This window comes from Peromyscus californicus, unplaced genomic scaffold, assembly GCF_007827085.1.
Source record: "Peromyscus californicus insignis strain IS unplaced genomic scaffold, ASM782708v3 Scaffold_19__1_contigs__length_69161282, whole genome shotgun sequence".
In the NCBI taxonomy this organism is placed as follows: domain Eukaryota; kingdom Metazoa; phylum Chordata; class Mammalia; order Rodentia; family Cricetidae; genus Peromyscus; species Peromyscus californicus.
Window position 1 is genome coordinate 9,307,151 of NW_026294491.1, and position 277,296 is coordinate 9,584,446.

The 277,296-nt window shown below is 52.0% G+C and overlaps 14 protein-coding genes and 2 non-coding genes across 36 annotated transcripts; 7 read left to right on the forward strand and 9 right to left on the reverse strand.

Annotated features, from left to right (window-relative positions):
* Positions 1-11,422: 11,422 nt before the first annotated feature.
* Positions 11,423-23,699, reverse strand: Icoslg (inducible T cell costimulator ligand). Its single transcript, XM_052744551.1, has 7 exons — positions 23,472-23,699; positions 21,809-21,936; positions 20,986-21,342; positions 19,187-19,480; positions 16,090-16,248; positions 14,244-14,273; positions 11,423-13,272 (listed from the first exon to the last, which is right to left on the reverse strand). The coding sequence occupies exons 1-7, from the start codon at positions 23,480-23,482 to the stop codon at positions 13,262-13,264; spliced, it is 990 nt and encodes a 329-aa protein (XP_052600511.1). The 5' UTR covers positions 23,483-23,699; the 3' UTR covers positions 11,423-13,261.
* Positions 23,700-27,992: 4,293 nt separating this feature from the next.
* Positions 27,993-41,506, reverse strand: Dnmt3l (DNA methyltransferase 3 like). Its single transcript, XM_052743875.1, has 12 exons — positions 41,386-41,506; positions 40,840-40,929; positions 40,564-40,608; positions 39,386-39,465; positions 39,198-39,310; positions 38,489-38,660; positions 37,225-37,312; positions 36,092-36,186; positions 33,614-33,689; positions 33,140-33,279; positions 31,037-31,122; positions 27,993-28,341 (listed from the first exon to the last, which is right to left on the reverse strand). Exons 1-12 carry the CDS (start codon positions 41,504-41,506, stop codon positions 28,173-28,175), a joined length of 1,275 nt encoding a protein of 424 aa, XP_052599835.1. The 3' UTR covers positions 27,993-28,172.
* A 6,966-nt stretch (positions 41,507-48,472) lies between these two features.
* On the forward strand, positions 48,473-60,012 carry Aire (autoimmune regulator). Of its 8 annotated transcripts, none has more exons than XM_052743876.1 (14): positions 48,473-48,621; positions 48,959-49,133; positions 49,349-49,504; positions 49,897-49,971; positions 50,453-50,566; positions 51,553-51,701; positions 51,886-51,966; positions 53,088-53,203; positions 54,104-54,203; positions 54,867-55,049; positions 56,002-56,123; positions 56,216-56,306; positions 58,495-58,563; positions 59,838-60,012. In XM_052743876.1, the coding sequence occupies exons 1-14, from the start codon at positions 48,487-48,489 to the stop codon at positions 59,916-59,918; spliced, it is 1,647 nt and encodes a 548-aa protein (XP_052599836.1). In that variant the 5' UTR covers positions 48,473-48,486; the 3' UTR covers positions 59,919-60,012. The 8 variants fall into 8 exon arrangements, with proteins under 8 accessions (XP_052599836.1, XP_052599837.1, XP_052599838.1 ...); XM_052743877.1 differs by having other exon boundaries at positions 53,091-53,203; XM_052743878.1 differs by having other exon boundaries at positions 51,553-51,689.
* A 3,429-nt stretch (positions 60,013-63,441) lies between these two features.
* Pfkl (phosphofructokinase, liver type) lies at positions 63,442-104,273 on the forward strand. Of its 2 annotated transcripts, none has more exons than XM_052744553.1 (22): positions 63,442-63,652; positions 84,909-84,982; positions 89,123-89,200; positions 89,610-89,799; positions 90,379-90,544; positions 91,220-91,264; positions 91,460-91,568; positions 93,978-94,073; positions 95,265-95,357; positions 96,725-96,850; positions 97,636-97,700; positions 98,391-98,454; positions 99,245-99,391; positions 99,882-99,952; positions 100,605-100,692; positions 101,224-101,376; positions 101,852-102,016; positions 102,261-102,322; positions 102,462-102,573; positions 103,209-103,308; positions 103,391-103,496; positions 103,821-104,273. In XM_052744553.1, the coding sequence occupies exons 2-22, from the start codon at positions 84,911-84,913 to the stop codon at positions 103,966-103,968; spliced, it is 2,256 nt and encodes a 751-aa protein (XP_052600513.1). In that variant the 5' UTR covers positions 63,442-63,652; positions 84,909-84,910; the 3' UTR covers positions 103,969-104,273. The 2 variants fall into 2 exon arrangements, with proteins under 2 accessions (XP_052600513.1, XP_052600512.1); XM_052744552.1 differs by lacking the exon at positions 63,442-63,652 and adding an exon at positions 80,394-80,577.
* Positions 104,274-107,530: 3,257 nt separating this feature from the next.
* Cfap410 (cilia and flagella associated protein 410) lies at positions 107,531-114,896 on the reverse strand. Of its 2 annotated transcripts, none has more exons than XM_052744554.1 (7): positions 114,740-114,896; positions 113,679-113,697; positions 112,857-112,903; positions 111,512-111,741; positions 110,423-110,594; positions 109,570-109,648; positions 107,531-108,761 (listed from the first exon to the last, which is right to left on the reverse strand). In XM_052744554.1, exons 1-7 carry the CDS (start codon positions 114,814-114,816, stop codon positions 108,633-108,635), a joined length of 753 nt encoding a protein of 250 aa, XP_052600514.1. In that variant the 5' UTR covers positions 114,817-114,896; the 3' UTR covers positions 107,531-108,632. The 2 variants fall into 2 exon arrangements, with proteins under 2 accessions (XP_052600514.1, XP_052600515.1); XM_052744555.1 differs by having other exon boundaries at positions 109,570-109,645; positions 114,740-114,895.
* Positions 114,897-122,996: 8,100 nt separating this feature from the next.
* Positions 122,997-173,122, forward strand: Trpm2 (transient receptor potential cation channel subfamily M member 2). Of its 2 annotated transcripts, XM_052744556.1 has the most exons (33): positions 122,997-123,097; positions 125,696-125,977; positions 126,742-126,830; positions 133,195-133,363; positions 135,680-135,860; positions 137,172-137,338; positions 138,695-138,875; positions 140,192-140,253; positions 140,968-141,168; positions 142,484-142,586; positions 144,944-145,065; positions 145,296-145,649; positions 146,641-146,778; positions 147,530-147,659; positions 147,819-147,964; positions 148,783-148,895; positions 149,994-150,207; positions 151,774-151,892; positions 152,408-152,540; positions 152,988-153,159; positions 156,786-156,969; positions 157,801-157,982; positions 158,228-158,360; positions 161,743-161,830; positions 162,434-162,521; positions 163,098-163,255; positions 164,023-164,099; positions 164,360-164,461; positions 166,975-167,061; positions 167,891-167,996; positions 169,153-169,254; positions 170,407-170,523; positions 171,461-173,122. In XM_052744556.1, the coding sequence occupies exons 2-33, from the start codon at positions 125,819-125,821 to the stop codon at positions 171,605-171,607; spliced, it is 4,524 nt and encodes a 1,507-aa protein (XP_052600516.1). In that variant the 5' UTR covers positions 122,997-123,097; positions 125,696-125,818; the 3' UTR covers positions 171,608-173,122. The 2 variants fall into 2 exon arrangements, with proteins under 2 accessions (XP_052600516.1, XP_052600517.1); XM_052744557.1 differs by lacking the exons at positions 122,997-123,097; positions 125,696-125,977; positions 126,742-126,830; ... (11 more) ...; positions 147,819-147,964; positions 148,783-148,895 and having other exon boundaries at positions 150,094-150,207; positions 151,771-151,892.
* LOC128115110 (Z6 small nucleolar RNA) lies at positions 167,950-168,008 on the forward strand. The gene has a single exon (XR_008220003.1). It is a non-coding gene; the product is annotated as a Z6 small nucleolar RNA (small nucleolar RNA).
* LOC128115111 (Z6 small nucleolar RNA) lies at positions 169,121-169,196 on the forward strand. Its single transcript, XR_008220004.1, has one exon. It is a non-coding gene; the product is annotated as a Z6 small nucleolar RNA (small nucleolar RNA).
* A 4,924-nt stretch (positions 173,123-178,046) lies between the features above and the next one.
* Lrrc3 (leucine rich repeat containing 3) lies at positions 178,047-182,271 on the forward strand. Of its 2 annotated transcripts, none has more exons than XM_052744558.1 (2): positions 178,047-178,398; positions 179,071-182,271. In XM_052744558.1, exons 1-2 carry the CDS (start codon positions 178,071-178,073, stop codon positions 179,973-179,975), a joined length of 1,233 nt encoding a protein of 410 aa, XP_052600518.1. In that variant the 5' UTR covers positions 178,047-178,070; the 3' UTR covers positions 179,976-182,271. The 2 variants fall into 2 exon arrangements, with proteins under 2 accessions (XP_052600518.1, XP_052600519.1); XM_052744559.1 differs by lacking the exon at positions 178,047-178,398 and adding an exon at positions 178,434-178,616.
* An 11,480-nt stretch (positions 182,272-193,751) lies between these two features.
* Positions 193,752-261,311, reverse strand: Tspear (thrombospondin type laminin G domain and EAR repeats). Its single transcript, XM_052744480.1, has 12 exons — positions 261,296-261,311; positions 260,742-260,962; positions 214,299-214,537; positions 212,955-213,045; positions 211,453-211,609; positions 210,261-210,392; positions 209,406-209,632; positions 207,924-208,110; positions 205,889-206,118; positions 198,262-198,449; positions 195,816-195,917; positions 193,752-193,905 (listed from the first exon to the last, which is right to left on the reverse strand). The coding sequence occupies exons 1-12, from the start codon at positions 261,309-261,311 to the stop codon at positions 193,752-193,754; spliced, it is 1,944 nt and encodes a 647-aa protein (XP_052600440.1).
* LOC128114509 (keratin-associated protein 10-7-like) lies at positions 216,355-217,224 on the reverse strand. 6 transcript variants are annotated; one of them, XM_052744565.1, is made up of 3 exons: positions 217,109-217,224; positions 216,886-217,042; positions 216,355-216,819 (listed from the first exon to the last, which is right to left on the reverse strand). In XM_052744565.1, the coding sequence occupies exons 1-3, from the start codon at positions 217,222-217,224 to the stop codon at positions 216,355-216,357; spliced, it is 738 nt and encodes a 245-aa protein (XP_052600525.1). The 6 variants fall into 6 exon arrangements, with proteins under 6 accessions (XP_052600525.1, XP_052600523.1, XP_052600522.1 ...); XM_052744563.1 differs by having other exon boundaries at positions 216,355-217,049; positions 217,140-217,224; XM_052744562.1 differs by having other exon boundaries at positions 216,355-217,057; positions 217,139-217,224.
* On the reverse strand, positions 224,170-224,898 carry LOC128114515 (keratin-associated protein 10-11-like). Its single transcript, XM_052744576.1, has 2 exons — positions 224,798-224,898; positions 224,170-224,731 (listed from the first exon to the last, which is right to left on the reverse strand). Exons 1-2 carry the CDS (start codon positions 224,896-224,898, stop codon positions 224,170-224,172), a joined length of 663 nt encoding a protein of 220 aa, XP_052600536.1.
* Positions 237,164-250,335, reverse strand: LOC128114164 (keratin-associated protein 10-11-like). Its single transcript, XM_052744003.1, has 4 exons — positions 249,651-250,335; positions 242,424-242,533; positions 238,263-238,377; positions 237,164-237,471 (listed from the first exon to the last, which is right to left on the reverse strand). The coding sequence occupies exons 1-4, from the start codon at positions 250,333-250,335 to the stop codon at positions 237,164-237,166; spliced, it is 1,218 nt and encodes a 405-aa protein (XP_052599963.1).
* Positions 254,884-255,534, reverse strand: LOC128114165 (keratin-associated protein 10-11-like). Its single transcript, XM_052744004.1, has one exon. It carries the CDS (start codon positions 255,532-255,534, stop codon positions 254,884-254,886), a length of 651 nt encoding a protein of 216 aa, XP_052599964.1.
* A 3,546-nt stretch (positions 261,312-264,857) lies between the features above and the next one.
* Positions 264,858-265,643, forward strand: LOC128114511 (keratin-associated protein 10-11-like). Of its 5 annotated transcripts, none has more exons than XM_052744567.1 (2): positions 264,858-265,023; positions 265,069-265,643. In XM_052744567.1, exons 1-2 carry the CDS (start codon positions 264,858-264,860, stop codon positions 265,641-265,643), a joined length of 741 nt encoding a protein of 246 aa, XP_052600527.1. The 5 variants fall into 5 exon arrangements, with proteins under 5 accessions (XP_052600527.1, XP_052600529.1, XP_052600528.1 ...); XM_052744569.1 differs by having other exon boundaries at positions 264,858-264,993; XM_052744568.1 differs by having other exon boundaries at positions 264,858-264,986; positions 265,050-265,643.
* A 7,694-nt stretch (positions 265,644-273,337) lies between these two features.
* On the reverse strand, positions 273,338-274,111 carry LOC128114467 (keratin-associated protein 10-9-like). Its single transcript, XM_052744485.1, has 2 exons — positions 273,981-274,111; positions 273,338-273,929 (listed from the first exon to the last, which is right to left on the reverse strand). Exons 1-2 carry the CDS (start codon positions 274,109-274,111, stop codon positions 273,338-273,340), a joined length of 723 nt encoding a protein of 240 aa, XP_052600445.1.
* Between the last annotated feature and the right edge of the window lie 3,185 nt (positions 274,112-277,296).

The following is a 277,296-nucleotide window of genomic DNA, read 5'->3' on the forward strand; positions in this document are numbered from 1 at the left end:
AGACAGACAGACAGACAGACACACACACACACACACACACACACACACACACACACACACCCCTTCTACAGCTCAGGTTCTCCTGTGTCCCTGCAAAGCTTTCTGCTGGTCTTAGAAAAGATACTGGGTTCTGGAGGTCCCCAAGCTGATGGGGGATTCAGGAGGAAAATGGAAGAGCAGGGTGGGCGTGGGGGGTGTTTGTGGGCGGAGCTGCCATGGGCTCAGTTGTGGAAGGTCTGTGCAAGCTCTAGGCCCTCAGTCTACTAGCGTGGCAACTATCAATCCATAGAGGAGAGAGAGAGGACTCTCGGCCTCAGCTTCCTACGTTTGGATGTTTACAAGACTTTTCCCACCCATGTGCCTCTAGCACTAAGAAGGTGAGACCTGAAAAGTGTGTGCCGGGTGCTAGGCCAGCTGCTGCCAATAACAATGGGAAGCAGAAGAGGAGCAGCCTGCGATGGTGGAGGCTGGAGACGGGGGCTCCGCAGGTCTTCACACCCGCTCTCTGTCCAGCAGCCCGAGCCTGATTTTCTCTGTTTACCTCCTACCTGCCTGCTCTTGTTTCTGCCCCATCGTGCTCTGAGAACCCATGGCCTTTCCTTTCACTTTCCCCTCACTGTGGCAGACAGGTTGAGGGAAAAGAGCAGATTTCAGGGTGGGGCGGGATAGGGTGGGGTGGGGGGGTAGGGTGGGGGTGGGATGGGGTGGGGCGGGGGTGGGGTGGGGGCTGGTGAGGATCAAAGGGAACATTTACTCCAGAGAGTTTTGTTTTGTTTTGTTTTCAAGACAGGGTTTCTCTGTGTAGCCCTGGCTGTTTTGGAACTCGGTCTGTAGACCAGGCTGGACTTGAACTCAGTGATCCACCTGCCTCTGCCACAAGATATTAAAGGCTTCAAGCACTGGGCGGTGGTGGCACACACCTTTAATCCCAGCACTTGGGACCAGAGGCAGACAGATCTGAGTTCGAGGCCAGCCTGGTCTACAGAGAGAGTTCCAGGACAGCCGGGCTACACAGAGAAACCCTGCCTCAGAAAGAAAAAAAAAGACTTCAAGCAATCCAAACAGGCTTCCTGTCTTTCATGGCTGCTAATGAGGAAGGAAAGTATGCAGATACTCACACCCACGTCAGTAAGAAGTGACTAAGTCTCCAGAGGATGCTCTCCCAGGGAGACAGCCGTGGAAGACCTTGGGGATCTTTTGTTGTACAGAAGGGCAGTCATATGCAGAGACTCCTCTAGATTCTATCCTTACTCACTGGGATCTCTTGGACCCACAGACCTTATGAAAGGAACGCTTGATATCTTACTGTACACGGGCCTGGCCTAAATATAAACTAGAGGATTTAAAAAGTGGCCTTGAATGGGAAATATTAGTATGTAAAAAAAACAACAGGATAGAATGTCTCTTTATTCTTGAGCAGGTCCTGGTGTGGGCTGAGAGCTAGATGGACTTGTTTCCTGCTGGGTGAAGCTTAAGAGGCGGTAGCATGCCCCTTGTGTTTCCAACGCGCCTCACAATGTCTGCAAAGTGTTGGCAATAAAGGAAGCGCCTTCAGGGAAGCCTCTGGAAGCAAGAGAGGGGCACATTAGATGTAGCAGAAACTGCTCACTCCTGCAGGGTCAGGAGAACAGGAAGAGGTTCCACTCTGGGGCTCTGAAGTCAGACTGCCATGTTTGGAGCACCTAGGGGTGATTCTTTCTTCAGATTCTAGCTTCCCATGGTGAACAGGGGGTCTCAGTGTCATTGCTACCCTATTTTCAGTGTTGCTTTATGACCCCAATTATCACCCCCTTGGCATGCATCTGGCTTGGCCATTATGGGCAGGAGACCTCCAGAGGTGGGAGGATATTGTTATCCTAGTGACCAAGAGAGTCCTTGTGGATGTCTAGATTGGTGCCGTGGACCCTTCTGTCCTGATGATCTCTGTAGGAAAGCAAGGCACACAAGAGACAGACTCTGGAGCTCAGTGGGCTGAGACCAGTTATTGGAACAGCAAAGGGCCCAACCTTTCTGAGGAACAAAGGTTGTGCACTTGTAAGGGGGCTGAGGAACGTATAAATACACATATACATATAGGTGTGGTGATATATTGTTTGCCCTAATAAACTTGCCTGAGGATCAGAGGACAGAGCCAGCCACTAGATTAGATGTAGAGGTCAAGCAGTGGTGGCACACTCCTTTAATCCTGTTACTCGGGAGGCAGAGATCTGTCTGGATATCTGTGTGTTCAAGGCCACACTGGGCTACATGAGATTGATCCAGTATAGGAGAGAAACAGGGCCAGATGTGGTGGCCCACATCTTTAATCCTAGCCCTTGAGATCTCATGCCTTTACTTGGGAAGCACATAGGCCTTTAATCCTAGGTAATAATATGGCAGGGCAGAGAAAGGTATATAAGGCGTGAGGAAACAGGAACTCTCTTTAGGCTGAGGATTTCGTAGAGGTGAGAACTAGTGACTGGCTGTTCTGCTTCTCTGATCTTTCAGCTTTCACCCTGATATCTGGCTCTGGGTTTTTTTATTAAAAGACCATCTAAGATTCAAACAGGAAGCTGCCAGGAAGTTACAGCCGTTTTTTTATGGTTTGACTGGGAGTAGGATGAGTTGTTTTTGATACTGGCATATTGTTTTTGAGCTGAATGATCAAGCCAGGGTTAAGCAATTCTTCATGGCTTGGGTCAATCACTCAGTATAGCCTGACTCAATTTCTCATGACCTGTGACTATTACCCAACATTCCTCCTAATTAGATACCCTTCCCCATTAGGGATGGCAGTAGACCGCTTTGTTAAGGATGAGCCTTCTCTGTGACTGCTTTCTACCTTAAAGCTTGACCTCGTGGTTGAGTGATGAGATGGGATAGGAAAGAGTGGCAGTGCATTGGTGAAAATATCTCATATTCTGTTTGTTTGTTTGTTTGTTTAGAGATAGATAGGGTTTACCGCCGCCATGAGGAGCAGCCTTCAGTAGCTCGGGGTTGAGGGGGATCCACAGAGTCAGTGAACTAATCACTCGAGTTGACTTTTCTGAGGGAGTAAAACTTAACTCTCTGGGGCTGTCAAAAAAGGGAAAACACACACACCCCTTTAGGGTCTTACCATCATCATTTTTCTCTGTTCTTTTCTTACCTCTATCCAAGTGTATCTCCTCTGTCTCTCTCGACGTCTTCCTTCTAACTAACTTTATTTTTTTCCCTTACAGCTTATACACCCCAGCAATCTTTCAAACAGTATAAAAATTACAGTGTGGTTACGTGAATGATTACAATGAATACAAGTAAAAAAAAAACCAACATGTTTTCCATATCTGTTACATGATTAAACATTTTATATATTACGGGTGAAAAACAAATTCTCCCCGGAACTCACATACATTCATATCCAAGCAACTTGTTATAGATGATCGGAGTACAAGCAAGCACAGCATTTTTCTCGGCCAGTTCCTTTATTGGCAGGCCACATTTTGCAGTTACAGAGAAAGGATCAACCTCTTTATTTCTTATCTTAGAAGGTAATCTTATAAGAAATCTTAGAAGAATCACAAATCTGAACTTTTATATATGAAAAACAATCAGTCATCTCTATTTTAAAGCCTCAGGGTGCATACCCACTCATCAACAGTTTTTTTTTATATCAGGAAGTTAAGGTAGAAATGGGTGCAAGGAATTAATCATCACCCTTGATCACCAACACATCCTAAGGGATTAATAATCACCCTTGATCACCAACACATCCTAAGGAATTAATAATCACCCTTGATCACCAACACATCCTAAGGAATTAATAATCACCCTTGATCACCAACACATCCTAAGGAATTAATCATCACCCTTGATCACCAACACATCCTAGCAAGAAAGCCACATCAGCCGGCAGTAGCCAGGCTGTCATTGCTCTTGTTTCCTGGCCTCAACAAGTGCCTTGCTCAGCTATTAAAAGTGTGCCTTTAAATTGTCCCCCAAGATTTTTTTTTACCTCAAAGTCATTCACAAAAACATCTTAACCTAACCTAAAGTCATTATTTAAAGTTTTGCTTTAGCTATGATGTACACCAAAACCCATGAACACATCTCTCAACATTAAGATTAAAAAAGAACTTGAGCTAACTTAACTTCCGGAACACAATTGTTTTTCTTAATCATTAACCTAAGCCACAGTCTATTCAGCTCCTCAAGAGAAACTAGCTGTGTGACATTTCCTCATTCTTGTTTTCTATCCTCTGCAGCACCTGCATTATCAGAGGTGGGGGCAACACCACATCTTGCTTTTACCTCTATTAGTTCCCACTAAACTGGCCTCTATCATAATCCCTTACTATATTTATCAAAGACCCTCAATCATCAAAATCCTATTTAAACTAACACTATTATTGTATCATTGCTTCAGTTAAACAGTACATCTTGGGAGGAAGTCCTCTTCATAATAATCCACAGGTAAAAATGCCCAGTGGAACGGGATATTCTCATGAGGTAATCACAATACATTAAAGGCAGTGGGGATCTCCCATGCCCATTCACACCATGCCAGATACCAGAGAAAAGTGGCAGCAGCAAACATGTAAAAGACACAGCAGTCGCAAGAGACATTCTGGGCCTGAGGCTCTTGGAGCCTTGCCTGTCCAAGATTCATTCACCCATCAGAGCTTTGCTTCCTGGTGGGCTGACTTCCCGAAATTCAACTGCCACCTGCTGCTCCTCTGACATGGCCACTGGCAGAGTTTCTCTGTGTAGCCCAGCTGTCCTGGAACTTGCAGAGTTTCTCTGTGTAGCCCGGCTGTCCTGGAACTTGCTCTGTAGATCAGGCTGGCCTCAAACTCAGAAATCCACCTGTATCTGCCTCCTGAGTGCTGGCATTAAAGGTGTACTCCACCACTGCCCAGCTGATATCTCATATTCTAAGAGACTGAACTTCTTGCTGGACTTTACAGCCAGAGTTAATAATATAACTTGAGGTCACTTAAGATGGCTCTCCTACTGTGTGCTCAGTCTGAGGTTTAACTTTTAAGAGAACAATTTAACAACCAACCTTCCTTGCGGTTTCCCATGTAATCTACCTTTACAACCTAAGCTAATGCATGCCTGTAATCTTGTATTATGTTCCCCCTCAATGCCCCTGACCCAGAGAGCAATGCATGTGAATCGTTTGTTGAAAGCATCAAAAATAGAGGTTGAAAACAATTTTATAGAATCAACATCCACCATAGATGTTGCCTACAACACTTGGATATTTGTGAACAAAAAGAATGATGTTTGTAGTACTGTTTGTTGTCTGGGTCATTCAGGGTCAGTTAGAGCCAGTGACTTCCCTTGTAAAGTTCTGTTAAAGATGTCTGTAAAGTGTCCCTCACATCTTCCTTGTGTGATACTTTCTGTGCTGTTTAATAAATACAAAACAAGAGGCTGGAGAGATGGCTCAGTGGTTAAGAGCACTGGTTGCTCTTCCAGAGGACCTGGATTCAATTTCCAGCACCCACATGGCAGCTCACAACTGTCTGTAACTCCAGTCCAACACCCTCAAACAGACATACATGCAGCCAAAAACATCAATGCAGATAAAATAAGTAAATCTTTAAAAGACACAGAACAAATAAATAATAAAGCTCTTGGGGAGAGACGGCCACGGCTACAGATTCAAACTCATACACCCGACAGAGGATGTAAGACACAGGAAGAATGGAGTCGAGAATTCAAATCTGGACCCGCTCTTGGTTAAATGACGCCATGGGGAAGTGCTTTGATGCAACACTGATACATTACTGGTGATTCAGAGGTTAGCATTGATGTTGCAAAACTGACCACAAGGCAGGTGGATATGAAGAGCCAGTTCCTATTGAAAAATGGGCAGAGTGGCAAGCAAATGGCGGTGGCCTGAATGTTAGCCCAGCGCTAACGTGTTAGCTCTGGAACCTGGCTGGCCAGTATGAAAGGCAGCCAGCTGGGTCTCAACCAGCCCGGTGCCAAGTCACAGGCGTGATGCTTGTATAACCACGAGTTGTCTCCCCGAAAGACCCCCCGAGCCCACTCATCTGAGAACCAGATAGGGATGCTGCAGAGACACACCTGTGAGGGAGGTCCTCGCCCTTCAGCTGTGCATAATAACGGGCTGATAATTCTAAATCCTAATTGTTTCTCTGGGATTTCTACAAATGCCACACTAGGAGAATTTCTGAATGGGTAAATAGATGGGGTCCCCAGATGAGGCAGAACCTGAATTCTAAAATTCTTAGACTCTATCCATGGTGAATTTGGCTTCCAGGGTCTCCCCAGTAGGGCCTCAGATGTCTGTACAATGGGCTAATGGGCTGGAGCCTATGTGTGTCCTTTCTGCATCTATCTGGCTTGGTCTCCAGCTCTGTGAACTTGGATGGGTTAGTGATCACTGGGAAACATCTTGGAGTGTGGTGATCCTGTGAGGCTGAAGCGGAGCAGATCCATCACATAACTTGTGCTTGGTAGATACAGCAAAGGGGACTCAGGCATCTATCTTGCTGAGCTCCTGTGGTCTAAAGAGATAGAGTGGCCTTATGGCAAATCAAGTGTTTTGAAGAAGCATCAAATATCTTGGATACAGATGGTCCCCCTAGAGGACCTGGGTCCAAGTATCTAGTGCAGGATACTCCGAGACTGTGTTAATAAAATTAACCTTGGATCAGGGGGTAGAGCCAGAGACTAGCTGGCAGGAATTAGCCAGAATATGGAGGAGCCAGGGATGCAGACAGAGACACACAGGAAGGAATAGGGAAGGACTTAAGACATTTGCGGTCGTTTTTTGGTTTGGGACAGAAGGAGAGGCACTCTCTTGCTGGGTCTGTGGCCAAAAAGGAAGGTCAGCTGGTTGCTTCTTGGCTTCCCTGATCTAGCAGGTTTTCATCCAAGCATCTGACTCCCAAGTCTTTATTGTATAGAACAACTTATATAAAACAACGTATATAAAAACAAGTGTCTTTGGAAGGATGAAAGGCAGCATTGCCCAAAGAAAGACCAAAGAAACAGGGAGATGGCAGGGCACTGAGCTGTGGGCAAGATCAAAAACCCACTGTTTAATCCGGCCTCCCCCACTGCGGACTACGCTCGATGACCCCAGATGGACCAGGGAATGTGGGTAGAGAAACCGTAACCCTGACCAGAGACTCACTCTCTCTTTCCTCCTCCATTTCATTGTAGACGGGACAAGCTGGTTCCAAGATGCCTCCAAAGTGACCACTTAGCTGTTTTCTCAAACACTGGGCAGAATTAGACTTTTAGACATTTAAATAAAAACAAACAAACAAACAAAAAAAAAACAACCTGATTTTCTTTTGTCAGGAAGCATGGCTCTAGTATCCGCTGGGATGTTTTCCTTGGAGGGGATGGTGGGAGAATTCTGATCCGCCTACATTCACAGAGCCTTCTTGTTAAAGTAGCCTGAAGAAACACAGAGGGTGTTGGCTTTTCAGGCTGCCTGCCTCCATTTGCAGGCATACACTAACTAGACTGTGGCTACAGGCTTCCAAGCAGTTGATCACCCCAAGTCTAGCTAGGGAGGGTCTCAGGTGAGACATTAGTAAAGACAGCTTGACCCTCCTTGACCACGGGTACTCACTACCACTCATCCATAACTTAAAACTAACTTAAAAACTAAAGGAAAACTTGTCACTGGGCATGGTAGCACATGCCTTTAACCCTAGTACTCAAGAGGCAGAGGCAGGTGGATCTCTGTGAGTTCTAGGCCGGCCTGGCCTACAGTGTGAGTTCCAGGATAGCCAGGGCTGTTACACAGAGAAACCCTCTCTTGAACCCCCCAAAAACAAACAAAAACTTGTCGATCCCTGTTCCCAACACATGATCCAGTAAATGATAAGGCTCATCTGGACAAAACTGTACTGTTTACAGAGAAGCCTGTCTGGTGCCTTGGGTCCAGCCTGTAGTCACTGGACTCAAAGGCAAAGCTCCTGGCCAGTGGGTTCAGGTTTACAGATGAACAAATGCCTTTTGTGAAAACTGCCATGTGCTGTTTAAGCTTACCAACTAGTTATTTCTGGAGATGGGATTTGGCTGTCCCACTTCAAATCCAAGCATGTTTGTCTCCAAATGGCCTCCAAAGCCCCTTTCCTGAGTTAGGCAGCCCCCCCCCCATTCTGCAACCGCAAGAAGGAGAGTGAGGAAATGGCCAAAGTGTAAAGGCATTGTGGCTGTTACTTATCTCATGATATAAAGAAAAGCAGGTAGTAGAGAAAACAAGCCCAGCACCAGAGTTTTCTGCATCCATTCAAAACCAAAAGCATGGTTATGGTAGCTTACTCTATGGTCTGTGTTTTCCATACGGTTTATCCAAAACCAAAAGCATGGTTATGGTAGCTTACTCTATGGTCTGTGTTTTCTATACGGTTTATCCGGGAACTTACTGAGCCCCGTCATAAATAGTATGCACACAAGTAGTATTAATTTACTATGTGTGTAGTTTGGATTCAACATTCTTTTAAGATGACATCATACAGCACTGTCTTCCAGGCAAACAACTGCCATGACATCTGCTATGCCCACGTGCAAAAGATCGTCACAGATAGGCCTATTGATGGCTGATGTCTCCCATGGTGTCTGGGTGTTTTTCAAGAATGAAAAAGACAGAAAACTTCATCAAGTTACAAGAAGCTATCTGGGAGGGAGCCTCACAGTGTGATTCTAGCCACTCCATGCCAATCTTGAGTCACATGCTTTGGGATGAGGCTGAGGGGAGAAAGGCACAACCTAAACTCTGAGCGGACCTAGTGGAGGACCTTAGGATGCCCTTCAGGATCTAGGACTGCAGACCCCTGGACTGGCCCTCGGAGCTTACCTCATAGGAGTCCCCTCTCTCTTGGACAGACATGCCCTAGACTCTGCCACCTCTCAGCATGAAGCAGCTAGAGCGGTCATAGACCCGTTCCCCCAAAGTCTTTGGTGTCTATCTCTTGGGGCGGTGGGGGGGGAGGGGCGGGGCTGAAGGCAAGTTAGAGGGACATAGATAGACAAGGAGAGCAAAAGTGGGCTGCCTGAGGCGGGAAGGCACAGGGTAGGTATCCAAACAGAACCACCAGGGGAAAGAGGAGGACCTAGGGGCAGGATAAAATACCCAAGCCCCAGAAAGAGTCCTTTTACTCACTCCCAGCCTTAGGGCTCCTCCCATCCCAAAGGGATAAAGCTGTTACTTTGTTACTTGCTGTTCTCCGCTGTCTTTCGCAGATGTTTAGTTTAGTCCTTTGTTGCTCAGCAACCCTCAGGCTCAGCAGCATGGTTACAAAGTGACCTTTTTAAACTAACTTTCCCCCCTCTCAATTATAAGTGGCGTGGTGGATTGTCTTGGTGTCTGTGTTGTCGGAGGTCAGCTCCCACCTTTTACAGGTTCCTATGAGGAGGAGAGAAGAATAAGGAATTTGTAGATAGAAAGATAGCAGAGATAAGACAGACTGAAACAGATAGCTTTGGGGGGACCTGGGTCAATACCCAATGGCCCCTTCTGTCTCTTCAAAAGGGCTTTTTATAACGATGCCAAGGGGCTGGGCAAAAGCATACTGCACAGCCAAGTGCAGATCCTCCCAAACACCTAGCAACCATGCATGTGGTCAAGCCATCCCCTTATGCAACTCTGCTGGGTAAAGCAAGCTCAGATCTCACTAGGAAACTTCTGTGGGCTCCCTACACTGTGTCTAAAGTCTTAGTTGGCAAGTTTTCCCTCTGGGCCCTGGGAATTCATGACAACATTGTCCCTCCTCCCATGCCACATACATCTTCTGTATCACACCGTGGTGTCACAAACAGCTCCCACAGTCTGCCCGCTCTATCAAGGGTTGTCTTTCTCCCTATGGCTTCCCCCAGAACCTCCCTGAGGATGGACGTCACACCTTTATGGGGGCCGTGGGGACCTGACCATGTCTGCAGTGCCCGTCTGTAGATGGGGCTGCTGAATACGCCCTGAACGAATCTGACCCTGTGTGTGTTCCTCAAGACCACATTTCCCTCCTAATGTTAGGGACTTGCTAAGGGGGCATCACAGTGCAGATGAAGCCCGGGGACTGAGTTCAGGGCAGCTGGATAACAAAGCAGCACTGAGAGAGGCTGGGAATGATGCTGAGTGTAGAGCACTGGGGTCTGTATGCATAAGTGACTATCCAACCCCATTGCTAAAAGTGAAGTTATGCCCTTATCCCAGCCTGCAGCTTCCCAACTCAACGGCTGCCTCAGAGCACTGGGGTGGTGGTGGTGGTGGTGGTGGTGGTGGTGGTGGTGGTGATGGTGTTGTCCCAGTTCTTTGAGAAACCAGTTCCCATAGCCTGCTTCCTACCCACAACAGCTCACTTTGAAACAGGCCCTTCCGACTACACAGCATGCTGGAATCACACCCTCAGAGGATGGGCGGAGCCCTTGGGAAGAGCTCCAAGGTCAGGGGCCTGGAAAGGGAGAGCAGGGGAGCGGGTGTTTGTCAAGGGGAGGTGGGGACAAGCAGTGTGTGGTGACCACATGTGACTAAAGGCCTATTGGAAAGGGGGGCTGGTAGTGAAGTCAGAAGCCTGCTCTGTTCTGGGCTTGGGCTGTGCTGATTAAAGCCAAGAATCCACCAGTCCCCAGGAGGACTTCGTGGGACTGTCTGAAGGGAATGTCAGGGATCTTGGGGAGGGGACTGTCTAGAAAGGGGTCAGCATGAAGGCCTCTTCTCTACTTTCTGGCATAAAAGGGACTTCCTACCAATGATCGGCCATAGGGTGGGGACTTTGGGGATTTCTAACTTTGGGATCCTCAGGGTGGGTAAGGAGGCGTTAGCCAGAGCCTCCACAAGTCTATACCTCCTTGGGTTCCTGGCACCCTCTGAGCTGTGGATGGGACGAAGGGCGGCATTGGATGAAATCACCCCACATTGCCACAGCAGCTGCCTCCTCCTTAGCTGCATGGGCTTGGCCTCTGTTTAAAAGATTGCCTGGGAGGGAGATCCATCAGTCAAGCGGGTGCTGACCCAGGATGTGTACTCCATAAGACCGCAAGCTGAAGCATCCTCAGACCCACCTCGGAGCAAACCAGGCAGTAACAGAGAGGAGCCAACTTCTCTTGAGGCTGGACATTCCAGAACCACATCTGTCATTCCAGGCTGGTCTCTATCAGGAATGTCTGAACTGGACAGACCAGTAGACGGACGCCATCTCCACAGAACACAATGAAGAGATGAGGAGCTCAAGCTAGGGGCCACCTGCCCTGTCCACTTATTGGAAGGTGACCACTGAGGTCAGGCCTTTCCCCCTTGGGACCTTTCTGGGCTCTGTGGGATGCTGAGAAGTACCTCTGGCTTCTGCACCAGGGTTGTAACAAGCCCATGTTCCCTGAGGAATAGAGAATGTAGTGGTAGCACTACAAGAGTGACAGCTGGGCTGATGGAGCCGGACTCACCACACTGACACAATCCACCAGACACGAGGCAGAAAAGCACATCTTGTATTTATTCCCTTTGTCAGAGTTCTGGGAATCGCGATGAGAACATTGAAATCCAGCCCAGTCTACAACCCAGATAAAGAGTGACAGCAAGATTCTGGGCTGAAGGAGGCAAAGGTTACAGGGCAGGTTTCAAAAATGCTGATGTGCAGGGGTTGGGTAGGGGGAGTACTCCCAGGGGTCCATGGGAAGGTGGGGCCTGCTGGGATCAGCAGGCGTTAATGACTGTAGAGCAAGCAGCCCAGGGTCTAGGCAGAGCCCACAGGGGCACAGTTGATGAGGGTTCCACTGCCTACATAAGCAGTGGGAACAGTGGTTTTGGTGCCCCAAGGGAGCTGGGCTACAGGGTTGACCTCTTTCTGACCCCAAACTCCCTCCTGACAGAAAAGTGGAAGTAGACTGGATCTCCCTGCTGGGCTACCACAGACCCACCTGAGACCCCTGGGGCATAGCTGTGTCCTGGAACTTGGGGAGGCACTAATTCCTAAACCCCTCTCCTGGGGCACTGCACCCCAGCTTCTTGCACCCCAATGGCTCCTTGTGCTTCCTTGCTGTAGCTGCCAACTCAATGAAATTAATGAAATGAAATTAATGAAAATTGCTGTTTTACAGATATGTAATGCTTTGCAGGATGAAGTGTGTCTTTACACTCATTAAATAAATACGTCCATGTGAAGAGTTGGAGCAGAAAAGTAGACAGGTCCTCACAATACTGATCCCCTTGAGCCTGACCAGGGTCCTCACTCCTCAGTCCTGCTCCATCTGGGCCTGGCAGCTCTCACATCTGTCAGCACCGAGCAGTGGCCATATAGCAAGCAGGCCCTTACTGTCCAGGACTTTCAGGCCTCTGGGTAGGAAGCAGGGAAGGCGCTTGCCCACAAGTAGGGTCAGATGCTGTGTCTTACTGGGGAGTCCCATGCCCCTACTCCATCTCCCTGGAGCTTGTGCACACCTAGGTTACCACGCAGCCAACTTTGCAGAACCATCTAGAACCCAGATGGCTAGCTCTAGTCGGACCAACAACAGAGAGACCCTGGAGGCTGTGGCCACCGAGCGGGTCTGGTGGTTCCAAGAATAGCAGGAGTCTTCCTAGGTCCTCATAGGCTGCTGAGGCCGGGTAAGTGCAACACTGTTCTTTGTGTTCAGTTTGAAAGACCTAGAGGTTTGCAGGAAGCTTTCGTATCCACAGGATGATCAGACTCGAGGACCTGAGAAGCGCCCATGGGTGGCACATGGGCCATGTTTTGCCTTGAGGCACGTCCCTGTGATGTTGCAAAGCCAAGGACTGCAAACCTCTGAATCCAGCCATTATCGCCAACAGCGATAATGTAGACAAAACCCTACGCATCCTCTAGCAGGCCCAAGTAGGCTGAGACCAGAATAAATAAGGTCAGGCTTTCTCCCCTTCTGAAAGTCCTGTAGGGAAACAGTCTCCAGTGGATTTTGTAGGTGCTTTCAGAGTGGCTCAAATGCCCTTTTTCAAAGAACCTGGGACTGAGTCACGTGCTCACTCTGCGGCCCCTGCTGGGGAAGGACCTCCCCACAAGCGCCTCCTCTCTGTGCCGTTGGCTGGGCAAGGGCTGTTCACTGGAGGCTCCGTATTCTGATGTTGCTACGACCCACTGGAAAGGTCTCCCTCGAGGTTTCTGGTGTTAACCCTCTGTGCCTTTCAAAGCTGGGGACTCCTGTCTTCCACCACAGCACATAAGCAGACAGCTCACTGTCCCCCTCCGCCACCAGGCCTGTGGAAGTCGGTTCTGAAGCTGTATCCAACATGCACCGGGTGGCATCTCACAGAAGCCCAGTCTGCATCCTGGGCAGAGTCTTGTCAGGCATGGTCTGAAGGAAGAAGAGACAGGAGAGTGAAGGCAGGTCCTGCCTACTCATGCCTGCCAGGCGAGCACTTACTACTGAGCCATCCTCCATGTTTTCATTTTGGAGACAATGAAATGATTCTTCCCAGGACTCAGACTGGTGAAGGGAAAGGGACTAAAAACTAGAAGCATCTGGCTAGAGGAGCCACATGACTGGGTTAGGACCAAGAGGCCCAGAGCTCTTCAAGTTTGTCCCAAAGTGGCCTGACACTAGCTTGTCCAGCCTGGAGTGGGAGGTGTCAGCCATCGAAGCCTGCTCACCTAGGTAAGCAAACAGGCCCTCTCCCCTACACCCCCCACCCCTACACTGAGGGGACCACACACCCTGTCACCTCTAAGAGGGAAAAGCAAGTTCAGGGAGGTACAATCACTTTGAGGTGGCAAAAGTCCCTAAAGCCAGGGATATCGCCGGGCAGCGGTGGCAAACGCCTTTGACCCCAGCACTCGGGAGGCAGAGCCAGGCAAATCTCTGTGAGTTCGAGGCCAGCCTGGTCTACAGAGCAAGATCCAGGACAGGCACCAAAACTACACAGAGAAACCCTGTCTTGAAAAAACAAACAAACAAACAAAACAAAACAAAACAAAACAACCCAAAAAAAAACAGGGATATCTTCTGGTGGTCAACCATCATCCATCATGTGGATGTCTTTCCAATACTGGGATATGAATCCACACCTCTGGAGACTATGGAAGGTCCATCTGCCCCTGTTCTCAAGACTATAGAGCACACTTCCACCAAGCGAGACGGAGCTGCCAGAGTCACAGCGTCGATGGGTCCCACAGAGCAGAGGCAGGAGGGCCCTGGGGACCCTGGAAGTTTCCACCACAGGGCAGGGTTTCTACATCTATGGAATCATCAGCTATTTAAAACTACCAACTGAAGGTGTGAAGGGCCATGACAGCTCAGCCAACCTGCTGCCCCCAAGGCACACTCACCTGTGAGTTCCCGCTCTACAGTCCGGGGACCTGCGGGTCAAAGCAGAGAGGTTCAGGCTTTGTTGGAGGGTAAGCTCACAGTGGTATCACCCCTTCTGTCCACCATCTCCCCAAGGCTTCTGCTCTGGGCAGGAGAGGGCTCCCACGGGGGCTTCCCAGACAACCTTGCTTTTAAGGGAAGATGGATTTTAAGGAGCAAGTGTACAGGGAGCAATTATAGTTTTCTTTAGTTATAATAAAAGATAAATTAGATACAAAACTTTAGACTTACCAAGATAGATAGTTTCTCTAATTTTGCCAGATGCAAATGGATTAGATAGTGTTGTTGTAATTCTTACTTAATAACTGTTTTGTTGTATATAATCTTACTATGTTAAGGTTAAAACCTTTCTTTTTAATTAGACAAAAAGGGGGAAATGCTGTGGAATAATTCTCTTGTACACTGTAAAGATGCGTCACTTGAATTGGTTTAATAAAACGCTGATTGACCAGTAGCCAGGCAGGAAGTATAGGTGGGGCAACCAAACTAAGAATGCTGGGAAGAGGAAGGGTGGAGTCAGGAGTCACCAGCCAGATGCAGCGAAAGCAAGATGAGAATGCCTTATTGAGAAAAAGATACCAAGCCACGTGGCTAAACATAGATAAGAATTATGGGTTAATTTAAGTGTAAGAGCTAGTTAGTAATAAGCCTGAGCTACTGGCCAAGTATCTATAAGTAATAGTAAGCCTCTGAGTCAATTATTTGGGAAGTGGCTGTTGGGTATTTGAGAGTGGCTGTGGGACACAGGAAAACTTCCACCTACAGTTACTTTATGTCAGGGCTGGAGAGATGGCTCAGTGGTTAAGAGCACTTGCTGCAGGCGTGGGGGAGGAGGGAAGAGAGGAATCTGGGGTTGGTATGTAAAATGAATAAAAAATTTCTTAATTAAAAAAAAAAAGCACTTGCTGCTCTTGCAGAAGACCTGGGTCCAGCTCCCGATACCCACATGGTGGCTCACAACCACCTATAACTTTAGTTCTAGGGGATCCATGCTTTTTTCTGACCTCTTTGGGCTTCTGCACACAGGTAGTACACATATATACTCAGGAACACACACATACAAGCAAAATGTAAAATGTAAATATACATATACATACATACATATATATATATATATCCCTGGCACAGTCTGGCCAGATCAGTGGGGCCATGGTCAGGGAGAGTAGTTCAGACATCGCTGGTATTGGCCACAAACTGGGAACACAAGGGTGGCGTGTAGGAAAGGGAAGAAGGTTTTGTGAGGGGCTGAGCCAGGCTGTGAGCTGGCACAGGACTCCACTTAGCTTCATCCACTTCCTGAGTCCTTCCAACATTTCTAGACTTCCTGGCCATAGACCCTGCACTGTGGCCCATGTGCAGGACGTGGTGACTTCACCACTTTCTGGGCCTGTCCTTGGAGTGCACAAAACTCCAGTCACATGGTCTTGCCCGTGACTTACAGCAGCATCAGTTGGCTTCCACAGAAATGAAGTATATCCCTTTTCTGGGAACTGGACTTGTATCCTTTAGAACATAAGTGTGAGTATGAGCCTTCAAAGGCTGAGTACTCTCCAGCCCATCCACGCCACCTCTGAATCTAGACTCCATCATGCCCTGGAGCCCGGAACATGAGCTTCTCGTCACGAGAGTGGCTCTATTGGAAACAGAGGGTCTAAGCCTCTTCTGGGAGGCTTCAGGCTCTTGCTGAGCATGCTTATGCCTTTAAAAAGCGGACCTTAAATGAAATCTTCTCAAGGAGTGTAGGAAGCTGTAAGAACCAAAGCATTTACAGCAACAGAGTAAACGGTCAATGAGTCTCATGCGAACCTTCATAGTGTCTGTGGAGACACCTGCTTCTGTAAACCCAGGCGAAAACCAGTACCACCAGTACTACAGCGAGGGTGCTGAAAACGACCGCGTAGTTCTTCTGGTTGTCGTTTTCCGGTGGATTCTCTGTGCTCCTGTCATTGTTTCCAGTGGAATTTTCTGCAGGAAAGGGGAAATGGGCTGGGGATGTGGCTCAGTGGGTACTTGCTTGCTTAGCATACATTAAGCTCTGGGTTCAATGCCAGCACCACATAAACTGGGTGTGGCAGAACACACCTATAATCCCAGCACTCCAGAGGTGGAGGCAGAGGATTAGTTCAGGGTCACCTTGGTTACCCAGTGAGTTTGAGGCCAGCCTAGGCTACAGGAGACGCTGTCTAAGGAAAGGAAATGTGGCCATGTGGTGAAGGCTCACACCTTTAATCCCAGCACTGGGAGGCAGAGGTCAGCCTGGGCTACAGAGCGAGTTCCAAGACAGGGCTACAAAGAGAAACCCTGTTTCAAATCCCCCTTCCCCCCACCCCAAAAAGAAAAAGGAAATGGGAAAATGCCCAAGACTTAAAGACCTTGATGGGAGGTCTTTTCCATGGAAAGAAGTGGGCAGCAGATTTTTAAAAACTTCCCTCTCGTCACTGTGTGAGTTTTAAAACCTCAGGCTGGTATAGGGGTGCTCTTTCAGGCAAGGGTCCCCATCCTACTGTGAAACTTGGAGTCGTGGTCAGTCCCTGGGCTTGCAAGGGAGGGGTATGAAAGAAATATAGACTCTTCTGGGGGTGACACTCTTTGATGTTTGTACAATACACGGGTACCCACTGTGTGGCAATTCTGTGGCACTGAGTATGCCAATACAGTGGCATCACTGACCCCAAAGAAGGTAGCCCCTCCTTACACCACTGCACCCCAGTTCCTGGCCTCTTCTCATCTGCCTATCCCTCTGTGGACCACCTACCTATTTGGGACATTTCCTATTAACAGAATCACCCTTCTGATTTCTGGGGCCTGGCTTGGTTCCTCACCTGGACTGGGAGAGTTATGGCCTCTGAGGAGGGTCTTGTCTTTGTGGTCCATAGAGGACCCAGCCAACAGCCAAGCCCAGCTGACTGTCCTGAGGTGGGCACCACATGTTCAAAGGCAGAAAATGTGGCCTCTGGAGAGGGTCATGTCTTTGTGGTCCATAGAAGACCCAGCCAGCAGCCAAGCCCAGCTGAATGCCCTGAGGTGGGCACATGTTCAAAGGCAGAAAATGTGGGGGAGTGCCCTAGTATGGCCCCCTATCCTTTCTGGAGGATGTGGGAGAATACAGCAGATGGCAATTAATAATTCAGGTGTTGGCCCACCAGATGAATAATTCCCTGATGGAGGAACCCCATTCAAGCAAAGCTTATGGGGCCATTGACTCTGAACACTGTTGCTTCTGTCTCTTATTTTTCTCATGTGCCATTACATTTCTTCCCTAAAAACAGCTATGGTATTTTCCCCATTGATGGTGTGTTTATCTCATGAATATATTTTTATCTTTTGGGCACACATATAGCTGTGGATGGTCAGGAAGATGATTTCTGCTTAAGCTGTATAATTTTGATGAATAGAAATAGTAATAGGATATTTTTTTATTATTCAGACTGACATAGGGAAGTAACAGTATTCTCAGTCACAGAGACAGCTAATTTTAGACTTTAGAGCAAATCCAAAATAGACTAATTGCCCGGGGAGATGAACTGTACAAGGTGTCTGTTTGTTAAACCAAAGCCAGGCTGATAACATTAAGACATAACCCCTGCAGCAATTGACTTTCTGCACATACTCCTAACCTCAAGGTTCAGCCAACTGTTTATTGTTTAAGTACTGAGTTTCAATGTCACTCTCCGTGATGTCTCTCAGGCTATGTGCATGGCCAAGCGTTACTCACTGGCCAGTCAATGAAACTATGTGGTCAGAATGGCTTTGTTTCTTATTGTTTACTCAAGAAATGTTATGTGACCCTGAAAATAGGATTCATATTTGTCCAGAGTTTTTTGCTGTAGTAGGATATGTAGCTGAATGCATAGAGAAAGAAGTGTGCGGGAGAGAGAAAAGAGATGTATAACTATAGGATAGAGATGTATATGTGTAGGAGAGAGGTATGGGAAAAGAGAGAGATGTGGAAAGAAGCAGAGTAGCTATGTAGGAGAAAGAGCTGTGTAGAGAGATGGAGTAACAGCTATGTAAAGATGTATATGAGAGAGAGAGAGAGAGAGAGAGAGAGAGAGAGAGAGAGAGAGAGATGTGTGTAGAAGAGAGATGTAGCTCTGTGAAAAAAGAGATGACTGTGTGTAGAGATGTATGGCTGTGCAGGAGAGAGATGTATGTATGTAAAGAGAGATATGCAGATGTATGTAAAGAATGTAGCTATAAGCTGGGAGGTGGTAGTGCAACACCTTTAATCCCAGCACTCAGGAAGCAGAGGCAGGCGGATCTCTGTGAGTCTGAGGCCAGCCTGGTTTACAGATCGAGTTCCAGGACAACTAGGACTGTTACACAGAGGAACCTGGTCTTGAAAAATAAAAAATAAAAAATAAAAAGAATAAGAATGTAGCTATATGGAGACAGGGATTTTCAGAAAGAGGATTTTTCAAGATGAAGTAGAAGAGAAAGTTACCATCAGAAAGTGTGTGTTTCCTTATTTTCTCCTCAGATAGAAAAGTCTAGCCCTTGCCACATTCATGGATTTTTTTTTTTTTTTTTTTTTTTTTTTTTTTTTTTTTGCATACCCTGGTGCTGCCTGGAGGCTGGCCCCCCTCCCCCGCCCCACAGGCAGTGTTAAGTTCTGTGGCTCCTGAGGTGCACCAGGCCCTGCAGAGCCTCAGTCATCACTGGCTAAAGAGCCCAAGAAACAGCTGCTGTGGATGACAGCCACACTAATCATTTGTCTGGACAGTGAGTACAGGTTACTGTGACAAGCCTGAGCAGGAATCTCTATTCCTGCCTTCAGAAACCAAGAGCCCTCCTCGCTACTTTATGATACTGATCATCTGAAAGGAGTCTATTTATGACTGGGCCTCTCCTATCCCACAACCTGGATGCTCCCTGAATCCCTGTAACCCGGCCTAGGCCTCACCTGCCTGGCTGATGCTGGTGAGATTCTGGTGGAGAACCACATTCTCTACACAGCAGCTAACATTCACATGGGCCAGCCATGGGATCCTCAAGGTGCTGACCACATCATATAGGCCCCGCTCATTCAAGTAGACAGTGTTATTCTGCAGAGCCTCGTCTATCAGGCTGTTGTCTGTCCTGTTGATCCAGTACAGGTTGGGCTTTGGGTAGCCATTCGTGGACATGCAGGTGAAGGTGAGTCCCTGGCCTTCGGTGGGGTTGCTGGAAGTGCTGATGATGGGTGTGCTGAAGTTCGCTGCAGGGAAAAGGAGGCAGTGGTGAGGGAGGCTCAGACCAGTGGGGAAGCATCACCAAAGCAAAGCCAAGGAAGCTCACACTGCCTGCGGGGCCGGATGCCCCACAGATATGGATGGCTAAATCTTTGCTGCCGATTTGACTGGACGGAACCCACCTGTTCTTAGACAAACCTCTTGGCATGTCTATGAGGGGGTCCAGAGGATTGACTGAATTAACTCCCATGATGCACTGGGAGAACGGATAAGAAGAGAACAGGGGGCGCTAGACGGGATGGTTCGGAGCACCGGGCTACTCTCCCAGAGGACTTGGGTTGGATTCCCAGCACCTGCACAGAAGCTCACAACCACCCACCTGTAACTCCAGCCCCACATGATCTGATTCCCTCTGTGGCCATCAGGCATGCACATAGTACACAGACACACATGCAGACAAAACACCCATAGACATAAATATTTTAAAAGAAAGGGGAAAGGGCTGATAGCCAGCCTGCCCTTCTCTTTGCATCCTGGTCTGCCGTGGTGCTGAACAGCCAGCCGCTGCCACATGCTCCTGACGTCACCTGCACTGCCCTGCCGCCATGCCTCTCGCTCCAGGATGGCCTGAAACCTGAAACTATGGGACGTCTCTGTTCCTTTGTTGTCTGTATCAGGTGTTTTGGTCATTAATGTAGCTAGGCATGGTGTGGGGGGAGGAGGGGTGTGAAGAATAACACTGAGCTTGGTGGGCAGTGATGGCTCCCACGCCAAACCTCTGATCCCTCAGGTGGGCCTAGTTTTCCTCACTGGAGACATACTGCCTCCCCACCAAGGGCTCCCAAATCCTTGGTGGAGTTAAGCTTTCCCTTAAAGCCGACCTTATTTAGATGTCCAGCACTCCTTACTTCTTGTGCACGTACACATTTGAGAACATGCTGGGGGCGTGAGGGGGGTGCATGTGCACGTGTGTAGGGGTGCACACGTGTAGGAGCGCACGTAGAAGCCAGAGGACAGCCTCTAGTGTTCCATAGCAGCTGTCCCACTTTGTTTTTTAGGGGGCAAAGGTGCTGCTCACTGGCCCAAAGCTCAGTGGGCTAGGCTGGCTAGCCAATGAGCCAAGGGATCCACCTATCTCTGCCTCCCCGGTGCTAGGACCAAATGAATGCCACTATGCCTGACTTTAGATGGGTGCTGGGTGGGATTGAACTAAGGTCCTCGTGTTAGTATGGTAAGCACTCTACTGAATGAGCCATCACACCCCCCCCCCCCACTCCCCATTAACTCAGTTTTTAGTATCTACTTTGAGCTGAGTTGGGCCGTTGAAGACAGAGATGGCTAGATAAGCAGTTCTCTGACACCGGGGGGGGGGGGGGGGGGGGGGGGGCGCTCTCAGTTTTGGACTCTGCTCAGATCAGAGCTGTGCAGGTAAGCAGGAGCCCACCAGAGAGACAGGCTGGCCTGGGGTTTCCTCAGGAATGTTCAAGAGCATCAGGCTGAGTATGGCCCAGTCTCTGCTGGAGGGTCTTACCTGCCACATGCAGCCTGACCATCTTTTTTAAGGTATTTCCTAACTCTGTAGACTCCCTAAACACTTGGCACGTGAACTCCTGGGTGTCCTGGGGGGTGACGTTCTGCAGGTACAGAGAGAAGTCACCCTGCTTCATGCGGTCCAGTGACAGATGGGCCCGGTTCTTGTAGTGGTTGTCTGCATACATCCCTGTAGACCCATTAGGCAGGTAGTAAGTCACCACAGTTTTGGGGTGGTGATTCTCGATTTGCCAATAGACATACAGATCATTCAAACTGAAATGGCTTCTGTGGGGATAAACACAGCTGAGCTCCACATCGCTGCCCACCATCGCGTGGATTTCCTTGACTTCACTCTCTGCAGAGATTCCAAAGCAGCACAATGTATTACTCACTCACAATCCAAATGCTAATCCCATCCCAACCCAACAAGGCAAGAAAGGAATTTATTACTCCAGCTTCATTAGGAGGGTGGGTGAGGGTCTTGTATCAACTCAGGTGTAAGGTACAGGCTTCTACCTAGTGCCAACGCTGGTCCCTCCCAGGCTTTGCAAGAAGCCCCCAGCTCTTCCCAAAGGTGGCTTTTATGGTTCACCATGAAAAGAGACCAAGAGAGACATTCTACTGACCCCAAGCAAGGAATGCAATGGGAAGTATAGAGTTTGGAAAAGCACTTCCCTTTATGATCTCCAACCCTGTCTATCAACCTAGGTGTGGTCCCCGCTCTCTCCAGTGGGCCTCTGGAGAGGCCAGAGGGGCTGTGACGAGGGCTTCCCTGATGCCCTGCATCTATGCCTTGCACAACACGAAGCGTCCCAACTTACCAGCGCGCAGGCTGCTGAAGAGCAGCAAGAGCAGGCCAGGACTGGAAAAGAACCCTCCTGAGAGACAAACGAGATGCTGCTTCTTCCAAACCGGCCGACTGGTTCCCAAGGACAAGAAATGGTGACACCTGTCAGAGATGTGAACTCCCCTGTAGAAGGACCCTTGGCTGGTGTCCCACAGAGACCTCAGAGAATCCAACCAGGACCATACATCTCCCTTCCTCCCACTCACAGCAAGTCCCCAGGGCCTGACAGCCCCCACACTCTGAAAGACAGTCGATTTGTGTGGTGAAAAAGGGCACTGAGAGCCACTGCTGAGTCCTGTGTCCCCTCCCCGTGACCTAACTTTCCTGAAGAGGAACACAAGACGGTAGGAAGCTGCAGCTGAGGTGATGAGGACATGGAGACTCTTGATGGCCCCCAGGGAGGCATCCTCCGGGTGAGGGGCAGAACCATCTAAAACCAAACTGGGTGGGATTCCATGTTTCAGACCCTTGGTGGCTGGGATGCTTCTCCCAGACTCTCGAGGGACTTCGTGTCCTGGGAGACTCAGCCTTGTCATCTCCTCTTACAAGCCACACAGAAAGCCTTGCCAGTGCGGGGGGGGGGGGGGGGGGGGGGGGGGGGGCGGCGGATATGAGGGGGTAGGGGGTGAGCAGGGGTTGGGGAAGGGGAGGCGCCTCACCCTACTCTAAAGCAACCTTTAATACTTTAGCCAGCACTTGCCCAGTCTCGCAAGACTGTCTGTTCTATGCAGACGCTGCTTGGGGTTAAGACCTTACAGTGCGGTATAGACGCTTTTCAGGTGTCCATGCACCTTCAACATCTGAAGCGTCACCCTCCCTCAACAGCAGTCCTGAAACTGCTCAGAAGATTGTCGCAAGAGAAACCCTTCGTCAGTGGTGGGCAAGCCATTGTGCCTCAGGCCTAGGGATCCCCCACACAAACTCAAGCCAGTCACTGCCCATCAGGGACTCCATAGCCTGCGCGCGCGCTTCCCTTTTCTCTCCCTGGAGACTCCGTAGGTAGGACACCTGTGGACGTGGACAGAGGGTCTCACCAAGTAGCCAGGAGAAACGGGTTATCCACTTGCACAAGTGCCGAGGGGATATTGTAGCAAAAAGCCGGAGTGCAAAAACTGCCACACACACACACACACACACACACACACACACACACACACACACACACCCTTCCCACTTCCCCCTGCCCAGCTGGATCTGTGAAGTATGCCAAGTGTAGCGAGGAGGCGCCCTGTCCCCAAGTGGTGGGTATCAGCCAGTCTTTGAGGTAGCACACATCCTTCCTTCTGGGAAGTCAGCAGGGAGAAGGGCGGTGGCGAGTAAGCCTGTGCCGGAGACTGGTGTGAGTCTTCACCTTCAGCCTCGGATTTTGCTCTTCAGCCTCCTCCCACGAGCGGCCCGCCCACGCGCCGGGGCTGGTCGGCGGTACAAGCCGGTTGGCCCCGCGCCGCCCCCTGCCGTTCATGCACGCAGGTCCAGGTGAGACGGTGGGGAACAGGGGACATCCGCGCCTCCATTGGGCCGCTGCGCTACCGTCGGGCGCTCTGAGCCCCGACTCCGGGTGGGTCCCCGGCTCCAGCCCACGGCTCCCCCACCCACCACCCACCCCACTCAGGGGACACGATCGCGAAAGGACTCACTTCGGCAACATGGTGCGTGCGCAGACTCCGGACTGCTGGACCCTCGGGGCGCGTAGAGCTGCAGCTGCCGGAGTCCCGGAGTCCTCGGGGAAAACGGAGAGCTGGGGCTGCCAGGACTCGGGGCGCGGAGATCTGGGGCTGCCGAGACTTGGGGCGCAGGAACCGCTGTAACTGCGCTCGCTAGCGCTGCGCGTCTGGCCCGGTTGGGTACAGCCCCAGATCCCCGCCCTCGGCCCGTCCCTCCCGCCACAGCCTCGGAGGGGGGCGGGAGGAGGCGGGAGCGGAAGGTCTCACTCAGGCTCCCCGAGAGCCTCTGACTGGGCAGGGACAGAGCCCGCTTGTCGGCGGGGAGGAGACAGGGGCCTGAGTTACAGGTGCGAGGGCATAGGATGGTTTGCAGATCCGTCCAGCTCCACAGGACGGGCGGCACCGAGGGTCCGTGTGGGAAGACACAGCACTCAGCTGCTGGCCCCCGACGTTGCCCAGAACATGCCGGGTCAGGCCTCTGCATCCTTCCTCTAGAATGCTGTGTCTTGCATAGGATGAACCTGGGTTCAGAGCTCCAGGTCGGGGACCTGGGGCTGGCTAAGCACCGGAGATGAACGGAGAACCTAAAGACTAGGAATTAATGAATGGAAGGCAGGCAGGTGGCAGAGGAGTGGGGGCCAGCAGGAGGGAGGAAGGGAGGGGAAGCAGGGGCTTCACTCTGGTCCAGCCCTCCTGTCACCCAACTATTTCCCAGTCTTCGAAGGTTTGGTGATCCCGAACATTTGCCCAGGAAGACGTTGAAGAGCCTGGGTTGGTGTTTCGTTTTTAACCTCGAAAGCCAGGCAGACTTGGCAATCCTGTTCCCAGCCTTGTGTTGCCTGGCACTTGATCCGGGAGCGGCCTAAGGGTTCACAGGTGCTGAGCCCTGCTAGGCCTGAGTCTAAGGACTCCCAGATCACTTCATTCCACGCTTTCTCCCCGGCTCCACCTGCCAGTGAGTTGAGAATGTGGAGGCCAGGAGGGGGCAGGTTCCCCCCACCCCACCCCACCCCCCACTCATGGAAGGGCCTGGGCACAAGACTGATAGAGAGGACACTATGGCAGCCCACCCTTACCCTCAAAACACACACACACACACACACACACACTGCTTACCACTTGAGGTCTGCAGATGTGTTCCTCACCAGGCAGGAGGGATGTGCACTGTCACCGTTTTATCTCGCCAGCTACTGATCAGGAAGGAGCAACAAGCCATCTGACCCAAGCTCTAAGGTACAGGAGGCATACTTCCTGGACTCCATGCCTCTTGGAAGGATGTCATAAGGTCAGCAGAGCTTTAGTGAACACTGTTAGAGTCCTGAGGGAGCACCACAGATCACGGCTGGTTGGTGGCGGCGGCAAGGGCACACACCTTTAATCCCAGTACACAGAAGGCAGAGGCAGGCAGATCTCTCTTGAGTCCACCCTGGTCTACAGAGTGAGTCCCAGGACAACCTGGGCTACACAGAGAAACCCAGTCTTGAAAAACCAGAGAGAAGGAAAAGAGACTGAATCTTTGGCTCTTGGCAGTCACCATCAGGGAGCAGGCAGGCTGAGGCAAGCTCCAGGGAACAGAAGAGGCGAAAGGGAGGTGGTACCAGAACTGCTGAGGGAAGCAGCCTGGGAGGGAGGTTTGGAGGCCCTCCTGAAGGGAGGGGCTGCCTTCTATTTGTGCTAGGAGAAACAGAAGTATCGGAACTTGACCACTGGGCTCTGGGAGAGATAATCCAGGAGTCTTGCTGGGTACCACCTTGGGTTGGTGGCCTGAGTTGTGTCCCCATCTCCCCACACTAGGTTGGCAGCAGCTGAGGGAGGCTTCAGCAGAAGACTGTGTTGAGGAGTTGCCCTGGCATCACTGGGCAGATGAAGAGGATGGGTACTGCTGAGGGGTGGCACCATGCCCTGTGTTCCAGCTCCCCTGGCCAGAGGCTCCCCAGTTCCACTCCAGAAGCACAGCCCTGCCGCTAATCTCAAGACTCTCTGATTGAATAGGTCTGACTTGACGTCAACCTCTGGGCCCATCACTGGTGCCCAGGGACCCGAACAGCACCCCCTCTGGCTGACACTTAGGCCACTCTTTGTCCTGTGTCCACCCGGATGACCAACCCTCAACCCCATACCCAGCAGTTCTTCCTGGCAGACAGTGGGAAGCTATGGTTGGAGGGGCTTTTGTGGCAAAATTGGATCACATGATGGCTAGCAAAGTGGCAGGGACTGGAGCTCTTCAGAAATGGGTGCCCCGCCCCCCTCCACATCTGGGATCTCAGAAAGCCAAATGCGGTTCTTTAGGCAGAGGGATCTTAGCAGAGCAAGGAAGTGAACTGAACCTCAGAAGTGGACACTAGGCAGAGCTGGGCAGAGGAGGAGCCCCCGGGAGAAGGGGACGCCAAGGCAGGAGACAGTGGCAAGTGTGTGGCTGGGCTCAAATCCCACCTTTGCTTCCTGGTGCACCATCAAGTAAATTACTTAGTGCTGGCGAAACAGGGATACTGTGAGCCTGTACGGCAGAGGTCCTCAAGCTGGGGGTCATGACCAACTTGAGGGTCAAATGATCCTTTCACAGGGATCACCTAAGACCATCTGAAAACGCAGATACTTACATTATGATCCATAGTAGGAGCAAAGTTACATTTATGAAGTAGCAACGCATATAATTCACAACATGAGGAACTGTATTAAAGGGTCGCAGCATTAGCAAGGTTGAGAACCGCTGCTGTAAGATACTGAGTAGTCAATCCTGAGTTGGTGTGACACTACATGGGTCGCATGCAGATAGCCTTCTGCTTTGACTTGGTTTTGAGAAAGGATCACTCCAGGCTGGCCCCCAGTTCTCAATCCTCCTGCCTCTGCCTCCCAGTGCTGGGATTACAGGCATACACCACCATACCCTGCTCACACACATTATTTTAAGGCAAACATAGAGCTGGGAGACTGTGGCTGGGGCATAGTTTTGGCTTTGCCTTTAGAGGTGTCTGTTCCTGGCAAGCAGATGTGGGAAGGCTGGTGGTTGGATGTGAGATCCAGTAGACATCATATACTCCTGCTCTTTAGGTTTCCAAGTATGATGAAAGAAAATGTGGAAAGTGTGTAGCCTCAAGTGTCTGCTGGGTACTCAGAGACCAGTGAACCTTCTAGCAGGGCAGCTTGGCCTTACCACATCCCTGGAGGCCACGACAATGACTGCCTTTAACATCACAGACATTTGTGGATACTGAGAGTGATTCCTGGCTGGAGGAAGTCACTCTTCTCTTAGGATCTGTCCACTTCCTAGGGGCAATTAGCTACAGCTAATCAACTCTCTATGTCTCTCTCACACTCTCTCACACACACACAACAGCTCTGGGAGCTACAGAGATGGTTCACCACTGCCCGGCCACCTCGCTTTTTTTTTTTTTTTTTTTTTAATGCCTTTAATCCCAGCACTTGGGAGGCAGAGCCAGGCAGATCTCTGTGAGTTTGAGGACAGCCTGATCTACAGAGCAAGTTCCAGGACAGCTAGGACTGTTACACAGAGAAACCCTGTCTCGAAAAATCAATCAATCAATAAATAGACAGCATGAATTTATGGAGATCCATGGTATTGTAAGCTTGGGTGGGAATGGCTCTTGCCACATTTATCTGGTTGGTGGTGGTCATGGATTTATACTTTCTGCTTCTACTGCCTGATCAGGTGACCTGGGTGGGTAGACCCCTGGCCTAAGCAGGAATTCCTGTAACCTGTGCTCACATAAACACAGGCCACAGAAGATGACTTACGGGAGTGGGGTCTTGAGACTCGAACTCATGTCATTAGGCTTGGGAGCAAGCATCTGTACCCCCTGAACCGAACCACCTTACTGGCCCCAGAATTGCCCGAGACGTGGAGATGTCCTATCTACTGACCCAAGACAGTTCCTCTCCTACTTCAGCGTCCAACACTGTTTCCTTTCACAGGGCACTGCCCAGAGCAAGGACAGTGCCAGTACGGACCCGGTGGGCCCTGAGCCCCAGCTGCAGTGCTCAGGCAGTTTGAGTCTCTTCAGCGTCTGAAGTCTACATCCGGGGTATGTGGGGGAATGGTTCCAGCCAATCAGGATTCACCACACATTTCAAAAACTGGCCAGTCCACATTTCCCACTGGATTCAGCCTCATCGGAACACCAACAGCCAAGAGCTGTTGGGAACCCACTTCTGCAAGTTCCCACTGTGTTAAGAGGACCCAGAAATCGAATGGTCGGCTCACTAGGTGTGAGCTTTAGGGATGGTTTGGGTCACTTTGGGTAGCAACAAGAGGGTGAGCGATTTCAGCCATCAAAGGAAATAGCAGGTGATGAAGGTGCTGTGTGACCACGGCAGGACATCAGGCACGCATTGTCTTACCACTGTGACATTTATTCTGTGACAGAATAAAGGCCTCACTCTCACACACCACACCAAAACTCCACCGGTAACAAGCCTATATTTGAGAAACTTCACAACAGGTACACACACACACACTTTTGGAGATACGTGGCGGACTATCCCACCAGGATCTTGTCCACAGAAGTGGGCGCCTCCCACCCCCACAGTGGACCGCACGGGAGGCATCTTGGGAACCGAACAGGAGAAACAGGCAAGCAAGCAGAGAAAAAAAAAAACCCTGGGAGGAAGGCTGCTGTGGTTCTAGGAAAACCTCTTCTTTCATTGTATCATGATTCATTTGTAAAGAGGAAGTGGGTTCTGAGAAAAATACTTGAAATACTCTCTCAGGGGGAGAAGGCAGTTCTTCACCAGGGGGTCATCTTTCTGGGCGGCCATCTTGGCTCTGGTTCTGACTTGGCCTTCCAAGGACTGTTGCTCCTTTGGTGTCAGGGCCAAGTGTTTGCTACCAAGGAAAGAGTCACCTGTTAGAAATGTGGCACTGATAGAGCCGGGCGGTGGTGGCGCACGCCTTTAATCCCAGCACTCGGGAGGCAGAGGCAGGTGGATCTTTTGAGTTCGAGGCCAGCCTGGTCTACAGAGCGAGATCCAGGAAAGGTGCAAGCTACACAGAGAAATCCTGTCTCAAAAAACCAAAAAAAAAAAAAAAAAAAAAAAAGAAATTCGGCACTGGGCTGAGGGTGGGGTGGGGTGGGGAAACAAGATCCCCACAAGGTGAAGGTTGCCTGTGGTCTCTAGGGTGAGTGCCCTCAAGAGGACCTACCAGTGTCTCCACATCTTAAAGCAGAGGAGGAAGTGAATGGATGAATTGGGAACAGGCAGGGTTCCCAAAGACCAAACCTCTAATATCTCCCTTTCAAGACAGTATCTCACTATGTGGCCCTGGATGTCTGGGAACTTACTATGTAGACCAGTGAAATCCACCTGCTTCTGCTGGGATTAAAAGCAAAGGCATGAGCTGGGCGGTGGTGGCGCACGCCTTTAATCCCAGCACTTGGGAGGCCGAGGCAGGTGGATTTCTGTGAGTTCAAAGCCAGCCTGGTCTACAGAATGAGTTCCAGGACAGCCAGGGCTGTTACATAGAGAAATCCTATCTTGAAAAACCAAAAAAAAAAAAAAAAAAAAAAGCATGTGTCCTACTTCCCACTACACCCCAGCTGAGACCTTTGACCTTTGATTCAGCCCTGCATAGCCCCTTTTTGGTGTGAAGTGGGAGCCTAGAAGCTGCCAGGAGTGGATGTGAGCCATCCCAGGCAGTGACCCACACAGAGCAATGAGACCCTTCAAGGATGCACAGGCATTGTTCCCAGGAGGCCTGACAAGACGAACCCAGCTTACACATGGGGAAGCCCATGCCCCAGGGGCTCCTAGAGCATGTGAGCTTCATCCCGGAGTCCCCCTAGTATATGACACCTAGCACCCCCTTTCTGTGTGCCCAGCCCCCGGTATAGTTAAGGACCATCTCCATCTTTCTGGGGCAGACAGAAGCAATGAAGAGCATGGCAGTAAACATGTCCTCTACTTTCCCTCCATCCTACCCTGTCTTCCTGTGGACAGTGGTAATGTGGAGGCAGCCAATACACAAGCTGTCCATGAACTTAGCAAGATAATTCCTACTCCAGTGGGCAGGAGTCTTTTACCCCACTGTGAAGCCATCCTGTTTCCTCCAGGAGCCAAGTGACCCTAGGTATTAGGTGCAGGTGCACCTAGCCCTCAACTTCCTTTGGGGGCCCTAAATCAGAAAGGAGGTACCTCAATCAGAAAAGAGGTGGGACTGGGGCCCAGGAAGAAAGAAGCTGTCCCTCCATGCCCCAAACCTGGCAGGACCCCACAGGGGGCCAGGTGCCTCTCTTGCAAGTCACATGTACTAGGATTGGCAGGACCATCTCTGATTACTTTTTTTTTTTTTCTTTTTTGGTTTTTTTGAGACAGGGTTTCTCTGTGTAGCTTTGCGCCTTTCCTGGATCTCGCTCTGTAGACCAGGCTGGCCTCGAACTCACAGAGATCTGCCTGTCTCTGCCTCCCGAGTGCTGGGATTAAAGACGTGCGCCACCACTGCCCAGCCTGTGATTACTTCTAAAGCATGTTTGTTGTTCGGGAATAGAAGGCCTGTGTGTGATATACCTGATGTGTGACATGCCTGTGTGTGACAGGCTCATAGCTAGCAGTAGAGCCTGGCTCCTTTTGCCCATTGTCTAGCTCATTCACTGTCCCTCTCCTGCCCTGTTCCACAGTATCTATTGGGAAGGGACGGCAGGCAGGAGACCGTACCTTACTTAGAAGCATCCAAAAAGAATGTTTGAGCCGGGCGGTGGTGGCGCACGCCTTTAATCCCAGCACTCGGGAGGCAGAGCCAGGCGGATCTCTGTGAGTTCGAGGCCAGCCTGGACTACCAAGTGAGTTCCAGGAAAGGCGCAAAGCTGCACAGAGAAACCCTGTCTCGAAAAACCAAAAAAAAAAAAAAAAAAAAAAAAAAAAAAAAGAATGTTTGGGAGCGTATTGTCTCCTCAGCTCTACCTCAACCCAAGTCCTGAAAGTATCCAGGTGAGGGAACCTGGTGATACCTGACTGGCATAGTGACTAGGAGCCAGGAGAATGCTGGGATGGAGAGGTGGGTGGGAAGTTTCCAGAAACTCACTATAGGGCAGGAAAGGACACGACTTAGCAGTCTCAGAAGACACAAACTGGCTCAATCTACACACAGGTCTGTGAGCAAGTGGGTGTCTGTGTGTGGGTGTCTGAATGCACTAGGGAGTTGCGTCAGTATATATGAATGAGTGTGTGGGTGTGAGCATGAGTGTGTGCAGGGCAGGAGCTTCAGAAAGCTGGGTGGGGGTAACTGGCCTGCACAGTTTGAGAATGTGTCCTGAGGCCCATGGCTAGGAGTCTGGACTTCCCCCTGAGGGTGAGGGAACTCTTGTTCAGTCCTGAAGCAGGACTGTAAGGGAGTCCTGGAGGTAAGGGAGAGTCCCCTCAGTGCACAGGGACATGCTGAGCCACATTGTGTCCAGGGTTGTGGTGGACAAGAGGTTGCTCAGACACAGCCGGGTGGAGCGTGGAACTGTGTAGGCCTGGCTCTACCAGAATGTATGGTTTCCTCTGCCTCTGAGTCTTTAGCGTCCCCCCACCCTGAGAGGTACCTCTTCAATCCCGGGATGTTGCTCCACACCCGCACAGCATTCTGGAGGACTCTGCCGCGGATATTCTGGAGGGTCACAGGCTCCATCTGTGGGAGAAGAGGGGGCTCTCGGTCAGCGTGACACAAATGCAGTCTCCTCCCCGTGGGAAACCCATAGTCAACAGACCATCTAGGCTGGCCATGCCTCCTCCTCAGTGGCACTGCTCACAGGGCACTCGATTTTCCTTACAAGACTACAGACAACTAAAGCCTGGAGACCGCCTTGATCAGCTCTATAAAATTACTTTCTGTTGCTTCACTGAAATGGGTAATATTCTAGGATAAGGTAACTTTCCAAAATGCTGACCTCTGAAAAGACAGAAAATCTCTAGGCAGTGGTGGCACATGCCTTTAATCTCAACTCTTGGGAGGCAGAGGCAGGTGGATCTCTGAGTTCAAGGCCAGCCTGATCTATAGAGTGAGTTCTAGAACAGCCAGCGCTACACAGAGAAACCCTGTCTCAAAAAAAAAAAAAAAGCAAAAAAAAGCCAGGCAGTGGTGGGGCACGCCTTTAATCCCAGCACTCGGGAGGCAGAGCCAGGCGAATCTCTGTGAGTTCGAGTCCAGCCTGGTCTACAAAATGAGTTCCAGGACAGGCTCCAAAGTTACACAGAGAAACCTGGTCTCAAAACAACAACAACAACAAAAATAAATAATAAAAATAAAATCTTCATCGATGGGCTTCCATAGATTTTTCTTTCCTTCTTCTTCTTCTTCTTCTTCTTCTTCTTCTTCTTCTTCTTCTTCTTCTTCTTCTTCTTCTTCTTCTTCTCCTCCTCCTCCTCCTCCTCCTCCTCCTCCTCCTCCTCCTTTTTTTTTTTTCTTTTCAGGGAGGCAGGAGTGGATGGCAGTGAAGACAGAGTCTCACTCACCAGGCTGGCCTGGCACTTACTATATAGACCAGACAGGCCTCAGATTCAGAGATCCTCCTCTTCTGATAGGATTAAAAGCAAAAGCATGTGCCATTGCGCCCAGCTCACAATTTTTTGTTTGTTTTTTAAAGCTGTACCGAGCAATACAATTTCATAGAATTCTTTCACCACGTAAAATATTTCTATGAACCAGATTCAACACAGAAACAAAAACCTGACAAGGATCCCACAAAAGAGAAAACCACAGACCAACCTCCTCTTGCACTTGTCGACTCAAAAAGTCCTACCTATAAAACACTTTCCGCAGGCTTCAGCCACGGGCTAAAAGAACGTACTGCGGTCAAGTGGACTTTCCTAGGAATGCAAGGATAGTTCATTCCCAGCAGCTCTAACCATATGCTATAGCCCATTAATGGATGCGGGGAGGTGGGGGTGGGGAGAGGAGATCTGGCCATCTCAAATGTTAAAAAGAACACAGGATGCTGCACCTTTAATCCCAGCACTTGACAAGCAGAGCTTCTCATTCCTGACTGATTTTTCTGTCTGAGTACCCAGGGAAATTGTCTGGTGCCTATGGACCCCCACCCTCTCTACTCCCGCAGTAGGCCAAGTTCCCCAACCTGCCATTGTGTCTCCTCCTGGGAGGTGAGGACACAACATGCTTCTTCCTTCCTCACTGTCTCTCATCTCCTATATTCAAGACGTCAGTCAGTCATTCCTCACCCTCCACAGCTATCCCCGACACACAGGCCCAAATCGGCTCTGAAGGGAACTGAGCCCTGGGCCCCACGGGGTGCCCACACTGATGGTGAGAGTTCAGGTAAAAAGGAGCGAACAGGCTGTCCAGAATGAGCGCACACAAACTCGTGGGCGTGCATGGAGTGGGCATGCATGTCATGCGGAATGTGTGGTGGGTGGGAGTGGATGTGTTCATGTGTGCGGGCTGAAAGGGGAGGGGAGGAGGGGACATGGATCTGGGTGGCTGTGACTTGCATGCACAGAAGTAGTGTAGGAGGAGGGGGGTTGCACTGCAAGGCTGTCCCTGTAGGGGCCAGTGTCCTGAAAATTTGCAGTCTGTGTCACAGGTGCCCAATGTCCTTGTGGCCCCCGCACACACGAGGGCAGCAGAGGCCTCAGGAGTGAGAGTCCCAGAGCTGGATACAGGCTAAGCTCCTACCGCCAGGTACACTCACCTGGAGGAAGCGGGTTGTGGTGACTTGGTCATCCTCAGTCAGCAGCAGACTGTCCACAAACAGCCAGAAGAAAGGCCGCTGACTCCCTGGGTGTGGGCGCGCATACTGCAGGATCCGGTGGAATTGGAACATGTACCAGCCTGTCATGAACCAGGGGGAGGGCCAGTTCAGATGGCGAGGGCCAGGACCACACCTTTGCAGATGCTGAGCACCTCTGCTCTCCCATTGTGGAGATGGGAACACAAGTGTCCATTTAGTCTAGAACTCACCCATCAGCACACTGAGCATGTGTAAGTTCACCTGTCAGTTATAGCCCAGGGAAGCTAGTTTTAAAATGCAGAGTGTGTGATTTCTGCCCTGTCTGAAGGCTGAGGGGGCATGAGGTGATGCGGAGACATAAGAGAGGACAGGGTAGAGGTGACAGGGTTGAAGACAAGATTCTCAGGTGAAAACAGCCCATTTCTTGAAACTTACCAGGGCAGCGGTCACAAGAGCAACCTAGAGGCTGTGTTGAGCCATACACGAGGTCAAAGGGGCCCCATCTCTCCACCTAAGGAACACACACATGGCTATTTATGGGATAAGGATGGCTCAAAGCTAAGTGCTCTCCCACCGGTGGCCTCTGCACCCCACTCATCTCCCCAATGATGTACCTTGTGGGTGACCCAAACAGACCTCCTAACTAAGCCTTGGGGCCCACTTAGGCAGAGATACCCAGACACCAATGGCTCTCAGGAGAAGCCCAAACAGTGGTAGCCTGAGAACATTCCATATCTGAGATTCTTCCTCAGATAACTGTTGCCTTTAAAAGGGGGGGCCAGTCCTGGAGGGAGAACACATGCTCATTCAGCCTGTGGGATTCCGTATCCTTCTGGGAAACTGCGGATTGTGCTGGGGTCAGTAACTGGGAGCAGCAGGCAGCAGGGGGACGCCATAAACAATTCCCACTTAATAAGCAGATGGGGTCACTAGCTGGTCAGTTAGGAAGAAAATGAAACAGTCAGCCCCAACTCTGCCTCAAGTGCAGACCAATAAGGATCCTTCCATTTACCCAAGTGGCCCAAGGTCCCTCTCCAGAGCCCAGAGAACCCCTGCTTCATCAACTGCCTCTCGAGCCCTGGGTATTCTTTTAAAAAAAAGTTCTGCCTGGCAGGGGTGCACCCCTTTAATCCCAGCCCTCGGGAGGGAGAGGCAGGCGGGTCTCTCTGAGTTCAAGGCCAGCCTGGTGTGCAGAGCAAGTTCCAGGACAGCCATACCTGCAGAGAAATCCTGTCTTGAAAAACCAAAAACAGAAGAATTATTTAGGGGCTAGAGAGATGGCTCAGAGGTTAGGAGCACTGGCTGCTCCTCCAGAGGCCCCGAGTTCAATTCCCAGCAACCACACGGTGGCTCACAACCATCTATAATGAGACCTGATGCCCTCTTTTGGAGTACAGGCATACATGCAGACAGAACACTGTAAACATAATAAATCTTTAAAAAGAAAAAAGAAAAGAAAAAAGAAAAAAAAGAGTTCCTAAGATATCCAAGCATGATTTCCCCAATCTAGAATAGGCCCCCACTTTCTTGGAATTTCTCTCAGTAGTTGCCTGACTTCTAAATTAGGCCCCAACTTCTTGGCTCTTCTTGTTCTCTATATCCCCAACTTCTCTACCTGGGATCCTCCAGGGGCAATGACTGGTTGGGATCTGGCCAGAGAGAGTGATCAGGGTTCTGGGTTAAAGACCAACACCCCAACTGTCTACATGAAGGAGGTCCAAATGCAACTTGCCCCCTCCCCCCGTCCAGTGCCCTCAGGAGGAGCGGAAGAGGGTCCCACACAGGGACAAGACAACACCAGATTTGCATTTGGAAGATGTTTTCAGACAGCTGGGGTCTGCTCAGCTCCAGACTTGTAACAATGGGAGGGTGGGGTAGGGCTGAGCCTCTCTACCCATGCATATCCCCCATCGTAGGAAGCAGAGACTAGCCATGTGGCTTTCAAGACCTCTGGCTGCTTGCCCTGATCAGGGCCGAGGGCCAAACAGAGGTCAGAAAAGCATTCCACTCCCACCTCCCTCTGTGAGGCACAACAGTGGTGACCGCACTGGAGCTGGCGCCCGCCAGAACCCCGTACCAGAACCCCGTGCCAGAACCCCGTACCAGAACCCCGTACCAGAACCCCGTGCCAGGACCCCGTACCAGGACCCCGTGCCAGAACCCCGTACCAGGACCCCGTACCAGGACCCCGTGCCAGGACCCCGTACCAGAACCCCGTACCAGAACCCCGTGCCAGAACCCCGTGCCAGAACCCCGTACCAGAACCCCGTGCCAGGACCCCGTACCAGGACCCCGTGCCAGAACCCCGTACCAGGACCCCGTACCAGGACCCCGTGCCAGGACCCCGTGCCAGGACCCCGTGCCAGAACCCCGTACCAGAACCCCGTACCAGAACCCCGTACCAGAACCCCGTACCAGAACCCCGTACCAGAAGAACCCCGTACCAGAACCCCGTACCAGAACCCCGTGCCAGAACCCCGTGCCAGAACCCCGTACCAGAACCCCGTGCCAGAACCCCGTACCAGAACCCCGTACCAGAACCCCGTACCAGAACCCCGTACCAGAAGAACCCCGTGCCAGAACCCCGTACCAGAACCCCGTACCAGAACCCCGTACCAGGACCCCGTACCAGAACCCCGTACCAGAACCCCGTACCAGAACCCCGTACCAGAACCCCGTACCAGAACCCCGTACCAGAACCCCATGCTGGTCCAAGCAGGACTTCGCACCCTGCATGCTCCTTCCTGTCCCTCCCTCCCTCCCTCCCTCCCTCCCTCCCTCCCTCCCTCGCCCCTCTCTCTCTCCCTCCTATTCCCCCCTCTCTCCTTCTTGCTCCTCCCCCCCCCCAGGCCCCATAAGGCCACTTGCACACCTGGCCTTGGCAGCCCCGCCCCACCCCACCCCCCAACTTACATCTCTCCTCACAACATTCGTGACATCTTCCACGTACTTCAGCCTTCCTCCTTCAGAACCAGAGCCTCTTTCCAGAAAGCCCAAACTCTCTAGCTCTGGAGGGAGGACAGACAGACAAGATGGACAGAGAGCAGACATGGGCTCTGTCCCCCGCAGAGTGGGGGATGGATCCATGACAGTGCAACTTTTCTGTCATGGAGCAGCAGCTTGATCTTTTCCAGTATCAAGAGCCCAGGGCAAACGTCCTGCATGTTGATTTATGAAAGTCAAGAAATTTGTTGCAAAACTCTGCATTTCTGAACCATGCTCTCACTTGCTGGCTCAGGCAATCAGTGGGCTGTGACATCCATAATGGTGTCCTTCTTGAATCAAAGAGGTGACATACAGAGTAGGTGCATTTCCTTCAGACCCCGAGAATTAGAGCTTGGGTAAGTTGAGCCCTTGCTGGGCGTCCTTAAGGTATAGTGATATAATTATAACTACCACATGGAGCCCTTGTGACACACTGTGGGGTCACTTGGACACTCTCCTGGTATCCTGAGTGGGATATGATTTAGCCAGAAAACAGAGTACCTTTAGGGCTCTGAGCTTGCTAGGCACATGAAGGTCAGAGCAGTCCAAGGGACAGGACTCAGGGAGAAGAATAGTCAGGTTGGGAGATTCAGGTACAGAAAGAGGAGACAGGAAGGTGTGGAGGCTGGGGGAGCCAGTGCATGATTGGGCCAGGGCTGCCAGAACCCAGCCTCGGCATCAACAGTAGTTCCCATCCACCCTGGCAGGCTTGCCCCTTCCCTATTCCTGCCTCCTCCTGTTGGGGAACTGGGTCCTCGTCTGGGTTCCAGCTCTCTGGTCCTTTTCACCTTCCCTCCCGCTTGGGCACACAGTTGGGGGATTTCTTTGGATACCTTTTTGGGATACTCAGTTCTCTCAGCTCAAGGAGTCTGAGGAAGAAGTTGGACGGGCATTCTATTCTCAATCCCTGCTCCACATCTCAGATGCCCAGGGGTAGCCTAACAGCCAGGTAGAGGACCCCAGAACACTCTGAGCTCCCCCCCCCCCGGCCCCCCGCGCGCCCGACCCTCCCACATGTACGCACGCACTTCTGGAGAGTCACTTGACGAGAGGACACTCACCTTTCTCAATATTCCCGAAGAGGCTCAGTACCCGCACCGGCTGTCTCTTCCAAGCAGACACTGGCTTGTACATCTCCAGAGGGCTTGCCTGGAAAAGAAATTGAAGAAACAGAGAGAGAGAAAAAAAGGGTTAGAGGATAGTTAAGTGGCTCCTACAGTAAGTAGTCTTTCCACGGATGGACAGACAGGACTCAACCGAAAGCCACCTGGGACTCGTTTGCCAAGGCCTGGCTGACCCTGGAGGGACCAGCACTGTCCATCCCTCCCTGGAGGCCAACTCCACCCACTCCCCAGGACTAGGTCTCTTGCCTGGACCCTCACATATCGGGAAGCAGGGTATGGTTTCTCTGAAGTTAGAGGGTAATAGATACTAGCAGAGGAGAGCTCGGTCTGTAGGTCTCAGGCTCCAAGACTCCAGGAGAACAAAACCATTCCCATAGCCCAGCAGCCTGAAACCCAGGTGCCACCGGCGCTGGTGGCCTCTGAGGCTTCAGAGAACCATCCCAGGCCTCTCCCAGCAGCTGGACTCAGCACACTGTGGCTCTGACTGGCTGTGTGCTGCCTCTGCCTTCCTCACTAGATTTTTCCTGCATGTCTCAAGGTCCTACAACTCCCTTCTTTTACAAGGATGCCCCCGCTACATACATGCAGAGACCACCTCCCTCCAAACTGCTCTTATCTCAAGCTCAGCCAAGCGACACCACAAAGACCCCACTTCCAAATCAAGTTGTGTTTTCAGGTCCCTGGTTTATGACCTTGACAGATGTTTCAGGGAGAGAAGACACACAAGTCCAGTCTTCTGCACCTTTGACTGTTCTGACCCCTCTGGGCTTCACCCTTGAGACGGCAGCCATGGCTGCACATGGGATGCCATGTTGGCTAAGCATTCAAGCCAATGTGATGGACTTATTGTATGTCTGTGGAGGTGGCTCCTGTCCTACTTGTGACTGGTAATCATCCCTAGGCTTGTAAGAAACGAAATGATGACCAAGGATGCAACTCAGTTGGTAAAGAGCATGTGGAGCCTACGGCCCTGGGTTCAGTCCTTGTAAATGTGGTGCCTGTAATCCCAGGACTCAGGAGCAGAGGATCATTGAGTTCAAGGTCATCCTCAGCTACAAAGTGAGTTGGAGGCCAACCTGGGCTACCTGAGACCCTCACAACAAAATAGCAGTGATACCTGCTCTCCAACCGAGAAGGGGCATTATGGCAAAAGCCTTATCCGGTGATGGAGTATGTGTATCCAGCCCTGGGTGGTCCTTACCCCCTCTAGATCATGGAAGGCCTTCAGCTGGTGCCGCCACCTCTTTCGCCTCTGCAGCAGCCCGCTCCGAGTGAAAGGCAGGCACAGGAAGCAAACCCAGCACGCCATGGCGTTGATTCGCTCTGAAGTCCCGGGGCCCACCAGGATATCCACACACTCAAAACAGTAACATCTAGAGTCAAACCGAGAACCATGGTGACCTGAGTCATACTGCCATGAGGACCGCAAGGCAGGCCAGCACCTTGTTCGGGAGGGGACCGTATGTTTCTCTCTGGGCTCATCAGAGGAGGCGCTAGTGCTGCTCTCAGTGCTGGGTGGGTGAGGCTGGATGCAGGCTGGGAAGGGGAACTCAACAACAGAAGACGTGAGGTAGATGTCCCCAAAACAGCGGACCTCACTACCTTAAGCCCTTCCCACAACTCTGAAGCCTGTACACATGTTTTTTTTATGAGAAAAACCATATACAGGAGCAGCTGGCTGGGAAGGGGACCCTTGAAGTCGGGGATATAAAGAGGGGGAGATGTTCAGGACAGGGCAGGGACCAGCATGGATGGAGCTCAGGATGGTGTTTCAACAACTGAAGGTGAATGTGCCACCCGTGTCCTGAACAGTCCCAGTCATGGCACATGAGGTAGATCTTCAGCACCTGTTTCTCATATTGGGGGTGGTTCTTTTGGGAAGAGCAAAGGGAGGTTGTGGCCCGCCTCACCTGGTACAGTCGGGGCTCTCACAGATGAACAAGGTGTGCCCTGAGCAGCAGATGGAGCAGTAGCTCTGGTGCCCATCCTCATCATAAAGGAAGATGGTCTTCAGGAACGTGTCCTGAGCAGGGAAGCAAAAGGCTGTGTGTGATCTCGCCCTCCAGTGCCAAGTAAGTCCCACTGCCTCCCTGCTTACCTTACACGAGGCACATATGCCCCCCTCAAATAAGGGGTGCTGCGTATGCACCTGGAGACTTCCACAACAGAGGCAGATGTCTAGAGAGAATGCAGAGGGAAAATCAGGGGCAAAGACTTAACAAAAGTGGCCCAAGGACCCTGAGAGAGATCAGGGAAGACCCAAGAAGTGTGTGTCAGGGTTATAGATCGGAAGACTTGATGGGAAAACGAAACGCCCCAAATGAAGGGCAGACATCTCCAAACCCCAGATGGCTTTTTGCAGACCTGACATGTTGGTCCTAAAATGCCCGTGGAAACCCAAGGGCTCCCATATCGGCCAATCCAGAGAAATAGATCACTGGCTGAGGAAATTGGAGTCCCTATGAATGGATACACATTAAAAAAAAATTATTTATTTTATGTATACGAGTGCTCTTTCTGCATGTATGCCTTTATGCCAGGAGAGGGCGTCAGAGCCCACTATAGATAGTCGTGAGCTACCACGTGGGTGCTGGGAATTGAACTCAGGACCTCTAGAAGAGCAGCCAGTACTCTTAACCACTAAGCCATTTCTCCGGCCCCCAGATACCCATTTTCATTTTCCTTTTTCCCCCTTTCTCTTTCTGACAAGGTCACGTATATCTCAAGCTGGCTTCAACCTCACTAAAGGTGACCTTGAATTTCTGGTTCTCCCATCTTTATCTCCTGAATGTTGGGTTACAGGGTGTGTCGCCACACCCATTCCACAGGGTGCTGATGGAACCTAGGGCTTCCTGCAAGATGAGAAGACACTCGACTGAAAACTCAGCAGAGTCTCAAATTGGACTGTAGTCGTGGATGACGTAAACACACAATTTTTTGTGAGGGTGGAGTGGGATTCAAGACAGGGTTTCTCTGTGTAGTCCTGGAACTCGCTCCATAGACCAGGCTGGCCTCAGACTCAGAGATCCTTTTGCTTCCGCCTCTTGAGTGCTGGGATTAGTGGTGTGCACCACCATGCCCAGCCCAGATACACAAAAAATTTCAACCATGTACTTAAAACAAATCTGGGGCTGCGGTGGGAGATGGGGAGAGAACATCCCATGGGCGCCAGGATTGTTCTCCGCCTTCTGGGATGGCTAAGTAAGGCTGAAGCAGGCCTTTCTAGTGTGACTGACACCCTGTTTTGTTGGGTCACAAGCAAGTATGCAAACTTACCCTCGATGTTCCGTCGATTCACAGTGACTTCATACCTGATGATCTCTGGAAGAGAAAAAAATAAGTAGCCTCCTTCCTCTGGCTCCTCATTGAAACATGCACCGTAAACTTGTCTTCTGAAGTGACTGGGACACAAGGAATCCCCCCACACACACACTGAATACCTGCCTTTGTCTGGGGTGGGGGCATCCTGAATGATACAGGAACATTCCGTGCATTGCCTGACTCTGAGGTTCTCATCCAAGAGATAAGTTCATTACTTGGGTGGGGCCTTACCTCTGCCTGGTGGAGGTGAGGTTAAGGACCGTAGCTCCCTGGAGTCTTCCAGTACGACGTCCATGCTATCCTCATCATTCAGGCTCGGGGCTGGAGATGGAGACAGCGTCATCCCAGGGAGGCCACATAGGGACACAAGACACATGCAGGAAAAACAGTCAGCTACCTGTAGTCAATACAGGGGTCAAGGGACCCACTAGACTGCCCAGTCAAGCCATGGTGACATCCACCCACCCATCTGGGAATTAGGGACAAGAAAAACTGCAACATCAGCTTTGAAGTACTTGGTAGAAGAGAGTGAGCCCTATGAGATACCCTTCACCCATCCAATCCCAGCCACCGTGTGTTTTCAGGTGGAGCATACATGTGGATACCCCAGCGTCCGTGTGGCCCTGCCTCCTTCTGTACCTGATAGACCCCTCTAGGACTCATTCCCACCTTCTAGTGAAGATCCAGAGTCCCTGCTAAGGACCCTGTGGAGTAAGAGGAGGAAAGGGAAGAAGAGGAGGGGAGAGGGAAAGGAAGAAAGAAACCTGAGGATCTTACAGGGTTTCGGCCACTGCTCTTCCAGGTGGCTGGTAGAGTCCGGGCTAGAACTGTCCAGAGTCTCCAGATCCCAGGTTCCAAGGGCCTTGGGGCAAGAAGAAGAATTCTCCTGGGAACCCATGAAGGTTGTCTGCTAGAAGGATCTGTGTCGAAGGAATGGCGGGTGGCTGGAGATTTCAGGAGGTGTGTCAGCAGAGTCGTCAGAACCCTGCAATGCAATGAGAGTTGATGGGAGGGGGGTGTAAGGTGCTCGGATGGGTTCTCTTGGGGTCTAGTGGGGAATTATGGAGAGGAAGAGAAAGGGAACGTTAAAAGGGACCTTAAGGCAGGTACGGATAAGAGCGAAGTGCTGGATGGAGCCTATTAAGGGCCTGGGATGGTGGGGTTGAGGGTGTGGGGGCAGGCACTCAGGGGCGGGGCTTAAGGAGCCCAGCACGTGTGGGGGGTGGATTCAGGGAAGAAGTGGGGGTGGGGTGGATGGGGGCGGGGCTGAAGGGGCTCAGGGAACCTTGTGAGTGGGAGAGGGGTTCAGGGTAGGGGTGGGGGAGGGAAAGAGTTCAGAGGAGGGGGTTATGGAATACTGTAGGAGGGCGACTCAGGGCTGAAATGAGGTGGGGGTGGGGGAAGGGAGGTGCTAGGCCTCACACACACATTGAGGTTAGGGAGCTGGGAGGTAGGGTTCCTGATTGTGTAGAGGCTTCCTACCTGGCTTAAAGAGTGAATTCATTCATGGCCACCTGTCCCTTCCAGGATACCACAGCGGTTGGCCTAATCCGCTAGGAGTTATAATGGAGGGCAAAAGCTGTGGGGAGACCCTGGGAACATGGTTGCTGACTCCAGGCTTTGATGGGCAAGGCCGGTAACTTAGACTAGGTTCAGTATGGAGGTCACTTACAGTGAGACACCTGGCTGCTCACAGCCCAGGGATCCAGGCCAGCACTACTGTGACCAGTCCTGTGTCATGGACATATTATAGGGGACAACCAGTTCCCTTGTCTGCATTTCAGTGCTGAGGAATGGGGGCCCTGAGACATCACATTTGCCCAACTTGCCAAATGACCCTTCATGTCCCCCCACAGCTGCCTAAACTCACTGTACACTGATGAACACTGTATATGAGCCTGGGGAAAACGTCTGTTGTGATATTTGGCCCAAGCAATACATTTCCACAGATCAATCTTCAGTAGAGGAGCCAGCGTGGCCGCCAACCTGCAGCTGCAGGCTGTGGAATAAACTGGTTAAATCTCTCTGCCCTGGTCCTTCCTGATCTTCCACTTTTCTCTTTTTATCTCTTTTTTGTTAGAGTCTCACATATCCCAGGCTGGTCTGGAATTCACTATGTAATCAAGGTCCACCTTGATTTTCTCATCTCCCTGCCTCCACCTTTTTATTGCTGAGATTAGGAGTTAGGCTGCGGCACCCAGGGGTGTGGCGCCGGGGATTGGACCAGGGTTTTGTGCTCTGTACAATCAGCTTCCATCAACCTCTCCAGACTTCTGTTTCATTATTTTTACATCTGAGTGTTTTGTCTCTTTGCTTGCTTTGTTTTGTTTTGTTTTGTTTTTTTATTTTTGAGACAGCAGGCTGGCCTCAAACTCAGAGATCTGCCTGTCTCTGACTGCTGGGATTTGGGATTTTTTTTTTTTTTTGCCCCTGCAAAGAGGTTGCTGGCAAGGCCTCTCCACTGTCTTTTTCTTACTGGTTTGAAGGTACTAAGACATTCTCATGTAAATGTTAGAAATATTTTATTCATTTTATTATCCCCCCTCCCCCACTTTTTTGGAGACAGGTCTCATTGTATAGGCCAGGCTGGCCTGGAATTCACAGAGATCCTCCTGCCTTTGCATCCCAGGTGCTGGAATTAAAGGAATGCACCACCACACCCACAGCCTTGTTTGTTTTTAAGACTGGGTCTCACTCTGTAGCCCAAGCGGTCCGTAACTTCCTGTGTAGCCTAGGCTGATCTCCCGGCAATCTTCCTGCCTCTGCCTCCTGGGTGATGGGGATGACAGGCGTAAGCCATCACACCAATATCATTACTGCATTCGAGTGTTTTGTGGTATTTTACGTAGAAACATCTTGTGTGAAGACAGACCTATTGCTCTTTCTAAAATTATTTTACTTATTTGTGTGTGCACATGAACATGTGCCCTTGCCTGGCACGGTGTATCTAGAAGTCAAGTTTTGAAAAAGAAAAACAGACCAACAAACAAAAGGTCCAGCAAGATGGCTCTGTGGGGAAAGGTGCTTGCCGCCAAGCCTGGGGACCTGAGTTCTGAGTTCAGTCCATGGACCCCATATGACAGATGAGAACCAACTGTTGTCCTCTGACCTCTGGACACACACACACACACATACACACACACACACACACACACACACACACACACACACACACACACGATTTTTAAAAAATCTGTGTCAAGGCTGGAGAGACGGTTCGGCAGTTAAAAGTACTTACTGCTCTTGCAGAGGGCTAGAGTTCAGTCTGAACTTGACTACAACCCTTTTATACTTCCAGGTTAAGAAACAGCTATGTTTGGCGTTTGCACGCCTTTAATCCCAGCACTTGGGAGGCAGAGGCAGGTGGATCTCTGTGAGTTCGAGGCCAGCCTGGTCTACAGAGTGAGTTCCAAGACAGCCAGGGCTACACAGAGAAACCCTGTCTCAAACCCCCACCCCCGCCCCCACCCCCAAAAAAGCTGAAGCTGAGTTGAGATGCTAAGTCCAGACAGTGGCATGCCTTTCCATTTCTTTCTTCTTTTGTGAAAATGTGAGAACTCTGAGTTCTGGCTAAACTCTTGGTCAGCCCCTCTAGTCCAGCTACTTAAGGAGCTGAAGCAAGGTCATGGCTGGGCCTCAGGAGTCCAGGCCAGCCTGGACTACACAGTGGGATTCCATCTGAAACAACAGGACTGCGGATGCAGCTCAGCTGGAGATGTCCTGCTCTAGCAGGCAGACGGTACTGCATAAACCAGGTGTGGTGGTGCATGCCGGTCCTCCTAGCACTCAGTGGAGGTAGGCGGATCAGAAGTTCAAGGTCATTCTTGGCTACATAGTGATTTCCAGATCAACCTGAGCTATATGAGGATCCCCTTCCCCCCTCCCAAGAAAAACCAATCAAATAACAGCAACAAAAAATGAACAAGAGGGGGTTGGGGATTTAGCTCAGTGGTAGAGAGCTTGCCTAGCAAGCACAAGGCCCTGGGTTCAGTCCTCAGCTCTGGAAAAAAAAAAAAAAAAAATGAACAAGAAATTCCCCAGTTCTGAGAAGTGCAGTGTTCTTTTAAAATTTTTCTGGCTATTAGATATTTTTGTTGGTATTGGGAATATTTTCTATTACATTACCCATTTTAACCTAAAATGAACACACAGGATTTCGGGATTCAAAGCACACTGGGTGTACAGATCTGGCAGGCCTGTAGCAGCCCCCCATCAGGTCTCCACCCCAAGCTGCGTCCCCAGCACCTGGCTCCAACCCACCTCTGCTAAGGACGGCTTGGTACTTTCCATCTGTTTGCTGTTAACTGTCAGAGCCTTCCAGCCCCGACCCAGGCCACCTTCTCCTTTGTTCTCTGAACCTCTGTGGGATGGAGTAGTTGCCCTGGGCTAGCCCCCATGCTGTAGTCAACCTCTTTGGGATAAGGACATTGAGGATCATGGATGCAGCCCGCATGCTGGGGCCGCTGAAGACCTGAGGCATTGCCCAATTGAAGCACTAGGCCCCTGTGTGGATACAGGTCACCCAGACCACCTCTTCTAAGTTTAGCTGCTCCAGACCACCTGCAGGTGTGAACTGCCACGGAAACCCCCACATGTGATGGAAAGTCCAAAATTCTACAGGAGCCTTTCTGTTGAGCTCCCACAAGAGGCTGGGGGATGCCTGCCTGCAACAGTCAGTGCTCAGCCAATGGTGGGTGTTCTGGGACAGCTTCAGGCTTTTTATAAAAAAAGTAAAGTGTAGACTTTGGTCTATGATGCGGTTTCTAGTTCTTCTTTGTCTGTTGCCTTTAGCAGAGTAATCCCCATCTGAGGAGAAGCCTCCACATAGGGAGAAGCCCCTAGCTGGGGCGAAACCCCCAGGCTGTAGGCATGACCTTAGGAGGATGGTAATCCTGCCAAGCAAGGGGCTGGCTGAACTACTATAGGATCAACACCTGATCACCCAAAGGTATACGCACTGCCTCTGGATCCAGGGTGCTTAATGTGCATATTCTAGAGCTTGTGGACCCAGAATCTCCATCATTGCCCTTTGTGCTCTTGAGACCTTGGCAAGGTGTGAACAGGGTGCAAGGAACTGGGGCCTGTGTCCACTCCACCATGTCAGTGAGGATGCTCTGTGTTCTGGACAGCAGAAATCACATTTGGTGCTGGGTTGACAAGGGGCTGGGTGCTGATGTTTCTGTAGTATATACATACTTGCAGGAGACAGCAGGAGAGCCCTGTGAACAGCAACTTCCTCTAGGGCCAAGGGACAGGTGGTGCCTCTCAGGGGGTGCAGGCCCATCTTGACATCACCCAAGGCTTCCTTCTCAGTACCTGTGGGAGGCATAGTGCAGGTGATATCAGCTCCACAGCCACTTCCAAAGGTGCTGTGGTGATGGCTTGGAGCCTTGTGATGGACAGTGAGAGGGCCCTGCTCCCTGCACACAGCCTCTAGGACATTCTCCACCTCTGCCTATCTTGGTGTACATACACACCCTGGCTCTGAGGTGACTGATCCTTCACAATGAAGCTCTCTCTTCCCCCAGCACCTGGTTCTCATGCTGACTGTCTCATCCACTTTCAGTACTAATACTTCACCTCCCTTCTTTCCTGGTTTCCTACCACACACACACACACACACACACACACACACACACACACACTTTTCCTACACCACACACACACACACACACACACATACACACACCACATACACACACCACATACACACACACACATACACACACACACACAGACACACACACACAGACACACACACACACACATACACACACACACATACACACACCACATACACACACACACAGACACACACAGACACACACAGAGACACACACACACAGACACACACATTCATACACACACATACACACACACACACTCGCTGGAGAGCAATCTCAGCATACACAGAACTCTTAGGGGGGCCCTGAGTTAGGAGGTAGGAGAACCCAACAGAGACCAAGGCCAGCACTAGCCACACATGGTTTTCTGCCCAGACCTCCCTGGTGGCCACCCTTGTGAGGATGCTGGATGACACTACTCACTGAATCAGTCCCCTGCGCGGCCTGAGCACTCCTCCTGCTGTACCACACAGCCCCAGCCCAGGGCTCTGCTAACTGGTCTTAGCATTTGCTTCTGTTCAACTGTCAACACTCACAGTGGCTGGGGCCCCAGCACAAACCTGACCATAACACTTTGCTCCAAAAACTGCCCCCTCCTACGCCACTTACAGCTGTAGGCTCTCACCTTGCTGGGGCCACCATTTCCAATGGCATCCACCTCAACATCCCTTTCTTTTCCTATTTTTTTTTTTTTTTTTTTTTTTTGGAGACAGGGTTTCTCTGTGTAGCTTTGCACCTTTCCTGGAACTCGCTTTGTAGGCCAGGCTGGCCTCGAACTCACAGAGATCTGCCTGCCCCTGCCTCCCCAGTGCTGGGGTTAAAGGCGTGCGCCACCACCACCACCACCACCACCACCCGGCTTCGACATCCCTTTCTATTTGCCTCCAGGACACCTCCCTGATTTTCTTGGGGGTCCTGTCCTTCAGGTTACACTACCCTGTGGTCTCTGTCATGAGTCCTGAGAGGGCTGCTCGAACTGTGAGGGGAACAGGACAGGAATGGCCCAGGGGCATTTGTCGAGGGCTCTCTGCCTTCTTGCCCCTTGCTGTTGTACTGTCCCCGACAGACCCCCCAGCTCAATGTGCTGGCCACCTCTGAGCTCAGAGATACACCATGTGTTGTTTCTACCCATTGGCACACAGGATGGACCATCTCCTCTGCCCTGCTGGAATCTTTCATTCCATTCCTCCAGTCCCAGGTCTGGAACAGCTAGGGCTTCCCAGCCAGGTCCACCTTCCAGCCCTTTGCAGAGGTTTCTTATTGTGGCTGCTCTCAGAGGCACTAGCCTATCTGGGCAGCCAGGGTGTGGCTAGAAGCACTGTTTTGCCTCCCCCCACCCCCAGTTATTTTATTCTATGCCTATGAGTGTCATGCTTACATGTTTTTGGTCAACACATGCATATAATACCAGTAGAAGCCAAAAGAGGGTGTTGGATCCTCTGGAACTGGAGTTATGAATCGGTGGTGAGCCATCATGTGGGTGCTGAGACCCAAACCCAGTCCTCTACAAGAGCAACAAGTGCTCTTAAGTGCTGAGCCTTCTCTCCAGTCCCCTTTCTTAATTCAGTGTGTGTGTGTGTGTGTGTGTGTGTGTGTGTGTGTGTGTGTGCTTGCACATGTTCGTGTGTATGGAACTAGAGGTGAGCATAGGGTGTTTTCTTAAGTTACTCTCCACCCAAGTTTTTGAGGCAGGTTCTCTTACGGAACCTGGAACTTATCCATTCAGCTAGGTTGTCTGGGCAGTGAGCTCTACCCTGGCTCCTGTCTCTGCCTCCCCAGCATTGGGATAACTCAGGTCCTCAGGCTTGCTGGACAGGCAAATTGTCCACTGGGCCATCTTCCCAGCCCGTCCTAGTTTTTACCCACAGACGGGACCCTCTGTAGGGTCAGGGTCCTGTTTCCTCTACCCCAGTCCAGGGCTCTACTCCTAGCCCAGACCGCTGGATTCCACAAGAAATGAATGCCAGCTGTGGAGGACCTCCTGAACCAGCGGGAGGACAGTCTCTGTCCCCAGCCTGCAGAAGCCGGGCCCTGATTGGCTCCAGGGTGAAGAGCAGCCTCTGCTCTTTTCTGGTTGAAAGTATAACAGAGACGTGGAGCAAGGCAAGCGTCGCCTTTCCCCAGCCGGGGAGTAGGTATACACGCTCACAGGAGCCTCTCTCGGGATCGTGCCAAGACACCCAAGGTAGCGGGAAAGGGACGCGAGCGCGCACAGACCAGCAGGGGGCGCTGACGCGCAGTCCGTGTCGGGACGATGGCGGGCGGGGATGGGACGCTGCGCCGCCTGCTGAGGCTGCACCGCACCGAGATCGCGGTGGCGGTAGACAGCGCCTTTCCGCTGCTGCACGCTCTGGCCGACCACGACGTGGTCCCAGAGGACAAGTTCCAGGTGGGCTCCTAGCCCCCCAGGGCCTCTCAGTTTCCCCACTCCTCTCCCCACAACCTAGATCCCTCCCAAACCTTCCAACACCCATGCTCTACCCACCCCCCCATCCCCCACCCCCCACTCCCCGACACACACACACACACCAGCCTAGGGGTAGCCCCAGCCATCCTCAGGAGACCTTTCCAGGACGAGTTTCAGGTGAGTCCCCTAACCTCACATCCTGTGCACCCCCACTCCCCAGGGTCGAGGGACTGGCAGGAATAGGCTGGTCTCCCTTCCAAAAGAGGTAGCAGGGATTGGAGGTAGGGTGTGCACAGGCAGCCTGATACTGTCACTCCAGGAGACACTCCGGCTGAAGGAGAAGGAGGGCTGCCCCCAGGCCTTCCATGCCCTGCTGTCCTGGCTCCTGACCCAGGACAGTGGGGCCATCCTGGACTTCTGGAGGGTTCTCTTTAAGGACTACAATCTGGAACGCTACAGCCGCCTGCATACCATCCTGGAGGGCTTCCCAAAAGGTGGGCCTGTGCTGACGATGGTGCCTGCCATCTCAGCCTAGGGGGTGACATTGAGGCTGTGGGTGTAAGTTGGAACGTGTTTTCGGGAGCCACTAGAACTGGGACAGAACCAAGAGCAAAGAGCAGAGGCCTGGCTCACCTTCCTCAAGAGTGTCCTGTTCTAGAGCCCACCCTGAGGAAAAGGCTCTAAGACAGGGCCCTTGTTCCTGCTGCAGATGTGGACCTCAGCCAGCCCCGGAAGGGAAGGAAACCCCTTGCTGGTCCCAAGGTCTCAGTACTTCCACCCAGACCCCCCACCAAGAGAAAAGCCCTAGAGGAGCCCCGGGCTACCCCATCAGCAGCCCTGACCCCCAAGAGCTCTTCCAGCCCAGGTACTCAGGGAGAGGAGCTAGCCAGGGCTGCAGGGCCCTTTCCAACTGGCTCTCAGGAGTTTCTGTCTCACTGGTGCCTGCCCAGGGCCAGTCTGCTAGAACCACAGTCACCTCTGAGCGCTGGAGGAGGCTCTCTGCCTCTCAGCTTCTTCCTGTCCTGAAGACTGAGTTCCTGGGTGGTGAGGCAGGCAGGTGGTTCTGATTTCGTTTCCATTGAAAAGGAAACAGCCAAGCACAGCTTAAGAACACTCCGGGAGTCAGGGAACCCTTGATCTGACCCTACCAGGTGCTCTTCCCCACCTCACTTTATACCCTGGGACCCGCCAGCACCACCCCAGCCCAGAAAGGAGGATACCTCCAGGCTGCCTCTACTCCCCCACCCCACTTCGCAGGCTCCCACACAAAGACCAAGCCCCCTAAGAAGCCAGAGGGCAGCTTGGAGTCACAGCGCCTCCCACTGGGGAACGGTGAGTAAGGCCGAGAGAGCGAGGGGCTGAGTGTGGAGGTTGGCCGGCATCTGATCCCATTGGCCTCAGCTGGATGGCCAAGCTGAAGAAAGCCGGGCCTCCTTGGTTCCAAATGTGTTGTCAGTCACCCCACCCACACTGCCCTGGGTGTCTCCGTCCAGATCCCTGCCCATTTTAGTACTCCCAACCTTCCGGCCGGTCCAGAAACATAGCCACGGCAAAACTATTCCTGCTCCTCAGCTGGGCCCAGCCTTGTTACCGTCAACCCCCACGCCAATCCCAGGGATTCCCATAGACCCATGCTTCCGGGTCCTCACCTCTCAAGATGGCCTAGGAACTCTGTGCCCCTAGCACATCATGAGGTCCCACACCATGAGATACTTATTAACCTATCATGGTGCTCCACTCTGCGAACACGGCAGTCCCACAGACTTGTGCTCATGCATGCTCGTGGGCAGCCACTTGGGCCTACCTTCTCCAGGAATCCAGGCCATGTCGGCTTCCGTCCAGAGAGCTGTGACTGTGTCCTCCGGGGATGTCCCGGGAACCCGAGGGGCCGTGGAAGGAATCCTTATCCAGCAGGTGTTTGAGTCAGGTAAATGCAAGGGGAGCAGGCTGCCAGGGAGACCCAGGCCCTCAGGAGGTGTCTCTAGAGCAACGGTGGCCGAGGCTGAGGACAAGGCAGCCAGTGTGCCTCATGAAGTTCTGCTGACTTTGGAGCACAGGCAATGATGCTGAAGGCCCCCTACCTGGGGAGATCTTCTGTCAGGCCAGGGGTCCATTGTCGCGTTCAGGCATAGAGTGCCCACCTCCTCATCAGTGGGTGCTGCAGAGTCACAGTTGACATCCTTAGACAGGTTCTCCATGTGCTCCAGTTCTCTCAAGTGCTCACACCGCCCACCGTGGACAGCCCACCACACCCTGCTACCCTTGCCTCAGGCATGTATGTCCTGTCCGGTCCCCTCAATATTTACCCAGGCTCCTCCCACAACTGCCTACCCACTGGATAGGCTAGCAGGTCACCTTATACTGCTACCCATGTCATCTGGACAGGACAGAGCTGGGGGCAGAGTCACTCACCATTACAGTATCTGTTCCACAGCATCTCCTCCGTCCTGGACACTGGACTTGGATGCTATGGACAGCCAGGATGGCCTGGGGGCTTATAACAACAGATTCCAAAGTCAAAGTGTGGGCAGGCACCCATTCCGCTGGAGGCTATGGAGGGTCCCTTCTCTTGTCTCTAGCACCGAGTGCTGTCGCGATGCTTGCTTCTGGGCCATGGCTATGTCTCCTGTCTGACTGTGCGTCTCTGTTTTCACCTTTCCTTGCTAGAACATTGGATTTAGTTAGGGTCTAGTGTGACATCATCTTAACCAATTATATCTCCAAAGCCCCCGTTCCCAAGAAGGTCCCATTCTGAGCTTATGAGTGGACACTATTTATCTCACTAAATTCCAGCAAAGAATCCCTCGCTGTACCCAGAACCCAGGCCTCAGACTCGGCTGTGGTTAGGGGGTGGGAAGGAATGGTTCTGCCAGATGCCTGGTGTGAGCTCAGGCCGTTTGCCTCTCCTCCCAGGAGGATCCAAGAAGTGCATCCAGGTTGGGGGTGAGTTCTACACTCCTAGCAAGTTTGAAGACCCCAGTAGCAATGCGAAGAATAAGACCCGTGGTGGTAGCAGCCTAAAGCCAGTGGTCCGAGCCAAGGGAGCCCAGGTCACTATTCCTGTAAGCATTACCCAACTTGTCCATCTCTGGGGAGCTGGGCCTTGGATAGCCTCCCCTCCCCGACAAAATAGTCAGGAGTTCTTCCTGGGGGGTGGGAGTTGCTTCCCAGAGGCACCTAGTTCTGGTGGCCACATGGATCTTCCCTGGCCCTGCCTGCATCATTATGATCCTGTGTCTCTCATAGGGTAGAGATGAGCAGAGAATGGGCCAGCAGTGTGGGGTCCCTGCCCTTCCAGCCCTTCCCAGTGAGCCCCAGGTTCACCAGGTAAGCCCCAAGAACAGGCGAGCCTGGCTTCCCCACCAGCGTTCAACCAGATCTTCTGTCCCTTGTCCTGGGCATTTGGCTGCCTGGAACACGGAGGTCTGAGCTCTGACTCATGAGGGGCTCCTCCCTTCCTCCTCCTTCCCTCCTCCCTCCCCCTCCCCTTCCCTCTCTGCTCTTTCTTGGAAATGTTCTTTCCGATGATGCACATTGGGAGATTTCAAATTAGTCAGAGCAAATGTGGCTTACGCCTTTAATCCCAGTACTCAGAAGGCAGAGGCAGGTGGATCTCTGAGTTTGAGGATGCTCTACAAAGTGAGTTCCAGGACAGCCAGGACTACACAGAGAAACCCTGTCTTGAAAAACAAAACTATATATGTATATGTATGTATTAAAATAAAGCCACACATTCACTCCAGACTACAAAAAGCATCTTAGCTGGGGTCGGGGTAGAGATGCTGCTATATAGAGTATGAGGGTTCCCTGGGGACATGAAGCTCATCCTCTCCTCCCCAGCACCACTGGCTGGTTGTGCCTGCCATCATTGATTATAGGTCCCAACAGCTCAGAGCCAGGCACTCTGCGGGCCCCCGACATCAAAGGTTGAAGGGTCCAGTTCTGCCCCGCTCCACAAAAGTGCCTTGGGTATTGGGGGCCTGTGGAAGTATTCCAATGGATGTAATGGTCACTGTGCAGGGCCAGCATAGCCTGGCATCTGGGAACTTCTTGAGGAGGTGGTGTCCAGACTCAAAAGTACCTCTATCTGGACAAAAGCATAAGGTGGGGACCTGGGGGAGTGACAGTAGGTACCCAGGGCTGACAGGAAACCCCACAGACCCATCCACCTGCTGTCCTATTAGGTAGTTGGGGTCCACCTAGGGGACTGCCTGGTACCCAGCATTTCTTCCTGAGAGGAACATCCCCTAGGCCTGTTCAAGAACTAGTACTGCAAAGACACTGGGCAGTGCAGAGGTCAGCCAGGGGCCAGCAAGTGAGCAGGGAGGGAATCTGGGAACTGGTCCCCGGTGGTGAGCATTGCAGGAGACACCCCTCCAGGGTGGGTCTCTCAGGCGGGCACTGTGCTCCCTTCTGGGTCTGCATGGGGCCCCCTCTTGCCTGGTCAGAAGAATGAGGATGAATGTGCCGTGTGCCACGACGGAGGTGAGCTCATCTGCTGTGATGGCTGTCCCAGGGCCTTCCACCTGGCTTGCCTGTCCCCACCTCTGCGGGAGATCCCCAGGTGAGCAGAGCTCCCCATCGTGGCTTGCCACTTGGCGCCCCGGCCACCCTGATCCATCACTGTCCTTATCTGCTGACCCCACAGATGGATAGTAAGGGTCCTTCAGGAAGAGCCACGCTTTAGGGCACTGGCTATGGGCATGGTTGGATTTTCCTTCCATGCCACCTTCCCCACCTCCCTGCCACATGGCTCGCTCAGGCCAACAGGCCTAAAGGTAACCACAGCACGATGCCCCAAGACAAAGGTGGCCATATTATGCTTTCCACCCCAGGTTCCTAGCCCAAACTCCCTTGGGCACAGACCTTTTCCCAAGGCCCCCCTAAATCTCACTCCCAGGTAAGGTGGGGGGGTGGACACAGAAGCCACAAAGCTACACTCTCTACGCCCATCACTGACTGCGCAGGCCTTTGTTCCGGGGAGTGCAGTGGCCTGTGGGGGTCTAGCCTTGGCTCTGTCCCTCATTTCAGGGTCTCTCTGGTCCTCTTCCATCAGAGTCCTCCCCTTCCTGTCCTTGAGGCCCCACCCCCATCCCTACAGGAACATGGGTGGTCTGAGGATGGAAACAATGTAACAATGTACCACTGGGCCAAGCCTATAGGCCCAGATGCTGAGGATTACTGAGCATGGGGAATTCTTACCGATTAGCTGAGAAACAGTCTAGGGATTCTGACTCTCCCGCCAGGGCCACCCTCCAGGTGGTAGATAATAACTCACCACCCACATCTTACTGAACTTCCCTTGTGGTAACCTTCTCTACCGTTCCTGGGTTTGGTTTCCCATCTGTGAATGAGCATGGTAACAGGGAGTGTCCTCAAGCCGCCCCAACCATATAGTTCTGGGGGGGGGGTCTATGGTCTCTGCTTTGTCTTGCATGCCTGTGACTGGTGGCTTCATGTATAGCGGCCTCTGGAGGTGCTCCTGCTGCCTCCAGGGCAGAGTCCAGAAGAACCTGTCCCAGCCTGAGGAGTCTAGGCCCCTGGAGCCACCTGCAGAGACCCCGGTATGCCCATGCTGGGTCACCCACTTCTCTCCCTCTACAGTCCTACCTCCTGGCTTCTCCTGTGAGTTCTACTTGCCCTTGCTGGAGTGCCATGCTCTATTCCAGCCAGAGCAACCTTCCTGGTGAATTCCCTGCTGGACTGTGGGGCCTCAGGAGCTTGTTCTTACAATGGCTCCGTTCCTCCTGCTCTGTGGACCTGACCCGGGGTACACTCTCACCACTACTAAAATTCTCCAAAAAGCCTTGGTAGCTTTCTGTTGTGTTATACTCTACATCCTGTTAGAAACCTAGTTTGCTGGGGCTGGCTCTGAGGCCACTGTCACCAGATCTAAAATGGCAAGGATGGAAGCATTTGCTGAGAGCCATGGAGCCACACACCCAGACCTTCTTTATCTTAAAATTTATTTTATTTGCATTGGTGTTTTGCCTGCATCCATGTCCGTGTGAGGGTGTCAGATCCCCTGGAACTCGAAGTACAGACAATTATGAGCCGCCATGTGGATGCTGGGAATTGAACCCACGTCCTTCTTTTAACCACTGAGCCGTCTCTCCGGGCTGTACCAAGCCTTTTCAACCTCAAACCCACCACAGCAGCCCAGCCCTGACTCCCCGGTGGTACTGAGCAGTGCCCGTGGCCCCTGAGCGTTGACCCTTGAATTCCAGATCCTCCTGGGACTGAGGTCAGCTTCCGAGGGGACCAGGGGCCTGTCCAGGGAGCTCCCAGCCAGCTCGGAGGCAGGCATCGCATATGTGAACCTGCTGGCCCCACCTTCTGCAGCCCCCCTGCCTCTGCTGGAACCTTCAGCACTGCGCCCTCTGCTAAGTGCTGGGGCTGAGGGGCAGCAGGTGAGTGAGGGGGACCCCTGGGGCCTGGGTGCTCTCTTCTGGGAGCTCTGGGCCTACAGGGTGGTTGTAAAGTCAGAACAGCTGGTGGGCCCTCGGGGCTAGGAATTAGAAGGACTTTCAGGGAGCCAGGGAGGACTCTGCCAGGAAAAACTTGTTTGACAAAGGGAAGGGGGTGCACCAGGAGGCACGGGGGGGCTGTGAGGAGAGCACCTCAAGGGACTCCCGGCCCAGCTCTCAGACCCGCCACTCAACTCTGATGTGCCGAAATCCAGCTGGGCTTTCTAGGCGGCTCAGCAGGTAAAAAGGGCTGGCTGCCAAGCCTGAGGACCCGAGTTCAATCCCCAGGACTCACAGGGTGGAAGGAGAGACTCGCTCTGCAAGTTGTCCCTCTGAGATCCACATGCTCACCCACAAATCAATAGTGAATTAACTAGAAAGGGAAGGAGGGAGGGAGGGAGGGAGGGAGGGGGGAAGAAAGAAAGGAAGAAAGAAAAGAAAGAAGGAAATAAGGAAGAAGGAAGGAAAAGAACGAAAGAAAGGCCTAGCTTGGTTATCTGGGCAATAAATCCACCACCACCACCACCACCACCACCACCACCACCACCACCACCACCACCACCACCACCACCGTGAGGCGGGACAGCAAAGTCAGAATCTTCTTGCTGTCTCCAATAGAATTAGAATCCCCCAAGCCCTGCCCACTTCCAGCGGCCACATTCCCTACAAGCTCCTCTGGAGCCCACGGTTGGCAGGAGCAGGGCTGGAGGGACTGACCCTGGCCCTGAAGGCGCTTTCTGACAGTTGCTAGGGTCACCAAGGCATCAGAACTTACAGTCCCGCTCACGTGACTTTGCAACCATGAGGTTTCCGGGTTAACCCGGGTTGGTGGGGCATATGGCGAGCATGGCACAGGCTGAGTTGCTGTCCACATTGCTCAATCATGCTCCTGCAGAGTACGGCACCAGGCGCACGGTGTGGTGTGTGCGGGGATGGTGTGGGCACGCTGCGGTGCGCACACTGTGCTGCGGCCTTCCACTGGCGCTGCCACTTCCCGATGGCCGAAGCCCGGCCAGGGTGAGTGAGGTGGCGTGGGCGGGAGAGTAGCCAACGTTCCCACCCACCTGAAGGTTCTCGGACCCCCAAGCAAGCTTTCCCCACTCCTCTAGGATGAACCCCCGCTGCAAGTCCTGCTCTGCAGACCCGACTCCCACTCCTGTTGAGGCGGCGCCTACGCGTCCAGCCCCTGGGCTTGCTAAGGTCAGTGTGTGGCCAGTTGAAGCGGGATCCTGTGGGCATGGAGAAGAATTTAAAGCCATACCCACTAACCTTGTGTCCCATTGATTTTTTTGTTTGTATCTTTTTGAGGCAGGGTATCACTACAGATCTCTGGCTGTTTTGGAACTCACTATATAGACCAGACTGGCCTCAAACTCGCAGAGGTACACCTGCCTGTGCCTCTCAAATGCTGGAATCAAAGGCGTGTACCACTGCTTTTTTTTTTTTTTTTTTAAGATTAGTGCTGGGGCCGGGCGGTGGTGGCGCACGCCTTTAATCCCAGCACTCGGGAGGCAGAGGCAGGCGGATTTCTGTGAGTTCGAGGCCAGCCTGGTCTCCAAAGCGAGTACCAGGAAAGGCGCAAAGCTACACAGAGAAACCCTGTCTCGAAAAACCAAAAAAAAAAAAGATTAGTGCTGGGATCAAAGGTGTGCATCACCATACCCAGCTCCCCATTACTTCAAGACAGGATTTCTCTGTGTAGCCCTGGCTGTCCTGGAACTTACTCTGTAGTCCAGGCTGGCCTCGAACTCAAAGAGATCTGCCTGCCTCTGCCTGGGTGCTGGGATTACAGGTGTGTATCACTACCACCTAGCCAATCCCCATTAGTTTTATAAAGTGTTTTTCTATAAATAGACAGTATTTTGATAAGTTGAATCTATTTAAAAGGGAAAGGCTGGGTGTGGTGGGGCAGAACTTTAACCCCAAGCACCCAGAAGTAGAGGCAAGTTGGTCTCTGTAAGTTGAGTCCAGCCTGGTCTACATAGTGAGTTCCAGGTCAGCCAGGGCTGCACAATGAAACCCTTTCTAAACAAAACTCAGCAAAGCTAAATAAGTAAATAAATAAGTAAAGTATTTTAAAAGGAAATACCCTTAATAGCCCTGAACTCACTGTTGGGACTGGGTTCCTATGGACCTGGGAGTCCGTGGGCCTTGGTGCTGTATTCAGGGAGCTCCGGACCTACAGGGCAGTTGGCTTAACCCAAAACAAGACAGCTAGTAGACATCTAGAAGCCAGATCATCTGCTGAAGTTGGAAAATAGGAATTAGAAGGGCTGGACCTCTGGGATGACCAACTACTGCCCTGGGTGGGGGGAGGAGAGAGAGAGGAGAATCCAGTTGGGGAGGAGAGCCTGCTAGCTATTGCCAATCCCAAGAGTCACATGCCCAAGTCCTTCACCCGGGTGGATCTCCACTTCACCCCTATTTTCACTGGCCCGGCAGGGACTGAGCTCTGGCTGGAGATCTGAGGCCCAGGGAGGAAAGAGCAGGGTTCACCTCTAACCAGTTGCCACTCTATAGTACTGTCAAGGCAGACATGGGCCCCAAGCTCAGGCCCTTAACTGTCCCTCAGGCTCATGGGTAGGAGGGAGAGATCTTGTAAACATGTATTATGCAAAACTGCAGATTCCAGATCTCCATGATAAATCCAGGCCCCTGGCCACAGGCTGGCCCTGTGTGGCTGAGAAACATCTGGGGGCTGTATAGGAACCTACAGATACTAGGATTCTGCCTGTGGTAGAGGACCCAGGAAGTCATGGGACAAGCTTTGCTGATCATCTAGAGCAGTAGTTTCTCCATATGTGAGTCGAACCACCATTCACAAAGGGTGCCTAAGACCATTGGAAACACCAGATACTTACGATTCTTAACAGTAACCAAGTTACAGTCATAAAGTAGCAATGAAAGTAATTTTATAGTTGGAGGTCATCCAACATGAGGAACTGTATTAAAGCATCAGGAAGGTTGAGAACCACTGCTCTAGAGTCTAGACACAAGCCTAGAGAAGATGGGCAAGTGAAAGTCACTTCTAGAATAAGGAAGATTAGGCAACTGGGCCATCCCACTGGCTTTGCTGTGAGCTCCTGATAGGAGCCTGCACTCTGGGAGCTGTGTCACTGGCTAGGAGCACAGTTCTAAGTACAGCTCATGTGACCACTGAGGGCTGGTGACAGGTCCCGGCCACTGTGTCTCTCTGGGGGGCCCTGAAGGCCACAGGCAGTATATAGGACAGGTCGATTTTCCCCATCTATCTGCACCACAAGCATGAGGATCTCAGTGTCGGTTTTTTCTGTGGTGGGGTACAGGCTGCTGCTTCTGCAAGCTGGAGCCTTGCTTCCAGATCCCAACCTGTGCTAGGTTGGGTTGACTGTTAACTCTTTGGTTCTAGGTGGGGGACGACTCCGCTGGTCACGAGTCTGTTCTGCAAAGGGATGATCTGGAGTCCCTCCTGAATGAGGTAATATGTCACCTGGCCTGGGCTGTGCTCTCAGCCCCTTTGCTGCCTCAAGTTAGGCAGCACTCAACAGTCCCGTGCCGCCCCGCCCCCATAGCTGCTCTTCCCGGAACAGTGTATCACCATTTCCATGCAGGAGCCCCAGGGTGCACAGTCCTACATGAGATAAGCTGGCTGCCTCCTACCTGTAGCCTTCCTCCTCCTCCTCCCAAGAGCCTCCGGCACCTGGGAGTCCTATTGTCCTCAGGACCTCAGAACCAGGAGGGCTTAAGCCCTTGACTCTTGAGGGAGAGATAGTAGGGTGGTCTTTCAGAGACCCCTCTCTTACCTCTCCCAACTCAGGTTCCTGCACCATAAGATGGATGGGTCGGGTCAGGTGTGGTGGCCCGGGTCTTTGATTCCCAGCACTTGGGAGGCAGATGTAGGAAGAGCGTGAGGTGGATGCTAATTGGGACTACGTGATGAAACCCTGTCTCAAAAACCTGAGGGGTAGAGAAATGGCCCAGTGGTTAAGAGTGTGTATTGCTCTTGCCGAGGACCACGTTTGATTCCCAGCAGCAATGGCCTATAGCTGTTTATAATTCGATTCCAGGGAATCTGATGCCTCTGGCCTACTCAGGCACCTGCTCACACACACATACTCACATGTAGAAATAGTAGGAATGCATTTCTTCTAAAACCTAAAAGGAAAGGGGAGGGGGAGGTAGAATTACTGAGAAGCCAGACCTTTATAGGGCTCCATCTATTGTAAGGGCCAAACTCCTTCGGTCATTCCCACACCCCAGGTGGCCCTCATGCTCTCCTCTATAGCCACTGGCACTTTGGGAGGCTCAACTGGGCAGGGAACTGCCCTATGCAGTGGGCCACCATGCACAGGCAGATCTATGGAAGTGCAAGAGAGATATGGGTCACCTAACATGGATGGGCCTTTGAAAACATGAGGGCCCCCCCCCCATGACTTCCTAGTCCTGATGGGATGTCTCACTCCTGAGCAGAGAGGAAGGCTCTAGCAAAGAAAGCCACCAAGAAGAGGAAGGGACAGCCTGAGGGCCACGCCCAGGGATTATATGTTGCTCTAGAAAAGCACCCGATGAGGAGTCCTTCCTTTACTGGCATGTCCAATGGGGCCTCAGGTCTTAGTCCCGCACCATGAATTGGAGGGTCAGGTCGGGTGACACCTTCATGTCAGGATGGTCACAGTTCCACAGACATGGCGGAGCGGGCACCAGCTCTGAGGAGGTCCAGCTGGTCTGAACTTCTATGCCTCTCTCTCCCAGCACTCCTTTGACGGCATCCTGCAGTGGGCCATCCAGAGCATGTCACGGCCGCTGACCGAGACACCACCCTTCTCCTCCTGACCCCAGGTGGCCCAGGAGGGTGGGCAGCATAGCACTGGCCCCCACTCCACATCATCGGATGAAGCGGAGTTGCCTTACACCTGCAGCCACTCTGTCCGAGAGGACATGCTCTGTCCCGCCAGCAGCTGGGCTGGTTAAGACCAAGAGCTGGCAGGTTCCAGCTGTCAGTACTCAGCCTGCAGATGGTCCTGGTCCTTGTGGGGACATAAGGGCATCCTGTGTCCTAAAATTAAAGTCACTTCTGTGGGCTTTGAGGTGCTCTGTAGTGGATGTTTGTTTGGGGGTATCTGTACTCCTCGTTCTTGATGCTGTAGCCGTGTGGAAGGAGTTCACTATTCTGGAAGAAGAATGCCTTGAAGAAGTACAAGGAGGCAGGAACAGCACTCTGTGCCCTTGGAGCAAAGCCTCAGGGCTTGTCATGGTCTCCAAGGCACTGATGGGCTTTGTCTCATTTCTACTCCTGCATCAGTCCCCCTGTGCAAGCCAGCTCCTTCTCCATCATCCAGTCCTATCCAGGCCCTTGCCACTTGGAATTCCCTGTCCTTGCTATGCCATGTGTCTGGCTTCTCATCCTTGAGACCTCAGTCACCTCCAGTGTCACTGCATTTACTCATTTTTTTAATTCAGGCTCTGCTGTGTGTCTTCTATTGCTGAGCATCTTCCCAGGCAGGTTCCAGAGGGACATCCTGCAAACAGTGCTACCTTAGACAAAGCAATGACTATGAAGCCGGAAACCCCAGGGATCAGAGGGGATGGCTTGGGACCCTGGACGAGGGCAGGGAGCCTGTGTGCAGAGGGGAAGGCCTGACCTTCCTGTAGCACAGACATTGGGCATGGGGTTGGTACCCAGCCAACCACAGTGAGAGAAGGGGTTTTGGGGTTGGTGTCAGAGAGACTGGCTCTCTGACCTTTTCCCTAGACTGTAAGTCCCTCACCAAGTGTACGGCTAAGCCCAGTCTTCGGCTCTCTCCTGTCCTCATCTCCAGATAGTGCCCTCAGATGCCTCCCCCCACCCACACGGGACATTGATTCTATGGCATATTGAAATATCCCAAGTGCCAGATGGTGGCTGCAGATATCACCAGGCATGGGGTTCAGAGCTAGACCAGTGTCCTTAGCTAAGATATATGGCTTGTGTGTCCTGAAATAGTCCAGTAGGGATAGCTAGAGGTGATGACCATGATGCCTAGTCCTGGGCACCCTGGTGAGTGCAGCTCAGCACTCCTAAAGGATACAGGTAAGCGTGAAGGCAGCCCCTAGGGTAGCTGGCACCTGACCATTGTCCACACTATTGTTACATACATGGGTGAGCAGCTGTTTGTGCCATGTAGGGTCAGAGGCAGGGCACAGCAAGGGGCCGAGGGGTCTCAGTCCCATGGATGCACTTGTACTGTTTTACTATGTAGATTAGGCTGGCCTCAAACTCACAGAGACCCACCAGCCTCTGCCTCCCAAGTGCTGGGATTAAAGGTGTGTGCCACTATACCCGGTTGCACTTGAACTCAGTGTGGAAACTATCACAGATGCACTTGAACTTAACTTGGAGATTGAGTGTCACGGGTATACTTTTCTCAAGAAAGTCGAATGTCACAGGTGCACTTGATTTCTCGATGAAGCTGAGTGCCACAGGCACACTTGAACATCCTAACTTGGAGAATGAGTGCCACAGACACACTTGACGTCTCAGTGTGGGGGGTGGGTGCAGGAGGGAGGGCTCAGAAGTCGCCTCAGAACTGTACATTGTGAAACTTGGACACACAGAGCAGGGCTCTGCCTGAGTGGGTGTGGGCATGTGTGTGCCTGTATGTGGGCACCCTGTTTACCACGGTGGGGGAGGGGGATTCCCAGAAGGGACACACAGCTGCTGTCCTTGTGAGATGTTCTGGTCGGGGAGGTCACCGGCAAATTGAAGAGCTAAAACCTCTAGAGTCTACCACCCTTGGTGGTGGGGGGGGGGGAGGGGGGTTGGGATTTGCCAAGAAGCTGCCCAGGGAATCCCAGACATCACCATGGTCATGCTGACATGGTTCCATAGAGTCCTCTTCAAATGATCCCTCTCCAAAAGTGGAGGGAGGGACCAACTCCAGCCCTTCCCAGCCATAGACTGGTCTCTCCTCATAGGGCAGCACTGGTACCCTGTTTCTCAGCTCGGGGATCCTGGAGGACAATAAAGAGTCCAGCATCACCAGGACGCTTTTCTGGACAGGTCCAAAAAGGACCCAAATCTAGGTTCACCCCCCTTTTACAGGGACCATGGACCTCCGTGAAACTGAGTCCTTTTGCTTCAGCTTCCTCCTACCTGGGATCTGAGCCCAGGTCCTGGCCCCATGAAGCCACCCATAGACAGGCTGTATGAGGGAACAAAAGCTTCTGTTTTGAGCCCCCTCACCTCATTTTCTTTGGCTCCTCTCTTACGGGCAGCCCATGGGATTATCAAGGCAGCTCTTGTTCTTGTCTGTCTGTGGTTTGTCTCCTTCATCCAGAACCCAAGCGAGGGCTACCCACGATAGTCCCGAACTTAAGGGAGGGAGTGAGTAGCAGGTGGGTAAGTGAGCGAAGTAGCTGGTGTGTGAGAGCTGCTCCAGGCTACAGAGCAGTTAAGCCTGCCTTCCCCTGAGTGTAACGGGATTGCTATGATGAGGACTGCAGATCAGGGCTTACGTAACAGATGTGGGCTCTGCTGACCCTGGTGGCTAGGAGGAGATCAAGGTATGGGCAGGTGGCCACTCCCCATGGCTTAGCGGTGGCATCTCCTCCCTGTACCTCCCACGTGTGTGTGTCCGGATCACCTTTTGTTCTTGATATTGTTGGAGACAGGGTCTTACTATGTAGCCCAGGCTAGCCTCTAGCTCTCCATCCTCTTGCCTTAGCATCGTGAATGCTGAGGGTACAGGCGGTGCCCCTGGACCCGATCTCCTGGTTTACTAAAGACTGACCCCCGCCATCATTGGCATGGCTTTCGCCACAGTGACCTGCCGCCAGCCCCTTCCAGATGGATCCTTAGACACACAGAGCTGACAGGAAGGAGGCCTGAGGACACAGGCAAGTGAATGAGTACCTGGCCACTGACCCCAAAGCTAAGAGCTTTATTGCTCCAGGATGCTCTAAGTCCGTTCTAGATGTCCAGCCTGGACAAGCACCAGTGAAGAAGATAAAGTGAGGGCCAATGTTACCAAAACAATGGCAAGAACAGAGGAAAACTAAAACAATAATATGGCGTGTTCCCATTCAAGGATGTCCGTAGCATGGTTGCTGTAGAGACAGGGAAGCGGTCTAATGGGAGGGGGGAGCCAATAAGCTGGGAGGAGCGCTGTTGCTGAGGGCACCAGGCTGACATCCCAAGACTCTCAACACACTGAAATAGTGCAGCCAGCTGGTCTTGGGAGCAGCAAATCAGGTTCCGAAAGAATGCTCGACATCCCTGAGATCCTCCAGTTTTAGGAGGAGGCCATCTTCAAGAAGAACAATTTGCAGACTTCAGACAAACAGACAGAATTTACAGAAAGAAGCCCTGAGTCCCAGGCTAGCTCCTAGGACTACTCTGATGTGAATGCTGGCTTGTCGCCACATGCCAGTCACACACACAGACTGTCAAGTGAGGGAAGAGAGACAGGAATCATTGAGAGCCTTCTTGTCCATGACTTATATGCCACCTGGTGGCCACCCAGAGAAACAGCTGCCTCTGCTGGGCTCTGGAGACTAGCCGGGGAGTCCTGAGCCTTGCTCTTGCACAGGTAGGTCTCTTGATGAATTACTTTCTTGCCTTAATTTTGTGTATAGTGTGTTTTATGTATGTTATGTTATAAATAGAGCTCAGCCCAGGGGAGATTGAACTTGGCCATCTGTAACCCTTCGCTGCTTAACTGCTTCCAGACCTCCACAAGAGTCTGAGGCTTCCAGCTGCCACTTGTTAACTGGGTTGACATGGTTTAACCACATGCTCACGGGACCAATCTAGAGTCAGATTTCTTTTAAAAATGTTTTTAAACATATTGACTTTTTTTAATGTGTATGAGTGTGCTGTGGGATGTCTTTCTGTATGCTGTGAATTGCCCCGTCCCGTGGGCCAGGTTATTGGGGAGACCCGAGGAGGCACCTCCTGAAAGATCAATGGGGGCGAGAAAGGAGACCAGGCGCAATAAGGGAAGACAGAGTCAGTCTGAGTCGCGTCAAGGTCTCGTTTATTGACTGGGTATTGAGGCTTATAAGAAGGGCTTCAGGCAGGGAGGGGGTGTGGGGGAAGCAAAAGGAGAGAAGAATGGAAAATTCCTAAGGAAGGGTGAGGTCACTTTGGTCCCAGGCCCCTGCAGCTGGCTGATTAGCAGGTACTCCAGGAAGTTGTACAGCCCGCGGTTAGGCCAGGAACCTGTTTTTTGCAAGGTTTGATAAAGTAAGGAAGGTCACACAAAATTCAAGACACAGCTGTCCGGAGTTGGTCTCTAACAGTTCCCCCTCTTTTCTCAAAAATGGACCAAGTCCATTGTGATCGGGTTGGCTAGGGTCCGAGAGAGTCCCTGTCTTAGGCTACACAGGGGGCTTCCCACGCTCGGCAGCGTGCCATGTTGAGCCGATCTCGACGACCTCTGTACGCTGTTGTCTCCGGCGTGGGCCCTGTACTATTCCCGTCATTGGGTACCCTCTAGCAAGACCGTGGGGACGTTAGGGCCTTAGGACACTGAATCTGAGTCCTTGATGGGGCTCCTGGCCGGCCTCCTCGGAATCTGGCCCAGGGATCAAAGGTAATGAGAAGGAGAAAAACAATTAAGGGGGCTAGAATGGTAGGTAGCAAGGTGGAGATCCAGGGGGACCCTTGCAGCCAATCTTCAAACCACCCGTGCTGGTTTTTAAACTCCCTTTTTCTTTGGGCTAGCCTTTCCCTTAATATTTCCATCGATTCCCTGACAATATCAGTATGGTCAGCATAAAAGCAGCATTCTTCCTTCAAGGCTGCACATAATCCCCCCTCCTTTAAAAATATTAAATCCAGACCTCCTATGTTTTGTAACACAACCTCAGAGAGCGAGGTTAAAGATTTCTCCAGAGCAGAAATGGATCTTTCTATGGCCTCTAGGTCAGTAGTCATAGCCATTTGTAACTGCATAAGGTGGTTGCTCTGCACGAGGGCAGTAGTTCCTGTATCAATTCCTGCAGTGATGCCCCCAATACCTAACAAGAGGGCAATAGTCATAGACACAGGTTTTCGAGTGTATCTGCCTCTCTGCTCAAAGAATTCCATATCGGAGACTAATTGGACCAGAACATAAGAGTTTTCCCATTATCAATGGCAAAGCGAGCTTCCCCTTATTCAGTTTTTTGCCATCTGCAAGTGTGTCATGGGTTCAGAGGTGGATACTGGAATTCTAGCATCCTCAGTTTAGTGGTACCCAGACATGAATCATCATTTAGTTAAGACATCAGTGATATAAGAGCCAACAGTAATTAGCAGAAGCACAAGGGCCAAAAGCCTTATGATGGCTGACAGAGTTCCTTATCCTCAAGGAACTTGGAACTTTATCTCAGGTTCCCTATGACAAGAAATTCCCTTTTGATCTAACATTCTGGGGGGGCGGGAAACAAGGGCGATGTTTTCTTTTCTGTAATTACTTCCTGCTGACATTGGGACGTTGTTGTCAAGGCCCTGGAAAGCCAGAATGTTAGTCAAAGACAAGAGGGAACGTTTTATTGATCAGCTGAAGAGATGGTATGCATATCGGCTGAATTGGTCCATATCAGCTTTCAGCAAGTTCAGGACTCACAGTCATTTGCAGTAGGTTGTCACCAGCAAATGATGCTAGGATGTATCTGTCAGCCAAGTGGAAACCTGTTGAGATACATATAAACTAGGAACAGGAGTTAAAACTTATGAACTTATTTGGAACTTTTAGACCCATAGTCTTAGTAATTGTAGTATTATCAATTTGCCCTGAAATCCATAGTGTCCTTTCCATCCAGAGAGCCAAGTATAGACTGGACTGAAACTTCCTTGGCCCAATGAAAAGCATCTGTAAGTCTATATTTAGAACCTGTTTATCTTTTTTTTTTTTTTAAAGAGACTTATTAGCTTTAATTAATTAATCCATTGATTAATCAATTACTAAGCTGAGAAAGCTATAGCTAGTCCAGTCATCAATGTCATCAAAGATCTGAGAAGGATAAACTTTACCTGAGTGCAGACTTTTAAATCTATTTAAAAAAAACAACAACATAGACTATCCATAACCCAGACTGTCATCATCCCAGGCTCCTATAGTCTTCAAAGTGTTGGCAGGACAGGTGTCAGGACAGCATCAGTCTTGGCTGCTGGGGAGCTTGGAGTCTCTGTTTGCTATAGTAAGCTTTTTATCAAATAATGTAAATGCCATATTTAACAGATCTTTGACAGGTTTGAGGACCATTATCTATTAAATGTATCTGAGCCAAACAAATCTAGGCCCAATCTTGAAAATATCTCTAAGTTTGATAACAATAACCAGGCCAATTTGTTTTCTTATAGATATATTAGTTAAATATACCTCTCAGTTTTTTTTATTTAAATAGAACAGTTTATGCTTTAAACTAGTATCTGAATAGCCAGATGACTAGTATTAACTTGTATTCCTTAACATAAAGGACATGCAAACTCAGACATTCAAAACCAAACATACATGTGGCCACATTTTTCATTCATACCTGTAGAGTAGACAGACATTTTTACAACTATGACCCTTTGGAGTCTCAGTGTAACAGCAGAATAGCAAGACAAAGAAATCTGAAACATGTTTCATTTTTTTTATATATCTCAAGTCATTTTTTTTTCTTAAATCATTATTTAAGCCTTTTTATCCTCAGACCTTTATACCTTGCTTTTACATATTCTAATAACTTGCATTTTACATATTTTTTTAAAACATTTTTTTTATCTTAACCAACAAAAATTTGAAACCAATTTTCTTAAATGATGGCAAGTATTTGTAACCCATTGAACTCAAATGACCAAAACCCACGTTAATTTTTATTTTTCCTGTGGAAACAAAAGCATAATTTTCCCAGTATCTTGAACTGGTAATTTAACATTTCTTTTTAAGCAATATCAGGACAGAGAAGGGTTAACAAGAGAAGCTGCTGGCCGGCAGAAGAGACCTTGAAGTTATCACAGTAAAGGAAGGGAGGGGGAGCAGTGGGCATAGAGCATGTCCTTGGCTGCCAGTGTTCCTGAAAAAAAGTTTTTATTAACTCCTCTGACTAAAGTCAGATTCTCTGTTCAGTGTTCACACAGTTTTTGTCAATTGCAGGCAGTCCCCATTGCCCTGTCCAGAGCTCCTGTCTTTGCCCGCCTGTACCGAGAGCATGCACACCCACCCTCGTGAGAGCAGCCTTTATACCTTGCTTTTACATATTCTAATAACTTGCATTTTACATATTTTTTTAAAACTTTTTTTTATCTTAACCAACAAAAATTTGAAACCAATTTTCTTAAATGATGGCAAGTATTTGTAACCCATTGAACTCAAATGACCAAAACCCACGTTAATTTTTATTTTTCCTGTGGAAACAAAAGCAAGAGAGCTAGGGAGGGACGGAGGTGGCCTTTGTTATACCTCTCTTTCCTCCTCTTCCTTTAGGAAAATAAGGGAGGTTAGTAGACAGAAACAAATAACATTTACACAGACAATCCAAGAACTGGAACATCAGCACTGAAACGGTGGCCTCATTCACAGCCAGCAAGCCCCTCTTGCAGTATGCAAGCCACACCTGGCAGGAGCTACCTGTTTATCTCAGTTCAATCGGGAGTGGGGGTGGGGAACCCAGTTCCCTCTATTGTGGCTCACACATTCTTCCAGTGGGCTAGGCAAAGGTCTAGTGGAGAAGAAGGGAACTGTCCCATAGCGTCCGTCACAGTCAAGTCAACAATGAGAACAGTTAATACATTACACACAAGACCAAGGGCACATGAAAAAACTTTGCCCCAACTAAACAACCAACAAAGCTCCAAGAACAATGACAACCTGATGTGCTCTGGAGGGGGGTAACCCTCCAGGCTCAATCACATCAAAAACAATCCAGACTCGAGGATCTCTGTCCTTAATCAAACAGACATCAGGGGCTTCCACATCCCTGTCAGTCAGACATGCACCTTTTTTTTTTTTTTTCTTGGAAGAGGAGAGAGTAAAGTAACAATGATCACAACAAAACATACAAAAAACCCCCACAAAATGGCTCTGACAATTTCCCGGGACAAAATACAAAGTGGCACTTCCTCCCACCGTGGGGGAAGATACCCAAAGATGCTCCTAAACCAAATGGTCACCTCTGAGGTGGCCTTAGGGCTCTGGGACGTCTCCCTTTGCCGCCAGGTTCACTGTCCGGACACGTCTGTCCCAGTGAGCCTGCAAAGTACAAATCGAGCCTGCAAAGTATAAAACAAAAGTAACAAGACAGAGAGCGCTCATACCGGTAGATGTCAATAAACCTCTGGACCCTTGGGTGTCAGGCAGGGGGAGTTTGAGAGAAAATCCTCTGCAAGGGCTAGTAAATGTGAAACATGCCCATCTCCCTCTGCTTCCTTTAGAAAGGGTGAATTCCTGGTCCATTAATCACTAACCAGGGACATTTCTCCTCCACATATTGGAAGAATTTTATCAAATCCTTTTTCTTTTCTTTTTTTTTTTTTTTCGAGACAGGGTTTCTCTGTGTAGCTTTGTGCCTTTCCTGGGACTCACTTGGTAGCCCAGGCTGGCCTTGAACTCACAGAGATCCGCCTGGTTCTGCCTCCCGAGTGCTGGGATTAAAGGCGTGCGCCACCATCGCCTGGCCTCAAATCCTTTTTCTTAACTCTTATTCCTCTCTCCCTAAGATTACCTTTCATCTCCTTGAGAAAAACAGCCTCTTTAGATAAATTTTTGCCCATGATCGATGGGACGACATACTTACCTCAAGACTCTCCCGCGTTGCACGAGTGATGCGGTCCGGGCGTCTCTACCCTGATCCTCTCCGGGGGCCCCTTCTGTTGTCCGTCGTCCGGCAGGTCACCGTGCCTCGGGCCCCACGTTCGGGCGCCACTCGACCCGTCCCGCGGGCCAGGTTATTGGGGAGACCCGAGGAGGCACCTCCTGAAAGATCAATGGGGGCAAGAGAGAAAGGAGACCAGGCGCAATAAGGGAAGACAGAGTCAGTCTGAGTCGCGTCAAGGTCTCGTTTATTGACTGGGTATTGAGGCTTATAAGCAGGGCTTCAGGCAGGGAGGGGGTGTGGGGGAAGCAAAAGGAGAGAAGAATGGAAAATTCCTAAGGAAGGGTGAGGTCACTTTGGTCCCAGGCCCCTGCAGCTGGCTGATTAGCAGGTACTCCAGGAAGTTGTACAGCCCGCGGTTAGGCCAGGAACCTGTTTTTTGCAAGGTTTGATAAAGTAAGGAAGGTCACACAAAATTCAAGACACAGCTGTCCCGAGTTGGTCTCTAACAGTGAATATGTGTGGCTCCCATTGGATAATAAATAAAGCTGCATTGGCTTATGGCAGGGCAGGATGGAGCCAGGTGGGAAAATCCAAAAGAGACAGTGAGAGGAGAAAGGAGAATGGAGGAAGACACTAAACCACCATCCAAGGAGCAACACGGAATGGGACACATGGAAAGCCACAGAATACGTGGCGATACATAGATTAATAGAAATGAGTTGAACTAAGTTATAGGAGCTAGTTAATAATGAGCCTGAGCCATAGGCCATACAATTTGTAATTAATATGAACCCTCTGAGTAATTATTTATGAGCATCTGTAGGGTCAGACGAGAGAAACTTCCGGCTACATGAGTGTTTTGACTGCATGTATATGTGTCTGCATACCACATGCATGTTTGGTATCCACAGAGGTCCGAAGAGGGCAGCAGGTCCCCCAGAACTGAAGTTACAGATGACTGTAACGCCATCTGGGTGCTGGGAACCTAACCTGAGTCCCGCGCAAGAGCAACAGGTGCTCTTAGCTGCGGAGCCCTCTCTCCAGCTGAGCCCTCTCCTTTTCCCTGGTGACTGACAAAGTATTCTTAGTCACATAGCTCCGGCGGTCTGGAGACTCATTCTCTGTCCTTTTGTTAATATGTCAGGGTAGGATTTTTTCCCCCTCGTGTAATGCTCTGGTCTAGGAGTTAACTGAGCTGTTATGTCAATGCATTTTATACAGTCAGTCTGTCACACTCTGAGAGCTGAGGTGGCAAAGGGTCTTAAGACATTAAAAAAAAGGGGTGGGGGGTGGTGCACGCCTTTAATCCCAGCACTCGGGAGGCAGAGGCAGGCGGATCTTTGTGTTCGAGGCCAGCCTGGGCTACAGAGTGAGTTCCAGGAAAGGCTCAAAGCTACACAGAGAAACCCTGTCTCAAAAAACAAAAACAGGGCTGGAGAGATGGCTCAGAGGTTAAGAGCACTGGCTGTTCTTCCAGAGGTCCTGAGTTCAATTCCCAGCAACCACATGGTGGCTCACAACCATCTATAATGAGATCTGGTGCCCTCTTCTGTCCTGCAGGCTGAACACTCACTGCATACATAATAAATAAATAAATCTTAAAACAAACAAACAAACAAACAAACAAAAAAACAAAAGCAAAAAAACAAAAACAAAAGCAAAAAAAAAACAAAAAAAAGAAAAGAAAAAGCATGTTAATTTTGGGGCTGGAGAGATGGCTCAGAGGTTAAGAGCACTGACTGCTTTTCCTGAGTTCAATTCCCAGCACCCACATGGTGGCTCACCACCATCTGTAATGAGATCTGGCACCCTCTTCTGTGTATATAATAAATAAATAAATCTTAAAAAAAAAAAAAAAAGACCAGTTACTGTATCATGTAAGGTTGCTGTAAGTGACAATGTGTGCAGACTTTCTGCTCATGTGTTAGACTGTAAACTGTTTAAAAGGCTTTCATCGCTAAGCTGGGTGAAGATGCACGCCTGTAACGAATCTTAAGTGGTCTTATAATAAAAACCCAGAGCCAGATATTGGGGTAAATGCTGAAAGATCAGAGAGACAAAGGAATAAGCCACTGCCACATCTCACCTCGCCAACTCCACGAATCCTCTGTTTGAAAGCTTCTGAGTCTGCAACCAAAAAAGCTCTCTAGCCCAAAGGACTTCAGCCAAAAAGGGCTTTAGTTCCTGTCTCCTCATGCCTTATATACCCTTCTCCGCCCAGCCATTTTACTTACTTCCTAGTACTGGGATTAAAGGCACGTGATTCCGGAGTATTGGGATTAAAGGTGTGTACCACCACTGCCTGGCTCTGTTTCTGTCCTAGACTGGATCAATCTCATGTAATCCAGGGTGGCTCTGAACTCACAGAGATCCGGACAGATCTCTGCCTCTCGAGTGCTAGGATTAAAGGTGTGTGCCACCACTGCCTGTAACGCCATCTGCGTGCTGGGAAGCTAACCTGAGTCCTCTATGTTTAGAGTCCACTGGCCGCTATGTTTAATCTAGTGTTTTGGTCTGTTCTCTGATCTTCAGGCAAATTTTATTAGGGCACACCATGTATCACCACAAGCTACCACTTGGGAGGTGGAAACAGGAGGCTCCGTGTTCAAGGGCAACTTTGGCTACAGGAGATGTCTCAGAAACAAACAACAAAGTAACAATTGTCTCTGTATGAACAACGTTGAGATTAGGATTTCCACTCATTTGTTTAGGGTGCAGATTTTCCCAAACTCCATTCAGGCTCTGGTTCTAGATTTTGCCTCAGCCCTGACCTCTGTCCCTGTTCCACTCAGTCTAATTTGTTTTTTCGAAACAAGGTTTATCTGTACAGCCCTGGCTGTTTTGGAACTTGCTTTGTAGACCGGGCTGGCCTCAAACTCACATAGATTCACCTGACTCAGCCTCCCAAGTTCGAGAACTAAAGGCGTGCACCACCACTGCCTGACTAGTTTGAGCAAGAATCCTGCTGAGTCAGTATGAAGCATCCTCATCCTGGAGTCTGATCTCTCTCTCTGTCTCTTTCTGTGCGTGTGTGGTGTGTGTGTGTGTGTGTGTGTGTGTGTGTGTGTGTGTGTGTGTGTGTGTGTGTGTGTGTGTGGCGGGGCAACAAGCCCTGCACTCAGCTTTGAGCAATTCTGTGTGGGACCCCAAGTTCTGGTGAGGGTCACTGGGGAAGCAGATGAAAGAATCTGGAGGATGTTGAGCCGACCTGACCTCGGCGAAAGCTTCTGGAAACCACTCCCCCACAGGCTGCACAGTGGGGCTTGTAGACCTGGCCCTGAATTGTCCCTGGGTGAAAAGCACAGCTGGCCAGCATCCCCGCCTTGTGACTGCAGTGCCCAGATCCTGTCTTAGGATGTTTGGAAATTGTCAGCGGTTTGAGGACTTGAAGGGTCCCCTGGAATAATGGGCACTTCAGGGGGAGCTGGGTCCAGGCCTCCTAGTAGCTCAGACACTTGGTTCCCACCTGTCGCTTTTCTACATACGTCCAGCTTCCCAAGCTCGCTCAGGGTGACAGAGTCGCCACTCCCCGAGTGTGAGTAATTCAGCCCAGCTGAGAGCCGCCCTTGGCCTCACTACCAAAGAAGCGACTACAGGGGAAAGCCGAGGAGTAAGCGCCTTATCTTTGCCTGGGGTTGGGGGTTGGGGAAACAGCGTTCAAGGTCAGCTCACGCTGTGCGGCTGCAGCGATAGCAGTGAGAGCACAGCGCCACCAGGGGGCGCAAACCGCGGCATTCTCCAGATAATAAAAACAAAGTAAGCATGAGCTTGGTAGGGAAAAGAGAAAGGAACGGAGTTTTGTTGACGATTTTTAATATTTTATTTATTTTTATGTTATGTGTATGGGTATTTTCCCTGTGTTCTGGCTGGTTTTATCTCAACTTGACATAAGCTAGAGTCATTTGGGAAGTGGGAACTCAAGTGAGAAAATGCCCCTACCAGATTGGCCTGTGGGCTAGTCTCGGGGGCATTTTCTTGTTTAATGATCGATGTAGAAGGGCCCAGCACACTGCGGGTGGGGTCAGCTCTGGGCAGGTAGTCCCAGGTTGTAGCAAGCCGGTAAGCAGCCTTCCTCCCTGGCTTCTGCTTCAGTTCCTGCCCTGACTTCTTCAATGATGGCGTGTGTGACCTGTGAGATGAAATTAACCCTTTCCTCCCCAGTTTGCTTTCCGTCACGGTGTTTTATCACAGTAATAGAAACCCTAAGTAAGGCGTGAAACTTAAACTCATAAAAATGTGTGTGTAAGCTGGGAGTTGGTGGCACACGCCCTTAATCCCAGCACTCAAGAGGCAGAGGCAGGTTGATCTTTGAATTTGAGGCCAGCTTGGTCTACAAAGTGAGTTCCAGGACAACCAAGGATACACAGAGAAACTCTGTCTCCAAACAAACAAAAATAAAATAAAAGGTCGGGCCGTGGTGGCCCAGGCCTTTAATCCCAGCACTTGGAAGGCAGAGCCAGGCATATCTCTGTGAGTTCGAGGCCAGCCTGGTCTCCAAAGTGAGTTCCAGGAAAGGCGCAAAGCTACACAGAGAAACTCTGTCTTGAAAAACCAAAAATAAATAAATAAACAAATAAACAAACAAATAAATAAATATAAAATAAATTTAAAAAATAGTTTTAAAGTTTAAAAAATTCCATTTTATTTTATGTGTACAAGTATTTTGCCTGAGTATAAGTCTGTCTGTGTACCACATTCATGCCTGGTGCTCTTGGAATTCAGAAGAGAGTATCTGATCCCCTGGAACTGGAGTTCCAGGTGGTTGTGAGCCACCACATTGGGGGGGAACTAACCCCGAGTTATCTGCAAGAGCAGGCAGTGCTCTTAACTGTGGAACCATCTCTCCAACTCTTAACAACACGATTCTAGAAAAATGATGAACAGGCCTGTGACCAGTGCTTTATCAGCTGCACATGGGTCGGGCAATGCCCACCGGGCTGCGCCTGAGCTGGGAGCCCCATGTGTCCACCTGTCCAGCACAGGGCAGCCTCAGCACACCTCTGCCAGGTGAATGGCCTGAGCATCACCTTTCGTGAGGAGGTCGCAGCCAGTCCGGACGCTCCTGTTCTTGTCACAATCTCCAGACTCATTGTCCTCCAGAGGGGCTGGAGATGCCTGGAAAGCAGTCGAGAGAGCGGCCCCGTTTCAGGGACAGGCATCCAGGGGTAAGAACCTCCAGCCCTGGCCCCTGCTGTCCTTTAGGGTGTGAATCCGCCCCCCTGCCCTTATGCATCCCTGATCCCTGGATAGCCCTCTTACATGTCTTATACATCAGTTGTCTTTTCTTTATCTTCACTGTCGCTTCCTGAAGTGACCATCACCGCCCATGTAACACCTCTCAGCCTCCAGCCACTTCACCCGAGCTCCCCTGCCTCTAGCCCCACCCACCCCTGCTCCTCTCCCTGCTCCTCTTCTGCTCCCAGAGTTGCTTCTCGAAGGGCACATGCTTATCAGCTTCCCACTGGCTCTGATAACCATGCTTGAAATTTCCCAGAGCAAAATGGAAGACAGGGGAGAACTAAACCAAACCCAGGCGATCTCAAAGGTGGCCCACATTGCAGGGCAAGGTCAAAGTCTCCCTGATGTGGCTGGTGGCAGGCACGGGCTTCTGTGCAATGGAGACAGAGTGCTCCTCAGTCACCACGCCTGCCTGCCTCTGAGTAGAGCCTTGCCCCCACTGGGCTCTGCACTGACATTGCACAGTCTGTGTTTCCCGGTGACTCTGAACCACATCTTGAGCCAGGAGCGTGGAGACAGGCTTCTGCTGGGACTGTAAGTAAGGGTCGTTGTGGACAATGTGTGGGTGATAGATGGGGAGCTGGGATGTTTCTGCAGTCAAGCGGATGGTCAAATTGGGCAAGAGCAGACAAGAAGGTCTCCCCACACATTCACAAGCTAACCTGCCCTCTCCAGACTCCCACCAAGCATGCGTCCCCAGGACGCATTCCCTGAGTCCTCTGTGAATGGGCCTGGTCCTCCCTGACCAGCCAGTCTCCAGGGAACTGGAGGGTGAGTAATTAAACCAGATACAGGTGCTGTCTAAGGCCTAATTCTAGCACTGAGGAGGTTGAGGCAGGAGGGTCATAGTGAGTTCAAGGCCAGTCTGGGCTACCAGCTCCTCCTCCCCAAATAAAAAGAATCATTCATAGAGTGTAACAGAGATAGCTCCAGCCAGTAAAGCCTTGATGACAGACAGGGAGACCATTATGCAAGGTTAGAACGTCTTGTAAGGAAGATTCTCTGACAGTAGAGCAACAGGGAATTAGGAAATAGGAGAGAATGTTAAGAAATGTCAAACCTTGACCAAGGCAATCCAAGGCAGAACTACAAGATGAAAAGGCACGGAAGTGAGAAGTTACCGGTTAAGAAGGAAAGGAAACCCAGAAGGCCTGTGTGCTGAGGGAGAGAGTGTGGGAAGCAGACCCACGCTGCCAGTCTCTTCCAGTGTGGTTTACAACATCTGGGAGAAGACATTCTACAACTTTTAGAAAGGAAGTCTTCTGTTGTTTGCCAAAGGTACAGGGTTAGAATGACTAACCAATTGCTTCCCAGCAAGGCTGAGAGCAAGAAGTTTTTGAATAAGCCTTCCCACCCTTGTGGACAAATGACTTTAGCCCTCAAGTCTGCGTGGGGTGTTTCTATGGGGCATCCAGGCAGACACTTTAGGGTCTCAGGAGAACACTACCTCAGAACACTGCCAGGGGTGCACGGACTCCAAACTAGGACAGGAAGGAGAGGGATCTGTGGGAAAAGTGGGTAAGATTCTGATCAAGTCTAACTGGAAGTTTTATTCCTCCTGCCTGGCATTCATGGTACTAAGGTACTCTGCACACTGCTAGAGGAGAAAGGTAATTTTCAGCCCAGCTACAGACTCCGCACTCTCCAACACCCATCTGCCTGCAAAATATGCTGGTGCGACAGTGGTACACACGTTACGGGAGTAACGAAACACTTCAGCAAAATCTTTTGAGATTATGATTCATAAAAACATTTCTCTTGGGCTGGAGAGATGGCTCAGAGGTTAAGAGCACTGACAGCTCTTCCAGAGGAACTGAGTTCAATTCCCAGCAACCACATACGGGCTCACAATCATCTGTAATGAGATCTGGTGCCCTCTTCTGGCCTGCAGTCATACATGCTGTATACATAGTAAATAAATAAATAAAATAAATAAATAAATAAATAAATAAATAAAAAACATTTCTCCTTTACCTTTCTTCTCTCCAAGACCTTCCATATACCCCTTCCCCACTCTCCTTCAAATTCATAGCCTCTTTTTTTTTTTTTCGAGACAGGGTTTCTCTGTGTAGCTTTGCGCCGTTCCTGGATCTCGCTCTGTAGACCAGGCTGGCCTCGAACTCACAAAGATCCGCCTGCCTCTGCCTCCCGAGTGCTGGGATTAAAGGCGTGCGCCACCACCACCCGGCGCCTCTTTTTTTTTTTCGACTACTTTTTGATTGGATTTAAGGTCTACTCCGTGAGATGGAATCCATACCTGCCACTCTAAAGTGGCCAAGAACCTAAGACTAATAGCTCGTGGCCTAGGGAAAACCTAATATTATTCTGCTGAAGAAACAGCGATAGAATGACTGCTCCTGACAGAGTGCGTTAACTCCTCAAACTCCGAGATCCGCCTGCCTCTGCCTCCTGAGTGCTGGGGTTAAAGGTGTGCGCCACTATGTCTGGCTTATGAAAAAAAAATGAAATAATAATAAAAAGATCCTGATGAAAAGCACTTAGGGTCTATTTGGCTTCCGATTCCAGGTTATAGCCCATCACTTATGGCATGGCACTTTCTCACTGAGGGTGGCTTGAGATCCATCATTGTTCCATCCCCTCCTCCTCCTATAGGAATTTATTTTATGTGTGTGAGTGTTTGCCTGTATGTATCCACATGTGTGCCTGGTGCCCTCAGAGGTCAGAAGAGGGTGTCAGATCCCCTGGAACTGGAGTTATGGGTGGTTAGGAACTTCCATGTGAATGCTGAGAACCAAGCCCCAGTCCTCTGCGAGAAGAGCCAGTGCTCTTAACCGTTGAGACCTCTCTCAGCCCCCTTTCTACCTTGAGGCCAGGTCCACTTGAGAAAATAATCTGTCTCTGACTTGCCCTGAGTAAAATTATCTGAGGAAATTTCTCTTCCTTGGCCCTTGTGCTGCTGAGAAGTGAGGATGTGGGTGTTACTCAGAGCAAGACCTTCTGACAGTTGGATGGTCCTTCCAGTGTTGAGAAGGAGGCTGACTACTTTCCTGACCACAAGCAGGCTTGACTCTAGGGATTCTCAACACTGAACACCAGAAGCCTTGTCCACATGTCAACCTCACCCTCATCTTGACCACGCCCGACCTTCATCCCCAGCCCCTCCCTTCCCACAGCCCAGTCCAGGATTTAGTAAGGACCTTTGACCTTGGCCTGAGTCCTAGGATCTAAGCAGTCTGGCATGTCCCTGCCCCAGAAGGGTCTGCTGGTGTTTTGAAACAGGGCCATACACTCTGGGCTCTCGAAGAGGCAGAGTTTATCCCTTTTCCCTTGTGAGTTTAGTAACTTGCTCCTGAATGCTGGAAAGTTGGCTGATTACTAAATCCCAGGAGGCCACCCACTGCCTTCTGGATAGCATGGGCGTCGCTGTGCCAACTGAATCATAGGAGGCCCAATCTCTAGTCCCTTGAACTTTGGGCTGCAGGTTTTACTGATTCTCAAGTTCATGAGACAGAACACACATGCCCCCAAGTAAAACCCAGCAGATTCTGGCCCTCCTGGGGCAGCTGGGGTTCCTGACATGCTTCACAGGGCACAGTCTGATAACAGGGGCCCTATTAGCATGGGAACAGGGAGCAAGTCCTGCAGTAGACCTACATCAGATGGTAAGTCTATGTTTAGGTTTTGAGGACTCATCGGGCCATTCACTTTCTGTCATCAATGCCTCAGGGCTCCAATTACACCATCCCTGGCCAGCCCTTGCCATTTCTAGATTAATAAGACCTAGTGACTGTCCTAATGAGTACGACGTGGAATGTCATTGTTTTTTTTAAGAATACGAGTGGGAACAAGGAGTGGTGGCACTAGCCTTTGCAGAGGCAGGTAGATGTCTGTGAGTTCAAAGTCAGCCTGGCATAGATAGTGAATTCCAGGTCAGCCAAGGCTACATAGAGAAACTCTGCCTCAAAAACAAAGAAACCAGAAGGGCACACATGTATATACACATAGGTGTTAAGATTACAAAAAAATAATGACCAAAAATGTCAGTCCAGGGCCTATTGGGGGCTCTTTAACTTGCATATTGAATGAAAAAAAAAAAAGAAAGAAAAAGGAAAGGAAAGAACATGATTACTTCTAGATATGGTGGAAGAGAAAGTTTATTACAGATGTATGGGCAAGCATAGGTGGAGGCGGGCACAGGGAGAGTCCAGAGTGGACATAACATGACCAGACTGAGCTGGGCTTTGTGGGGAGAAGAGGAGGGGAGAAGGGAGGGGAGGGGAGGGAACCAGGTGCAGAAGCCAGGAGGTCAAAGGTCCAAAAGCAGGGAGGTAATCAAAATGTCTGGATTACATAGGAAAGAGCTTCTGGGGGAAGGGTAGCCCAGCTCTTGGGCTGGAGAGTTCAGGGTAGAGGGTGGGGTATGCCAGCCATACCCTGTAACAGGTGGGGACTGAGGGACACTGGGAGAACTAAGTGGCCAAGTCCGCTTTGATATGTTAAATCGGCACCTCAGCCGTTTGTCTGGGGTTTGAAACTTAACATATGTATCTTTTATGCTCCTTTCCTGATGTTTCTAGCCCATTGCAAGCAACATTAAATATTAGTATTTTCTACCAAATACTGTAAAACTTGGGTTTACAACAAGGAATTAACGCCTTTTTCTCTCCTCCACCTTATATGACTATTATGAAAACATTTATCCCTCCACCCCAGTAAACCACCCCCCGACCCCCGCCCCTCACAAAGGCCCTGCTGTGTTCTTAGAACTTGAGTTAGTGGCCCACCCCTTCCTTCCTTTTTTCCTTCCTTCTTTTCCTTTTGTGCCCTTAGGTTTCTTTGTGTAGCCCTGGCTGTCCTGGAACTCACTCTGTGGACCAAGTTAGCCTTGAACTCAGAGATTTGCCTGCCTCTGCCATCTCAATGCAGAGATTAAAGTTGTGGGCCACTACAACTCTGTAACAAAAATAAATCTTAAAAAAAAACCAAAAACAAAGCCAGGCAGTGTTAGAGCACACCTTTAGTCCCAGCACACAGAGGCAGAGGCAGGCGCATCTCTGTGAGTTCGAGGTCAGCCTGGACTACAAAGTGAGTTCTAGGACAGCCAGAATTACAACACAGAGAAACTCTGTTTTGAAAAACCAAAACCAAAACCAAACAGCAAAAGCAGGCAAAAAAGCATAAACCATGAGGATCAGATGGTGGCATTTTCATAGACGCCCCATGCCCTCAGGTGCCTTCATCCTCACAGGCCACTCCTATCCATGACACCCCAGATCCAGGGCTCTGGACTGTGGCTACTTTTCCTTAGAGTCCTGGATCTGGCCACTCCCCTAACAGCTTTGAATCCCTCTAACCAATCTTGGGGGACTGATACCCTATTCAATGCCCCAGGCAAAGGTCACTCCCCAAACCAGGAGCTCTCTATGGGCTGCGAGGGTAGGGGTGGCGGACAAGTTCAACAAATCCCTCTGAAGTAAGGATGAGGCGATGTCCCGTGGTTTCCCCTCCAAATCCCACAGCGACATCCAGCAGTTGTGGTGGGATGGAGGGTAACTGTGATCACCGTTTAGAGAAGTTCCAGCCGTAACTGCAGCTTTTGCCTATTTTTGTTTTGTTTTGTGTTGCGGTAGCGACTGCGCTACCACCACCAGTTCATCATGTCGGAGTGAGGGGCTGTGGATTAAAAAACAGAGACAAAAGAGCGGGTCACTCGCCCCAGCAGAATGCCAAATGCCGTTTATTCAAAGAGGGAGGACACCTTAAATACAGGCTTACAGCACAATGGGAGAACCCCCAGAGGGCAGAAGTTCGCTACCGATGTTCTACATTCTTACATCTAAGCTGTTTACACCAAATGCAGGATACACAAGCAAAGAACCTCCCGTGAGCCTTCAGGAAGAAGGAAATCGTCAGGGAATCAGCATAGGGAGGACGTCTGGTCAAGATCGGCAAGCAGGCAACAGCTACCCAGAATGGGGGGCCAGGGCCCTACAGTTTTGTTTTCTTTTGAGCTCGAAGGAGACCGTGGCAAGCCTAACTCGGGGTGCTGCTGAGGAATGTTCACCTGAGCCACACCTGCACCCCCGGGGCAGGCCCAGGATCCTGGCCAAGTGGGATTTAAAATGCCTGTGAGACTTGGCTCCAGGTTTTCTTTAACAGCATGGGAACAGTTGTAAAACCAGCTTGATGGTTCGGGAACTGCTACCTGGAGACTGGAGTGCGCTGCGCCCTTCTAAGCGCTGTAGCGCTTCATTCTCTCCGGCAGCCACCAGAGGGGCGACTAGGTCCCGGAGCCTGCCAGTCAAGCGTTGCACTGGGGGCGGAGCCGAAGCGGGGCGGGACGAACCGGGCGCACTGGCGGCGGCAAAGGGCGGGGACAGGCGACAGCCGCGCGGAACGGAGAGCCGGGGAGAGGAGCTCGGGCTCCCGATCTCCGCTGCCACCATGGCCACCGTGGACCTGGAGAAGTTGCGGATGTCGGGGGCTGGCAAGGCCATCGGAGTGCTGACCAGCGGCGGCGATGCGCAAGGTGATGGGGCGCGAAGGCGTGTTTATGGATGGACAGGGTTTCTGCCTGTCGTCGGGCTCCTTCGGCTCGATCGCCGTCCCTCGCCCTGGGACCTGGGGATACGAGTACAGCCAGTCTCCTTCGGGGGCAACGCGGCTCCAGGTCCCTGTCCCTAGACTCCGCCCCCCGGGTCACTAGCGTACGTGCTGCAGGCCACGGGCCTTGGCACGCCCCGCCCTCGCGCTTCCTAAGTCCGCCCGGCTTGGGGGTGTGTCCGCGCAGCACGCAGACCTAGGGCACTCCGCTTCTCCTTTCTGGGTCACACGTGTTAGGACCTCACCGAGATGGTCCTGGCCGAATCCTACAGCCCAGGAATTTGAAAGGACCACAGACCCTGTACCCTCTCCATGCAGCCTCTGATTCCCACTCTGTCTGCCCTGGGTGGGGTGAGGGTAGGGCAGGCTTGCCCACAAGCCTTCGCCGGGGCTGTTTCCTATCCCTTGGCGGGAGGCCTAGGTGGAGAACAGAGTACATGGAGCGGGATTTCGGGGGCGGGGGCACTTTGTGGGTATTTCCTAGCGAAGTCCCGTTCTCACTCTTGTAACAGGGCAAGCACCACGTGGTTTTTTGCTCAGGGTCCACACACCCTCCGCTTGGCTTGGTAAGGCTACAGAACCGCCTAACTTGGGAGGAACTGCCTCCTCTCGGCCCCTCTCTTGGTGGCCTGGTTTCGTTGCTGATTGCAGAAGTCCATAGCCTCTAGCTCCAGTTGGGCACAGCTGAAGAGTGATACCATCCAGTTGACCCTCAGGGGGAAGAGAGGCTGAGGAAGACACGTGGGGCTTGGAGGGACTTAGCTTCCCTGAGCCCTGCAGCTGGGCTTGGCCCTTTCCTTCCAGAGAGTTCAGGAAATACAAATAGACACACACCCCTCTCAGTACAGGCTCCTGACCACCCAGGCCTTACCTAAGAGAGGGGTAGGGATAACGAAGATGATGGACACATCTTACAAGCGTGGTTGCAAGCCCAGGAAGGCAGAAAAGGTCACCCGACTCCCCGCCTGTTGGAAATATCAGATCCCTGCTGAGTCCCCTGGTCCTGGCCAGGACTGTCAGTCAGCATACCCTTCTTCAAGAGAATATAGCTCAATGGTGGGACCGAGATTGGGCCGGCTACCTGAGGAAGAATCATCCGTCGTAGAGACCACAGGAGAGGCCCTGGCTGGGCCCACCTCACCCATTAGATAGGCATTTCAGTGAGGCCAGCGGAGTCCTGACTCTCATTTGCAGGGCTCCTGGCTCTGGCAGCCATATGCTATCCACTCCAGGCTCCTGTCTGAGCAAGGGAGGCTCCAGTGTCTGAGGGATGGTTATATTGAATGGTCTCTGTGGGTGTGAAGTTCCTGCTGCCATCCTGAGGAAGCTGCCAGGCCAGGGCCACCAGGGTGACAGACATGTACTTTTGGAGGCTGGTTGGAGGGCCTAGAGGCAGGAGGCCCTTCCTGGGTAGGTGAGGGTAGGTAGAACCTTTTTGCATTTTCACCTGGGCCCCAGGGCATGTTCTCCACAGGCTTCACGGATACTCTCTGGGTAGGGCCAGTATCAGTGGGTAAGCGGCGGCGGCGGCAGCTGGCATCACGGCAAAAGTGGCACCATCTGTTGCCTAAATTCTGGAAGCTGCCTGTGGGTGTGTTCCCTAGGCTAGTCAGCTGCTGGGTCCCTCGTGCCTTCTGTGTGCCCTCAGTGCCCTCATGAGCCCTCTGTGGCGTTGGCTAATAACCTCGAGGTGTGCTCCCACAGAGCCCCATCTGCATGCATTGAACATGTGAATGCCAGGCCTCCTCACTAGTGGAGGCCACCTGGGCCCAGACCCGGAGTCCTGGCCTGGCTAGAGATGTGACCAGCTCCTTTGGCCTGACCCAAGCACTGCCTCTGGCCTAGGAAAAGGTTTCTTTTTTCCTCCTAGCCAGGCAGGAAGACCTATCCTTTTCAGGCCCAAGTCTCTCCCTTCCTGTGGGCCAAGAGTCGCGGTAGAGAGCTGAGGAGGGCTGTTGTCTTCATCAATGTCTGTGTGACCAGAGTAAATTTCTTTAAAAGTAAATACAGGTAGAAAAAAAACGAAGCAAAACCTATCAACCAAACTACAGCACCAACACACCAGCCTGGCTGGCCTTGGTCACATCCCAGCCGAGGCGTTTCAGTTCTCTGGCCATCTCTTCCAGCTCCTTCCCTGTACCTAAACAACTCAGGGGCTCTGCCTTCCCTGTGGTCGGTGTAGACACTCATTTCCTGTTTGTGTTGTGAACTGCCTGCACTGCTGGGTGTGGGAATGGACACAGGCCTGTTAGCTTAGAAGTCATACTCTGGAAGGCCCAGGATCGTCTCTTTGTACCCGTAAAATACCTTGTTTTCCCAGTGTCTCTGAGGTTCAGTTTTGCAGCAAATGCATAACCAGGCTTTGGCTCTGCACAGGGCACTATGAATGCCAGAGCACAGACAATTGCCCGCCCTCTGCTGAGGGCTCTTTGACTGGGCCTGGTCTTTGCCCAGTTTATTTTGAGAAGGAAAAGCAAATGAAAGGGCAGTTGAAAAGGCCCTTTAGTTGGGTGTGGTGCCTCGGGCCTGTAATCCCAGTAATTGGGAGGCTGTGGCAGGAGGATTTGCTATGAGTTCTGGGCTAGCCTGGGCTATAAAATGAATTGTGGGGACAGTGAACACAGAGGGTGGGACCCGGACCTCTGCCACAATCTAGAATACAGGGCAGGAAGGTGACATTGGCACCCTAGATCATGCTGTCCCCTCGGGCCATATCCTGCCCCCTGGGCCTCAGTGCATAGCACAAAGGGTCATTGGGTGCACCAAGCTTAGGGGTTTCCCTGTCCTCCAACCCCAGACTCCCAGGCCCTCAGCACAGTGATTGGCACTCTTCAGAGTGGTTCAACAATAATAGGAACTGGCTGGGCTATGGTGGGTGCACACCTTTAATCCCAGCCCTTGGGAGGCAGAAGCAGGAGGATCTCTTGAGTTCCAGGACAGCCAAGGCTACACAGAGAAACTCTGCTTCAGAAATAAATAAGCACATAAATAGAATGAATGAATGACTAAATAAAAACCAGTAATAGGAACCTTTTGCAAAAGCAGCTTCCTTGTGGTCCTTAGGGGCATCTGCTCTCCCAGGTCCCGTTGCAAGGGCCATGTTCCACCATGAAGGGCAGTCTCCATGGATGCTTGGTTTGGCACCTGTGTGGTTTCGAGGGCTCAATGTAGGTTTTCTTTGACAGTGTCTTGAAGTCATTTACAAGGCAGGGCTACACTGTATCTGTTATGTAACATAGTCCTGTGCTGTCCCCCCCACCCAGCAGCCTGATGAGATAGCCTTCCCCTGAGACTGGCCTTCCCCTGGAGCCACAGGTTACCAGGGCCTGGACCCTGGGTCCCTGGCCTCTGACATCTCCAAACTCCATCCCAGATGTTGGGCCTTCTATTCTACCTACCAGGGCCCAGGACCCCCTCCGCTGGGTCTGTTGGCCTGGGCTAAGGGCAGGAAGTAGGCATGGTGGTGGCCGCTGTGGACTGACTAAGCTGATCTCCCTTCTTGTTCCCACTCACGTGCGGGCAGGGGGAGCCAGCAGCCCAAACCCAGCCTCTGCTGTGGGCGCCTCAGACTTCCTAGGCTTTGGTGCTCGGCTCTCTGGGTGTGTGGGATGTTCCCGGCTCCCTCCCACGTCAATCTCAGCAGTCATACTTCCATCTGCTTAGGGGATGGGAGGCATTTGCTACTTCCGGGACCAATGCTCTTTCCTGCTGTGGGTCCTGGGAAGGTGTGAGGCAGAGCAGAACCAGCATTTCTAGTCTGGGGTTGGAGAACGGGGAGGCACCCTATCAGCTAGGTACATCGTGTGACCCTTTGTGCTTGGCACTGAGGCCCAGGGGGTGGGGTATGGCCAGAGGCAGTAACAAGGTCTTTAGTGCCCATGTCACCTTCCTTCTCATAGACTATGTTAGTCTATGGCAGAGGTCTGGATTCCATTCTCTATGCTCCACTGTCCCCATATTTCATGCCTAGGCCCCGTGGTTAGCACCTGATTCTGTGGGCCTGCAAGAATGAGGTCTCTGCTGACCGAGTCCGGGGCCTTCCCATTGCCATGGTTAGGGCAGCAGAGGCCAGAGACTAGGCAGGAAGCCAGGCCACTCAAAAGCAGTTGCCACTCCTCTACCTCTTTCTAAGTGTTCCGGGGAGTAGTTTAATGCCAGACTCTAATTTCCTGGCTCTGAGCCCACTGGGATGGGGGTGCTATGGGAATATCCAGTTCTCCCTGCCTGGACTGATGGCATGTCCCGACTCCCTCACAGGTATGAATGCTGCTGTCAGGGCGGTGACCCGTATGGGCATATATGTGGGGGCCAAAGTCTTCCTCATCTACGAGGTAAGCCCCGTGTGGGGGTGTGGTGGGGGTGTGGTGGCGGTAGCCTATGCTGAGGTAACCTACAGGGAATACATTTTTCTGTTCTGGTCACCTTGGAAGCTTTCAGGTGCCTAGGCCTGGACTAACGGGATGTATATTGTCTGGGGGAAGGGGGTTGAGCCAAGACATCTATAGAGTGAGACGTATTGTGAGGTTGGTGCCCTCTGATACTTGTCCCACAGCCACCAATGGGCACTGTTCAGTCCTGGAGGCCTAGATGATGGAAGGAAGGTCACCAGGAGACCTGCCAGGACAGGACCAGTGGGGGAGGGTCCAGGCCCTACCTGCGCCAGCCCTGCTTTGTCTCTTGTTGGCCGGGAGCAATATCCATCTCCTCGGGTCTTTGTCAGTCTAGGGCCCTAGGGACAGAGGGCCCCCCTCCCCCAGGGCCACACTGTCTGTCCTGGTTTGTTCTGTCACTGTGGCCTGTAGGAGGCCAGGTGGCAGTGAGGGACTCCCTGGTGTTGCCTCAGGTGGGCACAGCAGTCTGTGAGTCTCCCCACCCACTCCCTGGGTGTCTTGTCTTCTCTCTCCCACAGGCTCCCGAATTCCCTCGTAATATCTTGTGGTGATCTTGTTTTTACTTCTTATACACAATGTGTCCAACCCCAGCTCTGTCTCTTCCTAGGGCCTCTCCCCCTCCCTCTCACCCCTGGGTGTGTCCTTGTCCCTTGCCCTGGCCCCAGGTTATGGCAGGGCCATACCCAGTCTACAGATGTGGGCGAGGGAGAGATAGTGGGGGCCCCCAGTGTAGAAGACACAGGCAGCTCTCTCTCTGAGCGCAGGCTTCAGGCTTGGATGACGGAGGATCCCTGCAAACCCTGTCATGGAGTCTCAGAGATCTGAGGCACAGGAGCCTGGCAGATGTAGCTGTAGAGGACCTCCAAATGGGGAGAGCCGGGTTCAAGCCATATGTAAGGCCTCTGTCCTCAGCATCCTATCCTCTCTTGTCAAGAGGGAATACAGAGGGCCAGGTGCGGGTGATGTGTGCCTTTAAACTCTGCACTCAAGCTCCAGAGGCAGGAGGATCTCTGAGTTAAGAGACCAGCCTGATCTACAGAGCCAAATAAATAAATATAAAAGGGAATATGAGTTCTCCCATGTGTCCATGTGGGTGATGTCTTCTAATGACTGCAAGTAAGTGGGGACTGCTTTGTTCTCTTGGACCTTTGGGCTTGGAGTCCCAGAGGAGGAGGTGCCTGGACTTTACCGTGTTCACGGCACTAGAGAGGGAAGGACAGAGAGGATGCTCCTCTCCATCTACTGCAGGGCCCTGCAGAGTGCCTTCCTCCTCAGAGACCTCCACACAGACACCACCAATATCCCTTACTTCCAAGTAGAGAGGGATTTCAGAGAGAGCCAGTGTGAAGCAGGTGGGGTTATAAAGAGACTTCCTATTTATTTATTTTTGATTTTTCAAGACAGGATTTCTCTGTGTAGCTCTGGCGCCTTTCCTGGAACGCACTCTGTAGCCCAGGCTGGCCTCGAACTCACAGAGATCCGCCTGCCTCTGCCTCCCGAATGCTGGGATTGAAGGCGTGTGCCACCACCACCTGGCATAAAGAGACATTTTATACATAACAAAGCACCCCCAAGAGCATGGGAGAGGACGGATGAGGACTTCTCAAGGGCTCTCTTCTTTTTTTTTTTTTTTTTTTTTTTAAATATAGTGGCTGTGTGGGCCCTTCCAGGTCACAGTGCTGAGGGTGAGAGACACAAGGTATAAAGGTGGAATAGTGTTCTTCTTTCCGAAAAGCTGTGAGGTTCATGAGGGATATTGTTTGAGGTTAGGCACGAGAGGGGAGTGTTGGGAGTTCAGGGCTATAGAGCATCCTGGCCCTAAGTGAGCCGTTGATCGGCTGTCCTTGACATCTTCCAGACATTCATAGGCAACAGACGTGTTTTGAATCCTGTTGATAAAAAAAAAAAAAAAAAAGCTAAATTTAGGGGTCAATGGCCTGGAAACACGGATTTAAACTACCCCAAATTCCATGTTCCAATGTGGAAACAGTTTCATGAACCGTTTTACAGAACAAAGAAGGTCATAAATCCAGGCATGTTTAAAATACGTTGGTGGGGATGTCAGAGAGGCGGGTTCAGCATATCAGGGAAGCTTTTCTCCGGGGCTCAGGTACTCTGATGACGGTCTTAGCTTTTGGGTCAGTGGAAGCTAATGGTCTGCTAAGCTAATAGATTCTAAAAGGTTTTTATCTACTAGACGCAGGATGTTAGTTCTGACACTGGGATGGGCAAAGCCCGATACGGTGATTAGTCTCTGGACCAGCAACCGTCCGCATCCCTGCAGCTCTAACCAATCGGTCTCTGCACATACAGCGTCTTTTCGGGAATCCTTGACACTTAGTAGGTGATTTTGTTTTATTAGTGGTGTCTGAAGTCTTCTGACTTGCACATTAATGGTCCTACTTTTCCTCTCATGGCTAGAGATCTTGAGTGCCCAGAGGAGGTACAGTTGGCCTGGCTTGAACTAGGAAAAGCTACTTACTCCTCAGACTGGGGTGCCTCGTCCACCTGTGGCTCCCGAGAACCTTCTGGTTAGATTCCAGGGGTGAAGGCAGAGCTGCTTGTGTGGCTGCCGTGGCCTGAGCCGACCCTTCACTGTGGTGTTCACTGACCACTCTCCGGGGCCTTACCACTTGGCTAGGGAGGCGCACAGCCCGGGCCAAGCATGGCATGCCCACTTTTCCCTGGTGCTGGAAGGCCAGCGGTGCCCTCTGAGGCGTTTGGAGCTGCATGATAGAGGCCGTCCATCTTGTCTTATCCATTTGCAAAACACCCATATCCCATGTTCATCGTGTATAAAACCCACAGACAGATCTACTGTGTGGTAGAGTTACTTGGTACTTGCTGTCTGATGAGCATCAGCAGAGGTCAGCAAAGAAGCCATGCTGAATCCCCACGAGTGTCCAGTCCATAACCTCCAGGACGAAAGATAGGTACTGTCTAGTACTGTGGGGTGCACTGCCCTGTACTTCTACCCCTTTGCTCTGGGGTGAAGAATTGGCCACAAGTACCTGGGGACACATGGGACATACATTGTCTTCTGTGGTTGCCCACACATCTATGGGACTAGTGAATTCTCCCTTAGGTATGGGCCTTCCCACCCAAAACGCACGCGTGTTCCCGTGGGGAGACTTGTGTAGTGTGTATCCCTGGCACCCTGACTTCTGCCTTTGAAACTAGGTGTTAGTTAAATATATCCATGGGTAGGGGAGGGTGTCATGCTGTGTTGTCACATAGCAGGAAGCATTGAGTCCCCTCAGACCACAGCCAGGTCATTTCCACCACTCATTCTTGTAGATGTAACCAACCTTCTTATTAAATAAGAAACACAGAACCAATGCAAAGAAGAAAGCCAAGAGGTCAGAGCTAAGAGCTAAAACCTTACCCTTCCTCCTGCGGTGGTCCTACCTCTCCGAACCAGAGCTACCCCTGTGTTAAAGTCTTTATATAGAGTTCCTGTCCTGCCTTCTCATTGGTTGTAAACCCAACCACATGACCGCCTCCTCACGGCCTGTCTGTATAGGCCTCCAGGTTTTCCATGATTGGTATTGAGATTAAAGGCATGTGTATCCAATAATGGCTGTATCCCTGAACACACAGAGACTTACCCAGCTCTGCCTACCAAGTGCTGGGATTATAAGCGTACGCCACCACTGCCCTGCTTTCCTATGGCTTGCTAATAGCTCTGACCCCCGGGCAACTTTATTTATTAACATACAAATAACATTTTAATACAAATAAAATATCACCATACACTCTGGGCAGATCTCTTCTGAAGGACATTGGGCTTCCCTAGGGGCTTCGGGGTCCTGGCCTTGTCCCTCTGGTTTGGGTGCAATGACATGAGCTCAGCTTGGGGACCGTCCTCAGGTGAGTGCTGGCACCACAAGCATGCACTGCGTGTTTTCCTCTGTGAAACAAACTCCTGGGCGTGTAGAGCATGCTCGGAGTCCCGCACAGGCTGCTGGGCCTGCATAGGAGGGCTTGCAGCTGGGCCCCTTGAGCAAGCTCCCTGCCAGTGGGCACAGTGCTGCTGGCTACAGTCGGGCTGGTGTCTCATCTGCCTGTCTTTGCTTTCAGGGCTACGAGGGCCTTGTGGAAGGAGGTGAGAACATCAAGCCAGCCAACTGGCTCAGTGTTTCCAACATCATCCAGCTGGTGAGGCTCGAAGTCAGATGGCTCCTTCCCCACCCCGGCAGTGTGTGAGCATGTGTGGGTGTGCACACACATGGAGACACTCAGACACAGAAATCTCCTGGGTGCACAGACACATAGAGACATGTTACATGACAGACAGACAGACGTACACACACCAAGAGGCTGTAGTCTAGACCAGGGAGGCTGTGGGTAGAGACAGAGATGGTTCTCTTCTGGCTGGTGGGTGGTGTGATTGTGTGTCGTGTGTGTGTGTGTGTGTGTGTGTGTGTGTGTGCTTATTCTAAGACTTGTGAGAACTCCCAAGCCCAAGGCTTTGGACTCAACGAGAAAGGCCAGAGAGTTGGGGGAACCACACAAGATTCTAGAGACTTCCTGCTCTAATTCTGTGGGGTCCACCTCTTCCATGCAGGGCGGCACTATTATTGGCAGTGCACGCTGCAAGGCCTTCACTACAAGAGAAGGACGCCGGGCAGCAGCCTACAATCTACTCCAACATGGCATCACCAACCTGTGTGTCATTGGTGGAGATGGCAGCCTCACAGGTGCCAACATCTTCCGCAATGAGTGGGGCAGCCTCCTGGAGGAGCTGGTGAAGGAAGGTGGGTCTGTGCAGAGCTGGCTCTGACCTGGCTCTGGAAATGGCTGGAAGTCGTCTCTTCCAGGACAGCTTCTGATGTGGGGTGGTCTGCAGGTGGTGAGGTCAGCATGAGCCCAAGCTCCTTGAGGTCACAGGTGGTGCCCCGTGTTCCATGATAGCATAGCCCCATCCCCCAACCCCCCTACCCCTCCCACCCTCCCACTCCCCATCCCCGCACGTGCTGCATGATGGCCTTGCTTGTAACTGATTCCTGAGAGTCTGATGTGGGACACACACTCAGTTTGCAGAGGTGTAGCTATGGTTTAGGTGACATTAGACTTGAAGTCCCAAGGTTGCTACTTGGAAGGTGACATCTCAGCCATTCTGTGCCTCCTGTGGGAAACCTGGAGCATAGTGCCTCCGTGGTCCCCTGGAGGCTCCCTACTGGCTGATGAGGCATTTGAGAAGGGCTGAGCTAGGCCTGGAGCCCTGCTGGGGTATACCCCTTCTTATAGATGGTGGACAAGAGAGAAAAAGGTATGATGGCCGAAGCAGCTGGCCAGGTTGTGGCCCTCACCAAGCCTTTGGTTCTCTGGCGCAGGTAAGATCTCAGAGTCCACGGCTCAGAACCATGCGCACCTGAGCATTGCTGGGCTGGTGGGCTCCATCGATAACGACTTCTGCGGCACCGACATGACCATCGGCACAGACTCGGCCCTGCATCGCATTATGGAGGTCATTGATGCCATCACCACCACTGCCCAGAGGCAAGTGGGGTCCCATGCTAACTAGGCTGACTTGGGAGTCTCTGTCCCCTTGTGATAGTGAAGTTGGCCTTACGCGGGCTGCCACAGCAGCCGGTAGCCGGTGGACTCTATAGCTGTATGTTCAACTGTTGGCTTCTAGGCTAGTGCCTTCTGCTGAAGGAGATGCTGGGGTCAGCTTCCAACCTTCCAGGTGTCAGTGGGACATGGGCATTGCACCCCAGCCATCAGAGGCTTACTGCATTCCAGGCTGGTGGTGCCCCTGAAGGGGGTTCTTGGCCTCCCAACCACAGATCGCCAGGTTTGGATTAGTACCAAGCTCTCAAGATGGTTGAGAACTACCCAGATGGTGGTGGCGCACACTTTTAATCCCAGCACTTGGGAGGCAGAGGCAGGCGGGTCTCTGTGAGTTCGAGGCCAGCCTGGTCTACAGAGCGAGTTCCGTGACGGGCTCCACAGCTCCACAGAGAAACCCTGTCTCGAACAAAAAACAGAAGGTGGTTGAGAACTGTCTTGAATAATGGTGGGTGTTTTCTCATCCAGGGAGCAGGTAGCCCTGGGCATGAGGAGATGGGCACTGTCCTTGGGCAGCACCCCTGTCCTCTTGGAGTCTGGTGGGTTAAGATGTGTGGCCTACAAGCCCCGGCACTGATATCTCCACCCCTTTCATCTTCACAGCCACCAGAGGACCTTTGTACTGGAGGTGATGGGACGTCACTGCGGGTGAGGAGGACGGTCTCAGTCATCAGGGAGAGGTGGGGCATCGGGGGCTGCGGGGGACAGTCGGGTTGGGACACATGGTGTCTGGCACCCACCGGTCATTTACTGTTATATATGAGTATGAAGCAGCCCTTGCGGGCATCAGGGAGAGAGACAGGGAGAAGGTCCTGAGCAGGCTTGTCCCCTTTACTCCTCCAGATACCTGGCGCTGGTGTCTGCGCTGGCCTCAGGGGCTGATTGGCTGTTTATCCCTGAGGCACCCCCCGAGGATGGCTGGGAGAACTTCATGTGTGAGAGACTGGGCGAGGTGAGTGGCCAGCAGGGATTTCTACTTCAACCACTTGAGGATCTAAGAGGCAGGTGCCCCTGGAACCCCGTTCATTCACTCACTGGTTCAGCAGCAACTGCCACCCTCTGGGGAGCTGGGAGGGTCATGGTGCTGACAACTGATTGCTCATGCCTGTGTGAGGGTTATGGTGCTGACCTCTGAATGTGCGTGTGGGAAGGGCATAGCACTGATGGATGGATGTGCCTGTGGGGGGCCTACATTGCTGACTGTTACATGTGTCGATGTGAGGTCCCTAGTGCTGCCCGCTGGACACACCTGTGGTCCTACCCATTGTGGGCAGAGAGAGTGGACAGAGATGTTCAGGCCACTGTCTGGGTTCATCTCTGTGGCCAGTGCAGGAAGCATGGCAATTTGTTTCCTGGAGTGCTGGCACTAGATCTCAGCCTCTGAGAGGTAGCCTCTTACACCAGGGCCCAGAGCAGTGACCCTGTAAGAGCGGTAACCCTGTAAAGGCCCAAAGGGTAGGTGAGGGGCCTGGGGGCTAGCTACTCATCTACCAGATCTGTGCTTCCCTGAGGGTGGTGGGTTCTAATCCAGGAAATAAGTGTCTGTGGGTGGTGTATACCAGGCCCTAACTGGGGGGCCCCTGGAAGCAAGAGAAATGGGGTGTCTGGTAGGAGAGGCCCCTCTAAAAGAGCTGGGGAAGGTGGCTGGTCCCTTGGTCTGGAGCAGGCTATCTGGTACATAGCTCTTTAGATGAAGCTGAGGTGACTCTGGCATGAGCGGGTATACTCTTACACACTCACACATACATGCACATACACACATACACATACATACACATATATACACATACATACACATATACATACACATACACACATATACATACACATATACATACACATACACACATATATATACATGCACACACATATATATACATGCACACACATATATACACAAACACACACATACATATACATACACACACACACACACACACACACACACACACACACACACACACACACACACATAGTTTCTCTATCCTGGGAAGCCTGTGTTTTGAAGGAGAGGCAGACCCATGTGACCAGACCCAAGGCAGAGCCAGAGGTCCCTGTCCCCAAGGAAGGTAGTACCACCTCCTCGTGGCTCTGCATCCTATCTAGGCAGTAGAGCTTCCTGGGTTTCCAGAACCTTCTCAGTTGAAGCTACAGGCAGGATGGAAGTAGAACAAAGTGGGCAAGGCCTCGTTGCCCCTGGATAGAGGCTGCAGGCCAGGTGGGGCCTGAGCATGCCTGGTTCTCATCTGCCTGTGTAAGGTATATATTCTTCCCCAGAAGAGAAAATCTTCACAGCAATTTCTCCCCATCATTTGTCTTGCCAAACTTTTCCAAACTGACCTTTGCCGATGCTTTCTTGTAACACGATGGTCCTGGCAATTCTTCTCTGAACAAGCAGCAGTAAACCCTGTGTCCCAGGGCTTCTGTGAGCCTCAATGTTTTTCCTGGAGAGGCAGGTGTTTCCTTCCTTGTCCATTGCTCAAGCTTGAGGCAGGGGCGGAGCCTGGCTATTACACTCGACCTGCAACCTTGGCCTGGAGGTCTGGTTCCTCGCCAGAGTCACCTCCTCTGTGAAGCTAATGCCCTCTACGAACACCCAGGCCACTCACAAGCTACTTCCAGCTTCCTGACTCAGGAGGAGCAAGAGTTCTCTGCCATCCTGGTCTCCATCTGAATTCTCGGCCAGCCTTGGCTGTATAATGAGACTATCTCAAGAGGCTGCTCCCAGCCTGTCCTTACTGAGGCTCTGGGTGTCACTGCAGCCTTGTAGACTTGCGTATCACACAGCAAACCTCATGAAGGTCTGTCTGTCTGTCGCACTGAAGGGAAAAGCCAAGGAGGGAGAGTGCTCTGTGATGGTTAGATTAGCCTATGACACACACCTAGGGAGAGCTGTTGTTCCATCTTATGGGTCCCCTGTGCTAACTGTAGCCCTCCCATTAGTTCCGGGGTAGAGAGTGTATTAGAACCCCTGGCTATTGTTGGCATTGGAAGGGTCCCCCACTGAAGGATGCAGAAACAGCCTGAGATGGGACCTGAAGGTCCCTGGTTAGCTGCCTGCAGGAATGGCTATTTCTGGTCTGCCTCCTGCAGACTCCCTACCCAGTACCCGCTCATCCCTAGTACTCCTCAGCCTATTGCTTCCTGCACCCCGTGAGGACAACGTGGTCCTGGTTGGCTGCCCTCAGCACTTCCATGCACGCCAGATCCCTTTTCCTCTTTGAGAGGTGGGGAAAGGTACTGTCCTTGCTCAAGTGGGTTGTAGATACAGTGTCCTAGACCTCAGCGAGGCTTGCTGTCCCTAATGGCCACATGCCGTGAGTGGTCCATGGCTGGAGAGTGAGTCCAGTGTCTCTGACAGACTCGGAGCCGTGGATGGCGACTAAACATCATCATCATCGCTGAGGGTGCCATTGACCGGCATGGGAAGCCCATCTCATCCAGCTACGTGAAGGATGTGAGTACAGCAGCCTCCCAGGGCAGGACAGGTTCTGTCCAGACCCCCGGCTCCAGCTGTGTCTTCTGCAGATAGGTCCTGCTGGTCCTGGGTTGGCCCCTCCCTGGGCTGAAGTTGGCACTGGGAGATGCTTCCTCATCCTGACACTATCAGTTGTGGGGTGGCTGGCTGGGGTCTCCAGAGAAGCTGAGGACTCAGGTCTGGTCCAAGGCATTGTCCCTCCATATGAGCCCCAACCCTTTGGGTCCTGACTCCGTTCAGTGTCTGGCTGGGCCCCTCGGCACCCCAATGTTAGGTCTTAGCTCTGTGGGCTTCCCAAGTGATGGAGTGCCCATCCTCCACTCCAGACTCAGCACCTGCACCAGTGTGGATTTGCCAGATGTGTTGCACACCTGTAATCCCATGAGGCAGAAGGAATGTGAGTTCTGTGCCAGCCTGGCATCCGTACAGGTCCTAGGCCAGCCTTGGCTTCACAATGAAATTTTATCTCAAAACTAAACAAAGTGAAACAAAACTAACACCTGGGACTGAAGAGCCTTCCTCTAGCCTCTGGTGGTGGTGGGCATTCCTCAGGGAAGCACAGCCCCCACCTGGTGCCCCTACCTTTGCCCCCACCCCCTCTGCCAGTGACTGTGTCCCCATGTCTTCTGATTCTGTGCTGGGACTCTAACCTATTTGCTGTTCTCACTGTACCTAGGCCCCCAGAACCACTGGGGTCCAATGGACACTGAGCAGAGGGGCCAGAGACTATGTTCAGTGTTGACTAGCCAGGGCTGCAAGGACATGAAACATAACCTGTCCTGTGTGCACAAAGATGCTGCCCTATGAATGCACACATCGACCCTCGATGCACACTCACATGGTCACACGATCTTCACTTGATATTCATTCACACTCACATGAACTCCACACTCAGATGCTATAACATGTTTCTTAAGGCTACAGGGGTGGACCACGGAGACTGGGCCTATGGACTGCTGGGCAGCAGCTAGTGCAGGAGCCTACAGACCCTCTGCTCTTTTCTCCCCGCAAGGCAGGGTTTCTCCGTGTAGCCCTGGCTGTCCTGGAACTCGCTCTGTAGACCAGGCTGGCCTTGAACTCACAGAGATGTGCCTGTCTCTGCCTCCTGAGTGCTGGGATTAAAGGCGTGCACCACCACCACCTCACTTATCCTCTGCTCTTTTGACACAGCTGGTGGTTCAGAGGCTGGGCTTTGACACACGAGTGACCGTGCTGGGCCATGTGCAGCGAGGAGGGACACCCTCAGCCTTTGACCGAGTCCTGGTATGTTTATAAGCTTCTGCAGGGACATTGTCTTTGTGGTGTGTGTGTGTGTGTGTGTGTGTGTGTGTGTGTGTGTGTGTGTGTGTGTGTGTGTGTGTATGTGTCTGTCTCTGTGTGTGTGTGTGTCTGTGTGTGTGTGTGTGTGTGTGTGTGTGTGTGTGTGTGTGTATGTGTCTCTCTGTCTCTGTGTGTGTGTGTGTGTGTCTGTGTGTGCGCACACTGAGGGACTGGGCTGGCCTGTCTCTCAGCTTCCCCAGATCCCTTCTGAGACCACTACAGAATACACATCATGTCTGAGCCAAAAGGAAACAGATTCTTGGCCATGAAGGCCCATGCATGTCAAAGATTCTGTATGTGAGGGCTGGTACTCTATGAAGAACCGGGCCAGAGGCCCCCTGACAGACAGGACTATGTAGATGTGAGACCAGATGGTGCTGGCTTGGCTCCTGTGTAACACCACATCCACTTTGCTGAGCCAAGAACTCCAGTGTGCCATCTCCCTTGGCCCTATGGAAGAACTGGACACAAACCCATGGAAGGGGCCTCACTGGCTCATTTAGGCCTCTTCTGCACCCTACATGAAACTTAAGTCTATAAAGAGGCCAGGGGAGTCTGAGACTTGGACACAAGGCTAATGCCACCCCACCAAGATCTAAAATGTCCTGAGATCACCATGCCCAGCCAATGCCCTGGATGCTGGTGGGAGTGCAAGCTGCCTAGGCAGAAGCAGAGGACAAAGGGACAGCTCACTACAGTTTGGCTGTCACCAGAGTACCAGCATTTTTATGCCAGTTCTTTCTGAGCCCAAATGTCTCCTGGGTGATGCCAGGGGACACCTGCTCGAGGAGCAGATCTTCCATGAGTCCTTCATGTTCGTCTGTCTGTCTGTTCTCTCTGCTGTGCCAGAACCTACAGCTGTGGTCCGTCCCCTGTGGCACAGTTCTTAGCGTTTTAGGTGTCCCAGCCTGTCAGCCCATGTTTATCACTCCTCTGTATCAGGAGAGGTTGACCTGTGAGACTCCAAGAAGAGTGTTGTGGAAGGAGCCCTGGGACCCTGGCTGTCATCCTTCCCTGCCACTTTCAGTCCCAGAGACCCTGAGCAAGTCCTCACTCACCAGGCCCACTAACCAGGCTGTGGGGACTCTGATGGGAAACGGGGCCTGACTGGCCGTTTTGACTGTTGATCATGCCAAGGCATCATGAGCTGAGCCTGGACCAGCGTGGAGGAGGCTTAGGAAGCTGGCGTGTGTGTGCATCTGCAGAGGGGCTGTGTTGGTTTGCAGAGCGGTGGATGGCGACTGAGTGCACTTGGGTGCCGTGGGTGGGGCTGTCCCAGCCTGAGCCGCGCTGTCCTCTCTCATGTGCAGAGCAGCAAGATGGGCATGGAGGCTGTGATGGCCTTGCTGGAGGCCACGCCCGACACACCGGCCTGTGTGGTCAGCCTCTCCGGGAATCAGTCTGTGCGGCTGCCTCTCATGGAGTGCGTACAAGTGGTGAGTGCCGCTGTCCTAGCTTCCTCTAGGTCCTCGGCTTCTGGGTGGGGGACAGGGGTTGCTGTAGGAGAGGAAGGGGCTTCCGGCGGGCTTCGGAAAGCCGGGAGAAGCTGGCCAGAGGGAGGTTTGGAGGTGGACAAGTGTAGTCAGGGAGCTGGGAGAGCAAGGTCTTGGCTTCCTGGGGGCCGTGGCATTGGGTAGGTGACTGGGTATTTGGGATTGGGGTGGGTGGGAAAAGGGTGGAATTACTGGGTACGGCTCTGGCAGGTGTGTGTGGGGGTCATGAGGGTAGCCAGAGCGGGGACGCTAGGATGGAGTACCGTTGAGGGCAAAAGGGCTGTGAGGCCAAGCAAGGAGAGCTGGCTTTGGCTCAGGTGTGGTGGTGGTGGATAGGGTGCTCGGTAGCTGGGGGTAGACAGGGTATGCTAGGAATGCTGGAGGCAGGAGGGAGGCTTGGTCCTGACCCCCTTAGGAAATCTAATCATTTCAGCCCAGGCCCTGCTTCAGGTATTGTTATGTGTCTGAGGGATGGGGTGGGGGCCCTCCCATTCCCAAGGCTCTGGCCAGGCTCTGAGGGGCTTGAGACACAATGAAACATGTGAAGCACAGGGCTGATTTGTCCCTAGATAAAGGAGGACTCGTGTCTGGGCCGGGTGGGCCTCTTGGGCCTCCTGAAAACTGACAGGGCTTAGGACACGAAGGTGTTGGCTAAGAGTCCCTTCTTGAGGCCAGCGGGCTGTGTCTGTGAGGCCTCCTTGACAACCCGGCTCCCTTTTCTCTTTAAGACAAAGGAGGTGCAGAAGGCCATGGATGAGAAGAGGTTCGACGAGGCCATCCAGCTCCGTGGCATGTAAGGGTAGCCAGCCTTTAGGGCAGTGGGGAGGAAGGGGTGAGCATGGACCAGCATTCGCTGACAGTGCTCTGCAAGGCCCTGGGCCCCGCTCCCCTTGGCACTCTGTGCTAGTACCCACTGTTATAGGAGCTGAGGGGAGGTAGCCCCTGTGATGCCAATGCCAACTGTGAGGTGTGGGGCTGCCGTGCCAGGGAGGAACCCATAGGGTGCATGTGGGGGGGTAGTGGTACTGTGGGATGGACAGAGGTCACGGCCAGCTTTGGATTGCCCTACTGAAGGACAGGGAGGGCCAGCGGGTATGTGGACTCTAGCCCTTGGTGGCATTTGGTGCCACCTCCTACAGGCACCTGGCCCTGTAGGCCTGACTAATATATTCTGGCTGGATGTCCAGGCTATGGGCTTTGTCACATGAGGGACACACCCTTGTGTCCTGTTGGATCTCAGGTGTCTGTTGAAGATGTTTGTGTGGGATGTAGCCACAAGACAAGCTGACCGCATGGGGTCTGGCTCCTTAGGATCTGAGTTCTGGCCCCGTGTTGAGAATGCACTGAGCTTCAGAGTCCCGTGTGCTCATGCCCTGCTCTGCCTTTTGAGCTGCTGTCACTCTGCCTCCCTGAGTTCATGGCTCTCTGTGGCTGCAGGGGTGAGGTGGGGCTGTGAGCTTCACCATCTCTTCTTCCTTTCCAGGAGCTTCGAGAACAACTGGAAAATCTACAAGCTCCTTGCCCACCAGAAGATCTCTAAGGAGAAGGTAAAGAGGAGGGCAGGGCCCATGGCTGCAATGGTTCTGCCATCTTCCGCTTCCTCCTGCCTCACTGCTGAGTTGAGCTCCAAGTGTGGGGCTTGGGTGTGGCTGGCCGCAACTCCTCCTTCCTGCCCGAGGTCTTAGCCATGCCCTGAGGACTGGACTCAGCTTTGCTTTGTGGCCACAGGGCCCAGTCTAGTGCTTCTCAAGGACTGTTGAAGAACGTGGCCCTGATGGGACTTGGTGGAAGGTGACAGTGCATTGAGCTGTGGGGACAGCTGAGACCCTGGGGAAGGTATCTCCAGAGCAAGAGCAACGGAAGGGCTGGTTCCTGCTACTCCGGGGACCAGGACAGGGCCCCGCTCAGATACTCTGAGCTGGCACACTGGATCATACAGCTTATGGATATATCACTTTATATCAACATAGCACCAAAGCCAGTGCTCCTGTTCTTGGTACAACGTTAGCTGCTGTAAGACTGGGTGGCCCCTCCCCCCATGGCTATACCACCTCTGTCTGAGGATGGCCGCTGCCTGAGGGCTTTGAAGCAGCTGTTTACCCAGCCTATCAGGCTGTGCCTGTGAGCCTGCCATCAGGCGGTGTCCACTTAGCATGCCAGGTGACCTTGTGATGTACGCAGGACTTGTACTCTCTCTTTCTCATTTGGTCTTTCCCAGAACTTTCTGGAATGCGTAGGACAGATATATTACTCCCATGCTGGATAGCATTGGGGCTGGCTAGGGATCCTTCTGGCCCCGTGGCTTATATTTCTGTCACTGCTCCTTTTTTTCTGAAGTCCAATTTCTCCCTGGCCATCCTGAATGTGGGAGCCCCCGCCGCCGGCATGAATGCCGCTGTGCGCTCAGCGGTGCGCACCGGCATCTCCGAGGGACACACAGTGTACGTTGTGCATGATGGTTTCGAAGGCCTGGCCAAGGGTCAGGTAGGTGCCGTGGCGATGCAGGCCGTGGCTGGGGCTGTGGGCTCAACCACTCACATTCAAAGATCTGAAGGGTGTTGGATGTGTAAACACAACAGTCCTGTTCAGGGACGTGAAGAAATGTGATAGCCCATGGGGAGGGGCTGGCTGCCCTGGGAGTGGAAACTGGGACTCTGTTCTTTTTTTTTTTTTTTTTTTGGTTTTTTGAGACAGGGTTTCTCTGTGTAGTTTTGGTGCCTGTCCTGGATCTTGCTCTGTAGACCAGGATGGCCTTGAACTCACAGAGATCCTCCTGGCTCTGTCTCCCGAGTGCTGGGATTAAAGGCATGCACCACCGCCGCTAGGCTGGGACTCTGTCCCCTTAATCAGCCCTGAAACCCAGGCCCCTGCTTTGGAGTGATGGCCAGCACTGACAGAGTCTCTGTCCCCTGCCTGAGGAGACACACTGGTGAGACCTTGGGCCACCTTCCTGAAGCCATGTTCTTCCTGGCAGGTGCAAGAAGTGGGCTGGCATGATGTGGCAGGCTGGCTGGGGCGAGGTGGCTCAATGCTGGGGACCAAGAGGTAAGTAGCTGGTGGCTGGATGGTGCACAGCCTTGCTGATGGGACAGATCAGTCCTGAAGTCCGGGACCAGCCCCTTGGACTCCTGAGTGAGCCAGGCAGAGGGTGCTGCCCAGTGTCTCATGCCTGCCCTGCAGTGTGGGGGACACTCGGTGGAAGGCAGCCGGAGCAGAGGTGTCCCTCATGAGAGATGGGCTTTTCCTTCTGGTTGTGGCTGTGGTTTTTATCTCAAGGCCTGGTGGGTTCAAGATCCCCCACCACAGAGTTGGCATGGGGTGAGATGGTCACTTTGTGTTGGCATGGGGTGAGATGGTCACTTTGTGTGATGGTGGGATGTTGTCCTGTCCAAGCCTGTGGAGCTACAAAGGCTGGAGAAAGTGTCCCTTCCCGTCACCACCTCAGCCAGAAGGGACACCCAGAGTGTCAGGCTGTCAGGCAGAGGCTTGGCCATTGCTAGCCAATGCCCAGTGAGGTTGTTGAGTAAGTACCCAGGCCTCTCACATGCTGGCCCCATATCTCTATCCCACATGGAGCCTCACTGAGGTGACTGATCTCTGGCTTTGGGAAAGGCCGAGTCATATTTTTGAGGTGAGATGCACTCTTGTTTTGTGAGCTGCATGCCCCCTCTCTAGGCTGATCTATCTCCACCCACAGGACGCTGCCCAAGCTCCACATGGAGGCCATTGTGGAGAACCTCCGCACCTACAACATTCATGCCCTGCTGGTTATTGGTGGCTTTGAGGTGAGGCTTCTCATCTTGGGTCACTGTGGGTGCTGCTGTACCCCGGGGCCGGAAGTGTGTCTTCAAACATAGACCTTGGGCTGGGGCAGCCAAAGGGTCAGAGCTGTCAAGTGTAGGGTTGGGCTGGGGTTTTTAACCTGAATATCTCAGAGTATAGCTAGCCTGGTGCTAGGAAATCAAGAGGGAGGAGGGGAATAGAGGGCCTGAAAAAGGAGGTAGAGGGCAGAGGAGTAACGAGGTCTGCGAGGCGCACTGATACCGTGCCCTGGTGCTTGGTTATTCCTTGCCAAATGATAAACGTGAACATTTGGGTGGCTCTGAACTTAGGAGCTCAGCTGGAACCCCCCCCAGTCCTCATTAGGATCCTGATTTTCTGGAAGGACTAGTGTCTTTAGACAGCTCTAGGGTGAGAGTAGATTGTGCCAACCCAGTATCAGACGCCGCCATCTACAGGGGCAGGGCCTGATGGCTCCCTAGCCCTGGTGGAACCCTGCCTCATCCCACCCCCTCCCTTCCCTTTCTTCCCCGCAGGCCTACGAGGGTGTGCTGCAGCTGGTGGAGGCACGGGGGCGCTATGAGGAGCTCTGTATTGTCATGTGTGTGATTCCAGCCACCATCAGCAACAATGTGCCCGGCACTGACTTCAGCCTGGGCTCAGACACCGCCGTCAATGCTACAATGGAGGTGAGGTGTCCTGGGGAGGGCCGGCAGCCCATGTGTGGGTTGCTTCGTGGGTCTCCTAGGCCCTGCCGATGGGATGATAGGTCTGTACCTCCAGGGGGCAGGCACCCCCAACGGTGAGCCCCTGGATCTGTGCACACCCAGGGGAGGTGGCCCAGGCTCTGTCCTCCCCAGCGGTCATGGGTATTGTGGGAGCCCTTGGTTCTGGGTACAATTGTTGCTGCCTTGTGATCCTGTGTTAACAGTGTCCCGTGGCCCATGGGTGGTGAGAGGAATGGACATGGAGGATTCTAACTGTCCTCCCTGCCCATTTATTTTCTCGAAAGGGTCTCATTCTGTAGCCTAGGCTAGATTAGAACTCGCTATCTAGCTCAGGCTGGCCTTGAACTTGCAGCAGTTCTACCTAAACCTCCCAACTACTGGGATTATAGTAGTGAGCTGCCATGCTGGGCTCTGACTGCCCCCTTGATCCCTCCAGAGCTGTGACCGCATCAAGCAGTCAGCCTCGGGGACGAAACGTCGTGTGTTCATTGTAGAGACCATGGGGGGCTACTGCGGCTACCTAGCCACTGTGACAGGCATTGCCGTGGGTGCCGATGCCGCCTACGTCTTTGAGGACCCTTTCAACATCCACGACTTAAAGGTGAGCCTGGCCTCGATCTTGCGCTCTCCAGCTACCTGTGAATCTGACGGGCCCCTCCTGAGACACCACAGAAGCAGAAGGCTCAGGATGGGAGTCGCTTCATGAGGGACAGACAGCAAGTCTCCTTCTTCAAGTCGTGTGGTGTCTTAGCATCCTTGCCTCGCCCCCCGGCTACTGAGGCTGCTGGGCACCCGCCTGCCCTGCTTTCTCTCTTACCTCTTAACTCACCTCCTCTTCTTCCCAGGCCAATGTGGAGCATATGACAGAGAAGATGAAGACCGACATCCAGAGGGGCCTGGTGCTCCGGTGAGGCTGCTGCGGGTGCTGGGCAGGGAGGGCACAGGGCCTGGGAGCTGCCACCCTCCTCACCTGTCCCACTCTACCTGTACCTGGCCTGGGGGGCCCAGACTTAGAGCAGCCTCGACCGCCTTGTGTGTCTCCATAGAAACGAGAAATGCCATGAGCATTACACCACGGAGTTCCTGTACAATCTGTACTCCTCGGAAGGCAAGGGTGTGTTCGACTGCAGGACCAACGTGCTGGGCCACCTGCAGCAGGTACTATTCTGAGGGTGGTTCCCCGGCCCCAGCAAGCAGTACTCACTTGCCAGGGCTCCCATCTCCATCCCCATTTTCTTCCCTGGGGATCCTAGGAGGACCATTGAGGGAGAGGCTATCCTTCGTGCATGCCCCGAGAAGGTGCTTGCCAAGCTGTTTAATTCTCCAGCACTCGGGTGGTGAATGCTCCCATCACTCCTTCATGGAGAGAAGACTGTGGGGCTGAGACCCAAACCTGGCACTTGGGCCCTGGACTGAGCCCTCATTTTCTGGGAGGTGGTCCAAGCCCTTGTCATCCTGTGGCTACGTCCTCTCTGCCTAGTCCCTCACCTGCTAAATAAACCCTATTGCCTCATGGTGGCTTTCAGGAAGCCTGGGGTGGGGCTACTGCCTATGGATCCTGAGGTGCAGGGGCCATTTCTGACCTCTGGAATGGTTCTAGGCTGCGCTTTGAGGCCCTCCAGCTTATAGGAAGAGGCTGGGATAACAAGAGGTCAGAAGTGGCGAAGTGGTCATGCTTACTGCAAGGACACAAGGAGACAGTCATGGCTCATGTGCTGGCTTAGGACCCCCTGTGTCTAGTCTCCTCTGGGGCTTGGCGAGCTCCAGGGATGAGGTCTCGCCTGTGTTTCCAGGGAGGTGCTCCAACCCCCTTCGACCGGAACTATGGGACCAAACTGGGGGTGAAGGCCATGCTGTGGATGTCAGAGAAGCTGCGTGATGTCTATCGCAAAGGTAGGTGGGGTGAGCTGGCCCAATCTGGCCCTCTGAAGGTCTCTGGGGCCTGGCCTTGCCCAACACATGTCCTTCTCCATAGGGCGGGTGTTCGCCAATGCTCCGGACTCAGCCTGTGTGATCGGCCTTCGGAAGAAGGTGGTGGCCTTCAGTCCGGTCTTGGAACTCAAGAAAGATACTGATTTTGAGTAAGTCCTTTTGGGACTGCGTGGAGAAGGGAGGACCCTGGGAGGCCCAGAATGTCCCTGGACAGGGTCCTCATCAAGCTTTAAAGAGCAGGGGTCTTGTCTGGGTGTTCTAAGGCCAACACAGGGCAGTCTGGGGAGCTTTGTAATGAGCAGGCTGAATTAACCTGATGTTCTTGCACCTGACTCCACCTCAGCAGCAGCCAAAGCAATGGGGCGCCCAGATGTGCTCCATATACCAACCGGGCCACAATAACAGCTAGGTATTCGTGGTTTAAGGGACTGGGGGATTCAGCTTCTGTAACTACCCAACCTTGATCTACTCAGGCACCGCATGCCACGGGAACAGTGGTGGCTGAATCTACGGCTGATGCTGAAGATGCTGGCACACTACCGCATCAGCATGGCAGACTACGTGTCAGGGGAGCTGGAGCACGTCACACGCCGCACCTTGAGCATAGACAAAGGTTTCTAGGCCGCCATCACCACCCTTCCAGCTTTCCTGGACTCTCTCCCTTCCAGTGCCAGCCACAGATCCCAGCACGGAGGGGAACTCACATGGAACTCGGAGCCTATGGCTGGAGGGTGGGGTGTCTAGTGTGCTGCTCTGGGGCTTTCTTCTCCTAACCACCTCCAGGATGGAGCACCTGGGGAGCCCTCACCTTCTGGCCCTGGCTGGGCAGACCCCATTGCCTCCCTCACTGGCCAGCTGGCTGCCTCACCACATGGCTGAAAAGGGCCTTATCTTTTTTTTTTTAGAAATAAAGTCACCTGACTGGAGCATGGTTACCTTGACAGCATGACCTGAGGAGTCCAGGGAGAGGGTTGTCAGGACTATGTACAAGTCTTACCCATACCTATTCTGCAAGACCAGATGATAGGGAAACCCACCCTGGGGGGCATTAGGAAGACCTGCGTCCTTCTTAGCTCTGCCAAGGGCTGAGGAGAGCTACTGAGCCTGGTGCGGGCCCCACACTTGCCCCCGGAATAGCTGGGGTCTCAACCTGTGGGCAGTGGGCCCTGGGTCTGGAGGGGAGACTTGTCACTGTCAGGATAGTGGTCCTGGCTGGTTGCTGACCCCCAGGCAGTTCTCAGAGCCTACAGGCTGGCTCATCAGAGAAGTCTGTGAAGGTCAGAGCCCTCAGGTCCTGCTCAGGGTTTCTGCATTAGCCACTGCTGGGTCCATTCCCTGCAATGGCTAGATATTTACAATTGATGGAGGCTGTTTCCTGTCTTGAGTATATGGATGTCAAGGGTTGTGGTTTTGCTTTGTGGGCCTGTTGGCCACATGGGGGCAGTGGTTGCCTGGGTAAGGGTCTCCCTATGGGCCTGGACTTTTCTGACGGCTTTAGGGACCAGGTGAATTGCCAGGGCTTCCCCTTGGCTGCCTTAGTCCCAACCTAAAGGGCAGTAGGTCTGGCTGAATTAATGAGGCCAAGACAAGGATGAGCATTGACATACAAATGGCCGCTGCTTCTCAGTCTCTGGTCCCCATGCCGCTGTTTCCCACATCTTGGCCCCCAAGAGACAGAACTGGGAAGCCATTGTCCTGCCGAGGACAGACCACAGGGGAGCAGGGCAGCCCTCACTCTGGTGCCCAGTATACTAGGGACAGCAACAGTGGCTTAATATCCAGAACTGGCCTGTCCTGTTGTCCCTGTGTTCTGCTCAGTCAGAAGGAAGGCTGTTTCCAAGATTTGGGGGCAGGGGGTGATCACTGTTTTAGTGCTTTCTAGATCTTGAAACCGCTGAATAAATCTTAGGGTGATAAGGGAACCTTGGGAAGCATCTCCCAAAGTATGACTGCTGAGCAGGCTTACCTACTGCACCAGGCCTCTACAGCAGTGCTTAGCGGCAGGTCACAGTGTTCCCAAGTCACCATCATGTCACACTGGCCCACACAGGTGGACTCACAACCCAACATGAGGAGGAACAGGAAATCACCTTGCCACTCTTCCCTCAGAACAAATGGGGGACACAGGAGACATCTAAGCCATTGCCCCAGCAGCCATCAGCGTCCCCACCATCCCGTGGCCTCACATCCTGATGTCATCTAGTCATCACATAAACTGGGTGATTCCATCTATTGGGATGTCTGACAGGGTACTTGGGGACAGAGCAGAGCAGAGCATCCCTGACTCTTGTGAAGACTGAACAGGGTCAGGGTCAATGGAGCATGCTACATCAATGACTTGGGTGAGACAGGCATGTCCTTTCCAACCCTGCCGGCTTGCCCAGCCCAGGAGGGGGCAGCATTTTTAAGGGCTTCATTTTCCCCAAGGCTCAGCTCCATGGCTGCCCGTTCTGTATAGCTGCTGCTGTGTGCAGAGGATTGATCTTTCTTCCTAAGGGGTGGGTGGGACTTTTTTTTTTTTTTTTTTTTTTTTTTTTTTGCAGCCATTGTATGGGCTGGCTCAAGTACAGAAAAAGTGGACCTTCCACGGAACACCTGAGACCAGGCCTGGCCACAGAACTCAGGGGTGCTCTTCACAGACTTTCCAACAAATATGGAGAACTACAGGATGTCTAGGATGGCATGTTGCTCTGCTCAGGAGTGCTGCATGAATGTAGGGGCTGCTAGGCCAAGCACTCAGCTGAGATGCCAAGGGCCAACCTCATAGGTCACTGCAAGGCTGCTGTGGGCCTCCATCTCTCTCCCAGGCAACATTCCAGCTGCTTCCACCTGGCTGGAGTCCCAAGAAGCCAGTGCCCTCAAGGCTGCTGGGAGAGGGGTCGTGGAGTGACAGGTGTTATTACAGGACCCTGGAGGGTTTGTCTTGAGCACATAGCAACAAGGCTGTGTTAGGGCTCTAGAGGAGCAGAACCAATGGGATGTATATATACTGTAAAAGTGCATTTGCCAGACTGGTTTACACAATGGGCTGGGTAGCCCAATAACGGCCATCTGCATTTGGGAGAGGCTGAGAGCCTGGTAGCTGCTAAATCCATGTCTGCATGTCTCAGTAGTCCCGATCTGGTGCTGAGTGCTTGGAGGCCTCTGGTCTTAGTCCACATTGGAAGGTGGAAAAGTAGGTTTTTGGATTCTGATGTCAGTAGAGGATGGTGACAGCAAGAAGGAAGGGCTGGCAGGCAGCATTGCCCTTTTACGTGGACCACTTTGTATCTGGGCTGCCTGCTAGGGGTAATGCCATCCAGGAGGTGATGGCATCCTGGAAATGGCCTCTCACTGGTCCTCTAGCTCCCCACCCGACAGGCTCAGACGTCCCAGCTCAGGCTGGGGACGCATGTGCCGGTTCCAGAGTCACCACGAATATTCACAGCTGTTCAGTGTGTCCTCCATCCAAAGCAGCTCAGGGCCTGGATACAACAGCAGGCTGTAGTTGGACACCTGGAGGTTAGAGCAGCATCCACTAGGTCCCTTGCTCAGTCTGGGCATCTGCCACACAGGGGGGCTCTGCAACGGAGAGGCAGCAAGGACGGGAGATCCAGACCCAGGACCTGTGTGGCTCATTCTGGCCACTGCCAGGTGCGGTCAGTCCATCAGATGGGACTCAGCTCTCAGTATGGAACTCCTGCTAGACTCAATGTTTATCTGTTCAGCTGTGTGGCAACTTTGGGTCCTGGTGACAGCAATGGCTTTAGGTGACACCCAGGATACAGAGCAGCCACCTCTTTCCTGAGTGCTCTTTACTGCATCCCCCCTTCTAGGGGGGACACCTTTGGCCTCAGCTCTTCCTGCTGTGAGTTGGATGGGAGGGTGTTCCATCACCATGCCAATTCCTGTCTTGCTCAAGGGGTTACACCTGGAAGTAGGGGTTCAAGGTCCCCTTGCTCAGCTCCAGGTAGGGCTACATGCTGTGCTGTAGCTTGTTCCCAGTCTGGGCAGAGGGCTGGAGGTGGGGATTGGGGTTGTGGTCTTATCACAACTGGTACAGTTTGTCCATCCGAGGTTTGCATGACTGTGCACAGGAGGAAGGAAAGCCAGGATGTTACAGGCATGGGGTGTGGTCCAGAGGACACCTGCTAGCATTTCCAGGTTTTTGTCCTGGAACAAGGAATTGGACTAGGGACACAAGTACTGATAGAAACAGTTTATTAAGAAAGTACTCCCTAGATTGGAAGCGGACCAGAGGTGGAGCAAGGTCAAGGGCCCATTGGCCCTGAACCTTCAGCATTAAGACCCACACAGGTCACCTACAGGGGCCAGCATTGCATGCAGTAGGTTTCTTGGGCCATGTCTATTTGTCCCATGGTGGTGCTGGTTCCAGACTTTGGCTCATTGTTTTACACATGCTAATCTTGATGCCTTTCTTGGCTCTATTTTCTCATGGCAGGTATAAGCCTACCCCAAGGCACCCCTGCCTGGTGGGTAAATTACAAACCCTATCCCAACTGTTCTAACAAGACAGCTTTATTTTTGTATTTTTTGGTTTTTTGAGACAGGGTTTCTTTGTGTAGCTTTCGTGCCTTTCCTGGATCTCACTCTGTAGACCAGGCTAGTCTCAAACTCACAGAGATCCGCCTGGCTCTGCCTCCCGAGTGCTGGGATTAAAGGCTTGCGTCACTACCCGCCCGGCTTAAGACAGCTTTATTGATGGCATCTGACACCTCAGAATAATGAACAACTCTGGATGTCCCCAACAGTTACTCTAATTAGGTGACATCCTTCTCCTAAAGAAGAAATAAAACGGACAGTGTCCTGCCCATACTTGTCCTGAGAGAAATCCATTCTCCTAGGCTATGGTGTCTAAAGACACCTGGGACATGGTGCCTTGTAAGACATCATTCCAGGCACCTCCCTGAGAATAGGCCTGACAGAGACACCAAGGCTCCCCCTAGCTCTGAGAAACAGCATGGACCTTGTGGTCAAGGCCTTGCCTGTCAGAGATGCTGGCTTCCAGCCCAAACAAAGTGCTTTATTGTAGGGTATGGCTCGTACAGTCTTCCCTTGAGGAAGGGTCAGGTAGTGCCCAGATCCTCAAGGCCTCAGCTGGTAAGTCTCAGGGACCATGCTGGTGGGCAGCAGCTCTGCCAGCCCTAGGCACAGGAGAGGGGTCTGCCCAGCTGGCAGCCACTGCTCCTGCACTGGGCTGGTGTCGGGAACCCAGAGGGAGGCTTTCCAGGTGGAGCGGTGTTTCCACAGGATATAACAGGGTCCAGATACTGGGGCACAGGAAGTCACTCCATGTCCTCCTGGGGCTCCAGCCTGTGCAGCGCCTGTAGCCGGCTGCCCACAGTCTGCTGGACAGCCTCTAGCCCCTCCGTGTCCAGCTCCCGCAGCAGCAGCAAGATGGCAGTCAGGATGTTCTGCGGACAGACAGGATGACCTAGAGCCTGGCCAGTGGCATCCTTTATAGGGTGAACAGTCTTAGGGTGGGGCCTTCCAAGGCAGCAACATGGAGAGGTCGCGGCACAGACACCGGTGCACTGTTTCCCTATGCACTTCCAGCCAGCCTTGGGTCTGTGCCCCAGCTTCAGATGGAGAAACTGGGCATAGAGGCTGGGGGCCAAGGACAGCTCAGAGTGGTACCCTCTCATACAAAGCAGTGAGAAAGAGTGTTTCCAACCAAAGACAAGAGGACCTGGATGGCTGAGGGGCAGCACCTGTGGCTCATTGAGAAGAACAAGCCAGAAGTGGATAACTCATTTCAGCTTCTGACCCCTGACCTCTGCAGCACACTAGGGCTTCTGCAAACCTCTATTTGTGTCCTGGTTCTACAGAGGCCGGCCCCAGGGCAACCAGCCAGAAGGTGGGCCTTTCTCCGGGGCGGGTGTGCCCATTCTAGCTGCAGGCCAGAGGATGCCTGGTAGGCACCAGCAGACAAATGCCTCTGGCAATTCTCTGTGGAGCAAATGAGGACCTGGGGAGGGAAGGGAGCCTGTGGGCACAGACCAGCTCTTGGAATTGAGTTTGATATGGGGACGGCAAGTGGAGGGAAGGAATCCTGAGGGGACAGTGACCTTGAGAGGTGGGGGGCTCCAACATGCCAGGGCGGGAAGCGGAAGTGAGCCTCATGTACCCCCCTCTTCCTAAGAGCCTAGACCTGGCCCCTGTTATCTTCACCCCCTGGTGCCTGCCTTCTGCTGTCTGGAGGGAGGGGCAGTGGTCACTCACCCTATTTTTGTGACTCCTCAAAGCATCCCTCTGTGAGAAGGAAGGAGACTGGTCTCCAGCAGTCTGGTCCTGGACTCTGCTGGGGAGAGGCAGACAGTGAGAGATCGACAGTCAGATCCCACTGGATCCCCTCCCTCCATCTGCATGTCAGATCCCACTGGATCCCCTCCCTCCATCCGCATGTCAGATCCCACTGGATCCCCTCCCTCCATCTGCATGTCAGATCCCACTGGATCCCCTCCCTCCATCTGCATGTCAGATCCCGCTAAGACACCAAGTCACGCTGCCAAGTGGTCCCCGCCCACAGCAGGAGATGGAAGGCAGGCACCCTCAACCTAGGCACTTTATAATGGCACAGGAGCCCGGTGTGCAGAGTAGGGGCCCAGAGCTACCGGGAGCAACTTCTCTGTGCCCAGGGCTCCCCACCTGCATGCTTTCTACCCAGGGCCTCAGGGAGGGCACTGCCACAGAAGTGACCCTGCAGGGCATCAGAGCAGAGGAGTGGCCTGTGGGCCTTCCCACAAAGTTCATCTCCAGTGCTGTCCACAGATGGGAGACAGCAGGCTGCATCCACCATGTGGAACTCATCTGTGGCCCCTCTAAAGAACCCACACCCTTCCTAGCCAAGTACAGTCACAACAAGCAGCAGAATGCCCACATTCAAGGCCACTCCAGGAGCACGACAGGTCATATGCTCCTTCTAGAAGCTTCTGTATCACCCTTCCTCCCCTGCCCAGCACTGTGTGCACAGGTTACTTGAGCTCACGCCCCTCCCAGAAGGAGACAGGAAGCCTCCCTCTCACGGCCTGAGGATGCCCTTGGGACAGTGGGTCCTGCTCCCCTGCAGGCTCACTCTGTATCCTCCGTGTAGCTCAGCAGGCCCTGGCTGGTCTCAGTTGTAGAGCTGGCAGAGTTGAGGGTGTAGGAGGGCTTGGGACAGCCATTGCCTGCGTCCTCTCTGCCTGGGGCAGCAGTGATCTCGTCTCCCTCCATCAGTGCGCGAGTCAACTCTTCCTCGGTCACAGCTTAGGGAGGACAGAAAAGGTAAGGGTGTCAGGGGCCTGTCAGCTCCACGTAGACCTGGCCTCCTCGGGGATTCAGCATGCCTGCTGCTGTGTGTACAAGGGCTGTACCTGGGAACAGGCAGTCCTGCCCCTTCTGATCCCCAATCCCGGAATGTGTGTGACACTTGGTAGAAGAGCAAGGGGTGCTTGTGAACCTCGGGTCCAGCAGTTTTTAAGAGCAAAGCCCCAAATTCAGATAAGTCTGTGTGGTGCCTGGGTTGAGCCTGGGCTTGCACATGCTAGCAGGTAGGTTCTCTGCCATCAGACTACATTTCCAGTCCCTAAAACAAATTTTAAAAGGTATGGCTTTACATATTTACTTCACTCACTCTTGTTTAGTTAAGTGTCTGGGAGAAAACAATTACACGCAACTGATGAGAATCAGAAACTGGCTGCTGAGAGCATAAACCTCTGGTGTCAGCAAGCTGGACCCTGCCAAGAGCCCGGAGCAGGGCTCTCCACCACGATAGAGGGGCATGCAGGCACAGCACAGGTAGGCATGGTGTGAGGGGCAGTGGGGGTGTCCTCCATATGGCTCCAGAGGCCTGGCTGCCAGTGCAGCTGAGCCCACCACATGCTGCCCAGTCACCACACTGCAAACCCCTCACCATGGCATATGGATTTTCCTCCCGGAGGGAGGCAAAAGGAGGAGAGACTGTCGAGGCATACAAGTCCAGGGGGGTTTAACAGACAGGAGCCCTGTGGGCACTACATGCTGCAAGGGGACATTCACAGGGGCTCTCCTGATGACACTATGCGATGGGCAGAAGCCCATTTCCTCAAGCTGGGAGTCGCAGAAGCCAGGGAGGAGGGGTGCCTGGGAAGGGCCTCAGTGGGGACCTCCTCAGTAGCCAGTAGGTGGACATGCCAGACTCTACCTTGGTTGTCTAGCTTCTGCAGGTGGGGTAGGTTGCGCAGCACAGTCATGCGGTAAAGGTGCGGGCTGGTGCCGCAGCACGGGTTCTCGGCCAGCCACAGCACCCTGAGGTGTGGTAGATCCTTTAGGTAGAACAGCTCATCCAGACTGGGGATACGGTTCCGCCTCAGGTACAGCTCACTCAGGCGTCGGCAGGCACGTACAGGTTCCAGGGTGGAGACGCTGTTGACGCTGTGGGACCGGCACACTGTTAGGAACCCATACAGTCTGGACCTCCATGAGCCAGGGGCCTCTACCTGTGGGTCTGCCTCAGCCGTGAGTTGCAGCAAAAGGTCTAAGGCTTAGAAATGGGTCAAGACCAAGTAAGTCGGGGTTGGGGAAGAGGCATCGTTAGGAGGAGCCCTTTAACTGGAGAACCATGTGGGCAGCGCCTTGGCGTGGAGCTCTGCATTCACGTGGAATCACTCTGGCAGATAGGGTGCTTCACCCTCCTTTGTGCCCCCAAGGGACACACTTTAGCCCTACAGCAGGAACTGGCTAAAACTCAGCATCAATGCCCACAAGCTCTACATCACACATAAATCAGCTCTGACAAACAGGATTTGAGGGTGACCCCCATCCTGTAGGAAAGGGATCGCAACACAGGAAGGGAAAAAACAGCATTCAGGAACTCCCAAAGTCCCTACCAACACCCAGAACCTTTACATTCTGTGTTCCACTCAACAGTAGCCAGAGCCTGGCCTGCTGAGCTAACCCTACCCATGCCCCTTCCTGCAAGGCTGCTCCGGTATGTTAACACGCTCTGGGGAAGGACGCCAGCACCATGTTGACATGTAGAAAGCTCCCATTCCAGCACCTGGCAGGCAACAGGCGCCGTAAGTGTCATCCCTATCTTGGGTCCCAGAATGGTCAGGGGAGAATTCAGGGATGGAGAATCTCCTACAAGTGATGGAGTCAGGAAGGCGGAGGAGGTAGGGCACTGGGAGGTTCTCGGGGACAGATGTGGCCGCAGGGAGGACTGGCCTGGGTGGACTCCTGCTCATTATTAGGAGGCCCAACTGAACGCTTCTCCAAGTGCACAGATTATCTCCTGGGGTGGATGTGGGAGGGCAGGCAGAGTGGAGCCCCTAGGAGGCCCAGGCAGGCCCCCGAGAAAGCAGGAATGAGTGGCAGGAGGGCCAGGCTCTTGGGGTCCCGTTCCCCAATCCCTTTGTCACCAGAAGCTGCCCTCTTAGACTGCACTGGGAGTCTCCAGCTTTCCCATTTTCCCTGGGCCCCACAGAAAGGACACGTAGCTCCCCATAGCTCCCATACCCCAGGACTACAGGGACACAGGGGTCGAGTACCTGAGTGTGATCACTTCCAGGCTGGGCATCTCCCGGCATATGGAAATCTAGGGAGGGAAGAGTGGGGCTGGTGAGTGGGCAACAGTGTCCCGCTGTCTGTCACTTCTCAGGTCAGGGGAGACATCTGTCCTGGGTCCTATCACCTGCACCAATGGGGCCAAGGGGTGAAACCTTGTGTAACCAGGGCACTTGGAAGAATCAGCTATGCTGGTCTGTGGCCCAGCTTGCCCTCAAAGTGTTCTTCACTGGGGTGGTGTTTCTACCTGACAGTTTAAGACAGTACTAGAGACAGAAATCATTACGTCCAATGCCCTCAAAGGACATCTGGCCGGGGATCTTGGTTTCTTATGCTGCGATACAGAACCTTTTCTCTCGGTGTTCCTGAGGCACAAGGAAAGGATAGACACCTTCCCTGCCAATGGAGTCGAGTCCAAGTCAGACAGAACTGCAAGTAGGTTTTGGCTACAACACACTGTCATATTTGCAGATCAGACCTGGGCTGTGGGCTCCACAGTTCCAGCTTGGTACACTGTCTAGTCTCTGCCTGCCATTTGTGTGTGTGTGTGTGTATGTGTGTGTGTGTGTGTGTGTGTGTGTGTGTGTGTGTGTGTGTGCACATCCTGAAGCTGGGCCAACTGAGAGGAGGCCATGCAGAGAGTTTTGATGATGTCTTTGAGGAAAATCACCACCCGGACTCCTCCAAGAGCAGAGCTTTGACATGCAAGTGTCATGGCATTGAACTGATGGCCACAGTCCTGTAACTTTATCTATTCTTCTGGGGAAGAGGCATCTGGGAGGTGGTCGAATCAAGGCAGAACTTACATCTGTGAGCTGGCTGCCCCTGGGGAAGAAAAGACAGACGTACTTTAATCTCGTTGAATGGAAAGTATCAAAAATCCCCAGAGAAATGGCAATTGCCTATAAATCTAAAGATTCTATGATCTGAAGGAACAATAAGAAAGTCTGGCTACCCAGATAACAGGAAAGGTATCACAAATGATTAGGTAGATTTCTGACCACACTACACCGGTTGGTGCATGGGTCTGCGAGATACACAATCTACTCCTCTCCGGTGCCCATAGCAGAAAGTTGTTTCCTCTCACAGACAGGAACAAAGGGGTCTTTATGAGACACCAAGTTCAAAGGCTGATCATGCAACTTATGAAGCAAACTTCACAGGCCTGCAATGAAGCTGTTGTTTCTGCTTGCACAGAGAGGGAGCCCTGCCATGTTGGCTCAACAAAGAAAGGCATTATTGAAAACTCAGGACAGAGAGGGCCGTGGTTCAACACCAGATGTGCCAGGGCAGAGAAAGGCTTTTAATTAACAAAATTCACTCCTTCCAGGAGCGTGTTGACGCCACTAGGGGCAAGGGGCTGTACTTGCTGTGTCTCTTCTAGATGCTCTGGCCACAGTGTCCCACCTGAGTCCCCAGAGAAACCTGTAGCTCTTCACACCCCCACTAATGCAAACTCCTGGTCTTTCAGAAGCAGAAGCCCTGGTCTTTCAGTCTTAGCGTGACCCAACCATGCACCTGTGGAGTGCATCCATCCCGTAACATCTAAGTTCCGGGCTGTCACTCAGACCAGGTCACCCTCTCTGGCATCTAGTGAAATGGAATCATGACTTTACGCCTCAGTTTTCTCTCCCCGTAAACACGCCACTAAGCACCTTTGTTTTCAGATACCAGACCCAGTCACAGAGGGTTAGTGAAAGTCCCTCGGCGAGACCAGAGGGAAATTCTAGCTGTCAGGGGAGGGCCACACCCCTCCGAGGCACTGGCCTCGGGGTGGGCCTGCAACCTGGCTAGCTTTGGGGCAGCAGGCGCCCCCTCCGTCTCCCGGAGACGGGATTCTCATCCCTCCCGCGCATGGCCGCCTCACCAGCAGTTGAGCTTCCGCACGCTGTGCAGCTCCGAAGCTTTGGCTCGGGACAGGACCATTTTTCGCGTTAGCTTCATGGTGGCTGCGGGGCCGCGGGCCCGGCCGCCCCCTTGCTGTACACTCCGCTAGTGGGCGAGGCCTTCGCCGCGGCGCGTCTCCAGGGGCGGGGCCCGAGTCTCCAGGGGCGGGGCCTGATGTCCCATTGGCGGCCAGAAGAGAGGGCGGAACTGCGCGGGCGCAATGGGACGGCCCGGCTTCCGGGTCAGAAGGCTCCGCCCCGTTCTTTTGGCGGCGCGCCGGTCCTGCGCATGTGCGAGGCTCTTGACTTTGCTTTCTCTGGACCTCGGGTCGCGAGGAGGTTGGCTGTCTGCTAAAATCCAGGCTGCAAGGGTGTGAGATGGGCTGGCCAGGGTGAGAAAGGCGCGGGCAGGTCTGGAGGACATCGGGAAGGACGGAGCTGCCGTAGGGAAAGTCGGGCCGAATGGGGAAGGATGACGGAGTCCTCATGGGGGATTCCTGCAGAAACCCCTCCTGGGCCGCTTGCTCCGGATCCTCATCCCCCCCCCCCAGGGGATGAGGTCACCCTTGAGCCCTCGCCTATTTCTGCTCGAGCCCAAACCAAGGATTTGTGTTACAAAACAGCTAACGCACCACCAGGCGTTGGCTCGTGCTTGTAGTTGCTTCACTCAGAGGCTGAGGCAGGAGGATTGCCTGAGCCAAACAGTTCCTGGTCAGCCTGGGTTACAGAGTAAGACTTTTTCTTAAAAAAACAAAACCAGGAGGAGGCAGGAGGATCTTTGTGAGTTCGAGGCCAGCTTGGTCTACAGTGTGAATTCCAGGACAGCCAGGGCCATACCAGAGAAACCCTGTCTGGGAACGCCCCACTCCAAGCCAGGGGCGCGGAGCTGGGATTGAAGGAACCGTTCAGAACATCAGGCTGCTTTTTAGGGCAACTCAGGTCTATTTCCATCACCCATCTGGCGGCTCACACCCTTTCATGATTCTAGTTCCGGGAGATCAGACGCCCTCTTCTGGCCTCTGCGTGCACCGGACATCTCACTTGCAATGCACACAAAACATGCAGGAAAAAAAACCCAAAACTTTAAAAACAAAACCCAAACAGAAAATAGACTTTATGTTTTTTGAAAGTCTCCCAACCCTATGCCTGCGATCTGTCAGTGTGCATCTTAGGTAACCACAAATGATTTTGTTTTGTTCAGGAGAGCCTGGCGTTGAGTTTATTTTTAGGTTGAAAACTTCTATACCGTTTCCTGGCCTGCAGATTACACCAGGACAGTATTGGGGACCTCAGGCTCTTCAGAGGTGGCAGGCTGTACTTGATGAAACTTTTCTAGGGCTGCCCTCTGACCTCTCTTTCCATCTGACCACTCTGGGCTGCTTTTACGAAGAACTGATTTAAGGGTGAAATGGTTCAGTAGGTAAAGACACTGAATTTGGAAACCGCGTTTGTTCCCTGGAACCCACAGTGGAAAGAGAGAACAGACTCCCGAGGTTGATTTATCCTCTGACCTACATGCGTGTCATTTACCACTAGGAACAATAAGGCCTGAGCTGAAAGATACAGAGAGCAACTCAGCCTAGACAATGTGATGGGGAGGATTTTATAGGCTCAGTTTAGCAGAGCTTAGGTCCTCTGGCCACTCCAGCGGGGGCCATGCAAGAAGGACATGGATGATAGAAAAGTGGCTGGAGAAGATATTTGGGGCCAAGACACGGAGCAGGAGTGTCTGATAGGAGGAGGTAGGCATCTCCTACTCCCCTTTCTGTCCTGGGAGAGACTTTGGCCTGTGGTGGAGTTGTATCACATTGTACTAAACTCTGGTGAGCCAAAGGCTGATGGGAAAATGTGGAATTGCTACCCTGTTCAGCTTGGGGTTGACTACCCTGGTTCATTCCTTTTTTACCTAGACAGGAGTGGCCAAGGTGCAGGGGTGGTGCAGGCAGAGAATGAGGCGGGTCAGGCTGCGGGCAGGCCCTGGTTCTGCAGCTTTTCCAGTCTTGGTATCTGGTCCTTGACCATTGCTGTCCCCATTGAGACTTCCCTGCAAAGAGGCTATTCCCGGAGATTCTTGATAGGGGAAGGGTCTGAGGAAAGAGGCCCTGCTGCATAGCCCTGCCACCATGAAGGTCTGACTGAAGCAGTGGGGGGACCTTGGCTTTCAGGGCTGTGACTTTTCCTGCCCTGAGTGTTAGATCTCATAACCAGGATGAATGGGGTGCCTACTTAACATATCAAAGCGGATCTGGCCACCAGGTTCTCCCAGCATCCCTCAGTCCCTACCTGTTACAGGGTATGGCTGGCATACCCTGCCCCCTACCCTAAACTTCTCCAGCCCAGTTTAGGGGCTGCCCTTCCCTCAGCTCACCTTCACTATATAACCCAGCCACTTTGGTTACCTGGCCTCTACTCTTTTGGCCAGTCTCTTGGCTCAAGCCGCCTCTCTTGGTTGGTGGATCCTCTCTGACTTTCCCAGATGTCCCTGTCTCTGATTATGCTCTCCCTTTTATCTCCAATACACTTTCTCCTCCACCATACCTAGGGGCAGTCATGTCCTTTTTTTTTTTATTCATTCACCAAGGAGTCATGGGCAGCTGAGCTAGACTCAGCTTGAGTTCCTTGAGTTCCTGAAGCACCAAGCTGTCTCCCTGGAAGCACCTGCTTCTCTCAGGTTTCTCTGGCATCTCTGGTTTAGGAAGACAGGAGGAGAGGGAGGCTTGTCCTGCAGCCCCTGGGACTTCTGCAGATGGTGTCATATTTGGTGGCTGCTGGAGGACCTGCAGGTTAGCGGAAGCAACATATGTGATCTGGAAGATGGAGGGACAGCATCAATGGCCTCATGGGAAGGTCACTGTGGTGAGAGATGACAGAGTCTAATGGTAGTCCTTCTTACGCTGCAGCCAACAGTCTATGCTCATGGTCACCTTACACGCACTCCCAGAAGCACCCTGGCACCACTTGGTCCAAACTCAGAGCAGAGCCCTTCTGTTCTCCCTCTCCGTCTGGCCCTGCATCTACAGAGGGGGACACTTGGCTCCCCGGATCCTGAAAGCACCCTTGTCCCACTTCAGGAGGGCCGCTAAGGGGCTTCCCTGAACCCTGCAGCTTCTCTTCCGACTTCCACTTCTGTATGCTGTAACAACTGCATAAATTTGGGCGCCTATAACAAAGGTCTCATTTCAAATGCAGAGGAGCGTGTTTTCCTGAAAGGAACCCCAACTCACTTAGTCCGAAACTGAAGCACTGCCTCCCATGTCTGAGAAACTTGAGTAGAAGCTTCTCACCTCTGGTCAACCACAGCTCTCAGGACATGGCCTCCTCATCCTGTGTTCTACTGGCCTAAGACCGCTGCGGTCGGCCTCTTGGTATGAAGTTGGCAGTCTCACGTCTGGCAGGAAGAGTGTTTTGCCCAGTTCCTCAAGCTCACAAGTGGGGACTGGCCCTGTCTGGGTCATGTACTGTCCCTGAGTTGGCTGTCTATTTCCCCACCTGGAGTCTGTTGTCCTTCAGGGGGACTGCGCTGATAGTGTCCTGCCAGTCCCACATTCAAGACTATCAAACAGTCTTGAATGGAGGAGTGAGGGTTTGAGAAATTACAGATATGAAAAATAGAGACACAGACGATGTAAAAGAAAAAGATGGAGACACAGAATAGCATCGGGAGGACTCTGAGTCAATACCAGAGTCACCCTCAGTTTATTCCTCAGGACCTTTTATTTTTTTATTTTTTATTTTATTTTATTTTTTTACCCAAAATGGGAGGCAAAAAGACCTCCCTCTCTCAAGGACACCATGGTTCAAATACAAACAAGTGTAAACACCTCCTTAATTCTCAAGACACCTGGTAACCATGCCTTTGGCCATACATCCTGTTATCCAGCCTTGAGGAATAAGATATCTGGTAACCTCGTCTTTGGCCAAACATCCTGTTATCCAGCCTTAGAGAGTAAAGACAAGCTTGGACTCTCTGACCTTGAGTCGAAATGGAAGTCAAGTCACAAGCTGGAGTCACTGTGGGCCCCCACAGTGTCCTGGCTGCCAGGAGAACAGGCCGCCGCCATCCTGGCTTGGCTGTGAACAGCGCGGCCCTTCTTTGTGCACCTGGTTGGGTTCCTCAGCACTGACCCTTCCTGCCGCTGGTGTTCCCTCTCTGTGGGGCCAGGGCTCGTTCTCTGGTGTTGTGTGACTCTTCCTAGGGAGACATAAGCAAACATTTATAGGGTAATGACAGTAGACAGAGAGACAATTCTCAGTCCAGCTTGATGAACCAATGAGTTTGTTGGGGTTCATTAGAGGGGCATGGGTGACCATTCACGAGAGCTGTACCCATCAAGCTTCCTGAACAAGTTTCAGGCAGTGAGTGGCGCTCAGAGAGTCTCCTCTCCTCAGCAATTGTAGCTGGCTATCTAACCTTGGGGAGGGGCCTTGTGAGTCCTGTAACTTTCTGAGCTTCCTGAGCCTTGTGGGTTTCCTTTGCTTTTTCAATCTTGTGAGACTTCCCTCCTCCCTTAATGAGCAAAAACTTCAATTCAGAGGAAACAGCTATGGGGGTCCACTTCTCCTGCCCCTGCAGAAGAGGAACATGGCTGTTGTTGAATGCCATCTTCATCAGACCAACTGTGCCTATTTGCAGGAGGCCAGTAGTAGTCTTGTTAACTACTGATGTTCTCTCATAGAAAGAGTGGGTGGGGAGGGTCATTGGGCCCTCACTTGAGAGTTTAGCCCCTCCTCCCAGCCATTTGTATTCAACTTTGCCCTAATGACATGAGGCCTTGTGGCCTTAGGATGTGAGGGACTATATAGACGGAAGGTTCGTGGAAGGGGCTCCATCTGTGAGGCTGTTGGGGAAGCTATCATCATGCTGAGTGAAGACATTACAATGTAGCTTCTTTGGTGTCCACCCCACGATCCCACCTCTAATCTCTTACCTCTTTATAAGTAATCCCAGCAATGCCATGGGTTCCCCAAGGTGAACTTTGGTGAAATTGTACTTGTGATTTGAAGTTAGGACTATACAGGGAGGGGGGTAACATTGTTTACATCTCCCTAGGGAAGGAATTTTCCATACAGTGCTCCTCCTGTCCAGCCCTGCTTCTTCTTCCTCTGTCTGAAAGCCCCAAAAGATGAAACTCATCGAGCCCAGCCCTGGTAAGCTACCAACAGAGGCCAGCAGAGGGCCTCCGACCTCCAGGAACTGGAGTTACAGGTGCTCGTGAGCAGCCATGTGGGTCCTGGGAACTGAGTGAGCTAGGGTCCTCTGCAAGAGCAATAAGTGCTCTTGCTGTCTGAGCCAGCTCTCCAGCCCCACACAGCAACTCTTTTCTGAATCACAGTTGATCTCCATTCTCAATGGTTACACGGGCCAGGTACCTCTTATGGTTTTAACCCACCGGAGGTCTTTTTGGTACTTAGAGCCAGGGTGCCAGGGACCACAGCTACCGGTGCTGGCTCCTGCTCTACAGTCCTTACTATGGTTCCACAGGACAGGTCCCCAAAGGGGACATCTATCTGACAGCGCTCAGCTGCCTTGGCTGTTCTTCTGTCCTCCTGGGACCAGTTCAGAACTTGCTGTGGAAGCTTGGCCTTCCTGGCCTCTCCCAGCCCCAATGTGAGGTATTCATCTCAGAGGGGAGGCAGGTGCGGTGAACGACTGCACATGTGTCTCCTGCAGACCATGCAAAGCTCTGCATGTGCATTTGTGAGTCTCACAAACAGCAAGGGATAACCTCATTTCATTATAGGCTGTGTGTTCACGTCTCGTATCCATATGCTTTTTAAAGTTTTTTTTTTAAAGATTTTTATTAAAAGACAGACCTTTTTGTTAGATTTTTATTTCTATTTTTAACTATGTGTATATGTGTGTGCCTATGTGTGGGTATGTGCTGTTGACTTTTACTGAACATGTCGTGTGACCTTTTGGGCTCTGGGGTCAATCCAGCTCTCAGGATGATATTGTGCCTGTGTTAGCATTCAGCAGTATTGTAGTGAGTGGGGAGTTCCCAGATGACACTGGCTGCTTTTCTTACAACTTCCTGTGTGCTTTCTCACCACTGAGTTTCACAAGCAGTCCTTTTGCTGAGATGTTTCTGGAATGCAGAGGACCCACTGTCTCCCTCAATGAAGAAAAGTGAGGATGTTCCCCACTCTCAAGCCTGATTATCATCTTCAACTCTGGCACTATTCCTGTTTTTCTTTTTCTTCTTTTTTTTTTTGTAAATAAAGTTTTATTGGTACACAGCCATGCTCGTCCATTTACACACCCCCTGTAGCTGCGTTTCCTAACACAAAGGTGGCACTGGGACAGACCAGCTACTGTACTCTAGGAGAAAGTGTGGTGCTCTGGGCTCAGACCTCTTCTCCTTCCACAGCCTTGCTTCCTCAGTTCTGCTCCTCACTGTGACCTCCATGCAGAGAGCCAGCGGATCACCACATTTCTGTGGTTTTTCCTTTTTGCTGCCCAAGCAGGGCCTTTTTGTCTTGGGCATAATGTCCATGCCTTGAAAAAAAAAATTTTTTTTTGTGCTGAATATCTCTTTCGTCAGACTTGAGGCGACTTTCTGGCGAGATCAGCACATGCTGCATCTGAGTTTTATGGATGGTGCCATCGTTTTTTATGGATGGATATTTCATAAATGCCATTCTGATGGCATCTTGGAAGATGTGATATGGCCATCCTGTAACCTGTGGTTCTTCTCTAAAAGAAAAGGAGCCACTCAGGGCCACACAGCACAGACACTTCATGGGAGATGAAACTCACTGGCCAATTCACCTTAGATGATGTTCCCATAGGGACCCTGGGCTACTTGGAACCAGAGGCCAGTCTGTTCACCAGCTGGCCGTGCTGCAATTACTGTCTTATGAAATATTAACTTGCCATAGTGATTTCAGTTAATGAGATGTTGTAGGGAAGAAGCATAGGTCCATGTGCTGCTGGTATGGGGGGTATACGTTTCCTTACTTGTTACCCTAGATCTGGGTCTGTCTCCTCTGAGTGGCAGCTTGTCTTATAACCTACCACGCAGTGACCTATGGTTGCCAGGCACTGGGAACACAGCAGTGGACAGGGATGAGATCCGGGTGCCCGCACAGCATGCAGCCTAGCAGGGCAGTCACAGCACTGATAACCATGTGTACATTTGCCTGGCCCGGGACCCACCACCTCGCCGCTGATCTGGAGGAGAGACAGCCCCTCCCATTGCATTTATTTCTAATAACATGCCATAAAAGAGCTATAAAATGTTGTCCCTGCAAATAGTGTCTCTTTGCCATGGCTCCATCCAGACTGGGGTGGCTCCTCAGAGGGGGAGATGGTGGGCAACCTCAATGAGCCAGGCTGGTTGGCTCATCTCAGGTGGGGAAGCCACAGGGTAGTTGCAGAAAGGACCTTCAATAGTAAGTACATGCTGAATCAGGATCTGGACAGGGAACTAGCACCCTGGGGAGGAGAGGAGGGAGGAAGCTGCTGGCCAGGCATGACTTCCTGGGCAGATCCCCCGCTATCTAGATCAGAGACCGTAGATCAATCCTCTTCACTTTCCTGGCACTGAGGCCAGGGGCTCAGGAGTTCTGCTGGGCATTGTCTACTGGTGTTGGGAATGGAGAAGGCAGAGTGTGATTTTGGGATGAAAGAATGGTTGAGGAAGTCACAGCCATCTTCTTAGGAGTCAGTGAAGTCCTTGTCACTTTCAGGAACCAGGTACAACACTTGCAGGGTAACTGGGATGTGTGTGTGTTGGGGGTGGGGTGCATCTTTGGGTTCTGGAACCAGCCTTGCTGCAGGCTCAATTTGGGATTGATCCTTTGGGTTCTTCCTGTCCCCTCTGTTGTGGGACACATCTGGGGGATCCTGAGGCTGACGTTGCCCTCAGGTCCAACGTCACTCCCTGGGAATTGTTATTTGGCTTTGGGTGCTGCTACTGTGAAAGTAGCTGCGAGGGACTTCTAGCAGGAGGGTTCTGAGATAGGTGCATGTTGGGTACTTAACTAGGCTCAGGTCCAAAGGTGCCCCTGACTCTCTCCCAGGCTGCCCTTGTGGTTCAGGGCTTGGAGACAAGGCTTTACGCTTTGCAAAGACCTGACCCTCAGCCCGCAAAGGCCATTTTCTGAGCGTCTGTCACTAGGTGTCCTGAGAAGGCTGACTGACCCGCAGGTAGAGCATCTCAGGGGGCCCAGCACATGCTTGGCTTCACGTTCTTAGTTGCCGCTGCCACGCAATCAGGCTGAGTGACGCAGAGTGCGGGGCGGGCCACTCAGGCTGCGCCTAGCCCTGAGATGCGGGTCAGGGCTGCCGTCCTGCGCAGCTGCGCAGAGTGACGCTGGGGTGCACAGCCTCTGAGCAGGTACCCGGCGCTGGTGAAGGGGCGCTGACCCAGCATCTGGAGAGGAAATGCGGGTTCAGTCGGGGGAAGGGAGTGCTGGTTGCAGGGGCACAGGCGGAATGCGGGGAGGGTGCTCCTCAGCACCGGGAGGGAATGCGTGGTGCAGGGGCTCGGGTTGCTGTGTCCTTTGAGTGTGGCTTAAGAAAGTGCAAAGACTGAGTCTTGGACCCTGGTGCAGGCATGGGCTGGAGTGCGGTCTGCTCTCTGGTGCAGAGATTTCGGCTTGGGTGGGGGGAGGGCGTGCCCTAGGATGGGACTTAAGTTGCGGTGTTGAGGGGCTGCAGGGTTTGACCTGCATCTAGGTACAAACTCTGGAGCTAGTACACGGCGGCGCGGCGCAGACTCAGTGTCAGCCGGTGTGATCTGTGCCCACACCGCGGTACGGCTCCTGGCTCTCGCTCTGGACCCTCACAGGGGACTGGGACATTAGCTCCTGTGTCCTTTCCTGTGTCTAGTTGTCTATCTTAATCGAAGTGCTTTCCAGGCTGGTATGTCCAGGATGCCTGGGGAGCAAGCAGGGAACTAGCAGGAAACCTGAGTGCCATAGAGTTTACAGTGAGCAAGGTAGAGAAGGTGCCACATGTCTTAGCCACCAGCCAGGGCTCATCCCCCCCCCCCCCCCCCGCCCCACTCCCAGCAATGAAGTCCCTTATGTTTTCTGGTACATCTGTGCACTGGGGTGGGTGGCCAGACACACCCTGGGTCTGGAGGTCCTGAGCTCAAATGTCAGTTTGGAAGATGTTCCCAGAGTCCAGTTGCATTTGGCTATACATCCATTCCTAATGAGGGTTATCTCAGGTAGCTGGACTCAGTTGCTGTGAGGCTGTAGGGGAGGGTGTGCCACTGCCCCCCTCCCCCTACGTCTGAGCCCCTTTTTTCTGTCTCTACTAGTGCCTGTGTGTAGAGCTCAGATTTGGAGGCTCATCCCACGTAGGGGTCCTGCTCTGTCCCAGCCTGCTTGCTACTTCAGGTAGACTAGACGACCCAGACAAATAGATTAACAGATGTCATGTTATACATCTTGTATCCAGGGTATAGGTACTGCCAAATCCTCTCTGTCTGTCTGTCTGTCCATTCATTCTTTTGCCTTTGGAGTGCTCTGGACACACACCCCTATACCAGTTGCTTGTGGAGATTTTTAGCTGTAAGCTAGTGTGGGAAAAGCTTCATATAGGTGTCAGTGTCTGGGGAAGGCCCCTGGAGGCTAGACGGACTGAGTAAGGTCATTGTCAATCCTGGGTCTCAGAGTGCCTTTTACTCCTTTTGGGCAGAGGATGGGGAGGGAAAGAGGCTGAGCCAGGGTCACAGTATGGCCTGAGGGCTGTTATGGGTCTAGGGGAGTGGGCATCTCAGGGCTGTTTGCAGCTGGATTTCCAGGATATCTGCAGAGACCCAGCGGCCATGCTGAGAGCAGCTGTCTGAATGTGAATCTGGATCCAAGTACCTCGGAGTCCTTAGGACAGGAGAAGACATCAGACACTCCTGCTGTGTACTTATGCCTACTGTACTCCTGGCATTTGGAGGGTAGGCTATCTCAGGGTAGCTGCCCAGGGACAAAATGGGGGTGGGGTGGGCCAGAGCATCTGCCTGAAGCCAGCAACTGTAGCTACCGTTCAGCCCTAAGAGCCCCGAGGAGGGCGAGTTGACCGGCAACTAGGCAGAAAAATAGCTTGAGGACCTGGTGTTGAGAAGTGATGTTCAGTGCAGGGTGAGGCTGAGGTGTGTGGTTGGTTTTTACCCCTTGGCAATCCTCTTTTATACCTGCTGGAGTAGTACAATGAAGGGTGATTAGCATCACAGGTCAGCATTGAGGGGTGCATCTCAGGTCCAGGGAAGTCCTGCAGAACTGAATACCTTTGGTTTTTGGTTTTTTTGTTTTGTTTTGTTTTTTGTTTTGTTTTGTTTTGTTTTTTGAGACAGGGTTTCTGTGTAGCCCTGGCTGTACTGGAACTAACTAACTTTGTAGACTAGGCTGGTCTCGAACTCACAGATCTGCCTGCCTCTGCCTCCCAAGTGCTGGGATTAAAGGTGTGTGCCACTACGGATTTTTTTAGTTGTTAACTGAGGAAAATGGGCAGCTTCTTGTGGCCTCGGCAAAACAGAGCCCGGGAGGAAGGGTTTGCGCCAGCAGGCTGGCTGTGGTTGACAGCTGGTGTCTCACGATGTAGCGTTACGGTACTTCCCAGAACCTACTTTGCGGGAAGTAGAGGTTTTCGTTTTCCTTTTGGAAAATGAAAGAAGCCAACTGATTTCTGTAATCATGAGATGCAGAACTATAGGTCACACACCAGGGCAAGTGGTGGCCACAGGAATTTGCCTCCCTTTACTGGTCTGGGCGCTCATCCAGGGAGCTGGTGAATGGCGGAGCTATGGAGACACCTGAGATTGCAACCGTTAGGGATGGACTCCCAGGGTCCTCAGATACATGTGTGCTTGTAGACTGTCCAAGGTGACAGAACTCTGGATGACCAGGCGGACACAGGGGAAATTGACCAAGACGTCACAGAGGAAACAGGTGGGCGTGCCTCTTAGAACCACAGCCTCGTCTTCCTCTTTCAGATGCATTTCAGTACCTCTCTGTTGGGGTGTTTTTCCAGAACCCCCAGCCTCACAAATGAGAAAAGACTTTCCTGAAGGCATCTAGAGCTCTTCACTCCTGGAGTGAATCTGGAACTGTGGAGGATGGAGTCCTTAGACCGGAGAAGAACTGGCTCTGAGCAAGAGGAGGGCTTTGGGGTGGAGGCCAGGAGGGCCGCTGATCTGGGCATGGTCCCCAATCTCCGGCGAAGCAATAGCAGCCTTCACAAGAGCAGGAGACTTCTGTGCCCCTTCATTGAGAAGGTAGGCTCCCGCTGGCTGGCCTGTTATATCCTGGGCCACAGAAGCAGTCCAATGGTTACCGTTGGTTAGGTCGCCCTGGGCTAGTCCAGGCAGTCAATGGCCATAGGGTAGGCCCATCTCTTACCTGGGTCTGCCCACCTCAGGGCCTCCAACCCAGAAGTGCTCCCTGGGAGAGGAGAGGTGGGGATATGATAAAGCACCAGCCAGATTGCTTACTGAGTGTTGCCCTGCCACAGCTGTTTCCCCTTTCTTCACCATGTGGGAAATGGCCAGGTGGACAAGGAGGCTTCCTGCCAGATGATGGAAGCCCTCGCTTTTCTTACCCTGTCCTACAATAACTCTAGTTCCCCTTTCTGTGGAGTCCAGGGGCATCACCTCAGGTCCCAGGCTAGTGTTGCCAAAAGCCCTTGAGTAATCATGTCGAAACATTTGAGTATGTGGTCAGACCGACGGCAGGGTGTCTTCAAAGCCAGGTACCAGGTTTTTACCCTAGATGGTCTTTTCATATCATACCATCCCCAGGGAAAGCAATGTGGACATATAACCTGTGAAGCGCTGAGGACAAAGTATCCCCAAGAGAAAACAATTGTATAGTCTCATGCCTGTCTCTTGAGTACACACCCAGAGCCCAAGCAAGGGTGCTTTTAAGTTTTGAGGTGGCTTTGGGTCCCTCAATGGAAGCTGGTCAGGGAGCAGACAGGTGTCTAAGGGAGGCCTGGGGGTATGTGGCTTCACAATGTCAACATGCTCCTTTTTACTCCCAGCAAGAAAACCTCAGCTCATGGATTCCTGAAAACATCAAGAAGAAGGAATGTGTGTATTTTGTGGAAAGCTCCAAACTCTCTGATGCAGGGTAAGTGGCATGGTTTTGACTAAGGTCTCTGATCCATTTCTCTTGACAAAGTGTGAATGGCTGATCAGACCCACTTGTGTGGTCTCAGCCAGGGCCTGTAAAGGAGCATCTGGTGTTCATTCCAGGTTGAGAATCCCCAAGTCTCTCCATCTCATCTCAGGAGACACTTGGGGAACATGCCCAGTCCATCTCCTTCACTTCCCTAAGAGTCCTCTGGGGGCATGAATTGTGCTTTGCAAATAGGTTGGCTTGTGGCAGAGGGTTGGATGACCTGTCCAGTGACCAGTGAATGGGGCTGTGCAGAGCAACATTCAGATCAAGCCTGGTGGACCAGGGCTCCATTACATGTCTTTGGAGCTTCTTGGTCTCCAGAGTCAGGAATCCAGGAACTGTAGGGACCCAGGGGAAGTCCACAGGCTAAATGTCCTTAGAAGCCATGTCGGAGGGTCCTGCTGCTGCAAGATCTCTGGGCTGCCTTTTCTCCCTTCACTTAGCCCACAGTGAGAATATGGTCTCTAAGACCAGGTTGGAGGCATTTGTGGTCACTCGAAGCAGCTGGATATTGCCGTTCCCCAGATGGGACTGCCTGTGAGTTGGGCCAGTCAGAGGGACTATGGAGCAAATGGGGGGCCTTATCCCTGTTCCTAGGAATGCAGCACCCTTAGACACTGCTCTCTGAGGTGGGGGTCCCTGAGACAGAACTAGGTGATGATTCATGATAGTAGCCCTCTATTCAACCACCTACCTCCTTCTCTTCCTTTTACCCTGGAGAACTCCTACTTTCTCCTCAAGGCCGATGGCAGATACCACCTCTGCAGGGTGGCCATTCTGGATCCCACAACTGTACAGGACATAGCCTTCCCCCGCAGCATGCTCGTGTCTTTCTTGTTCCCACTGATAGCTGTGCTGTGCCCGGGGGCTTAGCGCTTGTCTTTATGCTCACTGCTCAGGTCCTTTGGGGCTACAACCAAGGCTGAGCGGCTTTATGACTTCCTGGGCCAGAGACACAGCTGGTGTCTGGCCCCTCTGTTCTGAAGGGCATGGCGAAGGATGTGATCATGTTGCCTCTGAGCCCTGTGACCTCTCCAGGTGTGGTCAGTGGAAACCCAGAGTCATGGAGGCTTTGGGGCCCATACCCTGGCCTGGTTTCTCTTCAGGGAAGAGTGTCATTGTTGCTGGGTCTAGAAATAGGTCCTAGAGGGAGAGGTCACCACTGTTGCTCACAGCTTCACACCAGGAACCCTACTGTATCCAGGGGACAATCAGTTTTCAGCAAACTAAAAAATAGCAGAACAAACCTGTGTCTGTCCTAAAAACCACACAGGCTTCTTTTCACGTCAGTCTCCAAGCAATGAAATGGCTCCTGTGGCATCCACCCTGTAACTCCTGGTTTAGAGGAGAATGACTATGCGTTCTATGCAAATGCTAGGACACATGGGAGGGGTCTCCATGTCTGTGGAACCTAGGATCCATTCTCTATGGACACCAAGGAACCAACACAGGAAGGGACCAGGGCCGCCATGTGGGAAGAACAGCCTTCATCATGCCCCAAGGAGACCAGGGGAAGGGACATGGGTCACAGCTTCTGTGTGCCTCCCACATGCTGACTTTGCTCAGAAACTCAGAAGTGAGGTAATCAGTCTCACTTCCCAAGGCTAGGCAGGGCCTAGAGGGAAAGTAAATGCTGATTCAGTTGATGTGCTTGGTGTGAGCTTGGGGGTTCCCAAGGCCACCCCACATGCTCACTGAGAGTGGGGAGAGCTACATGATTGTGCTTAAAGTGGAGGGTCGTGGCTGTGAAAGTGCCTTCTCCAGGTGCCTATGATGGAGCTTCTTCTTAGAAGCCAGAGAGAGCCCTAGTTACTGTTCTATTTCCATGAAGAGATACCATGATCAAGGCACACTCCCAATGACACACCTCTTTCAACAAGGCCACACCTCCTAATCCTTCCCAAACAGTTCCACCACCTGGGAACAAAGTCTTCAAATACATGAGCCTATGGGGGTCATTCTCATTTAAACCACCACAGAGCCTGTATGTCCTGACAATTATGTGGCCACTTAGTTGCAAACCAGAAGGAACACCAGTGTTCAGCAAGTGTCATATTATAGCAGCAGGATAGACCTGGTGGGTAGGGGTCCTGTTCCCTGCCTCCAGGTGGAAGGCTGACTTCCTAGCAGGAGGATCCCCTGTCCATGGTACTGGGTGGGTGAGGGACAGGCACCTGTCTTGCATCTTTCCTTTGCACCTGTCCCTGGAGCCAAGGACAGATGTCTGAGAGTATGCCTCTGCTCTATGATTGCCTGTGGCACAGCAGAGGAGCAGAGGAAGCGGCCAGCATCTTTCCTATCAGGACAGAACTTAGGAGCGAAGTCACCAACATAGCCACCAATTGCTTTAGGAACTTCCTTTCCCCCTTTTCTCCTGTCAGGCCTGGAACCTTCACTGCCTGACTCCATCCCCCTGGCTTCTTAGACCCCCCAGTACCAATGGCCACCCTTAGCTCAGCATGGATGTGTCTCATGTCCCTTTGGACCGTTGCTACCCCAGGCCAGACGTTCCCCATGTTGCTGAACATTTCTCCCTCTCTCTGGGCACATTATCTCTTTCCCACTCTGCATCCTTAAAGTAGGGAGGTTGAAGTGGGCTTGGGGGTGTCTTCAGCATTAAAGCATGAGTGCTGAGTGAGGCCAGGATCATCCCATCTGGGAGAGGGACTCTGAAGCATTGGATATCCCCCAAGAACTCTCCCTTCCTCTCCGTATGTTATTCTTGTTTACGCCCAAACAGGCCAAGAGTGTCTAGTTGCTGAATTTCTAGGTTATCTGTCACAGCACAGCTTTATGTTCTGAGCCAGGATGGAGAACACCTTGGGGGGTGTAAAAACTCATTTCGCCAAAGAAAAGAGAGAAGGGAGACAGCTTGGTATTACCTAGTGGGATCCTTGCCATCATCAGACCGAGATACAACAGCCAGGTCTTATCTTGGGGGCATGCCACTGCCTTCACCCTAATCCCAGCCACAAAGGGAGACCACACAAGAGTTCCTTAAGATTCCTGCAAGCAGGCTGCGGTGGTGGTGCACGCCTTTAATCCCAGCACTCAGGCAGAACTAGGCGGATCTCTGTGAGTTCGAGGCCAGCCTGGTCTACAGAGAGAGATCCAGGACAGGCACCAAAACTACATGGAGAAACCCTGTCTCAAATAACCAAAAACAAAAACAAAAACAAACAAACAAAAAAAGTGTCTGGAGTCTCTTTCAGGGGTCTGTATGATTTTTCAGAGTGGAGCCAGGGAATGTAACCCCTCATGATAACTTTGGAGAAACTGAGGTGGAAACTCCCAAACTGGGCAGCAGCCGTGGTGGGAAGACACGGTTGCCTCTCCCGACCCAGGCATCTTCTCCTGCTTGTCTGGGTCAGAGTCCATCTGGTTTAGACACGTCCTTGGCCTCAGCTGTACCTTGTCTTTTGTAGGGCTCAGTATATTATGCTTGCCTCTTCCCTTTTGTACTGGGCTTCTATTCTAATTTGGAATAATGTGTTCAACGTCTAATTTGGAAATAATTACAGATTTAAAGGAACGATATGCCAGCCCCCTGGGCCCAGGAGCTCTGCTCCGTATAACAGTGATGCTGTATCAAAACTGAGAGGTCAGCCGTGGTCAGAGTGCACTCTGCTGGGACTGAAGGCGTGTGCCACCATGCCTGGTGTAGTCTCTGTTTTTCGATGGGTAAATTGAATCACTTACATTTAATATTTAATACTATTTAATGTTATTGCTGCGTTGGGGGCTTCAATCTGCCATTTTGTTTTTGTTCTTTGTTTTCTTTCTGTTTCAGTTCAGCTTCTTGGTGGCTGCTGTGGTTATTGAAGTTACCCAACAAAGTGTGTCACAATCCATGAGTGTTGATACACTGAGTTGCAATCGACTGTAGAAATGCCTCCTTTTGCCACTCCTCACTTCCAGTTGTTTAGAATACCATGTCTGACCCAATTCAACCACCAAACATCATTTTAAAAACTTAAGAGAAAGTCAGGCGGTGGCGGCACATGCCTTTAATCCCAGCTCTTGAGAGACAGAGCCAGGCGGATCTCTGTGAGTTTGAGGCCTGGTCTACAGAGCAAGATCCAGGACAGGTACCAAAACTACACAGAGAAACCATGTCTCAAAAAACAAAAAAAAAACAAAAAAAAACAACCAACAAACAAAACCAAACATAAGCAGGCAAGCAAACAAACAAACAAAAAAAAAACTTAAGAGAAATGAAATATATTTACTCACGTTTTTACTTTCTATTGCTTCATCTTCCTCTCTGATATTCAGAATGCCTTCCTTTATCCTTCCACTTCTGGTTAGATAATTTCCTTTGTCATTTTTTTTAAAAAAACAGGGTCTCATGAAGCTCACGTTGGCCTTGAACTCCCTATGTAGCTGGAGGGGACCTTGAATTTAAGGTCTTCTTGCCTCTAGCTCCACCTCCTGAATACTTGGGTCCCAGGGGTGGTTCATGCAGTGCTGGGGATCGAACCCAGGCCTCTGAGTATGCTAGGGAATACCCCGCCACCTGAGCCCCACCCCCACCCCCTTTAGCCATTCTCCGAACTTGATCTGCTGTTGACAAGTCTCCTTAATGGTAGTTCAGCTAACAGCATCCCTTGACCTCATTTTCAAAGGATAGATGTACTGGCTGTAAAAGTCTGGGTTGTAGTTTTTAATCTTTCAGCCCTGCACCTCTTTATGTGGCTTCCATGGTGTCTGATAAGAAGTGTGTTGTTTTTAAGCTGGGCGGTGGTGACACACACCTTTAATCCCAGCACTCGGGAGGCAGAGGCAGGCGGATCTCTGTGAGGCTGGTAGATGGCTCAGTGATGAAGAGCACTGGCTGCTCTTTCAAAGTACCAGGGTTCAATTCCCAGGACCCCCATAGTGGCTCATCTCTGTCTCTATCTCCAGATCCAGGGAATCTAATGTCATCTTCTAGCCTAGTTGGGCACCAGGCACACATGCAGGCAAAGCACTCATACAGATTAGCAAAACAACAAAAACAAGAGCCTTGTAGGGGAGAGAAATCAGCGGGTGCCATTTTGGCCTCACTGCTCTCCGGCTTTTTTTCTTCTTTGGTTTTGGAAGTTTGATGATGTCATCTCTTAGCACGTGTCTCTCTGGGTTTGCGCTGTTCGTCACTCAGAGTCTCGGATCTGTAGGTTTAGTTATTTATGTGTTTTTATTTTTAAAGCAAACGTGGGAAGTTGGGAGAGCCTGTGTAAGGAAACTGTGAACTTACTCTGGACTATGGATGGGGCAACGTGCAGAGTGTTCTTCCCACCAGGTGGCCTTCTAGAAAGGATTGCATGAACCATGATAAGTGAATGCACTTCAAAACAAAGACACGAAGGAAATCCCCATGGCGTGTCCACATTATCTCTGTGGGGAAGGCAAAGGCCTTGGAAGGAATATTCTTGGTTCTTTTCATAGAACCAAAGATGAAAAGACATAGCACTAGGCGTATAAACTCGCTGTACTTGTATTTACTTAAGCTGATTGTAAACATCACCTCATGTTTTACTTGCTTTAGTAATAAAAATGAGAAGCACTTTCTTCATACCACTTTGGCGCTCAAATGCTTTGAGTCCTATGGTCACTCCACGCAGGTCTTTGGCATTTTGATCCACAGAGACATAGCCTGGCTGGCTGGCCAGGGGTGGGTCAACAGGAAATAGGACATTATTTCTTTACACGGCTTTGCTGGCTCGGCTTTTCTCTTTTTTCTGGGACTCGGATGATCCTGCTGGTCTCCCGTGGCTCTGTGTCTATGCATTTCTATTTTGGTTTATTTTCTCTCCCTCAGTCCTTACCTTTTGCTGAGATTTCCAGTTGCCGTACTCTGTCTTTCTAGAAGCTGCAGTTTGGATTCAGGGTGTTTCTAGTCACTTGTAGAAGAATTTTTAACCTGGTTGGTGTAAATTCCTCGCCGGATGGTCCCCACACCTGTACCATCCTGGTGTGGGTGTCTGTCCTAGCTGCTGAGGACAAGACTCATGATTTTTCTGGCTTTTGAGTTTCAGATGGGTCCTGGCTCTGAGGGAGGGAGAGGCAGAATCTCACTATTGCCACAGGGGAAAAGTTCAAAGTCCAAGCTCACTGGCTATCTCTGTTTAGTTCCTGACTGATGCTGCCTGGCTGGGAGGGCAAGGATGCCTCATGCTCACTGCCCACAGGGTCCCCTTGACACTCAGGCAGGTGTCTTGTCACCTGCTGAGTGGGATGAATGTCCTGGCTCTCCTCTGGTCCCCCTGATGTCCCGGTAGAGAGAGAGCATCAGAGGCATTTCATTCCCATGATAACCTTGGTATCTTCACAGGAAAGTAGTGTGTGAATGTGGTTACACCCATGAGCAGCACTTGGAGGTGGCCATCAAGCCTCACACTTTTCAGGGCAAGGAGTGGGACCCAAAGAAGCATGTCCATGAGATGCCTACAGATGCCTTTGGCGACATCGTTTTCACAGGCCTGAGCCAGAAAGCAGGGAAGGTGGGTTCCATTACGCTCACTCTTCGCTATGTTGGCCCCTATGACACTGTAGCAGATTTCCTGGAGGGGGGGTTGGGGGGGGGGAGAATGAGAGTAGGCATCTAGCTGCCTGGAACCCACTATACACTGAGGAATGGCATGGGGGTGGTGTGCACTCTTCAGGCAAACGAGAGGCTTGTGAGCAGAGGGAGGCGTGCAGGGCTTCCCGTGGGAGGTATGCGCTCATTCTGAAGGGTCTACTGTCTGTCTGGGTCTAGAGGAATGAGGAGGAGAACTCAGGACCTAGCACAGATGTGATTGGCTTCTGAGTGGTGGTGAGGTCTCCGGAAGGGAGGGGAGAGGGAGAAACCCCCGTGTGGGAAGCAGAGGCAGGAGCCATTGCAGGTGGCTGTACCCTGGGCTGGGGATGCAGACACAGGTGAAGGAGGAGGTCCCGTCACCTGGCCTCAGGTCAGGAAGAGAGGCATGGGGAGGTCTCACCTCTTGCTCAAAGCTATGATAGGCAGAGCCATGGTGGGTGTGAAACCGGCTGATCCCCAGTCCCGGTTCTTAACCTGACAACCTCCTGGCTCCAGCTGCTTCTCCAAGGGCAGTGACAGGGACAGTCCCAAGCCAGGGACAGTTAGTGGTAGGGGATAGTACTCCTGTTGTACCAGTGAGTGGGACACATTCATTGAGAACCATAAGGTGTGTCCTGACCTCAGTGAATCCCCTTCTGAGAGTGTGTGTCCCCATCATGGTACTTTCTTGCCCCGTGACAAAAGGCTGTTTCTAGAGTAAAGGATTTATTCTGGCTTCCGGTTTGAAGAGATACAGTCCATTGTGGTTGAGAAGACTCGATGGAGTTCCAGGTGCTTGAAGCTGTGGGGCGGGGGAGGGGCTGAGGCTGCTGGCTGCAGCCTGGTGGGTCAAGAGATAGATGAGATAGAGAGAGAGCGACAGATGAGAGATAACAAGGGAAGTCGGGCTACCACCACTAAGTCCTGCTCCCCAGCGACCAGCAAACACTTCCTCCAGAGAGACGCTTCCTCCTAAAGGTCCCATAGCGTCTCAGCACCTCCAACTGGAGATCAGATGTTCAAACACATGAGCCTTTCATGGGGAGCATTTCATGTTTAAACTAGAGCACCCGCAATGTGAGCCCATAGCCCCTTTCCTTCTGGACGCCATGTGGTTTACAGTCCAAGAGCAGGTCCATGAGAGGGTGGTCCTGGACCCCTGCTCCTCCCTGTGAGAACAGCTGCTGTGAGGGCTGACAGGCACTGTGGTATCAATTAGCGTTCTTCGTTGTTATGCTGTGTCCTGCTTGCTCTGGAGACTCCTGATGTCCCTTTGGATTTTGTGATGTCCGTCATCCTGCCCATTAGGGTCTCTTGGGTGAATTCTAGTCAAGCTGGAGCTCCTTAGACAGTTGATTTAACCAGAGTGGAAAAGTCCACCATGGGATGTGGGCTGCAGTGCTTGCCTGGCATACATGGGTCTCTGGATTCCATCCCAGGTGTGTGCACGTGCACACACACACACACACACACACACACACACACACACACACGCATACACTCACACACACACACACACACACACACACACACACACACACACACACACACACACAACGCCCACCATGAGCTTAAGGTATTCTGGAGTGTGAAGCCAAGGGGCTGCCCCCTCCCCTCCCCTGCCCTCACCCTTCTCAGAGGCAGACCATGTGTACACAGAGCAGGGCCAAGCCCAGTAAACCCAGTGACAGATCAGGGGTGGGAGTGTGAGGAGACCAGGAAGCAGATGGGATGGAGGTCAAACCACACGGAGGAGCCAGTGCAGGGGGTGGCATAAGGAGGGTGTTTGTGGAGGGCGGTCTGAGGTGCCCCCTAAGCAGAGGGGATGAGGAAAGAGGAAGTATGGGAGAGGAAGCTGGGCCTAGGGGCTTTGTAAAGAATAGTCTGGCTTTACCTAGGGAGCCCCTGTGCTTGGGCCTCTCTTCTGGGCCTCACCTCCTCTTTCTTCTTATAACCCATGACTTAACTATGTTTTGCTGGCTACTTTTCCTCCTGGGTGTGAACTCAAGGTGTCCAGCCCCAGGCCGAGCAGGCAGGGCACAGGTGAGCCCACTCTGTGTAGAATGTGAAGGGTGAAGCCATTCTCTCAGGGTTCCTTCACTGTCTCCTGCAGGGTTCTCTTTCTGTCCCCTGCTCAGTTCCCTTGCCCTGCAAGATGCCCCCACTGTCCCCTGCAGGGTGTCCTTGTACCTGGTGAGGTTTCCTCACCGCTGTGTCTCCTGCAAGGTCCCCTCACCAGCCCATGATTCCCCTGCAGTATGTCCGGGTCTCCCAGGACACGCCCTCCAGTGTCATCTACCAACTCATGACCCAGCACTGGGGCCTGGATGTCCCCAACCTCCTCATCTCAGTGACCGGCGGGGCCAAGAACTTTAACATGAAGCTGAGGCTGAAGAGCATCTTCCGGAGAGGCCTGGTCAAGGTGGCCCAAACTACAGGTGAGTGCTGAGGCCCTGCCCGGGCCGTGAGTACAAGAAGGATGAAGGGGATCTTTGGGGATCAGCATCATCTGTACTGGAAAACTCTTGGGGATAGCTGAGTTCACACCCTGGCCTGGGCCAGATTCCTTGGGTCTATAGACAGCACTTCCCTTGACGCCTAGTTGCCTCTCAGCTCACACTATTTATTTCCATGATGTTTATAGTCACATACCACTGCCATGTGCTAATGTGCTAGATTTATTTTTAAAAGATTTATTTTTACTTAGTGCCTGTGTACCTCCCTCCCTCCCTCCCTCCCTCTCTCTCTCTCTCTCTCTCTCTCTCTCTCTCTCTCTCTCTCTGTATGTGTGTGTATGCCACATGTGCTCAGATGCCTGTGGAAGACAGAAGATGACATTGGATCCCCTGGAGCTGGAGTTATAGGTGGTTGTGAGCCTTCCAACATGGATGCTAGAAACAGAACTTAGATTGTCTGGAAGAGCAGCCAGTACTCTTAACTATTACTGAGCTCTCCCTCCAGACCCTAGGTTTTATTTTATTTTAACGTCCATATCACATGTGCCTTTGAGGCGCTGATTTCAGAGGTCTGGCCAGCACTGTGCAGTGAACTCACCGCCCAAACAACAGCAGATGGGTCTTGGCTCATGTAGCAGGAATGTAGAGAGCTCTGCCCACATGCCCTCTCTTTAGAGGTCAGGCAGGACCAGCAGAACCCACTTGTCACTTGCTGCTCTATAGGCAGAACTAGGTCACACTCAGCCCTGGCCTTCTTCCACTGGTCAGCGTGCAGTGCGGTCCTGAGGGTGGGGTAGACAGAAAGAGTGTCCCCTGTAGGGGTTACCGGGGACTGTAGTAAGCCATGTGGCTGTAGATGTATGGTCATCGGTTAGGAGTAGGGCCAAGGGATGGGGAACATGGACATCATCTCTGACTCTTGGGTCTCAAACACTGACAGGAAAGTGGAAAGCTGCAGGTTCTGAAATAGGAGATTCAGACAGACCCTTTGTGCTCCTCAGCCTGGGACAGGGAGAAGGCAGAGGGCCAGGAGAGGCCTGCAAAGAGAAGATGGGGTCTTTTCCATTGCCATTTTTGCAACATGGGGAGCTCAAGTCCCAGAAAGGCATCAAGAAGATGCTGTCACAATACAGTGTCTCTTCCTTGATTCTGCTTTAGAGGTATATCTGCCAATGTACTTGAGAGTCTGATGATGAGGTCCCATGTCAGGAGCACAGTGGGACTCTGGGTGTCACTATTGGCTTGACAAGATGCACACTGGAGCCTAGAGGCATGGCCTGTCTCTTTCCCCAGGGGCCTGGATCATCACTGGGGGGTCCCACACGGGTGTGATGAAGCAGGTGGGTGAGGCGGTACGGGACTTCAGCCTGAGCAGCAGTTGCAAAGAAGGAGAAGTCATCACCATCGGTGTAGCCACGTGGGGCACCATCCACAACCGAGAGGGGCTGATCCATCCCACGGTGAGTAGCCACTCCAGAATGAGCCTGGGTCAGAGGAGGAAGGCTGGGAGCAGAGGGTGAGGAGTCTGACTCTTCACAAAGACTGTAGGGAGCATGCTGGGTGTCACCATGAGTGTTGGGGGAGGAAGGTGATGCTGCAGGGCCCAGGTCTGACTTAGGTAATGTAATACCTCGGACACAGTGAGCAGGGTGGGCAGCTAACAAGGATAGACTTAAGATCACAGGAGGGATCCACATGCTGATTATTACCAGGTGGAGGTACATCCCAAGAGTTGCTTTGATGAGAAATGGACTTCAAGGAAAGGGAGTGACCAACCAGGACCACACAGCCAAGCAAGCACTGGGGTTAGACTGAGCCAGCTATCTGACCACAAAGCCTGAGCTTTTAGCTTTGAACCTCTATGCTCAGAGGCCTCCAGCCTGGAATTCCACAGAGCCATGGTTTCTGGCAGTCAGCAGCAAGTTGGGCTGCACTTTAATGCTATACCCATAGCTTGACTCAGCCGCTGCTTAAGAATGGAGACTTGAGTTAGATAACTTGGTTCACTAAGTGGGATTTTCTAAGGACACATTGGATCTGTCCTAATGAGGACATGGACATTTCATTCACAGTCAGGGAAATCTGGGGACCATATAGTCTGTGACTAGAGAACATTTCTTGTCACTGCTGACAAGAGTATGCCTGGCCCAGTGTGCAGTCTCCCTGTCTCAGTGGTCCTTTGTCAGACAGCATTGCTCTAAGGAAGTCTTGGTCTTTCTTTTGTGTCTGAATCATAGAGTGTCTCCCCGGGCAGGATGGACCAACTGTCCTGTTTTGCACATCCTTTTTATGGTGTAAGACTGAGGCTAAGGGAGGCCAGGGGAATTCCGAGCTGAGAGCTGTTGTTACACCGTTTCATTCTCTGTGGACAGTAGAGAAGGTGTGTGGTCCAGAAGGTTAGTTTCTCTGGGGTGCTGTAAAACATGACAAACTGGTGGCAGAAAGCAACTAATTTATCCGTCTACAGTTAGAAGTCACTCTCCCACAGCACAGATGCCATATCACTCGGCCACAATGAAAATGAGGTTATACACTATTCTGGGGCTCTGATGAGGACCTTTCCTGCTCTTTTAACTTCTGGTGCTTCTGGGAGTTCCTGGGGGCTCCATTCAGATCATTCAGGTTAATTTTCTCTTGTTTAGATCCTTAACATCGGAGCTGCAAAGGCTCTTTCTCCAAATAAGGGGCCACCAGCAGATTTTTGGTCTTAGGACTTGGGGGGACATTATCCAAGCTATTAGACCCTCCCATTTCCAGAATACAGGTATGACTTTTTTTTTTACCAACCTGTGTGAGTCTCCCCTGGTCATCTGCAGGGAGGCTTCCCCGCTGAGTACATGCTGGATGAGGAAGGCCAAGGGAATCTGACCTGCCTAGACAGCAATCACTCCCACTTCATCCTGGTAGATGATGGGACTCATGGGCAATATGGTGTGGAGATTCCCCTGAGGACGAAGCTGGAGAAGTTCATATCAGAGCAAACAAAGGAAAGAGGAGGTAAATGCGCATGCTTCTGAGGGGGTTTGGGGCAGAAGAAACTGAGGCTGGCCCTGTGTCAGAGTCACAGCTGGCCATGGCCTGTATTGTACGTGGAGGTGAGATTGCAACACACCAGTATTCATTTCCTGGGTCCCTGTCTGCTTCCTCATGGGGACCTGTCTTCTCTTGCTGCCTTAATCCGTGGAAGGGTGTCAGTGAAGGCTTGTCTGTTTTCTGTCAGTGAATAGAACAGTCTGCATTTTCAACTAGAGACAGTTTCAGGCTGGGAAATGAGAAGAGGTGCCAGCCAGAACTCACAGCTTGACCTCAGCTGCTTGTGGGGAGGTGGAGCACCTAGTGTGTGAGGTGAGGAGAGGGCACAGGGAGTGCAGGAGAGGACTCCAGCTCAGCACCTGGGTTGCTTGGGATGACTCTGGGTAAGCACATTTCAAGCTTCTCTGTGCTTCCTGAATCAGGGTCCTTAGTGGGGCTGATCACCCCCACCCTAAAATCACCTCCCTCCGATCTGGATGGTGCAGAGCTGGCATGCCCATTAAGTTCCCAGGGGGGAATCTATTGCCTGTTCAGGCACCACACTGGGAGAGCACTGTTTTCACTAGGAGAACCCAGGGTGAGGTGTATGAAGGCAGGGACCCTTGTTGGCACTGGGTGGGCTTTGCTGCCCAGGGCAAGGGACTCCTCATATTACCTCTGTTTCTCCTGCCTTCTGAGTGGGGTTGGGTAGAAGGGAAGAAGGCTCATGATCTGTGCCCTACCCCAGCCCGTGCCGGACGGTTCAGTCCCCTCCTAGAGGTTCCTTGGGCCAGCTTGGATTTTGAGGTAACATACAAAGGACAGCAGAGAAGGGCTGGCTAGAGTGGTCCACTGGGTGGAGAAGATGGGGTTCTGTTCTTGTCCCTTCTGTACAGGAGCTCAATCAGGATGGGGTGGGATACAGGCGGCAGGATGGGGTGCGTAGCTGGGTCCAAGAGTAGGGATGTGGTAGGTGCAGGGATAGATCGGGGTAGGTGCAGGGATAGGGTGAGTGGTCAGGGGGAGAGGCAGGGGCAGGGAGAATGGTCAAGGATAGGGGTAGAGCAAATAGCAAGGATAGGTGGCCAGGTGGTCTTGGGTTTGCTCTTTTATGGTGCATGAACAACTTGCCCATAAGCCATTATCATTCACCTTTAGCAGCTGCCCATTATCTACCACTCGGCCTGGCTGGTGCTTCTCCACGTAACTAGGGTGAAGTTGGCTGGGTGGAGGAAGCAGCCTAAAATAGTAGGTCTGTGCTTCCCCCACTACGGCTTCACATGGGCTCCATGTCTGCCTAGGTGTGGCCATCAAGATCCCCATTGTTTGCGTGGTGTTGGAGGGCGGCCCTGGCACTCTGCACGTGAGTACTAGCTGCTGTCCATCATGGGATGCAGGCCCTGCTGGGGAGGAAGGGCTGGTGGATACTTTTACTAAAATCTGGTGCCATCACTGGGAACACACATGGCATGCTGTCCTCAGGATATGGAGGGGAGGGAATCCACCACAGGACAGGGGTGTTTCCAGGTGAGAGAGGAGACACCTAATGGGTGGACCCTCATGTGGGAGAGGTGGCTTGGCTTTGGCCCAGGTCATGGTGGGGTTGCTGGCTCTCTCTTCCCAGAGCCTCTCTAGAAGGCCTTCAGCCAGTGTCCCAGGTACTGCTCTCAGAGCACAGGCCCCAGCTCCAGTCCAGCTGTTGGAGCTAAAGTCTGGGGTTTTCCTCATGGTCCTGGTATCCCCTAAGCTTTGGTCATTCTGGATCCACACAGCATCCCTGTGAGTGGGTCTGGTCAATGACTGTGCCATGAACCCTTTTGTTACAGTGGTATTGGGTGTTGAGTGACAAGCCTGAGTCAGGTGTATCAGTGGCACACTCCTTGTGTGTCAGTAACAGCTCTTTTGTCTGGTGGGGTGCACCAAACCAGTGAGGCCTTCTGGAAAGTTCCAGCTTCATGGGCTCACTCTAGCAACAAGTGACTTGCAGCCTTAGCTGCCACTGAATGACGCTGTATTTCTAAAGTGTCAGAGCTGGGTGAGGACTCTGGCCTGCTCACACTTGGATCTGGTTTTGCAGACCATCTACAATGCCATCACCAACGGCACACCCTGTGTGATAGTGGAGGGCTCCGGCCGAGTGGCTGACGTCATCGCCCAGGTGGCCACTCTGCCTGTCTCTGAGATCACCATCTCCCTGATACAGCAGAAGCTCAGTATCTTCTTCCAGGAGATGTTTGAGACTTTCACCGAAAACAGGATCGTGGAATGGACCAAAAAGGTGAGACACATTGATTTACGGTCACCAGGCCGACTCCCAGACAGACCAGGACTCCGGGGACCCGAAATGGGTCAGAGTGGGTGCACAATTGAATTTTCAGATGGTGGGGAGCTCTGGGTCCCAGGACAGGCAGGGCCTCCTAGTTGGGCACTGGGAGGTTGAAGCATATGACAGACAGAATGCTAAAGGAGAGCTGAGGTTTGAACTCGATTTACAGAATGCCAGAGCAGGGCTGGGACATCTCAGAGCTTGAGAGTGTTGTTCTGGGACCCAGAGCATGTTGGACTGGAGGGGTGTGGTGCTTGGGGAGGGGTCAGGAAGCACTGCAGAGCACAGGAGGGGCGTTGGCGGGGATGCTGGCAGCAGAGCTTACTGGCTACAGCAGTGAATGGCAGTATGTGATCCAGCCTTGTCTCCTCATAAGAACCCTAATGGAGCAGCCTCAGAAGGGCCCAGCTCCCCAGTCTTGCAGCTGGGTTTTGGGGTGGTGCCTTGACGAGCTCTGCAAAGTGTGTGGTGAGTGTCTGCACCTTGGTCCCGGAGCTCAGAGCTCACCCTCAGAGTTTCACACAGGGTGTGAGCGTCCTGAAGTGAGTGTGAGCAGTGCTAGCTTTGGCTGAGCTGAATTTAGGTCCCACCAGCCACAGGCCAAAGGAACACACTGGAGCTAGCCACACTGGACTATGACACATGGAGGGGCTTGAACTGTGACTGGACCATGGAGAATAAGGAGTTCTCTGACTGAGTAGCTCAGGGAAGCATGGAGACCTCATTTTAAATTTGCCAGGGACTCAGAGTGCCCTTGTTTAGTGTGGATGCTCTGTGAGATTATCTGGCAGGGAAACAACATAAGTTGTGGTGAGCTCCTCATCCCCTCCCCCTCCCCTTCCTCCCTCCCAAAGGCCTTTGATTTCTTATCCGGTGTGCTGTAAGCTGTTGGGCAGACTGGGAGTCTTTTCTCAGCAACATTATAAATTATTCAGGCAATTCAGAGAACTGAATTTAATCTCTCTTTGCCAAAAGTATTTTTGTTACATTTATTTTATGTGTGTGTGTGTGTGTGTGTGTGTGTGTGTACTCATGCTCACATGCTGGTGCCACAATGCACACATCACGGAGGTCAGAGGACATTTTGTGGGTGTCAGTTCTTTCTACCATATGGGTCCTAGGAGATTGAAGTCAAGTCATCAGGCTTGGTTGCAAATGCCCTTTCCAGCTGAGCCTGCACAGACTGGGTGGTTCCTTGTTGGGACCCCAATCCCTTTGGTCCTTCAAGGAGGCAGAAATCTCACTGACAACCATCTCACTGCTGCAGATCCAAGACATCGTCCGGAGGCGGCAGCTGCTGACGATCTTCCGGGAAGGGAAGGATGGGCAGCAGGATGTGGATGTGGCCATTCTGCAGGCTTTACTGAAAGGTGAGGCTATGAGCAGGGGAAAAAGAAGGGAGAAACCAGGACATGTGTGCTCGTGATGAACGACAGCATCTGAGTCAGATGCTGGCCAGAGGGTAGCTGTGTCGGGCCATGCCTCTGTACATCCCTGTCATCTAAGAAACAGCCAATTCCCAGTAAGGTGAACCCTGAGGAACCTATACCAATCCCATTACAGTCAAGCTTTTCGAAGACCATGAATCTTGAGAACAGCAAGGAGAGGTGGCTTATCCCATACAGGGGAGTCTCAGTAAGATAACGTGTAGATTTCTAATTAGAGATTAGAAGGCAGAGGGCTGCAAAGTGGGGGAGAAATTAAGGTAGTCTCAGATAAATAAAAGCGTAGGGAATTTGCAACCACTAGACCCAAGTTATAAGAAATGCTCAAGGGAGCCAGCAGGGTGAATTGAAAAAACACTAGCTAGTGACTCAGTGCTGTATGAAGGAATAAAAATCTCAAACAGGCAAATGCAGTTGTGAACACTTGTATCATTGTAACAGTGGTTTATAACTGCAGTGTTTGTTTCTTCATTACGTAAGAGGTTAAGACAGTAACAATTACTAGTCTGAAAGCTAGTATTCTAAGCCAGCTTTCCTGGCTTATGAGTGTAATCCCAGAACTTCAGAGCCTGAGGCAAGAGATTCACTGCCAAGTTCAAGGCCAGGCTGGTCTGTCTCATACGTTCAGGATTAACTTGGAGAGCCTTCAATATAGCTTGCAAAACATCACTGCAGCAATCTCCACTTACAAGAGGGATTTACAGTAGATAAGTGTAGAAAAAGAGGTGGAGCCATGGGTGCCGGGGCTAGAGATGGGGCTGAGGAGGGGCCAGGGAAGGCTCCGGGAAGGGGGTTTGTGTGACACTATTCCTACAAACATCTGCTCACCTCGGATAGGGAACCGATGACAGATCAAAGCAGCACTGCCACCAGACTCCAACTTGGCGAACCAGTGAGTTTATTGATGTTACTTAGAGGAGTGTGGGTGAGAAGTTACTTACAGGAGCATGGATGACACAAAGGCAGGGCCATCGTCACTGAAAGCTCACTCTGGCATGGATGAGGACTCAGGAAAGCTGCCTCCCTGGAGCTTCCTGTACCACTTGTAGGCAGCTGCATGGGTGGGAGGGCATCCTTGTCTCAGTACTCCTGTTTATATAACCCTGGGGAGTATTGGGCCTTGTGAATCTGGTGAGTTTCAGGGACTTCCTGAGTCTTATGGAGTTTCCCTTCAGGAAGAAAGGTTTCAGCTGAAGGAAACTGCTACATAACGGGGGCTGGGGGCCAGCCTGTTCATGATGTAGCGTCTCCATGTGGTTTCAGTGTACTTTTCCTGATGTATTGCCTGTGGCATGGGGCATGTTTCATGGCCTCTGTTGTCATTTTCTCTGCTCCTTGGTGAAGTGTCTTTTAACCACTCTTATCTGGCTATTTGTCTTGCTGTTTCTGGGCTGTAAGTGTTCCTCGTTCATTCTGCTGTTCTCTGTCAGACATATAAAGAGGCAAGTCTGCCCTTGGTTTGTGGGTTGCGGCAACATTTTGTTAAGGTGGCTTTGAAGAGCAGAGGGATTGCCCTTTGTGGTTTGTGTTTTCCGTGTCCTGGCTCAGAACTCTGCCTGTCCCAAGGTTGCAAATAGTCACTGACGTCACTTTACACACCCAGCCCACCTCTTCAGCAGGACCCCACTGTGTGGTGTGAGGGAGAGACCAAAGTGGTTTTGATTTTGTTCTTCTCTGAGTAGAAGCCACGTGCAGTCGTTGGGACCCGGGTTCTGATCTCCAACACATGTGTCACATGCACACGCACACGCACACGTGTGCACATACACACACACACAGTTAAAGCAGAGGGTGAGTTTAAGAATGTTTGGCTGATATGCATTCCTGGGAATCTGGGTGGTATGGCTGCTGCAGATGAAGAGTTAGAATAGAGAAAAAGGTGGTGTGTGTGTGTGTGTGTGTGTGTGTGTGTGTGTGTGTGTGGTCTTTTGGAATTCTGCTTTGCATGTTAATATAAATGAATGCTTTTTAGAACCCTTTATCTTCTTTTACTGTGATTTTTTTCCCTTATACTGTGGCCCACCTGTCACAGAGGGGCATGGCTGGGAGATGGCCCAGGATGGGGAAATGGGGTAAACTAAAGAGATGACCAAAACCCTGAGATTTTCTGAGTCTAACAACGAATGAAAAGTGCTTTATAAAGCGGGTGTCTCACGGAGGGTGTCAGCACTAAGCTCTGAGTTACCACTTTAAATCATTAAGTAACTAGAATTCCCCAACCAACTCCTGGGCCCCACACCAAGCCTCACGTTGAGGCACCTGACACACACTGTCACCCACAGCCTCTCGAAGCCAAGACCACTTTGGTCATGAGAACTGGGACCATCAGCTGAAGCTGGCCGTAGCATGGAACCGTGTGGACATTGCTCGAAGTGAGATCTTCACTGATGAATGGCAGTGGAAGGTAAGGGGTCTGTGTAAGTGTGTGTGTGTGTGTGTGTGTGTGTGTGTGTGTGTGTGTGTGTGCGCGCGCATGTGTGCGCAAGGCTCCAGCCCCGCCTTGGGAATAGATGACCAGGGTGGATTCCATCCTTCAGGAGAGATATCCCAACAGCTCCTTCTAGGGTTCTGAGCTCAAGAGTTCTAGGAGATGCTGATTTAATGTGATGGTCACTGACCATTGCTCCCTCTCAGCCTTCAGATCTGCACCCCATGATGACAGCTGCCCTCATCTCCAACAAACCTGAGTTTGTGAGGCTCTTTCTGGAGAATGGGGTGCGGCTGAAGGAGTTTGTCACTTGGGACACTCTACTCTGCCTGTACGAGAACCTGGAGCCATCCTGCCTCTTCCACAGCAAGCTGCAGAAGGTGCTGGCCGAAGAGCATGAGCGCCTGGCCTGTGCGTCTGCTGCACCCCGGCTGCACATGCACCATGTGGCCCAGGTGCTGCGTGAGCTCCTGGGGGACTCCACACAGCTGCTGTACCCCCGGCCCCGGTATAGTGACCGGCCACGGCTCTCACTGCCCATGCCGCACATCAAGCTCAATGTGAGTATTGGTAACATGGGTGCTAGCCATGTGGTTGCTGGTGTCCAGGTATAGTGTCATGCTGGAGGTGTGCAATGCCTGGCTCCTTGGTGGGTGACCGCTGTGTTCTCAGCTGTGTTATGAGCTCTTACATTCATTAGAAAAGGAATTGCTAAATATGTGTGTGTGTGTGTGTGTGTGTGTGTGTGTGTGTGTGTGTGTGTGCCTATAATTTTAGCTCTCAGGAGGTTGAGGTAGACGATGAAGAGTACAAGGCCAGCCTGGGCTACATAGTGAGATAGTCACCAAGAAAGGGAGAGAGAGAGAGAGAGAGAGAGAGAGAGAGAGAGAGAGAGAGAGAGAGAAGAAAGAGAGAGAAAAAACCAAAACCAATTGACCAAACAAATAAATAACCCCAAAGCAATGGGCTCCACACTCTGTCCTAGAAGGCATGGGCTGTGTGAAACCCTGCAGATCCAGGGCTTAGATAATAGCGACTCATTGTTTCACAGTCCTGGAGACTGAAGTCTGAGGACAGTGACAGGGCTGGTTGCTGCTGAGGCCCTCTCCCTGTCCTGCAGGTGGGGGCTCTTGCTGAGTCTTTACATGAGAAGAAGGGTGGGAAAAGAGAAGCTCTCCCACCCCCAATAACCTCATTTTGGCTCACTTACCTCCAGAAACGTCTGTAGTAGTTACTTTTCTCCTCACTGAGACCGAATACCTGCCAGAAAGTATCTTTTGGGAGGAAGGCTTTATTTTGACTCAGTTCCAGGGTACATCTTTTTTCCTTTAATGTGGGTGGTGGGGATCCGAACTTAGGTCTTCAGGCTTGTGTGGCAAGCCCTTTCCTGCTGAGCCATCTCCTCAGCATCCAATGAATCATTTAATTAAGTTCCCAAGAGTGAAATGTGCCATCTCTCCGTGACCGCACAAGGCAGGACACACACTGCTCACTACCTTAGGGTTCTGATGCTGGGGACTCTGTGGGACATGGACTGTCCTCCGCCTACAGGTACAGGGAGTGAGCCTCCGGTCCCTCTATAAGCGATCAACAGACCATGTTACCTTCACCATTGACCCAGTCCGCGACCTTCTCATTTGGGCCATCATCCAGAACCGCCAGGAGCTGGCAGGCATCATCTGGGCTCAGGTACCAGGACCAGCTTAGTTGCAGACATGAGGATGTCTAGACTGGTGATCTGAGTCAGGGGCTCACTTCTTGCAACAAATAACAGTTTATGGTTGTGTGGGGTAGTAAGATCTCTAACATAGGAAGGCTTGGTGTACCCAGTGGTGGGGAATAAAAACTTTGGTGGGAAAATAATTCTTAAAAGAAAAAAGGAAGGGCTGAAGAAATGGCTCAGAGGTTAAGAGCACTGGCTGCTCTTCTAGAGGACCTGGGTTCAATTCCCAGCAACCACAGGGTGGCTCACAACCATCTGTAATGAGATCTGGTGCTCTTCTGGTGTGCAGGCATACATGCAGGCAGAACACTATTCATAATAAGTAAATAGATCTTAAAAAATATAAATAATAACTGACATTTTAAAAAAAGTAAGAAAGAAAAGGAAGGAAACATAAAGGCCCTCTAAGCAAGCTGTTGTGGCTACTTCCGGGCCTGAGGATGTGGACAGTGTTGTTCTCTGTGATCTGCCCAGATCTTGCCAGCTCCTATCTGTTCATTATACCTGTTAGGGAGATAAGCACACAGTACCCATGGGTCAGTACAGGAGGCCACCATCGGAGGGCTTATGTGTTAATATGGATGAGTAGGTTGTTTATATGGACAGGGCCCCCAAAACTTCACATCTTAAGCATTTCTGTTCACTATCATAGGTTCTAGGTACAGGGTGGGTAAATCTAGTGGTCCCCCAGGTCCTCACAGTGCCCCTGTGTCCCAGAGTCAGGACTGTATTGCTGCAGCACTGGCCTGCAGCAAGATCCTGAAGGAGCTGTCCAAGGAGGAGGAGGACACAGACAGCTCGGAGGAGATGCTGGCGCTGGCGGATGAGTTTGAGCACAGAGCTATAGGTAAGCCCCCTGGGGCCGCCTGCACTGTCACCAGGGTCTCCCTCTCTGTACGTCAGCTCCGATGCTGTTACCTAGAGTCCTTGTCCATGACCTAGATGTCTCAGGACAGTCCCTACATCCTGCCTTTGCTGAAGCGGACCTTCTTCTTCCCCTGCTCAGGTGTCTTCACCGAGTGCTACCGGAAGGATGAGGAGAGAGCCCAGAAGCTTCTTGTCCGTGTGTCAGAGGCCTGGGGGAAGGCCACCTGCCTGCAGCTGGCCCTAGAGGCCAAGGACATGAAATTCGTGTCTCATGGAGGCATCCAGGTGACTCCCCGAGGGTCCACTTTCAGAATCAGGTGCCTGGGAGGGGGGGCACAGCCCTGCCTCTGATGACATGGCTGTTGCTGGCAGCGTGGCTCTTTGATGACTGGGATAGTGCCTAGTACCTAGACATATGCTGATGGACAGGCACTTGCCTCCTGGTTTGGGGATGGGGAAACTGGTACACAGCAAAGGAAGTGGCTGGTAGGCATGGAGGCCGATGCTCAAATGTCAGGTGGCCCTCAGTGTACTTTCCAAGAGCCTGTGTCATCTGGGGGCTCAGGAAGTACAGGGGGGACAGTGTGGCCTTCATGGAACATTAGGGACTAAGGAACATACTCCTTTATTACTTGGGTATCCTTGGAGCACAGCCTCATGCTGTTACCACGCCCATGGAACTCCATGTGTCCTGGGACGCGCAGAGCCTGGGGATACCCAGGGAGGAATCAAGCCCTGCCCCATGGTGGCAAAAAGGGTCTGCTTATGACAGCCTGGGACTGCATGGCCTCAGGACGTTGCAAAGATTGGGGGTCCTGAAGCTGGAGGAGGGATGGCAGGCAAGAGGAAAGTCAGAGCCCCATGTGATAAGCCCTGCTTATTCACTACTTATCATACACCATGGCCTGGCTCCAAACACCCAAAACCGTGATTGCTCTTCTGGCTGACCATGGTATGCCTGTCACACTGGCCACCTGTGGTTAGGGGTTCAAAGAGCACAGTGATTAGGGGGGTGTGACTAGCACTCATCCTTGGGTGGCTGGGGGCTTGGGTGGGGGTCAGACTGCTGGGTGCCCACTGCCCTGAGACCGCCCTGTCCACAGGCCTTCCTGACCAAGGTGTGGTGGGGCCAGCTCTGTGTGGACAACAGCCTGTGGCAGGTCATCCTGTGCATGCTGGCCTTTCCACTGCTCTTCACCGGCCTCATCTCCTTCAGGTGAGGGGGAGGGGTCTGGGCCCCCAGAACGTGCAGGAAGTAGAGGGGGCACCGCCAGGCCTCAGTACCACCTCAGGTCAGACTCTTCCGCGCCCTGAGTTTTCTGCTGGATACTGGAGGCTGGCGGTGCTGATGAGACTGTCTCTTGGCCTCAGCTCCATGGCAACAGGGAGCATGGGGTGGATAGGGTACCCTTGGTGCTGCAGGCAGACTGGGTGGAGGATTGAAGACCAGGTCTGGCTGTGCTTCACTTGTGGTTGCCTCAGAGCACGAGGGCTCTTGCTAAGATGTCATTTCTATTTTTGTTAGATGGCATCTTTGGGCTCCCTGGCACTTCTGGGTTCTCAGGGGCAAGCTCCAGGCTAGGTGGCCGGTGGCAAGCCCTCTCATAGCCGTAGGCCACATGCTCTGTCACCCTCTCATGCCCTGACTGTTAGGGATGTGCCCAAGGGGAAACGGAGGAGCAGATCAGATGCTAAAGCTGTTTTAGTCCGCCCTGCTTTCTGGACTCCCACCTTGCACAGACCCAGGAGGACCAGACGTCAATCTCACATCCTTCCAGGGGTCAAGGACATTGCCATGTGACCTTTATAGTGCCCCTGCCCTTCCCTGAGGGGAACAGAGCTGCACCTGTGTTTCCAGTAGCAGCTGTGACAAGAGGCTGCACGTCAGAGCGCGTCCACGTGGGGACTTGGCCACGCTGTTAGTCTGACCTTTATGACAGTAATGGCAGTTGGTCCCCACTTGTGGGGGCACCTGAGGCCTGAGAACTCTGGCTATGAACTAATGCTAAGGGCACTGGAACCTAACCCAGGTTAGGCATACAGCCAGGCCTCGGCCCTGGATAGGAGCTGTGGTGTTCACAGCTCAGCAAAATGTACAGAGACTTGCTTCCCGGCCTTTTGGGCCTGTGCAAGGTTTGGGGTCTTTAGTGCCAAGGCCGTCTTGCTGGCCTGCCTATAACTGCTATATGGCCTTGGGTACCAAGTGAGGTGTTCCTTTCCTAGTACGTTTGCCCCTTGAGTCACATCTCTCACAGGGTAGGTAGGGATCCTGGAGACCAAAGTCTGTGACAGTCACCTGAAGTGTCTGCTGCAGGGAGAAGAGACTGCAGTCCCTGTGCCGCCCAGCCCGCGTCCGCGCCTTCTTCAACGCGCCCGTGGTCATCTTCCATCTGAATATCCTGTCCTACTTTGCCTTCCTCTGCTTGTTCGCCTACGTGCTCATGGTGGACTTCCAGCCCTCACCATCCTGGTGCGAGTACCTCATCTACCTGTGGCTCTTCTCCCTGGTGTGCGAGGAGACACGACAGGTGCTCACCACTCCCACACCGAGTGTCTGTTTCCACCGAGCCTCACCCAGGCCCCTAGGAGCTGGGTGGAACCCCGGGAGGCAGGCGCCCACTCCTCCACCTGGGAGCCTTGCCTCCATGGCCTGGCTGCCTTGCCTGAAGCTAGGCTTCTGGACCTCTCCGAGGCAAAGCACTCATGACTGTCAGTTTCCAATGCCCCCGGAAGTCACGCTGGTTCTGTGTGGCCTGAGGTCTCCCGCTAATTCCATTCTGTGGCCACCTTTGAGTAGGTGTGTCTCTCGATATTGCCAAGTGTGGGGCCCTGTGTGAGTGATCATTTGCAGAAGACTCAGACTGATGGAGAGCCATGAACATGGTTATGGTTCATTCCAGAAAAGGGCTTAGAGTAAAACCTGCCAAACACAGAGGTACCCATCCATCCATCCAAAGACTGTTGACCCAGAGAATCCAGAGGTCCCTTCCCTGAGGCAGGGGCAGAACTTGATTCTCCCTGCTAGGACAAAGAATGTGTAATGACATTCAGGGCCAGTGTCACCCAGGCAGCTTCTGCAAGCTGCAGGGTCCAGGCTTATACCAGGGGTCAGTCACACAGACGTGGCTCGATCCTCCTGGCTGATCTGTCTCTAGTCCCCCTCTAGAGGTTGAACTAGTCCTGAGTGGCCTATTTGACCACCTGGACTAGCTCACACTCCTGATAAACAGGACACCACTGTAAGGCTGGGTGTCACCTCCCAGGACAAGGGCCTGTATGACCACTGAGCAGACCAACCCTCACTGTGTTAGTTTCCCGCTACGTCCTTGTGGTACCAGCTTACATCAGATGGACACCCTGCCTGTTGAGAGACCCAAAGAAGAAAGAGGGGAGTCAAAGAAAGAACCATGGGGCTGGGGCATGATTTCCCTGGAGCAATGCTGAGGTTTGGGGGCCTCCTCAGCCTCTGTAGCCAGACCCTCCATGGGGGTCAGAGTTTCTGTGTTTCCTGATATCACCTCACCTGGCAGCCCAGGACAGAGAGCACATGTGTCTCCTAGAATCTGTCCCTCAGGCCTAGGGAAAGGATATGCCTGACCATGACAGTTTGGGGGCCTGGTACCAGAAAAGGGTGAGAATTTCTACCAGGCAGACCATGTGAGGATCTTGGGGGTCTCTCCTCCAGGCCCCTCCTTCCCGGACTGTCTCAGGAAGCAGGTGTCATTCTAGACAGAGCAAAAATCCTTGTAGGAGGTGCTGGCAGGGAGAAAGGGGCTTCTCCAGCACACACACACACACACATACACACACACACACACACACACACACACACACACACACACACACACGGACGTGGACACATACATACACGCACAGGTTCAATAGGACCCCTGGTTCATGAGAGACTGACTAGCAGTGAGGTATGGCAGGCACTTACCTCTGCTCACACTGTTCCTGAACGTGTTGAGTGCAGAGGTCCACCCTGTGTCCTGCTGGCCCCCCTCACCACAGTCAAGCTCTGCCCACAAAGGGCTTTGTCAGTGTGACGCTGATGGCGATGTTGGCCTCCCCTAACTGCGGTCTCTCCTCAGTAGCTCTTCTACGATCCCGATGGGTGTGGCCTGAAGAAGATGGCGTCCCTGTACTTCAGTGACTTCTGGAACAAGCTGGACGTTGGTGCCATTCTGCTCTTCATAGTAGGACTGACCTGCCGGTGAGTGGCCAGGGTACCCCTGCCTTCTTTCTGCGGGGCACCTGGACCCAGCCTGCCTTGGCGCTGATGGAGAAAATGGTGTTGGGGTGTGTGACTGCTCTTTGCCCAGCTTGGGTTGCTGTCACATGTATGGGCCACCAGCTGTTATTGTTCGCCTCAGCTTCTCAGACATATAGTGTCCTCTTTGCCCCTCCCTGCTGGGTTACATCCCACTCGTGACAGCTCGTGTATCTGAGAGGTGGTGGCCCTCTTCCTTCTTGAGGTAGGATGGGTATGGCCAAGGCTCCTGGAATTGTTTCTGGGATATCCTTGCACCCGGGATTTTGGACTCTACTGAAGCCAACCCAGTTCTCTGTGAATTTTTTGCCCTTGATGTCACCATTGCCTTTGACATATTTGGGCCTGGCTCCTCCAGAGCCCTGTACCTCCAAGGACCACCCCAGGCCAGGGAGAGGTTTCAGAAAGCTCTGCCTTCTAGGGAACAGAGCCTGAGGTGGTACCTTGCCCACTGCCAGGCTCATCCCAGGGACGCTGTATCCCGGGCGCATCATCCTGTCTTTGGACTTCATCATGTTCTGCCTCCGCCTCATGCACATCTTCACTATCAGCAAGACGCTGGGGCCCAAGATAATCATCGTGAAGCGCATGGTGAGGGCACAAAGGGCTTCCCTGGGAGGGGCTGGAGCCCACGGCTGCTGTGAGGGAGGCCGAGGGCTGTGCCCATAATGAAAGAGGTAGGATGGTACTAGAAATGACCGTTTGTCCTGTGTCTTACCTCTGCCTCATCCTCAGAATCTCTGAATATCCCTCATCCTACTGTCTGGATGCCGCCTCCTCCAGGCGGCCTTGCCTGTTTCTCATTCCACAGCCCCAGCATGGGCCCCATTGCTGCTCAGATGCAAGTCCTTTCTTCTTGGGTCATCATTGTCCAACCCCATTCCACATCTGGGGGTATTCCTTATGAATACGTCAGTGTGCTCTGTGAGGTGGCGGGGAAGCCCTGGTTGCTCCTGGCATCCTGCATTCATGTCAGGGGGACAGCAGGAAGAGGAGATCCAGGGTGGGAAGGGCAGCCCATTGCTTCACTCTCTGCAGATGAAGGACGTCTTCTTCTTCCTCTTTCTCCTGGCGGTGTGGGTGGTGTCCTTCGGAGTGGCCAAGCAGGCCATCCTCATCCACAACGAGAGCCGGGTGGACTGGATCTTCCGTGGGGTCGTCTACCACTCCTACCTCACCATCTTTGGGCAGATCCCAACCTACATCGATGGTAGGAGCCAGGTTGTGGGCATCTAAGGGGCAAGGGGGTTAGAGAGAGATGGAGTGGGGGAGCTCCCTAGGACTCCTTAAGAGTTCAAGGTTACAGGAGATGGGGTTCATTTCCAGCCAGGCTGTGTGGCTCTCTAAGGACCAGGAAGGCCCAGGGCTCCACTGGGGTCAGCTTGTCCTGCATGCCGACAGCCTCAACAGAGAGCGATGGGCACCTGCATTTCCCAGTCGATGAGGAATGTGACAGCAGGAACTTAAGATGTATGGGGCACAGCTGACCGCCCACAGCATCAAAAGCCACCCCATCCCCCTCTCCCTCACTCCACTACAGTCAGAAATGACTGCTTACTCTGTGGCAGAAAGACAGCTTTTCAGTGTGAGGGTGTGTATCTGTGCCTGTGCGTGAGCTTGTGTGTGCATGGACATGTGTGAGGGTGTGTATCTGTGCCTGTGCGTCAGCTTGTGTGTGCATGTACATGTGTGAGGGTGTGTATGTGAGTATGTGTGTGAGTGCAGGTGTGTAAATGTGAGTGTGTGCACAGGTGTGTAGATGTGAGTGTGTGCACAGGTGTGTGAGTGCATGTGTATGAGTGTGTATGCATGTGTGGTGGCCAGAGGACCACCTCAGGTGTTATTTCTTAGGAGCCACCCACCTTGTCTTTTGTTTGTTTGTTTTTACTTTTTCCTTTATTTTTATTTTGTGTATATGAATTTGCGTTCATGTGTGTCTGTGCACCACCTGTGTGCACTGCCCAAGGAGGTCAGAAGAGGGCGTCAGATCCCCTAAGACTGGAGTTACAGATAGCTGTGAGCCTCCATATGGGTGCTGGGAATTGAACCCAGGTCCTTTGGAAGAGCAGCCAGTGCTCTTAACCACTGAACCATCTTTTCAGTCCCTCATTTTTTGAGACAGGATCACTCATTGCTCTGGAACTTGCCTAGTAGACTAAGCTAGCTGGGTGGAGTCCCAGGGATCCATCTGTCTCCTCCTTGGCCCTGGTATTGGAAGTGTGAGCCGTAACATCTGGCTTTTAACATGGGTCCTGGGGACTGAACTCAGTCATGAGGCAGTGCAAGCATTTTACTGATGAGCTATTCCCCAGTCTCATGTGGTTTTTAAAACCAGCATCCTTCAGGTAGATTTCCCACATCAGCTACCTACAGAAGGTCCTCACATGCGTGGTGTCTTCCGGAAGCTAGCTTCAGACCCCGTCCCTGTAACAGCCACTGCCCTCCTCCCTCTCTGAGTCCTACAAAGCCACCCATCTGCTGCTGTCCACACACATTCGCCCTCCCGGACATGTCACACATGCTAGACCTAGCGTGGCATAGTCAGCTGTGTCTGTTTCTGTCACCCAGTGTCATGTTTTCAGGGTTCACCAAGGGGTGTAGCGGTTATCAGCGCTTCATTCCATTTTATTGTATTTCTCTGCATGGATGAGGCACATTTTAATTATTCATAAGCTGTGGCCACTTGCATGCTTCCTAGACTTTGGCTTCTGTGGCTGCTGCTGCTGCTGCTTCGAACTTACGTGCATGCTGTTGTGCGGGTGTGTTTAACTCTGAGAAATGCCAAACTGTTCCCACAGAGGCGACGCATTCCAGTTTCTCGACGCTCACCTCACACTCATTATGTTAGCGGTGTGTCCTTGTGGTTTTGATTGGCATTTCTGTTGTGGCTTCTGCTGAATATATCTTCATGTGCTTACTGGACCATTTGTACATCTTCTTAGCAGAAATGTCCATTTCTAGCTTTTGCTTATTTTCCCCCTTCCATTATATTTTTATTATTGAGCTTTTAAGACTTTTATCATAGGACTAGTTTGCAATATTTTCTGTTATTACAGAGGTTATCTTTTTTTATTTATGAAAAGACACTTTCTTTGAAGCATAGAATTTTAATGAGGTGCGGCTTGATTTTTAAAATCGTTTGTGCCTCTGTGTCACGGTGGAGAAAACATTGCCAAGCCCAAGGCTCAAATGGTTTATGTGTGTGTTTTTCTTGTAAAGGTTTATAGCTTTCGATCTTTCTTTCGGCCTCTGACTCATTTGCAAAAACTAGCTTTCAGCCTTGCCCTATCAATGATACTGTTCTCTTTCCCTATCCAGCCACAGATCTACTTTATCTATACACATTAGTATGTGAGAGAAGGGCCGTTCTTTTTTTATTATTATTATTTTATATGTATTGGTGTTTGTTTGCACCATGTCTGTGTACCCCGCTTGTGCTTAGTGTCCAGGGAGGCCAGAAGAAGGCATCAGATTCCCTGGAACTGGAGTTAGAGATGTGACCCACTATGTGGGTGCTGGGAATTGAACCCAGAGCCTCTGGAAGAGCAGCCTAACCTCGGAGTCATCTCTTCATCCCATCCCATTCCTTTTTTTTTTTTTTTAAAGACAGGGTCTCATTATATAGCCCTGGCTACCCTGGAGCTTTCGGGGAGTCCCTTGCCTCTGCCTCCCCAGGACTGGCACTCTGCAACCACAGTGCTTGGCAAGGGTCATTCTTTCTCGCGTGGCTGTCTATTGTCCCAGCAGCATCAGTTGACAAGTATGTCTTCCTGAGCTGTCCTGGCCCCTTGTGAAAGGCACCTGATCCTGAATGAAAGCATTCATCTTGGGTCTCCTATCTTTTTCCGCTGGTGTGCATCTGGCCTTGCCCAGCACCTCCTTGCCATGGCTGCTGCTGTAGCTTGTAGTAAGTTCTGAAACTGGGCATGGTGAGTCCTCTGGCTTTGCTCTTCATTTTCCGAATTGTTTTGGGGTTTGAATTCCTTGGGTCTACATGAAGTTTGGGGCTTTGGGCTGGAAACAGGTGGTCTCTCTGACCGTTTGGTCCACTGGCTTACCTTAGCCATCCTTCAGTTTCCAATGGCCAGGTCTGGAGCTGTGAAGCTCATTCTGGGGTGTCTTCCTCCTTTTTGTGTTATTGTTGTTTTTTTCTTTTAGTTCTATTATTTTCTTTCTTTCTTTTTATTTTTTTAAAGATTTATTTATTTATTTAATGTATGCAGTGTCCTGTCTGCATGTATACCTGCACACCAGCACCAGATCTCACTATGGATGGCGGTGAGCCACCATGTGATTGCTGAGAATTGAACTCAGGACCTCTGGAAAAGCAGCCAGTGCTCTTAACCGCTGAGCCATCTCTCCAGCCCCCAATTTATTTTATTTTTAATGATGTGTATGCGTATGTCTGTGTGAGGGTATGTGTGTGTGATAGCGGTGCCCACAGAGGTCAGAAGTGTCTGGTCCCCTGGAGTTGGAGTTACAGTAGTGGAGAGCCACCTGAAGTGGGTGCTGGGAATTGAACTTGGGTCCTCTGGAAGAACAGTTATGTGCTCTTCTCTGCTGAGCCACCGCTCTAGATCCTGGAGTGCCGAGTGCCAACTGGGACACAGCTCTGGCTCCAGATTCCCCCTGAACAGCCCACTTCCTGCTTGAGGATACCCAAGTACAGACAGACCTCTTGTCAGTTTGGACTCTCGCCAGACACCCAGTCCCTAACTCCTGGGATGCAGGTGTCTAAGCCTATGGGGACGGTCAGTGCCCCAGTGGCCAGGGTCCCTGGCAGGAAGTTTCTCGTGACCGACTGCATGTTTTTTTGTCCCCTCCCACTCCCCACAGGTGTGAATTTCAGCATGGACCAGTGCAGCCCCAATGGCACAGACCCCTACAAGCCCAAGTGTCCCGAGAGCGACTGGACAGGGCAGACGCCCGCCTTCCCTCAGTGGCTGACGGTCACCCTGCTCTGCCTCTATCTGCTCTTTGCCAACATCCTGTTGCTCAACCTGCTCATCGCCATGTTCAAGTGAGTGTGGGCACCTGTGCAGGGAAGTGCTCTCTGGGGCTGGCGTGTGCACAGGCAGGCGAGTGACAGCCTCATGAGAGTGTGTGGGGAGCTCCTGAGGAGCCAGCACGGCACCCGGTCTGTGTCACTGTTCCCAGGGGCCCAGTAGCCCCGGTCCACTGACTTCAGGTCATAAGACCCACTCCTACTCTGAAAGGGAACAGCTCAGCCATGGGAGGCCCAGCCTGCCCACAGTGAAACCCTTGAGCCCTTGGCCCTCTTGTCTCTACAGGCAGGTTCCTGGTGGCCGTGACCTTTGGAAGTCCCTCCATTATGGTGTGCACGATATATTCTTTTCTCACCAGCTGATTTCGGAGGGGTTCACCTTCTGTTTTATAGTATTCTAAACATTGAGAACTACATGTGCTAGTTAGATCTGAGATCAGGGCAGGGAGTGCGGGTAGGATTTGGGTAGACTCTGTCCCTCAGGCAGGAAAAGCTATCTGATAAAGTGGCACATGTCCTTTCTCCTGCTCCTGGGCGTCTGTGTAAGTTCTGAGTACCTGAAGTACCCGAGACACCATCCTCTGCTTCTTCAAATTACTAGATACACAGAGAAGCTCTGCGGTGTCCAGTGCCCATGTCTAGCCCCTCACAGACGCCATCTTTGTTTATTCAGGAGTATAAATCTAAAATCCCTGTGATTTCCTGTCCTCATCCGTTCCCAGAAGCTGGCTGCCTCTCGGCATCTGGCCTACTTCCCGTTCACCTGCTCCGGCTGTGCCAGGCACTTGACCCCAGAATGTTGTGTCCCACAAACATTCTGATACCTGTACCTTTGCCTCCTGCCAGCTACACATTCCAGGAAGTGCAGGAACACACAGACCAGATCTGGAAGTTCCAGCGCCATGACCTGATTGAGGAGTACCATGGCCGGCCGCCGGCACCTCCCCCCTTCATCCTCCTCAGCCACCTGCAGCTCTTGATCAAGAGGATTGTCCTGAAGATCCCTGCCAAGCGACACAAGCAGCTCAGTGGGTCCCCCTGCCCCCCCCAACACTGCCCCTGCCCCTGACACTGTGCAGTCCCACCATCCTGGGTGCAGATGCAAGTGTGGGGTTCCTTCCAGAGCCCTGGGCCATCGTTAAGCATGCTGCTGGGCTTTCCCTGCACCTGGCATGAGCCAGTAGCTCCCTGGGCCTGGATATGGAGTAATGGACCCTTTCCATGGGGCCCTAGGTAGGTCATCAGGTCTTTGCTAACCCCATCCTGCCTACAGAGAACAAACTGGAGAAGAATGAGGAGGCAGCCCTCCTGTCCTGGGAGCTCTACCTGAAGGAGAACTACCTGCAGAACCAGCAGTACCAGCTCAAACAGCGGCCAGAACAGAGGATCCAGGACATCAGTGAGAAGTACAGAGGCTAGGAGCCCTGGGGGATGCATCCTTAAAGCCATGCCCTGTAGCCTCAAAGCCATTCCAAGTGCAGTCCCATGGGGCAGGACCCATGCTCAACTTGTAGGAGAGGAAACTGGGTGTCATTGTGCCCAGACAAGCAATCAGGGCACCCGATTGTGATGATGATGGCAGTGATGGTGACGATGAAGGTGATGGTGATATGGTGATGATGTTGATGTGGCATGATGGCAATAGTGACAATGATGTTAATGCTGGAGGTGATGGCGATGATGGCGATGATGCTGGTGATGGTGTTGTGAGTGCTGGAGATGATGGTGACTAGAGTGATGATGCTGGTGATGGTGATGATAATGCTGGTAGTGAGAGTACTGGAGAGAATGGTGTTGAGAGGGATGGTGCGGCTCCAATAGTGCTGATCGTTATGGTGATGCTGATGGCAACATCAACAAACCTCAATGAACTAGCCAATGATCAAAGTCCCTTGTACCTATCGTGATGGGTGAGCTAGACAAAGATGTAGCATTTGCTTGGATACAATGACATCAAGTTGTCCTTGGAATGCCCTCTACTTAGAGCAGTTGTCTACTCAGGGTCCTCGTATCGAAGGGTCTTTCCTGCTTCCCCACTCCCCGTCTGCACCCCTAAATAATAACGAAGGCTGGCTGGTTGGCAAGTTTGCTGGTGTGTTGGTTAATGGCTTTGTGAGTGCATTGTTTGGTGAGTCTGTCTCAGGTTCATTTGTGGTTTATTGGTGGATTTGGAGATAAGCTTATTGGTTGGTGAATGTATCAACTGATTGCTTGGGGGTGGTACTAGGTACTCTTTGGTAGCTTGATAAAATACCATGACCAAGGCAACTTACAGAAGAGTTTATTTTGGCTTACAGGCCCTGAGGGTTAGAATCCATAACAGTGGCAACAGCATGGTGGCAGGTGGCAGGCATTTCAGCAGGAGCAGGAAGCTGAGAGCTCACCTCATTCTTGAACTGGAAGCCCAAAGCAGAGAGAGCAAATCTCAAAACCCACTGGTGACATACTTCCTCTAACAAGAATAACCTAAACCTTCCCAAACAGGGCCATCAACTGGGACCAAGTGTTCAAATACCCAAGACTGTGGTGGGGGGCATTTCTCATTCAAGCCACCACAGTGGGCTGGGGTAGTATCCAGCTGTCCCTTCATGAGCTACCTGAGAGAAGGGACAGAATCTTATAATACTTGACCCCCAGAGAAAGCCCAGAGTCAGGCAGAAACTCAGTGAATGCTGTGTGGTTCTTAAGCTATGGGCCTGGCCTGGCTAGCCTGTGGCACTCTGGGCTGTGTTCTTTGCTGGTACCACACTCTCACTGTCTATTTAAGGGCAGGTGCCAGGGTCCATGCAGCCCCTCCGAACTTGCTGTCACCACTTATCAAGAATGGTTGTATGGTGCCATTTAATTTTGAACAATGATTGTGTCCACTGCCCGGATACTGGGGTATGTGGCACCCAGAGAGCTTCTGAAATGGAGCTCATGTCTGGATGCTCCATTACCAGGATGATCTTGAAGCTGGGTCAGTAGAGTCAGCATGAGGGTTCTGATGGCGCAGTGTCAAAGTCATGCTGTGGACTGAACATGTGACCTGCTTCCCTACCCCTACCCTAGCCTTTCTTCTTCTTCTTCTTCTTCTTCTTCTTCTTCTTCTTCTTCTTCTTCTTCTTCTTCTTCTTCTTCTTCTTCTTGGTTTTTTTTGAGACAAGGTTTCTCTTATGTAGCTTTGGAGCCTTTCCTGGAACTCGCTCTGTAGCCCAGGCTGGCCTCGAACTCACAGAGATCCGCCTGCCTCTGCCTCCCGAGTGCTGGGATTAAAGGCGTGCGCCACCACTGCCCGGCCTTACCCCAGTCCTTCTTACAAAGAGATGCTGGTTGCTCCATCTTTGCACTGAGGAGGCAAAGACTCAGGAAAGGGACAGAAGTAGAATAGTACAGTGTCCGCCGCTGGTGAACAGTAGAGTCTGGATTTGGGGGCCTGTCCTGGCGATTTTGTGCTCTCCTGCCTCAGGGACCTAGACCTGAAGAAGTCAGTCACATGAGCCTACTCAGTCCTCACCCCAGATTTCCCTTCTTGTAGGAGGCTCAGAATGGACCTGATGTCCAGTTTCCAGCCTGGGGTCTGGAGGAAGCTGGCCTTCTCCAGTTATTTCCTGAGGTTGAAAAGGATTATTAAAATAGCAAATTTCCGAGATGGTTCCTACAGACATTCTAGGGGGAACAGTAGCTAGTGTGCTAAGATGTAACATTTCAGAATCTCTGGCCCGTGGTCTAGAAACCTTTAACAAAACTCTATGCACTCAGTAGGTGAGTGCTGCGAAGCACAGAGTGACTGGGAAATGATGAGCAATCCCTCAGACCCGGTGAGGACCCTGGCCTGGCCACTTTCTCTCTGGGGGTGCAGCGAGGGATCTGAGGCCCAGGGAGGCGCCCTGGTGTGTGGTGTGCCAGGGCTTATGGCACTGTGGCTGAGCGAAGTTGATCCCAGCTACTCACCCACAGAATATGGCTGGAGGTTTGGGAGTTTCTGCTGATCTAGATGGTTCTCGTGTGTCACTGTGACTGAATCATGGGGGTCCAAACACGCTGTAAATATCACGCTCACATGTTCACAAAGTTGTCTTGGAAAAAAAGGCAGGGGCACCGGAGTGTCGTTTGTGGACTGAAGCCATGCCATGCATGGGGAAGTAGATGCCAGCACACTCAGTGTGGTCCTTAGCTTCCCTTTCCTGAATGACTGTTCAAATTGGGTCACATCCCCAGAAACAGCGATCAGATGTTACACTGTGGCTCACTTTATTACAAAAGGATGCTGCTGGCAGTCGGCACTTCAAGTGGGAGGAAATAAAGGAATCCCTGGGCAAAGCCGCTCGGAGCTTGGCAGGCCGGCCTTGACTGGATGGTAGTTTAAACACAGCTGGCCACGGTGGGGAGCGAGCGGGGCTTCTGGTTCAAACTAAACATTCCCCAACAGCCCCAGTGCCCCACCGGCACTCAGGGTCACCACAAGCTTTGTCGTCCAAGACAGCTTTCAGAGCTCATGGCCCAGCACCAGGGGGCAAATCTGTGCAAGTGGGTGACTGTGAATGCTGTCACCTCTCCCAGCTGACATCTCTGATAGCCCATTGAGCTGGCCCCCTGAACCTGGGCTGCCCTTCTGCTGGGGCAGCTTTATTTTAAGATAGAGATGTATGTTGTAGATACTTTCAAATCACAGACAGTATTGAAGTGAGAGTCAGCGGGATGCCAGGCTTGAGCTATTGGGTTTGCTGGGGCTGTCTGCGATTTGGGGGTACCATATTTTATATAGTTGGCAGGGTCCCTAAAGCCTGTCTATTTATCCTCTGTCAGAGTGGACACCATGGTGGATCTGCTGGACATGGACCGTGTGAAGAGGTCCGGCTCCATGGAGCAGAGGCTGGTCTCCCTGGAGGAACAGGTAGGTTGGCAGTCGGGGCCTGGTGGAGCATTTTGTCGTGTGGTGACACTGAGACCAAGAACTTTGGGGGAAAGATGTAGAATGGAGGTCTATGAGAGAGAGAGAGGGGAAAGGAGAGAGTGAGCGAGCAAGTGAGTGAGTGATTGAGAGAGAGATAGAGACAGAGGGAAAGAGAGAGATAGAGACAGACAGACAGACAGACAGACAGACAGACACACACACACACACACACACACACACACACACACACTCAGAGAATTATCCATTGGAAGGAGCACCTTCTTTACTCCCTATTACATTCTACCCAAGCATTTTGCCCTGAGCCCCCTGCAGGTTTGAACGGTGAGGCACCCACATCAGTACACAGTCCTGGCAGTCCCAGAGTCCACATGGCTCCCTTCTCTATTCAAGGCCACCTCTTGGGACTATGTCTTAAATTTGACCGAGGCCAGAGGACCAACCTCAAGTTCTCCTCTGAGGCTGCATGGCCCAACAGGGTGCCTGGGTCCCTTGGGGAGTGAGGCCAGTCCTCTAGGCCATAAGCCACATGTATAATGTGGACCACAGATGTCAACCTAGTCTTTCTTGGGCCATGCCATCCAGGTAGCTCAGACGGCCAGAGCTTTGCACTGGATCGTGACAACCCTGAAGGACAGTGGCTTTGGCTCGGAGGCAGGTGTGCTGACCCTGGGTGAGTACATGGTCTCTTAGTAGCTTTCTCCAAGAGTCCGTGTGGTTTTGAGTCTGGGGGATGGGTTAGCAGGAGAGGCTGTTGTAGGGATTTTGGCTGTAGCTATCTTGATGCCCAATGGGGCCAGCTCTCACCTCCACCTATGAGCTGGTCTCTCCTGGCTTTAGCAGTTAACTGGATTCCTGGGGGCAGCACGCCATGCCTCCTTGACCTCCTTCCGCACAGCTTGCTGCAAAGTTGGGGGCAGGGAATAGTTCTAGGTGACTGAGACTGTCATGTTCACCAAGGCATAGAAAGCAAAGCCCGTTTCCCTAAATGTGCGGCTAGTCAGAAAATAGACATGAACGGTCTTCCTTAGGTGTGATTGGCCCGCAGGAAGCAAACTTGCCCCCATTAATTGGACAGACCCTGTCACAGCCTGTGAGGTTAGCTCACTGCTGAGACATTTAAGTGTGGCTTCAGTGGCAGGTGTCTGCTAGGCAATGCTGACCTAGCTTTTTGTCCTTCTGTGGCTGAGATTCCTGGGATGGGAAGTGGGGTCTCAGGGCTGGTGTCCAAACATGTGTCTGTTTCCAGCATCCCAAAGGACCTTCGATGAGCCAGATGCTGAACTGAACATCAGGAGGAAAGCAGAGGAACCTGGAGATGGTTACCATGTGAACGCCCGGCACCTCCTCTACCCCAATGCCCGCATCATGCGCTTCCCCGTGCCCAATGAGAAGGTGCCGTGGGAGGTGAGTATAACTCTTATGTGAACCAATGCAGGAGAGGCTTGGCTCTAGGGGAGGAGAAGAGTTCCTCCCGTGTTCATAGTGGCCTCTACCCATTACAGCCTCTCTGATCATCAGAGTATTTGGCAGATGAGGAAACTAAGCAAGGCATGCAGAGATTAAATCACATGAGCCATACAGCCCAAATGTGGAAGGGCCTGGTGAGGCGATCTGGCCTCACAGAGTCATGGCCCAGGGCTGCTTCTGGAGCTCCTCACATGCTCCGGCCTCATCCCATCCATCTTGTTCTTGACTCTTTGGTTCCCAGTGAGCAACTACCCCCCCCTTTTTATGACAGGCATAAAAGAGAGACACAGAGACAGGGATAATGGCATCCGCTTGCCATTCCAGCCTCCAGGGTTTTCTCTCAATTCATCTGGAACATTCCAGACTGAAGCTCCCTCCTTACTTTCTCTGCTGTATGGAATTCTTTTTATCTCTAGGGGCCCATGTAGCCTCTGTCCCACCTCTGGAAGGGTTTACACCATCCATAGCAATGCTTGGGCTGGTCCCATTGGAGTGTGCATCTGGAATTCTCCCTCAGCTCTCCCAGGGCTGAGAGATGCCCATGCACACCTGGGGAGGACGTTTGGTCTTGGTTGGGTAGTGGCCTCAGCTGTAGCTGCTCTTGGGCCCATTTGTAGCCCAGCCCCCCCCCCCCCCCCCCCCCCCCGCCTTGCTTGCCTGGAAGTAGGGCAAAACTCTAAGGAAGCTCATGTGCTGTGTTGTAGGCGGAGTTTCTGATCTACGAACCCCCATTTTACACAGCTGAGAAGAAAGACATGGCCCTCACAGATCCTGTGGGAGAGTAAGTGGCCCTTTCTCCAGAGAGACCCCAGAATTCACCTAGGGTAGGCCTGGGCAGGCTCTGCTTCATCTGCCCCAGAGACCCAAGGGCACAACTCATCCTGACAATGGACATGACCTGTGGCCAGAGGCCCCTCTCAAAGGAAAGGCCTGTGGTCACTGAATTGGGGCTACCAGTAGAGGCTGAGCCCCTGTCCCTCTGTGTCTCTGCTCTGCCATAACCTCCCTCTTATTAGGACATGTCCTCTTTCTTGCCCCCAGCATGGCAGAACCTCTGTCGAAGATCAGTTACAATGTTGTGGATGGACCAACGGACCGTCGTAGCTTCCATGGAGCCTATGTGGTCCAGGATGGGCTCCCTTTGTGAGTATGCCCAGCCTTAGCCGGTGTTAGTAAGCTGGCCTTTGGGGTGAATTCATCTCTGAGCAAGCTGGTATTTCTTTCTGGTAAAAGAAAACAAGAGAAAAAGAAACTCAACTTGTGTCATTTCCTTAGAGTCTGCTCAAGGTACAAAGCCTTTCTTTGTATCTTTCCCAAGAAGGCTCCTGTATCACCCTAGCAGGGTCCCAGGTGCATGGGTCTATTGGTACCTGGGGACTGACTCATGGTTGGTAAAGTGGGGACCACAGTCAGGTGTGAGGAGAGCATTCTGCTGCCAGAGTTCGTGGCTAGGGGGCCCACATTAGGGATGGTAACCCTGCCCAGCATCTACCACTTATATGAAGACAGTAAGAGACCCATAAACACCGCTGTGCTTCCAGATGGGATGTGGCCAGCAGGGGGAGCAGTGGAGCAGAGGACGCTGTGGGGCCTGAGGGAAGTGGGAGGCAGATGGGTTTTTGGGGAATACAGAGAGTGGGCTATTGTCCCTGGAGCCAGAGGTTGGAGCAGCAGGGGAGAGGCTGCATGAAATAGACCAGGGCTCTAGCCTGGGTGTCCTCATGATGGGGCCATGATGGATGGGGCGAAGAATGCTTGGGAAGGAATATCAGTTGTGGGATGAGTGACCGCAATGCTGGGATGACAGGTGAATACCCGCTGCCACGACAGCTGTGTAGAAACAGATGAGCAGGAGGGACCTGACAGGGCTCAGGGTGCTCCTGTGTGTTTGTGCACATGTAGACCAGAGGGGTTGGGTCTCCCCGATCACTCTCCAACTTACTTTTTGAGGCAGGGTCTCTCAATGAGACGGGAGCTCAGCAGTTGGTTAAACTGGCTGGTCAGCGATCCTCCTGTCTCTGCCACCCCTGGGAGGACAGGTGTGTTCTTTCACACTCACTTTTTTTTTTTTTTTTTTTACATGAGTTCCGAAGATTTGAACTTCGGTCCTCATGCTTGCATGGCCAACAAGTTTCCTAATGAGTCATCTCCCAGCCCCAATAATTTTTATACAATAACATACTTATGTAGTTAGGACTCAAACTGTTTTTGCTTAAATTATATTTTCCTGGACATAGTTTCCAGGAAATCATTGGCTATGTCTGTTTTATGTCACTTATAATAGAATACCGAGGACTAAGTAGGTTATGGAAAAAAAGGTTGATTTTGGCTCATGGTTCTGGCCCAAGGTCAAGGGCTTGCATCCAATGATGCCTTCTTGGTGATGGAGGCAGAGGAGGTGCAGGATGTCACATGGCTAGGATTGTCTGTGTGAGCAATCACTTCCTGAAGGCCCCACCTGACGCCAGCGCCCCACGTATCTAATGATAGGGTGGATCTGACGTGAGCTTTGGTGGGGACAAGTGCGGATGATAAGGAGGCATTATCTTTTCTCTTCTACACTAGTGTTTGGAGTGAGTGTTCCTCACTTGAGCCACACTGCTGAAGTGTGTGTGTGTGTGTGTGGGGGGGGGGCTCGTCTAAGGCAGAGGAGGTGCTGAGTCAGTCAGCTTTCCGTCGTTACAAAACACCTAGGACAACTAGCTAAGAAACAAAGAAATGTCATTGTGGCCTCAGTTTGAAAGCCTTTAGTACAGAGCCAAGGTGGCCCTGGTGGCCCTGTGACAGGGAGGTAACCCCGTCATGGCAGAGTGTGTGGAGTGGAGAGTGCTGCTCACCTCATGGCTGGGAAGCAAACGAGAGGAAAAGGAAGCTGGGGTTCCCTTGTCACCTTAATGGGCATCCTAGTGACCTGAAGCCTCCCACCAGGCCTCACCTCCAAAGGGCTCCATCTCCCAATAGCTCCATGCCAGTACCAACCCATTGGGTGGTGTGGGAATACCAGGACCTCGGCTGAGCAGTTAGAGATGGACGAGAGAAGGGAGGGAGGCTGTCGGTGGGCATTAGGAGCTGCCGAAGGAAGCAGAGCCCGTCCACAGGTGGCAGATGTGGAGTGGTGGGCTGGGGGGGTCATATGTGGAGGAGGCTGCACACGTCCTTTGGTGGTGCAGGGGTGTGTCTCCCTTGTTTAGTGTTGAAGACATGAGGCCCACCAATTCTTAGACCTGATTTGGAATGAGGTCTGGTGGGATGAGAGGAGGGAGAGGGGCCCTGGCACAGTGAGAAGCCCCTGTGCTGCCTGTAATTAGCACTCTGTACTCCAGGGGTGCAGTGAGTCCATGTATCCACAGACTGGTCCCTTCAGCCTGGCTTCAAGCGTAGTTACCCATTTGTGGCCACAAGTATCAGACATAGGCCTCTGAGTGTTTAACCCTCTCTGTGGAGGAGGGCTGGCCGGGGTGGTTGCACACTGACCAGAAACCCTGGCTTCACCCTGTGGAGATCTCAGAGGGGCCAGGACAGGTTGGCAGGAGCTGGCACACTATCCCTGTTATGCCCATTGTGACTTGGCCCCACCTGCCCATGCCGCTGCTCAGTTTCCCTCTTAGCACTGTCTCTAGCAGGTGTAAAGGCTAAGTTAATCCTTTCTAACCTAGGAACCCCATGGGCCGTACGGGGTTGCGTGGACGTGGAAGCCTCAGCTGGTTTGGACCCAACCACACACTGCAGCCGGTGGTTACTCGGTGAGCCCTGTGTCTGGCATCAGCACCTTGCTTCCAAAGATAGCCCTACCCCCACGTGTTCTGAGGGCCTAGAGAATGGACTTGGTACTTGATACTTTGTGGAAGTCTGTGTGGAAGAACACAGACACATACCCTGCGTCCCACCCTCTTTGAGAAAGCCTAGGCTACCCCTTTTCCCCTGAAGGCTGCTTAAGTTTCTTAGGGTGCCTCCTTAGCCCTGATAGAGGGCTGATAAAAACGGTCTAGAGCTTCTACTAAAGAGAAAAAGTTACGGAAATTGCAAAAAGTAAAACAAAACAAAACCCACCCACAATCCCGCTGAAAGGTTAAGATTTGGGAGTTTTCCTACCAGGGGATATGTACCTATCCACACTCTTACACAGCCTTGTGTGCACACCCACGTGTTCCCCTCTCAAGCCTTTTAACCACATGATGCTTCTGACCCTGGGTCCCACCTACCTTCTGGGCTGGTTCTGACTGGCTGCACTTGGGGAATCCCCTGGGGGTCTTAGCCCAGGCTGCATGGAGCCAACAAGGCACTGGGCTCTCTCAGGGCCAGAGGGCTGTGGCCTTGGACAATTGGGTCAGAGGCAGGGATGGACTTTCCCCCTGTGGCTTCTGTCTCTATTCTGCCTGGGGATTAGGTGCTTAGAGAAGAAGATGGAGGGGGCAGAGAGGGGAGAGGAGAACGGGGGGAGGTGTGGGGGGGTACGGGCTGTGAGGGAGGCAGCAGTGGGTCCGATGCTGCCTCCAGGCCCAGCCAGTCCCTGCAGCTGCTCCGCACAAGGGCACCCGTGGCCCCGCAGGTGTAAGTGGGTCCCCCATGTAGGTGGAAGAGGAACCAGGGCGGAGCCATCTGCCGGAAGAGCGTCAGAAAGATGCTGGAGGTGCTGGTGATGAAGCTGCCCCACTCCGAGCACTGGGCCTTGCCGGGGGTAAGTCAGGCACTGTGTCTGTCCATCCCACCCACTGTCACTGGCAGGGACAGGGACAGTCCCAGCCTCCCATCGCCCTGGGTGAGCCGATATGGTGCAGTGTCTCTCAGGAGCTCCCTCCCTGGCTCCCTCACAGGCTCACAGTCTAGTGTATCCCAGGCCAGGCTGCCCTGGGTGGCAGAGCTCAGTACTGGGACAATTCACAGTGACTTAGACATGGGTTGCTTCTCCCTTCAGATTCTGAGTTGAGCCCTAAAGGCAGAGGGTGCTTGCTGTTTAAGGATTAACGGTTGGGGTGTTGCACAGGCCTTTGCCTCAGGAACGGTAGCTGGTTGTGAGACTAAAGTTGAATGGGCACTGCAGAGGCCCTTTAGTAATGACAGAATTGGGGTGCAGAGGCCCCGGGCCATCCATGCCCATGTGACTCCATATTGATCATTTCTTCCCCCAGATCAGCTATTCCTGCCCCCTCACCCCCAGGCCCAGCTTAGATCAGGGGTCAGAGAGCCTTGTCCTGTCAGGAGGATCAAGTCTAGCCTGACCCTGGCTGTGGCACACAGCATCTATAATGTAGCCCATCTGGCAAGGCCTCTCCTCTGTCCCGATTCCCTGGGTCTGTGGTTTTCTCCAACTCAACAAAAAGCGGTCCTGCTCTTAAGACTTCTGTCTATCCCCGTGTCCCTGTAAGTGGTATGGGGCAGTGGTGTCAACTAGGGTCTTCAGGCTAGAGGCTGAATTGCAGGGTCAGGGCAGCATCTAGGTTTACTGGGTGCTGATAGCCTAGCAGCAGGGACCAGGCAGGAGGGACTGAGGACAAGCCCACAATTAGGGGACAGCGCCTGTCCCTCTCTGGTGCCAGCATGGTGGGAGGTGGTGGGAGGTTGGTTGCCTTCATGGAGTCACAGTGGCTGTCCCTGCTCCTCTTTAGCCCCATGCTCCTGCGCAGGCTGTGGACTGCTGACGCGGATGGTGGGTCTGGGCAGTGTCACACAGCCCGAGAGCTGACCCTTGACTGACAGACACTGCCGCCTTCAGCTTTCCAGGGGGCTGGCTGGCTGCCTACACTGGGCAGGTGGCCAGAAGAGATGGGTTCCTGGATTGACCGGGATCCAGCTTGCCTGCCTTGCTGACTGGCCTTCATCTCCTCTCTGCTCAGGGGTCTCGGGAACCAGGGGAGATGTTGCCACGGAAGCTGAAGCGGGTCCTCCGGCAAGAGTTCTGGGTGCCCTTTGAGACCTTGCTGGTGCAAGGTACAGAGGTAGGACCCACTCCCTGTGCACTGAGCCCTGTGTGTTGAGCCCCTGTGCTGAGTCCCTGCATGCCTGGATCCTTAGGCAGGGCTCTGATGCCTACTTCTTTATAGGATCCTCCACCTTCCTTAGCCAGACTCTCTGCACACAGATACGTACATTCCTGATGGACACGGGCCATGAGCAGTCTATGACCTCCTTTTTCTCAACAGCTGAGATGCTGTATAGTCCAGATTTACAAGTTCATCTCCGTGTCCGTTGGGACTAACGTATTGCTGCCTATACTGTGACCAATGTCAACAGCCCTCTAGGGGTGGTCCAGCTGTTCTGTGTCTAAGGAACAAGAGTGGTGGCTGGTGGCACCTGCTGTTTCCTAAGAAGTCCCACAGTATTGGATGGCTTCATCAGCACAGCGCCTCCCTGGACACCACTACCTTCTCTCTTACAATGTAAAACAATTTCTTTTCTTACCAGAGTAAAATTCATATCACATAAATCTGGAGTAACTCCATGGATAAACATGGACACCCAGCAACGAGGCTGGAATGCCTGCACTTCACCCTCTTTGAGAAAGCCCAGGCTAGCCCCCTTCCCCTGGAGGCTATTTAAGTTTCCTGGGATCTCTCCTTAGCTCCACTAGGGGGCTGACAGAGGCTTCCTCTAGAATGAGCAATTCCCTCACTTTGATAAACTGCTAACACTCTGTGGCCACCATCCCTATCTAGTTCCAACATCTCATCACCCCCGAAGAAGCCCCTGTGCCCTGGGGTAGCCATCTGCCTTTATCTCAAGGATTGCTGTTCTGAACTCTCATTTTGAGTGTGGTGTGTAGCAGTGACCTTTGCTGTCTGGGTTCCCCCTGAGCAGAATCCTTGAGGATTCCCAGTGCAGGCAGCAGGGTCCTATGCTTGACTTGTGCTAGAGGCTAGTCGTGGGGTCAGGAGGCTGTGGGGCTTGAGACTGGCCAGGAAGAAAGCATGTACTGGGCAGCCTCAATCATGGGGAGGGGGGAGAGGCAGGTCAGGGGCTGAACAGGATGGCCAGCCATGTTCAGACCCTGCCCCAGGAGGCACTGTGGATCTGAGCTCTTCCACGGTGGCCTGGGGAGTCAGGGCCCCATCACTGGGGGCCTGATAGCTCACCCCTGTCCTGGCCTCCAGGTGTACAAAGGGTATGTGGATGACCCGAGGAACACAGACAATGCCTGGATTGAGACAGTGGCTATCAGCATCCATTTCCAGGGCCAGAATGATGTGGAGCTGAAGAGTCTGGAAGAGGTATGAGGCCAGCCTTCACGTGGTGAAATGCTCTGGACACATCTCAGGGCCTTCTCAGTAGTGGGTCTGCCTTGGGGTCTTGACAGAGCTGTCCATGGGTGAGGAGACTGAGGCAGGTGCTCATCACGGAGGGACCAAAGGGGCACCAGGGAGAGGCAGTAGGGGCCTGCACTCAGGTGGTTTGGTGAGGAGATACATTAGTTATTTTTCTGTGTATTAGTTATACTGCTGTGACCAAATACTTGAGAAAAAGCAATGTAAGGGTTAGGGTCTATCTTGGCTCGCAGTGACCATGGCTGGGAAGTCACGGCAGCAGGAGCATGGACCAGCTGATCACATTCCATCTGCGGTCAGGAAATAGGATGCTGATCCTCAGCTCAACCTCCCCCTTTTATGTATCCCAGGACCTCATCTCAGGGAATGGTGCCATCCACATTCAGAGACGCTCTTACCCTCCCCCCTTTAGTTAATCCAATCTAGACATCCTCTCATGGACTTGCCTAGGGATCTGTCTCCGAGGTGATTCTGGATCTTGTCAAGTTGACAGTCAATATTAACTGCCACAGGAGGACTTGAGGACCATGTCCAGAGAGGCTGGTATGGCCTCTCCACTCCCTGTGCCCTCTTTACAGGACATTTGTCCACTGGCACTGAGAACAGTTCCTCCCTATTGCTGATTTAGAACCAGGGTGGGAGAGTCCCACCCTGTGAAATCCAGGTTGTCCTGGCAGGCTAAAGGCCTCTGAGTAAGGTCACATCTCTTTCATTCATTTTGGCCTCTGGTGTCCAGCAGGGCCAGCTCAGGCACCCAGAGCAGGTGATCTTGTGTCATACAGTAAAGCTGGCTATGGGTGGGAGGCAATCTTGTAGGCTGCACTGGCCCCTGCCGCCTGAGGATTCAGGTTGCTGGGTGGACACAGGCTGTTTGTCCTTGCAGAACCTGCGCACCCATGATCCAAAGGAGTCGACCTACGGCCTGCAGATGTCTACTGAATGGCAGGTGGTGGATCGGCGCATCCCCCTGTATGCAAACCACAAGACCATCCTCCAAAAGGTGGCCTCGCTGTTTGGAGCTCACTTCTGACTGTGGCTTCTGGTGGAACTAGCTCCAGGGGCAGGCATGGCTAGCCACCAATGTTCCCCAACACCACTTGGGCTGCTTTATCTTGGTCTGGGTGGCAGACTAGGGTACTGGGTTGGGGTGGTAGGTTGTGGTGCTGGGTTGGGGTGACCATAGGATCTTAACAAGTCCCCAGAGGTGCTGTCCTGAAAGTCACCTCTGCTACAACGGGATTACGGATGAGGACAGAGTGTATTCAGTGGCTCCTGGTGCCTGTGTCCTCAGGTACCATGCCTTGACCTTGGCTTTATGGGGCCCTGTCCAGCCAGATGCTGCCACTACCCATAATCCTGACTGGAAGTGCTCCCTCTGGGGCAGGTGCTATCTCCTGGAGGGACTTCTGTCCTCATTGTGGGAGCCTTCTATCCTAGGCAGAAGGCAGATAGAGGCTGGATCTCCTTCAGGAAGAGACACTGTCCTCATGATTCCTGGCCGGTGCTGGGTCACAGGCACTGGGGAGGCAGTGAGGGCTTTGAGATGAATGATCGTCATCCCTAGACTTTAGAAGTGCTCTTCGGAAAGCACTCAAGCAGGGCATCCCCCAGCTCCAGCTGACCTGCTGGATACAGAAAGTATCAGAAGAAGACAGTGCATCCTGTCACGGCCTCTAGAGGAATGTACCATTCTCTGACAGGGTGACCTATGACTCAGGGATTGGTACTGGCTACAAGACCAACTCTGAAGCTGGGGTAGGGGTGGGCAATGCTGAGGTTTAATGGGATGGGACAATAAAGGACTGGTATGATCAGTCTATCTAAAAATTAATCTTGCCGGGCAGTGGTGGTGCATGCCTTTAATCCCTTGGGATTAAAGAGTTTGGGAGGCAGAGGCAGGTGGATCTCTGTGAGTTCGAGGCCAGCCTGGGCTACAGAGCAAGTTTCAGGACAGGCTCCAAAGCCACACAGAGAAACCCTGCTCGAAAACAAACAAACAAACAAACAAAAAAAGATAAATAAAATAAAAAAATAAAAATTAATCTCGAAAAAGTCCAGGACTCAACTTGGACCACCGGAACAAAGGAAAGCATGTGAACTCTGGGGTGGGGGGCAGGGCCTCTCCCAGTAGATTGGGGGACATATTCTGAGCTGGCATGAACCAGTGGAGGCAGCCTGGTTCCCAGGAAAGAAGCCTAGATGCCCAGAAGGAAGTGGTCTGATTGACATTTCCTGCCAAGCAACACAAGTCTTGGGTCTCTGGGAAGCAACAGGTAGCCCAGTGAGGGCTGCCGCGTGGCTCCATGGAACCTGAGAGGACACAGTCCTGGGGGCAGCGGTGTCCTTTTTCCAGTTCAGGCTTCAAAACAATGCAGAAAGTCAGGAAGTCTGGAGGATCCAGGAAGCCCTGGAGATCCAGGAATCCTGGGAGATCTAGGAATTCTGGGAGAAACAAGGATTCCAGCGGTACAAAGGAGGAGGCTCTGTCTGGCCCATGCTGTTGAGAAAACGTATCTTAAAAATGACTGGCTCTGCTCTGGCTGTGTCCCTGTGTCCTGAGATTGAGTCATTGCACGTGCTGATGGTATGATGGACAAGGGTGGGTGTGGAGCGAGCGTATGGGAGCAGAACAAACCAATCACAGGTCCACCAGCTGAGAGATGCAGGCCATTGTTTCCTTCAAGGGTACCTCCACAATGACCTAAGATTCCCCCTCCCCCATTGAGTCCCACATCCCAAAGATTCCACCACCTTCCTGAAGTACCATGCTAGGGTCCAAGCCTCCAATGTTCAAGTTATGGGCCCAAATGCCTAGTCCAATGCAGGAGATGAGGACACAAAGATGTGTTGAGGGGTTGCTTAGCGCCCTTCTCCCTCCCAGCCATCCTTTAAACCAAGACAGCAGTGCCAGGAGACACCAGAGGCCAACCAGCTGCAGTCTAGCTGCAATGCTGACTCAGTTTCTCTGGATTTCCCATAGCTGTCTTTCATCTTAGGAGCCCATTGCACTGAGGTAGACCAGTTGTCACTGACTGCTTAGCTTCCTCCATCTGCATCAGTGATTCAGACTTCTGCTGTCTGTAGTGATCTTTTCATCCCTGAGCACTCTGTCATTCTGGACAGTGTGTTTGAGCATGTCTGCTGTCTTCTCACAGCTGCATGAAGGGAGTCACTGGGCAGGACATCACCAGAGCAGGCCTTGTATGCTTCTCGATGGGTAGCTACCATCTGTCTGATCACTAAAGACATATCCCCTGTGTGATGACTAATCATTATAAACTTGGCGGGACTTAGAATCATCTAGAAGGCTGAAGAACACCTCTAGACATGTCTGTGAGAGTGTTTCTAGAGGAGTTTAAATGAGACAGGAAGACCCACCTCATTTAAACTGGTAAAGGTGACACCATCCCATGGGCTGGGGGCTTAGGTAGAATAACAGAGGAGGAAGGAAAAAGGCAGCTGAATGCCATCAGTCAGTCATTTTGCTTCCTGGTCCTCTAAGATGGGAGTAAGCGAGTCTTGAACAAATCCTGCCTTCCGGGCTGTGGACGGGCACCTGCTGTCTTCCCAACCAGGACAGCAGCCTCAAACTATTAACCAGAACCAATCCTCCTGTAAGTCGCTTGTCAAATTGTTCAGCAATGGGAAGAGCAACCAGCACAGCTGGCCACACGGACGCACTTTCTCCGCTGTGGAGTTACTGTTTTTTCCCTCTGGAGTTGATTGGTTTCGAGCACTGCATCGACACTGTGGGACCTTGAAGGAAGTGGCTTGAAATGGAAAGTCCCCTTATGTGATGAGGAAGGACAGGTGGGAACGTCCTACCTTCACTCGACCAAAAGGAAGCTGGCCTGGCTGTATTAACAGAAGACAAGGGGGATTTCTAGGGATCCACAGGACCAATTCACAGTGACAATAGGGTCAGTTAGTCAAGAACACATGGGGTCAAAACATGAGGGTTCAACATGAGCGGAGCAGACACTGGGGAGACAGTTCGGTTGGTAACGTGCTTGCTGCGTGAGCATGAGAAACTGAGTTCAGACTCCCAGCACCCATGTCAAAAGAGCCAGGCACAGCATCATGTGCCTGTAGTCTCAGTGCTGGGGAGGTGGAGACAGGAGGATTCCTGGGGCTTGCTGGCCAGCTAGACGAGCCAAATTGGTGAGCACTGGGTTAAGTGAGAGACACTGTCTCAAAAACTAAGGTGGAGACTGAGGAAGACACTCAAGATCAACTTCCTGTAGAACACGTGTATACATGTGTGTTCACACACATACATTCATGTAGTCATACATACACAAACACAGACACACACACACGAAAAGTAGAGTAATCTATAATTTTTTAAAATGTATTTTTTTAACATTTTATTTTAGTTGGGTGGTGGTGGTTCATGCCCTTACTCCCAGCACTTGGGAGGTAGAGGCAGGTGGATCTCTGAGTTCAAGGCCAGCCTGGTCTACAGAGCAAGATCCAGGACAGCCAGAGCTATACAGAGAAACTTGTTTCAAAAAAAAAAACAACAACAAATCAGACAAAAAATATGTTATTTATTATTGTGGTGTGTGTGTGTGTGTGTGTGTGTGTGTGTGTGTGTGTGCACCACAGCACACATGTGGAGGTCAGAGGACAACTGTAGAGTCAGTGCTCTCTTCCTTTTGAGGAATTCTGGGAATCGAACTCAGACTATCAGGCGTCAGTAGGTGCTGTCATCAGCTGAGCGATCTTGATGGCCTTAATCTACAGTTATAACCAGGGATTCAGTCCCCACATATCGGTCACTTTTAGAGCAAGCAGGTGAGTTGGTAATTCCAGAAGCTTCTCTGCAACTTAGCCAGCAGTCTCCATCCCAGATACAGAACACCCCACTGAGCAGAAGAACAGTATTTGGAGTGTGTGCAAGCCATCTCCAGATTCTGGACCATAAATGGGTCTCAATAAAATTAAGAGGTCCTGAAACATAAAATATAAACATAAAATATATGCTCTGACAATGGATCGAATTAAGTTAGCAATAAAAGAAAGATTGCTGGAAATTTTCCAAACATCTGGAATTTGAATGACATACGGCTAAATTCATGGGACAAACAAGAAATGGAGAGGCTGATGAGATGCCTCAGTGGGAAAGTCATGCTTGCGGCCAAGCCTGAGGACCCAAGTTTGATCCCTAGGACCCATGTGGTGGAAGGAGAGAACCAACGTCTCCAAGTTGTCCTCTGACCTCCACACACGTGGGTGGCATTAGCCTGACCACACAAGCACAAAATAAATACCTATTTTAAAAAGCAGAATGAGAGGTTATAGAGTATTTTAAACTTGGTGATAATTAAAAAAAAATCCAAAGTTCTGGGATGCAGCTGAAACAAGATGAGAGGGCGTGCCTATGCTGGAGAAGGAAGCAGTGCCCCGGAGCTCAGCCTCTAGCCGAGGAAACTAGAAATCGAAGAGGGGATTAAACACGTGCAAGCAGAGGACAGAAGAAAGTCCAGAGTGGAAATCCACTGGGAAAAGTGAGACAGTGGAGAAGCCACTTTAACCCACAAGCTGTCATTCTGAGTTGATCAACAGTCAACTGATACATGCCTATCCTGAATTCTCAGAGAGGAAGCGCAGGGCACTGGGGAGCGCAGGGCACTGGAGGTGAGATGTCACTTTCTTGAGTGACACAAAACATTAGGCTAAAGGGGAAAACTCAGCACTTGTAAACATGGTAAATAATTCAACTACATACAAAGACGATAACATCATGAGCAAGTGGGCTTTCTCCCCAAACAGAGGCCAATTTAACACGTGGAGATCAGTTGCTATAATCCCATATAATCTGTTAACAGACCTTCAAAAACAAAATCCAACCTCTACTCTTGATTTAAAAAATATTCTCAGCAAACTAGAGAAAGGATGATCCTCTCAACATCCAGACAAAATGGGCTGTCCATATACCATGTCTCATACTATGTATCCAGATTAACTCTAAACCCAGATCTGTACCTCTATAAAACCCCATGGTTTTACCTCAGGCAAAGGCATCTTACATATGACACCCAAAATCATAATCCTCCAAAGAAAGAAAATCGCCATTAGACTCCCTCAAAATTACAACCCAACTGTGGGAAAAACTGTGGGAAGAATGGAGATCAGTCCACACAGACTGAGGAACAATATTTACAAACCATGTGTCGGCCGGGCGGTGGTGGCGCACGCCTTTAATCCCAGCACTCGGGAGGCAGAGCCAGGTGGATCTCTGTGAGTTCGAGGCCAGCCTGGGCTACCAAGCGAGTCCCAGGAAAGGCGCAAAGCTACACAGAGAAACCCTGTCTCGAAAAACGAAAACAAACAAACAAACAAACAAACAAAAAAACAACAAACCATGTGTCTGAGAAGGATGTTTTCAAAGAACTCTCCCAACTCAAAATCAAGGAAAACAACGCGGCTAAAAGCAGAGTGATGGAGCAGACAGGAAACAGACCACACCATGAACCTCTGGGGTGACACAGACCCACACCACAGGTCAAGCCAACACTCCACACCCCGAGTGTCTCCAATGAGAGACACTGGCTCCTCATTTGGTATGACAGAGGAACCAGAAGTCAGTCATGCTCCAGCCATGACTGCCCTTCAGGGTATTCATTCAAGGCTGCTGCTGCACAGTGCTTCATGGCCCTTCTGTTAGAGCCCCAGACCAAAACCCGGCCGGAGCTGAACAGGTAAGCAGACCAGAAACTGACACACTGGACCTAGGGAGACCCACACACAGCCCCAAGAGCCACTCAGCGTGGTGAACCTCGAAATAAGGAGTCTGAAAGAGAACCTGTGTGATGGGAGGCCATTTACAGAAGTCGTGGAAAATGCAGACTCCACTGTCCGAAGAAGGCAGGTGACAAAGGGAGACTGAGGTCCTCCTGAGGCCGGTGGTGATAGGTTTGGAGCTGAAGATCAGGTCCCAGGTAGATGCCCCTATCTGCCTTCTTAGGGTGTCTCCACCCTGGACCTGGGATTTGGGGTGAGGGACATCAGTCAGGCGGTGGGGATGCTCAGGGCCGGGCTTGGCCACGTGGCACGCCCATGGACACTCCCCTTACCAATGCCCCAGAAAGCCGATACCTAAACCCGCCCATGCCCTCCCAGGCCCCGCCTAGACTCCGCCCCAGCCAGTTCAGTTCTTGTACCAGGCCCCGCCCCTCGCACGGAACCCCGCCCACAACCCTGCGCACCTCTCCCCTCCCTGTCTTCTACCGTTTTTATAAACTCTGTTTAACCTTTCCTTACACAGGCCTCAGCCCCTACACAGACCTTCCCCTATCAGGCCCTTCCCCTTAGGGCCTTGACCCTCAAACAAGACTCTCCCCTACCCAGCCCCTCCTCCTACAGGCCCCTCTCCTAGCACAAGGACCGCCCCTCAGAGACTCCGCCCCTCAACACTCAGACCACGCCCTTACCTGGACACCTCTCACCCACAACAGGCTCCGCCCCGTCCCCTAAGGCACACAACACCAATGCCCCCTATCAGGACCCCTTCTCACCGGTCCCATCCCTATAGCAAGGCGCCTCTCCACCCTGTCCCTCCCTTCAAGGCCCCGCCCCAACAGGCAGAACCCCGCCCCCCTGGCCTCACCCCTCTTATTCCGACCCCGCCACCATCCTGCCCCTCCTCTTGCCGGTCCCTCCCCTATCTCAAAGGCCCCCGCCCCTCCCGCCCGGGCTTGCCAGCCGCCCTCCTCTACTGGCCGCTGGGTGGGCGCGGGGCGGCTCGCCGCGGAGCTGGGAGAGCTCTGGCCAGGCTTCGGGAAGCTCGGAAGGCTCAGAGCAGCCACGGCCGCTCAGGTAAAGCCCCTACCCGCCCGCGTGGCCTCCCACCCGCGGAGCCCCGGTGTCCCGGCCCTGCCACCCTGCTCTCTGCCGCCGCTCCTCGCCCAGCCCGGCCGCACGCAGGGGGCTGGCTGCTTTTCCTCTCCGCTGCCCCCAGCGCCGCGGGCGTGGAGCTGCTGCTTCGGAGCGCCCCGCGAGCTCTACTGATGGCCGCAGTCTTCAAGGTGTCACAGGTAGCCGAAGTGCTGAGGGACAAATGGGCACACGCGGCCACCTGCCCCGCCCGACCTGGCTGGCACAGATCGGGAGGGAAGCCCTTGGCCAGCACTCGCCTGGAGTTGGGGGAGGGGAGAGAGAGAGATGGATCCCTGGGCCTCCGCCCAGACTTGGGTCCCCAGCTATGGGTGGGTGACCAGGGCAAGGGCAGGGTTCTGTAACCATCTCGCTAGGGCCGGTCTCCAGCCAGCGTTTAGCTCTAGTTGTCTTTTTTAGCTGGGAGATGCTTCTCTGGGTGGCCTTGGGAATCTTCCAGAGTAAGTTACAAGGCAGGTATGTTTGATAGCCTGCAACCCTGCCTCCAACCTGGTGTGTCTATGACGCCTTCCCTCCCTGCTTTCTGTCCTCCCAGACGGACGGTAATGGGCAGTGCTGGTCACCCCCCCACCTCTCTTTCTCTTTTTCTTGTAGAACTGAGACCATTAGGCTCTTCTGCAGGTGAGGACACAGAGTTTGTGTTGGATGACTGCCCGCAACGTGGGGAAGGACACCCGCCTGCAAATCCCAGTAGAGAAGAGCCACCTGGGTCAGGTGGAGGCAAGATGGGCCCCAGGGGCAGACAGAGCCCCTCATCCCCACTGGCGCCCTCCCAAGGGTCTTGTTTTTTCATCCTCTTCTGCTTGCGCTTAGGTGCCTCCTGCCCACAGGCCTGCCAGTGCCCTGACCATGCTGGGGCTGTGACTGTCCATTGCAGCTCAAAAGGCCTGCAGGAGATCCCTAGGGACATCCCAGCGGACACGGTGCTCTTGAAGCTAGATGCCAACAGAATCTCCCGAGTCCCCAATGGAGCCTTCCAGAACCTGCCCCAGCTGAGGGAGCTGGACCTGTCCCATAACGCCATCGAGGCCATTGGGCCTGCAGCCTTCTCAGGTCTGGCTGGGGGCCTGCGGCTTCTGGATTTATCCCACAATCGCATCCGAAGAATTCCAAAGGACGCACTGGGCAAGCTGAGTGCCAAGATCCGCCTGTCCCACAATCCACTGCACTGTGAGTGTGCTCTGCAGGAGGCCCTGTGGGAGCTGAAACTGGACCCTGACTCTGTGGATGAAATTGCCTGCCACACCTCAGCACAGGAGCAGTTCGTGGGGAAGCCACTGATCCAGGTCTTGGACTCGGGTGCCAGCTTCTGCAGTACCCACCGGAAGACCACTGATGTGGCCATGCTGGTCACCATGTTCTGCTGGTTCACCATGGTGATTGCCTATGTCGTGTACTACGTGCGCCACAACCAGGAAGATGCCAGGCGACACCTGGAGTACCTGAAGTCCCTGCCTAGTGTGCCAGTCTCCAAGGAGCCTCTCAGCCCTGTGCCCTAGCGCCTGCCTCTGGTGGGCCACTGAGCCTGGCTGTCCTGGTTTCTGCACCAGGGGAGGTGATGGTGCTCTTGTGTTCTGGGGAGGTGCATTGCAACTGCTTCTGCACAGCTCCAAAAGCACTTTCATTGGCATTTCGTCTCAGCAGCCACTGCCTGCACAGTAGGGGATTTGCCCATCTTAATGGGTAGGTAAACTGAGGTTTAGAGAAATGGAAGACCTTGCCAGGGCTGGATTCAGCTGGCACTCAAACCCAGGCTGCTTGTGGTGTAGGTCTGCGACCCCTCTGATCTGCCATCGTTTTCTACCCGGTGCTGTGGGAAGTGGATATTCGTGCACACGAAGATGGGGCCCTGGTGGGGAGGATGGCTGTAGCATTGTCAATCAGAGGCATCAGCAGCTTTGCCGCTGGGGAATGGCTCACTCTGTTTACCGTTGCTCTCCCAGGACATCTGAACAAAGATGTTGCCCTTTCCCAGAGCAAAGCACTGGCGATCTAGACCTTTCTGGAGAGGTCAGTGCAAAGGACAGCCTGTACCGGCCCGCACTGACCTTTGTTCTGGGAGTGCTTGGGTTGCCCTTGTGCCAAAATTTTGGTCCATTGACAGGGAGGAAATGGGGAAACACGAGAAAGGTCCAGCATGGGCTCACCATGGCAGTGCCCGCTGCCAGACATCTTACGGCCCTCCCCTGCTTCCGCCACTCCCATCTGTGCCTGGCCAGTGGAAGCCTGTCAATCACAGTGGCTCCTGTGCCTTGCTTTTCTACTGCCGATATCAAAAGCAGCTTTTCAAAGGAAGAGGGACTGGTGTCTGAGGTTTCCATGCCAATTCACAGGATGCTGCTTTTCTCTAGCAACAAGAACTTTCTCTTTTCACCTCGCTGAAATCCCAGCGTTACTTTTTTGGTCAATTTTCTTACCCATCTTACTTCATGTTCAGGGGTAGATGTTACAGCCGCCTACTTGATTAACTTCCAGTTTTATTATTTACTGTCTTTTTGTATAAGTGTTTTTATCTTAAGCTATGTTGAGTACTCGGGGAAGAAGCAAATGAGCATAGATTGTGTGGATGTCGGGTGTCAGGTCTAGATGTCTCTTTCAGTGGAAATGGACTGTGGCTTCTGCTTCTTTTGGAAATTCTCTTGTGATCTGCAGGGACAAGGTGAGACTGTGTCTGGGGCCCGGCCTGGCTTGGTTTTAGCATCACTGTGGCCCACAGTTCTGTCACCAAGAGACATGGCACCTGAGGTTACATGACTGTCAGCCACAGAAGTACATGAGAAAGAAACACTCATGAATTCCAGACTTCCTCCCACTGCTGAGTGCTCACACCTACATGGTGGCCCTGGGGCCACCATCCCCAGTGTGTGCCATATGAGAGGAGTACTAATCTGAAGCCTTAGATGAGCTCAGACCCTGCCCGCCATTCTCCCACGGCACTGGGCCAAGCTACACTATCTGCAGGGCTGTAGGAATCAGGCCCTGGCAGGGGTTAGTAGCACCGTTCCCATTCCAGTGAGAATCGGAACCGTGAGCAGCCTCCTTAGGGACACCAGACACTGGTGTGACTGCTGCCTGGACCGCATGGCACAGACATAGCCAACCCATGGTGTCCGGTTAAGTGTTCAGGGGAGGCAGGTGCTGAGGGCAGAGTGGTCTGGACCTGGAGGGTTCTGTCGCAAGGAGAAGAGGCTAGAAGCCCGAGCTGAGGGCTTGGATTAAGACTGGGTGCTATCCTGCTGCTGTGGCAGTTCGGAGAGTGACTGTGTCTGCCCCATGAACAGGGACACCCCCAGCCTGGCACCTACTCCAGAGGTGCTGATGCAGAGGATATGGCTTGTGGTCCTCTTATTGTGTGGTGTGATGCATGGAGCTGCTTCCTGGCTGGTGCCACAATGCAGGTGGTAGTGGGCCCCTGCAGCCCTTCCACTACCCTACTTTAGGAGGGAGGCCCTCTCTGTCTCAGGAACCTGCCACTGTCCAGCAGGTCTGTCCCGTGGCCATGGCCAGGTCAGGAAAGAGAATGGATGGAGGCTGGGTGGTGAGGTCAGCACCCCAGAGCTCTTCTCTTGCTCTTGTCCCAGAATCACCCAGTGGGTGGGCCCTTTAGATACACAGGGGTAGGACTCCTTCCCAGGCTGCTCAACTCGCTGCCAGGCTTGCTACCCTTAGCCTAGGGCTTGGCCCTACCTGGTTGTGCATCAACAGGGCTCCTGCCCAGCCCCTGCTGGAAAGAGAAGGCAGGGACAGTCTATGTGGATGGAGCCTGGAGAAAGCTGCGCCTCCTCCTGTTAGAACCCCAGAGACCCCAGTACTCTCCTCCTCATCCAGGCTCCCAACCCTGCTTCTTTGGAGTCCCATCTCCCTGCCATGCCATTCCCTGTCCTCTATCTTCCCTTCCATGACCAGCTCACAGGAGAAGTGTATGAGGCTGGACTCGCTGATGGAGACTCGCTGCAGCGGGTGGGGGGGAGGGGAGCAGTGCACTGAGATGCTCTTTCTCCCTGGATCCCATCTGCTTCCACCAGCTTCCGCATCCTTCCACCCTTGAATGAGATGCTCTTCCTCTCCAACCCTGCACAGACCCTCTAGATCCTAGAGACTCTGGGGGGTCAGAAGAGGTCTGCTCCTCTTCTCTACCCGCCCCAGACTCTGGAAGGCAGGTGGGACCTTGCCACACAAACAGAGGTGCCCAAATGTCCTTCAGGCACAGTGGGCGGTTTGTGCCACTTGTCTCAGTGTTGTTCACCCCACTCCCACCTCAGTCAGTATAAAGTCACCGTCCCAGGTCCTAGTCACTGGTCCCTCTGGACGCTTCCCCTCTCACTAGTCACATGTGGTTTCCTAAGACATGGTTCTAAACTGAGTTCCTTGGGTGGGGTCAGAGATGGTGGATGGTAAGTCGTAGACTGAGATGGAGTGTTCTGGACCCGTGGCAGCTCTCAGCCATGCAGCAACCTAGGATGGCTTCTGAGTTGCCTTTCCTGGAAGCCCAGTCCTGAACCGGATCTGTTCCCTCCTCAGCCTTTCTGTGAACCCCCAATAAAGCTCTTTGTGCCAAAAGCTGGTGATGGGGATTGTGTCATCAACTGCAGCTGACACCTGTCCCTTGCATCCCTGTCAGTGTCTGCAGGTCCTCACAGCTGGGAGGGCATCTCCAACTGATGGTTAGAGCCGCATCCTGCTGATCATGAGGTATCAGGAATGTTGGGAGCCAGCTTGCGCCATACCACTTTCAATCTGACCATGTTGAGGTGCTACACTACACCAAGGAAATTGGTAAACACTACATGTCAGAATTCCACTCTCATATCCTAGGAAAGGGTCGTCATTTGGCAGCATACTTCCAGAGAAGCGTTCAGTGTGACCTCCAGGCTGGGCCAGCAGCACCTGGATCGTGCAGGTGTTTCCACGCAATGATGCTCCACAGGCTTACAGGCCACACTAGGGCCATGCCAGAGACAAAGTCTCCTGAATCTGGGGATTCCCAGGTTCAGGACTTGATGACTCATGGGCTTCACCTTCTACTGATGCTTGTTGCCTCCTGACAGCTTCCTACCCCTGCTCTGGGGTCACAGGTGCCTGCCAACCCCACCAACCTTCTTCACACTGCTGTTTCCAGGTGCCCTACCTGGAGACTCATGTCCCTGGGGATGGCCTGGTACCTCTCTGCCAGCCTGGGTTACCCCTGCCTGCTTCTTAACCTGCCTTGCTCCTTAGGCTCATTCGACAATGGATGAAACCTTCCACCTCTCAGGGTGCTCTCCTGCCATGGAGCCTTCCCACACCAAGTCTCTGCTCTCCAAATCAGTTCTCAGTTAATGTGCCTGAAAGACCCGAGGGTGTTCACGTCACCTGTCAGCCTGTCTCTCTTCCCTGAAGACTGGCTTGTCCCTCCTAGGGAACCCTCAGTGTAGGCAGAACAGGGCCCACCAGCTTCCGAAATCTGCACACACACACACACACACACACACACACACACACACACACACACACACACGTACACACATGCATGCACACATTTTTACTACATACAAGCCAGCCAAACACTGGCATGATGTCACATTCATGCTCATGTGCACACACTCACATGCACACTCTTAGGGATGCACTGTTCACTGGTGCCACCTCCTTTCTGGGCACATGCATCTACACTTGCTATCCCTCCCTCATTCCTGGCACAGTGTGTCTGTGGTCCTTGGAGGAAGTGTTGCCCCATGCCCTCAGGCCTCTAGAGACTGTTGCCTGATCAGGGGTCTCTGTGTTAGCATCTGTTTCCTGACTTTTCCAGCATCCACAGGCAGCTGCTTTCCTGGGATTCTGAGGACAGCTTTTGTGCAGCTTTCTGAACCCGCAGTGGACACCTCTGCCTTGTATCCCACAGGCTGAGGAGACCCTGACCTGAGTCCCTGAGTGCTGGGCTCAGGGGGAAAGCCCCTGCTTTGGAAAGGGCCTCTGGGTGGTGCCAAGGACAAAGCCATGAACGTGGGTAGGACAGACAGCTCTGGCAGGGTCAGTGTCCAGGCCCTGCCAAGGCAAAATCCCATGACTCTGTGTGAATCTGGCATTGGGATAACAGCAGCTCTCGGCCACCCTCTTTACTCAGGACACGGGCCACTGGGAGGGGACCACAGCCTCTACATCACAGGGCCAGCTTGCTTTCAAAGGTGTTTGGGTGGTTTCTCACAGTGGTTGGCATGGTGGGTCCTGCTGTGCTTCAGAGAAGAGCTGAGGTCCAGGAGGAGTGGCGTGCTCGCTTAGTGGTGGTTGGCTCCTGGCAGCCTGGGCTGGAATCTGAATCTCGGATGGCTGGCCTGGACACTGTCACTTGGGAACTGGGCTTTGGGGTGTTGTCAAAACAAAAGGCCAGAGCTTGGTTGACTACAGATGGAAGAAAGGCTAGCGGCCAGTGTGTGAGGCAAAGCAGACCTGTTCACCCAGCCTGTCTGCATGGCCACCATAGCCAGAGGCAGGACACATCAAGCTTGGAGCTGAGAACTGGCTCTTCACTTGTAACCATGGCAACAACACTGCCCAGAAAGGGAGTGGACACCCAGGCGTCACTGGGTGACATTAGCCACCAGAAGTGGCCATGTGCTGCTGTCGGGACCATTGGAGGCCAACCATTTTGCCTCTTCCCTCATTCTGTGCAGACTGAAGCAAGGGGACCCCCTCCTGTCCCAAGCCTTTTGCTCTGTCACTTTTTGAGATGCTCTTGTGCCCTCTTCGGAAAGGTGGCTTTGTGGTTTGGATTAGAGCTGCCTAATAATGACATACATCTTGGGCCACCCTGGCCGGGTTAGGTCTGGGATGGGAATGTGTGTGTTTTGTATCCTGTAGTCTGATTTTGTGGCTTCCTTAGTTTACATCTGGGGAATGTGGGCAGCTTTAACTAGGCAATTCCAGGTCCTGGGGGACAGGTGAGCTTTGTACACAGTCCCATCTAGCAGGAGGATAGCGGAACGATAAAGACACAGACCACCCTGTCTTGTCCTCTGTTAGGCTCCTGGAGGTGGCAAGTCTAAGGCCAGGTGCCAGGTGGTGGGGTAGAGCTTTCTTGGACTTCTCTCCATGGCCATCTTCTCACTGTGTCTCAATGTTGGCCCCTCGGGGGTTGCGGGGAAGAAGGGATGGGGAGGAGGAGAGGAGAGGGAAGGGAGGAAGAAAGGAGAGAGAGAGAGGAAAGAGGGGAAGGAAAGATGAGAAACAAGAGGAAGGAGAGGAAAGGAGAAGAGACAAAATGAGAAAAGAGAGAAGAGAGGAGTGAGTGAGAAGGAAAGAGAAGAGGGAGAAGAAGCCAGGGAGCAGTCAACAGGACGGGCTCTTGCAGGCATCCCACTCCAATCCCAGAACCCATGCTTGCTTCCTTACGCGGCAGAAAAGGACTCGAGGTTGCCGTTGCTGACCGTTGCCCCGCTGGGAAGAGGGGCTCAGCGGAGGAAAAAAGATACAGTCACAGCAGCTGGGCTGGGAATGGGGAGGGAGGCCATGAGCCAAGGGCTGCCCATGGCTCCAGGAGCCGGAAGGATGTGGACACAGGTTCCTTCAGGAAGTAGCCAGCTTTGTCACGGCTTCAGCCAGGAGCCTGTGTGAGCCTTCTGCCCTTCGGGACACTGGGTTGAGGAAGCTTTGCTGGTTTTGGGCACTGGCTTTGTGACAACAGAGTTCTTCTCTCTATAATCCCTGCCACTCCCCTGTGGTGTTGCAGACACGACATGTTGCCCTTTACCAGCTCACTGTCTGCCCTTCTTGGACACGAGGCAGGAGGAACCAGCTCAGCTCTCCCTAGCCGTTCTCATCCGAGCAGATCCACGCTGCTGCAGCTTTGGCTCACCCTCTCGTGCCCTCCCACCGAACACGCAGGCCTTCCACAAGTCTTGCCATTCTCCTTCCGTGATCTGCCCCTCTCTCCGTGGCTTCTGTGATCTCCACACTGCCGTGTTAGGTGGCACCAGGCACCCGTCGGTGAGATCTAGGGCTGCGGGAACCAAAGGCTCTGATATGGTTCCTGTGGGAGGTGGTCCTGTCACTCGTCATCAACCTGCCCTGTGGCCCAGCAATCCTGTGAATGGCCATCCGCCACAGTAAGCCTTCCCCCACGACCTTTCCCCGCAGCCTCATGAGCATGACTGCAAGCCAAAGGCTGGTGAGGAGGAGGGTGGAGGACAGAGGACAGCATGCTCAGGGAGGAGCTGGGGACTGCGGCTGGTTGAGGAGATCGAGGAAGAGCAGCCCAGCTGTGGGGGAGTGTGGGCCTCCTGAGGCGGTGGGCTAGGCAGGCAGGCCCTGGTTGAGAACGTGACCAAAGGGTGTGACCTGGATGGGTCCCACTGCACAGCAGATTTGCTAGGTAGCATCCACGCTATGCAGCACCTGCCCTTGCAGAAGGTGCTGGTGACACTCATGTAGAGACGGAGGACCAGCATGCCTCAGATTTGAGCCACCCGTGTGGGAGGGGCCTCAAGGCCTACTGCTCGGGACAGTGCCTGGCCAGGCAGGGCTGGAAGGTGTGTGTGTGTGCGTGCATTCACAGCATACGTTTGCGCTGTTGTACCCATGGGAAGGTATGCATACGTGTGCACATGCCAGGTATCTGGGGGAAAGTGTGTATGTGAGGGAGGTGTTGGGGTGACAAAGGTACGGGTTGGCCGTGGAGAGGTCAAAGGTCAAACCCTAGCCGATCCCAACATGAGGAACAATGACCTCAGAGCAAACAGTACCACAGCAGGATTACACAGATCAAGCTCTGTAGCTAGAGTTTTCCTGCCTGGCCCACAGTCAGGACAAATCTTTGTCATCCGCCAGTCCCACAACCGCTCAGACCCAACCAAGTAAACACAGAGACTTACATTGCTTACAAACTGTATGGCCGTGGCAGGCTTCTTGCTAACTGTTCTTATAGCTTAAATTAATCCATTTCTATAAATCTATACCTTGCCACGTGGCTCGTGGCTTACCGGCATCTTCACATGCTGTTTCTCATCATGGCGGCTGGCAGTGTCTCTCTGACTCAGCCTTCCACTTCCCAGCTTTATTCTCCTCCTTGTCCCGCCTACACTTCCTGCCTAGCCAATGGCCAATCAGTGTTTTATTTATTGACTAATCAGCAACACATTTGCCATACAGAACATCCCACAGCAAAGCTGGGTTTGGGAGGCAGGTGATATAGGTGTGTTCACACAGGGCTGGCTGTTTTTTTTTTTGGCTAGTTTTGTAGGAAGCAAAGCTGAGAAGCCAGAAACAAAGATGACTGCTGACATGTTTCTGTGGAAGGTAGGACATCCAGGAAGCAGCCATAGCTGAAAACTGAGATTTGTCCAGTGACATTTTTATAACATGTTTATTGTCACCCATCACCATGGATTCCTGAAGACACCTGGCCCGGCACACTTGGGACTTCGCTGAGGAAGTGCTAGGTGGGTCAGGAACCATGAACTTGTGGCTCCACAAGCAGCCTGGGCCGCACAAGCCCCATCAGCAAGACGCAAGCCAGAGGTACAGCCAGTGTGCATGCTGTGAATACCTGAGTGTTCTCTGTGCCCCCCTGGCTTCCATTCAGAATTTAAAAACCCTGATTTACAGGTTCGGCTTTCATGTTTGTTTCCATTCAGCAGACCAGCCAGAGCCAGGGTGGTACCTTGGGGTGGAAGACAAATTACTGTTCTCTGTTTTGTGCCCACTGTGTTGGCGATGAGCGTTGCCTGCCTCCGCTCCTTGGCGCCAGCTTCCTGGGTGAGTGGGCACTGTATCAACACTCCGGCCTCAGAGACGGACTATGTGGACATCACCTGATTCCAAAGGGGGAAGGTGCTCTTGGGGGGGTAGGACAGAGCAGGTAACAGCCCTGGGCCGTTCCTCGTCTAATGCATGCACAGACTTAAAGGCCACAGGTGGCTGGTGGGCCTAGACTTGGGCCGTCCGGACTCCTGCTCAGGGACTTTTGCCCGTTTGTGTCTCCAAAGAAACAGCACCAGCCAGGCTTGGTGACCCAGGCCTGTCATCCCAGCCTCTCTGGAGGCTGAGACAGGAGGATCACAAGTTACAGGTTAGCTTGGGTTACAGGGTGAGTTCAAGGGCAGCCTGAGTAATTTGGTAAGATCTTGTCTCAAACTAAAAAGGGGGAGGGGCTGGGAATTTAGCTCAGTGGTAGAGTGCTTGCCCAGCATGCACAAGGCCCTGGGTTCATGCCTGAGACCTAGAAAAAAATAATAAATAAAAACAGAGAGGGAGGAAGTGGTGGTTGGGAGCATGCCCACAAGCAAGAGAACAGCAAGACAAACAGGTGTCTTGGGACCGTGAGGCTAATAATCATGTTCAGTCCAGTGTAGCATGGGCCAACAGGCTGAGGAACCCAGGAACGCTCACAGACCAAGAAGTCCAGCCTATTGACCTGCAGGTCCCTGATCTATTCAGGCTTTCAGTGGATTGCACGAGGCCCAGTTGTCTGCATGACCTCAAGGTCAGACTTATAAATTCAACTCCAGGCAGTGTCAGGCTGGGCTCAGGGGCCTTACAGAGATGGAAGCAGCAACCACGGAACCTGCATGGGTCTGCACTAGGTCCTCTGCATAGACGTTACAGTGTAGCTGCGTGTTCTTGTGGGACTCCTAACATGGGTCCCATAAGCAATGGGGCTCTTTTGCCTGCTTGTGGGACCCATGTCCTCCTATTGGGTGGCCTCGTCCACCCTTGATATGAGGGTTTGTGCCTAGTCTTATTGCATCTTGTATGATGTGTTCGGTTGATATCCCTGGGAGGCCTGGTCTTTTCTGAAGGGAAACAGAGGAACAGTGGATCTTGGGGAGATGGAAGGTGGGGGAATTAGGAGGAGGGAGGGAGGGTCAGTACGTATTATATGAGAGAATGATAAAGAAAAAAATGGGGCTGGAGAGATAGCTTAGCAGTTAAGAGCACTGGCTGCTCTTCCAGAGGACCTGAGTTCAATTCCCAGCACCCACATGGCAGCTCACAACTGTCTGTAACTCCAGTTCCAGAGGATCTGACACTCTTACAGACATACATGCAGGCAAAACACCAATGCACATAAAATAATATAAAAATCTTAAATAAAAAAAGAAAAAAATCATCTACAAGCACTTTCCAATCTGACACCCAAACTATCACAGGATGGGAGCTGGGCACCTGGGGGTGGGCCAGGCTCTCCCCTTCTGTGGGACTAGTCCCCTGCCTGTGTGTCAGGGAGTCTGCTTGTGGAATGAGCCCTTCCCCCCAGGCTGCCTGCGCTGCCTTTATACTATATTCAGGTTACAGTTACACCCCCTAAAAATATTCATTTGCCTGAAGTTCAGCTTTCATTGGGCATTCTTTTTTTTTTTTTTTTTTTTTTGCATTCTGTATTTTTATCTGACGTTCTTAGTCTACTCTCCTGGCCAAAGACAGCCAGTCTCAAGCCTCAGGGCAGCAGCTGCAGGGGTGGGCATGCACACCATAGAACTCCTCCATCTTCCTGTCCTGAGGCTTCCTAGCCTATCTCATGGCAGAAGTTCTCCTGCCCAGGCTCCCCCAGATCAGCCAAGTCCCATTGGCTTGGCCACCCCACCTCCTGGAGCACACACATCTATCTACCAGTCACGGGCTCTAGAGGAATCCCAGTGTTTGGAAATGAGGACTCCAGTTGCTCTAAATATCCAAGTCTAGACGGAGGAGGAGCAGACCTGGCATGGGGCTCCTTCCCAGAGGTGATCTGAATGTTGTGGAAGTGAAGACAAGAGCATCATCATCCTGACGGGAGTGAAGAGATGCTACAGAGGCACCGACGCCCCTCCCTTTGGCCATCAGACACTGAGGAAATTGACCCCAGGGAATTGGGATTACTCCAGGAGTCTCACGCTGGGAGAAGGAAAAGGCTAGTTCTCTTATGCCTGCCAGAGGGGAGCTTGCCTCCCAACAAAGATTTCACACAGTTCTGACTACTTGTCAGACCACCTTGCAGGAGAGCCCAGAGCCCAGAGCCCAGATAATGATGGATCACTGTTGGACAGATCCGCACCTTAGCCAGGATTGCTTCGTTACTCAAACCTCATGCCCTCTACTTAAACCTATGTGAGGACCCCTGTGGGGTCACTGTATCTGTGTTCCTCTTCCCAGTGTGCAGATTGCGTCTCCTTTCTGCTTTCATCCTCACTGTCTAATTGGTCTACTGAGGACAAGTGCTGGACCTTGGGTGGCGGGCACTGTCAAGGCCCCAGCTCTGACCCCAATGGCTCTGGTCACAGGTATTGTGCCACCATCAAGCTAAGAGGCACAAGGAGGACTGCAGAGGCCAGGGCACAAGGGAGGCAGGGTGGCCCTTCTGAGAGACTCCTGCTGGTTTCAAGGGACTTGGGCACCTGCTAGGGAACTATATGGGTAGTGAGGTGCCACCACTGGGACCTCCTTGGGGGTACCTCAGCCTCTCTGGTTCTAGTGACCAGTGGCCAGAGCAATGATGGCTAAAAGAGACCCTTATTGGGTACCCAGTTCCCTTTCAGTTCAGGACAGATGGTGCCCTCCTGTACCACTCATGGCTCTTGGGGTATAGAGATATGTCAAGAGCTTTTGTCTCTAGGGGCAGAGGTGGGCACAGTGGCACAGGTCACTGTGTGGAGGGCGGGGGAGGCAGGAGCTAGATGTGAGACCTCTCTATTGGAACCACTGAAGAGGGGCTTTATTTGGCCCTACCCATGGATATATGGAATCATCTAACCCAGGCCTACCCAGATCTTAAGGACTGCTCTTAACAGAACCTGGGCTGATCCACGGACCAAGCATCATCCTCAGATGTGGGTGTGGTGGTAGGGAGGTAGGAACAGCATGGCTGGGAGGGCAGGTTCTTCCTGGACCAGGAGTCGAATGGGGACTTCACTGACAAGAAGGAGGCCGAGGGCCTTGAGAGACACATCCTGAACTCACCAAGAGCTCGCCTCCCCCGCCCCGCCCCCGAGCTTGGGGACAGAACCTGCTGGATGTTGTCAGAGGCAACTGGCACCCACCTCCCTGCTCTGGTGTCCGGCACCTGTCACACTTCCTCCTCAGCCCATGTCATGGAGAGAGATGAGGTAAGGAGAGAGGAAGATGTATTGCAAAGGTCTTGCTGGGCAGCACCTCCTGCCAGGCCCCTCCCTGTGGACCGCCCCCTCTCTTCACTAGGACTGGCTTCAGAGGTCTTTCGAGCATGCCCATGTGAATGATGGGGTATAGGGATGACCCGCACTGCCTAGCCAGCACCTCATGTGAAGGATGATTGGATGGGGGCTACATCAGTACCAGATTCCTGGGCTAACCAATGGGCTGCTCTGCGTGCAGCTTTTCCATTGAGTCTGTTGTGCCAGTGTTTTGAAGTTTATTTCTTGGGCTGAGAGGGCTCAGTTTTGGAGCTGGACCATTTCAAAACAGAATGAAAGGGCTGCCTATCACGTCTTGCTGGGAAGAGCTTATCAAGCAAGAAAGCCATCAAGTTTTTAAAGATGTGTTTAAAGTGACCAAATGATCGCTTCCCCGTTGACTCTTTCGGGAGGTAACTCTGACGGCTAAGACTGTGGTTTTCTTTCCTCAGGTCCGGTCTGGCTGGGCTTCTTACTTCCTGGGTCAGCGTAGAGGGCTGGTGTGCCCAGCTTTCCTTCTGTCGGTGCTGGCTTCTCACCCTGGTGTAACCTACGGCCTGTGTCACTTCTGATCTCAGGTCAGCTGTTAGGAAGGTATTTAGAAGCTGTGCAAGGAGACACACACCTGTATCCCCAGTACTTGGGAGGCTGAGGCAGGAGGATCAGGAGTTCAAGGCCAGTTTCAGCTACACAGCAAATCTGGGGCCAGTGGGGTCCCCATGAGACCTTGTTAGCAAAAAAACAAACCCCAAACAACAGAAACCAAAGGCTCCCTGGGGTGTGTGACCTGCTCTTTCTCTATCGCTTCCCTTTGCCGGCCCCTTTGTGAAGTGCACTTGTGCGTGCAAGAGAAAGTCTCAGTTTCAATGCTGAAGCAACACTTTGGTGGCCATGCAGATGCAGACACCCAATATATATAAAACAGAGGTTTTGGGCCCTCACTCAAAGTCCACCTGTGGCTTCAAGGTCCCAACAGCAGGGTCCCATTGAATCTGCAAGTCCCCTGAGTGTGCCCACAGCAGCCCACAGTGTGCCTGGTTCCAGCTCTGGCAGCTGGAGGGAGGTCTGGAAACAGGCTGGCTGAGTTCCCCTGTCCAACCTAACCCCCCAGCCTACCAATGCTTTCTGGACTCTAGGACCCGAAGTGGCAGGCCTGTGCCCCCGAATCTCCCACAGGGCTGTCCCTCAAGGTTTTATTGCTTCTTGCCTACCCTAGGGATTGCTCAGTGCCCCTGTCCTCCCTGCCATCCCAAGGGTTTCTCACTGTCCACGCCCTCAGCGCTGCTCACAGTATATCTATGCCACTTCTGGAGCCATTTAGACAAGCATGGGGCCCCATGCCAGGCCTGGCCATGGAAAGGAGCAAGCCGGCATTTCCTTGGGTCCATTTATATGCACTTAGATCACTTCCCCTGCATGGAAGTCACCCATGTCCCCATGATGGGGGTCCTGAGGGCTTTGTCTCAGGTCTATTGTATGCACCTAGCTCACTACAGTGTTGAGGTTGGAGTGTGGCTAGGGAGGTCACCCATGTCCCCATGATGGGGGTCCTGAGGAAGAAGAGGGACACACACCACACAGGAGCTTGGGGCGCCTGGCCTAACTTTGCCCTGGTGCTTTATGGGTAAACTGACATCAGGGGAAGAATCCCTCTGCAGAAGGAGGCTTTTCTCTGCATATGTCCACTATTGAGACCACCAAGAAAAAGGATGCCATCCATGCTTTTTGTAAAGAGCAATATAAATATATTTCCATATAGATAAAATACAATAAATAGGTGTTGGTCATGATGCACACATCAGGGCTGCACAGCAGGGGTGGTTGAGAGAGCTGGGACCCTAGAGGCTGCCAGGGCCCCTGTGTGTGAGGTAAAATGTGATAGTGACTGTCCCTTTAGGGCAGAATTCCTGCAAGACACAGGCTGGAAGCACCAAAATTGGGTGGCGGCCCTGGGCCTCAGCCTGAAGGATCCCAGGGTCACCTGAAATATGGCCACCAGTCACCAGGACTGTGGCTCTGGTATAGCCACCAGCTGGGGGAGGGGGGAAGAGCCAGCTCCAAGAGGGTAGAGAGGTTACAGCCATTTACACCTGCCCCAGGACCAGAGAGGGCTGGGTGGGCCCTGCCTTCCGCTCATGCGCAGCTGCTGGGGGAGGCAGCGGGGTCGGGGTAACTTCAGTCGGTCTTCAGCTTCAGCACCCTGGAGAGGGGCTCTTTGGCGCTGGAGTAGATGAGGTAAGAGCCCGCAGTGGTGTTAAAGGCTTCCCAGTCCCGGCAGCCAAAGGTGGGGAGCTTGTGTACCGCCACGAAGCCCTCATATCCTTGCCACCTGTGGGAGGGATAGTCAGCTTGGTCCCCTCGCACTGGCGCAGGGGACATGCTCCCAGGGTTAAGAGAGAAACTGAGGCCCAGGAGAGAATCTGCCCCATCCAAGATCCCAAAGCTCCCTGACGTCTACCCAGGAGCCTGTTTCAGGCACCTGAAGTATTTGAGAGTGTGCAGTCAGGAGTGTTGGCTGTTTGTGTCTCAGTCCTCAGAAACAGGCTCACTCCAGGCACAGTGCGCTCTGCCATCAGCCTTGACAACTACGGTCTTTAAAAAGGACATATTCCCCATAGGGTGGCTTCATGGCCACAGGACAGAGTCCCTGAGCAGCCAACTTCTAGGTCAAAGGGCACCAGTGGCCTTGTCAAGATTTATTTTGTCAAAAGGTGTTGGTCCTCAAAACCAGCAGGTGAAGGTAGACCATGCCACCCTATGAGGACTAGCCATGCCAACCTGGGCTTGTATGTAGGTGCTGGGGATTAAACTCGGGTCCTTATTCAGCAAGCACTTTACTGACTGAGACATCTCCCAAGTCTTTTCAATATTATTTTCCAAAAGTTTCTGGGCAACCGTTCCTCAGCATACATTATACTTTTTTTCTTTTTGTTTCTTTTATTTTATGTGTATGAGTGTTTTGCTCGTGTGTGTGTGTGTGTGTGTGTGTGTGTGTGTGTGTGTGTGTGTGTATGGGCATCATGTGCATACTTGACACCCACAGAGGCCAGAAGAAGGTGTTGGTCCCCTGGGATTGGAGTTATGACTGGTTGTGAGTCATCATGTGTGTGTTGAAAACCAGCTTAGGTCCTCTGGAAGGGCAGTGAGTACTTTTAACCATCAAGCCATCTCTCCAGCTTCCCCTTCAACAGACCTCTTAAAAATCACTTTATTGTATTCAAAAGACTACAGCAATGAATCTGAAAGTCTAAGCAAAGCCATAACTTGTCTCATAAACTACAGGTGACCGAAGCATTTCAGGACACCTGAAGAAGTAGGTAGGTGTGGGGGAGGTGCTCATAAAAAGGTCTGAGACCCAGAAGCAAATTTAATGCAATGACATAAATCGACACGCTATTATTTAAACTGGCCACAGGAGCAGAGAGAAGCCGCATTGTGTCCTTATAAAGTTATAGACTTCGGGGTGTCACAGGCAAACTTCACTTCCTATATAAATCAGAGTCTGAGCCTCAGTTGGAATCTAGGAGGATGAAGAATTCCAAGTTGGCCTCAGCCACTCAGCTCAGAACAAATCTCTCATCACACTAGCAGATTAACATCTCCTGCTACAAGTGCAATGGACACCTAAGGAAATCAGGAACTAGGCAGGCCACTCAGCATGACATTCAGATCAAAGCCAGGGGCAGAACTGTGGGCCACCACTGCCGCTGTCCAAGAGAGTTCTGGAACTTTGAGCTACTTAGGCAACTAAGTAAGCAATAGAAGACTTGTCAGGCAAGGGCGCCACTACTTTTGTGGCCAAGACAGCATGGCTAGGGCCCCTGAGACTCCTCCCAAGAGAAGGCTTTGGAGATAGTAAAACAGTCTGGATAGGTAACTAGACACAAAAGCTTCTGCCAGTGGAAACAACACCTCACTCATGCTCAAACACTCAAAAAGAAACTTCTAGAAAAAAAATGCAAGGATATTGTCACACTGTAAGAGGAAAACTGGACTTAGCATGCCCATCTGTGCATCTTTATCTGTCAGCCACTATCTGAGGGATGTGGCCCGATGGGGAGCCCTCTAGAAGGTGCAGCTCAGCATCAGCATCCCTGCCCTGGCCAGGCCCAGGAAAAGACACCCTCGGCCTAATGGTCTCAACTTGCTCTGAACCAGTGGTCACCTGTGAGGGGAGGGGAGTCCCACACTCTGAACCCTGAGGTGGGAGGGGGAACGTCAGTCCTCAGCAGTCCTTACCTGTAAATAATACTGTTCACTGAGAAGGTGTTTCCATCAAAGGAGTTCGCAACCACCAGGAAGTGATCTTCTCCCACAGAGAAGAACTCCCAGTCCAGGGCACTGAGGAGACAGGGAGCCAGGTGAGGACACCAGCGCCTTTGCAGGGCCGATGTTTTCCCATGTCAACACCTTTGCAGGTCCGATGCTGGCCCCATGTTGGACTCTGCCCAGGCCTTCTCTCCTAAGTTACATCTCACTCACTCTGTAACTTCTTCCTCTCTTTTGTCTTTAAGATTTATTTTTAAGTATGTTGTGGAATATTTAACTATATAATTATATATTATAGTTATATATATGTATATATATATAACTATATATATATAAATATATAAGATGTGTTACATTTGTTTCTGCTGCATTTTTAATGATGTAAAGATGTGTTACATTTGGTTTTGCTGCATTTGTTTAATTATGAAAATATGTGTTGCTGTTTCACCTTGCCTGCCTAAGGCACCTGATTGGCCTAATAAAGAGCTGAACGGCCAATAGCTAGGCAGGAGAGTGATAGGTGGGGCTGGCAGGCAGAGAGAATAAGTAGGAGGAGAAATCTAGGCTTGGAAGAATGAGAGAAGAGGAAGAGAGGATAAGGGAGAGAGAAAGGGAGACATCTAGCCAGCCAGCTGCCAGACAGGATGAAGCAGGAAAAGTAGGACGTATTTACAGAAAGAGAAGGAAGGTAAAAAGCCCCGAAGCAAAACACAGATGAAGAGAAACAGGTTAAGTTATAAGACCTAGCAAGAAAAGAGCTAAGCTAAGGCCAAGCATTCAAAACTAATAAGTCTCTGTGTCATGATTTGGGAGCTGGTTGGTAGCCCAAAAGAGAAAGTCTGGTGTGTGTGTGTGTGTGTGTGTGTGTGTGTGTGTGTGTGTGTGTGTGTGCATGTGCATGCATGCAAGCACAATGCCCACGGAGGCCAGAAGAGGGCATCCGATCCCCTGGAGCTGGGGGACCTGGAAACTGAATTCAAGTCCTCCGGGAGAGCAGCAGGCTCCCTAACCATCAGGCTGCCGCTTCAGCTCCCCTGCAGCTGATTTCTAATCACAGTTCCTTTTCACACTTGTTTTCTTCCAAATTCCCTTCCGAAAGGCCTGGTGGGTGCTTTATTCTAAAACTCCTTCTCAGCAGATACCCAGTTCCAGATGTGGGGGCCTGGTGCGGAAATGTGACTCCCTCCAGGGTCCACCGGGCCCAGAGGCCACGGGCAGCTCAGGTGGGAGTGGTTCTGGGTTGAGCGGGGCATTACTGTTTCCTCTTTTTTGTTCTTTGTCTCGGGAGTTCTTTTTGAATTAAAAAAAAAAAAAAAGGCATTTTCAAAAGTAAACATTGTGGGTACCCGTCAATCAAAAGATTGGGCCTGAGCAGAAGGTCCCTCCTCCCTTACCTGCCTATAGCGCAGCCGCCTGTTTCTGGAGCAACCCTGGCTATGGCCTGTGTGCTGTGTGCTGCCTGCCGCTGATCCTCTTGCACTTACAACTGTGCATCCCCACAGACACGTAGTGCCTGTGTGTCCTGTGATGTCACAGAGGCCAGCCTCACCTTTCTACGTGACTGTCGGCCTTAGAGTTTTTCTTTGAATTTAGAGTCTAAATTCACTCAGTGTTCTCTCTCTCAGGCTGAGGAGTGCCTGGCACTCAGGAGGGGCTGTGAATCTCTCCACAGCTCTTAAAGAATGAAAAAACCCTGTGAGAGCTCCTGTTGCATCCTGGGTTGGTAAGCACCCTGGAGCCTAGACCAGTGGTTCTCAACCTTCCTAATGCTGTGACCCTTTAATAGAGTTCCTCACGTTGTGGTGACCCCCAACCATGGAATTATCTTTGTTGCAACTTCATAACTGTAATTTTGCTGCTATTACGAATCTTAATATAAAAATCTTATATACAGGATATTTGATGTGTGACCCCCACAAAGGGGTCATGACCCACAGGTTGAGAATCCTAGCCTGGAGCTCAGCCATCTGGCTTTGTTGTGTGGACCATGCAGCTGCATTTTACTTGGAGATAGAGTCCTTCCAGAGGAACTCTATGTGGGTGGGGACAGCTCTGCCTTCTCAATGCTGACTTGGTGGCCCTGCAGAGCAGGTGGGGCAGGATCTGGCAGTGCATGGTGGGAGAGGACACCTGCCTGAGCTCAAGAACCCCCCTGATGCTCACCCTTTATCACCCAGACGGACCATTTCTCCTTGTGGGGGTGCTGGGCCTTCTCTTAGTGAACTCACATCTCTAGGCCTTGCTTGTAAGAAGAAACCAGCTACATACACAGGGCCAGCCATGGGGATGGGTCTCATTTATCATGACCACCTGCTCTGGCCAGGCATCCTGGGAGGAAGTCGGGGATGGCCTGGCCAGTCTTCCAGGGCCGCCCACCCACAGACTCACTCTGCCCTTCCAACCACCTGGTTGGTACCTGCAGGTGGGGATGTCCTGGAACTTGACAAAGGTCTGAGCTGTGACATTCAGCTCGTAGATGACGGAGCTGATGACATAGGAATCATTCTGCGCCTGCATCTGCACGTCATAGCTGTGACTGTTTGCCACCGCAAGGAAGATCCTCTCGCCAATGTGGAAGACCTCCCAGTCTGCAGCGCCGAAGGTCTGGAGTGAATGAAGAGCCGTGTATGAGGGTGAGGCCAGGGAGGGTGGCTTCAGCTGCCATGCCACTGATGTCCACTGCCACCTGTCCCACTGAGGCCACCCGGCTGCCATCCTTTCACCAGAGCCCCAAACAGAGTTCCTCTGCCTGTTTGCTCCAGAGGTCACTCAGCCCCACGAAGTGTGAGGTGGTAGGGGAAATGGAGCCTTTGCCACAGACCTGAAGCTGTGCAGGTCCATTTGTATGAAGGGCCTACCAAAAAGAAGTGCGTGGGGGGTGGTGCACAGGGAAGGAGAGGGAGGCCCTGATCAAGGGGGGACATTCCCAGGAAAGCTGAAGCAATGGCAGACAGGGCCCTAGCAGGCATGTGACTGTTGAGGAAGACAGCAGGACAGGGGACCAGAGGGTGGGAAGGAACATGCTAGCCCACGTGGGAGTCTGTGGCTGATGGACAGTGCTCTACCAGGCTCCAGGAAACCCAAGCCACAGCCAGGGGCTCTGGAGTCAGCCTTAGCATCTGCTTACATCCATGCCTTAGATATGCCATATCTGTCAAAGTGTACAAAGTGAGGGAGGAGCTGCTGGAGGGGAGGGAGCTGCTGTGTGGGGGTAAGGGGAGAGCTCCGGAGTGTGGCAGATCCAGGAGGCGGAGCCTATGGCAGCAGGAGGAGCTAGGACCAGGAGCCACAGTCCATCAGAGTGCTCCGGCTGCCACTGTGGGGGGCAGCAACAGAAAGGGCGCCCAGGAGTGAGAAAAGGCTGGGGGAGCAGACTTCAGGGAGACTTCCCGGAACTAAAAACAGAGCTTAGATACAGCAAAGCAAAGGCTAGAACCAAACTTCCAGAGGCCAATGGGACCACCAGATAATTGTTAGAACCTCAACTCCCCTCAGAGGGAGAAAACAGCATCTGTGGCTGCTACAAGCAATCACCATGTCTACTACCCAATAACACATGCCCTATGGGGACAGGGGTGAACCCTGCGTTTGGGTAACAGCTGACCCTGCTGGAATGTTAGTTAGATGATGCCACTCATTCCCCTATGTCTTGAGATGACATGTGCCAGATTCTGTTGGGGTCCCCCTGGAAGGATGGGGACCTGAGCCCAGGGCAGGGATGTTCAGGCCACACAGCCAGGAGGAGCCCACACAGCTCTCCAGCAGGCTGCTCCTCTGAAGACACAGGCAGGCTATCCTGGGGCTGTCCCAGGTTGTCCTAGCTGGGGACAGAGTGAGCCATGCTGTGGATTGTGCTCCAGATAGGCCAGTAGCAAACTTCCTGGCTTCAGCTGATGTCTAGGAGCCTCCTGCTCGAGGAACATCTTGCACAGCCAGTGTGGGCAATGGCTCTGGAACTTCCAGGTAGGGGTGTGTGTGTGTGTGTTCATATGTGCAAGTGTATGTATACATGTAAGCACATGTATGTGAAGGCCAAAGTCAACCTCAGGTATTATTACCCAGGACTCATTTGCTTTGCTTTTTTGAGAGAGGGTCTCTGTGTGGGACCTGGGGCTCATTGATTCAGCTATCAGCAGTGAACTCCAGGGATCACTTGTCTCTGCCTCCCCAGAATGTAGATTACAAGCACATGCCACTGCACACCTAACTTTTATGGGGGTTGCAGGGTCTGAATGGCAGGGAAGCACTTTATCTGGTAAGCCATCTTTACACCTGCCCTCAGCGGAGGTCAGTTAACTACTTGTCTGCACGCAACCAAGAGCCCCTGGTCCCTTGCAGTCCATGGCCTGTCTGGCCACCCTGCTGGAGGCTTAGGAAAAAAAAAAAAACCCGGCTCCGAGCCGAATATAACATCATTCTCTCCATGGGCAGCAGAGGGCGCCAGTACCCACTGAGCCCAGCCGGGTAGTGGGCAAGAACGGTGGCCTAAGAGGCAGGGGGAGGTCAAGTGAGGAATAAGGCTCTAGAGGACAAGGGGTTCAGGAATCCTGGGGTCACAAAGTCCTGGGTGGGGCCAGAGGCTGCCTGAGGCTTTCTAGATCAGCATTCCTTCTCCTCACAGGCATGTCTATAAGTTGGGATCAGTCCAGGGCCACTCCACAGAGAGACCCTCAGGCCTGCAGGACCTTCAGGCTGCCAGACCCCCAACCCAAGCACAGTGTGGCACAGGCAGTCCCCTGACCATCACGGCATTTGCTTCTACTGCTGAGAAAAAAATCGTCACTGTCAGCCGCATGAGGACACTTGTGGACACATACACACTCACAGGCATACTGGTGCACTATCATGTCCACAGCATATGTCTACATGTGCATGCACAGGAATGTGTTTGTGCACACACACAGAAACATGTCCACACACATCTAGAAGATGTTTATGCACACCTGTGAGTGTGTGAATGTATGTGCTCATAGGTATAAACATATGTGTGTATACCTGTGTGTACACTCACCTACAAGCATGTGTCTGAACATGTGCACATATGTGTACAGGCAGGTGCCTGCAGGCACACACCTATGTGCTCACACAGTACACTTCTTCCTCAGATCACCAGGACTTTCTTTCAGCTTTGAGCTGCTTGCTCTCTGCTCACCTGTACTGACCGGGCCTGAGGGGATTGGCACAGGAAACCCTGGTTAGTGGCCGTTCTATGCCACCCAGGGTGGCTGGAGGCCCAGAGCAAGCTCTCCGGGGACTGTGTAACTTCCTGCTGGTGTCAGAAGGTGTCACCTCCCTGCTGGGGCCAGGCCAGGTGCTGAGCATCAGTGAGCACCTGTCCTCCTGCCCCTCAGGAGCCCCGAGCAGGGGTGGAGCCTCCCATTAGGACCTGTAAGGGGCTGCCCAGGACTTTGGGAGTCCAGGAGAGAGGCAGAAGTGTAGGAGAGGTAAGGGGGCCAGTGGGTGAGAAGACAGGAAAGGGTCTTGGGGCGGCAAAGATAGCAGGACACCCACAGAGCATGTGGGGAGCAGGGGGAAGAAGGAAGGAGGGGTTGGGGGACATGGAGAAAGCTTTTGAGCATGAAGAAGGTGACAGCCAGAAGCCTTGACACCCATAGGAACTAGGAAGGTACATGAGAGGTGAGCATGGCATCATGGGATATGTGAGGCTCACCCCAATGGGCGGGGGCTGGGACAGGATCTTCAGTCACCTCTTGGAGAACCCGCTGCATCCCTAGGGCGTGAGAGACACAAGGCCTGCTGTGTGCCCTGGCATTTGGGGCTCAGGGGCAGCTCAGCTCGAGCCCCTATCCTCTCTGAGCCCAGGCAGGACCAAGGTGCTGACTCAGCAGATGTGGGTGCACTGCCCCTCACCTAAGTTTCAGGTACTTGAGGAAGGATACTCCATTCTCCATGTACCCCACACAATAGTTGGGACATAATCCTATAAAAATATTATTCATTTTTTTAAAATCTGAAATTCACCTTGTTCCTGGGTAAGGTCAGGCACAGACTGGACTGGTAGAGACCTGCAGGGACCCTGCTTGACTCAAGCTCTGAGTCCTTAGCTGGCCAGGTGGCTGGATTGCAGCTGACTAGTCACTGGCTGGCTAGATTCCCAGGTCTGACTGCCAGAAGCCCCTCCTGGGGAAGCCCACACTGCCCCCTCTGCAAGCCCCTCCCACTCAGAGGTGAGAGGGCAGCTGCAGGCTACGTCATAGGCTGTGGCTTAGGTTGCTTCTGTATTCCCAGAACGTCAGGGAATGAAGAACCCCACCATCAGACCATTTCACCCAAGTCCACCTAACACAAGAGCTCAGGTGACCAGATACCCTCTGGGATGGGAGGCCTTCCCTCTCTCCCCGGGGAATTCCCCCAGAGAGCCGCCTGCTGTCCAGGCATTGGGTGTGTGCCACAGGAGTACCTTGGCAGGATAATGGCACTTCCAGGAGCTGCTGCCAGGAGCACCTGGCATCCCACAACTCCCATTAGGGTGGGTAGGCACTCAGCCATCAGTGGATTAGTTGCTGGACAAAAGAGCCTCTGGGCCTGGCTTTGATGGGGAAAGAATGAGGATGCCTCTGTGGTCCAGGAGTGCCAGGAGAGGAGGGAAGGCCAATGCATGGCCAGGGCTCCCCTAGCTGCTTGGGGAGGACAGTCAATCAGTGGTCCTGGGGGTACTGACCCCTCACTGTGGGCAGTCAGCTCAGGCAGGCACCCAAGGCTACAGGAAGATGCCCTCCTGAGATCCCTGAGCACAGCACATTGCCCGGCCAATTCCTAGTGTCCCACCCCCACCCCCAGCCCCACCCCCCGTGTTCTTGCCTGACCACAGAGGTAACCTCCAAATCTGGTGCCTTTCCAACCTGCAAGGGCCACAGCCAGTTTCTGTCTCAGTGAATGCAGAAGTCACAGGCGTGTTGAGGTGTTTACGTAGCCCAGAGCAGCATCTCCTGAAGGCTGTCCAGGTACTGCTTACCTCTGAGGGATGCTCTCACACCAGACTTACTTCACAGACAAGGAAACCAAGGCAGAGAGGCACACTTGTGGCCAGGCCTCAGGGGTGTCCATGATGGGGCATGTGTTCATGCACAAATACATTCGTGTGCACATGCAAGTATCTGGGAGCAATGGTCCTAACTAACCTTCAGGATTCACATAGCGTCATATTGACATCATGTCTGATGATGTCATTATCTGCTCCTGCCGACCAGATAGCAGCTGTTGTCCTTGTCCTGGTCTCACATTCCTTATGGACAGTTTCCAAACCATAGAGCATGGAGGCTGCTAGACCAAAGTCTTTCCCAAACTCAGAAGCAAAATCCTACCTGCACAGCACGCTAGCTCTGAGGCTTGTGTGACTGGCCCATGTGCTTCCCACCTGCTTGGTGGCAGTGTGGTGTTGGTTTGTTTTTGGTTTTGTTTTGCATGGCTGGGGGTTGAACTCAGGGCCTGAGTGTGCTAGGCAAGCTCTCCACTGCTGGGACAAACCCTAATCTAGCCCCCAGAGCACACTTTGATTGCAAAACCTACTCTAGAACCCTCCAGGCAAGCAAATGGAAAACTAGGGTCCTGGCCTTGCTGCCTTTTGGGATTGGTGATCTGGGGCAAAGGACTGGAGATGCTAAGGACTTGGCTGACACTGTCCTTTGTTTGAGCTCTGTGGCCCAGTGAGAACATTTGGTGATAGGGAGGCTCTCCCCCTTGTCCTTAGTACAAAATGACACTATCAATGGCTGTAAGCTCCTGGGTATAGCAGGGTGCGGGGGGTGGGGGGGGGGTGGGGGGGTGCGCAGCTTCATGAGAAGGAAAATGTGTAGAAGAAACCATGTGGGCACAGGGGGCCTCCACAGTGTTCACAGGAGCCTGTGTCAGCATGCATGCATGTGAACGTGCATGCGCAAGCATGCTTGTGTGCGGGGGTTCTCTCCTGCCCTTTCTGAGGCCCAGGCAGGAGAAGATGGGAGGTGGTTTGTCTTTTCTGTCTCCCATGTCTCGGTGGGCCTTGCTCTTCTTGCTTCTCACCAGCACAGGCTTCATGCCACACCCCATCTCTGCTCTAGTGGCCCTGGACCGCTCTGACTTCACCGCTCACCAGTCCTGGACCCAAGGTTTCTTCCCTGCTTAACCTCTGCCCCCCTCTAGCCCCAGGGAGCCTGAGACCCAGCTGTGTACTCTCTCCTGGTGTCTGCTTCTACTCCCACGAGCAGCACATGTCACTCAGTCTCTTGGGTGTCTATCAGCATCCCCTGCTAGGCCACTCCTGCTCTACCAGGAAGCCTTTGTCTCCTGGCTGCTATGGCTTGAACGTGGTATGTCCCCATAAACTCTCATGGAGGCTTGGAACTCCATGTAGCTGGGAAGATGAGGCTCACCTGGCCTGTCTGGGTCATGGGCAAAGTGAGTGTCCTTGCTCTTGAGGATAGGTTAGCAGCTCTGAGAGCATGCTGGTATGCAGTGTGGTAGCCCTCCCGCTTCATCTCTGCCAACTGCACCCGCTCACCCCTCCGCTTTCTGCCCTGTGTGGAGGCAGCACTTTGCTCTTGCCAAAAGCCGGGCAGAGGCATGCCCATGCTCTTGAACGCCCCACCTCCAGACCAGTGAGCCAAATAAACTTCCTTTGTTTATAAATCACCTCACCTCAGGTAGTCTGTCGAAGCAATGACCAATGGACCAAGGGCCCAATCACGGGAGACCGTGTCTCTGCTCTAAGAGAAATCTGGAATTTCTGATGAGAGGCTTGAGAGACCGGAGGGTGTGGCTAAAGGATGCTCCCCTAAAGCATCTCTTACCCCACCATTCTAACTGGCCCCCACCCCTACCCCAGCAGGCAGTCCCTGCTTACCTAGTCCCGGGCTGTAAAATCCCTAATGCCTGAAGCTTCCCTTTGAACCACTGTATTTACCCATGGTGCCCTGGGAGTGCCTGCCCTACAGATGGGAGCCTGCTTGGTTTGAGTCCCTGCACCACAGACCCTTCCAGAAAGGCATGCCCTGCAGAGGCGGGTGTGTCCCCACAACTTGCAGGTACGTTCAGAATATGCAGTTTGGTTAGCTTCAAAGCTCATGTTCGTGACATTGCAAAATGCAAATGGTAAACGTCGTATTAAAGCATCTCCAGGGCTGAAAGGATTTAAGCAAAAGAAGAGAGACTATTGGCAAAACATGAAAGTGGACTTCCGTGGGTTCTGAGGAGTCAGAAAGATGTGGGGGAAAGCTGCTTGTAAGGGCAGCCTGCAGCTTGGGCAGGGCTGAGCCAGTCTGCCCTATCTGTGTATTCCCCTGGGATGCCCTGGTGGCTTCAAGCTGCACCTGCCTCTGTGCCCTCAGCTGCTCTGTTCCCGCCATGCCCCTCCCTCCCCTCTATAGCACACAGCCCAGTTTGCCCTGGGCTCAGGGTTTTGCTTTGATCCTGCGCTAAATGCAGAGTGGCTGCTGGCCTCTGGCTGGGCCTCTGCCCCCCACTAAGGTTGGAAGCTGGAAGCTTCCGCTATTCTTGGCAAAGCTGTTGCTATTCAGTGCCGCTCACAGGAACAGACTGTGACCTAAAACTGTCTGTGCCGCAAAACTAAATACTCAGAGATTTTGCCACCAGGAGTGGTGGGACCAGCCAAGGGCCTTCAAAGTCAAAAGGGGATAGATACTATGTCTGTCTCCACCCGATCCCCTCAACCCCAGTCAGAGCCAAGTTACCTTGCTACACCAGGGACCTGGAGACCCACAGACACTGACTGATCAGAGCAGGGGAGTTGTGGCCCCTGGAGAGGACTGCTGTGGGCACCCTGGTTATCCCCCTCAACAGCCCAGACTCAACCCACACCCAGGCTTTCCTCAGGAACACTGGGGGCTATGGAAGCAGTTGAGGGCCCAGACCACCCAGGAAGATGTAGCATACAGAAGGGACAGGCACTCGGGCACTGGGGTCAGGGCCACACTAGGCTGTCTTTCATGGAGCCCTGGCCCTGGGCGACCCCTCCCAGCAGGCACATGCCGTGCAGATCGGGTGTCGTCTGTGGCGTCTTGCGCTAGAGGACTCAGGCTCCTTACCAGAAATGACTGGAAGAGCTGGAAGGCGCCGACAAGCCAGATGTACAGGTGGGAGTGCACCTGGGTGGAGGTGCCATTGAAGGTGTTGGCCACCACGAGGAAGGAGTAGGGCCCCACGGTGAAGAACTCCCAGTCATAGGCACCGGACGTGGCAATAGACTGGTTGGCTTCGAAGAGCTGGCTGCTGGGGTTCCACCTGTAGACCACGCTGTCGATGTTGTGGTTGTCCCCTGGAACCAAGGTCAGTGCTGGGGGAGGGGGGCTGTTCCTTAGGTTTCACAGCTGCTTGCAGGGCACAGCTTGGGCAGGGCACAGACCGCTACTATGCATATTCCCTGTATATCCAAGGCCCTCCCTTGCCCCACCCCTCAGGCAACCTCTGTCACCCAGCCTCTGGGTAACATGCCTCGATTCTGCATGCCTGCTGTTCCCAGAAGAAAAAGCCTGTGGGTCCAGATGGTCCACAGGCCTGCCCTGGCCTTCCACCATCTAAGCCCTGCTCACTTCCTGCCTTGGCTCTTTCCTGCCCTAATAGGTCAGACTTTCTCACATCACTCTCTCTTTGTCTGAAACTTCTCCCCCATGGTGTCCCTGGAAGTCTTCCATGAATAGTGAGTGCTCCCCAGGCATTTCTTCCTCATGATGCTCTCCAGAAACGCCCCCTTGTGGTGCTCCCTGGAGGCCCTCCCCCATGATACTCCTTGGATGCCTCTCCTGTGGTGTCCCCAGGAGGCCCTCCCCCATAATGCTCCTTGGATGCCTGTCCTGTGGTGTTTTCTGGAGACCCTCCCCTATGATCCTTCCCTTCATGGTGTTCCCTAGAGGAGACCCTGGGGCTCCTCTCCCATGGCCCTTCCTTGAAGGTCTTCCCCATGGTCTTCCTTTTCAGTGCCTGCTGGAGCACTTACCCTGTGGGGTACTCTGTTGTTGGGGGTCTTGGGCTCCCCTAAACCCTGAGTGCAATGGCTGCTACTTCACCCCCAGGCTGTCTGGTGCGCTTCACACTTGGGTGGATACTGAGCTATGAAGTCTCTGGGGAGATGACTCAGCAACCCTACAGCTGCTCCTGAGACAGTCCATCCTTGGAGTTCCAGGATTGAGGAGACTTAGCTACCACCATGGCAAGAGCCTCACTCAGACACCAGATTTCCCAGTACTCCCAGGCTGTGCCACCTGACTTATGGTCAGTATGCCATCTGCTAACTGTGCTGACTCCTCCTCAAAATTACGAGGGAAGTTGCTGGATACAGTCCACAGCGGGGCTCAGTGGCTTCTCTGGTGGGCAGGAACCACATGGCTTCCCTGCTCTCCTAACCTAGGTGGACCGCAGTTGTGATGGAGTTTATGTGGACTACCTCTGACCATATATTTCAGGGGTAAGTTGCAGGAAATGGACCACGCATGACTTAGTGTTTGTGTGTGTGTGTGTGTGTGTGTGTGTGTGTGTGTGTGTGTGTGTGCGCGCGCGCTGCATATGTATGTGTGTCACGTCCATGTGGAGGCTAGAAGCCAATCTCCAGTGTCATTCCTTAGGGACACTGTCCACCTTGTCTTTTTCAGAGAATGCTTCTCAGTGGCCTGGGAATCACCAATCCGGCTATACTGGCTGCAGTGAGTCCCTGGGACCCTCTGCCCTAGTGCTGGCATTACAAAGGCATGTTCAGCCATTTGTCTTAAGTTCTGCGTGTCAAACCCAGGCTCTCGTGCTTGTAAGACAAGCACTTACTCACAGAACCATTTCCCAGCCCCAACTTAATACTTTTTTTTTTTTTTTTTTTTTTTTTTTTTTTTTTTTTTTTTTTTTGAGACAGGGTTTCTCTGTAGTTTTGCGCCTTTCCTGGAACTCACTTTGTAGACCAGGCTGGCCTCGAACTCACAGAGATCCACCTGGCTCTGCCTCCCGAGTGCTGGGATTAAAGGCGTGCGCCACCACCGCCCGGCTCCAACTTAATACTTTTTAATGAGATGAAAATCCACCCTTGCACACAGACTATGGAATGATTCCCTTCCAGGTCAAAGGTCACATGTGTCCTACCTTCTCGGTGGTTGGCTACCACCAGGAAGTGCTCTCCATCCACCTTAAAGGCCTCCCAGTCACGGGCACTGTGGGTGGCGATCCTCTGGTAAAGGGTGAACTTCAGCTTTCTGGGGCTCCACTTGTAGATGACTGAGAACTCTTGACCCCTTTCATTTGGCCCAAAGTTAGCCACGGCCAGGAAGATCTGGAAGAGAAACATTATCCTTGGTTGGCACCAGACCAGGAGTCCATCTACAGGTTTCCAAACCTCAGGGTCTCTCCCACGTTCACAGGGAAGGGTATGGGGACAGACCGAGTAAACACCCAAGTGCTGTTAATGGGACACACTCAGCGCTCCCATGCATGGTTGTGTGGCTTTCCCGGGGACAGAAAGCATGGTTTTCAGTTCACGAGTGATGTGTGCGCATTGCCCATATACAAATGAGAGCATGCATTCATTTAGGGACAAAACGCTTCCTTCCCTTGTTTTTCTGTTTTCCAATATTTCTCGAATGCTAAAATAGCGTCTTTTTTTTTTTAAATCACAAAGAAAATGAAAAGCCTTTCAGATGTCATTAGGAAATAATCAACTGGTAACACTTGCCCCTCTGAACCTGGACACGTGTCCCTATCGGGAGAGAGCAGGCTTTACTTGTTTTGTCCCCAGTGTCTGGCATGGGCCCTCTGCTGGGCCGGAGCCCTTGGAGATAGCCATACAACGCTGTATCCAGGACAATGTCCTGCCATGCAGGCTGCAGGAATTGGGAAGAAAACATTCCTTTCTCCTGTCGTGGTGCCAATGCCCTCTCCTTGAACAGGTCCTCTGCTCACTGCAGCCCAGGTGGAAGGAACTGCCCGTGGCCAACTCTCAGGCCCTTGGCCTCCAGGGACCTGCTACTAACATCCACTTATGCGTCATGTGTGGCCAGCGTGGTAGGGTGAGAAGTAAGATGCTCACTCTGCAATGCTATCTGTGTTACGACTGGCCCTGGGAGGTCATCCAACAGTTAGTGTTTTTTTGAAACAGGGTCTCATGTAGCCCAGGCTGGCCTCAAACTCTCTATGGAGCTGAGGATGGTGTTTGAACTTCTGATCCTCCTGCCTCCATTCCCTGAGTGCTAGGATTATAAGTGTGAGACATCACACCCAGTTTATGCGGTGCTGGGGACCGAACCTAAGGATGTGTGCATGCTAGGCAAGCACTCTATCAACCAAGCCATATTCCTGGCTCCAATCTTAGCACTTTTGATTTGTAGTGAGTTAGCACAGGACCAGCCAGACTTTCAAGCTGGTACCACCTCTGCCTTGTGGGAAGCTGAGCAGGATCCTTATAGGCACACTCCTACAGCCTAAAACCTATAACTTTGAGCATCCCCTCACCCCCACCACTTAGCAAGGGCTTGGAACCCCGAGAGATGCACTGACCTGCAGAGTTCCAGCCTGTGGACCCCATGGAGGTGCCCATCAACAAGGAAGGGGAAGTCACCTGTACAGACTTGCCTTTTTCCCAATGGTGAAATGTCGCCACGACTGTGCCTGGTGTGTGGCAATGTTCTGATAGGACACAAATTTCCCATCTGTCCATTTGTAGATGGCTGATCTAGCCTTCCGATTGGCTGTCGCTGCGAAGAGTCCCACCCCGGGGATGTTGAACACCTCGATGCCCAGGGTCTCTGAGTTGGTGTGCAGACTCTGATGTTCTTCTACGTAGTCCAGCTTGGTCTTGGCTTGGAATGGGAGGATGGGGACCTAGTCAGTGTGCATAGGAATGGAGCTGGGGGTTCTCCTGGGAGTGGCTTTTGGGACCCTGCCATGACTCGGCTCCTAGGCTTGTGTCCAGGGCCCTGGAATTTATGAAGGAGATGGAGCCCCATTTTATCCTCTTGGGAAAGGACCATCAAAGGGAGGCTGCTCCTGTTCACTAGGGGCTTTGGGGCCTGTGTGGCCCCAGACTCAAACAGGACAAAAGGGAGGTCTGAGTGTCTGTGCTGCACTCTCTTTCTGCTATCTATCAGGGAAGGGTTGCTGAGAGAAACCAGCCATGCGACCCTCATGGCTCACCCAGGATATGCTTATTTCTAGGTTGAACACACAGGTTTGCCACACTTGCTAGAGTTCTGAGAACAGCTTTGGGGATGGGCATGCCTATTCTAGGGAGGGAGACATCCTGGCTTGCCTGGGTTGTTCTGGTGGCCACCTGCTCCAGATGTTATTACTGGAGTGGTGGCTTTCTACTCTCTGAAGTGGCCCTTACAGATGCATGGAACTCTAAGCCTTTTATGGCAGCCTTTTCCTAATGGAGATACATCCAGCTGCTCTGTGTGCTTAGGATGTAAATTCTGGGTCCAGCCTCACCTGTCAACACGGAGACCCACTCGCTGTCCGCACACAGGTAGAGCCCCTTTCGGGCGGCATCAAACCAGAACTGGACACCCCGTGCCTTGGTGCATGGCGGCCGGGATCCCAGGGTTACTTTCATGTCGGCTTCTGTGGGGAAGACCAGGCAACAGTGTCTGGTATATCAGGACTCCCGAGATAAGAACTCTGTGCAAGGGGTCCAAGCCCAGTGGTTCTGTCTTTACCTTTCTTGTGACTGAAGGGAGCCCCAGACAGCACAGGACACTGGACATAGGGTGGGCACCCCTGAGGTCCCAGGCATAATGCTTCCTATGTGGCTGGCTGACCACACCCACCTTCTACCTGGATGGCGTGTCTCTCTGTCCCTTTTCTGTCACCCCACGGACATCCTCAATAGCCATACACTTCTCTACTCTTCCCTGGGAGCCTGCCTCTTCTCAGCAGCAGGAGCTAAGCTAAGGGCAGTATTCTGGGGTCTGTGTTTTGATCTCACCACCATTGGTACCAACACTGGTCTCATGCCAGGCCTCCTGGCTTTATGGGGACAGCTCCATCAGCATCAGGCAGCGATGTAACACAGTAAAACCTAAATGCCCGATGTATTCGAATGGGAATTTCCATTATTTATTACGTGAGAATCATAAGCTTGGGGACCAGGCTGTCCTTCGCCTCATCTTCGTTCCACAGAGCAGGGGTATATGGGGAGTTGGGGAGGGACTCTCAGACTCTGTACAGTTGAGGGTATGATTTTAATAAATGGCTCGACCCTGCAATCCAACATTAGGATGGAGCAGATATGAATCAGAGAAAGCATATCCAGGAGATGCCAAGGGTTGGAGGGCTGGTGGGAAACAGAGCTAGGTCTTTGTGTGAGCTGGGCTTTGGGATAAGCTGGAGGGAGTGGCTGGGAGACATGGACAATTGCTGCCTAGTGAGCCAGAGGAGGGAGCCTTCCTGATGTGAGCCATGTCTACCATCTGCCCAGAAGACCAATAAAGGCACACGGTCTGCCTGTAGGCTATGTAAGTACAGGCTTTCAAGGGAGGGACAGGTTAGTGGTTCTGGCCTTTCTGATGGCCCTGAGTGACAACTGCCCTTCTGCGACTGAGAGATACACACTGGAAAGGCTGAGGAAGGAGCCAGTGCTCTCAGACGTTGCTGGGGTGGGAAGCAAGCCCCGCCTACTAACCATAGGGATATTTCAGCACCTCATTATCATCAGGCTTCTCGGTGAGCCTCTTCAGCACCTGGGGGATGGACAGCTCAGCCAGCCTGGCGTTCCTGCTGGGACACAGCCTTGGGGTGGCATCTGAGCCTGGCAGCAGAACCAGTTGCCTTATCAGGCCCTGCAGAGGGAGAAAGTGAGGTTCCACTGATATCTCCAGTTGCTGGAGAACTGGGCCCATATGGCCCAATGGGTCTAGCCTGCAGTGTGGGAATGGGTTATTGGGAAGACACCAGGAGTGACAGCAGACAATTGCTCTTAGTGAAGAAGGGACTGTCTACACAGAACTAGAGTGACCAGGCCACATTGCTTTTCCATCTGACCCAGCTACTCTTCCATTCCTTCCTTCACTATCCACCCACCATTGATTCATTCATTCATCTCTCTCTCTCCCTCTATCTATTGTCCATCCACCTACCCTCCTACCATTCATCCATCTGCCCAGCTACCCATGTCCATTCATTGTTATCTTCTATCATCCATTCACCTACCCACTTACCACCCATCTGTCTGCCAGCCCACCCATGTCCATTCATTAATAACCAATCAGTCCACCTACCTATTCATCTCTCTATCCATTCACTCACCCACCCACCCATCTACCCACCCATCCAACATACATCTAGCCACCCAGGCATCAACCCTTGCATGCATGCATGCATCCATCTATCCATCATCACCCACCCATCCACGCTGGATCTATCCACCTATCTGTTTTTCCATTTGCCCATCCAGTCATAACACAAGTGCATTTCCACAGAGTGATTACTATGTGTCAGGTATGGTTGCAGATGCCGAGGACACCACAGGGAACTATAGCTCCTAGCTATGGAGTAGACTCCAGATACCATCCTATCAGTGAGTACACCACAGGTGATGGATGTGTGGGTGAATGGATGGAGAGGTGGATGGGTGTGTGAGTAGATGTATAAGTGGGTGGATCAGTGGATGGGTGGGTAGATGAAAGGATGAATGTGTGAGTGGATCAGTGAATGGGTGGATAGATAAGAGCATGAATGAGTGGATAGATGTGTGGGTGAATGGAAGGATGGGTGGATGTGGATGGGTGAATGGATAGAGGAGTGGATGATGGGTGGGTGGGTATGTGGATGAATGTGTGGGTGGATGAGTGGATGGATGAGTATGTGGATGCATGGATGGGTGGGTGGATGGATGGATGGATGGATGGATGGATGGATGGAGCAGACATACATCAGGACCAGAAAGACTGAGTTTAAGCATCAGTTTATGAGAGTGTTGGGGACAGGCTTCCATGCTAGGAGAACCTGTGAGCAGGGATCCAAGAGTCTCAGGGAAGAGTGTGAGGGACCTGTGGTGGACTCCTCAACACCTTTGTGTTTCTGGTTTTCACTTGGCATAGATGGCAATCTATCATCTAAAGCATGTAACAGGCTGTCCCCACAGCCCTGGGGAAGGGGTGCTGCTGGCAGCCCCTCCACACTCACTGTGAATAGGCCTTTGGTTCTCTTCCGGCTGCCAATGAAGAACCGGGCTCCTCTTACTGATAGGGTGGGTGGGAAGGGAACGTCAGCCATTCTGAAACGTGAGTGGACAGTACTAGTATCACAGACGAGGAAGGGCATACACCCTATTTGCTTATAAAGATAGGGGATGGGTCTCATATGGGAAACAGGCCAGCATCCTGGGGTAGCTATGGTGACAGGTTCCATAGCAATTAGAGGTCCAGGGCCTGCAGAGCAGAACCCGCTCTGAGGCAAAGGAGGACACCTTACCCCTCTGGCTGTAGTGGTCCCAGGCTCCCCAGCTGTGGCCGCATCTCTCTACCTCCATCTCCTTTCCTATTGCATCTGAGCATGCTCACAATCTTTCCCTGCCTCTGTGCCCTCTGCGTCCTCATCAGGAGCTGTCTCACTCAGCTGTCATCTTGACTTGGTTTAAGACCCAGTTGGCAGGTAAAAGCACATTCATAGCCCCCAGTGGACCTGAGCTGGGGCACCCCAGGACAGAGCTCCTGCAGGAATGCATGGTGAGGATACATACAGGGCCTTTTTCCTACCTCCTAGTGAACCTCCAGGACCTTTCCCTGCATCAGGACCCTAACCCACATAGCCATTGTGTGCTTTCACACAGCCCGGGGAGCAGGACAGAATGGTGGCTACAGATAGGAGGGAGGCACCTTGCTGGAAACCCAGGAGTCTCTGGAAAGTGCTGGTTGTGATTGCTATGAAGGTTGAACTCACTGAGGAAGCCGTGAAAGACAGCAGGCCAAGGGAGGGACATGTGGTCAGAGCCTCTGCATGAGATGATATTGGCCTCTCCTATAGCTCCTGCTTCCTCAGCCTTAACCATCTGCTGCAGTGCACCCAGCTCCTGGCCAGGGGTACCAGGCAGCCAGCTCTCCATCCATAGGCCACCTCCACTCTGTGCTAGGCATCCTGGCCCCTGAGCCCAGCCTGCAGCCTTGGTGTTGGCATGCTTTCTCAACCCAAAGGTCTCAGATCTTCCTTGGCCACAGTTTTTCCAATAAATGATTTCTAGCCCCTGATTGGACCCCTCCATTTCATAGAGCAGTGTAGCTGCTCCATAACTCCTGGCTTGATAATGGAATCCTGCCTTCCACAAACTCCTGTCAGGGACCTGCCTTAGGGGCCAGCACCTAAGGCATTCTCCATAGCCTGTCCCAAGTAAAGGATTTGGCAGGGCAGAGGCAGGGGCAGACTTTCCCAGGACCCACTCCCCACTGCACAGTGGCAGAACAGCCCCTGGAATGGGTTGCTAAGATGGCACACAGCATGGTCAATCACTGGGATGCGCATCCTGGTACCTACATGTCTATTGGGAGGCCACAGTCCATGGTGAGGGAAAAGGATCCTTGGGACACAGCCAAGATCAGCGTGTGCCATTGGCTGTCCACGAGGCCGGGGCTCCGGAAGGACACACGGGTCTGCCAGGCACCAGCCAAGTCCTCGGTGAGAAATAGGAAGTGCAGCTGTGTGGGTGAGTACCTCAGGCCGAGCAGGAGTGTGTCCTTCTCCTCCGCCAGCAGGGAGAACAGGTATTCATTCTTCTGTGGAGAGCAGGGCCAGAGATGGGGCAGGGCTGAAGGAAAGGGAGGAGGGAGGGACCAAGAAGGATGGACAAGGCCAAGGGGGTGAAGGGGAGAGGGGAGCAGGACCTGCGAGGGGGTGGGAGAGAGGGTGGGCATAGCAGGAGAGTGGGTGGGACTGAGAGGAGGAAGGTGGGGCCAACCAGGGAGTGGATGGAGCTGATGGCACCCTACCCAGTAGCACTTCTGGGTGGGAATTCAGTATGCCTCCCCACCCCAATCCCCCAGCTGGTTCAGGACAAGCAGCCTAGTCCAAGTGCTCAAGAGAATGTTTTCGGCTTATAGAGAGAAATAGGTCCTGACCTGCTCCATCATGAAGGAGCCAGGAGGACCTCACACTGAGTAAAAGAAACCAGGCCGTAAGGAAAGTGTCTGCTTAGCTTCCCAAAGGCTCTGATTCATGAAGACACAACAATATGGGTGCTAGGGGTTTGGAGGGGGGTTGCAGAGCAAGTAGCCAGTAATTCATAGAACAGCTGAGATTTGCTAGGCAGAATGTGAATGAACTAACTCAGTGCCGCCGAGACGCGCTCACAAAGGCGAGCACAGTAAGTTCTATGTTATGTGTGTTTTTATTATAGTCAGCAAAGCAGAGTGGTAAGTCTGTGATCTCAAAAGCAGGCTTGTCCTTTCCACTGTGGGCTATTTATATCCACACATCTCACCAAGCCGTCCTTAGCCAAACACAGGCTAAAGAGCTGAAAGGTAACTTAGCCCTGGTGATAGTTGAGTGTGTACATGCAGATGTGTGCACACTTACTATTTTCCTTAGCCAGGCTCTGCCCAAGTGAACCTGCATGCCAGTTCCACACCCCTGTTATAAAGAGGGGAGGGCTCTTTCTGCTCCTGTGGTACTCAGTGGGAAAAGAGTGAGTCTGTTTCCTGGGGACTTCCAGGAAATGGTGTGGAGTTTGGGAACTGACAGGTGACAGAAAACAAAACCCTTCCAGTGATGTCCAGGGGATCAGGAGCCACAGTATGCTGAGAGGGAGCTAGGGATGGAGAAATGAGAATGGAGAGGTATAGGGATGGAAGCCCCTGCCCCAACACACACACCAGGTTCATGCTGGTTTGAGCTGTCAAGTGCTCAGCCTGTCCATTTTGTATTTTGTTGCTGTGAGTAAGCACCATGACTTATGGAAGAAAGAGTTGGCTTAGAGTTCCAGAGAGAGAGAGACCATAAAGGTGGGAGATTAATGGCAGCAGGTGACAGGAACAGAATGCCAGAGGTCACATCTCTAACCACAAGCAGAAAACAGAGAGTATGGACCCAAAGTGCATGAAGCTATCAACTCCCAAAGCCTCCGGCAATAACATCCTCAAGCAGCCCCTCAAAGAGAGCCGTCCACCGGAGACCGAGTCTTCGAATAAATGCACCTATTTGGGACATTTTTCATTCAAACAACTGGTGACCCCCAGGGGAGGTGGCTACTGTCCCCCCTAGAAACATTCCTGGCTGAAGAGACGGACATTTACTTGAACTGCAGAGAGCATGAACCAAAACATGAGAGGAAATCCAGGTGGTTAAAAGTTTATTGAAGCCACAGGCTCTGACAAGCTGATGTCAGGGGCAGGTACCCAGAGCAGAGGGACAGGGGGAGGGACAGTGACCCGGAGGATCAGCAGGCCTCCTGGGAAGGAGGAGAAGAAATCAAGTCACAAAGGACAGGTTGGGGATCCATCCTGGGGGACCGTCTATTCCAGATCAGAATCAGACTGAGAGGCTGAGAGGGGCCACAGGGAGGGACCTGAGTCAGCTGGCACCAGGAACAGGCCCATCAGCAGCTGGACTTCTGGCCCGAGGAGAGGCCACAGCAGGCCTGGCGGGAGCAGGCAGGGCGGCAGAGCAGGGACACGCTGGAGCAGGGCTTGCAGCAGCTGGGCTGGCAGGAGGAGGCACAGCAGGAGGAGGTGGGCACACAGCAGGCAGGTCTGCACACAGGGCGGCAGAGCAGGGACACGCTGGAGCAGGGCTTGCAGCAGACAGGCTTGCAGCAGACAGGCTTGCAGCAGACAGGCACACAGCAGGAAGATTGACAGCATGAGGGCTGGCAGCTAGACTGCTGGCAGCATGAGGAGGATCCAGAGCAGATGGGTGTGCAGCAGACAGGCTTGCAGCAGACAGGCACACAGCAGGATGGCTGGCAGCATGAGGATCCAGAGCAGATAGGTGTGCAGCAGATGGGCTTGCAGCAGACAGGCACGCAACAGGAGGATTGACAGCCTGAGGGCTGGCAGCTAGACTGCTGGCAGCATGAGGATCCAGAGCAGATGGGTGTGCAGCAGATGGGCTTGCAGCAAAGAGTCACACAGCAGGACGGCTGGCAGGGGGAGCAGGTACAGCAAGCTGGCTGGCAGCTAGACTGTTGGCAGCATGAGGGTGTGCAGGAAGATTGGCAGCAGGGGCTGGACACACAGCTCACTGGGGTGCAGATGAAGCTCAGGCAGGGGGATGGGGCACAGCAGCTGGGTTGGCAGCAGCTGGGGGTACAGCAGCTGGGCTGGCAGCAGCTGGGGGCACAACAGCTGGGCACACAGCAGCTGGGGGCACAGCAGGTAGGCTCACAGCAGCTCTCTGGGCAGTCGTCCACCTGCCAGGAGGAGTTGGTGCAGGCGTCAGAGCAGACAGACATGGTGGAGGCGGCCATGGCGGGGTTGGCTGGGAGCTGGGAGGTGGGAGCTTGTGAGTTTGTGAGTATGTGAGTGTGTATGTTATGTGCTGTGGTGTCAGCTTTTATACCACACAGGTTATGTTTTCAGCCGGAAGCCTCTAGAACCTTCCTTCCTCATAGGTATTTTAAGTTGCGTCCTGAAAGCCCTTGTTAATCTGTTTATTTACAGGAGAGTCACAGCTCCACAGGGTGTTGGCTAGGGCCTGAGGGTGCTGTGGTACTTGGTCCTCTGAGTGGAGCCTGGGCCATGCTAGATCTGGCTTTGTGCACACACCACATGCCTCTTCCTCCAGGCTGTTCCACTAGGCAGTGAGCAGCAGGAGTTCTAGCCCAGGTGGGCGGGTAGGGTTGTAAAGCCTGCTGGATATATACACCTGGTGGAGAGGTGTGCCTGAACACTGCGGAAGACCATCCTGAGTGTCTCAACATGGCGTAGGTCTGCAGAGAATGAGACAATGAGGAAAACTAGAGGGAGACAGATTCTTCTAGAACACAGGCTTTTCAACAGAGAAGGGGAGCTGTGGAGGAGAAAAGTCCCACAGATGCAGGGACTGTGCCCCTCTGCAAGTGAAACTTCACTGTGGGCCCACAAGCGAAACTTCACCACATGCTGTGTGCCCACATAGGCTGGGAACCTGTGTCTCGAGTGCACAGGGACACTTTGGGAGCATTCAGACAGCCCAGCGCCCAACCTGAGCCTAGTAGGATGGACACCAGGGGAGGGGAGGGGGCTGAGCTTTAGTAAGAGGCTTCTTCGAGCCGGGCGGTGGTGGCGCACGCCTTTAATCCCAGCACTCGGGAGGCAGAGCCAGGCGGATCTCTGTGAGTTCGAGGCCAGCCTGGGCTACCTAGTGAGTTCCAGGAAAGTCACAAAGCTACACAGAGAAACCCTGTCTCAAAAAGCCAAAAAAAGGAAAAAAGAGGCTTCTTCGAGAGCTCCTGACTGCAGAAAGGAGTGTCAAAGCCAGGGACAGCAAAGGAACCCCAGGAACCAGTTGAAGCTTCTAACGCTGAAGGAGCAAGTGAGCCTGCCTCCCTGGACCCACAGAGCCACCGGCCACCCTCCACGCCCCTTTCCTCCCCTCCATTTAAACCATTCTTTGTGGTTTACAATATTCTAACCTTAAGATTCAACCAGCTATTGTATACCTTTTATCTCCTTTTATGGCTCTATAATATTCCATTGTAGTGATTTACCAGTGTATCCATCCAGTGACTGATGGGTATTTGGACTGTCCCCTGTTTACTACAGATATGAATAAAGCTGCTGTCACTGTTGTTTGTGTTTGGTGTTTTGTGTGATGATAATGAGTTTTCTTTTCTCTAGAGGAAATCTCCACGTAGGCTTCTTGGGTCACGTGATGGGTAAATGTTTATCTTCAGGCTCCACTATCGCTGAGAGGCAGGCCATCTGCATTCCACAGTAGTGTGACTGGGTCCCACTCTTCGTTCTTGGTGTTTGTGGTGATAGCTGGCATTGTGTTGAGTGTGTTTCATGGGCCTATCTGCCCAGCTGCCTCGAGTCTGCAGAGTGTCCTACACACAATGTGAGGGAATGTACTCCCCACACTGGGCTTCTCGGCCCCAGTGGCTCTAACAGGCTGTGGGGCTCCTGTACTTGGCATTTCCCTCCGAGACTCTCACCCACTTCACTCCTGCCCAGGCATCTTACTTGGCAAAATGTTTCTTTCGTAGTTATGCCTCTTTTTAAACTTTCTTCTTTTGAGACAAGGTCTCATGTAGCCTAGGCTAGCCTGGAATTCACTGTTTAGCTCAGGATGACTTGGAACTCCTGGTGCTCCTGCCTTCTCCTCCTCCTAAGTAGTGGGATTTCAGGTGTGCCTTACCATGCCTGGCTCATGCCTGTATGGTTTAAAGGTGAAAGTTTAGTACCCATGAGGCCCATCACATCAGCCAGTCTCTTATACAGTCTGCTTCCCACGTTGATCTGAGAAATCTGCCTCACACTAGGGCACACAGTCACTTAGCCTGTATGTGTGTGCATCGTAAAGGTGAAACATGCCCACTCCCTTGCTCTCTTCCTCCCTCTCCTCCTCTCTTCCTCTCCCCTCCCCTCCCCTCTCATAGGTTTACTGAGCACACAGCTGGGGCAGTGACCTGGGCAGTGACAAGGGACCTGTTCTTTGTTATTTATAGATCAGGACCAATGGAAGGGCTCATTGTTGCTTTATGGGAAAATTTTACTGGGAAGTGTGAATTGTCCGTATTTGTTTTTTTTTTTTTTCTTGTGGTGATTATGAGTCTCTCGAAATTACTTATTAATTTAAAAACCAACTTGCAAATTTCTGCAAAGATGTTTACCCAGATTCTGCTAGGAACTGGGAAAGTCTCCAGGTGAGCAGGGGGCACCACTTTCCGATGTATTTAGAAGGCTTTCACGTGAGTTTCATAGTTTCCAAAGCATGCGTTTTTGCAACTCAGGGGCTTAGCTTGGATATGAGGACATCTGTCCCCCAGTGGTGACTGGGATTGGTCGGCTGAGTAGATGTCTGTCCCTTGCTGGAGGTTAAGGAGAAGTCATGGCTCATGGTGATGTCAGTTGTGGGTTCCTAACAGAGTAAGGAAGTCCCCTTGCCTGGGTTTGTGGGGGCGGTGGGCTTTTATTGTGAAAGAGTATTGGGCTGTCCCAGCTCCTTTTCTGCACATATTGATATAATTGTATGATGTTTGCTTTTATTATATCAACGCAATATATTGCATTAGCTGATTTTTCAGATATTAAACCAATGTTTTATTCCAGAGATAAAGCTCACTTAGCCCCAGTGTTAAGCAGCTTTGTGTTACTGTGACAGAATACCAGAGGCAATCTGCCTATAAATGAGGAAAGGTTACTTGGCTCCTAGTTCTGGAAGTGTCACTGTGCCTTAGTGACTTTCCTGTTTGTGTGAAAATACCGCATGACCATGGCAATTTAAAGAAGAAACAGGCTTATGCTTCCCGAGAGATAAGAGCCCACTGTGCTGGGGAAGTGACAGGTTGTAGAGGCAGCTGGGGCAGCGGGGGCAGCAAGCTAGGAGCTCACATCCTGAGCCACAAGCATGAAGCAGAAAGAGACTGTGAAACAGAGGGAGTCTCTAAGCTCTCAAGCCTGCCTCCACTGACATTCTTCCTCCCACAGAGTCGCATGTCCTATTTTCCCCAAAGAGTGCCACCAACTGATGTTCAAATACTGGAGCCTTTGGGGGACATTTCTCATTCCAATCATCCCACACCACATGGCTGTTTGATGCCTTCAGGCCCGTGTCGGGTGGCATGCCATGGGAGTGGGGAATGCAACAGGAAGCTGCTTACTTGTGGTGGCTAGGAGAGGAAGAAGAAGGCCGTAAGGTCCCAATGTCCCCTTCAAAGGCACACTCCCATGTCTTAGTGTGATTTCCGTTACTATGAATAAAGGCCATGACCAAAAGCAACTTGGGGCGGAAGGGTTTATCGTTCATCTTACCATTCCACATCACAGTCACCATCAAAGGAAGTCAGGCAGGAACTGAAGCCGAGGTCGTGGGAGACACCCCTCACTGGCTTGTTTCCCTTAGCGTGCTCAGCCTGCTTTCTTAAATACTCTAGGATCGCCTGCCCAGGGGTGGCACCATGTATAGTGGGCCAGGCCCTCTCACATCAATTATTAATCAAGAAAACGTTCCATAGACTTGTCTATAGGCAATCCGGTGGAAGTTTTGTCTCAACTGAGTTTCCTCTTCTCCAATAACCCTAGCTGTGTCAAGGTAACAAAAAACCAACCAGCATGTCCAATGACCTCACTTCCTCCCATGAGGCCCCACCTCTTACAGACATCACCACCTCCCGACAACACCAGCGGCTGGGGACCAAGCCTTCGGTACCTGGGTTCTGGGCACACTGAAGAGCTACAGCGGCCATGGCACATGGCTCTTTCTGTGATGCTGGATTCTATGGCTGGGGTTTGCTGAGGGCCTATCTGACAGAGACTTCCATGTGCAATATGCAAAGGACCCTTAAAAACAACGAACTTGACTTTAAAATGGGCAGGAAAGCTGGACAGACCTAAGGCACTTGTCTGCACGCTTGTCTTTGAGGATGGCCGGAGGGTAACATTTGCCTCAGAGTGGCCTCAGATGTACCACCCCCTTTCCAGTTTTCAGGAGAGGTCCTGAGGGTCGTCGGTGTGGATCCTTCTTGGTCTGTCTCCACCGGGTCTTTGTTTTTTCTCCTCGTGCGTTTGCTCTGCTCAGGTAACTGACCCGAGGCTTCCTCGGCACACGTGTCCACGGCTGTGAGTTTTTCCCATGGCAGGGCTTCTGCTGAGTCTGCACTGTGATGGCTGATGCCCAGTGTCAACCTGACAGGAACTGGAATCACTGGGGACACTTCTGGGCATGTCTATGAGGATATTTCCAGAGAGGATTGACTGATACTCCATGGATGTGGGGGGGCACCAAACCAGGGGTTGGAGTCTTGGGATGAATGACGAAGAGGAAGTGACCTGAGCACGTGTATGTCTTGCTCTCTGTGTCCTGACTGAGGACTCAGGGTGTCCCTTCACACCCCTGCCACCGTGACTTCCCTGCCATGACGGACTGTGTCTTCAAACCCTGGGCTAAGACAAACCCCTTCTTTCCTTGAGTTGTGTTGTTCAGGTATTTTTCACCATCAGAAAAGCAACTAACAGAAGGGGCATCAGGGCTTGACGGGATGGGGGGTGGGGGATGGGAGGGTGGGGGGATGGGGGAGTGGGGAGATGGGGGTGTCTGCTCCCCATGTCTGACAGAGGCTGCTGGGCACGCTGCAAAGGAGCCTTAAAATCAACAATGAATCAACCTGACTCAAAACTTGGCAAGAGAGCTGGATAGACCCTTTGCCAAAGAAGGCATCCAGATTCCGCGGTGTGAACTCGGAAAAATGAAGTCACAGGCAGGGTGGGGCACGTCGTCTGTGATCTCAGCTAAGGCAAGAGGAGGAGGAGGATTGTGAGTGTGAGGACAATTTGTGCTATGTAGAAAAACAGAGAGAGAGAGAGAGAGAGAGAGAGAGAGAGAGAGAGAGAGAGAGAGACTAGGAATGAGAGAGTGAGTCTATATACGTGTAAGAATGCCCCACATCAAAATACCAACGAGAGATGTTGGGGAGGAAGGAGTGACGGGTGCTCCCCGCACTGCTTCTGGGAACACGGGATGGCTCAGAGCTGTGGAAGAACCTGGTGGGCTCTTAAAAATATCAAACACACCTCCAACCATCCAGCACTCACACTCCTTGGTATTTCTCAAAAGGAGCTGAAAAGCCAGATCTTCACAGAGATCTCTGAATGGATGTGCACGCTAACACTTTAGTCACAATGCCGAAAGTGCCATAGAGCAACCCTGAGGCTCAGCTGGGAGGGAGAGACCCTGTAGGGAAGGGCTAACCCTGCCGAGAGAGAGCTTCTGCATCCAGAGCAGGGAATGATGTTCAGAGGAAAAGGACTGTGGAGGGGCATGGACCTGGAGGGCCTTAGAGGGGCATGGAGGATATGGGGGGGTGTAGTGGGACCTGGAAGGGCATAGAGTCCTTCTGAGCATGGTTCTAAGAGAGGGGAGAAGGCTGTAAAGGGATTGCTGGAGGTTGGTGGGACAGGGAGACTCCATAGAGTATCAGAACCTTGAGGGCACTCAGGACAGCAAAGTATTCTGTAAGACGCTGCAGTGATGTGTGTGTGTGACCTATTTGACAAAGTCCTGAGCATCTCTGACACCATGAGTGGAGATGGTGACAAAGCCAGGTCCCCAGGCTGGGCTATGCAGGGCAGGGCTTCTACCTGCTGCTCCAGCTCACTCCTTTCCTCCTGTGCAGTTCATTGAAGACAGTACCTGAGCCAGGCCCATGGTTTATTGATTTTATCACAGCCCCTAGTGGCTGTGAGCTCCACCCCCACCTCATCAGCATCCCTCTTCCACACGTCGCTCCTTCCAGCTATCCTACTCTGGTTTTCTATCTCTAAATGTCTTCCTGTCTTTGCTCAATTGCTCCGTCTTTCTTTAACATCTTGGCTGTGTGGGACAGGTGAGGACCATGGGTCCCTACCAATTGGTTGATCTTCTACTGACCACATTTTCCCACCTGGGGTGCCTACTAAACTGAATGGCTCTTCAGCTGGATGCTGTGTTTCTGTGATCCCCCAAGCTCTGTCTGGATGGGCTGGATGACAGCAGGCTGGTTGGTCACTTGGGACTCACTTAGGTGCTATGATGGTAAATTAGGTCAAGTAATTTCTCTGACTCCCTTCAGAGGATTTCCCCTCCGGGAACTACTCCAGGTGCTGAAGACAGGCTTCCCGCCCAGGAGATGCTCCAGACGTGAGTTCCACTGTCTGTTTTCTGGGGATCCCTTGCCCAGCGGCAGCATCTCTTGGCCAGCTATGCATATGTTGAGACCATCACCCACTGGACCGTGGGGACCCTCTGTGGATGCTGGGGACTCTTCCCAGATGTGGGGGGCCATCATGGCAGCATCTCACGCTTCTGTTTTGTGCAGAGCATGACACTGAGCTCCAGCCCCACTCAATGTCATGCTCTGCACAATGTCTCACTATTGCAAGGCTAAGTCCCTCCCTCCTGGAAACAACCACAGTCTGCAGAGACTGACATTGACTTAAGTCACATTTCCCACAGCATGAGAGGAGATCCAGGCAGTGAGAAGAGTTTATTGATGTTCTGAACTCTGAAGGACTAATGTTGAAGACAAGTGACCAGGGCAGAGGGACAGTGAAGAGGGACACTGACCCAGGGTGCAGGGGGAGCTCCTGGGAGACAGGAAGTCAGGTCAGGTCAGTGTAGGGAACATGTTGGGGTTCTGTCCTTTGGGGGGGGGGCGGATCCCACATCAGGAGCAGACTAAAGAGGCTGAGAGGGGTTGGGGGAGCAGGACATGGGCAGGGAGCAGACAGATCCATCAGCAGCTGGACTTCTGGCCTGAGGAGAGGCCACAGCAGGCCTGGCGGGAGCAGGCAGAGCGGCAGAGCAGGGATACGCTGGAGCAGGGCTTGCAGCAGCTGGGCTGGCAGGAGGAGGCACAGCAGGAGGAGGTGGGCACACAGCAGGCAGGTCTGCACACAGGCCGGCAGAGCAGGGACACACTGGAGCAGGGCTTGCAGCAGACAGGCTTGCAGCAGACAGGCACACAGCAGGAAGATTGACAGCATGAGGGCTGGCAGCTAGACTGCTGGCAGCATGAGGAGGATCCAGAACAGATGGGTGTGCAGCAGACAGGCACACAGCAGGAAGACTGACAGCAGGATGGCTGGCAGCATGAGGAGGAAGCCCCACAGCAGACGGGCTTGCAGCAAAGAGTCACACAGCAGGACGGCTGGCAAGGGGAGCAGGTACAGCAAGCTGGCTGGCAGCTAGACTGTTGGCAGCATGAGGGTGAGCAGCAGACAGATTGGCAGCAGGGGCTGGACCCACAGCTCACTGGGGTGCAGAGGAGGGTCAGGCAGGGGGCTGGGGCACAGCAGCTGGGCACACAGCAGCTAGGTTGGCAGCAGCTGGGCACACAGCAGCTGGGGGCACAGCAGCTGGACTGGCAGCAGGTGGGGGCACAGCAGGTAGGCTCACAGCAGCTCTCTGGGCAGTCGTCCACCTGCCAGGAGGAGTTGGTGCAGGCGTCAGAGCAGACAGACATGGTGGGGTTGGCTGGAGTAGAGTGAGGAGTGAGTGAGTGAGTGAGTGAGTGTTGAGTGTGAGTGTGTGTGAGGTGCTGGGCCGTCAGCTTTTATCCCCCTGTGCTGCTGCTGTCTGGCTTGGCCTCCCTTCCTTGTTGATGTGGCTCGTGGTCATCATCAGGGTGTTTGTTTGTCTGGGATGTTGTTGTCAGGCCTGTCTGTCTCCTGCCAGTGGGTGGTGCTGGGGACAGTGGTGGGACAGTTAGGTGAGGCTCTGTGAGCAGTGAGGTTGGGGTGTCACTGGTGGGACTCTCCTAGCCATCCTATGGCAGCAGGGATGTCATCCGGCCATGGCCAGATGCCAGGACCCTCGTCCCCTCTCAAGAAGTAGTGGCAGGAGACCAATGTCCTCAGGCCAGTACTCCTCCCATAGTCCAGCTCTGGTGAGGACGGTTGTCACTCATGACCGTGCCGAGACCAGAGGTGTGCAGTGACATGTGTAGAGCCATTGGGTTGAGGGTGCAGTGACTGGCCTGTAACTCCCACCCCTAGAGAGTCTCCTCAGCTCCTGCACCTCTCTGTGTTACCCTGTGCCTGTGTCAACCATGCCCTGTGTCCACCCTGCCCTGTGTCCACCCTGCCCTTTGCCTGTGTCCACCCTGCCCTGTGCCTGTGTCCACCCTGCCCTGTGTCCACCCTGCCCTTTGCCTGTGTCTACCCTGCTCTGTGCCTGTGTCCACCCTGCCCTGTGTCCACCCTGCCCTTTGCCTGTGTCTACCCTGCCCTGTGCCTGTGTCTACCCTGCCCTGTGCCTGTGTCTACCCTGCCCTGTGCCTGTGTCCACCCTGCCCTGTGTCCACCCTGCTCTGTGTCCACCCTGCCCTGTGCCCTGTATCCACCCTGCCCTTTGCCTGTGTCCACTCTGCTCTGTGTCCACCCTGCCCTGTGTCCACCCTGCCCTTTGCCTGTGTCCACTCTGCTCTGTGTCCACCCTGCTCTGTGTCCACCCTGCCCTGTGCCCTGTATCCACCCTGCCCTTTGCCTGTGTCTACCCTGCCCTGTGTCTGTGTCCACCCTGCCCTGTGCCTCGGGTTTTAGGAAGATCGGCTCATCTTCCCGCTTAGGCAGGTTGGCAACTCCTGGTTGGGTTTCCTAGTTCTGAGCCATGAGGGGCACTGGGTGAGATGGTTTCCATGTGTCTTGCCTGCCCCTCCCCAGCCTCTGTTTCTCTGCCCTGCTTCTCCTGGCCAGCCTTCCTCTTCCTCCCTGTGGATGAGTCTCTCCCCTCCATAATCTGTGCTGTTGATGCGTTTTTCACATATTTTTTTTTATAAAAGTCTTTACTGCCTACTTCCTTATTAGACACGTATCCCAGCTCTTAAGTAGAACCATTTAGACCTTCCAAAGCGTGTTTAGTCTCAAAATGATGCTAGTGTCTGGGGCTAGTCCTTCCTTCACGGGGCTTCTAAGGTGAGATACTGACGTGTGTGGCCAGCTGCCACTCCACACAACCCAGGTTGAGAGAAGTAACCTGTGGTTTCAGAGTGTCCCGTCAGCCTCACACAGCTCCATGTGGCCCCATCCCTGGAGAAGCCCCTGCCTCAGAGAGTGGGGGACAAGCACAGGCTGGAGGCCTTGGCCTCCACACCCTGTCCCTAAGTTTGTCTGTGGCAGGGCTGGGGATGAGAGTGGCAGGTGCACGATGGGTATAGGGAGGATGGAAGATTGCGTGCTGCTCCGTTCGGGGCTGTGGATCTTACTCCATGTTTGAGGGCCAGAGTTTCCTTTTCTTTTCTTTTCTTTTCTTTTTTTTTTTTTTTTTTTTTTGTTTTTCGAGACAGGGTTTCTCTGTATAGTTTTGCGCCTTTCCTGGAACTCACTTGGTAGCCCAGGCTGGCCTCGAACTCACAGAGATCTGCCTGCCTCTGCCTCCCGAGTGCTGGGATTAAAGGCGTGCACCACCAACGCCCGGCTGGGCCAGAGCTTTCTGAGGTGGTTTGGTAACAGACAAACCCCACCCCTGCCCAGCTTCCTGTCCTGTCTAGTCAGCTCCTCTCTCCCTTCCATAGCACACTGCATCCCCACAGGCTCATTCACTGTTGAGTCTCCACAGACCTGGCACAGTCACCTCTGGGTAGAATGTCTCTGGAGGCATGGGCACATTTTCTTTTCAGAGAAATTGCTGTAAGATGGATGGGTTCAGAGACGTTGTGACAACTGGTTCTGAATCTGTAGGAGACCCTCTGCGACCACGCTTGACCTGGGGAGTGGACCCTTATCAGCCGGTGGAGCAGGGGAAGGTGGAGAAGCTGACTTGATAAGTAGACAATCTCTGTTTGAAGGCACCAGGAGGTCCAGAGGTAGCTGAGACTCAAGGGACCAAATCCCCGTCACCGGAAGAGCCCTGGATGGGGCCTGCATTATTGTGGATTTTCCTCTCAAGGCACTGACTGAGTTACAGCTCACCAGGAAGGGGCCAGGAAGTTGACCAAAGCCTTCAGTGGCCTTAGAACCAGTGAACAAAGCACGGAGTCCGGGGCCTGTTGAGGTGGAGGGTTCTGGGAAGCAATGGGCTTTCAGAAGCAAACACGGACTGTGAGTGCAGGAGCCTCCCCCGGGAAAAGCAAAGCAGAAACTAGGTGGCCGTGCCTGCAAATTGGCTCAACTGAACAGGGTAAGCTGTCCACAGACTAACTGTTCGCCAGAGACACAGCCATCCCTTCTGAACCAGACAGCAGCACCAGGGACTCAAGGAATCTTAGATTTTTTTGAGACAGGGTTTCTCTGTGTAGTTTTGGTGCCTGTCCTGGATCTCACTCTGTAGACCAGGCTAGCCTCGAACTCACAGAGATCCGCCTGGCTCTGTAGACCAGGCTCGCCTCGAACTCACAGAGATCCACTTGGCTCTGCCTCCCAAGTGCTGGGACTAAAGGTGTGCACCACCACCACCACAACCCAGCTGGGATCTTAGATTTTTTTTTTCCACAGTGAATTCTTGCCATTGGCCAAGCATTACCAGGCATTCTAGATGACAAGACCAGCTGATCAAGAGTCACGAAGAACAAACAAGAGTCCTGGACCCTAGAACAGTCACACATGTACTCGAGACAACTGATGAGGGCTGGGGATATAGCTTAGCGGCAGACCGAGTGCCTAGGATGCACAAAGCCCTGGGTTTGGTTCCCCAGCACTACAAAAGCAAAGAGGGTGACTGCAGAGATGCCCTTCAAACAACAAAAGGGTAACCACGGCAATGCCCTCGTTTCTCTTCAGATCAAATGAAGCGTTTACCTTAAAGGGTCAGCGACACACCTTTCAGGAAAATGGGGAGAAAGATGGAGATTTTTACCGTGGCAACTGGCAGTCCACAAATGAGAACCCAATCCTAGGAACGAAGGACACAGAAGCTGAGATTTCAGTCTGTGGTAGATGAGGTTAACAGCACATCAGCCGAGGCCGAAGAGATTAGTGAAGGGAAGGAGGCGATGGGTATGGTGACTGAATACGGGGTGTCCGGGGGGGGGGGGCGGGGGCTGAAGTAGAGGAGATGGAGGAACAGGCAAAGGGGAAGCGTGGGGAGTGGTTTGGATCCTAGGAGAGACAAAGGGATGGGGGTGAGGTATTTGAACACAAACAGGCAGGGACTTTGAGCTGATGAAAGACGTTGATCCATGAGCACAAACAGGGTGTATTCTAGGTGCATTTTAAAGAGTTGAGTGCAGCACTACACAGGAATCCACCCATGCCCACATTGGGGGTGAACTACAATGACAGTCATCAGTAAGGGTGGGGAGAAGCAGCATGACTGACAGATGACTTCTCGATGGGACGGTGGAGACCGGAGGCCATGGAAGCATCCTTTCTCATTGGAAAGAAAACAGGTACCAACCTAGAGCTCTACGCCCACCGAGAATGTCCTTGGAGACGAGGGCCAGACACCAACCTCCTCAGGCACAGACTCTGGGGAAGTTTTGAAGTATTTCAGAGGAAGGGTGTGCGGGTAAACTGAGCAACTGCCGACCGTATCGGACACCTCACTAACCTTTATGGAGGTAGAATATGCAAAAGCGGGATGAGAATGTTCTGGCATTAAAGGGTCTCAACACTGCGTTGTCTGAGGAGCAGTATGTCACATGGCTGTGCTGACATCTGTGTTCCAGAGTCCCAAATCTACAGCTGTTGTTTAACCACTGACCTGTGCTAACTGGGGGCAGCGGCTGGGAACCAAACCCGAGAGAAAAGAGAGGGAAAGCGGAGGAACGGAAATCCCATGCGTGCAACCCCAAACATGAAAACAGGAAATAAAGGGGACACAGCATTATGTGGCACACCCAGAAATAAAGTGGGATGGTCAGTTTGAACCTGGCTACAAGAATGAGACACACTGTCACCCTGGTGGACCTGGGGTGCAGAGCGTGTTCACGGGGCTTCGTTTTGCGTTTCCATGATTACTTGGGAAGTGGTGTGTAACTCCATGTGTTTATTGTCACCCTCAGTTTTGCCTTCCTGGAGGGTCTGTCCACACATCCCTTGGCAATATGTGAAACACCATGATTCCATGCCTAAGACATGTCGGGAAAGGTCACAATGAGGAGATGGTTGTGGTTTGGATGTGGATGTCCCCACAGGCTCCCATGTTTGAATATTTAGTCCCAAGTTGGTGGCATCACATTGGAAGGTTGTCGAACCTTTAAGAAGTAGAGCCTGGCCGGGCAGTGGTGGCACACACCTTTAATCCCAGCACTCAGGAGGCAGAGGCAGGCGGATCTCTGTGAGTTCGAGGCCAGCCTGGGCTACAGAGTGAGTTCCAGGACAGACTCCAAAGCTACACAGAGAAGCCCTGTCTCCAAAAATCAAAAAAAGAAAAGAAAAAGTGGAGCCTGGCTGGAGGATGTATCACTGGGGGAGGGGCAGGCCTTGAGGTTTTATAGCCAGCCCCACTTCCAGTCTGCCTCTGGACCAGTTGCCTCACATTCCTGCCACCAAGCCTTCCCCACCGTGATGGACTGTATCCCTCAGACTCTGAGCAGAAACGTTCCTCTCCTCAGGTATTTGGTGACAACAAGTAGCTACCACAGGGACTGAATACAGATCAGTGACAGCCAGGGGCTGCAGTGGCTAGCAACTGATAAACAGGGAGAGAGGACAAGAGACTCCCCAGATGGACCTAAGCAGTGATGCACTGCACACACCTGCCTGGCTTTAGAATCCAGGGAACCTATTCTCCAGGCTGGGTTGCCTCGCCCAGCCTTGATGCCGGGGGAGGAGCTTGATCCTGCCTCAACTTGATGTATCATGCTTTGTTGACACCCATGGGAGGCCTGCCCCTTCCTAGAGGGAGACAGAGGAGGAGTGGATGAGGAGGGGGATAGATGGCAGGGGGAGGAGAAGATGAGGGAGGGGAAACTGTGGTTGGTATGTAAAATACATGAAAAAATTAATTAATATAAAAAAAGAATCCATACGGAAGGAAGGAAAGTTGTAATATCTTACACCCAAACATCTAGGGTCAAAACCTAGAGCTGAATCCTTTCTGCCCAGATGTCTGGCAGTGAAGACACTTTCACTGGAGGATTCCCCAGTGGACTGGAAACAGGAAGTACCCCAGTCTTGCTTCCCCAGGCTGCCATGATTATCCAGACCTCAGGGAGTTGGGGCATCGAGGAGTTTCTTATAGTGAGAGCAACTGTAGAAAGTTATGTGTGGCCCAGAGGCCATGGTGTGGTCTGGAGACACGAGGCCTGGCTGGGAGGAGCTGGCCACAGCCAGAAAGGTGGCAGTGGACAGTGGACAGTAAGGAGCTAGTTAGTGTGCTAGCTGGGGTGGGTTATCAGCAGGAGAAGGGGCACAGAGCATCAGATGATGACAAGCAGGATCCCTCACGATGGTCCAGCAACCCTGGATGTTACTAAATGTCACTCCCTACATCTGAACCCCCAAACACAGGAAGCAAAACCAAACAGAATGGATGAGCTGGGCAGTTGTTCCAGGCTAGCCGTGGAGACTTCAGTAAGCCATACTCTCTCTAGTAAAAACTCAATGCTAGAACTAGATCCAAGATCAATAAGGAAACGGAAGGAATGGAAGAACACTGGGAGCCAGCCAGGGTCCATGGATGAATGCAAAAACAAAACCAAGCAATAGCAGACCAGATTCCTTCCAGATGCACATGGACCATTCTTCCCGACAGACAGCAGAAGAGGCGGTGAAACCAGGGCGACAATCGAAAATGATTGAAACCATACAAGTCTCTCCCCTGACCACACAGCAAGAAAGAAGACAGCAAAACTAGAGGTAATCAGAGTTCACAGTAAATTTAGCCTCATGGACAACCTGGATGCCAAAGAGGATGGAAGGGGTTTAGAAAGGGCTTAGCTGGAAGAAGAGGCAGCTGTCAGAGCTGATGAGGTGGTAGCCAGAATGATCCTCAGCGGGGAGCAGGGAGCTGGGGACACCTGAGGGAGAAATCTCACCTCCATCTGTCTTCACACCACAAAGAAGAGAAGTGATGCCCAAGGCTAACAGGAAGACACCAAGATGAGAGAACTAAGAAATAACAGCAAGTAGAAATGCAGTGATTGAGGAAGCCCCAAGTCAGCTCTTTGAAAGGAGCAGCAGAACTAATGACATTTAGCCAGACTGATAAAGAATCGAACGGTTCAAGCCAGACCTGAACCCGGAAATCCCTATAAAGGACAAGCATTCATTGAGGCATGGCTCAGGTCAGCCTTGGCTGAGTTCCCATCCAGAATCAGCGCGCACTGTGAACATCTACAGATTAGCACCAGGAGAGACAAGTTGGGTGACAGATGTCAACTGACATCTTTACAGTTGACTTGTCCCTTCACTGTGGTCCAGCCACTAGCTGGTGTCTAGTCGGTTCAGCCATAATAAGTATCTTTTCTTTTCTTTTAAAATTATTATTATTATTATTATTATTATTATTATTATTATTAATATTTTGGTTTTTCGAGACAGGGTTTCTCTGTGTAGCCCTGGCTGTCCTGGACCTCACTCTGTAGACCAGGCTGGCCTTGAACTCACAGAGATCCGTGTACCTCTGCCTTCCAAGTCCTGGGATTAAAGGAGTGCACCACTCGGCCACAATAAGTATTTCTTATAAGACAGACCTGCTACGGATTAACCCTTTCTGGTGGCACCACCCCATCTGAGGCTGTTGCTTGTGCTTCAGTTTTGGTAGTTAATGACTCTGCTCGGTCGGAGGATGGGTCCCGCCCCCACCCCTCCACGCCCAGCACTCTGTACCATCCATAATCCTCTTCCTCCTGCCCCCTGGCTTCTCACAATGTCTCAGCTGTCGCTCATCTCCCTCACTGTGTCAAGATTCACTGTTTTTCTCTCTTAGCAATCCGATGCCCCCATGAAAGCGCCATTGTCCATGCTGTCCACTGAGTCTCCTGGAGTGGAGTGCGTGCTTCATTAAAATTAGGAATGTTTGAGGCACCACTTTCTTTAAATATTTCTTTCTTATTCTCTCCTTCTGGAACTCCTCTCACACATGTTGACGTGCCTTAGGGTGTCCGCTAGTCTCTCAAGATCCACCCAGTCATCTTCATTTTAAAAATCTACTGCCCGCACTGGCTGTCTCAGGGGCCTGTCGTCACATCGCCTGGCTCTTCTGGCCTCCCCCTTTGACTGCCAAAGCCCTACCGGGAAATCTCCACTTCCGCTGGTCTTACTTTCCAAGTCACGAGTTTCTGTTTGATTCCTCCCATTTCCCCCCTCGTTGTATCCTCTGCTGTGTGGTCTGATCTAGAGGCCCCCTCCAGTGGGCACAGCCTCTGAGCTAGTCTGGGAGCATTTTCTAGCTGTTTCCTCCTGTGCCCAGCTCCTGCTTACTTCTTTGCAGGATACAGAACTTGCTGACCGTGGATAATAAGCACTAATGGCTGGTTCTGGGTTTCTGGGTCGCTCCCCACCCTGCTGCAGCCTGTTGCTGACATTTCCAGTGTATCCTTGTTATTTTTGCTTTACAGTTGTTTTTTTTTTTTTTTTTTCTGAAGTAGTCTCATCACATGTACTATGTATTGGAACTATTCTATTAAGGTGGTGCTCGGGCAGTGACTTGGCCAAGTTCCTTCAATGCCTGGTATCATGGTTTGGATTTTAAATGACCCCCAAAGACTTAAAAGCTAAGACTCAGTCCCCAGCTTGCAGCACTACTAGGGTGAGAAGGAACCCATTAGGGGACGGACTTGTTAGAAGGAACTTAAGGTCACTGAGGGTTTGCCTGTGAAGGGACCCTGGCCCTTTGCCCTTTCCTCTTGGTCTCAGATGAGCATCACCATGTTATACTTCTCTACCACAAAAGTGTGAGCCCAAACAATCTCTTCCTCCTTATATGTTGTCTACCTCAGGTATTTTGTCCCGGCCCCTAAGTTTTGTAGCTTTTGTGTGTTTACCCGTGGGGCTCCCCCTCAGCTTCCAGCTGGCAGTTTCCACCCTTCTCCCCTTCACTTCCTGTTGCACCTTTACTTCCTGTTTGCTCAGGGCTCAAAGCTCAGCCCCCAGTGATGCTCTCAGCATGTGCCTCTGTGGTCATGTTTGGGACCTTCTAGACTCCGGGGACTGTTTCAAAGCCCTAATTTCTCAAAGCATTTGGTTCCCAGCTTTCCTCAAACTCTTACCCAGGCATTCTTCTCTACCTCGGGCAACACTGATGGGTTGTTTACACTTGGATGCCTGACCGATGCCCTCCCTGTATTCAGCAAGTTCTGAAGTTGGAGAAACTGAGGCTGGCTCCTCAGGGAGCCTCAGACAGGTGAAGACAGTGCCTACATGTTCTAGTTTTCTTTCAGTTGCTGTGATAAAACCCTCTGACCAAGAGCATCTTAGGGAAAGGAATTATTTGACTTACACTTCCAGGTCACAGTCCATCACTGAAGGAAGTCAGGCCAGGAACTCAAGCAGGAACTTGAAGTGGAAAACATGGAGGAACATAGCCTACTCATGCTTAGCTACCTTTATTTATTTATTTTTGAGATTATAATAATATAGTTACATCATTTTCCTCTTCCCCTTCCTCACTCTAACCCCTTTCATATACCTTTTTGCTCTCATTCAAACCCATGATCTCTTTTTCTGTAATTGTTGTTACACACACACACACATTTGTCATCTATCTATCTATCTATCTATCTATCTATCTATCTACCTACCTACCTATCCCTGAATATACAACCTGCTCATTTCACATAATGCTATTTGTGTATATATATATACACATATATGCTTTTAGGGCTGACCATTTGGTATTGGATAACCAATTGGTGTGTTCTTCCCTGGGGAAGACATTTTTCCTACTCACAGTTTTCCTTAGTTGCCTGTAGTTCTTTGCGTAGGATCAAGGTCACTTTAGCACATCTACTGGTTTTGTCCTTGTTCAGCTCACATTTAGGCAGCCATGTTAGTGAGACTTCAGGGGTGCAGCTTCTATGGCATTTCTAGATTCACAGTAAATTTCCTGTTCCTCTCTCTGGCTCTTATAGTCTTTCTACTCACTCTTCTGAAATCATCCCTGAGCTGTAGGTGGAGGAGTATGTTATAGATGCATCAGTAGGGACTGGGCTCCACAACTCTGCATTTTGATCTGTTTCCTGTTATTGTCTGTTGCAAGAAGTTTCCTTGATGAGGGATAAGAACTACAAGTATCTGTGGGCATAAGGATAAACATTTGGAATGTAGTTAGGGATTATGCTGGTTTACACTTCACTAGCCCTGGGTATTTGGCTAGGTTTCCAGTACCAGGCATGATTTTCCTCTTGTTGAGTGAGTAACTAGCTCTCTTATACAGCCAGAACTACCTGTCCAGGGAATGGTGCCACCTACAGTGGGCCCTTCTACATCAACTAACACTCAAGATTATCTCCCACAGACATGTCCACAGCCGAATATAATCTGGGCAATCCCTCCTTTGAGACTCCTTTCTCAGATGATTCTAGACTGTGTCAAGTTGACAGTAAAGCTTCCTCAGAAACATGTCCACTAGACATGTTCCTAGACACCAGTCCCACATAGGGACTGCACCTGCTGCCAGCCAGGACTGGGCCCAGTAGGGCGGGGTTGAGAGGTGGCAGTCACAGAGCTCCCCCAGCTGTGCTGTGGTGTTTCTATGCTTCAGTGTCCTGTGTATTGATGGCCGTGACAGAAGAGCAGCAGGTGGCAATTGAAGTTCAAAGTGCCAGCCCACCAGGAGGTGAATCCCTGATGGGTGAATCTTGGATAGACAAGACCCAGAGACCACAGACTCCAGAATGTCTTTTGCTTCTGGTGTTCCTTTACATGCTTGCCGCTGCCATCTTTCTCTGGTATCTGGCATGGTGTGAATGGGTGTGGGGAGATCCCCACTGCCTGTAAGGTAGTGTGTTTATCTCATGGATACATCCTGTTCTACTGGGCATTTTTACCTGTGGACTATTGTGAAGATGATTTCTTCTTAAACTATACTGTCTAATTGATAATAATAATGTCAGTTTAAGTAGAGTTTTGATGATTAAAAATAAATATAAGGAAGTGTCACACAGCTAGGGCACATGAGTTTCACCTCAGGAGCTGCATAGATCACAGTTCAGGTTAAGGAAAACAGTGGAGTCCACAGGAGCCAGGCTGGCTAGAATTCTTTTACTCTTAATCTTGAAAGATGCATTCACAGGTTTCAGTGTGCATCATAGCTGAAACAAAGCCTTAAAATAACTTCAGGTTAGATCAGATGTTTTGATAATAGCCTTGAGATGAAAACCCTAGAAAACAATCTGAAGTTCACAAGGACACATAGCTATAGATTCTTTAGGTAAGGGTCAAAAATACAAAGCAGCTCAGTCATTACTAGTTGATGTACTTTCCCTGATAGGATTGGTTGGTGATCAATTCCTTGTACCCATTTTTGTCCTCAATCTCCTGATATAAAAAACTATTGATGAATGGGTATACACCCTAAAGATTTAAGGTAGAGCTAACTGATTGTTTTAAAAGTTAAAACAATGTATGTGGGTTCTTGGGATGACTTTGTTTTACTCATGTAAGGGAGATGAAAAACATGTTTTTATATGTATTCATTATAATCATTCACTTGAAAAATAGATGTAACCACATTGTAATTTCTATATTGACTGAAAGATTTTGTTGGGGTATATAGTTGTAGAAGAAAAGTAAAGAGATAGAATACAGAATCAGAATACAAAAGGAGAATCAGAATACAAAAGAAGAATAAAGAAAATGTCTGAAGAAAACCATCAAGAGTGTGTGAGTGTCTTTTCCTTTACCTCCTCAGATAAAAATGTCATAGTGCACCAACTCCATGAATTCCCTTCAAGCCCTGCACTGCTGAGGCTGGTCCCCCAGGCAGCAGAACATGGAGGCACCTGGCACCTGGCAAAGGCCACCATGGGACACTGTCTTCCTTGTCACATGACTCCAGGGTAATATGTCCATGATGAGGTGGCCTCCACTGCCCCTGCTGCTAAGTGGACTCAAGAATCTCTGTAGAGACACTGCCTTCCTCTCCCTGACCAGTTCGTTCCCTTTGCTCTGCCCTTGCACTTCCAGGAGACAATTATTTTTTGTTTTGTTTCTTGTTTTTTGTTTTTTTGAGACAGGGTTTCTCTGTGTAGCTTTGGAGCCTGTCTGGGAACTCCCTCGATAGACCATACTGGCCTCAAACTCAGACAGGCACCTGCCTCTACCTCCTGAGTGCTGGGATTAAAAGCATGTGCCACCATGCCTGGCTCTAGGAAACAATTCTTAAATGTTCCTTAGTAATGGTGAGGCCACATTTGCCCACATTTGGACATCATGTCCTTCTGTCTCCTGTGGGCACATTCCCTTACCACTCTGGGTTGCTGTGGCCACTCTGGGCTTATGGCCATCCCCATCCCATTGTACACCATGCCTCAGCCTCCATCCATAAGTGGGCAGCCAGAGGCATTCTGGTGCTCACTCAGCCTCCCCAAGCACATGCATGGGCAGGAAGACAGGATGCCCACACTTCCCCACAGTGGACCCTCTGGGTGCTAGGCCAGAGGCCAGAGTCCTTCGGTCTTCACCACACACAATGGTGGACATGGGCAGTGGGGTGGGGTGCTTTATTCAGAGCCCAAGTGCTGCTCAGAGGGGGGACCAGTGTGCAGAATTTCTACTGCCCAGAAGATCTAGAAGTGGCCAGCAGCAGAGCACAGAATGAGGGGGCAGGAATTCCAGATCATATTTGATGACCCCCACTCCTCACAGATGCTGATACAGAGAGAGTGGATGGGCACAGGTCCAGAGTCAGGTGCAGGCCTCACAGAGCCAGGTGCAAAGCCCAGAGCCAGATGCATAGTCAAAGGGCAGGTGCAGGCCTAGCAGCCAGAGGCAGAGCCCAGAGCCAGATACAGAGCCCAGGAGCCAGGTGCAGAGCCCAGTGCCAGATGCAGGCCCCAGGGACAGGTGCAGAGCCCAGAGCCAGATGCAGGCCCAGAAGCCAAATACAGAGCCCAGGAGCCAAGTGCGAAGCCCAAAGCCAGGTGCATAGCTCAGGGGTAGGTACAGGCCCAGGAGTGGGGTGAAGGCCCCGGAGCCAGGTGCAGAGCCCAAAGCTAGATGCAGAGCTCAGTGCCAGGTGCAGGCCCCAGAGCCAGGTGCAAAGCACAGAGCCAGGTGCCGGCCCCAGAGCCAGGTGCAAAGCACAGAGCCAGGTGCAAAGCACAGAGCCAGGTTCAGGCCCAGAGCCAGGTGCAGGCCCCAGGTCCAGGTGCAGGCCCCAGAGCCAGGTGCAGGCCCCAGGGCCAGGTGCAGGCCCCAGGGCCAGGTGCAGGCCCCAGGGCCACTTTTCTGTATGACAGTTACTACAGAGATGGAATGGGACAGAAGAGGTTTTATTGGTGCTCAGAGGCCAAGAGTAACACAGCACATAGCAGGGTCAAGCCAGCCAGAGTGGGAGTGGGTGAGGTGGAGCAGCCAGCACTTCCAGGAGCTGAGGCAGGAGAGTAGCTGGGAGACACTCAGGCTCCAGACCTGGCTGGACTGGTGGAGGAAGGGTAAGGACGGGTGGGCCCACAATACCCAGCAGGACCATGGGTCAGGGCAGACAGGTGGCAATCAGGCTCACAGCTAGACAGTCAGCAGCATGAAGGGGAAGCCCCGCAGCAGACAGGCTCACAGCAGACAGGCTTGCAGCAGACAGGCACACAGCAGGATGGCTGGCAGCCGGAGCAGATGGAGACACAGCAGACCGGCTTGCAGCAGACAGGCACACAGCAGGACGGTTGGCAGGGGGAGCAGGTGCAGCAAGCGGGCTGGCAGCTAGACTGCTGGCAGCATGAGGGTGTGCAGCAGCTGCTGCAGGAAGATTGGCAGCAGGGGCTGGATGCACAGTTCACTGGGGTACAGACAAGAGTAATGCAGGGGGCTGGGGCACAGCAGCTGGGCTGGCAGCAGCTGGGGGCACAGCAGCTGGGGGCACAGCAGGTAGGCTCACAGCAGCTCTCTGGGCAGTCGTCCACCTGCCAGGAGGAGTTAGTACAAGCGTCGGAGCAGACAGACATGGTGGAGGCAGCCATGGCGGGGTTGGCTGGGAGCTGGGAGCTGGGAGTGTGTTGAGTGACTGTGTGAGTGTTGAGTGAGTGTGTGTGAGGTGCTCTGGGCTCTGGGCTTTTATCCCCCAGGCGTGTTTTGCTGCAGGAGGCTCTGGGCCCTTCCTCTTCCTTGTTGTTCAGTCTGGAGGGTGCTCTGCGGAGCTCAGTCATAAACTGTTGTGCTGATCACTCTGCTTGGGCCTGTGGCTGTTGGGATCCCTGAAACACTGTCTGTACTCTCTACCTGGTGGCCACCTGTCAGGATTTTGGAGATGACTCTTGGCTCTGAGGATGCATTCTATGTCCCCAACCTCTGACCTCAGTATGGTGACCTGACTGGTCTGTGACTAGGAAAGAGGAGGCAGACATCCTGATTTGGAGCAGACAGGGAGGACGTCCAATGAAGTCTCCATGGTGCAAGGATGGGTCAGTTTTAAGCAGCCAGCCAAGGGCCTCTTGGGAATGAAGATGGTCACTGAATTGGGCTCCTAGGCATTTAGAGACCACACTGAGTCTGACCAAGCCATAAGCCAATGTCCTCCTGGAGCACAGGGTCACTTGTCCTGGGTCAAAACCTGAGGCTGGGGTGAACATACAGGCTGCAGGAGGCAGGCACGGACTAAGGTCACATGGAGTTCACTTATCATCCTGGATGGCCTGTGCCAGGGAGGTTAGCAGGGGAGAGCTGGCCCTGATCCCAGATGCCCATCTCAGGCATACCTCTCCTGCATCCCAGTGTCCTCTCGCCCTCTCTTGTCAGGTGCAGAGTAGCCCTGTGGGCAGGAAGACAGTGTGCAGACCTCACACAGCTGAGTCTCTCACAGAACGGAGGCCTCTTTAGAGTTCTCGGCGGATGTGAGGGAAGGGGTGAGCAAGGCCATTGTCATCAGAATTTCCCATGCTGTTCTGGGGTCCAGTGAAGTGACAAACCAAGAATCCAGATGCTAACAAGCATGTCTGGTGTCTGTGGGTGAGGGGACCCTCCACTAACAGCTGAGTTGCCTGTCCGAGGAACTGTTCGGCCCTCGTTCACAGGGGGCCAGGTGAAGAGAGATTCTGAGCACCCAGTAGCCCTCCAGGGCACCTGTTGGCTCATGGTGAGGTCAGAGGGAAGCAGAAGCCACCAGTATAAAACATCCATGAGACTCCGAGACAGTGCCAGAGCTGTGCACAGAGCTCTAGACCCTCATCAGAGAACGTGCTCGTTCCCCGAGGAACTCAGGACACGATGTCCCTGGGGCATAGGCCTTCTGCAGTTTTTATTTGTCTTAGGTCATTGGGTTTTTCTGCACACTCAATGCATTCCATGCCCCATAACTGTTAGCCATAACCCTCTGTGGCCACCACAGGTGACACCACAGACTCAGTTCACTGTGAGACTGTCCCCAGGAGTGTGAGCAAGGGGACAGCAGCCATAGGGAGCCAGCAGCATTTGTCCTCAGTGGGACACAGGAAGCTTGGTGCCATGACCTGAGAGCAGGACATCACAGTGCACAGACTTGAATGACAGATTCAGTGAGCTCAGAAAAACAGTCCTTACCACGGTGAGGACAGGGACAGGGATGGTGCATGGAATGCCCTGGGAACCTGCTGTGTGCCTGGCAGCATTCTCAGCACGTCCTGTCTGTCATGGTTTGAGTGTGAAATGTCTCCATGAGGCTCACCGTGTGCTTGAACACTTGACCCACAGTTGGTTGTGTTGTTTGAACACAGGGCCTAGCTGGTGGTCGAAGGTCACAGTGGGGGTGGGGGAGGGGTGGGGGAGTAGCTTGGGGGACCACAGGCTGACTGTCCTGGCTGCAGTTTCTGCCCCTTGATCCCTAAGATGTGAAATGCACAGTCGTGTGCTTCTCCTGCCGGGACTCAGTGTACCCTCTCGAGCCGTGAGCCCAGATAGGTCCATCCTCCTTGAGTTGGGCATTCCCTCATGATTGTGAGAAAAGAGCCCCATAGAAAACCAGACTGGGGTGGCACTGTTGTGGTGGTGCATCTGACCGTGTGGTCAGGCCTTTGGACAGGGGCATGGGAGGAATGTAGGAGAGTCCTGGACTATTGTGAACCGGAGCTTAATGGACCACTCTGGTGGCGGTTCACGTGATCAGAGGTCAGTGCAGACTGTGAAGACCTGACTCTCAAGACTTCAAATAGGGCTCCCCTGAGACCTGGGCTCAAGGCCATTCAGGATTACAGCCTGTCAAAGAAGCTGGCTACATTCTGCCCGTGTCTCAGACTGTTGAATGGGACTAAGTTAGAAACGAATGGACTAATTCTTCCGATGGAGGGAATTTTAAAGATAGCCTAGCATCGGGCCTGTGGCATGGTTGATGCTCACCGCCTTTCTCCAGGTTTATAGTGAGAGTTCTGAGCAGAAAGCAGAGCAGGGAGATGTGGAGAATACACAGTTCGGTGGGGAAAGGTGTGGGAGAGATTTGAAGTCTCCAACAAAGCAGCTGTCGCTGTAGCCGGTGCCAACAGAAGCGAGTGGCAACTGCTGAAGAGATCAGTGCAAATAAGGAAAGACTCTGCATGGTGAACTGCGGCAATAGACCCGAGGCCCCGAGAGTGAGAGTGTGTCCACCCTAGGGCAGCTTGCTCCAACAAGACCCTCTAGATTCCCCTGACACAGGTACAAGAGACTGCTTGGGCTGTGGGGAAAGAGGGCCAGGCTAGGTCTGGAGCCGAGAACACAACCTGCTGTCACCGTCCGTGTAGTACTGTGACTTTAGGCATGCAGAGTACGAGGGTTGTGATGTCATGGAGCATGTGCCGAGGTTCCAGGCAGCCTCTGAGGGCAGGCACTGTGTGGAAGGCCAGAGTCCCTCCATGAGCTTGTTTGGCCTGTGCAGGAAGCTGCAAAGGTTGAGCCTAAGTAGTAATGGGGGCCTAGAGAAGTCCTAGACTACTGTAATGGGGGCCTAGAGAAGTCCTAGAATACTGTAATGGGGGCCTAGAGAAGTCCTAGACTACTGTAATGGAGGCCTAGAGAAGTCCTAGAATATTGTAACAGGGACCTAGAGAAGTCCTAGACTACTGTAATGGGGACCTAGAGAAGTCCTAGACTACTGTAATGGGGACCTAGAGAAGTCCTAGAATACTGTAATGGGGACCTAGAGAAGTCCTAGAATACTGTAATGGGGGCCTAGAGAAGTCCTAGACTACTGTAATGGGGGCCTAGAGAAGTCCTAGAATACTGTAATGGGGGCCTAGAGAAGTCCTAGAATACTGTAATGGGGACCTAGAGAAGTCCTAGAATATTGTAACAGGGACCTAGAGAAGTCCTAGACTACTGTAATGGGGGCCTAGAGAAGTCCTAGACTACTGTAATGGGGGCCTAGAGAAGTCCTAGAATACTGTAATGGGGGCCTAGAGAAGTCCTAGACTACTGTAATGGGGGCCTAGAGAAGTCCTAGAATACTGTAATGGGGACCCCGGCATGTGGGAGATGCCAGGAAGCCTGAAATCTGCTGAGGAAAGCTGCAGGCACGGGGTGGGACTCTTCAAAGAAAGAGATGTGTGCCGCAGGCAGTAGAGCCGTGGTCAAGGCTGCTCATGGCACTGGGGCCCCTGACAATGACGCCATGAGGCTGCAATCCTTGACTCAGGGCCGAAGGGGTGTGCCCTGGCGGGTTCTGCTTTTGGTGGTCTTTGTCTCTATTCCTCCTGCTCAGATTGGGAATATGACCACGTTGGCCAATGCGAGCAGGGTTTGACTTTTACAGGGGCTCGTAGTTAAACGACTGTCTTGTGTTTCAAAAGGGATTTTTGGACTTTTAAGTGTTGAGATTGTTGAGGGACTATGGAGAGGTTTGAATTTGTACTCAATGGGTTTTGCTCTGAGGGACGGCCATTAGCTAACAGGGACCGGAGTGGGATGTCACTGACTGGAATGTCCTTCTTAGGCCCCCGTGTTCGAATATTTGATACCCAGCCGGCAGTGGTGCTGTTTTGGGAAAGTTGTGAAACCCACTGGATACAGGATCTAGCGGGCAGATGTAGGATGGCAGGGGTGAGGCTTGAGGGTTCTGCAGGGGTGAGGCTTGAGGGTTCCAGCTAGACTCTGCTTTGGTCCTGAGCTCTGTGCTTCCTGGTGAGGAGGCATGAGGAGACATGAGGAGCCTGTGCCCATGTCCTTGCTGTTGTGAGTACCACCTTGTTTTATCCACCATGATGACTGAAGCCCTCTCCAATGAGAAGCCAGAGTAAATCCTTAGGTTGTTATCACTAGGATAAAAGTAACTAATTCAATATCTACCCACTGTCATATCACCTAGATTAACTTCTATTTAGACAGATAAGGAGAGCCTGGCACAAAGAGGTTAAACAGCTTTTTCCTTGGTGCCCAGTAAGACAAACTATGATTCCCCACATTCCAAAACAGAAGACGGGAAGTATGCAAGGAAATGTAACCTCGAGCAGCTGGGTTTAAAATTCCCCTTGGAGGCAGGGAAGAACAAATTATCACCACAGAGCTTCCACACAATGACTTTAAGGACAAACATAGCAAGTTCCTCCAGACACAGAAGGAAAAAGATAATAAACAGAGTGGATACCTCACTGAGACCAAGCATGCCAATTCAGTCACAAGGGAGAGAGAAATCACAGTCAGAACAAAAACAAACAACAAGAAATGAGGTGACGTGAACGAGGACAGCCCCCATAGACTCATATGTTTGAATGTTTGGCCCCCAGATGGTAGACTGTTTGGGAAGGATGAGGGGGTGTGGTCTTGTTGGAAGAGGGTGCTACTGGGTGGGCTCTGGGATTTCAAAAGCCCACATCATTCTCCATTAGCTCTCTCTGTCTCATGCTTCTGGATCATGATATCAGCTACTGCTCCAGGGCCATGTCTGCCTGCCTGCTGCCATGCTCCCCTCCATGATGGTCGTGGACTTAACCATCTGGAACTGTGAGCTCCTGAATTAGATGCTTCTTTTATAAGTTGTCTTGGTCATGGTATTTTGCCAGGGCCGTAGAAAAGTAACTAAGACAAGAAATAATGGTTATGGAGCTGGAGGGATGGCTCAGGGTTTAAGAGCACTCACTGGCTGCTGTTCCAGAGGCCTGAGTTCAGTTCCCAACACTGCCATCAGCTTACACTGGCCTGTAACTCCACCTCCAAAGGATCCAACACTCTGTTCTGGACTATACTCATGTGCATAACCCCCACCCCCCACAGCATGTACACTTACAATGAAAATAATATTCTTTTAGGAAAGAAAAGAATTGGGGGACACTTAGCTGGGTGCTTAGGAGCTGAATGTCAGTGGAACGGATGAGTGAGTGCGAGCACTGGCCTCTGGAGGACTCCAGGGCCACAGGTCACAGAGGTGTCTGCACAGCAGTGTGTTCTAGACTGTTCTTCATAGCCCAGATGCCCATCAACAGGAATGGACAAAGAGAGGGTTCGAGTGTGCACAGCCCGAACTTTATCCAGGCACAAAGAGCAAAGTCGGGTTGTTTTTAAGGAAACGGCCGACCCTGGGAACAATCACATCAGCGAACCCAGCCAGTTCTCCGAAAGACAAATGTCGTAGATTTCATCCCATTAGAAGTCCCTAGATTTTATATGGTTACAGAAAATCGTGTACACATGGATTAAATGCAAACGAAATCAATGGTCTATGATAGTGGTTCTCAACCTGTGGGTTGTGACCCCCCCAGGGGGTTGAACCACCCTTCCATAGGGGTTGCCGAAGACCATTGGAAAACACAGATTTTACATTACAATTCACAACAGTAGCAAAATTACAATTATGAATACAAACTCTTTTGTTTATGAAAACAAAATTAGTTTTGTGGTTGGGAGTCACCACAACATGAGGTGTGTTAAAGGGTCACAGCATTAGGAAGACTGAGAATCACTGGTCTAGGGGAACAAAGGGGATTGATTGGAGGGAGAGGAGGGAAAAGTGAGGTGAAGGAAGGTGGTAATTGTACATATTCGATGTACAATATGTTCCTATAAGAAAACATGAACATAAAAGCTGGTCTGAGTGTCCACACTGGATGGGTGTTGGGGAGGTTTTTGATCATCAGCCAGAAAACCCTGTGTTCAGCAGTCTTGAGCTCTGGGCTGAGTCCAAGCTGTCGGTGACCCTCCCCCAATCCTAGTGTGTGGGTGTGATGGGGTGATCAAGCCAGCAAGGTGGAACCTCACGATGGGGTTGGTGACTCCAGTCACACTGTAGCCCCCTTCCATGCTGGAATGTGGTCTGTGGCCAGGAATGGTGCTCCACCCAGGACCCCAAACATACCCCACGTGACTGACTGCCCCTCAGTTGACTTCCAGCCCCCAACACTGGGAAGAATCCATGTTTATGATCTAAGGCCCCAAGTGGCAGCTGTTTGCGTGGCCTGGACTAAAGGGGCAGAGGCAAAGCCAGCATGTAGGTTCCAGTGTTGGGCTAGTGGGGCACAGGGGCGGGGAACATGACCTAAGTCTCAATTAGCAGTGATATTGAGTATAAGTGTGCAGTTCAAATCGATTACTTAATGTGGCATTAATCGCTATTGGCAATGGTGGGCTCTAACACTTCATCCACTGCTCATGTGATAGTAACTAACCACATACAACTAGGGGACATTAGAAATATGGCCGGTTCAACCCAGTGACGTGACTGCATCCTACATATACGATGTCAGCATGTTTTCTGTTCCTATAATGAAATACCCAAGGCCAGGTGCTAATGAGGAGATTTATATATAGTTCATGGCTCTGGAGGCTGAGAGCCCGGTGGCACGGCCCCAGTTCTGTGTCATGGTCCCTCATCAAGTGTGTCATACTGTGGTGGATGGCGGCCTGGAAGGAGGTCACATGGGGGGAGGGAATCTCTGAGGTAAAAAGGAGTTAGTTCTGACCATCATCACACCCCACTTCTCTGTGCCACCTCACCGAGGACCAGGCTTCCAAGACAGACTCTGGGGACACCCCTCAGCCACATCCAAACATCCCTAGTGGAAAGTCTAGTTATGCATTTCCAGTTTCAACCTGGCACAGTGAAGTTTGCCCAGGTGGGCTGTATCTGCTGGATAGCACTGTTAGAGCGTGTCAGGTACCCAGGTGAACAAGGGCAGAGTGTTAACGAAGGCAGGGGAGCCAAGCCAGCCTGTCTCACTCAGGAACTCTACAAACTCATCCTTTCACCCTCTGCGCCAACAGCTAAAAAGTAAATATGAACTCATGGCTCAGAGCAAAGCCTGCAGCCAAGTGACCATGTCCCACACAAACTCACACAGTCAGAATAGGTGACGGCTTCCGGGATGCTGCATAAGCATGGGGCCTCCCTGACTGTGGCTGCATCTAGAAATGTGGGTCCAGCACCCCAAACACCACAAATGTTCTGACTCTCATGGCCGAAGGGCATTCTTGCCTGATTACAGCTTCCTGTGATGGGGAAACAAGTCTTATTTCCAGAACTCTCCAAGGAAGGAGTGGCCATCTTCCAAGGCCAGGCTGGCCACCATCAATGGGAGGCTTACAGAGGGCGTGAGCCATGGTGTCAAGGACCAGAGAACTGCCCTCCCCAGCCCCATGCGGTGAACAAAGGCTTAGATGGAAGCTGAACATGTGGTCGGCCATGCTCAGGCTGACAGGTCCACTCCTCGGAACAGACCAGGCACTGGGCAAAGAAAGGACCCAGGTGGCACCTGTTGCCTGCCCCTCTTTGCCTCCATGCAAGCTTTGGAACTTGGAAGGAAGTTGACCAGGCCCATGTTCATTGAAAGGCTGCTGGGGACTGTCCCTTCAGGTAAGGACCAGCAAGATGCACCACAGAAGCCCGCGGGGTCAGTGGCTGCTGGAGCACTGTGCTTTAGAAAAGAGCCATCAGCCTGTCAAACCACCAATTCCCATTCTGCTGACAAACGTGTCTTGAGAAAATGGTTCGATGCCTCCGACCCTAATTTCTTTGTTCATTGGAACAAGGGTGAGTCTCTTTCCGTTTCCAGCCCAGCCATGGTCCTAAGAAACATCAGAACTGTGTAGCGGCTCCAAAACATTGGATGCTGGATAAATTGACCGGTTTGTTTGCTCCTCATCCATCCACTGGTCCTCACAAGCTGAGGGAATGTTTGCCCCTGGTCATTTTCCTAAGGAACAGACTTAAGTGTGCCCTGACTAGAGATGAAGTGAAAAAGATTTGCATGCCATGCTTCATGAAGGTTGATGGCAAAGTCAGGACCAACATAACCAATGCTGCTGGGGTTATGGACGTCATCGCATGACAAGACTGGAGAGAACTTCTGTCTGATCTACAACACCAAGGGTCGCTTTGCCGTTCACCGTATTAGACTTGAGGAGGCCAAGTACAGGTTGTGCAAAGTGAGAAAGATCTTCGTGAGCACAAAAGGAATCCCACCTCAGGTGACCCATGATGCTCCTACTATTTCCTACCCTCATCCCCTCATCAAGGTGCATGACATCATTCAGATTGATTTGGAGACAGGCAAAATAGCCAATTAAATCAAGTTTGACACCAGGAACCTGTGTATGGTGACTGGAGGTGCTAACTTGGGAAGAATTGGTGTCATCACCAATAGAGAGAGACATCTTGGCTCTTTTGATGTGATTCACATGAAAGATGCCAATGGCAACAACTTTGCCACATGGTTTTCCAACATTTTTGTTATTGGCAATGGCAACACCATGGATTTCTCCTCCCCGAGGTGCTGCAAGCCGCAAAAATGTATGAAGTAGGAGTTCAGCTGATTATGACGAGCTAACACCTGGAAGAAGCCAAGGGCCTTCCCGAGGTCAAGCTGAGGCTCAAGGAGTCTTGATGATATTTGGCTTTTGATTATCAGCCGCTTCCTGCTATGAATTTCTCATGTGCTATTGTAACTTTTCCATCCTTCTTTGGGCACAATTTCCCCTCTACTAATGAATATGTAGATAACCTTCCTTCTGAGCAGCAACGCAGCCAGGATCCTTAATTTCAGGCCTTTCTGTAATTATCGTCATTAGCAGCATCTGGTCAGGATCATCCCCAGAGGGACGAAAGTATCTTATCAGAGATACCTCTGTACTCTCTAAGAACAGACTTAAGCATCCAGACTACCTGTTTGAGAAGGCCTGGCGGATGTGCCAAATAAGCTTAACTTTCCCCTTTCCAAACTCTTATCTCTAGTTTTAGATCCACCCTTAACAATTAACTCAGAACTAAGGGGTTCCTACTTACAGACACATCTAGCTGTGAGGGAAGTTGCCTAGCCAAGTTGCCTAGCGACCGAGCACACTTGCCAGAAATGGCAGGAGCAGAGATAGCTTGGAGAGATAAGGGTCAAAGGGATAAAAAGGCAGTTTTATTTTCAGAGAGGGAAGAGACTGAGAAGAAAAAAGAGAATGGAAGAACTAGAGGGGTAAGAACTGGAGAGGAATGAACTGAGATGGGGAAGAACTAGACTGAAGGGCTGGAAGAGAGGACTAGAGGAACGAGATGGAAGATGAGGAAGAGCCAGATGGGGAAGAACAAGATAAGAAAGAAGGAGATGGGAAGGAGCTGAGATGGGAAAGAACTAGATGGATGAGAACCTAGATGGGGCAGAACCAAGATGAGAAAATTAAGGGAGAACTTAGAGGGGACAGCAGAAAATTGTAGAGAGAAATCAGGCAAGAAAGGAGCTAGGCATGAGAGCAGAATAGAAGCTTGTAGAGAGAGAACTGATTCAGAAGAATAAAGTGTACGGACTAAAGAGTTTCGTGTACGTAGATTCATTTCATGTCATCAAAGATTAAATTATCAGCTGGCTGAGGACTCTTCCCAGACCCTAGGAGGGGACTATCGAGGAGCTGGACCCCAATAGTCTCCAATACTGAGGAAAAGGAATCCGCCTGACCATTATTGAAGAAAGAGACAAAAGACAAGCGGTCAAACAGAGCACTGGGTGAAATGCTCTCTAGGAGACATGCTGGAGAGGTATTTGTGATCTTGCTACAAGCCTTTCTAAGCAACATGCTAGATTAAACAGCATGATGAAAAAAAAAGATTTGATTTATTTATGTAAGTGTGTGTGTCTGAGTTGTGTGTGTTATGTGTGTGCATGCATGCACATATGGGTGTTTTGTGTGAGTGTGGTGTGTGTGTGCACATGCACATGCACACGCGCACAGGTATGCATGTATGTGTGTGTTGTATGTGCCTGGTGTATGTGTCTGTTTGTGTGTGTGTACCTGTGGATGTAAGAAGAAAACTTGCAGAAGTCAGTTCTCACAGGCTACCTTGTGGGATCTGGGAATCAACCTCAGGTTGGCAGGCCTCCCCCTCAGTGCCTCAGCCCACTAAAGACCTCTCTACCCCTCCAAAGTAGTGTGTTGTGTGGTCTTTGGGAGCAAGCCCCAACTCTAAAACAGCTGATCATGGCCCTGGTGTTTCAGCACCTTCACCCAAGGGCTCCATCGGTGCTCTGTCAGGGACAGGACCACAACTCAGCACAAAAGGACAAGGCACACAAGGAAACAAGCCACCAGGAGGGAGAACCAGCAGAAACTTCTGGAAACAGAATTGGATCCCAGAGAAGACCAATGTGGAAATGACCAGACAGACTGGAAAGCAAATAAATGTAGAGGCTTAAAGAACCAGATGAACATCACAAGCTCTTTGTGGATCTCCAGTTTTATTTAATTTCACAAGAGTAGAGATGGCAATGGAGGGCAGCCAGGAGGGAGAGGGGAGCTCAGTGGAGGAGGGTGGTCATGGAGAAGGAGGATCCCATGTCAGCTCAGCTCCAAGGCCCAGGACAGGGGAACAGGAGCCAGAGCCTGCTGTCTCTAACTAGGTCAGGTGTCTAGTAGCCACAAAGTGTCTCCTTGGAGCCTGTTGGGTAATGACTACTTCAAAAGAGCCAGACAAACAGAAACAGGACAACCAGAGAGTCAGTGGAAGGCCAACATTGGATGTAGCTCCGGGCCAGGGTCCCAGAGAGACCAACCTATACCACACACACCTGCCCCCATGGGTGGCCAGATTCTCCTGGGAGGCCTTAGAAGGATTTCAGGACTCACAGGTCAACTGGTCATAGGATAGTAGCCACCATTGGGGCAGGTGAAAAGTGTGGGAATAAGCAATACAGAAGTCACTGGAGGAGAGAGAGGTAGGTATGAGGTTGAGCCCAGTTGTGGGGAGCAGGACAGCTGGGATCACAACTCTGAGGGTATCAGACCTGCATGTGGGGGACTTTGAAGCATGGGACAGGTCAGCAGCAGCTGGACTTTTGGCCTGAGGAGAGGCCACAGCAGGCCTGGCGGGAGCAGGCAGGGCGGCAGAGCAGGGACACACTGGAGCAGGGCTTGCAGCAGCTGGGCTGGCAGGAGGAGGCACAGCAGGAGGAGGTGGGCACACAGCAGGCAGGTCTGCACACAGGGCGGCAGAGCAGGGACACACTGGAGCAGGGCTTGCAGCAGACAGGCTTGCAGCAGACAGGCTTGCAGCAGACAGGCACACAGCAGGATGATTGACAGCATGAGGGCTGGCAGCTAGACTGCTGGCAGCATGAGGAGGATCCAGAGCAGATGGGTGTGCAGCAGACAGGCTTGCAGCAGACAGGCACACAGCAGGAAGATTGACAGCAGGAGGGCTGGCAGCATGAGGGTGAGCAGCAGACAGATTGGCAGCAAGGGCTGGACACACAGCTCACTGGGGTGCATATGAGGGTCAGGCAGGGGGCTGGGGCACAGCAGCTGGGCTGGCAGCAGCTGGTCACACAACAGCTGGGCACACAGCAGCTGGGCTGGCAGCAGCTGGGCTGGCAGCAGCTGGGGGCACAGCAGCTGGACTGGCAGCAGCTGGGGGCACAGCAGGTAGGCTCACAGCAGCTCTCTGGGCAGTCGTCCACCTGCCAGGAGGAGTTGGTGCAGGCGTCAGAGCAGACAGACATGGTGGAGGCGGCCATGGCGGGGTTGGCTGGAGGAGGGTGAGTCTGTGAGAGAGTGAGTGTGTATGTATGTGTGTGTGTGTGAGGGAGAGAGGTGTCTGGTGGCAGCATTTATACCCCTGGGCTGCTTGTGTTGTCCCTCAGCTCCTGGCTTCCTTTTCCCTGTCTGTGTTTGGGCTCAGCCTGTTGTCTCACTAGTGAGGAACGATCAACAAATACTGCTGTCTGCTGACACTGCCCCTGGGGGAAACCCCACAGAGATGACCAGATCTCATGGGAGGTGGGGATGGCAGCAGACAGGTGACCTTCTGGAGGTGGCAGCCACTGTCCTATCTCTGAAGTCTTAGTTCTTGAGGCAGCTTCTGAAGCTGGGCAGAGATGGAGGGAGGACAGCCCAGGGGTGGGATAAGAAGATGGTGGCATGTGTTCCTGAAGTGTTCTGTAGGACTTGCTGTCTAGGGGTGTCCCTTCTGTCGGTGAGAACTCAAGGATTTCTTGGTGCCTTGGCAGGCCTGATGGAGTCAGAGTGTGCAAGAGGGTGAAGGCCTCTGCTACATTTCAAGTTGAAGTTAAAATTCTCTGGAGCCCCTGACAGTGTCCATGACATTAATGGTCCTTTGTGTCCTCTGAGCTCTGGCAGTTTCTCCTGTACCCAGGTCCTCAGAGCTCCTGTTGCCCCAGGGACACAGCCAGCTCAGTCCCTCAACACAACTCTGCTGGGGACTTGGGCACACTGAGGACAATGATTTCCTGGAGCCTGTCTCATGCACCTACTCATGCTCAGCCCTGCTCCAAGCCTTGGGGACACCCTGGGTTCTGGCCATGGGACAACTACAGACACAGCAAAACCAGAATCTAAGGCAAAATAGACACATCCCAATTAATAAAATAAAGAGACTTTGCTGTCCGCAGGACTGTCACTGGGACAAAGTGGCAGCCTACAGAATGGAAAGACTTTTACCAGCTGCACATCTGATACAGGGCCAATGTCTAAAATACAGAATGAATTTTTAAAAAATGAGCATGAAGAAAACAACACAATTAAAACGGGGTACATGCCTAAGCAGAGAGTTCTAGAGGAAAAAACACATACGGCTGAAAACACTTAGAGAAAAGTTCAGCCTCCTTAGTCATCAGAGGAATGCCAATCAAACTTCTCTGAGATGTCATCTTACTCCCATCAGAATGGCCAAGGTCAAGAAAACAAATAACAGCTCGTGCTGGTGAGAATGTGGGGGAAGGGGACCCCTCACTTATAGCTAGGGTACATGAAAACTTGTACAGCCATTATGGAAGTCAGTGAGACAGTTCCTCAGGAAGCCGGAAATCAATCTACCTCAAGATCCTCTTGGGCATGTACCCAAAGGACTCTACATCCTACTACAGAGACACTTGCTCATCCATGTTCGTTGCTGCTCTATCCATAATAGCCAGAAGTAGAAACAGCTCTGATGTCTCTCAGTGGATGAATGTATAAAGGAAATGTGGTACATTTACACAATGGAATGTTACTCAGCTGTTTAAAGATGAAACCACAAAATTTTCAGGTTAACTGATGGAGATGGGGGAAAAACTATCCTGACTGAGGTGACCCAGAACCAAAACACATGTATGGTATGTATTCGCTTATATGTGGACGTTAGCTGTTAAATCTTCAAAAGCACCCTATAATCCATAAAACCACAGGGGTTAGTTATAGAGAAAAGTATTGGAGGGAAGGATTTCCCAAAGAAGGGAAAATAGAATATATAGTTATGGAAGGACAAGATGGAGCTAGAACGGGAGAATTAAACAGAGAAGGGAACAGAAGGGGAGTGAGGGAGAGACACACATGGAAGGACACCTAACACTAAGGACCATTTGGAGGTCATTTGGAAGCCTACTACAGTAGAAGCTTCACTAAATACAAATAGAAATACAAATAGAATCACTAAATAACAGAGGAGACAAAGCTCTAAATCAACATCTCCTGCCATCAAATTAAACCTCCAAAGCTGGAAACAGAGAACATCAATTTGAGTTGTTGCCTAAAGGGGCCCATGGAATACCCCAAACAACTCAAGCTATTTAGAAGGACATTGGTTGCTGTCCACAAATGGATGACAAGGCTCTGTTGCTGAAGACAATACCTCAGGAACTCATTGAACACTGAGGAAAGTAAACACCAAGCTAGCTAAAGCCCTCAAATCTACAATGATGATCAGTCCACAAAGCACACTAGGCCCAAAGTGGCACACAACTCATGGGAGTAACCAACCACTATCTGAATAGACTTAAGACCCACTCCATGAGATGAAGCCCACGCCTGAAACAGCTTGGGTGGCCAAGAACCTGAGACTAGGTTGGCCATGGAAACCTAGCACTGAAATGACCTCTAATGACCTCCTGCTGTACTTGTGCATCAGTGTCTTGCTCAGCCATCATCCAAGAAGCCTCCTCTGCAGAAGATGGGAACAAATACAGAGACTGAAACTGGACAACATGAGAGACTGAGAGACCTTGGAGTACCCGGCCCCAAATGGGATGTCCCCATAAAATGCTTGTCTCAGGGCTCAGAGAGGACGCAGAGACATTCCCAGAGCCACTGGTGATGGAGGACACTAAGGACACAAAGCCTTCTGGACCCCAAGATGGTGAAATTACCAAGACTGTGGCAGCATGCACGGTCTAAGTTAGAGGGGTTCCCAGTACTGAAGGAGAAGTGGAAACAAACCCCATCCCTAATTCCAACTGAGAACCACTCACAAAGGAAAGAGAAGTGTATCCCACAGACTCTCACCGGGCACACAAACCACACTTAAGGGCAGGCCCCATGCCCAGCAGCAGATGGCCAACACAAAACAAACTCAAAGGTATTTTTGGAGGTTTTGGTTTCATAATGCTCTGTCTGGACTTTCCTCTGTGTGTGTGTGTGTGTGTGTGTGTGTGTGTGTGTGTGTGTGTGTGTGTTTTAATCTCACAGTTTTTTTTGCCATATATATATATATATATATATATATATATATATATATATATTATGTATATACAATATATACATATGTCTATTATTAGGGTTTCCAATTTTATGACATTTCTCTATGTGCAAAAGTGTGTGTCTCTGCACGTGTATGTGTTTCCTGTGCTTTTCTTTGGCTCTTTTTTTTCTGATTTGTTTTGTCCTATTCTGATTTTTTTTTTTAAATCCACAGGAGAAGCCAATGGCCCAGAAGCGATCAGCAGACAGCCAGGACAGCAGAAGACAAGAGACTGCTTAGTCTCCACCCTGCTCCAGACTCTTTAAAAGCCAAACATTTTTGGACAAGTCATTATAACATCCTAGTTCTTGTTAAGGTTTATTTTTACTTATGTGTAGGCTTCTGTGAAGCACCTGTGGGTGCCTATGGAAACCAGAAGAAGTTATTGGATTCCTCGGAGCACGAGTTCTGGGTGTTTATGAGACACCTCACATGGGTCTTGGAAAACGAATTTGGATTCTATAAAAATACAGTATGTGCTGTTAACTACTGACTCCTATCTCCAGACCTGTGTCCCTGGATTTTTAGGATTTATAGTTACAATATAAACCTCAATAAGACTACTGACTGTGCAAAGAACACATAGGAGCAATATCATTTGGGTATATTTGTGTGTATGTGCTAACATGTTTGTCTGAAAACCACTCTAGCACCCCAAACTCGAGTGTTCTGGGTGGTCTTTGGGAGCAAGCCCCAAATCTAACAGCTGATCACATCGCTGGTGCTTCTGCATCTTCATCTAGGCCTCCATTGGTGCTCTGTCAGGGACAAGACTACGACTCAGCCAGAAGATGAGGCACTCTGGGAAAAAGCCACCAGAGTGAGAACTAGCAGAAATTTCTAGGAACGGATTTCGATCCAAGAGATGACTGATGTGGAAATGACCAGTCAGACTGGAAACAGAATTAATGTAGAGGCTTAAAGAACCAGATGAACATCACAAGCTCTTGGTGAATCTCCAGTTTTATTGTATTTCACAAGAGTAGAAGATGGCAATGGAGGGCAGCCAGGAGGGGGAGGGGAGCTCAGTGGAAGAGGGTGGTCATGGAGAAGGAGATCCCATGTCAGCTCAGCTCCGAGGACCAGGACAGGGGAACAGGAGCCAGAACCTGCTGTCTCTAACTAGGTCAGGTGTCCAGTAGCCACAAAGTGTCTCCTTGGAGCCTGATGGGTAATGACTACTTCAAAAGAGCCAGACAAACAGAAAGAGGACGACCAGACAGTCAGTGGAAGGCCAACATTGGATGCAGCTCCGGGCCAGGGTCCCAGAGAGACCGACCTATACCACACACAGCCTGTCCCCATGGGTGGCCAGATTCTCCTGGGAGGTCTTAGAGGTTTTCAGGACTCACAGGTCATCAACTGGTCATGGGATAGTAGCCACTATTGGGGCAGATGAAAAGTGTGGGAATAAGCAATACAGAAGTCACTGGGGGCTGAGGAGGGAGAGGTGGGTATGAGGCTGAGCCCAGTTGTGGGAAGCAGGACATCTGGGATCACAACTCTGCGAGTTTCAGACCTGCATGTGGGGGACTTTGAAGCATGGGACAGGTCAGCAGCAGCTGGACTTTTGGCCTGAGGAGAGGCCACAGCAGGCCTGGCGGGAGCAGGCAGGGCGGCAGAGCAGGGACACACTGGAGCAGGGCTTGCAGCAGCTGGGCTGGCAGGAGGAGGCACAGCAGGAGGAGGTGGGCACACAGCAGGCAGGTCTGCACACAGGGCGGCAGAGCAGGGACACACTGGAGCAGGGCTTGCAGCAGACAGGCTTGCAGCAGACAGGCACACAGCAGGAAGATTGACAGCATGAGGGCTGGCAGCTAGACTGCTGGCAGCATGAGGAGGATCCAGAGCAGATGGGTGTGCAGCAGACAGGCTTGCAGCAGACAGGCACACAGCAGGAAGATTGACAGCATGAGGGCTGGCAGCTAGACTGCTGGCAGCATGAGGGTATGCAGCAGACAGATTGGCAGCAGGGGCTGGACACACAGCTCACTGGGGTGCAGATGAGGGTCAGGCAGGGGGATGGGGCACAGCAGCTGGGCTGGCAGCAACTGGGCACACAGCAGCTGGGCACACAGCAGCTGGGTTGGCAGCAGCTGGGGGCACAGCAGGTAGGCTCACAGCAGCTCTCTGGGCAGTTGTCCACCTGCCAGGAGGAGTTGGTGCAGGCGTCAGAACAGACAGACATGCTGGAGGCAGTCATGGCGGGGTTGGATGGAGGAGAGTGAGTTTGTGAGAGAGTGAGTGAGTGTTGAGTATGAGTGTGTGTGAGCTGTCTGGTGGCAGCATTTATACCCCTGGGTCGCTTGTGTTGTGCCTCAGCTCCTGGCTTCCTTTTCCCTGTCTGTGTTTGGGGTCAGCCTGTTGTCTCACTAGTGAGGGACCATCAACAAATACTGCTGTCTGCTGACACTGCCCCTGGGGGAAACCCCACAGAGATGACCAGATCTCATGGGAGGTGGGGATGGCAGCAGACAGGTGACCTTCTGGAGGTGGCAGCCACTGTCCTATCTCTGAAGTCTTAGTCCTTGAGGCAGCTTCTGAAGCTGGGCAGAGATGGAGGGAGGACAGCCCAGGGGTGGGATAAGAAGATGGTGGCATGTGCTCCTGAACTGTTCTGTAGGACTTGCTGTCTAGGGGTTTCCCTTCTGTCAGTGAGAACTCAAGGATCCCTTGGTGCCTTGGCAGACTTGATAGAGTCAATGAGGGAAAGCAGGTGAAGGCTTCTGTCACATTTCAAGTTGAAGTTTAACTTCTCTGGAGCCCCTGACAGTGCATATGACACTCATAGGTGTTTGTGTCTTTTGAACTCGGGCAGTTTCTCCTGTACCCAGGTCCTCAGAGCTCCCGTTGCCCCAGAGACACAGCCAACAGCTTGTTAATATTATTTTTATTCATATGTATTTGTCTGTGTAATACACGTGGTGCCTGGAAACCAAAATAGGATAAATGGATCCTTCAGAGCCAGAGTTACAGATGGATGTGAGACACCTGACCTTGGTCCTGGGAACTGAATTTGGGTCCTCTGAAAGATCAGTAAATGCTGTTAACCCCTGATCCCTTTCTCCAGTTCTGTGTCCTCATGTTTTTAGGATTTATAGATACAATATATACCTCAACAAAACTACCAACTGTGCAAAAACAACACATAGGAGCAATATCGTTTGTGTACATTTGTGTGTATGTGTTCATGTGTTTGCACATGTGTGCGCATGTGTGTGGAGGCCTGAGTAGACCTGAGGTATCTTCTTCCCTGTGCCCTCCACTGTATTCTTTAAGGCAGGGTCTCTCACTGAACCTGCAGTTCACTGAGTCAACAGGCTGACTGGCCAGTGGGCCCAGGAATTCTCCTCCCTGCCCTCCCAGTACTGGGAGTGCAGACACCCCTTGTCATCCTCAGCTTTTCATATGGCCAGGGATTCAAATTCAGATCCTCATGCTGAGGCAGCAAGCGTTTATCCGCTGAGCCCCCTCCCCAGTCCTGGAAAAACCGTTTTCTATTTCACTGGAACTGAGTGAGTACCGATGTCAAGTAGGTTTGAAGTGTATATAGTTTGGGTTCACTAAAGAGTTTAAAACAGAGGTATAGAGCAGGGTTCTCAACCTGTGGGTCTCGACCTTTGGCAAAATGACCTTTTCACAGGGTTGCATATCAGATATGCACATTACAATTCATAACAATAGCAAGTCTACAGTTATGAAGTAGCAATGAACATAAGTTTATGTTTGGGGTCACCATTACAGGACAAACTGCATTAAAGGACCACAGCGTTAGGAAGGTTGAGAACCACTGGTATAGAGCAAAATTCAATAGAAACAAAGAGTCATATCAAGGTGAGTTGAAGACTTTATTTTTTTATTTATTTTTATTTTTTTATTTTTTTTGGTTTTTCGAGACAGGGTTTCTCTGTGTAGCTTTGCGCCTTTCCTGGAACTCACTTGGTAGTCCAGGTTGGCCTCGAATTCACAGAGATCCTCCTGGCTCTGCCTCCCGAGTGCTGGGATTAAAGGGGTGCGCCACCACCGCCCGGCTGAGTTGAAGACTTTAATACTCCCGTTACAGTAGGAAAACAGTTAGGTGAAGGACTAACAAAAACAGAACAATTGCAAGTCAACAAAATGCAGCGCATCCCGGCAGGGTCTCCTCATAGCAGCCGAGCATGTATGCTGCTGATGTAGGGGTATGGGCGGTATGGGGGTAGGTGTGAGTGGTCAGGGTGGTGTTGGTGTGGGTGTGTGTGGTGTAGATGTGTGTGGTGTAGATCTGGGTGGTGTAGGTATGTGTGGTGATGGTGTGGGTGATGATGGTGTGGGTGGTGTGAGTAGTGATGGTGTGGGTGATGATGGTGTGGGTGGTGATGGTGTGGGTGTGCAGATGATGTGAATCATAATGGTGTGGGCAGTATAGGTGTGGGTGGTGATGGTGTGGGTGTTAATGGTGTGGGTGTGTGGACTGGGTGAGTGGTATAGGTATGGGTGGTGTAGGTGTGGGTGGTGATGGTGTGGGTGTGTGGATGGGGTGAGTGGTATAGGTATGGGTGGTGTAGGTGTGGGTGGTGATGGTGTGGGTGTGTGGATGGGGTGAGTGGTATAGGTATGGGTAGTGTAGGTGTGGGTGGTGATGGTGTGGGCGGTGTAGGTGTGGGTGGTGTCAGTGTAGGCATGGGTGGTGTGGGTGGCATGGACACAGATAGTGTGTTTGTGTGGAGCTCTGTCTACACAGAACACACATGGGTCATGAAGCTAACCTGAGGAGAGAAACCACACGGAACATGAGCTCAGGCAAGAAGAGAACAAAATTACAAATCGATGATAGAAAAAAATATATCAGAAAACTTAGAAATAAGTGAAAACGAACAGCATAGCCCTTAAATAACCAAGCGGCCATAGGAGAGGATAAAAGCGATACTGTAAACTATGCTGAGATGAAGGAAAACAAAACCCTCATTGCTCTGACAGGATACCTGGGAAGAGCAAACTTTATCTTTGCTCAGATTCTGAGGACACAGTCCCTCATGGCAGGGGAGGGATGGTGCCTGGAGCCTGGGGCAGCTGCTGTATCACTCCTCAGTGAGCAAGCAAAGAGCCATATGGGTGCTCAGGCCACTTCCTCTTTGTTATTCATCACATGACTCCAGTCCGTGGTTTGGTGCCCCCCACGTCCATGGAGTCTCAGTCAATCCTCTCTGGAAACACCCTCACGGACATGCCCAGAAGTGTCCTCAGGTGATTCCAAATCCTGTCAGGTTGACACTGGGCATCAGCCATCACAGTGCAGACTCAGAGAAGCCCTGCCATGGGAGAAGCTCACAGCCATGGACACGTGTGCCGAGGAAGCCTCGGGTCAGTTACCTGAGCAGAGCAAATGCACAAGGAGGAAAAACAAAGACCCAGTGGAGACAGACCAAGAAGAATCCACACCGATGACCCTCAGGATCTCTCCTGAAAACTGGAAAGGGGGTGGTACATCTCAAGCCACTCTGAGACAAGTGTTACTCTCAGGCCATCCTCAAAGACAGGCATGCAGACCAGCACCTCTATGACATGGATGAAAATTCCTCAGCAACAGAGTCCGGTGCATAGAAACAGACAGGAGGTGTGGGTCTTCAATTTGTCACACAGCCTTTGTGCTAAAGGCTTGGCCCCAGCTCATGGTGCTGCTGGGTGGTGGTGGTGCCCATAAGAAGTGGAAGTAAGTCAGCTGTGCCCTTAAAGGGGACCCTGGGACCCTGGCCCTCCTCTCTTTGCTTCCCAACCACCCAGAGGGAGCAGATTCCTGTTACACTCCCCACCAAATAATGCAATGACTGTGGAAATAGCCTGGTAGGACCTCAAGAGTCACAAAGTTCCTATGTGACCCAAGAATTCCATCTTTAGATTTGTCCCCAGGAGCAATGAGAGTGACTCCACATAGGACACGAATACTGGCAGCAGCATCATTTACAAGCTCAAAGTGGAGGCAGCCTAAGCGTCCATCAGCCACTGACCAGAGTCAATACAACGTGGGTAGTGTATGCACAAAACAGGGGGTTATTCGGCTATGACCAGGGATACAACTGTGGCACATGCCACAACATGAATGAAACCATGACGACATATGCTGAGGAATTAGTCATGAAAGGCTGGATACAATGATCTACTGATGTGAAATGTACAAAACAGATCAAGCAGCAGGCACTCACGAAGATTTGCAGTAAGAGAGGAGGCAGAGCCAGGTTTATGAAACGACACAGAACTTCTTATGTAGTGACCAAATTATCCTAAAACTGATTGCAGAAATCCATGACTACAACAACAACCATTGAGTTGTGCACACCCATAACTGTATGGGCAGCCACTGAGCTGTGCAAACCTGTGACCATACTAATAATCATCAAGATGTAAACATCAGGAACTATGCTAGTAACCACGGAGATGTGTATGCTCGTGACTCTACCAGCCACCATGGAGCTGTGCAAGCCTGTGACCATACCAACAGCCATCAAGCTATACAGATCTGGGTTCACACCAGTAGCCATGGACAGTGCACATTCATGACTGCATTAGCAACCATTGAGCTATGCAGAGTCTTGGCTAGACCAACAACTATCAGGCCCCCCAAAACAGTGACTGTGCCAACAATTGCTCTGCACATCTGTCACTATAGCAACAACCACTGGGCTGTGAGAACCAATGGCTATAACAACCACAAGCGGCACACACTCAAGACTATACTAACAGACATTGGGACATGCCATTCTTTGACTATAGCAACAACCATTGGGTTGTGCAAACTCTCAATTCTACCAACTATAATCAGGCTTTGAAAAACTTATGCCTATATCAACAACCATTAGGCCACACAAACCTGCACATATAACAACCACTGGGCAGTGTAAATTTGTGACTATACCAACAACCACTGGGCCATGCAACCTGTGGTGATACCAACAACCATCAGGCCACACAAACCAGGACTATACCAACAACCATCAGGCTGTGTAAACCTGTGACTAAACCCACAACCATCAGGTTGTACAAGCTTATGATTGTTCCAGCAACCGCTGAGTCACACAAACCCATGGCTACACCATTCACCATTAGGCCACACAGTTCCCTGGCTATTCATCAACCATCAGCTGTGCAAACCCATGCATATACCAACACCCCCCCCCACTGGGCAGTGAAATCTGTGACAGTACCAACAACCATCAGGCTGAAGGTTGCACAGACAGAGTCTGCACACCACCAGGGATGGGGCTATGATGTGGGCAAGGCAAGCCCTCCGGACCCCAGGTTCCTGTAAACTTTGCCAAGCAGCTCACTGTGGCCTGGATCAGCACAGCGCTCTGTGGGTACTGATACTGGAAACGTCAGTAAAGAAAATCAAGAAGGAAAACCACCCTTACAAGAAGAAAAACTGCCACTGACCTTGGGTGGAAGGTTGGGAACTCTCAAGGTGACAACAATGGAGAATTCTTCAGGGAAGAGGTCACAGCTAGAGAAGATTCTAGAGGCAGGGAAGCTCAGGGTACGAGGCTCGGTGGCTGAGAACTGGAGGCCCCGCACACCCTCGGCCTGCACCATCCGGATCCCACTTGTAGCACCATTCAAAGGGACCACTTCTGCCAGGATGTCCAGGGGACGGAGGTCTGTGGCAAAGACATGACGGGGGTAGGGGTTAGGTAATGTTTGTGCAACACCACAGCCATGATGGCTCATTGACAATGTCTGTGTATTTCCAGATTTTACATCACGAAAGCTGTCAGAGCCACACTACAGCCATGGTGTCAAGGTGTGAATCCCAAACCCAGTAAAAAAGCAGTGAATCTGGGATAGTGTACTGGAGCAGGCCTTCTGCGTGGCTGACCAATCACAAGAAGCAGTCACAACAGGCAGTGCTGTGGCTGTAGCTTGGCCCAGAGGAGTCCATTACCTCATACAAAAAAACATCTCTGAGGACATCTCCCGAGCCACTGCCCTACAGCCAGTAATGGACATTGTGCTTGCTAACATGCTCATGGCCGGGGCGTGTTTTAAAACGCCCCATATAACCCTCACTGTGCCTTTGAAAATGCCCCCTTGCCTCAGCCTTCTTGAGCTCACCCACAGTTTAGCATGGTGTGTGTCCCCTTCTGTTGCTGCTCTTTGGAGACACGCATGGTTTGCGTGTTACTCAGGTTAACAATATGTGCCTCCTTAGCCCTGGGAGCAGTGGGTCGTGGCTATCCCTGTTTTTCCGGTGAGGAAATGGAGGCGTCTAGCATTAACACGGATTCTGCCTCCCTGTTGCCTCAGCTTCTGCTGAGCTTTGCATACACGAGTGAGAGTGACCACTGAAGGGCATGCTCCCCGTGGTAGCCAAGTTCAGTCAACAGCCGACACTGTGCTGAGACAGAGTTCTGTCCCTGAGGATGGGAAGCATCAGGCCAGAATCCCCAGGTCACTGTTGGTGGGAGGGCCTCCTCCATCTCCCTCCAGCTTTAGGGATGAGAGGTGGCTCCTGGGAGAGGCTCTGCTTCCTAGCTCAACATCACTAGAGATAGAATCAATGGTCTGGCTTGGCCTTCACTGGTCTTGGAGAGCTTTGGTGCCGAAAGAGAGCCTTTGGGACTACACAACTGGGCCCCAGGAAGAAGTCATGAGGTGAGCCAGATGGGTTGGCTGTGTCCAGAAGAACCAATAAAGGGGGTGGGGGGGGGGGGGGAGAAAGCTGTGGGCCTGGATTCCTGGCAGAGAATGAAGATCCTCAGGAGAGTGTTAGCATGTCACACTAGCAGCAGAGAGAGGGGAAAAAGTACGCCACATCCAAAGGCCGATGCAGGAGCCCGAGATTGGCCAACCCTCAGAAGCAATCAACATGAGAATGATTTAGGACCTCTTCCATGGTCTTCATGACCCCCTGAGTCTGTTAGTATTTAGCCAGGCGGTGGTGGCGCACGCCTTTAATACCAGCACTCGGGAGGCAGAGCCGGATGGATCTCTGTGAGTTCGAGGCCAGCCTGGGCTACCAAGTGAGTTCCAGGAAAGGCGCAAAGCTACACAGAGAAACCCTGTCTCGAAAAACCAAAAAAAAAAAAAAAAAAAAAACCAAAAATAAAATAAAAATAAAAAATCTTTTAATAAATAAATAAAAATCTTTTAAAAGTAACAAAGGAGACCCTGAGATCCCCTCTACATATGCATAAAAGGAGTTCATACGCTGCCGGGCGGTGGTGGCGCACGCCTTTAATCCCAGCACTCGGGAGGCAGAGCCAGGCCTGTGTTACTCAGATCGCTGTGAGTTCGAGGCCAGCCTGGTCTACAGAGCGAGATCCAGGACAGGCACCGAAACTACACAGAGAAACCCTGTCTCAAAAAAAAAAAAAAAAAAAAAAAAGAAGTTCACAGAATTTAACCTCTTTTCCCAGTGAAATCTCTTAGCCACAGACAAGAACTTTTAGGCCAGACAAGGCCAGTCTAGAAGACCTAGTGCTGTAATGAGGATATCATGGTTTGCTCCTTGTCCCTAAGGCCTGGGTTGAAGGCCTGGTCCCTAGATGAGGGTACTATAGGAGGTGGGGGCTAATGGGAGGAAGCTAGCTCCCTGGGAGCATGCTCTTGAAGAGGTCCTGAGACTCAAGACCATTTCTCCTTGCTTCTGGTTGCCATGAGATGAGCAGCCTCTCCACATGTTCCCACCATGATGTGTGTCTCACCACAGGCCCAATGTGCCAGGGCTGGCCCGTCATGCACTGAATCCTCTAAAAACAGGCGCCAAAATAGACCTTTCCTTTTTCTAAGTTAATGACCTCAGAAATGTCATCACAGCCTTGGCAGGATAGCCAACTCACAAAGGAAACACTAGGTGCCAATGCCCTCTGTGGTCACACAGAACCTCCCAGGCCACTTCCTGGGAGGTCCAGGAAACATCATACCCACAGCAGAGCACACGGAGCATGGGGCTTTGGTTTCTTTTTTTTCCCTCCCTCCAGAACTGAGGACTGAACCCAGGGCCTTGCGCTTGCTAGGCAAGTGCTCTACCACTGAGATAAATCCCCAACCTGGGGCCTTGGTTTCTAAACACCTCCTGCAGGAGAGCAGCTGAGCTGGGAGTAAAACAGAGTATGAGATGAGCCTGGACCAGACAGAGCATGGTCAGCAGGGGAGAAGGCAAGAAGAGCCCAGAGCAAGCCAGTGGCCAACTGGGGTAAAATAAATCAGGAACCAATGAAGAAAGAGAAGAGAGGTGGGTCTACTCTCAGACATAGCTCAGCAAAATGTACAGTGATTGGGCAGATAGGCTGAAGGCAGAGCCCACAGAACTGTGGTAACCAGACAGGGGATAGAGCTCTAGGGGAGTAGAAATGATGGACGGATGGTTACATAAAACTGGCCGTTGGAAGTTTCCAAGAAACTCCTGGCAAATGTTAGCCACAGAGGGGAAACAGTGGCTTGACCAGCAGAGGCTTATCTGCATGGCTCCCACGGGCCACACTGTGCACTGAGCTGTGGCCCCGGATGAGCCCCCATTTGACTGGGAGAAATGCAAGTGGCCCATGAGTGGTGTTTTACAAGACAAGCAAGCCATCTTCTCCAGAGTCAAGGTCACAGGAAGGAAGGGTTGAAGGCCATGAGGCCATTCCCAAGTGGTGTGACTCTGATGCCAACTGCTGGTTCCCAGTAAAGCCAGTCCTGGGGGAAAGCAATGGGCCAGCGGAAACATCTGGATTAGGTGATAAGCTTGGGGATATGCTGGTTTGCTCCCAAGAAGGAGTTCCAGACAGCCTGAAATATGCCCTTCAAGAGATGCTGGGTATGAGGTCTTGGACCTGCACATGTGACTGTATTGGAAAGCAGTATCGTTGTAGATGACTGAGTCACTAGGTGGGCTACAATCCAACTTACGGATATAAAAAGGGATAATTTGGACTCAACCCACAGGGAGAAAACAGATGTCTGGGAATAAGCTAGGGAGCCAACAATGCTGGCAGCCTTAGGAGCCGGGTGGCCTGGGCAGTCCTCTTGGCTCAGGTCAACCAGCACTGACACCAGAGATGGACTTCAGTCTCCATGGTAACATCTCGGGTAGCCATATAGTCGGGGTACTTGGCTGCACAGCTTGCGGAATTTGACAAGTCCCTGAAGAAACATCAGAGTTTCTCCATCCAGAAACTCCACTGACCATCACTAACCACCACAGAAGTGCAGAGTCCTGCTCCAGTCCATGAGGCCCAGGGCCAGGAGTGATCCATGACCCTCCATCAGTACTTCAGGCCAGTCCTGCCTTACCCGCAAACAACCCAGGAAGAAAGCCCATGTGATCCACATGAAACACAACTTGTTGTTATGAGACTAAACAAGAGGCGAGGCACTAGCCAACGTGAGCAGCAAAGTGAGAAATCAAAACAGGAACAAGGCAATAGCAACCAGGAAGCGGTGGTCATGGGCTGCGCCAGTAGTAGCAGCCGGGGAGGAGTATATAAGGCCAATGATTCCTACCCCTGACACACACACTCACACATTCACTCAACACTCACTCACCCTCCCCCCCACGACAACCCCGCCATGGCCGCCTCCACCATGTCTGTCTGCTCCGACGCTTGTACTAACTCCTCCTGGCAGGTGGACGACTGCCCAGAGAGCTGCTGTGAGCCTACCTGCTGTGCCCCCAGCTGCTGCCAGCCCAGCTGCTGTGTGCCCAGTTGCTGCCAGTCCAGCTGCTGCCAGCCCAGCTGCTGTGTCCCAAGCTGCTGTCAGCCCAGCTGCTGCACCCCAGCCTCCTGCCTGACCCTCATCTGCACCCCAGTGAGCTGTGTGTCCAGCCCCTGCTGCCAATCTGTCTGCTGTACACCCTCATGCTGCCAACAGTCTAGCTGCCAGCCAGATTGCTGCACCTGCTTTCCCTGCTGTGTGACTCTTTGCTGCAAGCCTGTCTGCTGCACACCCATCTGTTCTGGATCCTCATGCTGTCAGCAGTCTAGCTGCCAGCCCTCATGCTGTCAATCTTCCTGCTGTGTGCCTGTCTGCTGCAAGCCTGTCTGCTGCACACCCATCTGCTCTGGATCCTCCTCATGCTGCCAGCAGTCTAGCTGCCAGCCCTCATGCTGTCAGTCTTCCTGCTGTGTGCCTGTCTGCTGCAAGCCTGTCTGCTGCAAGCCCTGCTCCAGCGTGTCCCTGCTCTGCCGCCCTGTGTGCAGACCTGCCTGCTGTGTGCCCACCTCCTCCTGCTGTGCCTCCTCCTGCCAGCCCAGCTGCTGCAAGCCCTGCTCCAGTGTGTCCCTGCTCTGCCGCCCTGCCTGCTCCCGCCAGGCCTGCTGTGGCCTCTCCTCGGGCCAGAAGTCCAGCTGCTGATGGGCCTGTTCCTGGTGCCAGCTGACTCAGGTCCCTCCCTGTGGCCCCTCTCAGCCTCTCAGTCTGATTCTGATCTGGAATAGACGGTCCCCCAGGATGGATCCCCAACCTGTCCTTTGTGACTTGATTTCTTCTCCTCCTTCCCAGGAGGCCTGCTAATCCTCCGGGTCACTGTCCCTCCCCCTGTCCCTCTGCTCTGGGTACCTGCCCCTGACATCAGCTTGTCAAAGCCCGTGGCTTCAATAAACTTTTAACCACCTGGATTTCCTCTCATGCTCTGGTTCAAGTAAATGTCTGTCTCTTCAGCCAGGAATGTTTTAGAAGGGACAGTAGTCATCTCCCTTGGTGGAGGGGTCACAGTGAGACTCAGGGCCCCTCTCCCAATATTCAATCTTCTCTGACTCCTATGGGTTGCTAGTTACCCACAGGTATTCAGCAGTCCACTACAGGCCATCCCCATCAACTGCTCCTCTTTATTTCTCTAGAATCACACAAGCAAAGCCACATTCATGACTCCAGGCACTGTGGCCCCTGGCCTGGGCTGCCTTGTGAGTTCTGCCTACTAGACAATTCTCCATAGGATACATAGAGAGGGACACAACAGATTTTCATCTGGAAACAAAATCATTGTGGGGAAGAAGGGGGATACACAGGACCAGGCACTGCCCAGTACCCTCTACTGGGACATTGGGACATAGGGACACAAGAACATAGTCTTCTCTCTATAGGCTACATTGGGTCTCACTCACAAAGGGCCATGGATTATAAGCTCTCTCCGATGTGGAGAAGACATGGGCTACAATGGGTGCGCAGGTGTGTGAGCAACATGTCAAGACCTGGAAACTTCCAGCTGAGCCACAGTGAGGGACTGTGGCAGAGGCCAGAGATATCATGATCAGCTGACCATTATCCCCAAAGAAGCAAGGATACCAATGCCCATGTCCCCATCCCGCCTTGCACACCACGGACTGGGCCCTGACTTCCCTCTCTGAGCCCTTCTCATCCCTCCATCCTGCATCCATCTGCACCCAGAGCCCCCCAGGCCATGCTGTTCATCAGGGTCTCAGCCATTTTCCCAGCCCCTTCTCCTTCCCAGACACTTCCAACTGAGTCTTGCTCTCCCCCCGGCTCAGAGGAACTGGTGGAAACAGTTCCTTCAGGCAGCACCCCTCCACCTCCCACATCGGGTACCCCCCACATCCCTGCTCTGGATTACTGAGGATACATGCCCAGACAGCAAATCACACTGTGTGGACATCTGTGCTCAGTTTCCATTGAGTAAATGTTTCTGGTTCTCTCTGTGAAGACTGAGGAAGAGTGTGGCTACCAGGCCTGATGCGCTCGCTCTCCTGTCCAGCAGCTGCCCAGGGCTTCCTCACAGCTTCACCGCTGTCTGTCTCTGCCCACTGTGTTAGCCGCTTTCCTCCATGCTATGACCAATTATCTGAGAAGAATCAGCTTGATGGAGGCAGGGTTATCTTGGTTCAGGGTTTGAGGATGCGGTCCACTCTGGCGGGGAAGGGCAGAACTGTGCTCAGTTGTGGCAGCAGGCATATGAGGCTGCCTGCTCACATCTTGGTGGAAGCAGAGAGGTGACAAGTAGTGGGGTCAGGTTATCATCCCCCAAGTGCTGCCCCCTAGGAGTTACTTCCTCCAGACAGTTTCCATCTCCCAAATGTTGGAGCCTGTGGGGATATGGCACATCTAAGCCACAACACTCATGAGGGATTAGTGTCACCTCTATGCAATGTCAGCTCATGCCTATGTTGCTTTCTGGAGTGGGCCCCTGCAGGTACCACACCACTGGCATTGCCCTGATGACTGACAGTGTGGGGTGTCTCGTGCGGCTGTGGTGAGGTGTCAGTTCGAATCCTCCTGCCTATTTTTCTTAGATCAGATTGTCTGTATTTGTATTATTAAAGTACATGCTCTTCATGACTTCTGAATGTCAAACATATTATTAACATAAATACTGCAAACCTTCTCCCCATGGGTGTCTCAGCTTTTCATTTTCTTCAGTGTTGAGCCTAGTGAAGCCCACTTTACCCTTTATCTTCAGTGACCCTCCCTGAAGGAGTTGTTTAACTCAGAACCACACAGATTTATTATTAGGCTCCTGCTGACGGTTGGGTGTGAAATGTCCCCCAGGACTTGGGTGTTTGAACACTCTTCCCTAGCTGGTAGTACTGTTTGGGGAGGTACCGGAATGTTTGGGGTTGAGACTTGGCAGGGTAGGGACAGAAGTACAGTTCTTTAAAGATTCTAGTCCCTCATGCTCCCAGCCCAAGCTCTCTGCTTCCTGGTTGGCCTACATAAGGAGCAGAGCTACATTCCCACCGGCCATGACTTCTTCACCCTTGAGCAATGAGCCAGGATAAGCCTGGCTTCCCTCAGGTTGCTTCCCCCAGATGTTTTCTCACAGCAAGGAGCATGACTAGCACCCCATGTTTCATTCTGAGTCAATTTTTGATGTCCTGAGTTGTTCCAGCTCCTTGCAGATAACTTTCCTGTGTTCACTGGGCCTTCTCAACCAGCACCTTGCTGAGCACACATGGGTGGGATTCTTCTGGATTCCAGTCAGTACCCTTTCTCTGTGGTTACTGTTACACCTCACACAGCACGCAGTTCAAGTAGTCTTGATTCAAATAATAGAAGTTCTCTGATTCTCTTTGCCTTTTTCAGGTTTGGTTGGCCACTCTGGGTCATCTATGCATCGCAGAAATATTGGAACCAGCCCATCAAATTTGACAGTAAAAGCTGCCCGGATTTTGACTGAGATTTCATTAAAGCCACAGATCACTTAGGGAGAATCAGACATTTAACATTCTGTCTTTGGGTCCATGAACGTGGTATACCTCTCCAGTCAATCATGTGGGATTTCTTTAATCTCTTTCAGAAATACTTCATCATCTTTAGATCTTACATATATTTTTAGTTAATCTGTTACTTCCTTTTTTGAATGTTTTAGTTGATGGTTTGCTTATTTACCTCCAACTCCCATTGCTTTTTTGTTTGTTTTATTATTTTGAGACAGGGTCTCACTATACATCCCTGGCTAGCTTGGAAGTGGCTATGTAGACCAGGATGGCCTTGAAGTCATATAGATTCTCTGACCTCTGTGTCCTGATGGTGAGATTAAAGGCAGGCATCACCACACCCCACTATCTCCTACACTTGATTACAATTATCTAGAAATATAGTTCATCTCATAAAGTGAGGTGTGTGTGTGTGTGTGTGTGTGTGTGTGTGTGTGTGTGTATTCGCGCGTGCATGTGCACATGCATGCCCATGGGTCTCATCCTCTGTGTTCTCGTGCACAGTGAGATTGGTATCATTTCTCCCATAAAGAATGAGAATCTGATTGTGAGGCCTCTTGGAATCAGTGTTTTCTTGGTAATGGTTTTTACTTAAGACTTTAATCTCTTTGCCTGCTACAGGGCTGCTCTGATCTTTGGTTTTTCTCATGTTAGTTTTACAGTCTCTGTCTTTCCAATGACTTGGTTGTTCCCTTTGTACTGCTGAATGTGTCCACGTGAGACCATTGCCTTCTGCATTGTCCCTTTGGTGTCCACAGACTCTGGGCTGACGACCCTTTCCTTTTCTAATATGGGTCATTTACTTCTTCCTTTTTCTTGACCAGTAAAGCTAGATAAAAGTGTCCATTTTGTCATCCCGAAATGCAAGACCCTGGCCTCGGCTGTTTCCTCTTGGAGCTGCCTGTTCCCACTGCTCATGGCCTTCATTTAGCTGGCTATTTGAGGCTTCTCTGTACCTCATCTCCAGCTTTGAGTCAAAGCACAGGCCTCCCTTGCTTACCAAGAACAATCACAGAGCGCCACTCCCTACATGCTGTGCTAGCTTGATCTCGGAGTGAAACGTGTGATTTCATTTTTGTTTTTCTCAGAATACATTCTGATTCCCATGGTGATTTTATCTTTGGCTCGTGGGCTAATTTTACACATTCTCTTTAATTTCCACATGCTTGCAGCTCTCCCATGGGTGACTCCTTGCTCTCCTGAGGTCTGGATACAGTCTGGATTTTAGTCCGTGAGATGGGCTGAGTCTCACGGGGCTGAGGAGGTGGCTTATTTTGTGTGTGTTCAGGTATGCTTAAACGAAGCTTTCCACTGTTGGCCGGGACATTGTTTAGATGTCAGTCGACGGGCGGCTGTTGGGCGCTTTCTCTTTACTCAGCTTCCTGGCCCAGACTTTCCTCTCATACTACGGTTTTACGTGCGTCAGGCTGCTCAATGCTATACCCGCAGCTCCGGCTCTGCCTTGCCCTTGACTCTGGCTCCATGTACCTCTTTAGATGTTGCTCGAGGTCCTTCTTTGGAGAACTTCATCTGCAGGTTCTTATCTTCCATGTTGTCTCATCTTCGATCATTTTGGGTTTTCTTGCTGCTCCTCGGTTTTTCAGCTCTCAGTGTCTGTTTTGTTCTCGGCCTTCCCTGAGTACACTCCTGCTTTTGGTCTGGTCCTCACACATCATTAATACCCTGATTTTACTCTCTATCTACTAATTTCACTGGTTCTGCCATTCTGGATTTCTTTCTGTCCATTGCTTCCATCCTGGACTGTGCTGGCCTGCTCTGTAGATTATTTCCCACCATGGCCTGAGCATGCTGTTCTGTCCTGTGGGTTCCCCTCACCCCACTGAAGGGTGATGTCTCCTCCCTGGAGGGACACTCCTGTGAGCCAGCTCTATCTTCTCATGGGTCCCTATTGGTGTCACTCTGATGGGGTTGACCACAGTTTATGCCTGGGGACAAGGTCAACACCATGACCAGGATGAGCTGCTTCTGCATGTAGACCTAATGCTTTTAGCCCTGGGGTAGGTCCCCTGCTCTGGCCATCTCCAGCCTGTGGTGAGCCTGGGCAACTGCTCTCATTCACAGTGCCCATGCACGACTGCCCAGCCTCAGGACATAGAGGACATAGAGTACCCCACAGTGCATCAATTCCTTGCTCTCCTGCACCTCACCTACCAAGTCCATCCAGCTAGAGCTCCCTGAGTTCTGCTATCCACCTTTCTGGCTTGAGAAAGCCTCCTGCACTGGGAGTCAGTCCTGTGTGGTCTGGAGCCAAGGCTGTACACAGATGATGTGGGCTGGGCTCCCTTCCTATGGGATCATGATCCTCCCGCCAGGCTGTACAGTGTGTGTGCAGTGGCTTCCCATCTTTATAGTTTCTAGGATGAGAGGTCACGCAAGGCCATAGGATGCAGTGAGGCCATTCCTCGTGTTTGAGGACAGGATATCTTTGAGTCCCAAGTGTGCTTTCCTCTGTGACTCCTCAGGATCTGTCTCTGACCCACCCTACCTGGCCTGACCCACCCTGCTGCCCAGGCCTGGTCTATGCAGCCAGCATCTCCCCAGAAGGAAACCTGACAGCAGATCCAGGGTGGGGTGCCTCCATCCCTGCTGCTGAGCTCTACGCACCAAGTGACTCTCACTGAGAAAACAGAGTGAGCCTATTGTCTCATTGGTAGTTAATTGTATCGAGTGAAGATTTCTCATAGCAATAAAATAAGATGGGGAGTGAGAACAAAATAAGGTACCCCCCCTTCAACTTGATAATTAACCCCAGGTCAGAGTTGACCCTGGATGAAACTCAGCAGGGGCAGGGCAGTGTGACATCCCTCATCTGGGGGTCACAGCAACAGCAACACGGAGTCCCTGGGCCAGTGTCTCTGCCCCCAGCCTATGTCCAGTAACCATCACGGTCACATGTGGGGTGAGACATGACTTCAGGACATAGCAGGGTGAAAGGGAGGCCAGAGAAGGCCTCGGGGCACGAGGCAGCTTTCTGTCACTGCAAACAACACTTGAGCTCACTGGTTTCTTTGGGTTCACAGTTTTAGAGGTGTCAGTCCATAGTGGGCTAGCCTGTGGTCAGGAGTCTTGTGATGATAAGAGCATGAGGTGGGGGAGGCCACTAACCTATGTTTGGAAGGACAGAGATGAGGCCCCTGCCGTCCTGCCACGCACTCTCAAAGACCTTGGGTGGCAGCAGATCTCTGTCCATGCTACAGACTCCGCTGCCTCCCAGAGTGCAGGGAGAGCACAGGCCTCGGGGCACCCACAGCCACACCAGCCTCTGTCCCTTGTGATGCAGCTGACTGATTGGGAGTCTAGATCGTAGCCTCACTGAATGAAGCACTGAAGCGTCCCTCGGCGTGAACCAGTCTCCATGCTCTCAGGCCTCAGGCAGTGCACCAGTGGCTGCATGAGGATGTGACATGTCAGGGTGGCACAGTGCCCCCCACATCTACAGCAATTTCTTCCTGCTTATGTGGCCTTCAACAAATGTATTAACACCTGGACCTGGGTGGTGTCCTCTCCTCAGCCACAGGGAAGGCAGGGGTATTTCCCATAGAACAGGCTCAGGAGCTGTTTTCAATCTGGTCCCAGGTGCTGTGAGCCATGCATTGAGCTTGTGGCTGGTGCCAGGCCCATGGACACCTGCCATATCCCAGAACTGCATATCCCAGAACTAGAACTTCAACATGGGGCATCGCTTCCCACTCTCACCCTCTGCAAGCTGAGTTCACTGGATGGTCACTGGCATAGAGTCAGGACCATCCCGGCCTGCCAACACATCCTCATCTAAAACAAGATTCTAGATAACTGAAGATATGGCAGACTTCTCAGTGTGCCTGGCCTGTGTGCTCCATCACAGTGTACCTGGCCTGTGTGCTCCATCACAATGTGCTCCATCACAGTGTGCCTGGCCTGTGTGCTCCATCACAGTGTGCCTGGCCTGTGTGCTCCATCACAGTGTACCTGGCCTGTGTGCTCCATCACAGTGTACCTGACCTGTGTGCTCCATCACAGTGTGCCTGACCTGTGTGCTCCATCACAGTGTGCCTGACCTGTGTGCTCCATTACAATGTGCTCCATCACAATGTACTCTCAGTGTGCCTGACTTGTGTGCTCCATCACAGTATGCTCCATCACAGTGTGCTTCATCACAGTGGGCCTGGCCTGCGTGCTCCATCACAATGTGCTCCATCACCATGTGCTCTCAGTGTGCCTGACCTGTGTGCTCCATCACAGTGTGCTTACTCTCCAATCACAGCCCATGTCCTCCCACACATTGAAGGTCTCTGCATTTAGAACCAAGTGAAGTCTAGAGGCAGGGACACGTCTACTCACAAGGCCCATGGCCCAGACCTGATTCCAGTTGCTAGCACCACTGAACTGGGCACAGCAGCAGACCGCAGGCGAGCTGAGGCAGCACTTGGCAAACACTCAGGAAGGAGGCAGCTGGGCTGCTCTGGGAAGCACAGGGCATGGAAGCACCTGTTCAGGTTTGATTGGCACTGTCCAGAGGAGGCACAGTTACAAAGCAAGGTGACAGAGGGAACTGTTCCCTGAACTAGCACAGATAGGTTCCAAAGCACAGCAGATTGCCAGATGCAAAGGAGAAGCCATGAGATGTCGATAAGGACCATGGGAGTCTATACTGGTTCAGTCAAGGTTTTTATTGCTCAGAAGGCTCAAGTGTATTCAGAGAAGGGACAGTCACAATGAGGTGAGATTGCTGGACCTGGAAAGGTCAGAGGCAGAGAGAGGAGGGCACTGCCATGGTCTGCCCTGCTGCATAGAGCACGGAATATGGACATTCTTCTGTGAGCTCTGGTTCCTTGGCATTCACTGTAAACACAGGAAATGCTCTCACTGGGGGACAGGTCAGCAGCAGCTGGACTTCTGGCCTGAGGAGAGGCCACAGCAGGCCTGGCGGGAGCAGGCAGGGCTACAGAGCAGGGACACACTGGAGCAGGGCTTGCAGCAGCTGGGCTGGCAGGAAGAGGCACAGCAGGAGGAGGTGGGCACACAGCAGGCAGGTCTGCACACAGGGCGGCAGAGCAGGGACACGCTGGAGCAGGGCTTGCAGCAGACAGGCTTGCAGCAGACAGGCACACAGCAGGAAGATTGACAGCATGAGGGCTGGCAGCTAGACTGCTGGCAGCATGAGGAGGATCCAGAGCAGATGGGTGTGCAGCAGACAGGCTTGCAGCAGACAGGCACACAGCAGGAGGATTGACAGCATGAGGGCTGGCAGCTAGACTGCTGGCAGCATGAGGAGGATCCAGAGCAGATGGGTGTGCAGCAGACAGGCTTGCAGCAGACAGGCACACAGCAGGAGGATTGACAGCATGAGGGCTGGCAGCTAGACTGCTGGCAGCATGAGGGTGTGCAGCAGACAGATTGGCAGCAGGGGCTGGACACACAGCTCACTGGGGTGCAGATAAGAGTAGTGCAGGGGGCTGGGGCACAGCAGCTGGGCACACAGCAGCTGGGCTGGCAGCAACTGGGGGCACAGCAGCTGGACTGGCAGCAGCTGGGCTGGCAGCAGCTGGGGGCACAGCAGGTAGGCTCACAGCAGCTCTCTGGGCAGTCGTCCACCTGCCAGGAGGAGTTGGTGCAGGCGTCAGAGCAGACAGACATGGTGGAGGCGGCCATGGTGGGGTTGGCTGGAGGAAGGTGAGTTTGTGAGAGAGTGAGTGTTGAGTGTGTATGTGAAGTGCTGAGCCCTCGGCTTTTATTCCCCTTGGTGGCTCTAGCCTTCCTCGTTTGGTGACCCAGCAGTCTCATTAACAGTTCCTTGTTTAGCTGTGAACTGTCACTCACCTTGTAAACATCCTGAGTCTGTGTAAATCTGCTGCTCTTCCCCAACTCTGAGATGGACAGAATGCATATTTGCAAGCAGGTCCTTCAGAGGCTGTGTGGGAAAACCCCTACATCTCTACTCCCTAGGACAACACCAGAGACAGCCATGGGTTCCCCTGAAGACTCAGCTATCTGAGGGGCTGAGCTTAGGGAGCCCAGCAAGAGGGTCCTGGTCACAGGAGCTCTGTGGGTCATGTTTGTAGAATCAATTCTCAGTGCAGAAAGTTTCCAAGGGTCAGTACGTAGTGTGTGCAAAGCTGTTGTCCAAGAAACAGTGACAGATTGTGGCGGGGTGGGGGGGCTGAATGTCCCTACCCCTGTGTTCATGTGCAGGTGTTCCCAGGCTTGTACTGTGGTGGGCCACGCCCCATAGCAAGGGCCAGCATGCAGCAGCTGAGGATGCTGATGTCTTGAGAGTGCTTCTCATGCTTAGAAGAAACCACACCTCACAACCTATCCATAGATAGGATGCCTAAAGATGAGGCTCCACAGCCAAAAAGAAACTGAGGCACTCAGTCTTAAACGTCTCAGTGGCCACATGAGTGGGAAGGGGATCTGCCCAATGGAATCACTAGGGGGTGCTTTGATACAGCTCCACAGAGCCAGGTTCTGCAAAAAACAGATTCCCAACATACATGCTGTGAGGCAAATATGTGTTATTTTGAATCACACCAAACAGGGGATGCACCTATGGACCAATCTAGAACTCTGTCAGCTGTAAATGAGACAAATCTTTACAAAGTCACAGAAAAGGAACTTCTTGAATTAAGATGAAAACAATGTGGTGGGTTAGGTATGATATAGTTTGTGTTGTTAAACTCTATAAACATATTTATGTGTACACATACATATTATATGCACACATAGAGGATGGATAGATAGATGATGAATGATGGATGGACAAGCAGATGAATAAGTAGATAGACGAATAGATGGATGAGTGGATAGATGGGTGAGTGGGTAGATGAATGAGCAAGGAGATGGATGGGCTAGTGTATGGGTAAGTTGATGGGTAGATGAATGGATGGATGAGGGGGTAGGTGGATGAATAAGTGAGTAAGATGGATGGATACATGAGAAGATAGATGAGTAGTTTGCTGTGTGGATTGGCTGGGTGAGTAAATGGATATATAAGTGAGTTGATGGATACATGCATAGGTGGGTGGATGGGTAGGTGGGTAGATAGGTAAATATATGGGTGAATGAGTCAGTAGATGAATGAGTAAGTAGATGGATAGATAGGATAGTGGATGAGTAAGTGGATAGATGGATGGGTGGTGGGTGAGTGAATGAAATGATGTATGGATGTAGATGAATGGATTGGATTGACAGTGGGTGGGTGAATGGTTGGTAGATGATGAGGGGATAAGTACATAGATGAGTGGGTGGTGGATGGATGGATACATGGGTGGATGGGTACATTGATAGATGGATAGATAAATGGGTGAGTAAGTAGGTGGGTGAGTGAATGAATGTGTTAGTGGATAGATGAGTGTGTTAGTGGATGGATGAGTGTGTTAGTAGATAGATGAATGTGTTAGTGGATGGATGAATGCATGATGATAGATAGGTGGATGGGTTGGTGGATGGATGGATGAGTAGATGGATAGATAGCTGGATGGATGAATAAGTGATTGAGTGAGTGGATGGATGGATGGATGGATGGATGGATGGATGGATGGATGGACAGATATATAAATAGATGAGTAGGTAGGTGCATGAATGAGTGGTTGGATGGATAGGCAAAAAGTCAATCCTCACCATTTGTGGATTCTATTTTTTACTTTCTGACATTTATCTGCATCTCCAAATCTACTTGTGATCTTTCTGTGGCTATCCATGAATAGACACAGAGCAGGGAATCTTAAGGTACATGCTCCCAGCTGGGTAGAATGTAATAATAATAGGGCTCTGCCTTCTGGTTTTGACTCATCCTGAAAACAAGCCTCATTGTCTCCTTGGTGACAAGTTTTCTGGGGTTGTGCTATCCTCTTGGTAGGGAATGCCCCTGAATGGTGCTGAACCATCATGTCCTGTGACATTACTACTACAGGGCACTTCATAGAGAGTCCACAAGATCTGACACAGGTGTGAGGCCAGTGGTGATGAGTCTGCCATGTGGATGGCTCAAGGAGCCTTTGGACAGAAGCACATCAGACAAGCTCCCGTGTAGCTCATGGAATGACCAGAGACCAGACAAGCTCCCATGTGGCACATGTGATGACCAGAGGCTCATGGAAAACTGATCCTGTGTGAACCCCAGCAGCAACTGGCTAGCATCTGCTGAATCATGGCTAGTGCCTCACAGAACACAACCACTAGGGTGAGGAGAATGGGCTCCGAATATGTGCATGTGTGCATGTGTGTGCATATGTGTAGTGAGACAGAGAGATGGAAATGGAGTGCATGGGAGCAACTGCTTCCAGAGGACACTGGCCAGCACCAGCTTTGGATGACACACAGTTTAACTTCCAGATGCATCTTCTACACTGGACTCTGTATACATATGTGACCTAACTTTAAAGCAGTGGCTGTAGACACACATCCCAGTGCTTGAGTGGCAAAGCTGGGTGACTGGTGGGCAGGTTAGCAGTTTTGGAGGATGGAGTAGACAAGGGATGGCTGGAGAGCACTGAGCAGTGAGACAGAGCTGCAGAGGTTCCTGGCCCATGAGGTGTTCCTATGGTTTTGACAGATCATGAACCTCCTTGAGGTTAGAAACTGAGAGCCCAGCCAGGAACTGCTAGCCTTCTTGAGTATGTAGGGGCCAAACTTATCATTCTGCAGCCCTAAGTACAAAGACAGGGTGGACACAGGCAAAGGGCAGGGTGGACACAGGGCAGGGTGGACACAGGCACAGGGCAGGGTGGACACAGGGCAGGGTGGACACAGGCACAGGGCAGGGTGGACACAGGGCAGGGTGGACACAGAGAGGTGCAGGAGCTGAGGAGACTCTCTAGGGGTGGGAGTTACAGGCC

Bases quoted from the DNA above. Each gene is read 5' to 3' on its own strand.
- Icoslg (XM_052744551.1), bottom strand. The intron at 21,343-21,808 runs GTAAGTTGGGAC...GAATCTCTGCAG, and splicing joins CTTCAGCAGCCTGCGCGCTG to AGAGTGAAGTCAAGGAAATC. The intron at 16,249-19,186 runs GTGAGGCCTAGG...CCTTTCCTGCAG, and splicing joins CACCAGCATCAGCCAGGCAG to AAAATTCCACTGGAAACAAT.
- Dnmt3l (XM_052743875.1), bottom strand. From the start codon at position 41,506: ATGGGTTCCCAGGAGAATTCTTCTTCTTGCCCCAAGGCCCTTGGAACC. The intron at 40,930-41,385 runs GTAAGATCCTCA...CTCCATCTCCAG, and splicing joins AGAGCAGTGGCCGAAACCCT to CCCCGAGCCTGAATGATGAG. The intron at 36,187-37,224 runs GTGAGTGTCCTC...TCCTCCCTCCAG, and splicing joins CTTCGGGAATATTGAGAAAG to AGCTAGAGAGTTTGGGCTTT.
- Aire (XM_052743876.1), top strand. From the start codon at position 48,487: ATGGCGGGCGGGGATGGGACGCTGCGCCGCCTGCTGAGGCTGCACCGC. The intron at 51,702-51,885 runs GTAAGCATTACC...TGTCTCTCATAG, and splicing joins GAGCCCAGGTCACTATTCCT to GGTAGAGATGAGCAGAGAAT. The intron at 55,050-56,001 runs GTGAGTGAGGGG...ATGCTCCTGCAG, and splicing joins CTGGGGCTGAGGGGCAGCAG to AGTACGGCACCAGGCGCACG.
- Pfkl (XM_052744552.1), top strand. From the start codon at position 80,493: ATGGCCACCGTGGACCTGGAGAAGTTGCGGATGTCGGGGGCTGGCAAG. The intron at 80,578-84,908 runs GTGATGGGGCGC...ACTCCCTCACAG, and splicing joins CAGCGGCGGCGATGCGCAAG to GTATGAATGCTGCTGTCAGG. The intron at 102,323-102,461 runs GTGAGGCTGCTG...GTGTCTCCATAG, and splicing joins CAGAGGGGCCTGGTGCTCCG to AAACGAGAAATGCCATGAGC.
- Cfap410 (XM_052744554.1), bottom strand. From the start codon at position 114,816: ATGAAGCTAACGCGAAAAATGGTCCTGTCCCGAGCCAAAGCTTCGGAG. The intron at 109,649-110,422 runs GTGAGCCTGCAG...GCCTCTCCCCAG, and splicing joins AGCTACACGGAGGATACAGA to CAGAGTCCAGGACCAGACTG. The intron at 108,762-109,569 runs GTGAGTGACCAC...GTCTGTCCGCAG, and splicing joins TGAGGAGTCACAAAAATAGG to AACATCCTGACTGCCATCTT.
- Trpm2 (XM_052744556.1), top strand. From the start codon at position 125,819: ATGGAGTCCTTAGACCGGAGAAGAACTGGCTCTGAGCAAGAGGAGGGC. The intron at 153,160-156,785 runs GTAGGAGCCAGG...CACTCCCCACAG, and splicing joins GATCCCAACCTACATCGATG to GTGTGAATTTCAGCATGGAC. The intron at 162,522-163,097 runs GTGAGTACATGG...GTCTGTTTCCAG, and splicing joins GGCAGGTGTGCTGACCCTGG to CATCCCAAAGGACCTTCGAT.
- Lrrc3 (XM_052744558.1), top strand. From the start codon at position 178,071: ATGCCCCCTATCAGGACCCCTTCTCACCGGTCCCATCCCTATAGCAAG. The intron at 178,399-179,070 runs GTAAAGCCCCTA...TTTTTCTTGTAG, and splicing joins GAGCAGCCACGGCCGCTCAG to AACTGAGACCATTAGGCTCT.
- LOC128114509 (XM_052744560.1), bottom strand. From the start codon at position 217,224: ATGGCCGCCTCCACCATGTCTGTCTGCTCTGACGCCTGCACCAACTCC. The intron at 217,043-217,108 runs GCCCAGCTGTTG...CTGCCAACCCAG, and splicing joins TGTGCCCCCAGCTGCTGTGT to CTGCTGTGCCCCATCCCCCT.
- LOC128114515 (XM_052744576.1), bottom strand. From the start codon at position 224,898: ATGTCTGTCTGCTCTGACGCCTGCACCAACTCCTCCTGGCAGGTGGAC. The intron at 224,732-224,797 runs GTCCAGCTGCTG...CTGTGTGCCCAG, and splicing joins TGTGCCCCCACCTGCTGCCA to CTGCTGTGCCCCAGCCCCCT.
- LOC128114164 (XM_052744003.1), bottom strand. From the start codon at position 250,335: ATGGCCGCCTCCACCATGTCTGTCTGCTCTGACGCCTGCACCAACTCC. The intron at 238,378-242,423 runs GTATCCAGTGGG...TCCTCCTGGCAG, and splicing joins ACATCTGCCCGCTAGATCCT to GTGGACGACTGCCCAGAGAG. The intron at 237,472-238,262 runs GTACCCCAGTGA...CTCTGCATCTAG, and splicing joins CCCCTGCATTACTCTTGTCT to CTTTGGGCTCTGCACCTGGC.
- LOC128114165 (XM_052744004.1), bottom strand. From the start codon at position 255,534: ATGACTGCCTCCAGCATGTCTGTCTGTTCTGACGCCTGCACCAACTCC.
- Tspear (XM_052744480.1), bottom strand. The intron at 213,046-214,298 runs GTAGGTACCAGG...CTCACGTTTCAG, and splicing joins TGTGGCCTCCCAATAGACAT to AATGGCTGACGTTCCCTTCC. The intron at 206,119-207,923 runs GTAGGACACATG...CCTTGGTTCCAG, and splicing joins GGTAGCCAACCACCGAGAAG to GGGACAACCACAACATCGAC.
- LOC128114511 (XM_052744567.1), top strand. From the start codon at position 264,858: ATGGCCGCCTCCACCATGTCTGTCTGCTCCGACGCTTGTACTAACTCC. The intron at 265,024-265,068 runs GCTGCTGTGTCC...GCTGCACCCCAG, and splicing joins GTCCAGCTGCTGCCAGCCCA to CCTCCTGCCTGACCCTCATC.
- LOC128114467 (XM_052744485.1), bottom strand. From the start codon at position 274,111: ATGGCCGCCTCCACCATGTCTGTCTGCTCTGACGCCTGCACCAACTCC. The intron at 273,930-273,980 runs GTCCAGCTGCTG...CTGTGTGCCCAG, and splicing joins TGCCAGCCCAGCTGCTGCCA to CTGCTGTGCCCCAGCCCCCT.